Source organism: Rhinolophus sinicus, linkage group LG16, assembly GCF_036562045.2.
Source record: "Rhinolophus sinicus isolate RSC01 linkage group LG16, ASM3656204v1, whole genome shotgun sequence".
Classification (NCBI taxonomy): Eukaryota; Metazoa; Chordata; class Mammalia; order Chiroptera; family Rhinolophidae; genus Rhinolophus; species Rhinolophus sinicus.
This window is the reverse complement of record NC_133765.1, coordinates 10,964,668-11,253,025: the sequence shown is the minus strand read 5'-3', so window position 1 is coordinate 11,253,025 and position 288,358 is coordinate 10,964,668. Positions and strand designations below refer to the sequence as shown.

General features: G+C 41.3%; 1 protein-coding gene and 3 long non-coding RNA genes across 9 annotated transcripts; 3 read left to right on the top strand and 1 right to left on the bottom strand.

The window, feature by feature from the left end:
* Window positions 1-83,564: 83,564 nt before the first annotated feature.
* On the bottom strand, window positions 83,565-206,522 carry ETS1 (ETS proto-oncogene 1, transcription factor). 5 transcript variants are annotated; one of them, XM_019714816.2, is made up of 10 exons: window positions 206,435-206,514; window positions 193,242-193,324; window positions 180,222-180,366; window positions 115,884-116,003; window positions 114,129-114,329; window positions 111,248-111,325; window positions 110,028-110,276; window positions 105,426-105,686; window positions 88,273-88,391; window positions 83,565-87,341 (listed from the first exon to the last, which is right to left on the bottom strand). In XM_019714816.2, exons 2-10 carry the CDS (start codon window positions 193,308-193,310, stop codon window positions 87,126-87,128), a joined length of 1,458 nt encoding a protein of 485 aa, XP_019570375.2. In that variant the 5' UTR covers window positions 193,311-193,324; window positions 206,435-206,514; the 3' UTR covers window positions 83,565-87,125. The 5 variants fall into 5 exon arrangements, with proteins under 5 accessions (XP_019570375.2, XP_074177973.1, XP_074177972.1 ...); XM_074321872.1 differs by lacking the exon at window positions 105,426-105,686 and having other exon boundaries at window positions 206,435-206,522; XM_074321871.1 differs by lacking the exons at window positions 180,222-180,366; window positions 193,242-193,324; window positions 206,435-206,514 and adding exons at window positions 124,123-124,224; window positions 148,165-148,604.
* On the top strand, window positions 102,257-114,103 carry LOC141569276 (uncharacterized). 2 transcript variants are annotated; one of them, XR_012492779.1, is made up of 3 exons: window positions 102,257-102,700; window positions 111,815-112,013; window positions 113,152-114,103. It is a non-coding gene; the product is annotated as an uncharacterized LOC141569276 (long non-coding RNA). The 2 variants fall into 2 exon arrangements; XR_012492778.1 differs by having other exon boundaries at window positions 113,149-114,103.
* LOC141569277 (uncharacterized) lies at window positions 145,878-163,430 on the top strand. Its single transcript, XR_012492780.1, has 3 exons — window positions 145,878-146,014; window positions 157,243-157,405; window positions 162,675-163,430. It is a non-coding gene; the product is annotated as an uncharacterized LOC141569277 (long non-coding RNA).
* A 25,892-nt stretch (window positions 206,523-232,414) lies between the features above and the next one.
* LOC141569217 (uncharacterized) lies at window positions 232,415-251,225 on the top strand. Its single transcript, XR_012492699.1, has 3 exons — window positions 232,415-232,637; window positions 248,754-248,898; window positions 251,024-251,225. It is a non-coding gene; the product is annotated as an uncharacterized LOC141569217 (long non-coding RNA).
* The last annotated feature ends 37,133 nt before the right edge of the window (window positions 251,226-288,358 follow it).

The following is a 288,358-nucleotide window of genomic DNA, read 5'->3' as shown; positions in this document are numbered from 1 at the left end:
TCTCATTGCCACTTGGTCACCCAGTCCCATATTCAGGAATGTCCAATATATTGGCAATATTCCATAATTCTTAACTCCAATCAGGACAAATGAATGTATGGGTATTGTTAAAGTAATTAAAAGAGGCCATTAGACTGAGGGGGTTGTAATGGCTTGGGTGCCTACATATGCTAACCAAAATCTAAGCCAGAGCCAATTCCTGTAAATGCACTTATATCTGAGAGACCAAAATTTAAGAACAACCAATCACAAAGGGCCAACTAGGCTTTCTCAAATAAAGCAACTGCTTGGGCTATATATAGTCAATCAAATCACTTTCTTCCTTTGCATCTGCATCTGTTCTATAAAGCCTTTCCCCTAGCTCTTGTCAGTGGAGCACTCCTTTTGGTTTGGTGCTGCCTGGTTTGGGTTGGTGCTGCCTGATTTGATTCCATGGTTGCTGAAATAAGTCTTGAAATTTTTAATTATCACAGTTTACCTTTTAACAGTAAAATAGTAGTTACAGGAAACATCAGGAAAATGCAAATCAAAGCCACAATGAAATACCACTTCACACCCACTAGAACAGCTCGAATCAAAACTACAGATAATACAAGTGCCGGTGAAGATGTAGATAAGTTAGGACTTTTATACAAAGCTGATGAGAGTGTAAGTAATACAACTGCTTTGAAAAAGTCTGATAGTCCTCAGAAGTTTAAACATTGTTACTAAACGATGCAGCAATTCCTAGGTACATACCCAAGAGAAATGAAAACATATGTCTGCACAAAGACTTGTACAAGGCTATTCATAATGACCAAAACATAGAAACAACTCAAATGTCTATAAACTGATGAATGGATACATATACCGTGGTATATCCACAGACTAGAATATTATACAGACATAAAAAGAATGAAGCACTGATACATGTTGCAACATGGATAAGCCTTGAAGACATTAAGCTAAGTGAAAGAAGCCAGACACAGAAGACTGCATATAGTTCCATTTGCATGAATTTCCCAGAATAAGCAAATTTATAGAGACAGAAAGTAGATTAGTGCCCAGCCTGAGAGGAACGGGTTATTGGGGGAAAATGAGAAGTGACTGCTAATTGTACAGAGTTACTTTGGGGGATGATAAAAGTGCTTTAAAATTGATTCATATAATGGTTGCACAATTCTGTGGATATGTTAAAGACCATTGAATCACACACTTTAAAAACAAACTAAGGGAATTATTAATTTAGAAAATAAAAGAATAGCTAATGAGAATAGAATAGAATATTTAAGTTAAGCTCAGCCAATTAAGAAAGAAAGGATCATGGAGTTGCCAAAAATTAACACGATATTGATCCCTTCCTGTGTGTTCCAAAGGAACCAAAGGACCGAGGTCTTCCTCACTTTGCCTCTCGTTTTTTTGTCAGCCTTGATCTTGCAACAGCAGGTCTCAACCATATCTCCTCCAAACAAATGTTTCTTCAACAACAGATGCAAGGAGACAAAACACTTTCTCACTTCGAATAAAAAACAGGGTGATATTCAGTCACCAACCAATCAGCACAGATCCCAGGCAATCAGAACTGAAGCCCAACCAATCGAAATGTCCACATTATTAAGTGTCTGACAGCTAAAGTACCAGTCCCAGGAAATAAGATAGAATTCTCATAGACAGTGAGCATTTTTTTAGAGTAGATGTTATTTGTCTCTTGGAAAAGTAGTCATCTTTTATGTCATTTTAAATTATTAAGAATATTTGGAAAATAAAGATATATTTTGTCTTGTTTATTGTTAATCACCCATAGTTCTAGCCATCCAAAAATATTCACTATAAATTTTATTGTATTTTCCTCCAGCCTTTTTTCCCAGTATATAATGCATTTTTAACAACATTACCAATTTGATATATACTTTTCCACCTGTATTTTTTCTGATTACATCAAAAATATTTCTCATCTAAATACATACTCTTCAAAAACATAATTTTTATGGCTAGAACAAAAAACAGCATTGAGATGCGCTATGAATTATTGAACCGCTGACCTAGTTTATTATTTTAGGTAAGTGATAACTTTTTATTATTTTTATAGTAATATAATAGAAATAATAACATAATAGTAGTAGTAACAGAAGTAGAAATAAAATTTAGGTTTATTTTATTAAGGAAGAATACTAGAAGTAGAATTGCAGTTATTCTTAAGAGTGAATTTGGACACTTTACAATAAATAGAAGGCTATCAGGTTAATTAAATACATCCTGAGACTCTGCTACCTAACTCATGAGCCTCACAGAATAAATATAAAATTCTCATTGAACCACGGACACTTGGAGCTGGAAGGTGTATTCAAGATCACTAGTTGGCTTGGTGTGTGTGTGTGTGTGTGTGTGTGTGTGTGTGTGTGTGTGTTTCTTTTACATACAAGTATAAATAGATAGATGTATATATACATAGACAGACACAAAGACAGATAGACAAAAAGACAGAGGGAGAAACACAGCGATAGAGAAACACTGAAACCTAGAAGGCTTGAGTGACTCACTCAGTCAAGAGCAATTTAATGGCAGACTTGGATCAAAACACAAAATACCAGTCTTTCTAGTCTCGTGTTGTTTTCACTATGTCAAAATACCGTGTTAAACAGTTCACTTCAAATCACACATAAGAAGTTAAATTTACTGAAGTATTACAAGAACCAAATGAACTTTCACAGGAGACCTAAAAGAGGAAATTAAACATGCAAATAGTTTAAGAAAACCTGTATTTGGTTCAGAAGCTTGAAACCAGTTTCTTCAAAAATTGTTTAAAGGAAAAGAAATAACCACTTTTGCCCAAAGAAAGAAATGCCATGTTCTGGGAATTTGCTAAATATTTTATATTAGTCTCTAGGTTACCTTCAAGAAACCTTGACTCCAGTTGTGTAGACCAAGGTGACAAGAACCATTTAAGTAATCAACTGTAATTACATGAAATTCTCTCCTCAGCACCTGGTACCCAATAAATGCAACACAAAACAGGATATGATTAGCTGACTCAGTATGATGTCTTTCTATTGTTCTAAACCAAGAATCTCCAAGACAGCCAAGGCTGCAAATTCCAGGGTCAAGTTTAAGGCCACTTGTATAGAGTTGGCTCCTTCCTATACCAGACAGCTCACCAGGATAGTCTGCTTCAGATAGGGTGATCATATGTCTTGGATTTTCCATGACAGTCTTATTTATGCATATTGCTCCAGAATATTTATTATAGTGCCCCCTTTCACACATATAGCCTAGCCATATGGAGTATATTTACTCAGTTAACATTCAACATTCAGTAAGCCACTCTCGTACATGACCCTGTATTCGGGGATTAATAGAGGTTGTTAGGCAGACCTGTTTTCATTCTCCCCAAGTCATTCTATTTTAAAACAACTCAAAACCTGTCTGAATCCTCAGCCTAACTCCATTGCAAACAATGGATTACTTCTGGAAATTACTTATGTGAATAAAGATAGCTTCTTTATTCACATAACTGTGAAATGGGTATAATTGCATCAATCCTGCCACACCAGGTAATAAATAATGGTCTATGAAGTCCTGAGACTTAGTAATTAGAAACTGAGCAAAATGCTCAAGTACTAATTAGCAATATAACTTAGATTGCTGTTGATGAGTGTCCAAATGACTACAAAATGAATAAGTTACCTCTAGTTTTTACCTTGTTGCTCATCTTGTCTTAATTGTTTATATCTTGTGTCTTCTCTTTAGAAAGTGCCAATCCTGAATCAATTGGGCTAGATGCTTTTTTCCCCATGCATTGCTGAACATCTGCTGACCCTAACAGTAAAGGTATATTAGCGTAGGCAGATAAAGTCATTCTGTATCATTGCAAATATTATTCTGTCAGTGTGAAATGCCATAACAAAATCCTAGATTTTGATACTCGTGTGTGTGTGTGTGTGTGTGTGTGTGTGTGTGTGTGTGTTAGGAGAAATAGGTGTGGCTTAGGTGAAAAATAGATTTTGTATTCTTGGGCAACGTCAAGCTTCATGCTAATGAGATGTTTTCCAACTAAGACCAGATCTAGAATCAATTAACCTTTGTCAAGTGCCTCCTGTATTTCAGAATTTGGACTGGATAGATGATTATGCCATTAAACCCTCATTAAAATCTTGTGTGGTAGATATTCTGATTCTTATTTTGCAGGTGAGTTAACTAAAACTTAGAAAGTAAATAGTTTAGTCAAGTTACAGAAATACTAAAGGAAAGAAGTGAAATTTAAACTCAGATCTTCTAACTTCAAGACTTGTTTTCAGTCCACTATAACACATACCCAACAACGTGGTTGCTGAGAACAGCGATGGAAGTGAGGAGGTAGCCACCAGATGGACAACGTACATTTTCCATGTTGAAATAGTTAAATCTTTTGCTACAAGAATGGCATATAAATTATAAAAAGCTTTTTCTCCACATACTACTCTATTGCAGATCCTTAGAAGTTCTGATTCTATTTTTAATTCTTTATGTTCTTCTGGTTACTGAATTCCTGTGCAATTAGAAAAAGAAAAGCAAGGGGGGAAAAAAGCGGAAAATATTTTTTGGAAATTCTTTCATGCTCTGTTCCCAGCCTGTGTGTGTTTCTCAGTGTGTGTGTGTGTGTGTGTGTGTGTGTGTGTGTGTGTGTATTTTAAAGGTTGCATTGACTCAGCAACAGGATAGCCAGCTACGTGACATTTCATCTCTGGTTTCTATTACCCATGATTAATGCCAGGGATCGTGTTTATACTCGAAGTCTACACACCAGTTAGAGGCTCAGGGAATTTGGTTCCGGCTCTGATAAAAAATAAAAAGTGCGGGGGTGGGGTGTGTAGACAGGAGGGGGCCAAGTAGCTCTGCAGGGGACTGCCACGTTTTACTGGCAATAGGGGTGAAAGGTGATGGGCAGAGGAAGGAGGGACTCACCAGTCCTGGATTCTGAGTGAATAGTATATCCTTCCGTCTTCTTGATGACTGCCAAGCTCCATTCAGGAACACTCTTAGGAGAAGATGAAAATCAGAGCTGAAAGCTGTGTCCTTGTGAGATCAGAGGGGCCACAACCATCATTCAGTTAATGAACGAACCCCCGTGCCAGCTGTGAGTTTATTATAAGCAAAACTCAGAGTGGGGGATGGGTGTTGGGGGATAAATGAATTGTTGAGAGACTGCTTTGGAAGGGCCCCAAACTTCATGTTTGTTCACTGGGTACTGGTCCTTTCAATGGTTTATAGAATAATTCTATCTCAAAGTTGGTATAGACTTTGGAGGTCATCTAGCTCAGCCCACATTTCATGTTTGAATGTCTTCTATCACACCTCACCAAAGATCATGCCTGGATAGTTCCAGGAATAAAGACCAGTCCATTTTCAGGCAGCAATGACTGTTTTAAAAAGCATTATTCATTTATTCAAGAAATATTTATTAAGTGCCCAGGCCTATTTTAAACATGGAGAAAAGCAGTAAACAAACCAAAAAAAGTCCCTACCCTCAAGGACTTTACTTTCCTTACATTAAGCCAAATGTTAGTTAAACTTCGTCCCCAACTGAACTACTTCTAACCCTCTGAATCCTCTTTTAGGGGGAAATAACGTGCTTAATTATTCTCCACTATAAATATTTGAATACAGGATAGTGTCCCGGTTTGGTTTTGTGTGTCCATTTCCTTCAACTATCCCTAGTTGCATACAGTGTTTCCCCGAAATTAAGATCTAGCCGGACCATCAGCTCTAATGCGTCTTTTGGAGCAAAAATTAATATAAGATCGGGTCTTATACTATATAAGACCTGGTATTTTATATTATGTTATATTATATTATATTTATTATAAGACCCAGTAATATATCATACTATATTATATTATATTAAGACTAGGTCTTATATTACATTAAAATAAGACCTGTGCTTATATTAATTTTTGCTCCGAAAGATGCATTAGAGCTGATGGTCCAGCTAGGTCTTATTTTTGGGGAAACACGGTGGTTCCAAGACCCTTTGCTACATTGGTTCCTAATTTCTGAATTTGTTCTGGTTTGCCAAGTTCTTTTAAAGTGCAATGCTAAGAAATGAACAAAATAATCCAAAGGTGTTCTAACCAACATGGAATACAACGTGGAATTCTTTTCCTTGTTCTAGTTCTCACAGGTCCATTTTTACGATCTGAGTTTACATTGCCATTTTTGCTACTGCGTTTAATTAATATAAGGCCCGGTATGATGATATGATGATATATGATATGATATGATATGATATGATATGATATGATATGATATGATACCGGGTCTTATATTATAGTAAAATAAGACTGGGTCTTATATTAATTTTTGCTCCAAAAGACACATAAGAACTGATTTTCCGGCTAGGTCTTATTTTCGAGGAAACACAGTATCACATCTCACTGCTGACTCATATGAAACTCTCAGCTAATGGTTTAAAACCCTGCTATTATGTTAAGTTATTTATCTGAATTGGAAATAGGTTCTGTTTTTCACCACTAACCAGCAGCAACCAAACCACACAAGATGTGCCTGAAAAACAAGTGTGAGGTCCCTCAAAGAGGTCTACACTAAATATTTAGTCAGCCTCTGGATCACAAGGGTACCTTGATACCACAATTCTCCATTGAATGAGAAGTTGCAGATCTCAGTTATAAATGTCAAGTATAAACCTCAGCTGAAATATTTGGAAAAGATGAGGCAAGAGTAGCTCCAACTTGGCAGCGTATTTATGATAATGAAAGCTAATACACCGCGAGCATGGCATACATTATTTCATTTAACCTGCATAACAACCCTTTGATGTGGGGGCTAACTTTACCAACACTCCAATTTATGGATGAGAAAAACAAAACATTGAAATTAATAATTTCCCAAAGCTCAGACAGATTTTAAGGGTGCAACAGGACTTAAACAGAATTCACTGGACTCCAAAGCCCATCCATCTGATCACTACAATCACCTGCCATCTTCTCACCTCTAGTGCTAGCTGCCTAAGGACGCTTCTTGAGAAGAAAGGTGACATACCTGCCCCAACATGCTGTTCTTCTTAAATTCTCTTGGAAAAGTTAATCATCAAGGGGGAACAAAACCTAGCAGATCTGTTAATTTGGGAGGGAGTAGGTGGTCTTAAGACTATCTCCACTAGACCAATGTGAAATTGAGCTTGACAAGAAATGTCACTTTCCTTGTTTCTACTTCTTTTCCTATAATTTACAAGAGTTCACTGCATTTTACTAATGGCCTGTGGGGACGGAGCCAGGAGTGCTGTTTCCATGCTCTCGGCCTCACGTGGAAAGATGCTGGCTCAGGTAGTCAATGGCCATCAACTGTGATTGGATGGCCATCAGCTGTGGCTAGTTGGCCATCAGCTGTAACCAGTGAGCCATTGGCCACTAATATAACCGCTGTGGCTACGCTAGCAGCAAATGGGGGCTAGCAAGAAGATGGTGGCTGAGCTAGCAAGAGCAGATTGCAGTTAGCAAGTGAGGTTGGTTGGCAGAGAGAAGTGGACAGCAGGTTGTGGATAGTGTGGCTCCTGCTTCCTGTGTCTCCAATCCAACAGCCAGCGAGAATATAGTGGTATGACTCCCCTATCTATGGCTCCGTGGGTGTTCCTTTTTGGCCTCACCATATCTTCACCATATCCGTTCTTATGTGGGGAGCGGGAGCTGAGACCCCGCATGCCACCCTGCATGACATGGCCTCAACCCAGACGTTGAGCTAACAGAAAAGTTTTGGATCTTGGTCTGCTCAGCACTGAGCCACACAACCTCACTGTGCCCTGCCCAGGCAACAGCAAGGCTCTAACTCTCTCGCCAACTTCAGCAATTCAGGCAACCAGGCATCAGGGAGCAACTTTTCTCAGACTGGAAAGAACAATCCATTAAATTGGTGATGGAGAGGGGAACTTCAGATTCTAGTACAGTGGGGACACAATTAAGTCATGTACAAAATTCCTTTCAGACATTCCTTTCTGCTTATATAGGGAAAAATTCACTTTCTTTATTTCTTCACCTATGTAATGGTATTCATTATTTCCTTATTTTTTTCTGTGTTGCTTCTCTCCCTACCCGCTCTTCCTGTACTAACAGACGATGTAACAATTACAAGTACTAATTTTCTATTTGATTATCAAGATGCTTGATGGCCAAAATAATTGGGTTGCAATCTATGTTATAACAAAGATAGATAAACAACAGTACATTTTAAAATCACGTACAGAGAAAGTGTAGATGCAATTTTTTAACCTCTTTTCTCCTTTTCATCCAATCTAAATGGGGATTCAAGGACCTGTTTCACAAAAGAGCCCCAGTTTGCCTGATAAATTTGCTAGTCACAAAGCTAGGTAACAAAAATGCATATGTCTATGAATTCTGTTGAGACCCAAAAGGATGGATACCACAGATACTGACTTATTCTTTCAACAATTTTTCTTTTTCATGGAAGGTACTGGATAAGGTGTCCTAATCCTACAGACTCAATGTGGCATAATCAAAGTCAGAAAAAAAAAAACCATAATATAATAGGTTAAGTACAATCCCCACAGAGATCTGTAATCACTGACCCAAAAATTTACTCAGAGAAAACCAACATAACTTTCCACATGAAAATTCTTCCAATTTATGTGGTAAAAATTCTGTGGATATTTAGCATGGCAAGTCTCTAAGTCATGTTTTGGAATACTAATCCCAGAATAGTATGTCCCTGTGAGGGAAAGGTCCTCATGGGGAATGAGAAAGCCACAGGAAATGCATTGCACACTCCAAAGTCTGCTAGTTCCTGAAAGGACTGGTTCATCCCAATGGTACAGATGATCTAAGAGTTTTCCACCATATGGAAGTCAGCTAAGTGACTTTAACAGTTCTAGTACAACGCAAGATATTTCACAGAGATGTGGTCCATAGTTATAGCAGTAAGGAGTGGAAAGGCAAGTGATTCACACAAGATTTTTCAGCCTGAACCTGTATGACATTAGACTCTTGAGCCATGGGGCTCCAGTTCACTGCACCATGGGGATGGAAAGATACAGGGGTTTATGCCATTTGCTCCACTAGACAAATTTGCTCAACTGTTCCCAGTCTGTACTATTGGCCTCTATTAGCCTTAGAAACACTTTAACTGTCAACCTTACAGATCCTTTGGTCCGTTCTAAAGGTGGATTTATGATCTCCAACACTTTGGCTGGCTTAGCCCATGAGTGTGCTCAGAATCACAAATAATAATGATGATAATAAAAATAAAATCAACTCAATGTGTATATGAACTCCATCCTTGCAAGCCTGCAAAGCAGTACCCCTGATCTCAGGCTTAGCTTCACCATGCATCAAATGGGGTTCTTCTTTATTTAGATAGCTATTTCTTAATCCATGAGTCCAAGGGCTCCTTGTGCTGTCACTTTTCCTGTGGCTCAGTGTTTTTCAAAGACTTTCAGTGAATTTAATCTTTTTAGGAAGCCAAACATATTGGGACTAGGCCAGAAGGCCCAGAAAACCAAACTTCCTGGCCAATTTTACAAGAAGTAAGTTATTTCCTAGGAATATGGTATGCACTGTTGAAAGCCAAAGGCATGTTAGAGGCCAGAAAGCATTAAACTGACAAAGATTTTCTATCCTTAAAGTTGACATATTCTAGTATAGCTGCCAGGAGTAAGTGTTTGAAGTAGGGTTGTTTCTTTAAACATTGGATTTTACCACATGCGTTAAACACTTTACACAAATTAACTCATTTCTCTTTCACAACAATGATATTAAATTAGTCCCATTTTACTGATGAGGAAACATATTTAGGATAAGTAATTTACTAAAGTCACAAAACTGGGTGATAACAGAAGCTGGAATTGAGCTTAGGCATTTAACCAATATGCCAATATTGCCTTTAAGATGTCTTAAGATGGCTGGAACACTCCATCCAATATCTTCTAAACCAGGATGGTCAGTGACTTGCCAAAGGAGAGAGCGGTGCGAGACTTCTACCCTGGTGAAGAAGAGTATTTGATCATATATTGTTTAGAATTGCCAGAGCATGGTGATAATAAAGTAGCATATTGACTTATAACAAGTTTCATTATTATTTTAAATTCTTTAAAGAAAATGCATCCTTTTATTGCCTGCACCTCGGGCAGGTGTTCTCATTCTCCCCTAACCTCCTTGTGTTGGTTAAAAATAGTGAGGGATATCTCGGCTGAGGAGTGAGGGGTCCCAGTCCTACAACAGGCAAGTAGGTGTGGGGAAGCCCGTTCTGCATCTCCACACCTCCTACCAGTCCTGATGCTGTTTCTTCTATATGTACTTAGTTATAGGACTTCTGTTCAGCTAGACTTCAGGTGATTCTCAATGATGATTGTTCTATAGCTTACTTATAATTTTTATGTTGTCATTAGACTAGGCTAGCACAGTGTTTATCTACTCCACCATCTTGTCTGGAATTCCAGACTTAATTTTCTTAAGAAAATACCCCTTCATTATTCTCAGAGTTACTCCAGTATGCAGATGCAGGTGGCCATCATATCTGAGTTATTTATCAACCTGGTTAATACCATTTGCCTCATGTTGGTGATTCCCTGGGGCCCTGCCCACCCAATTTGTGAGCCCACCCAAGCCAATTCCATTGTGTTTTCTATCTAAATGGCCTGTCTTGCCTCATGCTGCAGACTTTTCTAAAATCTCTCAAAGGTTCACAAATCCCAAACAAGCAACATCTGATATGTCTGCCCTGCATACCTCTTGCTAAGCAGTCCCAAGCCCAGCACTACTGACAGCCAGCCTCAGTTCACAGCTTTGCTTCTCCCCAGCACCTCCAAGCACAGTGCAAGTGGTGACCAACTGTAGATCACTTTGTAGCTCATACCAAGTGGCCTCAGGCAGGGCACAGGCAGCAGCTAAACTTGGCCTGCAGCAGAGCCCCTCTCAAGAGGCCCCAGAAATAACACACCTGGTAGTCAGCTTTAGACCACATGAGAACACCACTCAACTACCTCCACAAAAAGCCACACCCAAAGGGCAAACTGGGAAAGCACCAGAGCCCTGCTAAAGTGAATCAGGTCCCATAGGGTCAGCACCTGCACAACAGCTCCTCCACCGTAGTCATGGCCAGTCCTCACATCCAATCAGCCAGAAGGTCAAAATGCCAAAGATTAAAAACAAAGAGAGAACCTTAAAAACAGCAAGAGAAAAGCAATTAGTTGCCTACAAGGGAGCTCCCATAAGACTATCAGATGATTTTTCAACAGAAACTTTGCAGGGATTGGCACAAAATATTCAAAGTGATAAAAAGCAAGGACCTACAACCAAGATTAAACTACCCAATAAAGCTATCATTTAGAATCAAAGGACAGATAAAGAGCTTTCCAAACAACCAAAGTGTTATTTGACAGATGATTGGGTAAAGAAGATATGATACATATATATAATGCATATATACAATGGAATATTACTTGGACATAACAAAAAATGAAATGCTGCCATTCACAATAACATGAATGAATCTTGAGATTATCATGCTAAGCAAAATAATTCAGATAGAAAAGGTCAGGAATCATATGACTTCACTCATATGTAAGATATAAAACTGAAAGCAACAAATGAACAAGACAAACAAATAAAGAAACAAAAACTCATAGACACAGACAATAGTTTAGTGGTTATCAGAGGGTAAAAGGGAAGGGGAGATCATAGATAAGGGGAGAGGGGGTTAAATATATGGTGATGGAAGGGGAACTGACTCTGAGTGGTGAATGCACAATGCAATATATATATATATATATATATGTATATATATGATGTATCATAGAAATGTACACTTCAAACCTATATAATTGTACTAACCAATGTCATTCCAATAAATTTAACAAAACTTTAAAAATAAAAAAGAATTTCCCAGACAAGAAAAGCTAATGGAGTTCACCACCACCAAACCAGTATTACAAGAAATATTACAGGACGAAGGAGGAGGAGGAGAAGAGATTAAAAAAACAATATTAATCATAAAATTGCAATAACTACATACCTGTGAACAATTACTTTAAATGTAAATTAATTGAATGGTCCAATCAAAAAACACAGGAGGGCTGGAATTGTAATAGCTATATACGATGTCAGAGGGGTAGTAGATTGGGGGAGGGGGTTATCACTTTGTGAGAGGTGTAAATGTCTAACTATTACATTGTTTGTACACCTGAAACTAATTAAAAGAGAGAGAGAGAGAAGAAAAACTAAATTAATTAGTTAATTAATTAATTAATTTAATTTGGGAAACTTTACATTTAAAAAAAATAGGAGGGCTGAATGGATAAGAAAACAAGACCTTTACATATGCTGCCTACAAGAGACTGTCTTCAGATCGAAAGACACACACAAGTAAAGAATTGGAAAAGGTTATTCCATGAAAATGGAAGCAAAAACAGAAAGCTGGGCTAGTCTAGCAATACTTATACCAGACAAAATAGACTTTAAAATAAAGGCTATAACAGGAGACAAAGAAGGACCCAATAATTCCACTTCTGGGTGTTTATCTGAATAAACCTAAAATATCACTTTGAAAGGACATGTGCATCCATATGTTCATTGTAGCATTATTTACAATAGCCAAGACCTGGAGGCTACCTGGGTGTCCATCAATGGCTGAATGAATATAGAAGAGGAGGTGGTACATATAAACAATGGACTATTCCTCAGACATAAAAAATAGAATGAAATGTTGCCATCTGCAACAACCTGGATGGACCTAGAGCGTATTGTGCTGAGTGGAGTAAGTCAGACCAAGACAAATGTCATATGATTTCACTTATATGTGGAATCTAGAGAACAGGATAAACGAACAATCAAATCTGAAACAAGCTCAGAAATACAGAGAGGATTTTGATGGTTGCCAGATGAGGGGGTGTTGGGGAGATGAGTGATGGGGAAAAGGATTAAGAAGTGCAAATCGTTAGTTACAAAATAGTCATGGAGATGTAGAGTATAATCGCATGGGGAATATGGTCAGTAGTATTGTAATAACTATGTATGGTGCAAGATGGACACTAGATTGATTTATCAGGTTGATAATTTATATGTGATATAAATGTCTAATTATCTGTTGTACACCTGAAACTAATATAACATTGTATGACAACGGTATTATAAAATTAAAAAATTAAAAATAATATCAATTAAGACAAAAACGTTTATCTTGAAATACTTAGCATTAAATATGTCTAGTAAAAGAAAGATATTATTCTTTTATAAAAATATAAGAATAACTCAAGAAGACCTAACTATATGATCATAATATTTTCTTTTCTGCCTTCTTTATCATTTTTCTGATTTCTTCAATATTTCTTCAACATTTATACTTTTTATGATTAGCCAATGTTTAAAGTGTCATAATAAAATCTCTTCTCGGTATAGGAAAGAAAAGAGAGAGAGATACAGAGAGACAGAGAGATAGGAAGAGAGAGAGAGAGAGAGAGAGAGAGAGAGAGAGAGAGAGAGAGAGAGAGAGAGAGAGAGAGAGAGAGAAAGAAAGAAAGAAAGAAAGAAAGAAAGAAAGAAAGAAAGAAAGAAAGAAAGAAAGAAAGAAAGAAAGAAAGAAAGAAAGAAAAGAAGAAAGAAAAGAAAGAAAAGTCTGTATTATATTTGGATTGTGTTATCATGGAAATCTTGGCCTGGACCTGCCCATATTTCCAGGACCAGCCTTTATTTGCAGGCTTTTCCTTCTAAAACTTTGATGGAACCACCTTTGTAAGGAATAGACTGATTATACTTCAGGAACCATCGGTTATGATTGTCAGGGCAGGAGTTGGGTTTTAAAGGACTATTTAACCTCAGTCTTCAGTACAGGGCTATATAGCTGACATTTTGCAAATCAGGGGAAATCTATGAGAAACATCAGCCCAAACAATATTGATTTTTTTAATCACTGAGTTTGAATTTCCATTTTTAAAGCTGAGTTTGTTTTACAATGGGAAAACCAAGCAAATACTGTCTTAACCAGTGGATGCAGGTTAACCTCACCAGTGATAAGACATATTGATAACATATACTCCCTAAATGATGTGATGACAAGGAAACTTGACCTTCATGGTCTTCTTCCCAAAAGCCCATAATCCCAGTCTAATCATGAGAAAAACAGCAGAAAGGCCCAAATTACTTGGTCAGTCCTACTGAAAACTATCATGATCATGAAAAACAAGGAAGAAAAACTATCAAAAACCACATCCAACAAAGGATACATGATAACTAAATGCAATGTGGTACCTTGGACCAGAAATTGGCTGTTATTGTAAAAACTGGCAAAGTCAGGAGTTTAGTTAATAGCAATACATCAATGTTGGTTTCTTAGTTTTGATAAACGTACTATGATCATAATGTAAGATGTTTAGCATTAATGGGAAACTAGATGAGGGGTATATGGAAACTCTCTGTGTTATCTTTGCAACTTTTCTTTAAATCTAAAGTCATTACGAAATAAAACATGTGTTTCACTTTTTTTTTTTAAGTGAACCCTTGACAAGAATAAGGAACACAGAAGAAGAAAGCTGGAAGTCTTCGTGTGTGAGGGCACCCGTACATCCCTAATGTTAGCTCTGGCAATCACAGTGTGGCTTGTTATATTATTAATAGCACCAATTTTCACTCTCAAAAGTGTATTGATTGGGTGATAAGATCTATGGTCACCTATACTTGACTTCCATGCCTTTGGAGATACTAGCACACTAAAACAAACAAGCAAATATACACGCGCGTGCACACACACATACACACACACACAGCTCCAATGAACAAAAAGATGCTCAACTATTCTAAACAATTAACTAAATGCAAGTGGGTACCAAAATGAGATTATCACGTTTTACCTCACAGATTAACTAAACTTTATATTTACCGATGTTTTATTACATGGGTGTTTTATATTTTATTTAGTCCTCTATAGCTAGATATTTAGATTGCATCTGATTCTCAGGTATTATAAACTACATGGTCAAGAACAATTTTATAGCTAAATCCATGATTTTTCAGTTAATTTCTAGAAGGAGCACAAGCAGTTAGCACATTGATCTGTAGATATTCTTTTCACTAGTACATAAATTCACTGTGTCCAGAGAGCAGGGACAAACAAGAAAAATAAATTCAGTGGAGGAGAAGCCACAGAAGAAAAACACCAGAAGCTGCATCAATTGTCCAAAGAGTTACAGCTCAAATTTATATTTGTATATCCTTTCATTTGATCCAGCCAGTAGGCCTGAAACAAATTATTCTTTTATAGATGAGAAGATGGAGTCTCAAAGTAAATAAACAACTTGCCAAACGTCTTCTGACCCCCAACCCAATATCTCTGCATTCACTTCCCCATCCCCTGAAGAACTGACATGTAAGCAACGTATGTGACACTGATCTATCTGGGCCCTTTGTTTAGAACACTCCTTATTGGTCATTTTCTGATTATCTCCATCCTTTCACTCTCTCCTCCCTATTTCCCCCACCCAAATTGTGACTCAGGAACACCTTCTCTGCTTCTTAAGCAAGTATCTTCAAGAAATACCCTCTCCTTCTGCACTTTGACATGCTACTTGGTAATTATTGGTCATTCATTCAATCTACAAAAATGGACTAAGCCAATACTGTTGGAATAAAGACTTCGATGTGGTGGGGATGCAAAGGCAAAACACAATCAATCCCCTATCTACAATAATTCCTGTCTACTAAGGTAGACTGATTTATCCATTCCACAAATATGAGTTGAGCATGGTATTTGCATTCTTTTATGCTGTGCACTGACAGTTACTGAATTAGAAACTAGTGAGATATGAGGAACACGCAGGCTGGGGAAAGAAGCAGATGTATAATTCACATTACACAATCAGCTACCACCCTGTAATAACAGTCAGGAGAAAAGGACAAGGAAGAGACTGAAGGACTTTCAAACTACTCCGGGATGAAAGTTAGCAGGAAGAAGCAACAATTGTTATAGATCTGGAAGGATAGATTGGGTTCCTACATAGGGGCTGAGGGAGGAGGCCACTCCATAAGGAAAGTGACTATAGTTGGGGAATATAGGGACTTTTCAGGGCACCTAAAACTGTCCAGATAGTAGAAACACATGCAGGTGAATAGAGGGAATAAGAAGATGATAGAACCAAGAAAAGGATCACTTAGAACATCACGTTGAAGCTTTTGAATTTTATTAAATACGTGTGATTTTTTAAGATCTTCCTGTATAAGGGAGTAAAAGGATCAGACATGTATTTCTTATACGTCCCATTAGGCTATAAGCTGCTATAATAAAGAGAACATACTTTATATCTTTTATACTTTCTTAGGAATCTAGAACAGAGCTTGGTCTTAAGAAAAAAGAGTACATTCAGCAAACATAGATACCAGCAATATAAAGATAAGTATGACATGGTTTCAATCTTTACAACTAGTGGAAGAGTTAGAAACAGATGAGTTCAATCTCATTTGAAAAATGATAGTCATTCATGGGATGCTTGGAAGCACAAAGAGGTACTAAACATTTATACTCAATAAATAGTTGTGGCCTAACAGTGTGGGAGTATTGGCATGAGATGTTTGAATGCCAAGTGCGATTTTGAAGAGACCACCTAGAATCAATACATTTATGAGTGGCCCTGGCGCTGTCACTGATTATCTCCACAGATTTGATCAAGTAAACCTTCTCATGATTTGTTCATTTTGTTTACAATATGAGGAGTTAAATGGCAATAATTTCTAAGTTTAAATTTTAATAAACTCTAATTTTATGTTGGCTGATTTAGTGATTTCTCTGGTTCAAGACCCCTTCTCTCATTGCCCTTCCCACCCTGGGCCCGAGAGCTGTGTAATGTGGTCTTCTATAATCCCTCCAGCCTGCAGAACAGGATGTGAAAACCTGGAGCCACTCTTTTAGAAGATGGGGCAGGGCCAGGGCAGGGACCTTGGTAGCTCTGGGCATGCAGTCAGATTGCTCTTAGGCTTCTCAGTTGCAGGAGCCTGTCCACGCCCTCCGTGTCCAGAGACCAGCCCCCCACCCCCACCTCCCAGTGCCCTCCCTTTGAGCCCCAGGACTCTTCTCAGCCCCCTCAGACAGCTGAGCCACTTCTCCCACTCACACTGGCTTCTGAGAGAAGGAGACTTCTGTGTTATGTCTAGTGTTATCTGGTCCCTTTTAAAAATGAGACTAGAATAGCCACCACTCCTTCCTCCAAGGGAAACCCTCATGGCACTATTTGAATTGCGTGATGAATTAAGCCCTGCTGAACTACTTTCGTAAATCAACTGGATAATGCTTGGAACTTTAGGAGGGGAATATAATCAGAGATGGCTCTAAAAGTCACTTAAAAAAAAAAAAAAAAAAAAAAAAAACAGAAGCAGAAATAGAGAAGGACCAGCATTCAGCCTCCAAAAAGAGATTTGAGTTAGCAAGAAAACTTGAAGAAACAGAAATTTCTCTTTCTCAGATCCTGGTTATTGTTGGCAAGAACCAGAGGTTCTGCTGCAAGGACCTCCCATGATGTTCAACAGGAAAATTTTTAAAAAAGATGAGACTATGCGGGTGTTTTCATTTTAATTAGGGTTATTTATAGAGCAGGGAATGCTATGTTTACATGTTGTACATTTTCTTTCTCAGTGGTTATCGTCAGCTTTTTTGGTCTCCTCATTACAGAAACAGAGAGGCAACCTATCTCTTCTGGTTAGTGCCAATCTGAGAGTTGGTTGGAACATGGAGGGAAGACTCCAGAAACCTCTGCTGAGTCAGGTAGAGATTGAGCTGACTCTTCAGAAGCAAGAGTTCTGAGGTCCTGCCACTTCTGTCCCAGACAAGATGAAAACTGCTGACATACCCTGGATATCCCTGGGAATAAATTCTCTGGTGTTAACTAGGATTGTGAACCAGGAATCTCGGGAGACAGGGAGAAGAAATTGCAAATAAGCCTCCCATGTAGAAGTAAATGAGTGTGAGAGCTGAACAAATGGGAGTCAAGTCACTACATCCGCCCTTCTTCCCTCTTTCCAAGCACCCAGGATTTGGAAAGAGGGAAGAAGGGCCCTTGAGTGTTTTGCTGTTGGCTACAAAGAACACTAGATAAGGAGTCAGGGATCTAAATGCCAGTCTCAATTCTACCATAAATAAGGTCTTGGGCAAATCACTTCTCTTTGCTGGTACTCAGTTTCTCTATCTGTAAAACAAAGAGGCTTGGACTCAATGGTCTTGGAGTCTATTGCTTTTACATTTCATGTCAGGGAGGTCTGTGAAAAGAGGTAAGAGCTGCCTCACTCACTATTTCTTCAAAGCACCCTTGGCCAAGGCATTGGATTTCCCATCATGCCTTTGCCCAGCAGCCTATGAAATGGCACCTACTTCTGAAGAAAAGGATAGGAAAGCAAAGGTAGCTGGTCAAATCTGCCCAACTCCATGTGGCAGCATATATAGAGATATATTAACAGACATATTAACATGTAAAAGTATATTATCTATAGTAACATGTAAAAACATATGCCTTGAATCTGCACCCCTGGAATGCCTTAGCCTGTTGTTTGACATGAAAAATTTTTTATTCCTCTGCAGAGAGAACTTTGTGGGCCTCTGAAGGTAAGAAAAGACGCATACAGTAGTCTCCTGTTATTCGTGGTTTCCCTTTCTGTGGTTTCAGTTGTGGTCAACTGTGGTCTGAACATATTCAATGGAAAATTCCAGAAATAAACAATTCATAAATTTTAAATTGCCTGTCATTCTGAGTAGCGTGATGAAATCGTGTGTCGTCCCTCTCTGTCCCACCCTGGATGTGAATCACATTTTTGTCCAGTGTATCCATGCCCATTAATCACTCAGTAGCCACCTCGGTTATCAGATATACTGTCAAGGTATTGCAGTGCTTATGGTCCAATAACCCTGATTTTACTTAATAATGGCCCCAAAGCACAAAAGTAGTGATGCTTCCTTTAATTGAAAAGGTGAGAGTTCTAGATTCAATAAGGAGAGAGAAAAATTGTACGCTGAGGTTGCTAAGATCTACAGTAAGAACAAATCTTCTATCCATGAAGTTGTGAAGAAAGAAAATGAAATTTGTGCTAGTTTTGCTCAAACAAAAGTTATGGCCACAGCACTTAATTAAAATGGAAAGGCATTAAATTTGTGGCTGGAAGACAGGAACAGAAAATGTGTTCTGATTGATGTCAATGTGTTGCACAGAAAACATTGAGTCTTCTATATGAAAACTTCAGTAAAGGATCCCCTGAAACAAATAACACCAAGCATTTACTGCAAGTAAGGGATGGTTACACAGATTCAGGAATAGGTTTGGACTAAAAAAATATAAAAATCACTGGAAAGAGAGAGAGACCACATTCACGTAACTTTTATTATAGTATATTTTTCTTTTTGTTTTATTTTATTATTAGTTATTGTTAATCTCTTACTGTGCCCAACTTACAAACTTTACCATTATTAGTTATTGTTGTTAATTTCTTACTATGCCCAATTACAAATTTTACCATAGATATATGTGTATATGAAAATACATAGTATACATAGGGTTTGGTACAATCCACAGTTTCAGGCATCCACTGTGGGCCTTGGAAAGTATCCCCGATGGATAAAGGGGGCTACATATTTATCCAATAAACAATCACCCAAATTTAAGCACATAATGACAAGATTATGGGAGGTGAAAAAAAAAAAGAAAGAAAGAAAGAAAGGAATGGGAAGTTGGTGCAATCCACCAAGCACAAAGCCCCTAATGGTTCCCATTTCGTCACTGATTTCCTCAGCCTTCCCCCAGCCCTATCCTGACTGTTTTGCCCGTTAAATGGCCTCTGAAAAGGTCTGCCGTTGCCTTGGGCAATGGTGGGAAAGAGAAAGAAGAAAGGTAATAGAAAGATCATAGGTGGTAGCTCTTGAGAATTCATGACTAGCTAAACAAGATATGATGGGGGGGGGAGGGAGAGAGAGAGAGAGAGAGAGACGAAAACACAGGAAAAATTCCCCAATGTGGACAGAACAAAAAAAGGGAATCTTGTGCTGTACAGACAACTTCAAAACAGGCTGAGCTCTGCAAACAGTTCTTCCCTCCTTCACCACGACAGAGGGACCTACCCCTGCCCCTCTTCCTTCCCTCTCCCATGGCTCTCCCATAACCTCTCACCCATATCTCCCTATTCTGTTTCTAGCAACCATTCTAGTAAGTGAAGTGTGTCCTTCCCATACAGAGACTCACTGTATACACAGATGTAAACAGTTCTCACTGTCATGCTGACTGCAGACAGACCTCATTCTGTCTGCCTCCTTCAATCTCTTCTAAAGATAAAGACGAAAAGAATGGTGGGAAACTATTTTTTTCCAGGGACACAGCAACCAAAGACCAAATCTTCTGATTCGGAGCAAGGCTGAGAAAGAGGTAGAAGAAAGATTAGCAATGCTATAAATTAGTTTATATGAGCTGTGGCATACACCCTTGCTTGTGGTAAGGAGAGCCCCCAGTGATTCACTGTATTATTCCTAGGAATTTGGTTCATGTCAGACAGTTTGCTTCAAGACCTTCTTAATTCTTGTGGTTCCCATATGCTGAGAAAGCCATTCTTTAAAAGGGAACTGTTAACCATTCCTCAAGTTGTGTAATCATCAATTTACAAAACCAAAGCCCACCGCTGCTCTGCCAGATTTCATCTGACTCTCAAAAATTAAGGGACCAGTACTGGTCATTTGCATGGCATTTTAGATCTCAAAAAAGAAATGTGAAAAGAAGCACTCATTTTTGAAACAGTGGCTGAAATTACTTTGTAGAGATTTTTCAGTGCTGTTAGCCCACAGAAGGCTTGCAAATCTCTTTGACAGTAGACACAGGCCAGTAATGATATATGTGATAGAAATTGCCCAGAGGAGTTCAGCATCAAAGCTCTGGAATTTGACCCAAATTCCAGCCCAATGTTTGTTTTTTTCTAGTTCTCCACTAGCCAACTTTGAAATAACTGGCCTGATGCTACAATAGTTCCTTTATTTGGTTCACAAGTTGGGAGAGAAGGTAGCCTTATCACAAGAAGCAGAGTCTCACTGTATACATTTGGATGTGCCTGTCCCCAAACCAAGGCACTTCTGCACAAAACTCTAAACCCTAAAACCATCCATGGCTTCCTTTCCAGAAACATTCTCAACTGGAGACCTTAGAAGACGTAAACGAAGGAATAAAAGTCATCTTTAACTTTTCTCTGGATGGATCAATACTAGAATAGCTCTCAAATATGTCTGTCTACAGCTCTGTCTCTAAGATCTCGACTTATATTCTCCTACATTTTTGAGTTTCAGGAAGTTAGGGCTTCCTGAATAGTCAGCATCTTCCTACTCCTAGGAAAGACTTCTATCCATTGATTTTACATTCTTCCCTTTTTTTTTTTTTTTTTAGATTTTATTGGGGAAGGGGAACAGGACTTTTATTGGGGAACATTGTGCACTTCCAGGCCTTTTTTCCAAGTCAAGTTGCTGTCCTTTCAATCCCAGTCATGGGGGGTGCCGTTCAGCTTCAAGTTGCCATCTTTTCAGTCTTAGTTGTGGAGGGCGCAGCTCAGCTCCAGGTCCAGTTGCCATTGCTAGTTGCAGAGGTCACAACCCACCATCCCTTGCGGGAGTTGAACCGGCAACCTTGTGGTTGAGAGCCCACTGGCCCATGTGGGAATCGAACTGGCAGCCTTCGGAGTTAGAAGGACGGAGCTCCAACCGCCTGAGCCACCGGGCCGGCCCCCATGCTTCCCTTTCTATCCTAGTCCATGGCTTCCGATATTTCTGAACCAGCAGCTGTACACATCTATAATAGCATAATCAAGACTTTTTTTTCATTTGTCAGTTTCTAGTTTTCTTTTTCCCCAGTTTTTTGAGATACAGTTGACATATAGAATTGTATTCATTTAAGGTGTACAACATAATGATTTGTTATGTGTATATACTGCAAAATGATCACCACAATAAGTGTAGTTACTATGCATCGCCTCACGTAGTTATTAATACAATTTTTTTTTTCCTGAAGGATGGCAGATTCTGCCAATTTAGCATCATCCCCTAATTTTTTCTTCCATTGCTCCAGTTAAGAAAAGCTGAAAAAATATTGTCAAATCACTGTTGCTAATCCTACATTAGCAAAAGGATCTGCTCTACGATTTAATCTCATTCCAGGCTATCTCTGAAACACTTCTTTCTGATTCTTCCATTTCCCTTAGAAAGGAGGCATTTATTTCTTCTGAGTTTTGTTGGGATACAGATGTTTTTCAGCCATTAGTTTTCTCACCACAGTGTTGGCAGCAGAAGTTCTTGGTTTGTCCCCTTATCTACACAGTAGCTTTTGCTTTCTTAATAATCCGAAGAGTAGAAAGTTTTGGCAACAATTTGAAGAAAAGTCTCTGGCCAATGTTACTATTGTCTTCCGTTCTCTAGTTTTTTTCTGTCTTCTGAAATATCTTGATCTCCAAGGAGAACGGAGCCAAGCACTCACCCTATGATTCAGCCCCCACAGCTCATGTTTGGGGAAATTATGGCTATGCTGAGACATTGCACATTCATTCTTTTCTTAATATTAATACCTAACTATTGCTTAGAACTGGCCCAGGTCCAACCATTGCAAGATAAAAAAAAAAAAAAAAAATTACTGGAAGAATATGTGAGTCTAAATCAAAAGAGAATGATGATAATATTATTTATCAGTATGTTAAGCCATAGCCCATCCCCACTAAGTACCATTCTGTCAAACTGCTGATAACAATGATTTCTAAGGCCCAGCTAAGGGACCACTAATTTCAAGGCATATTAGATATACACATTCAAGGACATGTTTAAAAATGGGCAGACCCTTGAGATTGTGTTAGATTGTTGTCCGTGGAATATTATAATCACCCAGGTAAATTTTCTTAATTTTTTAAAAATTTAGTCACTTGTCTACCATCCCTTGATCCATATGGCCAAATTAAAACAAAAAGAATAAAGGCTGTACTATGACCTACAAGACCTGATAAAATCTGATACCCATTACATTTTCTAGCCTTCTCTCCTGTCCCTCACCGTCTTTATCGTTTTCTGATCATGCTGGCCTGAAATACATAATGTTGTTCCCTACCACACTCCCTAGCAATCTTTCACAAGCTATTCCCTCAACCTGGAATGCTGTTCACCTTCTCTAAAATTTAACTAACTTCTACACAGCCTTCAGATCAGAAAGATGCCATACCATCCAAAGAGAAGTCTTCTCTGTTATCGCCAGACTAACTCACTCATGGAGAACATAAATTGCTTTTGTGCCCTGTATCCATTCAGCTTCCTAATAATCAATCTATTCCTTTCTGGGGAACTATGCTCCCCTCGCTCATAAAGCAAATGGCTCATTCTAGGTACAGGCCTAACCCAAAGTGATTGGTATGGAGATGGATTTATTACCCAATCAGACTTTTTCTGAGAGTGCTGAAATAAAGATTCTCACTCTTTTCCATTGGGCTTAAAGTTGAGATGCAAGATCTAGAGCTGCGGCATCTATAAGAACCCTCTGAAAACAGCGTCCATGCAGCAGAAGCAGAGCTGTGAAATGGAGAAAGAGAAACAAGACTCAGACGGCTTTGGAACTCCTATTGCCACATATGACTAAAGTCTTCAGATTTTTAATTATGTGAGCAAATAAAATTCCTTTTTCTTTTCTTTTTCTTCCTTAAGACAATTTAATTTGGATTTTCTCATTTTCGAGAGAAAAAGTCCCTGCAAGCCCTGTGATTTCTTGCATTTTGACCGTCATGATGTGGGTAAGCATTTGTTCAATTTCTGGTTTTCACACTAGACTGGAAATTTTATGACAGTTGGAAACATATGAGTCTTATTTATTGTTGTTTTCCAGTTTCTAGTACAATATGAGCTGTAGTAAAATATCAATATCTTTGAATGAACGAAGGAAATTAATAATGCATGAATGGGAGATTCTGAGATCCTACGACCTGTCAGGCCTTTTGTTCCAAGGCCCTAATCTAAAACATGAGCTGACTTCCCTGTGCCTAATATTGGACTTCACGTTCTATTATGGAAAGACCTCTTTTAGAGGACATTTCCACTTTCCTTTCCCTCCTTTTATCCCAGAAGAGCCCCTTAGCTCTGTAGCTTGGCCGATGCTGCACTCACACTCTCTCTGCCACTCACACTCTCTCTGCCTCATGTTCGAGGGCGGTGGGAGGGCAAAGTGTTCATTCCGTGCACACTGTCTGCTAAGCCCGTATGACTTTCACACTTAAGTCACGGTCTCCAACTGCTTCATTGGTGATGAAGAAGATATGTTAATCACCAGCCTACTGACTCCACAAGCTATCTCTCAGTATCTAACCTGAAGCAAGAAAAGAATAGATGCTATTTATTTTCTCTGTGAACCCCAACATCCAGTTAATTGCAGTGGAAACCATCCAGAAAAGAAAAGGATTGGAATCTGGAAAACTAATACCTGTAGATTAAGGCTCCCCAAAGGGCCTTGATCTCAAATTTTGGCCACAGATTTTAGCAACCATGGATGGGTATTGGGGGGTTTTGACCTTATTATGCCTTAGACAGGTCTTTATAATTGTGTGGTTGACTTTTAACTAGTGCAGCTTGTGAAGGCAGATTTAGGTCTTAGGCTTTAGAAGTAAAACACATGTGGTCTTGACTCTTCAAAGTCACTATCATTTGTAGCAGTTTTGTCGGTAGGTGAGTAGCTTTTCTTAACATCCACAGGCCTTAGCAAAATGCCAAACAAATGGGGGAGGGGGACTTAGCAAACATGTGCAAGCTATGCTAATTCTGGCAATGATTTGATCAAAGGAAAAAGAGGCCTGCCAATACACCCCTTTAGGCACTGTAGGGGAGCTGGGGTGGTTTAGAGGAAGGAACACTGCAGAATAAAGTTGGCTACTACAGCTGTGTTTCTCAGTCCAGAAAGGAGGTCTAGATTTTAAAATTCAAAAGTAGCTACTTTCCCATTGTACTACAGAGCATTATGATGTAAGACGCTAGCTTTAAATTTTTAAACCAGTTCTAGATCAACTACCCATAATTTGGTTCATCTTTTATGTTACTTTGAAGATGGAAATGCGAAAGGAATGAATTTGAATTCATGTAGCTCATCTACAGAGTTGAAGAATTACCCCAAAGGAAATTGTAAAATTTGCTAAATCACCTAAGTTTAGAAGGAGGCCTTAGACATTGGAGCCCCACGTTACAGCTTCTCCCAAAGAATAGTAGATTGCATCAGTAAATAAAGAAAAAGGAAGGAGAGCCTTTATTATTCAAAGAAAATACCATTATCTTGGGATATGGAGACAAAACATCAATGAAATGATTGTAATCCTGAAGGCTACAAGAGAAATTTAAATACCTTTGTCTAAAATGCTTGATCTCTAGGAATCAAGCCTACTGAGGCAATTCAAGGGGAACTGGAATAATTTGCAGAATCAAAACATGTTGGAGTCATATAAACAGAATAGGGGCAATAAAATATTAAGAAAAATTGTCCAAAACTTGGAACAAATCGAAGGGTAGGGTGGAATTTCCTTTCAACATCATACAAAAGCATTGTTTAACAGGCCCATCCAATGATATTTTAATTTTCTTGGAAAGGTTGTTTGACTTTTCTATTACAATTTGATTAGAGCCCAGATATTTTGAAGTTCCAGGTTAACTAGAATATTTGTTTGATAAAAAAGATAATCACAAAGGTTACAGTTTTATTGCCCTGCAGGACATTAATCAATTTGGTATCTATCTTAGGAATCTAATTCTAACTTTTTTTTAAATTATTTTTTAATGCCTATAAAACACCCAGTTCCACAAACACGTCTTCTGTGAGCCAGCTTTACCATCTTATGTGTTCCCTCCATAATGAAGAATTATGAATACCAAAGGAGAAGTAGTCCATTGATATTTGAATGAGAGCCATGTTTTTAACTTTTGAAAAGTATTCTTAAACAGTTTTGGAGGTCACATTGAGAGTCCCACAGAGCCAGTTAAACTGTATTGTCTAAAAGTCCAAGTATGTCTTTTCTTGGTTCCTAGAGTGATTAAGTGGCACCACAACTTAACCTGTCCTGACTCTTTCTCCTGATTTTGTGTTTTTGTTTTCATTTGTGTACTTAGCCAAATTTGATTCTGGGTCTGATTTGTGCATGGCTGATGAATTTTTCCCCATAGATGGCAGCAATGATGGAGAATCTAGTTTTCTCATCTGGTCATCAGATGATGGGGATCTATTGTAAGGTGAGAAACAGCAGAGACTTTGGTTAATTAATTCTTTAAATTAAATTTATTGGGTTGACAATGGTTAGTAAAATTACATAGGAAAAGGGGGAGAAGGGATGGTAGAAGAGAGTAAAGGGGGTCAAATATATGGTGATGGAAGGAGAACTGACTCTGGGTGGTGAGCACACAATGTGATATACAGATAATGTATTACAGAATTTGGTTAATTTATTTTTGTTAGTTTTTCTGTCTACTTATGAGCGCAAATAAATAATACACCCTCTGAGAAGGAGACCAAATCTTTAAGATCTAGTCTGGCGAGTTTTTGTGTTTGTTTTTGTCCATGGCTAAAGTTGTAAAACTGAAGCTAGGGGCTCTCTGTGTATCTGCAAGTGAGGTAAGTCTTTACCTCTCAGTGTGTGAATGTGTAATATTTTTCTATTTCTGGAGTGTATTATGAAATTAGATTATAATGTATTTTAATGGAGCTAGGTTTTAATTAGTTTAGAGAGAATAATAACTGCTTACATAAATCTAATATTTTCCAAGAATTCAGAATATTTCCCTAGAAAATAAACTAAACATCTTATACTTCAAATATATTTTTAAGATAATAAAAAGTCCTTTTAGTAGAAACTAACAGAAGTATTTTTATATAAAAATATGAATTTGTGTAATTAAGGCAAATCTATACTAGTTTGATCATATTTGTTTAAAATAGTCATATTTTCAAAACCTGATTTTATTAGTATTAAGTATAATATAAACATATATTTTATTTTTATTAGATTTGTTTCTTCATGAAGAAATTAGTTATTCTGAACTCCCTAAATTCCTCATATTGGCCTATGATCAAATTAGTTAATATGACTCCTACATAATCATTATGGTTGTGAAAATTGTCACACTATGTGTTCAACTAAATTAAAAAATAATTTCCATAAAATTTTACCATATTTTATAACGTTTCAGCTGAAAAACCACTTCCAAATTCCTTAGTTAACATTAAGCAGGAGTGACATTAAATTAATTGACTAATCTTTGTACACCTGAATAATTTCTAAGTAAGATAGAATACCAAATATTGATCGTAATGTATATAATAATCTTTATACCTTTGTGTCTTATTTTTATGTTATGGAGTGACTATACCTTTGAGTCATGTTAAGGAATATATTCATTCCTGCCACTTTAGAAAGGTAAAATGGATGTGTGTGACTCCAGGCTGTTGTACCATATACTCATAAATCATACCCTTACAAGTCTGTTAAAATACTTGCCAGTGGACAAATAAGTATCAGTCACCCATCTCCCAGTTTTTTCCTATAAAAGCAGAAGTTAGTTAATTGAGTTGCAAGTTATAGTTAACAGGGGTGATTAATACTATATTAGCAAAGACAGTGGCAGGAAAATACAACGGCATTTGCATAGTGAATGTGTTTTTGTTTATCAAGAAAAACACAGGAGACTCAGGGAAGACCTTAAGCTGTAGGTCAATTCCAAAGTCCATCTATTACCATGTTTCCCCAAAAATAAGACTGGGTCTTATATTAAATTTTTTTATTTCATAAACATGATTTTTTTTATATTTTTTAATAACATTTTTTTATTAGTTTCAGGTGCACAAAGCAATGTAATAGCTAGACTCCAAAAGACGCATTAGGGCTTATGTTCAGGGGATGTCATCCTGAAAAATCATGGTAGGGCTTATTTTCCAGTTAGGTCTTATTTTCGGGGAAACATGGTTGCAGAATTCCTTCTGGCTCCACAGTCATCAGCCTTTTGTTCTGTTTAAGCCTTCAACTGATTGGATGCAGCTCACCTATATTATGGAGATCAATCTGCTTGAATCAAAGTCCACCGATTTAAATGTTAACCTCATCCAAAAACTCTCTCACAGAAACATCCAGAATAGTGTAACCAATTATCTGGACACGTTGGCCCAGCCAACACATAAAATTCATCATCACACTATTTTTTCTCAGGCACCTATGACCCTATCTTAATCAAGCCACCAAATCGACTTTGAGAACTCTTCTGAATTGATTTTCCTAAAATCATATCCCAATTATTTTAAGTATAATTTTTTTATACCCAAATTTACTTTTGGATTTTCCCAGAAAGCCCTGGACAATCACAAAGATTTGTTCTTTCATGTTATATAAAGACAAATACTAGAAGTGATTAGGTATACTTGGTATGCTCTGTACTTTTTAATCAGCTCAGTGATATTTTCAGAGCTGCATGGGAAGAGTTGTTAAATCAAAGCATAATTTTGTGTAGGTAAAATGTCATTAATATAAATGTTTCAGAGATTGGACACTTTATGAATTGAATGTACCTGGAGATTTATTAATGCCTTCACTCTCTATAATATGTTCTTACTCTCAGGAGAAACATTGGTCAAACCTTTATGAAATAGTTATGTATTGTCCCTCAATAGAGAATTTTGTTCTCCTCCATGTGGATATTATTGATGACTGTAATAAGTTAACTACACAAGTCATGATTCATTTCATTTCATCCACAAATATTTTCTGCTTTCTTCTGATGCTTACTTGGAAGCTCGCAGCCTTGGTTGTGTTCAGCAAAGGACAATCTCAGTCTCATGCAGAGGACTCCACCAAGTGCTTTTAACTACTGATATCTCAAGGAGGATAGATTCATAAGTATGAACTTCAATGTTTCGACAATTGTCAGACCATACCATGTAACTGAGGAGGGGTTTCCAGGAGTCTTTTTAGTTAAAAAGCCGAGGAATTCAAGAACTCAGACTGCTAACTAAACTCCAGCAGCACAAGAATTAATTTCATGGACAGAATAAACTGATGAGGGATATTGAGTTATCATTATTTATTTTGCAGATTATTTATCTCTTAATGTTCAACATTCTGCTGGAAATAATGAGGAAGATCCTTTCTTTCCCTTCATAATCTACCTCAAACTGTCAATTTACTAAACTGCTTTTGCAAATTAAAATTAAACATGTGTTTAAATGGTATCTGATTGTCAATGACCACCCAGAATTCAGAAGCAATTTGAAGCTTTGCAGCCATACCGTCTCTGTTGCAACTACTCAATTCTGATGAATATATCCAAATAAATATAGTGATAAGTATATATAAATACTAACACAACCATAGATGATTTGCAAATGAATGAACATGGTTGTGTTCCAATAAAATTTTGTTTACAATAATAGCTGATGGGACTAGTTTGACCAGTGGGCTGTAGTTTGTCAACACCTGATCTAAAGCATCCTGAAATTTCTCTGTTAGCTGCCCTTGATTCTTCCATTTCTAACTTAATTTTTTTATTTATTTATTGGGGTGACAATTGTTAGTTAAATTACATAGATTTCAGGTGTACAGTTCTGTATTACATCATCTATAAATCCCATTGTGTGTTCACCACCCAGAGTCAGTTCTCCTTCCATCACCATATATTTGATCCCCTTTACCCTCATCTCCCACCCCCCACCCCCTTACCCTCTGGTAACCACTAAACTATTGTCTGTGTCTATGAGTTTTTGTTTCTCATTTGTCTTGTTCTTTTGTTGTTTTGGGTTTATATACCACATATCAGTGAAATCATATGGTTCTCTGCTTTTTCTGTCTGACTTATTTCGCTTAGCATTATACTCTCAAGATCCATCCATGTTGTCACAAATGTTCCTATATCATCTTTTCTTACTGCCGAATAGTATTCCATTGTGTATATATACCACAACTTCTTTATCCATTCATCTATTGAAGGACATTTTGGTTGTTTCCATGTCTTGGCCACCGTAAACAAAGCTGCAATGAACATTGGAGCACATGTGTCATTATGTATAAATGTTTTCAGACTTTTTGGGTAGATACCCAGGAGAGGGATTGCTGGGTCATATGGTAATTCTATTCGTAATTTTTTCATGAACCTCCACACTGTCTTCCATAGCAGCTGCACCAGTCTGCATTCCCACTAACAGTGTATGAGGGTTCCTTTTTCTCCACAGCCTCTCCAACACTTGTTACTATTTGTCTTGTTGATGATAGCCATTCTGACTGGGGTGAGGTGATATCTCATTGTGGTTTTGATTTGCATTTCTCTGATGATTAGTGATGTTGAGCATTTTTTCATATGTCTATTTGCCACTTGTATGTCCTCTTTGGAGAAATGTCTCTTCAGTTCCTCTACCCATTTTTCAATTGGATTGTTTGTTTTTTTGTTGTTGAGTTGCATGAGTTCCTTGTATATTTTGGATATTAGCCCATTATCGGAGGCACTGTTTGAAAAATCTCCTCCCATTCAGTTGGTTGCCTCTTTATTTTGTCGATGGTTTCTTTTGCTGTGCAGAAGCTTTTCAGTTTCATATAGTCCCATTTGTTTATTTTAGCTTTTACTTCCATTGCCTTTGGAGTCAAATTCATAAAATGCTCTTTGAACCCAAGGTCCATAAGTTTAGTACCTATGTTTTCTTCTATGCAGTTTATTGTTTCAGGTCTTATGCTTAAGTCTTTGATCCATTTTGAATTAATTTTGGTACATGGTGACAGACAGCAGTCCAGTTTCATTCTTTTGCACGTGGCTATCCAATTCTCCCAGCACCATTTATTGAAGAGGCTGTCTTTTCTCATTGATGTTTTTTCCTTCTTTGTCAAAAATTATCTGTCCATATTTATGTGGTTTTATTTCTGGGTTCTCAATTCTATTCCATTGGTCTATGTGTCTGTTTTTCTGCCAATACCACGCTGTTTTGATTATTGTAGCCTTGTAGTACAAGCTAAAGTCAGGGAGTGTGATATCTCCAGTATTATTCTTTTTTGTTAAGATTGTTTTGCCTATTTGGGGTCTTTTGTGGTTCCAAACAAATCTGATGATGTTTTGTTCTATATCTTTAAAAAATGCCATTGGGATTTTGATGGGGATTGCATTAAATCTGTATATTGCTTTGGGTAATATGGCCATTTTAACTATGTTGATTCTTCCAATCCATGAGCACGGAATGTCTTTCCATTTCTCTGTGTCTTCTTCAATTTCTTTTAAAAATGTCTTATAGTTTTCAGCATATAGGTCTTTTACATCCTTTGTTAAGTTTACGCCTAGGTATTTTATTCTTTTTGCTGCAATTGCAAAAGGAATTGTTTTTTGTATTTCTATTTCTGAGATTTCATTGTTAGTATATAGGAATGCAATGGACTTTTGTACGTTGATTTTGTAGCCAGCAACTTTACTGTATTCGTTGATTGTTTCTAATAGCTTTTTGGTGGAGTCTTTAGGGTTTTCTATATATAGCATCATGTCATCTGCAAAGAGTGATAATTTAACTTCTTCATTCCCAATTTGGATGCCTTTTATTTCTTTCTCTTGCCTGATTGCTCTGGCAAGGACTTCCAACACTATGTTGAAAAGCAGAGGTGATAGGGGACAGCCCTGTCGTGTTCCTGAACATAGAGCAAAGGGCTTCAGTTTTTCACCATTAATTATGAGATTAGCTGAGGGTTTGTCATATATGGCCTTTATTATGTTAAGGTATTTTCCTTCTATACCTATTTTATTAAGTGTTTTAATCATAAATGGATGTTGTATCTTGTCAAATGCTTTTTCTGCATCAATTGATATAATCATATGATTTTTGTCCTTTATTTTGTTTATGTGATGTATCACATTGATGGATTTGCAGATGTTGAACCATCCTTGTGCCCCTGGGATGAACCCCACTTGGTCGTGATGAATAATCTTTTTAATGCATTGTTGTATTCGATTTGCTAGAATTTTATTTAGGATTTTTGCATCTGTATTCATCAGAGATATTGGTCTGTAGTTTTCTTTATTTGTGTTGTCCTTACCAGGTTTTGGTATCAGGGTAATGTTGGCCTCATCAAATGAGTAAGGGAGTACTGTCTCTTCTTCAATTTTTTGGAAGACTTTGAGCAGGATTGGTATTAGATCCTCTTTGAAGGTTTGGTAGAATTCACTAGTGAAGCCATCTGGTCCAGGACTTTTGCTTTTGGGAAGGTTTTGGATGACTGATTCAATTTCGTTACAAGTGATTGGTCTGTTTAGATTTTCCAGTTCTTCATAGATAGCCCAGGAAAGCTATATGTTTCTAAGAAATTGTCCATTTCTTCTAGGTTATAGAATTTAGTGGCATATAGTCCTTCATAGTATTCTTGGATGATCCTTTGTATTTCTGTGGTGTCCGTGATAACGTCCCCTTTTTCATTTCTGATTTTGTTAATTAGTGTCTTTTCTCTTTTTATCTTAGTGAGTTTAGCTAAGGGTTTTTCAATTATGTTAATCTTTTCAAAGAACCAGCTCTTTGTCACATTAATTTTTTCTATTGTCTTTTTGTTCTCTATTTCATTTAGTTCTGCTCTGATTTTTGTTATTTCCTTTCTTCTGCTGACCTTGGGTTTCATTTGTTCTTCTTTTTCTAGTTCTTTAAGGTGTAACATGAGGTTATTTATTTGGGATTTTTCTTGTTTCTTGAGATAGGCCTGTAATGATATAAATTTCCCTCCTAAAACTGCTTTTGCTGCATCCCAAAAATTTTGGTAGGATGTATTTTCATTGTCATTTGTTTCTATGTATCTTTTGATCTCTCCTCTAATTTCTTCTTTGACCCAGTCGTTCTTTAAAAGTATGTTGTTTAATCTCCATGTATTTGTGTTTTTTCCTGCTTTCTTTTTGCAGTTGATATCCAATTTCAAAGCCTTGTGATCAGAGAATATGCTTGGTATGATTTCAATCTTCTTAAATTTGCTGAGGCTGATTTTATGTCCCAATATATGGTCTATCCTTGAGAATGTTCCATGTACACTAGAAAAAATGTATAGTCTGATGTTTTAGGATGAAGTGCTCTATATATGTCAATTATGTCCATTTCATCTAATGTGTCATTTAGGGCTGCTATTTCATTATTTATTTTCTGTTTGGATGATCTATCCATAGCTGTCAATGATGTATTTAAGTCCCCTAGTATAATTGTGTTTTGGTCAATTTCTCCCTTTAGTTCTGTTAGTAGTTGCTTGGTATATTTTGGTGCTCCCTGATTGGGGGCATAAATATTGATGACTGTTATGTCTTCTTGTTGTATAGTCCCCTTTACCATTATGAAATGTCCATCTTTGTCTCTTGTTATCTTTTTCACCCTGAAGTCTGTTTCATCTGATATCATTATGGCTACACCTGATTTTCTCTGTTACCATTTGCTTGGAGTGTCATTTTCTACCCTTTCACTTTGAGTCCATGCTTGTCCTTGTAGCTGACATGTGTCTCTTGGAAACAGCATAAGGTTGGGTTTAGTTTTTTTATCCAGTCTGCTACTCTGTGCTTTTTTATTGGTGAGTTCAGTCCATTTACATTTAGGGTTATTATTGATATGTGAGAATTTCCTGTCATTGTATCTTTAGTTTTCTGGTAAGGCTGTGTCTCCATTGTTTCTTTGCCTTTTTGTTGTTGTCTATTACTTCTGTGTGGTGGTATTCTATGATTTTTCCGTCTGTTTCTTCTTTTATTACAGTATATATTTCAGTTCTGGATTTTTTTTTGAATGGTTACCATTAAGTTTATGAAAAAGAAAGTTTGATATTTAGAGTATTCCATTTTCTTCAGCATGCTTACTTTCTCCATTCCCATATTCCGGTTCAGGCCTTTACTCTCCCCCTTTTTATTCTTTGGTTGTCACAAATTGTCCCTGTTGATGATGGTAGAATAGCCTCCTTTAGTATTTCTTGTTGTGCAGGTTGTGTATTAGAAAATTCCCTCAGCTTCTGTATGTCTGGAAAGGTCTTTATTTCTCCTTCACATCTAAAGGCTATCTTTGCTGGATATATTATTCTGGGCTCATGATTTCTCTCTTTCAATTGTTTGAATATTTGTTTCCACTCCCTCCTGGCTTGTAGAGTTTCTGCTGAAAAATCTGATGATAATCTAATGGGCTTTCCTTTGTAGGTTACCGTCTTCTTTTCCCTGGCTGCCTTGAGGATGCTTTCTTTGTCGTTGATTTTAGACAGCTTCAATACAATGTGCCTTGGAGAAGGCCTGTTGGGATTGAGGTAATTAGGTGTTCTATTTGCTTCTTGGATTCAAGGGTCCAGTTCTGTCCACAAGTTTGGGAAGTTCTCATCGACAATTTGTTTGAATATATTCTGTTCCCTTCTCTCTTTCTTCTCCTTCTGGTATGCCCATTATTCTTATATTGCTCTTTCTGATGGAGTCAGAAAGTTCTTGTAGAGTTCTTTCATTTCTTTGAAGTCTCAAGTCTCTTTCTTCTTCCATCTGTGTCATTTCTAGGTTTCTGTCTTCAATGTCACTGATTCTTTCCTACATCTGGTCAACTCTACTACCTAAGCTGGCTGTTTCATTCTTAATTTCTTCTATTGCTTTCTTAATATCCAGAAATTCTATTTGGGTCTTTTTAAAATTTCAATCTCTTTCATAAAATGCTCACGTTCTTTGATAGTGTTTCTGAGTTCATTAAACTGCCTTTTTGTGTTTTCTTGCATCTCGTTGAGTTTTTTCAGAACTGCAATCTTGAATTCTCTGTCATTTAAGTCACACATTTCCATATCTTTAAGTTCCTTTTCTGGAGACTTTTCACTTTCTTTATGAGCTTTCTTGTTGCCTTGGTTATTCATGGCAATTACTGATTTATTATTTATCTTCCTAGACATCTACAGGAGTGGCTTCTGCAACAGGTTGATAGAAAGAGGTCTTTTGTTTTCCTGCACGTGTTTGTAGAATGTTTTATTTTCTCTCCGACTGCAGCCTTTTTTTTCTCTCTCACACAGTAGTGTTGTATTTTCTCTGCACTATTCCAGCTTCTCACACAATGGGGGGATTCCCTGGAAGGTGGGCTTCTCCTCTGTTAACAGTTCACCTGGGACATAGGGCACCGCGTCCCTGTGGGGATGTGGAGAGCTTCTGAAGTTCCAAAGCTCTTCCTGCACCAGAGTCAGAGCCCATTTGTTTCAGCAGTTCTGTTTACTCCTGCAGGGATCCACCCAGATAGGTGGGGACAGGGGTGGGGTGGGTTGTGAGAGGTGGCCCAGAGCAATGTCGGTGACCACCACCACAGCCGGTCCTGCTTCCACAACTCCCTCCCTTTTGCTGGAACTAGTTGGGCTGCGAATCTGTGTCTGCAGTCCACAGTTCTCAGAATAGCAAATATTCTGTTCTTTTGATCTGACACTGCTACTGTTCCACTTCTAGCACTGGGCAGGTGGGGGCGGGGCAAGCTCTGGGAGTGTAGGGAGGGGGTGGCTAGTCTCAGTACCTAAGGCTTCTATTCTCTGCAGCAGGGAGGGCTTAAACCACTGTTTTCAGCCTTCTTCCCTCAGTCTTTTCTCCAAGGTTTCTGCCATGAGCATTGGGTTCAGCTGTGTTATATGTTGTCCCCTCAGCCCTTTGGGCCATAAACGGAGCCCTAGCAGTCCGAGTTCTTTCCTCTCCCATAGCTGCAGTAGTTCCGGCATGCAGCAAGCTCGGAGCACTGAGCTAGGTCTGCGTCCTGCACCCACGTGGCTCCGTCTTGCACTTCTCCCTTCCCTCTTCCCCCGCTCACTTGATTCACCCACCTTTAGGTGAATTCAGTAGTGGGCCTCTTTGTCTTGCCTGTCTGCTATTCAGGGAGTCCTTTGTGGAGTTACAGTTGTTCTATTAGTTGTAAATTCCAGGGGAGATTTACAGAGGCTCACCTCACACCTCCATTTTGATCTATCACTTCCATTTCTAACCTAATTTATAGCTCTAAAGTATGTCAGGCACAAGCTTGTTTTCTTTCTTTTTCTTTTCTTTTTTCTTTTTTTTTCTTTCTGTATTTATTGTAACATTGTGATAACTCAAATTCAAAGATTTCTGGGCATAATAGAAAAGACATATCCATCAAAGTTCTGAGGGACTAGATGGCTATGTCTTGTTTTTTGTTTGTTTGTTTGTTTGTTTTTTAGTTTCAGAAAAAACTGAGGGTTGCTAGATGGGAGGCGGGTGGGGATGAGGGAGAAGGTGAGGGGATTAGAACGCACAAATTAGTAACCACAAGTTTGCCACGGGGATACGAAAGACAGTTTGGGGAATATACTCTATAATATAGTAAAGATTTTGTAGGGTATCCAATGGACATTTGTCATAGTAGAGAGTCCACTTCATGGAAGGTGTAGAGATGCATGACCACTGCACAGTACACCTGAAGCTGAAGCTGAATAAGAATGAATGTCAACTATAATTTAATCTATACGTAGTCACAGGATGCGTAGTACAGGCAAACGCTTTCTTCAGTGAATCTTTCTTAGGGTCTTTGGATTGGCGAGACTTTTCTTTCACCTCTGTCTAAGTGGATTTCTTTCTCTCCAGTGTGATAGAGGCTAATAGGTGTCAGCCATCTTCCACCCAAGTTGGAATTAAGAGAGAAACACAGGAGTTAGACAAGTGAGGATCAAAACGACAGTTTTATTACAGATCAAATCTACTTTAGAGAATGTAGCTGAGGTTTGCAGTCAAGTGGACATGCTAATACTTCATTCTGACTTAGGCAGACTTACTTACTTAATCACAAGCACATCTGGACACAGGCCTCTCTGTGTGGGCCTATCCCTATAAAAGTTAGAATGCAAGTAGCAAGAGTATATACATTCTTCAGAAACGTCTCAGGAAAGGAGTAAGCAGGGGGCTCATTAACACATGCCTAGGCTTATCTCCCAAATTCTCAATCAGAAAAATAATTAGTCTCTCCATGGGGAGGTTTGAGTTAGTAGATTCAGGGACCAAGAGTATTTCTGTACTAGAGGTTTATCCACAATAAAATATTAACCAAGGGGGAAAAAACAGGGTTTCTTTTAATACCTCAATAACCTTTGATCCTTTTATTCTCTTGACCAAACTAGTCAATGACCACTCATTCCTTAAAATACCAATTCTGACATCTCAGTCTGAGATTAAAGATGCTTAACTATCTGTTTCTAAACTGCCATTGTCATCTTATTATTAGTTACCACCATAGGATTCTGGCCTGATGAGTCTACTGATTGTCTCTAAAAGATGATGTTCATACTCCTGCCACCTTTCTTTCCTATGCCATTGCTTCCACCTGGAATGCACTCCCTAATTTTCTTGTTTGAGTCATAGCTATCTTTTAGGGTCTGCTCCAGCATCTGTGAAAACTACCCTGATCACTTGAGTTCGCAATGACCTCTTTGCCCTTGAATTCCTGAAGCCCTTAGTGGCTATACCACTCATTAGGCATTTCCAGTTTGTGTTGCCAGTAAATTTTGTACAGTTCTATCTCCAAATTTAGATTTTCAGTTCCTTGAAGTCCAGCAGAATTTAGTAGGATTTTTGGTTTTCTCAAGCCAAGTAGCACAGTGATTTCATATAATGTAGGTGTTTGGATGTTTGCTCATTGATTATAATGACTTGTTAAAATGATCTGCTAAATGCTTACAAATGCTTAGAATTCATCACTAATCCAAACTACGCCCATCAGTAAAAATTAATGGGGACTTGCTCTATTTATAATAAGTCTCCAGGAAATGTCATGTGCTTTGTGTTGCTATTGACCCAGAACCATGAAAAGAGTGTTTAGCTGGGTTGTTCCCAGTACTGTGGAAATGAGGGTTTGCTGTGCTTCCTGACCACATCCTTCTCGTGAACGGCTCAGATATTAAGGTTATTTGCTTCCAGAGATAGAAATTGAGTAGTATTTATAGTATCCTTTCCCCTTCAAGAAAATCTGAAGAATTATCTTCTGTAATAATACCAAAGTAATTTGGAAGTGTCAGAACACGTGTATGGATATCGTAAGTCCTTTCAAATAATACTGTTCCATAAAACATTAATGTTAATTAGTCAAGGCAATTTTTTTTATATCAGTAGTTAAATACAAATGTGATTCAATGCTGGTAAAAGAGCATTAGCAATGTGAAGTGAATTTTGGGTTATCACAGTATTAGGAGGGGATGCTCCTGCCGGTTAGTGTGCAATGGCCAGGGGTCCTAGATATCCTGCAGTGTATAGAACATTGCCACGCAACTAAAAATTACCACATATTCCACATGGTTTTTAAATGTCCCTCCAGACAGTCATGTGGGTGAAAATCTATTTATAATTATCTGAGCCTAATACTTAATTCCATTTACACATAAACAGTTAGGACCTAATTTTTGTATAGTGTTAAAACACGGTTTTGTGCAGTTTGAATTATCTATAAATACAACTCTATGTAAATTGGGGGAATGCACATTTTGTCTTGTATGGAAATTCAACAAACTTCGTTAAACATTCTGAAAAGTCATATTGCCAGTGGCAGTACCACTTATGGCATTTGAATACACTTTGCAACACACTCATCAGACATAGAACCATTATCTCAAATATTTCCTCCACAAAGCATTTTCTAAAATCCTCTTTTCTTCAGATATATTCAAACCACCACTCCAACTGGATCTCTTCAACACTAAAAACATCCTCAACTTACTAACTTGGGCTACAATTTTTGTTTACATGTTTATGTCTCAGCTTTTATTTATTCTTATATCTTTAAAATCTTACAGAATACCCAATATACAGGAGACACTTTATAAATGTTTAGTGAATATATTCATTTCATTCTTGCATTTGTTTTATAAGAAATATTTCTTTAGCATTGACAATGGGCAAAACAGTGCTAGATGATAGAAATATTTTGGGGGGCAAATAAGATATGGTCTCTGACCTCATGGAGCTTAAACTCCAATCAGAGAGAGAAAAAATTATTAATTATGCAATTTTTAACCTTGGTAGAATTGTACAAATGTTACCGTTGATAAGTACAAGGTGCTATGAGAGTGGATAAATGGGAGAACCAGGTTTAGGCTAGAAGAGAAATAGGAAATGATATTGAAGTGTATCAGCCATCTATCTATCACTACATAACAAATCAACCCCAAACTTAGTGGCTTAAAACAGCCACCATTTATTATTGCTCACAAGTCTAGGGATCAATTGAAAAGTTCTGTTGATCTGGCCCAGAATCGGATCTCAGCTAGGCTTCCTCGTGAGTTTGTGGTCCGTTACAGATTGGCTGGGATTGGCTGGTCTGGGATGGCCTCAGTTGGAATCCTCCAGGAGGTCGGACCAGGTTTGTTCACAGGGTGATGGTGGGGTTCTAAGACAGCAAGCAGAAGCCTGCAGTGTGGGCTGAGGCTCAGGCTCAGAACTGGCACCACTTCCCTCCTACTGGCCAAGGTATGTCACAAGGCCAGTGCAGATGCAAGGGGTAGGAAAAGAGAATCTCCCCCTCTATGGGGAGAGCTGCAGAGTCACATGGCAAAACATGCAGATCCAGAAGGAGTAGAAAATTGTACTATTTTTATAATCAGCTGCTCTAAGTTAAGATTGAAAGAGTAAGTACAAGTCAACCAGGCAAATAGGGAAGAGAATTGTGGTCAGCATATAAAAACCCTGAAGCAGGAAAAAGTATGGAACATTCCAGAAAGTCAAGAAAGCCAGAATGGCAGTGTGCTGAGAGTGAGAGGGGAGCTGTGTAAAAGGAGGCCGGTAAGGGGAGGGGCTGGATGTTGCAAAGCCATGCAGTGTAGCCATGTTGAATTAGGGCCTTTCTCCAGGAAAATGTTTTACGCAGGAGAGGGACATGATCAGAATTTACATATATATATATGTAAATATATATGTGTGTGTGTGTGTGTGTGTGTGTGTGTGTGTGTGTGTGTGTGGAGAGAGAGAGAGAGAAAGCCAGAGATATAGATATACATAGATATAGGTTTGTGGATATATAGATATAGGTATAGATATACAGATATATAGATATACATATAGATATAGCTATAAGTATAGATATAAATACATACACATACACATGCATATACATATACACATAGATGTCTTATGCCAGGACCACATCGCAGACAAGTTAAATTAGTATCTCTGGGACTAGGCACCGATGGTAGTGAAATTTTCTCAGGTGCTACCAATGTGCAGCCAAGGGTGAAACTCTCTGTATTAGAGAGAGGCATGATTTAGGAAGTTATTATTACCTATTGTCCAGCTGAGAGATGACAGTAGCTTAAATTAATATGCTTATTTAATGAATGCATGAATGAGTGAATGAATGAAATTAAACCTCAGACGAGAGGTTTAATATCTACAGTAAAACTGCCTTGTTTCAAATCACCACTTCAGCATGTCCTAGCTGGGTGACCTGAGGCACTTTACCTACCATCCTTGAGCCTCGGCGTCTTCATTGCCATAATGAGGATAGAAATAATTCCTACCTTCGCAGTGCATTATGAGGGCTAATGAAGTAGTCCTCGCAGAGCACTGAATAGCATGCCAGGCAAATGATAGGCACTCAATGAACATTAGCTACTGTTGCTGTTAAAAGGATGATGTCTGCAACAGCACATTGTCTCCTGCAGTAACGGCTTGATTCCCTTTTGTCTCCCAAAGGAAACTCGGTTCTAATCACATTTATGCTCTGTAGCCATGACTTTGCTCATGTGGTTGCGATTAAGCCCGAGCCGGAGTGGGGATCAGATAGTGCTTGTTTCTGCTTGGCGTGTCGCAGGCCGCACCTCCTCCGATCTGTCTAATGCTATGTCATCTGGCTTCGACTCATCTGGAGGAGGACAGGGCGAAGCCAGACAGCCGTGAATCTTGCTGTCTGCTCGCAAATGTGCACCGTCTAGGGAGGACTGAGAGGAGCTCCTGTCAGGGGAAATGTATAGCTCAGTAGCAGGGGCGGATGCCCTTTGGCTGCACCAGAGCCCAGGGTCAGCTAAAATCCTTCCGGAGACCAGGGCCCAGTCGGGGCCTGGCTTTACCACAACCTCCTGTGCAAGACAATGAGCAAAGGGCAAAGGAGGGCATTATAGCCTGAACCAGAGCCGTTTCTGTTTGTGTGTGTGGAGCTCAGTTCACAAACTAGAGGTGGTCTTGCATCGTTATACATAAAGACCTGTTTTGACTAAATTACATATTTCATGGCAGCCTAGAAAGAAGACGGAACACTAAGATATCAGAATGGTAATGGTGATTGTCGCTGAGTGGTAAGATTAATGATGTTTTAATTTTCTTCACGCTTTACCGCATGTTCTCATTTTTTGCCAATAAGTCTATATTTTAATAATCAGGAAAAAAAAGTGGAAATTTAAAAATCAAATGGTAAGTATGTTGGGAGTCTCTCCAACAGATTCTTAGTGAACTAATGAATCGCTTGTGATAATTCTGTAGCGCAGTTCTGGAGAAAAAAGGTTTCACTGAGAACCAATCTCACTTTAGTCCACTTAGGTGTATTACATAAATACGCGATCCTAACAGAGCAGACCCAGAGTTTCCCCTGCCTTTCGCCCTATAATACCTCCTTTCCTTCAGCTCTTGCCACTCAATATTTTCATCACCCACTCCTTAGGGCTCAACAAATGGTGTAAGGGGTGGGTTGAGTCTAAATCAGGTACTTCTTAGCAGTGTAACTTTGACTGGGTTACTCAACTCAAGCTCATCATCTGTGAAATAAGGATAAAAGTAGTATCTGTAGCAAACCTTTTGTGAAAATTAAGTGAAATACAACATGTATTATCATACTTAACATAATGCCTGACATACATTTAAAGAATTGAGGTTATCGTTAGTCCAGTCTCTCTAGCTACAATACACTTGATGTTGACCATAATCTCTGGGCTCTGGTCCTTTGCCTGATAAGAAATATAAGCAGGATATAAAAAGGAAGTCAAATAATGAAAACAGGCCACTGTTTTTGAGGACTATGAGCAAAGAGGGCATTGCCCAAAGTATCTCTCCACCTGATAAGATGCCTTTGCCTGAAATTGATGGTAGTGAAGAGCAGACATTTGAAGACAGACCTTGGTGGGCAACCTCTGTCCCCACTTGTAAATGCCAGACTTGGGCAAGCTGCTTTCTGAGTGTTTCATCTCTCACGGGGGTAATAATACCCATACATTGAGGCCTCCCTCACTCCTTTCAAGCGCTGATCACATAGCAACTTACTGGAAGGCCTTCTCTGATCACCTTGTATAAAACAGAGGCTCCTCTCCATCCCCCACACATGCACACACTGGATCCCCCAACCTCCGGCTCTGTTCACCTTCTCTCCAGTATTCTTATCTCCACCTGAAATTTCACACGTATTTATTTGTCAGTCTCCTTTCAAAATGTAAGTGCCACTAGAGCAGGGTGTTGCTATTCTCATACTGGCACATAGTAGGTACTCTGTAGGTACTTGTTAAATGAATACATAAGTAAATGACTGGATTAATTAACTAGTATTTCATGGAAAAGCAGAGTCCTTGGAAAAGAAGGTTAGATGAACACCACACTTGATGTGGTAAGAAGGCCTAAGACTAGCCTCAAGCTCAGCAATTAATTACTCACTGACATGACACTGGGCTAGTAAATTCTCTCTGAACCTCGATTTCCCAGTCTCTGAAATAGAGACAATACTATACTTATCTCAAACAGCTAGGTGGAGGGTAAATCTCAATTGTGGAAATAAGTCTGCTTTGAACACTGTAAATCACCGTATAGAAGCGAGATGTTAGTATCATTTTTTAAGTAGCTCAGCAGTTTGTTTCCTGAGTGACACCCTAAAAAGAAAAATCTTCCAGTCAGAATGGGACAAAGCAGAATGCTTCATTTGAGATCACTGTCTGATTTTAAACCTGTTGCCCCTACCAGAATCACCCAACACTACCTCACGGGCGTGGCCTAACCTCACAGCTGCCCAGCACTGCTGGGAGCACAGCTCTGGAGCTCTCCAGCCTGCCCTTGCAAGCAACATGCCTTTGGCATATCCACCCCTGGAACCAGCCCAGGCTTAGTAATGGGATACTGAGCTTGTCGCTGGGCGAAGGAGAGTTTGCGTCAGGAGTTGTCGCTTTCTGGTGGTTGCCTGGTGACCCTGATGGAAAATGAGCTGTGGGGACCATACCACAGAAACCACTCCCTCAGCTGGCGGGCTCATCGGAAAGCCCAAGTGCCATGGGAGGGGGAGGACGCTGCCTCCACCAGAGTTGTCACTGAGGCGCGTTTGTGTAGGTGGTGGCAGAGATAGGCACAGAAGTGCAGAGCAGAGGGAGGGCTTGGGTCACGGTGTGGCTCTCCTCTCAGCATGAGTTGTTGCTCGTAAAGGAAGGGTGGGCCCAGCACAGTCATTAAGGCTGGTTCCCATCCTGGTTTTAGGGAAAAGCAAGCACACACAACACACACAAAATCCCATCAGTGGTGAACACCCCACAGCTCCAAAAACACGAGGATGCGTTCTGAAGTTTTTATGAAGTGCTCACTCAGACTCTGTGCATTGACAATTACAGGAACCATAGAGGGAAGACTGGGGACACTTGGGTGAAATGACCTGCCCAAGAGAAACTGCCCACCCAGGGCAGGAGGTAGCTTTCTCGCTGTGTGGCCCATAGGAAAGAACTCTAAAAGAAGAGTGAACACTAGTTGATGGTGAAAATATATGGTGAGCTCCATCGATGGGAAAAGAAATTACATAGTCCATTTAGAAGAGATTGAGCCACAGATCCAAGGTTGCTGAAATGCCAACTTATCATAAGTGTGCAGAGGCCCTACTATGTGTGAGGCAATCTATTATGCTCTCTCTCATCCGTGTCTCATATAATGCCAAGGTTATTATGATCATATTTGTAGGTATTGAAAGTCTTGTTTTAGAGATGAAGAAATTGAGGCTCAGAGAGATTGAACAGTTTGTCTGAGGTGACACAGTTAGAGAGTCACCTAAGTAGAGAGTCAGGATTCAATACTTGCTCTGTCTGATTTTAAATCTAACATTCCTTCTCCTAACATCCCACCACCAATTCTTGCCTGTTTCTATTCTCCTTCACCCAACCTCTGACAAGTAATACTCCCCTCTCCAATGCTGGCTTATTATGACCTCAATGAATCAAGAACTAATTTCATTGATTTATTCATTGATTTAGACAACAACTATTTATTGAGTAGCTACCAAATTTCAAGCATCAAGCTAAGCCCTGGGCATGCCACAGAGAATTTACAGATATGCCCCCAATTCTCAAGGAGCATCGAGATATTTATTTGTTCCTTGAAAAGGAAGTGTACAGACTTGCAAGACACAGCAAATGTCCACCTTTGCACAGTGTCCTGCATTACTGCTCCTGCTATATTTAGTAAGAAACACAATCTTCCCTTTATTCCATTCTCCTTTATTTAAATAACTGCCTAGGAAGAATGTCAGTAATCTTTCCAATCATGCTGGTAATTAATGTCTGTTCAATGAAAGATTATGAAGTTATGAAAAATAACAAGTAATATTGTTTTCATGTGCATATATATATATACACACACACACACACACACACACACATATATTCAGGGTGTAAAAAGATTTTGCTGAAAGTATTTCAATGAATTTGTTACCAGCAGTTACATAATGGTCTGAGTGCAATGAAAGATGGCTGAGGCCACAGCTGAGATCAATCCCATTCATGAGCAAGTGAGTCTGCGAGACCCTGCCAGAAGTTCAACCTTCTTCCCTGTCTGAGAATTTGGAGCAGTCCTCAGGTTTCTGGGTGCTTCAGTTCATTTGTACTTGGCTGAAGACAATTTCCTGTTTCTAAGAAAAGACCGCTGGGATGTCTTAGGAGGTCCTTTGAACAGCAAGTCCCGCTGACCTAGGCCTGGCCAGGCCCAGGGTAACACCAGGGAGCAGGGAAGCTACCAGGGGAGCATTGGTTCTCATTAACCCACTCCAGTCTGAAGGTGTTCTGGGACTCACAGAATGAGGTTATTACAAATATCTGCCAGACTGGCTGAAAAATGAAGAGAACTTTATGACGGGGCCATTATGCCTGAGCTATTCAAAGAACATCTGGATTCACTGAGCCTAAACCAAAAGATATGACCTGACAGTGACCACAGAAAAGGACCTGTGTGTATAACACCTTCAAGCACTGGCATGGACCTGCCCTCCCCATCTGCTGCTCCAGCCTCTCCAGCCCTGTCTCCTTCTTTGCCACTCAGGAGGCCTGCAGATCACTTTTCCAATGCTATCACATGCTGTTACCATGGAGGCAGCTGTTATGGCAAAACAGAACTGTCCGATCCTCACCCCACAGCTCCCAACCTGCGGCAGAATGTGGAGGGAATCCATTCTGTAACCACAGGCCTCAGTGGAGTGCTCTGGGTACCAACACAAACAGAACTGCTGGGACACGATGTGGTGGGAATGGAGGCCCTGTGACTGAGACTGGAAAACCCACGGGAGGGTGGAGCAGAGGCCGGCCATACAGATTGTGATGTGAATAACAGCTGCCTGGCCTCTCCCACCACCAACCCTAAGCCCGCCCAAAATGGACTCTTCTTCCCACTTCATCCGGCTCACTCCAGCCATTGGTTAGCCACAACTAACAGCATTACTTGCAGCAGCTTACAAAGGCATTTGATGGGAGAAAGAATATCCTGAAGGTTTATGAACATAGACTCTGGAAGCAGAGCCCCCTCATTCAAATCCTGTCGCCACCACTCACTAGCAGTATGGCCTCACAAAAACCACTCAGATACCCTAAAGCCTCAGTTTCCCAGTTAAGATAATAACATATTACTCCTCATTGTGTTGGTTTGATAATCAATTGTGATAATGTAGGTAGTTTCCTCTTTATAGCTCCCCCGATTTCCATTCTTGCCTCATTCTAATTCATATCAACCAACAGCCAGAGTTCTTATTAAAATATGAATCAGATCACATTGCTTCCCTTCTGAAACCTTCCATTGGCTTCCACTAGGAATGAGATTCTTGCCATGGCCCAAAGACCACACCTGCTGGCAGCCCCATAAAGCTCATCTTGTGTCCCAGTCCCAATCATGGATCTGCTCCAATCACCCCGGCCTCTTTCTGGTCCTCAAGTTTGCTTCTGCCTTAGGACCTTCACAGTTGCTCTCCTCTCTACCAAGAATATCCACACCCCTGCCCCTTACAAGTGTGGCTTCTTTTCACCTATTCCGACCTCAGCACAGAGATCACCTCTTCAGAGGTCAATCATCTACATAACACTGCTGTGTTCCCACCCCCAAAGACTCTCTGTCTCGTTTTCTGGATTATTTACCTCATAATATCATTAATGTCTGAAATTATCTTCATTAATTTCATGTAATTGTTTATTGTCTGTCTTCCCCAGCAGAAAGTAAGCCCAGGAGAGCAAGGATCTTATTTTCAACTGCCTTGCCAGTTCCTAGAACAGTGCCTGCCACATAGTAGTCACTGAATAAATATTTGTTTAATGAAAATAATTAAAAATATTTAATGCAGTATCTGTTAAATAAATATGAACTGCTAACATTATTAACTGATAACATACGAGCATATATCATTAACTAATAACATACTACCTTTTTTGGGTAGTAATAACAGTCACCTCTCATGTGGGAACAGTCCATCACAGATTTATGGGATGTTTTGACCGTCATAGCTCACTTGAGTCTTACAGTTAGCCTACAAGAAAGTAAGCATTACTTTTGCATGTAGCTGGGTTTAAGGAGACTTGACAACTTGCTAGACACAAAACCAGGCCTTCAAACTCCAAGACAGAGGCTCTTTCAATCACCCATATGACTAGCCTTCAGATAACATCAAGTCTCAAACCAGGAAACAATTATGCCCATCCTCTTCAGGAGGCCTGTCATGCAGAGTGTCATGCAGGGTCTCAGCTCCTGCTCCCCACATAAGAACGCAGGATATGGTGAGGCTAAATAGGAACACCCACAGAGCCATAGATAGGGGAGTCATACCACTATAGTCTCGCTGGTGGCTGGGTTGGAGACACAGGAAGCAGGATCCACATGATCTGTAACCTGCCCTCTGCTACTCTGCCAACCAATCAACCCCTCTTGCTAGTTGCAATCCGCCCTGCTAACTGCAATCCGTGCTTGCTAGCTCAGCCACCATCTTCTTGCTAGCCCCCATTTGCTGCTGGTGTAGCCACATCAGTTATATTAGTGGCCAATGGCTCACTGGTTACAGCTGACAGCCAACTAGCTACAGCTGATGGCCATCCAATCACAGTTGATAGCCATTTACTACCTGAGCCAGCACTTTTCCACATGAGGCCGAGAACCTGGAAACTGCACTCCTGGCTCTGTCCCCACAAGACCCATGGAGAGTGAGATGAGATGGGGATGCCAGGCTCTGGGTCAGGCAGCAGTGGGAGGACCCTCTGCTCACCTTCAAAGCTCGGTTCCTTTCACTTCTGAGAAGGGTCCTTTCTGACTGGTGTCATCCTGGTTGACACATTGTCGTGTGGGGTGAACTGCGGGGCCTCTAGTCCCACTCCCCACATAAGAATGCAGGATATGGCTAGGCCAAAAAGGAACACCCACGGAGCCATAGGTAGGGGAGTCATACCACTATAGTCTCACTAGAGGCTGGAGCCACACGACCTGCAACCTGCTGTGCGCTTCTCTGCCTGCCAACCGACTGACTCTCCAACCAGCCCAGCCACAGCAGTTTTATCAGTGGCTAATTGGCTCACTGGTTACAGCTGACGGCCAACTAGCCACAGCTGACAGCCATCTACTACCCATGCCAGTACCTTTCCACGTGAGGCTGAGAGCCTGGAAACTGCTCTCTGGGACTCTGTCCCCATACTCATCTTCCAGCACTCATTGTCCAAAGCAGATTCCTTCCACCTCAGCAGCTTCCTTCCAGCCACAGATCCCTCCTCCCCCTTGGTCCTTATCTGTTTAAGGCAGTTGGAAGACATGCAAATGACATGAGAGGGAGAGCATACTGTGGGCTCTAGGGGCCCGGAGAATGCAGTTTGTCTAAAGGTCACAGCTGTAGGAAGAGGGTTTAAAACCCATTCACCCACTCTCTTTTTTCTTTTCCCTCTAAAGCGTCAACAGGGGTTTCCCCATCCTTTGGCACTGAGGCCAAAGGAACGGAGGAGGCCCTGGGACTACAGCCTCGGTGAAGACTGAAGTATTCCCTTCGCCAAAGCATGAGATTTCTTCATAAGATTAGCCAAAATAATAAGCATAAAGGCAGGTCCCTGCACAGGGGTAGCCACTTGTGGGTGCCACACTGGGCTCTCGGATATTGTGGAAGGATCCAGTTCCCTCTGGCTGAGCTGGTTGACCCTAGGACATTCTCCCTGGTTGGCCAAGACCTGGGCACATTTATTACCATTTTCTGTTATGCTCAGCCTTTTCATTCTTTCCATCACATCCGAATGGGAGGAAAAATTTGGATGGCTAGAATCACCTGTCTTCTTCTCACTTTGCCAGTAATATTAATGTCCCATTACATATTTTCAGTAGGTACCAATAATCAAGTTCATCCCCTCCTATCCCCACCCATTGAAATGGAACTAACATGACGACCAAAACTACAGATTATGCCAGTAGTTATTCCTAGGAAAATAGAAGAAGAAATGAACGTGTCCTAAGCATCTAACTCCTAGAGACCTGCCCTATTAGTACTCCAAACATCACTGGTGGTTGCTAGTTAGGGTAGCAAGAATATGTTATTAAGTGACACTCTAAGGAGGTTCTGCAGTAAATGCTGAATTACATCTCAGAACTCTCAGCTTCCAGAGAAGCAGCAAACCCAGTTAGGGTGAGTATAGACTCTGCAGCCTGGGTGCAAATAAGCTCAGCCACTTATGTTTGAGCAGGTTGTTTAACCTTTCTCCCATGCCTCAGTTTTCTCATATGCAAAATGGAGGAGTTAAGAGTACTTTCCTCTTAGCATTGTTGTGGCAATTAAATAATTTAGGCAGAGTAATTGGCATAGTGCCTGGCACATAGTAAGAACTCGATAAATATTACTATTATTACTATTGTTACTATTACTATTCAGTCTAAGTTGTGTACACTGCTGGATTCAAACATGTTTGTGCATTTCTGTCAAACTCATAGCTGAGGCCATCCAATTTTTTTTTATAATAATATTTAATGAGCTAATTCTTTTTTTTTTTCTTTTCTTTTTTTTTAATTGGGGAACAGTGTGTTTCTCCAGGGCCCATCAGCTCCAAGTCATTGTCCTTCAATCTAGTTGTGGAGGGCGCAGCTCAGCTCCAAGTGCAGTCGCCGTTTTCATCTTTAGTTGCAGAGGGCGCAACCCACCATCCCATGTGGGAATTGAACCGGCAACCTTGTTGTTGAGAGTTCGCACGCTAACAAACTGAGCCATCCGGCTGCCCCCAAATTTTTTTATTAGTATTTTTATTAGCCTTGTGTGGTCTCTGGTAGAGAATTCACTTTAAGAAAAGTTGGAGCTAGGTACAGGTATGGTGAACTATCCCAGCAGCAAAGTTTTAGCCAAACAAAGCTATAAGGAGAATCCCAGGTGTTCCTATAAATAGAATCAAGGCCTGTCTAATGGGACTGTGCACCTTTTCTTATAGTGGAAGTGTGGAGTTATCCGTTCAGTTCAGTTCAGTTCAGACACCCAACCTCTGTCTCCATCGCTGTCAGTTTCTGATATTAGTCATTTACCTCTTAGTATGAATTCCACCAGATTACGTATTAGCTCCCCCTCATAATAGAAGCATTGAGAAATTTATTCTCAGGCTTAGACGGAAATCTGTAAGAAATGTTGTGGAAAGCAGGAGGTTATTCCTTGGAATCCTAAAAAATAAATTGTAAAGGTCCTTGTGCAATGTGAACTTTTAGTCCTAGATTGTCAGAAATGGCCTCAATTTCAAATAATCTCATCTGTTATTCTCATAAACCATCAACATTTTTCTGGAAATGACATTTCCCAGGCTTTCCCTCACATTTGGATGTGGTACAGAAACCCTTTTTTATACCCTGTGAGTCTCAAATTCGTCTGTTAAAGTGGGCTGATTCATTAATGGAAAGAACCCTAGATTGAGAATCAGTTCTACTATCACTATAGGACTTTGATGGGCTGAGAGGTAGAAGAGACCACAGATTATACCCCAAACCAAGCACTGTTTCACAAAGGCCCATTCTGTATCACTGCAAGGCCTTCAGAAGAAGCATCAATGTCTCAAGTTCCAGTAAAAACCTTTCACCAAAAACGATGGAGTTTATAATAGAGAATTATTAACACCATACCTTGAGAATCTCAAAGTAAAATCTAGTATTCCTAATACAGCATCACTTGAATTTTAAAGACTGATGAAACAAGACCTGAAGGATAAATGATCTGTACAAACTTTCAGTGTCTATTAGAAAACACAGTGTAGAATCAGATATCAGATGGTCCTACAGGTTTTTTAACCTGTGGAACCTTGTGCCCTCACCTGGCTCTCACCAAATGTCAATGTAAAATAGCTTAATTCAGTAGAAAGCAGCTTATATTAAAAAGGCAATACACAGTGTCTTAGTACTAGCTTTAGCACTAAGTCTTACAGAGATTTAACAGCCCTACAGAGACTCCAGAAGATGACATTTCCTATTAGTTAATTGTTCTGGTCTCACTGCTTCCTTGGCCTTGCTCGGTTCCAATTTGGCCACTACTCCCAAGTCTTTTGGACATGCTCTCCCTGCCTCTGTTGACTTTCCTGTGAAGTCTGTGGGCGGCAAGTGCAGAGAAGCAACCTTGGCACAGACCTGACCTCTGCAAAGATTTTCTCATGGAGAAACAGCATTGTTCTTACTGGGATGGGGCAGGCGAGTGCAGCAGTACCATCAAGGCTCAGCCACTTACAGGTTTTGACTCTCTGACTCCTACCTAACGAGAGTTGCAAGGAAGGGTCTGAACCATCACCTGGACACTGGACACACACACACACACACACACACACACACACACACACACACACACCAAACTCTCACCCTCTCCCTCCCCACTCTGTACAGAGGAGAAACATGACACAGAGTTATCCCCAGCCAGGCTTTCTTTACCAGCCCTCACCAGCCTCCACTGGATTTGGCTCTTTCCAGTGAAAAATGAGCCCTAAAGCCCTGGAGCCTCCTCGGTGATTTACCGAGAACTCTACTTCCACATGGGCTTTCCGGCTGCAGCCAACCCCAAGAGTCAGAGGGAGGAAGAGAGAAAATCATAAATGGATAGTAAGATGAGAAACAGATGTTTGGAGCCTTCCCTGGCAGGGAATTCTCTAACTCGACCCCCTCTCTTCCTGAGATTAGAAGGGCTTAGTCCCTGAGATCAGTCTCTTGCTCTACCTGTATTTCACCTCCCACCAGCCTCACCACACCCCTGTCCCTGACCAACTCCAACTCTATCTCGCAAGGTTCATTGTGGCAGCCTGTCCCATGGATATCTACATTGTTGGATCATTTATTTTTTATTTTAACCAAAATAAATGAATGCTAGGTGACCTGACCACAGACATATATTGGCTGTAACTCTTTGCAATTGAGGAGCTCACAAGCTAGTGAGGGAGGCAGAGAAACAAATAGGCTGTTCCAAGACGGTAGAGTCTGTCTTAGGACACTGTGGAAGCATACAGGAGGGGCTCTGAGCCCTACCTTGGGGACTCAGGTGAGTGCTAGAATGTCAGAGGATACATGAGGTGAGTTATTCAATTGAAGGTGGACAGAAGTCACTTTGGAGGTATTAACATAGCAGACCTCAAGAGACTCATCTATTTATTCAGTGTAACACGATGTCTAAGAACAACACGCCGGAAGCTAGGTTGCCTGAGGTGGGAACAAAATCAGCAGCTTATTATCACATTAGACAAGTTAATGAATCATCTGTGCCTCGGTTTCCTTACTTGTAAAGTAGGGATCATTATAAGGAGTATGTAAGATAACATTTATAAAGCAGTTAGAGCAGTACCTGACAAATGCTAAGCACTATATACTTTTTTTTTTTAATGAAAAATTCAAGAACTATTTTGAATCTACTATTTGTCAGGCAATACGCAAGGCCTTCTGGGTACTGAAATGAAAATCATAGTCCCTTTTTTACAGGAGATCATAAACAAGTTTTGCTGGACTATCAATGAACTATGATGCAATATTTTAGGTGGTAAGATAGAAGCGTTGATCACAGGTGTCTCATCTTTTCCATCCTTCCAGATGATCAAACCTGAAATCTAGGAGCCAGCATAGACCCTTCCACACACCTTATCCTAACATTTAAATTCTATGTCCTTAATTGCTATATACTTCCTTATGATCTATTGAACCCCTTCCCGTTGCTCCTTTCCCATTGTCGTTATTTATTCTGGTGCCTCATCACCTGTCACATGGACTAGTGTAGTACATAAACCAGTCTCCAAATCTCCAAACATCTCCTTACCTCCACTAATCAGTTTCTCTCTCTCTCTCTCTCTCTCTCTCTCTCTCTCTCTCTCTCTCTCTCGCTCTCTCTTTGACAGTTTTATTGAGGTGCGCTTGACATGCAAAACCAAACCAAACAAAAAAACTCCACACATTTAACGTACATAATTTGATGAGTTTGGACATATGCATACACTCATGATACCATCACCACAATCAAGGTAATAAACATATCCTGTGTCCCTTTGCTCTTTGCTTTCTTCCTTTCTTTTCTTTCTTTTTTTGTAACAAGAACACTTAACATGAGATCTTCCCTATTAGCAAAATGTTAAGTGCACAGCACCGTGCTATCAACTGTAGGAACTATGTTGTACAGCAGATCTCTAGAACTTATTCATGTTGTATAACTAAGTTTATACTAATTCAATAATAAATTCTCATTTCCCCCTCCCTCACTCCTTGGCAACCTCCATTCTGTTTTTGGCTTCTTTAAGTTTGACTATTTTAGATACTTTGTATTAATATAAGTAGAATCATGTAGTATGTGTCCTTCTGTGACAGACTTATTTCACTTAGTATGTCTTCCAGATCCATCCATGTTGTTGCAAATGGTAGGATTTCCTTCTTTTTAAAGACTGAATAACATTCCATTGCATGTATATATCATATTTTCTTTATCTATTTGTCTATTGATGGACATTTGGGTTGTTTCCATATCTTGGCTATTGTGAATAATGTTACAATGAACATGGGAGGGCAGATATCTCTTTGAGGTCCTGATTTCAATTATTTGGGATACATACCTAGGAGGGATTACTGGCTTATATGTAGTTCTATTTTTAAGTTTCTGAGGAAACTCCGTACTGGTTTCCATAGTGGTTGCACCATTATATATTCCCACCAATAGCGTACAAGGGTTCCAATTTCTCCACATCCTTGCCAACACTTGTTACCTTTTTTTTCATAATAGCCATCCTAACAGGTGTGAGGTAATATCTCATTGTGATTTTGGTTTCTATTTCCCCGACAATTAGTGATGTTGAGCACCATTTCACACACCTGTTGGTCACTTGTATGTCTTCCTTGCATAAATGTCTATTTAAGTCTTTTGTCTATTTTTAAATTGTGTTATTTGGGGTTTTTACTATTGAGTTGTAGGAGTTCCTTACATATTTTTTTTAAATTAACCCCTTATAAGATATATGGTTTGCAAAAATTTTCTCTCATTACACGGGCTGTCTTTTCACTCTGTTGACTGCTTCTTTTGCTATGCATAAGCTTTTTAGTTAATGTAGTTCCAATTGTCTATTTTTGCTTTTGTTGCCTGTGCTTTTGGTGTCATGTCCATGAAACCACTGGCAAGATTAATGTCGTGTCCATGAAATCGTTGCCAAGATTAATGTCATGATGCTCTCCCCTATGTGTTCTTCTAGGTGTTTTACAGTTTCAGGTCTTACTTTTAAATCTTTAATCCATTTGGAGTTGATTTTCGTGCAGGGTGTAAGATAGGGGTCCAGTTTCATCCTTTTGCGTGTGGATATCCAGTTTTCCCATCACCATTTGTTAAAGATACTATCCTTTTCTTATCACATATTCTTGGCACCCTAGTTGTAGATCAGTTGAGCATGTAAGTTATATGCGTGAACTTTTTTTGGGCTCTCTATTTTGTTCCATCGGTCTTCATTGCCCATCTTAATGCCAACACGATACTGTTTTAATTACCATGTCTGTTTCTTACTGCTGCTAGAATCATGTTTTTAGCACCCAAATTTTCTCATAGCATTCTTCAATCCAAAATTTCTTTACAGATTCCCCCATTTGGCTACAGAGAAATACTAAATCCCTTAATATGACAGAGCCCTTTATGATCTGATTCTTAATTTCATATACAGTCATATCTCTGGATACACTCAGACATTCATCCATGAAACAGTCTTCCATGAAACCACTATGTTCTTTCTGTGGACATGTTGACCTCCATGTAAGGAATAGTTTCTCTGTCCTATCAACCTAACACACTCCTACTAGTTTACTAAAGTGTTGATGCATCACCTCCTCTTTAACAACCTTTGATTCCTACTCTGGGTCCCATTTTATTAAAGTTTCTTGCAGCCTACACCTATCTACATGACAATGGGAGAGGGCTTGAGGGATGAGAACATAGCAGCCCTTTTTCCTACCTGAGCTCTGAAATAAATGAAAAAAAAAAAAAACCCACCAAAAAAGCAGATGGGCTACGATACCAAAATATTACCCTTATCACTGATAAAGCTGATACCTATGGGCAACTGGACAAAGGAGCTTCTTAATAATAACCCCCAGAATTTGGATAACTGATCTTACAAGACACAGGCTCAGATGCACGATGTCAGACTGCTGGAGAGCCTACTAGTGTAAGATTCACGGCATGGGCTAACAGGAAAGAATATGAATCCCTTATAAACCAGACTAATTTCTTCTTTCAAAATTCACCAATCAAATATATCACTCCTTGGAGTGAAGCAAGTAATGGGCAGAGAAAGGCCAGTAATGTTACATTAATGGAATTCCTTCCAAGAGTAGAGAAGAAAATTGTCTATCTCTTCCCCTGCACACTGACATACACATTATAACTCTTAACCATGTTATATGATATTTTCCTTTTACGTTTCTCCATAAGATTAGAAGATACTTGTAGGCAAGAAAACATGCCTTTTCATCCTATACTTTCATCCTAATAAGTACAAGTCAAATACTTATACTTGGCACAAAGTAGGTGTTCAACCTATTTGTTAAACGCTGTTGAAGAGTGAAGAGCAAAAGTGTGGCAGGTTCACTTAAGAAAGAACAGCTTTTTCAGCAGAAGTGGAGAAGAAGGGAAACTTGGGGGGAAGACTTTATAGAAGAGGAGATATTTGAGCTGGACTTTGGCAAATGAGCAGTCTCTTACTGTACAGAAAAGCCAAAGGCAACAGCAGTTGCATAATCCCAGAGGAATGAGTTTGTATAGCAAGACCTGAATGAAAAAAGTCTTGCGTGAATGCACCATAGAATGTGGGACCTGAGGCAGGAAGTGCTTAATGTACTTCTCCAACCTGGAATACTTAATAGAAATACCTAGACATCTAACAGCCCAAAGAATGGCTCTCTCCTTGAATTTAATTATTTTTTCTTTGAGTTTAATTTTGATCATTAGAGCAGTATGGACAATAGCTTAAGCTTATAGGAAAGCCTCCTCTAAACCTGTCTGCTTATTCTGCCTAATCCAAAAACAACTTGTACTAGGAGCACTAAAAGCCTGCGGGCTCACATATGGGAAAACCCAGAGAGCTGATGTCACTCCAGCAGCGTGAAACAATGGGGAGTTGGAGGCCACAAACCTTGGCAGCCAGGGAATCACATACTACATGTCTAGATGATGAAAATGAGAGTCTGTAAAGGCTGCTGGTTGCAGGTGGTGTGATTTTTCTATTTAAGTGAAAGCCAGGAAGATGGGATCATGTTTCCTTTATTTCCATTTTCAGGACCTTTTGCATGAAATAATTATATGAAAATTTCCAGCACAAAATCAAGCTTTATTTACTCAGGGAATGTATATTTGAACCTCAAATTCATCAGCAATGTGTGAAATATGTCCCAAATTCTGATTTCAGATAACACTTGAACCTCTTTCTATGATGTTTCAATAACTCCTGTAATAGCCACGTACAGAGTTTTCCTGCCAGGCCTTCTAGTCTAGGAACAATACACCCCACCCGTAAGGGCTCATAACTATTCATATTTCTGCTGTATGACACTGACCCCTAGATATACCTAACTAGTCCAGATATAAGCGCTTGACCTCTGCAGAACATTTGGAATTTGGGTTGAAAGAGTTAGTCCATCCTTGTATATGACTTAAATTGTAAAATCTAATCTTGGCAGCTGAGGATCTGCCATTTGTTGCCTTCATGTGAACTAAATAACAGAGGTAGATGGTGAGCAGATAGGAAAGAAAGATGCCTACATGTATGGCTAACAAACTTGACGAGATATTGACCATAACAAAAGTGAGAAATGGAGTAGTCCAGGTTGATATCTCAATTTCTGGTAATAAACATTATAAGAATTATGGTACTAACAACAGAGTAGAAGAGCAGTTATGAAGGGGATATAGACATTGAATACAGATATTACAAAAGTGCTAAATGATATGAGAGTTGGTAAGCTCCCAGCAAGGGTGCAATCAATCCCTGAGGGATGAACCCAGATCCTTGAGGCCACCCAAAAAAGGATATTCTAGGAAAGGAGTTTAAGAATGAGTTATAGACATAGCAGAGATGTTCTACTTTAGGAAAAAAAAACATAACATTAGATTCTATCTCTCCAATATTTTAATTATATGAATTAGAACGCTTTTGACATAATGGTACAGACTAGAGAGTTGTTGTTTTGATTTAGAAATGGTTGCTCGTGTATACCACTGGTGGGAATGTAGACCATTTTGGAAGAAAACTTGGTAATACACATTAAAATTGTTACATACATAAACTTTGACCCAGTAGAGTAGAAACAGTGAGTTGTCTGCCCAGGGGCTCCTCTCTGGGCACTGCCTTCCTTACCCGCTGGAGAAGCTCCCAGCAAGATGATATCTTTCTGCATGGTCAGGACTAAGCGTTTGACCCATGCTGAACTAATCAGAGCCCTTTCCTTGTGACATATATTGTGAAAGAGAGAGAGAGAGACTTGTTCTTTTGGTACGTGGCTGGACCCATGCCACTTAAACTCTGGAACTTTCACAAGGCCATGTTTCTTATCATATGGAACAGGAAAAACCATGGAAGCTTGCCTGCAGACAGGAGGAGAATGATGCAGAAGTACACAAAGGAGAAACAAGAGATGGAATGGAAGTCCTGATGATTTTTCAGTCGCTGATTCTGGAAACTTCACAGTTCCAGCTACCTTCCTCACAGTCACAGAGGCCCATCACTTACCCTTGAATCCATAAAATATATATTTTCCCTGGGAGAGCTCAAGATGTCTCTTATTACTTGCAACTAAATGAGTCTCAACAGTAATTCCATGTATGGTGATGGATGTTAACCAGACTTTTTGTGGTGATTGTTTCACTATATATACAAATATCAAATCATCATGTTGTACACCTGAAACTTGACAAGTGGATTGTAAAGCTTATATGGAAATGCAAAGGATCACAGCAATTTTTACTAAAAACAACAACAAAACCCAGTAATTCCACTTCTAATAGTTTGGCCTTAGAAAATAGTTGCCAGACATGCAAAGCTGTGTGTGTGTGTGTGTGTGTGTGTGTGTGTGTGTGTGTGTAAAGATAAATATCACAGCATTGCATATAACTGTAATAAAATGGTCAGCAATTCCAATAACTATCACTGTCACTTTGGTAAAATAAAACTTAATAGTATAGTAGACTAATATTATTAATTAATACTTAAACACTTAATGATCTTTTTTTACCAGGATTTGGATTTTGTTTTTTACATACAACATCTGCTTTAGTATTCATAGCAGCCCTAGAAGATGGGTACTATTATTTTAAGATAAGCATGTAAAGTATTTAGCACATTGTTTTGCATATAGCAGGAGTTCTCAAAAAATGCTATGATTATTCTGATTTTTACAGATGAGGGAATAAGAGCTGTCTAAGTTTTATAGTCAAAAATTCCCAGATGTTATTCAACTTAATGTCATGTGATAAAAATGGAATAATAGATAGGAAAGTGAGACAGGTAGGGCAATTAACAGTCATCGTTCCCTAACTATTGACATTGACAGCAAACACCAGACAGAAAAACCTATATCAAGTGTTAGGTGCTAGTACTTTTGTTCATGACATGTAAAAACTAACAAAAAATAAATAGTTACCAAAAATGTTACATTCAAATTATGTAATTAACTATGTATACATGGTCAATAGACAGACAAACATACGAATACACAAGCATAAATTAGGAGCCAACAATGGAAAACAAAAATTTTTTAAGTTCCACTTATAGTGTTGCCAAAACATATAAAATACTTAATAATAGATCTTTTTAAAAATGCCCAAGGTCAACCGACTCTGAGTGGTGTACACACACACAATGTGATACATATAGATGATGAATTACAGAATTGTACACCTGAAATCTGTGTAACTCTACTAACAATTGTCACCCCAATAAACTTTAATTAAAAAAAATGCCCAGGAACACTATAATAAAAATATTCCTGAGAGAAATTAAAGAAGAGCAAAATAAATAGTAAAGTATACCATGCACATTAATAGGAAGGATAAATATTGTTAAGATAGCAATTCTTCCCAAACTGATTCAGTGGAATATCAATCAAAATTTCATCAGGCCCTTTTGTCAAAATTGACAAGTGGATTGTAAAGCTTATATGTAAATGCAAAGGATCACAGCAATTTTTACTAAAAATAACAACACAAAGTTGGAGAACTTAGCCACCTAATTTCAAAGTTTACTATAAAACTATAATAACCAAGATAGTTTGCTATTGGTGAATAAAATAAACATATAGGTCAGTGGAATAGAATGGAAAGTTCAGAAATAAACTCACATATATTCAACTGTTTTTTGATAAGTATACTGAAATTGTATACATAAGTCTTTTCAACAAATGGCAATGCAGTAATTGGATACCTGTATGGAAAAATTTGTTAACCTATATTCGACTGTACACAAGCATTAATTCAAATGAATCATAGTCTTAAATGGAAAACCTAACACTATAAAACTTCTGTAAGTCAACAGAGTGGAAAATCTTTGTGTTAAGCAACACTTTCTTTGATAGAACACTAAATGCCTGAACCATAAAAGAGAAAATTAATAAATTGAATCTCATCAAAATAATTTTTATCTGTTCTTCAAAAGATACTACTAAAAAAATGAAAAGGTAAGTCAAAGACTGCAAGGAAATATTCAGAGCACATATGTTTGACCAAAACAAAAACAAAAACTTGTATGCAAATGTATCAAAGACTCTTATAGACAACGCAAATGGCAAAAGATTTGGACACTTTACAGAGGCTATATGAATTTCCCACCAACATATGAATAAATGTTGAACATCATTAGTCATTAGGAAAATGCAACTTAAAACCACAATGTTATCTTATTATGCCCATTAAAACATTTAAATGTAAAATGTCTAACCATATCAATTGTTGACAAAGATGAGAAGCAAATAGAATTCCCAAATATTACTGGTGAGAATGTAATAAGGTATAATTACCATAAAAATGGTATAAAATTATTTTTAAAAGTGGGCATACCTCCCAAAAGTATAATCTCAATCTAATTATAAGTAAAACATCAGACAAATCTCAGTTGAGAATATTCTACAAAATACATGATCAGTACTCCTCAAAACAGTAAAGATTATCAAAGACAAGGAAAGTCTGAAAAATCATCACAGCCAAAAGGAGCTAAGGAGACATAACAGTATCCTGGGTAGGATCCTGGAACAGAAAAAGGGCATTGGGTGAAAACTAAGTAAAATATGGACTTCAGTTAATAATAATGTGCAAATACTGGTTCATTAATTGTGGAAAGTATCCCATTTTAATGTAAAGTGTTAATAACAGAGAAAACTGGGTGTAGGACATATGGAAATACTCTGTACTATCTTTGAAACTTTTCTGTAAACTTAAATATATTCCAAAATAAAAAGTTGATTTAAAGGCAATAAACAAAAAACAAATCAGCATTGCCAGCATAATCTTGAAGGAAAAGAACTAAGTTGGAGGACTGATGCTGCTCAATTTCAAGACTTACTTATAAAGCTATAATAATCAAGACAGTGTGACATTGGCTATAGAGTAGACAGATTATTGGAACAGACTAAAGAGCCCAGAAATATATCCCCATAAATATAATCAACTGCTTTTTGACAAAGAAGCAAAGGCAGTACCACAGAGCAAAGACAGTCTCTTCAACAAATGGTGCTGGAACAATAGAACATCTATAAGCAAAAATATAAATCTAGACACAGATTTTATACCCATCACAAAAATTAACTCAAAATGAGTTAATTTTAAGACCTAAATGTAAAACATAATGTTATAAATCTCCTAGAAGATAACATAGGAGAAAACCTTGATGATCTTGAGTATGATATGCCTTTTTAGATACAACAAAAAGACATGATCCAAGAAAAATAATTGATATGCTGGACTTCATTAAAATTTAAAACTGAGGTAATAGAAATTAAAACTATATTTCAGTTATACCTTAATTAAAATATAAATTTTAAATGAAGAGAAAATATCTGCTTTGCAATAGACAATATCAAGAGAATGAGATGACAAGCCATGGACTGGGAGAAAATATTTACAAAAGAAACATCTGATAAAGAACTGTTATCAGAAATATACAAAGAACTCTTAAAACTCAACAAAAAGGAAACAAACAAACTGATTTTAAAATGGGCCAAAGACCTTCACAGACACCTCAGCAAAGAAGATATACAGATGGCAAATAAGTATATAGAAAGATGCTCATCATATGTTATCAAACACAAATTAAAATTAAATTTGCATCAAATGCAAATTAAACAACAATGAACTGAGATCCAAGATAGCAGAGTAGATAAATGCTATGTTTGCCTCATCCCATGAACACATCAAAATTACAAATTATAGAACAATCAATCAGGAGAGCCACCTAATGTCCAGCTGGACAGAAATTTTATAACTAAGGATAAAAAGGAGAAGCCACATAGAGACTGGTAGGAGGGGTGGAGACTTGAAACCAGCTGGTCCCACACCCATGTGTGGCGGTTGAAAGTTGGGAGAAATATCTCAGCCACAGAGATTTCCCATGAAGGAGAGAGGGACCCCAGCCCCAAACACCAGTCTCCCCAACCCAGAGAACTGATGCTGGGAAGAGGAGCCCCCACAATTCTGGCTGTGAAAAAGAGTGGGGATTCCAACCATCTGGGTGGGACGGAAGGCTGCTGGAAACCTAAACATCCTTATAAAGGACCCATGCAGGCACTCACCCTGGGCTCTGGTGGAGGGTCGGTGACTCTGGGGGCATTGGAAACATATGGGGAGAGACTGAGTTGTGTAACTTTGGGGTGAGGACTGGAGGGACAGTCCCCATTTTCCCTGTGTGGGGTCCTTCTCACGTGCAGCCAGCAGATGGGCACTATTTCTTGTATTGAGCCTGCCCTCACAGGCCAAATCTGAATGTGATTGGCCTGATGAGCTCCACTCGCCCCACCCTGCTGACTCATTGAGACCGTACCTCACCCAAGATGCATACTGCAGGAGGCTTTATCAGTGGCTGAACCTTATGGGAGCTGGCAGGTGGCAGCAGTCCTCAGGGTGTCCTGGCTTTTTTGCAGAGCTACCCCAGGCCCATTGCTGGTGGCAGCCATCCTCAGTTCCCAGTGTGTCTTCCCCCACAAGACTCTAGGTACAGCACAAGCAGCAACCAACAACAGATAGCTTTGTAGCTCCTACCAGGTAGTCCCCAGCCAGTCACAGGTAGTGGGCCTGCACCAGAGCCCTTCCTAAGAGGCCCCAGAATCAACATACTTGGAAGCTGACTTCTCAGACTGTAGCAGAGCAATACCCAATTAGCCCCACAAATGGCACATACAAATGGTGGTCTCAACAGGCACCAGAGCCCGCTGGGGCAAATCCCACTCCATGGGGTAAGCTCCCAGCACAGGAGCACGTAAGCTGTGTACATGGTCAAACCCCACAGCCAGTCAACCTGAGGATCAATCCCACCCACCGACGTGCCAACAGCAACCAAGGCTCAACTATAATAGGAGGGTATACACAACCCACACAAGGGACACGTCTGGAGCACCTGGTGCAGGTGACCCGGGAGACTCTGCCACTGTGGCCAACAGGACCCATACTACATAAGGCCACCCAGCAAGACTGGGAGACATAGCAGGCCCACCTAATATGTAGAAACAGAGAGGCAGCCAAAATGAGGAAACAAAGAAATACAATGTATGTCCCAAATGAAAAAACAGGAGAAAACTCCAGAAACAGAACTAAACAAAATGGAGGCAAGCAGCCTACTAGATCTAGAGTTCAAAACAATGGTTTTAAGGATACTCAAGAAACTTATTGAGAATTTCAACAAAGAGATAACAAGTATAATAAAGGACATAGAAACCATAAAAAGAACCAGTCAGAAGTGAAGAGTACAACAACTGAAAGGAAAAATGCTCTAGAAGGAGCCACCAGTATACTATATGAAGCAGAGGATCAAATCAGCTATTTGGAAGAATGGGTATCAGAAAACACCCAATCAGAACGGCAAAAAGAAAAAAAGAAATTTTAAAAATGAGCATAGTTTAAGAAACCTCTAGGACAACATCAAACATAACATTTGCATCATAGGAGTACCAGAAGAGGAGAGAAAGCAAGGGATTGAGAATCCATATGAAGAAGTAATGATGGAAAACTTTCCTAACCTGGCAAAGGAAATACACATACAAGCCGAGGTTGTGCAGAGAGTCCCAGACAAGATAAACCCAAATGGCCCACACCAAGACACGTTATAATTAAAATGGCAAAGGTTAAAGACAAAGAGAAAATCCTAAAAGCAGCAAGAAAAAAGTGGTTAATTACCTAGAAGGGAGCTCCTATAAGACTATCAGTGGGTGCAGCTGGTTAGCTCAGTTGGTTAGAGAGCAGTGCTCTTAACAACAACGTTGCAAGTTTGATCCCCACGTGGGTCACTGTGAGCTGAGCCTTCCACAACTAAATTGAAACAACTACTTGTCTTGGAGCTGATGGGTCCTGGAAAAACACACTTAAATTAATAAAAGTTAAAAAAAAAGAAAAAGACTGTCAGCAGATTTCTCAACAGAAACTTTGTAGGCCAGAGGGATTGGCACAAAATATTCAAAGAGTGATGAAAAACAGGGACTTACAACCAACACTATTCTACCCACCAAAGCTAACATTTAAAATCTAAGGAAAGGTAAAGAGCTTCCCAGACAAGAAAAAGCTAAAAGAGTTCACCACCATCAAACCAGTATTGCAAGGAATGTTAGAGGGACTTCTTTAAGATGGGAGGGGGGGGGACATAAAAAATATGAATAATAAAATGGCAATAACTACATATCTATCAACAATTGCTTTCAATGTAAGTGGATTAAATGCTCCAATCAAAAACATAAGGTGGTTGAATAGATTAAGAAAATAAAACCCTTATGAATGCTGCCTACAAGAGACTCACTTCAGATTGAAAGACACACACAGATGGAAAGTAAAAGGAGGGAAAGTTATTTCATGAAAATGTAAACAATCAAAAAAAGCTGATGTAGCAATACTTATACCAGACAAAATAGACTCTAAAACAACGGCTATAACAAGAGACAAAAAAAGACCCAGTAATCCCACTTCCTGGTATTTATCCAAAGTAACCCAAAACGTTACTTCAAGAGGACATGTACATCCATTTGTGCAATGCAGCATTGTTTACAATGGCCAAGATGTGCAGGCAGCCTGGGTATCTGTCAATGGAAAAATGCATAAAAGAGGAGGTGGTACATATATACAGTGGCATATTGCTCGAACAGGGAAGGGAATGGGTTCCTGCCATTTGTGGCGGCATAGATGGACTTCAAGGGTATCGTGTGAGGGTATTGTGGAGTGTAAGACAGAGAAAGACAGATGCAATGTGATTTCGCCTATATGTGGAATCTAAATAACAAAATAAACAAACAAAACAGAAACAGACTCATAGATACAGAGAACATTTTGGTGGTTGCCATATGGGAAGGGGTTCAGGATGATGGGTGAAGAAGGGTAAGAGATTAAGAAGTACAAACAGATTGTTGTAAAATAATCATGGGGCTGAAAAGTAAGCCTGGGGAATATAGTCAATAATATGGTAATAAATCTGTATGGTGCCAGGAGGGTACTATACTTATCAGGGAGATCACTTCTTAAATTATACAAATGTCTCATACACTGTACACCTGAAATGATTATTTCAAAAAATTGAATGTCAACTGTAACTGAAAAATTAAAAGGGAGGGGAAGGTGAAGGGCAACAAGTGGTCCAAATTTCCAGGTATAAAACAAATAAGTCTTGGGGATGTAATGTACAGCATCGGGAATATAGCTAATAATATTGTGATAGCATGCATGATATGGTGTCAGATGGTTCCTGGACTTATCAAGATGATCACTTCTTTAGGTATATAAATGTTGAATAACTATTGTTTATACCTGAAGCCAATATACTATCATATCTAAGTATATTTTTAATAATAATCTTTAAAAATTGAAAACAAAACAAAAAAAGCAACAATGAGATACCACTACACACTATTAGAATTGCTGAATTCCAGAACATTCACTACACCCCATGCTGATGGGAATGGGGAGCAATAGGAATTCTCATTCACTGCCAGTAGGAATGCAAAATGGTACAGCCACTGTGGAATACAGTTTGGCAGTTTCTACAAAACTAAATATATTCTTTCCATATAATCATTTTCCTTGATATTTACCCAAAGGAGTTGAAAACTATATACATGCAAAAATCTGCACAGATGTTTATAGCAGATGTTTTTTCATAATTGCCAAAACCTGGAAGCAACCACCAGTAGGTGAATGGATAAATAAACTGGTATATCCAGACAACGGAATATTATTCAGTGCTAAAATAAATGAGTTATCAAGCCATAAAAAGATAGGGAGGAAACTCAAATGTATGTTTTTAAGTGAAAGAAGTCAATCTGAGAAGGCTATATACTATACGATTCCAAATAGTTGATGTTCTAGAAGTGGCAAAACTATGGAGACAATAAAAAGATCAGTGGTTATCAGGGATTGGGGTGGAGGGAGTTGAATACAGAAAGCCCAGAAGACTTTTAGGGCAGCATAAATACTCTGTATGATATCGTAAAGATGAATATGTGTCAATATATGTTTTCCAAACCCATAGAATATACAACACCACGAGTAAACCCTAAGATAAACTTTGAACTTTGGGTGATTATGATTTGTCAATGTAGATTCATCCTTGATTAAAAAAATGTACTTTTCTGCTGAGTGATATTGATAATGGGAGAGCGTATGCATAAGTGGGGATGGGGGATATATAGGAAATCACTGTACCTTCTCGATTTTGTTGTAAGCCTAAAACTGTTTTTATACAATTAAGTCTTTTTTTAGAAAAGAGTTGTTTTAAAACAAAAAGTTAAACATGCATCTACTACTTTACACTCCTAGGTTTTTACTCAAAGAAATAAACACATATGTCCAAACAAAGACTTTTATATGAATGTTCATAACAGCTTTATTTGTAATAGCCAAAATTTGTGAGCAACCCAAATATATATATCAACAAATGACTGGATAAGCAAACTGTAGTTTATCTATACAATAAAATACTACTAAGTAATAAAAAGAAACAAATTGTTGATAAACATGACAACATGAGTGAATCTCAAAATTATTATGCTGAGTGAAAGAAGCCAGATTAAAATAAAATACATAGTTCCACTTACACAAAATTCTAGAAAATGCAAAGTAATCTACAGTGTCAGAAAACAGATCAATGGTCACCTGAGAACAGGAAATGAGGTTGGAGGGTTGTGTGGGAGGAAGGGATTACATAAGGTTTCGAGGCGACTTTGGAGTAACGGATGTATTCTTTAGCTTTGATAGGATGATGGTTTCATGTTACACAATTACAAACCCTATAAAATTGTACATTTTAATTTTACAATTTATTACATGCCAACTATACCTCAGGGAATCTATTTAAATTTTATTAAAAAGAGAGAAAGGGGAGAACAGTATTTAGATGCAAAGAAATGAGATGAAAATATATGTATAATGTCACCTATATAAGGGACAATTATTTATATCTATAGTTTTCATGTGTTCAATTAATAGGTCTTTAGTATTAGGAGATAAAGTGAAATTCAGAATTAAGTGGGATTAGCTAGAAATCATTTCTAGAAAAAACACAATACTGTGCTCTCCATTATAAACCAAGGGTCTGCTAAGATTCAATGCCTATGAACAATTTATTCAAAGAAACTCTTTTTTTCCTTGTGTGGTTATGGATTTCTCTGAGCCATTCACACTCTAATTCAATGACCTTAAAATTTAGAAAAAACAGAGGTGTATTTTGGTGCTACTGGAAATACAGAAGTTAATTAGCCTATGACTGACTCAAGCTCATGGTCTTGGGCTCCTTGACACTGGACATCAACCAATTGAGCTAATCAGCCACTGATAATGTTAAAAAGAAAGTTTATTGAGAGATAATTATATTATATTATATTATATTATATTATATTATATTATATTATCTAAGACCCAGTCTTACATTATATTAAAATAAGACCGGGTCTTATATTAATTTTTGCTCCAAAAGACGCATTAGAGCTGATGGTCCAGCTACGTCTTATTTTCAGGGAAACACAGTAGAAATCTTTCTGATACCGATTTCTAATTTAATTTCTTGTGGTTATAGATTTTCTAAGATTTGACTCTTTTTAAATTTATTACTTTTGTTTATAACACAACATATGGCCTCTCTTGGTAAATGTTTTATTTATACTTGAAAAGAAAGGCATTTTGCTGTTGTTGGGTATCTACTCTATAATTGTCAATTAAATCAATTTGATTGTCAGTGTTGTTCAAATTTTCTAAATGCTTGCTGACTTTTTGTCTATATTTTTATCAGCTATTGAAGTATTTGATTATAATTGTGGATTTGTTTGTTTCTTCCCTCAGTTCATTGATTTTTCTCTCAGGTATAGTGAAGCTCAGTCATTAGGTGTATGAATATTTAGGACTCTTTTGGCATCTAGGTGAATTGACCACTTTATCGTTATTATATCCCTTTTATCCCTGGTAATACTCTTTCTATGATCTAAAATCTACTTTTTATGATATTAATTTAGCCCCTCTGGTTTTATTTTGTCTAGTGTTAACATTGTATGTAATTTTTCATCTTTTAAGTTTAACCCACTTGTATCTTTATATCTGAAATGCATTCTTGATTTCTGGTCAAGACAGCAGACTAGATCAATACCGCCTCTCACAACCTCATCAAAATTACAACTAAATTACAGAACAACCATCATTGAGAATCACCTGAAATCTAGCTGAACCCAGCTCTACAACTAAAGACATACAGGAAAAGCCACCTTGAGACTGGTAGGTGGGGCAGAGATACAGAATGGGCTGGTCCCACACCCACATGTGACCATTAAAAATCAGGAGGGATAACTTGTCTGTAGAGGTTTCCCCCCACCCCCAGAGGAGTCAGGGTTCCCAGCACTACACCAGGCTCTCCAGCCCTGGGTTCCAGTGCCGGTGAGAGAAGTCTCCATAACTTCTGGCAGTGAAAATCAGCAGAAATGGCGACTGAGTGAGAAGGAGGGCTGCTTGAGTCCAAAGCATTCCTCTTCAAGGGCCCACACATGGAATTACTCACTGATGGACTCTCTCTGAGCTCCAGTGCTGGGGCAATGGCTTAAAAGGCACCAGGGACACACAGAGAGGAATCAAGTTGTCTAGCCTCAGGGCAAGTGCTGGAGGGGCAGCTTTCTCCCAGACGGAGGAGCTGGTGGAAGCCATTGTTCCTTTATTGAGCTCTCCCCGTGCCCAGAGTGCAGACGCAGGTGGCCACCATATCTGAGTCTCCACCAGACTGGCTAACACCATTCACTCACCTTGCACTAGTGATTCTCTGACACCCTGCCATACCCAACTTTCAAGCCCACCCAAGCCACTTCCAGTGGCTTTCCCGTACAAATGACCTGTCTTGGCTCATGCTTTGGACTTTCCTAAAATTTCTCAAAGGTTCACAAAACCCAGAACAAGCAACATCTGGATTCAGTATGTCCCGTTCTGCTTGCTGAGCAACCCCTTGGCCAGCACTAGCCACAGCCAGCCTCGGCTCTCAGCTTGGCCTCTAAAGGCACCTCTGGTCCAGCACAGGTGGTGGCCATCTGCAGATTGCTTTGTGGCTCTTGCCAGGTGGCACCAGGCAGGGCACTAGCTGTAGCTGAACTTGGCCTGTGGTGGAGCCCCTCCCAGGAGGCTGGGGTCTGACACGCCCGGTGCCCAGCTTTGCACTGAGCTTGATCATCACCCAGCCACCTTCAAGGATGACACACCCAAAGGGCAGACTGAGCAGGCACCAGAGGCCTACTAAAGTGAATCCTGCTAAATAGGGTAGACCCTGCACAACAGCTTCTCCACTGTAGTCACAGCCAGTCCTCACAACAAATCAGCTTGAGGGTCAGTCACGCTCATTGACATGAAAATAACAACCAAGCCTCAACTACAACAGGAAGGAACACACAACCCACACAAGGGACATACCTGGAGCACCTGGCTCAGGTGATCAGGGAGACTGTACCACTAGGCCCCACAGGACACCTACTACATAAGGCTACCCTACTAAGACCAGGAGGCATAGTATCCCTACCTAATACATAGAAACAAGTACAGGATAGCAGCCAAAATGGGGAGATGAACAAACATGTCCCAAATAAAAGAACAGAACAAGGCTCCAGGAAAAGAACTAAACAGTATGGAGGCAAGTTATCTACCAGACACACCATTCAAAACAATAGTTATAAGGATGCCCAATGATCACAGGGAGAACTTCAACAAAGAGATAGATAGGAAACATAAAAATGGAGACAGAAAACATAAAAAGAACCTTTCATAAATAAAGAGTACAATAACTGAAATGAAGAATATATTAGAGGGAATCAATAGCAGATTACATGGAGCAGAGGACTGAATCAGCAATTTGGAAGACCAAGTAACAGAAAACACCCAATCAGAACAGCAAAGGAAAAAAGAATCCAGGAAATGAGGATAGTTTAAGGGGCCTCTGGGACAACATCAAGCATACCAACATTCACATCATAGGAGTACCAGAAGGAAAAAAAGGAGAGCAAGGATTTGAAAACCTATTTGAAGACATACTGACAGAAGACTTTCCTAACCTGGTGAAGGAAATAGACATACAAGCCCAGGAAGCACAGAGTCGTAAACAAGATGAACCCAAGCAGGCCCACACCAAGACACGTCATTATTAAAATACCAAAGGTTTAAGACAAAGACAGAATCTTAAAAGCAACAAGAGGAAAGCAGTTAGCTACCTACAAAGGAGCTCCCATAAAGCTGTCAGCTGATTTCTCAACAGAAACTTTGCAGGCCAGAAGAGATTGGCACAAAATATTCAAAGTGATGAAAAGCAATTTCCTAAAACCAAGATTACACTACCCAGCAAAGCTTACTAGTCAAGAAAAAGCTAAAGGAGTTTATCACCACCAAACCAGAATTACAAGGAATGTTCAAGGGACTTCTTTAAGATAAAAAAGACGAGGGAGGAGGAGGAGGAGGAGGAGGAGGAGGAGGAGGAGGAGGAGGAGGAGGAGGAGGAGAAGAAGAAGAAGAAGAAGAAGAAGAAGAAGAAGAAGAAGAAGAAGAAGAAGAAGAAGAAGAAGAAGAAGAAGAAGAAACAGGCAATAACTACATATCTATCAACAATTACTTTGAACGTAAATGGATTAAATGCTCCAATCAAAAGATAGGGTGGCTGAATGGATAAGAAAACCTGACCCTTACATATGCTGCCTACCGGAGACTCACACAGACTGAAAGTAAAGAGATGGAAAAAGATATTTCACGAAAATGGAAACCAAAAAAAAAAAAAAAAAAAAAGCTGGGGTAGCAATACTTATACCAGACAAAACAGACTCTAAAACAAAGGCTATAACAAGAGATAAAGAAGGACCCAGTAACCCAATTCTGGGTATTTATCCAAAAAAATCCAAAACCCTACTTTGAGGGGAAAAGTGTATCTATGTTTTCATTGCGCCATTGTTTACAATGGCCAAAATGTGGTGGCAGCCTGGGTGTCCATCGATGATTGAATGAATAAAGAGGAGGTGGTATATACATACAATGGAATATTGCTCGGCCACGGAAGGGAATGGTTCTTGCCATCTGCAGTGGCATGGTTGGACCTGGAGAGTATAATACTGAGTGGACTATGTCAGACTAAGAATGACAGATGCAATGTGATTTCGCTTATATGTGGAATCTAAAGAACAAAATAAACAAACAAAACAGAAACAAACTCATAGATACAGAGAACATTCTGATGGTTGCCAGATGGAAGGAGGGTTGTGGGAGTGGGTGAAAAGGGGAAGGGATTAAGAAGTACAAATTTGTTGTAACGAAGTAGTCATGGGGCTGTAGGGTATACCATAAGAAATATAGTCAATAGTATTGTAATAACTATGTATAGTGTCAGATGAGTACTAGATTTATCAGGATAATAGATGGGAGGGAGTCTGGGGGGCAGGGTGAAAAAATTACAAATTGGTAGTTACAAAGTAGTCATGTGTATGTAAAGTAAAGCATAAGGAATATAATTAATAATATGGTAATAACTATGTATAGTGCCAGATGGGTAATAGACTAATCAGGGGGATCACTTCTTAAATTATATAAATTTCTAACCACTATACTGTACATCTGAAATTAATATAAAATAATATTGAATGTCAAAAACTCAAAAAAGCAAAATAAATAAGAAATGCATTTATGTGGGTAACATGTAGCTGGGCCTTTCTTTTTTTAACTCTGATACCTCTGACTTTTAATTTGGAGTCTTTAAACTGTTTCTATTTAATGTGATTATGTATATGGTAGGTTTTAAATCTACCAGCTGTTTGTTTTTTCCTATGTGTTCCAACTTATTTTGTCTCCTCTTTATGTTCTTTTTTGGATTAACTATATATTTTTATTATTCTGTTTTATCTCTTTTGTTGTATTATTTTAATGGTTAATTTGGGGTTCATAGAATATGTCTTTAACTTATCACAGTCAGCCTTCAAGTGATATTATACCACTTTACATATATTAAAAGAACTTTGCAATGTAATTCCATTCCGTCTCCTGAACCTTGTAGTGTTATTGTCATACATTGTATTTCTACATACAAGTCCCATATTACATTGCTCTTATGTTTGCTTTCAATCATCAATGTTCTTTCCAAAAGATTTAAATAATAAGAAGAAAATGTATTTTATATTTTCCCACATAATTACCATTTCCAAGGCTCTTAATAGTATTGCGCACATCTATATTTCCATCTGGTTTTATTTTCCATCTGATTGAAGGGCATCCTTTATGATGTCTTTTTAAATTGCTTTTGCATTATTTTATTTTGTTTTTGATATTGCAAAATAATCACCATAATAAGTCTAGTTAACATCCATCATCACACATACTTATAATTTTTTTCTTTTGATGACAACTTTTAAGACTTTATGATTTCTTATAGTTCAGTTCTGCTGATGATAAACTCAATACTTTATGTCTGAAAAACTCTTTGTTTTGCTTTTGTTTTTAAAAGATATTTATTTTCACTAAGTATAGACTTCTAAGTTGACTGATATTATTCTTTCTGTACTTTAAAGATGTTGTATACTGTCTTCTTGCTTGAAATCTGCTGTCCTCTGTATATGTCTTTTCTTCTTTAGTTATTTTCAAGTTTTCTTTATCATTGGTTTTAAGCCATTTGAATATGATGTGCTTTGGTGTAATTTTTTTCAAGTTTCATGTGCTTAGAGTTTGTTGGTCTTCTACATCTTAGGTCTGTGAGTCTAGAGTTGTAGTCAAAAATTTAAAAATTTCAGTCATTAAAAATTCTTCAAATAATTCTTTTTGCTCCTTTGAGGACTCTAGTTACATGTTTATTCAAACAATTATAATTGTTTCACAGCTCATTAACACACTGCTAGTTTTCTTTTAAGTCTTTCTTTTCTATGTATTTTATTTTGGGTAGTATCTATTGCTATGACTTCGCTTACTAATTCTTTTTCTTCTGCAGTGTTAAATCTGCTATCAATCTCATCTAGGGTACCTTTCATCTCATATATTATAGTTTTCATCTCTAGAAGTTTAACTCAGATCTTTTTTTAATATGTTCTATAGCTCTACTTAGCATGTTCAGTCTTTCCTATAGCTAATTGAATGTGTGAAATTGTTACTCTCTTTTAATATCCTTGTGTACTAATTATATTGTCTGTGTCATTTCTGGGAAATTTCCAACTAACTGATTTTTTTCCTCATTATGGGTCATATTTTCCTGCTTGTCTGTATGCCTGGCAGTTTTTTGTTGGATACCAGACACTAGATTTGCTGGATATTTTTGTATTCCTAAAAATATTCTTGAGCTTGGAAAAAGTTTGACTCTTGAGTCTTGCTTTTAATCTTTATTAGGCTGGAGTAGAACAGCATTTAGTCTGGGCTAATTTTGTTCCATGACTGATGCAAAACCTTTGTAAGTACTCTACCCAAAGCCCCATGAATTATGAAGTTCAAGAACTGGCAAAACTAACCTATTGAATAGTGATTGACTGCAGAGAGTAAATATGGGAACTTTCTGAAGTGTTGCTTACACAGATTTATCAAATTGAACAATTAAGACTTGTCAATATCACTGTTATAAATTTTACCTGAATAAAAAAGCATGTCTAGTATCAAATATACATGTATATGTATACATTCTGAAAGAATTTATGCCAAAATTTTAATAGTGAAGAATATAAACTGATTTTTAAAATTGTCTTTTATTTTTCCACTGTTACCAAAGTTTTTAATAAATACACAACCTATTTTTAAAATATATAAAACTAATATTTAAAAGAGAATGAAGTATTTGGGGGGATTCTGTCCTGTAGAATGGGTGAAGGAAAGGAAACTAATATTTATTGCGCATTTGCTATATCTCAGGTCCTTTAAAAAGCATTTTATTACGTTATTCCATTTGATCAATATAAATCTATGCAGTAGGTATTATCCCATTTGAAAAAAAGGAATTGGTGGTTCAGACAGGTTGTTATGTGTCCCTTAACTTGATCTTAGGTCTGCCTGCTTCTCAAATCCATGTTTTGATTCTAAAAAGAGAATTAAGCCCCTGAAATGGCCTATTGAAATTCAGAGAGTAAAGAACACTTGTCAGGATGGAAAAGTCCCAGAAATACTTCACTGTCTTCAGGCTTAGGAATTGTCACACTGGTCTCTGAGCGTTCACTCCTAAACAGGCAAAGTGCATTATTCCTGGAGGCAGAGTATAGTTCATCTGAAACTCAAGGAAGCCTGACCCGAGACAAGAAGACAAGAGGACAAGAGGGTGGCTCAGAGAAAATCCAAGAGATCTAGGACCCAGCATGGCAGGTGGGGGAGAGGGAAGAAATGTGTTCTTTACTTTCAACCTATGGGCAGCCTATAAGGACAAAGGCTGCTTTGTCCCCAGATGGAGTAATTCCTCAGAAGCCAAGGGTCAAAGTTGTCAGGTTACAGGACTGGGTATATTCTCTGTATCAGCTGCCTCCTGCCCAGGCAAGGCTGACTCACAGGTTGGTCACCTGTCTGGAATGGACTATGTGAGAGCACACCAGTGAGGTCACCCTGAGATCAATGGGCCAGAGCAGTTTCATTGTCAACTGTATTCAGGTCACACGAATTCACTCCACCTTTCGTTGGAGATTGTTTCTTCGTGAAGTGAGTCTCTTTCAATGTCTATGACATACTTTGAATGCTGGGCCTTAAAACCTCATTTGCTTTCCCTTGAATCTCCCAGCTTAGAACTGTGAATGAACCATTCATTGATCATTGTCTTAAAGCTTGAAATGGAGTCTTTGACTCCCCCAAACTTTCCCCAGGTTCATTTGCAAGGGTTGAGGGATCTGGGGTTGATATTTACCTGAAGATGTTTGGAATGGGGGACTCTGATGAATAAGGAGCTTGCATATGTGTAAGCTGGTCAATGTTTTCTCAAAGCTAGCATACGACTTTATGAGATACTCTAAATCTGAATTTGAGGAACAATTATGAATAAGAGTTGGTAGAGAAGAAGAGTATGGCTCTCACACTTGAGTGGCTCAACCATCCTTCATTTTGTATCCTTGTGTGCAAAATGGGAGCTGGGGAGAAGAATCAGAAGAAGTGAGCTTCACTTCCCACCCCACCCCACATACACTGCCTCTTTTATAACACAGCTGGGCTGTGCCAAATCCTCTGCCAAAGCCCAGACCCCAGGCTCAGGGGGTGCTTCCTAGTTTCCATAGCTCATTCACTTCTGAGACCTTTGGCTGAGTTTCATCCTGGGGGGGTTGGCTGTGGGGGGGCTAATTACTGCCAATTGTGGCACTGTTGTGTTATACCTTCTGATAGAAAAATATGGTCTGCTGGGAACTGGGCTAAAACCAACATACAACCATTTATTGCGTACTTGTTAGGAAGCCACCAGGAAGCCTACCCAGAATGGTTTTTAAATACATACACTCTCAAATCTTCTCTCCCCTTAGGTCCAAGAACAGCCAATCAGTGATGTGTTGAAACACATGGGCTCACCTTCTCAGACACAAGGAAAAACTCTCTGAAGGTCCGTAGTAGGATTTCATAGGGGCTGAGCTCCATCTTAAACCCTCTCACGTTCCCTGGTTTCACAACAGAAGCAAGGTGAGAATACAAAAGACAAAACATGTCTTGAGCAATTATTATATGGTAAGTCCTGTTCTATGTACTTAACATGAATTATTTTATTGATCTACAAAATAGACCTGGGAGGTAACTGTCATCATTGTGATTTTGTGGAAATTGAAACTCAGGGAAATTACATGTATTGCCAAAGCCATATAGTTTATTAAGTGTGTAGTCAAAGTTTAAACTCTGATTTTAACTGATTGCAAATGTTGAGCTTTCTCCACTATAAGCAGAAATCTTGTTGGCTCACTGAAATATGCCTTTAGAGCAGTTGTCTCAAAAGTTTTCTGACCCTCTACTCCCACCAATAAATACCTTTAATTACCACCTCCAATATATACATATTCATTTGTAAAATTAGATGCACTAGCTAATACCTATTAGTAATGATTGATAATATATAATACCCCAGGACACCAATCATCATTAATGACAATGGACGTAGAATTATATTGAACATAATGTTGATAATTTGGAAAATGATTTGGCCAAATATAATTAAATCATTGTTGTTTTAACCTCACTATATTGCTGGCAAATGATTTGTTCCAGGAGAAGTAATCTGGATTTTCTTCCTGTCTTCATGTGCCGGAATTATTCCTATTGTCTATGATCCAGTTGTATTGCAGGGAACATTTTAAGCCACTTGTCCATTTTGTGAGGATTATTTGGTTAAAATTAGAAAATCTGGTTTGAAAATCTACTCATGGTATATATGTAATCCTTAAAACACGATACTACCCTAAAAGTGAAATAAAAGCACCAGTGTAGATACCCCTTGGACACTGCATAATTCTCACTTTCCCTTACAGTGCTTTGAATATATGCAAATACCCCAAGGAAGCCTGATGGAAGGCATATGCAGTATTAGTAACAGTGTGTTTCCTATGTTTAGACAAAAAATAAACATGAATAGAAGTTCCAAAGCTTTCCTCCCATCTCCCATGTCGTCTGTGCAATCCCTGGAGTGTGCCCTGTCCCAGAGGAGACTCCTGTCCTAGAGGAAGGCTGATCCCATAGTTCTGAGTTGGACCTGCTCAGAGGCAGAAAGCTGAGGGTTTGGGTGAGAAAAGCAGCCAGTGAAGACTTGTGGGGTCAGCAGGTGGGGCTGGAACGAGAAGGTGCCCAAACTGGAAGACGTAAGTGGGTGCTGAGAGCACTGGTGGGAAAGAAGCTTGAGGGCTTGAAGGCCGGATAGCAATAGGTTCTGGTCTCCCCAGCAGACCCCCATCCAACGGTCTGGATTTCTGGATTTCATCCTTTCTGAACCTAGGTCTTTCAGAAGCTTTCTTCCTAAATGTTTGAATACCAGAGTAAATGAAAACACTCTGCAGCACAAGGATCCCTTAAAGTTTGTTTTCCAAGATGGAAAATAAAGGCATTTAGCCCTTCCATGGATAAAAATAACTTGCCGTTGATTTTGAAATCCCTTTCATTTGTCTCCCAGAGACCGGCCCCATACAATGGCACTTTGTGTGGGAGCTTTCTGCTTGGGCCAGCCCAGCCCCGCTTCCTTCTGCCTGCCAACAGGAGGAGACAAGGGGAGGGCTTAAGCTCAGCAGTGGGAGAGGCCTTTGGGCAGCCCAGCGTTGCTGTTGGACATCATTCAGAAGTCCCCACTCAGTGGAGGGAGCCCAAAGAGGAAAATAAACAGAGCAGGGAATCATGGAAAATGCTGAGTCCTCGAGCTGGTGGGACAGCATTTGCCTGTTGGTGCTTGGAGCCAGCGCTCTGCCCACCGACAGCTGCAATAGCAGGCAGGGCCCACAGCAGGCAGGGAGGCCTTGGCACCCAGAGTCCTGCCCCAGGGCGGGGAGGGCAAGAAACAGACACTCCTCTCTCTGCAGACAAGCCCTCCAGAGTCCTTACCCTGAATGTTGAACTCTTTTCCTTGTCCAAGGAAACTTGGGGGAAAAAATGGTTCACAAAGAAGGGAGAAAAAGACTTTCTTGAGCTGTTGTTTCAGACTTACTAATAGCTCTCACTTGCATAACACTTGCTATGGGTCAGGCACGAACATGTATTAATTGGTGATCACTGTCTCAATCCTGTGAGGTTAGTACTATTATCCCTATTTCATGGACAAAGAAATCGAGACACAGAGAGGTTAAATGACTTGCCCAAGATCACACAGCTCAAAAGTGGCAGGGCCAGGATTTAAAACCATGCAGTGTAGCATCAGAGTCCATACTCTTAAATGTGTATGTTCCTCTCTAAGAAAATAAAATATGAGAGACAGACAAAGAGAGGAGAATGAAGGGAATGAATGAGAAAAAGAGAGGAAGAATCACCAAGAACTGGAATAAAGAAAGATTAAAAAACACAACAACAGCAGGAGGCTGTCAGTCTAGGAAAAGGAGTGTGAGACCAAGACACAGAGATGACATGAAATGCTGAGTTGGGAATGGAAGCTGTGACAATTCTGGTTAGTCACCGCTGTTTCCTACGCCCCAAATAGGATTCTGGGACTAATGCGCAGAGATCACTCAACAAGTGGGGCTCTGGCAGCTCTCAGGGAGGCTGAGGAGCAGGCAGCCAGAGCAAGAAAAATGAACACCTTCTCTTTCAATTACAGCCTGGGGTGGAGGCAGGTGCCCAGGGCTCCATGGAGAGATTAACACCCTAATGAGAAGAGACAGCCTATGTCAGTCATCCAGGGAGGGCTGTCACATCCATTTGTAAGCTAAATAGCTCTTGTCCCCAGAGGAAGGAAGGGTGGGAGGAAAAGCAAGGCGGGAAAGAGAGAGAGAGGAAAGGAGGGAAGGAGAGAAGGAAGAAATGTACTATTTCTTACCTGTGTTTGGAGGGACAAGCCCTCCACCCTCATCAGATACATCGGATTGCCTTGGTATCAGTAGACCTAAGACCTCATTTTGCCTCTCACCAGTTACCAATGTGATCGTAGACAAGTCACCTAAACCTTCTAACCTTAAATCCTTTATCTCTACAGTAAGGGGATTAGACTTTATCTCTAAGATCTTTCCAGATCTAAAATCCATACTCTAGTGATATTGTGTCTACGGACAAGGACCGTCATAGTTACCTCTGCATACCACCCGAAGTCCTGGTCCCAGCACAGTGGCCCAACCCACCCACACTAACCATTCACCCAGTGCTGGTGAATCCATCTCCTAAACACCTTTCTGATCTGTTCCTGCTGATTCTCTGGGAGGCATCTCTTGTAAACAAATGAAACCGTTTTCCAACTGGTATCCCTTCTTCCATCCTTGTCCCCTCTGATCCATTCTCTGATCTACATTCAGAATGATTTTTTTAAGCACAGATCAGAGCATGTGACTTACCCTGTGGGAATATCCTGAGGGCTCCATCTTACTCTTCACACAGCCCACAAGGCCCTGAGTCATCTCCTCTCCATTCTCTCCCTCCTCACCTCTCACCACTACTCCATTTCACCCTATGCTCCACAAAACTACTTCTAGTTTTTCTATCAGTCCATAAACTTTCTCATCTGTAGTCCTTGACTTAAACCTCTTCCCCTTTCCACCTAGCTATAAGCCACTTATCGTTAGGGTGTAAATTCTTCCATGTTAGGTGTTCCTTCTAGGTGTCGAATCATACTGTCATTACACAGAATAGTAATTCTTCCTTTACTTGTCTATCACCCTTGATTTACTAAAAACAGAGTGAAAGAAAAAGTTGTGTTTATCTTTTCCCTTATGGTTGACCTCATACTAAGCCCAATGCCAATCACATAGCTAGTATTCAACAAAGGTTTGTTACCTGAACAAATTTGTTTGGTAGTGTCATCTTATAGGGTACCTTCCAGCTACAATATCCTATAATTCCATAAATTGCAATCTCAGAGACCCTGCATTTTCAGTTTCTGAGAACTAAGAAATCTGACACCTCCCACCACCCTGGGATTCACCTTTCCTTGTCTCTCTTTCCCAACCTGAAGATCAGCATTTAGCAGATTGTTGGAATCCATCAGAACTAATAGAAAGAATTGTCAAGATCGATTCTGAATCAACCAGGGTCAACTTTAAATTAGAATGTTTTGCCTGGAAATTGGATGAATTTCATATACCATGTTTCCCTGAAAATAAGACCTAGCCGATAATCAGCTCTAATGCATCTTTTGGAGCAAAAAGTAATATAAGACCGGGTCTTAGTTTACTATAAGACTCAGATAATATAATATAATATAATATAATATAATATAATATAATATAATATAATATAATATAATATAATATAATATAATATTATATTATATTATATTATATTATATTATATTATATTATAATATTATAATAAATATAATATAATATAATGTAATACCAGGTCTTATATTATTTTTTGCTCCAAAAGATGCATTAGAGCTGATTGTCCCTCTAGGTCTTATTTTCGAGGAAAAGGGATGGAGTTGGGAGGACATGGGGAAAGTCAGATCCACATTCTAATACCTGTTCTGCCACTAATGAGGTGATTGGGGAAGTCCTTTGGCCTCTCTGAACCTCAACCTCATGTATGCCCAATTGAAGAGGTTTGACTAGATAATCTTTAAGGTCCCTTTTGACTCTAAACATGTAAAATTTAGAATTCTGGTGTTTGCTTTTCCAGTCATCATCTTCTAGGCCATTAATAGGTTTTCCAAGGAGACCATGTAAGTAAGGTATCATGGAAGTGCAAAGAACTGCTATGAATAATCATGCAAGGACAATGAATGGACACTAGGACAATCCCAGGTACACCAGGAGGTGTGGTCACCCTTGCTTTAATTCAGTCTTTGTTAGCTGGGCTTCAGTTTTCAGTTGTTGCTTGTGGTTGCAGAGAAGGCTATTTGGAATTTGTAGTGAGGACTCTGTTCTGGGATTTCAAGGAGGCTTTACATATGGGTGACCAGAGCAGCTAACATGCCTCACAATCACATAGGTTGTCCACATACACCCCAGCCACCCTACCCACTCCTGAACAAGAAGCCTGAGCCCAGAGTTAATGCACCTCCCAGCCACACCCTAATGATTGCACCCTCCACCCCAGTGGTCTAAGGTCAGTTAGTGAAGAAAATACTTAAGTCTCCCTGGGCTCAAGTGTACAACTCTATGCTATCATCATGAAAACTTGACCATACAGAAAACAGATACCTGAATGAAATATCCATTATCCTCCAAACATTGGTCATTGTCTGCACCATCACTCTTACCTTTCTTCTAATATGTATAAATATCCCAGATTAAAGGTGTATTGGCTGCACTAGTAAACTCGCCTACTCTCTGGAAACCAGAACAAATGGGAAAAAAGCAGTACACCTGAGAGGTACATTAGCAGTGAGAACTCCCCAATTCAGTTACTCTCACGGTTTTGAACTTGCCTTCCCCTGAGATCTGTAAGAGCAACGAAGGGTTTGTATGAACACGACACAATTCCCAAAGTCTTTTGCAGGTCCTCAGTCCCATCTCTCCTTCTAACCTTTGGAATATTATTGACTGAAAAATGCAATCCCACATCAAAGCTAATCGTCATCATCAATTTGCCAGCCTTCTGAAGACTGTCGCTATTTCTTCAACTCATTAACTATTTCCAGGCACATTTGGGGGACAGTCTTTGAAGGAGTATAAAACGTCAACAGCTGAAACGCCAGGATTTGCCAGTAGAAAGATTGAAAATAGTCTGCTACTGCCCAGGGCCAGAAGACCAAACTGACAGTGTGGAATGGTTTGGGAGAAGGTAGTGACTATCTCTTGACCCACAAGTGGCTGCTGAAAACTTCCTTGCTCCTCCACATGGTTTCACATGGGTTGACCAGGGCTGACCTGACAGACAGCTCTGTGCAAATGCTGTGGCTGAGAGAGCACTAGAGCCTGAATGGCAGGGATGAGAGATCAGAGACAGGGCAATAAACTCAGAAGAGCTTAGAAGATCACATAGCAGGTCCCGAGACCTGGCCATTGTTGATTTCCTGGTGTTGCTATGGGCGGAGACCACGACTGTCATTACTTTGGGCGTCAGCACATTGAGATACACCAGGCAATCAAATGAAACTGGCTTTCCCGGGATAGAAATATTTTCCAGGAAAATGGAAAAAGGGAAAGGAACTGGGACATTGAGTAAAACGGGAATTGGCACTGGCCAAGGGACAGAGGCCAGAGCCACCTTACCCCCTAATTTGGGTGTTTTTTTCCCTCAACTTCAGGCCTTTAAAATTTACCAGTTAAAAAAAAAAAAAAAAAAAATTTACCAGTTGATCAACACCTGCTTTTATCAGACTCCTTAAATCTTTGTCTCATTGCAAGAGGTACCTGGAAAGTGTTTCTTTCTTCAGTTATTTGTTGTTCTTCGGTACAGATTCTCGTAGCATGGGGAGATCCCAAAGAACAGTGAACAACAAGTAGCATGTGAGCCAATATACCTGTAAAGTGGCAAGGGCCAGGACCCTGGACCAGCTACCCAGAGGGTCAAGTATTCCTGTATCTGAACTAGAAGGCCTTTGTACAACTGCACTGCAAACCACCTCCTAGAGCAGCCGGTGGGGAAAAGCAGAGGTTGGAAAGGGCTGTGGAAGTGAGAAACCTTCCTTACTGAAAGAAAACTATCCCATATTTGGTTTATGAAGTGTACCTCTCAGTAACCAGGGCTGTGGCTCCCATGGATGGTGAGCCATTGGTCAGCATCACCAAAGGAGACCTTTCAGAGTTCATGGGTGGCAGCATAGCATAATGGAAAGAACAGCTTGGAAGTCAGATGGTTCTATTGAACCTGATGACCTCTTGTTCTCTTCCACTGTAGGTTCTAGAATAAGATGAGCTTCACGTCAAGTAAACATGGAATGTGGAGACATTATCTTCACAGGAGTCATAAACTCAAATTCTACATACTAGAGACGAAAGAGGAGACTGAAGTTCATCTCGAGGGGGCAGCTTCCACTCAGTGTCCATGAGTGTTTGCTATATAGGAATGTCAGAATCAAAGACCACCCACCCAGGGCCCTACTGCAGTTCACTTCCGTTGCACAGGTGCATCCCAACATTGGAAGGCCATACTAAACATCTCGATGGCATAGAATCAGCCCACAGTCAGCCAGTGTGTAACCTCTAGCTTCCATGGCCAGCTTTTTTTACCCAAAGCACAAATCACAACCCACTTTTTTGGTTCAAATAGTTATATTTCATTATACAGGAAAGCTCTGTTGCTCAATTTTGTGCGTGTGTGTGTGTGTGATGGGTGCTAGAACTTGGTCCAAAGCCATTGCAGGGGCAAGCCAGACTAGCATGGCTCGCCCTTATCCCACAACCTCCTGAAAGCCTGTCAAATCTATATTTTGACCACCAGCTTCTTTTGAACGACTCCTCTTTCCCGTGTCTCCTATCTTAACCCTACCAGCTTTCCCCAAAACCCTGCAATTGTTTTAGAGGATACTGCCTCCTCTCCCCCAGATCCCATCACCACAGCTTTAATACAGTGGTCTCATCAGCACCATTAAAGAGATCCCCAAAGCCCAGTTATCTGGAGAGTTCCCCAGCTAAACTCTAGCTCCTTGTTTGAGAAACAAGAGATCTAAGCTGGTTTCATTCAAGCAGATCTTATATCTTTTAACCTGGTCAGCATTAAATCAGATGGTTTGGGGGATAACAGAAACTCAGCAGTGAAGGAAAGCTCCTTGTCCAAATCCTTGACTGAGACAGAAAACTATTCCCTGTGTACTATTTATTCAGGGAGAATAGCTCAGATGTGGCCTCAGGTTGGCTCAGGAGTTGTGGCTTTGCCCAGGTTTGCAGCTGAAGACTAAAAAATACAAGTACTTCAAGCCATCTTCCCCAAGTCTCTGAGTGAGTGGTGGTGGCTTGACCGGGATATAGGACCCAGAGCCCTCCTTGTGGTCAGCTGGGCTCCCTGACCACTAGACCACACAGTCGGTGCTTAACGTGCACTCAGCAAACCTCATGCTCTATGCCTGAAGAAACAGCTTTTCCAAAAACAGAGCTCTCTTTGTGAACAATTCAGCAAAAATTCTCTTTCCAGCTGTGAGATGGGATTCATGTTGCAAATGCTGGTGTTAATTAAAAACATCCACCTTCTACAGTTTCAACAAGAGAAAAGCACCACGTGGGATGGGTTCCTAAGTACTCCTCACCAAAGCACTTATAAATATGATTTTATTTATGACATGGGTTGCTGGGGGTTCTCACAAATATTATCATTCTTAATTTTCAGTCCCAGTGAAAGAAGTGGAGCCAAGGAGATGGATGTGATGGGTATAAATCGGCATAGAGAAAGACTGTATCAGAAGAAACAAGAATACTGTTCCTGTTCAGAGCATTTGAAAGATGTTCAACTGTCTCTGTTAATATCAGGAAATTTACCTACTTGAAATGAGATGTTTACCTGCTGAGTCACTAAATTTATTTTTCACGTGGCTCTTAGTCCTTCAGACATGAAGAAACTGAGGTGTGATAAGGCCAGGGACATTCCACAAAGGATGACACTATACACTCAATAATTGGAATGTGAAATCATACTTCCTCATATTCCTATTGCAGTTCTGAATTTATTGGGAAATCTTTATCTGAAACGGTCCAGAGCTAGTGAGATCAGCAAGACGGAGGTACATTCCTTCCTGTGCTTGTCTCTAGTTGGTTCATTTGTCCCGCTTTCACACACGAACCAGACAGGAAAGAATGGAGCCAAACCCACATCATTATGAATGAATTTCTTTGTTTTTAATCTCACACAGTTTAAAATACAATATGAAATCAGGCTACAGTATATAAAAAACTCTCCAGCAAAATGATGTGCCAGCATCAGCTACTAAAATAAACAAACAAAAACTCCCCCATAAGAAATTTTATTTTGCATTTAAAAAAAACACATAGACACACCTACATCGCTACATCTCTAAGCTACCTCAGTTCTGATTTTTAAAAAGCACCTGCTTTTCCTTTTTTTTCATCTTGCTTTTAAATTTTCAGCTTTTTAAAAAATATAAATTATATGAAAATACAAGTTGGAAAATAGTCAAACACAATATAATCTTTTTTACTACTATATTTCTCAGCTTAAAAAAAGTATTCTTAAAAAAAGTTCAATAACTGAGGCAGTATTCCTGATAGAGATAATTTCATTTTAATATATATATTTTATATATGTATATGTATACATATATTTATGGTTCCTTGAAAGTTCTTTGGAATGTAGATAAGAGTTCAACACATTTATATAGACCCCAACAGAGAAAGCAGCATGCACAGCATGACTAGAAGAGAGAAGGTGTAATTTCCACCATGAAGATTAGGCAGGTTAATGCTCTAAAACCCAGAGTGTTCATCTCCAAAGTGAGGAAAAGCACATCTGATCATGGAATGCTACCGCCAATCCCCATCACCACAAAACCAGGGCTCTGTGTAGGGAAGTCCCCAACCCCTGGATGGAGAAGGGAACAAAAGTAACTGAACCCTACAGCCAAAACTGATATGGGTTAAGGCATCTCCAGGAAACTAAGGGTTTCCCCCAGCTAAACCAGATTTGCCCATCCTTCCTCTGAAGCTAACATGTGTTTTTAAAAAGTATAAATGCAACAATTCTGCTGCATTTCCAGTGTATAAACCACCCACCATTCTTCCTGGGATGGTCTCTGGCCTTTGGACAGAAGGATAAAAAGCATCTGGCCAGATCAACAAAGCTGTCTTATCTAATAAACTATCTATAAATACTGAAAACGGTGGACCCAGAGAGAAAAGCATCTGAGCGAGCAAGCGGGTTGAGGAGCATGACGACACACTTTCTTATATCTTATCTGCTACGAAATTATTGCAGGAGTTAGACACACTCACACAAGAGGAGTTTTTGGCATAAATGTAATAGGAAAGCTGGATGAGTTGAGAAAGTGATTTTATGCCTGGTTGCAAACAGCAAGCCATGACTGATGCCCAGCCTTGGTTCTACTCTCACCCACTACTGAAATGTGGAAAAAGACTTAACCTCGATAACCCAAGCATTATCTCAGCTGCAGTTTTGCATGTCTGTGCACGCACACACACACACACACACACACACACACACACACACACACACCTCTGCCAGTGCCCAACAAAGATCACATAATCAAAGAAAAAACAATGTAGTCCAACAGTTCCGCCTAACACTCCCTGAGCAGTTCCTAAAATATTTCGAGAGCTTCATTAAGGCACCTGCATTTGGAAGAAGGTCAAAATACACAACTGGGCTAATTCTGCCTTGCTTTCCAAGTGGACTCTCTGATTTATTAGTATGAGGAAACTCATGAATCACAGAGCTAAGTTCCTGATAATTACGGTCTACAAGAGGACCTGGGAATTGACAATCCATTTTCTTGAAGACACACTAGAAGGTTGTTAGTACTTTCAGTTTCTCAGCTAGATCCTAAGAAAGGCTAGCCCTGAGAAGCCCATCTTAAATGTTTCTTCACCTCTCTCACTGAAGTCTATAAAGCCATCCCACTGTTGTTGTCTTTTGTTAATGGGGGAATCCATATAGTAGGGGAATCCTGATTGGAACTTTTCCTCACTAGTTAGATGTTGATTCCCCTACTCCAAACCCCATCGTTAGATTACCCTCCATAACTTCCTCATTGATTAAATTTGCAGTTAAATTATAGGGGAACCAAAACTATATTCAGATCTCATGGATGGACCACCCTAGTTTCTTCATTCAAGCTCCTCGTCTTATGTGTTTCCTTTGCCATCAAGTCATTCCTCTCTTCTGCAGTTACGAGCCTTCATTCACCTGTGCCACGATAACAGACCCATGCACAAGGCCCTAACAGCGGCTACTCTATTCACTTTGCATACACAGTCTCACCTGACATCTGACTCAGCTAGCAGTTCTTCAAAGGAAAGCCTTGCATTTCTCCTCCCAAAGTCAGCCAAGCCCCATTTTATTTGTATGCTCCCTTAATTTCCATTGTTCCTAAAACACAGTGAGTCTAAATGGCTTTATCAGACACTTTTTAACTCATGTCATGTCTGCAGTTACTCTTGCACTCACCAAGCAGAAACCTGTACATTTCTCTCTACTGAATAACAGGGAGGGGGGAAGCAAAAAATGTGGGATGCTGGGAAAATAAGACACAAAGGAGAAAGTGTAGAGTGTTAGTTTGGAATCACATGCATTCAGGACTTATTTCTTAAGACCTGAGGGGTAATGCCCATGCACACAGCTTTTATTCCAAGTCATATGTTACAGGTATAGAACCAATAAAGAACCAAGTCAATTTTCCTGCTTTGATCTCCTTTCCATGACTTCAACAGTGCTCCTACATTTGCTGTGGTACAAAACCAGGGCTGAAAAATACATTCAGTTCAATGACTTAATACTTCTTAGCTCAACATGAAGTCTAAACCCCAAGAATCCACAAATAAGTAGAGGGGTGTGATGATAAATTTTTAAAATTATAGATGAAATTTACACACACAGTTCCCTTGTACCCAAATCAGCATTATTTTTTCCTTCATATATAAGCCACAGGAATTTGGGGTCCCCAATCTCAGTGACAGCACTTTGCATTTCCAGTGGGGTCTATATAAACAGTTTTCTTTCACTATGACAGAATCCTTAGCCGGCAAATAAAAACAAACTTGCATGATACTGCAATACTGAGACCACCTTAGAGCTTAAGACGATTTTTAAGAAAAAAAAAAAATACTGGCACAAAATTTAATAAAATAAATTTTAACACAGAAACAGTTTTGGCCCCTCCCCACTGAAGTCCATCTTTGTTTTAAAAGTAGAGTAAAAGGTCAAGAGTCCTTGGGTTTTAGTGCACCCCTTCCCCCCCAAACAAAATGTTCTACCCCATTTCCCTCTTTTTTGGCTGACCAGACCTAAAACAAGCAAATGAATTGCCTTTCATCAGTCACATGACTCCTAATGTCTCAGTTTCTTTCGCTAATAGGTCCATAACTCGAGACACAATTTTTCCATGGATGATTTTAAAAAACGATTGGACACTTGAACCAGATTCTTCAAGCTTCTAAGACCCTTCTCTCTGTCCTGAACATTTGCTCAAGAATTTCTTGTCCCACCCACCCCACCATTCCTGGCTCTCTGTTTCCAACCATATACAATTGATTATAGCTGCAGCTCACTTAGCTCCCACCCCTGAATGTAAAAAATGAGTTCTGAAAAATTAAAAATAGAATAACAATTAAAAATTAAGAGTCCAACCGACGTGGTTGTTCTTTGAAATGTCTCAGGGGAGTTTCCCCAGCCCCTTTGGTGTCCATCACTCATCAGCATCGGGCTTGACATCCAGCATGGCATGGAGTTCCTCAGGCGTGTATCCCAGAAGGCTCTGCAGGTCACACACGAAGCGGTACACGTAGCGTTTACCCGCTGTCTTGTGGATGATGTTTTTGTCATAATAGTAGCGAAGGCCGCGGCTCAGTTTCTCATAATTCATCTTAGGTTTGTTTTTCCTTTTTCCCCATCTCCTGGCCACCTGAAATTTAAAAGAAAAAAGAAAGAAAGAAAGAAAAGGAAAAAGAAGGAGGGGTAAAAATCTATAAAATGATCCAAGTATACATGTTCACATGCCTATACCTACCTACCCATGGTGACCCATGATGTTTAAGGAAGACAGAGACTCATGGACATAGAAGATACTTTTCTGACCTATCTCTTCTGAATTCGAGTTTTCAAGGGTTGGAAAAAACGGCAGCGAAGTTGATTCTCTAAGTTGATTAAAACACAGTGAACCTGAACTTCTGCATAGTGGACTTAAAGTATCTGATATTGAAAAAAAGAAAAGCAACATTCTGGACTCTCTTTTGTCCTTATATTATTAAGAGAATGTCCCTGCTTCGAAAGCATGACATCTCATGTGAGGAAGTGGAGGACTCAGATGCAATCATACCTGTCTTCCACCAACAGGAAGCAATTTTAGTTCTGGGACACCATACTTTCTCACATCTGCCAGAACAGAACAGCAAAGGTGTCTCTCTTATCTTTTTTTTTTTTTTTTAAATCCTCACAATTGGGCACAGAGCAACCACTCAATAAGGATTTGTTGGATAAGAGAATGAATTAATGAATAACTTGTACCAATCTTCCAAGGTCTCTTGAATTGTCTGACCCCTTTCAGATTCACAGAGCCAAGGGAAGTGCTAAGTAAGAGAAAGCAACTCATATTTATGAAGAGCTCCTATGTGCCTGACATCTTTTGATCCTGGCAAACAAATGAGCATCATAGACATTTTCTCTCATTTTCAAATGATGGAACTAAAGCTCAGATAGGCTATGTAACTTGCTAGAGGTCACACAAGAAGCAAGTGGCAGAGCTGAGATTTGAATCCTAGAAAATATTAGCACACTCACACAACCCCTTTCTAGAGTTCTCTCTAACCAAGTACTCTCAATCACGCCTATCTTACCTCATCTGGGTCAGAAAGCTTGAATTCCCAGCCATCTCCTGTCCAGCTGATAAAAGACTGACAGGATTTATCAGTGAGTAATTCCAGAAGAAACTGCCACAGCTGGATCGGTCCACTGCCTGGAAACACAAAGGATTGTGAATCATTACACCCGATGCTCAGCATTCTGGGCAACTAATCCCAGGATACAGTACTCTCTCTTGCCCCCTCTCTCAGTCCATCTAGCCAGAGGACAAGGAAAGCAACACAGAGAATAAATGTTGGAAGAGACGCTATGAAGTCGAGCAGATTGAGAGGGTGAAGAAGTTCCTACCAAAATAAAAAAGGAAAAGCACTTAAGACAATATATCAAATTGCCTAATGTTGATTGGCTTAAGGGTCGGTCCATTTTTATTACTAAGCAAACTCCAGAAAGAATATACTGACTCTATCCTCTGAAATGTTCTAATGTAGCATAATCTTTTGTGCCCTCAAACACTAACTCACTTTGCCTTAAGAAGTAACAAAGGTATTAACTGAAGAATGTCTTTGCTAGTTCCAATCAGAAGTCAAACCTCATAAGCACTCCTCTACCTAGGGAGACTTTGGCCCCTGGTTTGCAAGGGAGAAGATCACTATCCTAGGCTTATGTAATTAGCTGGGTCATTAATACTCCTCTCCTGTCCTCCCATGACACGTATAGGCAAGCACCCAAACTAAGAAAGGAATGCATCATGACTTTGTGAGCAACTGACTGGCCACCCAGGAAATCTTCAGGGGTCAGGTAAGGACTGTCTCGAATTCTTCACAGATTCAGTACACACACACACACACACACACACACACACACACACACACACACACTATTACTTTCTTGTCTTAGCCATCAACACTGCCAAGATCTTAGTTCTGGAAGGCCTGGCATACTCTGATGGTCAATTTATCTTATGCTAACAGATTCATGCAACATAGGTTTTCCTTTCTATTCAGAAATGACAATTCTGCCAGTGACTCCTATCTGCCTTATGGGAGTAGCCGGAGAGACAAATATGGGTTCAACAGTCCATGCCGCTTGTTCCATGTCTGCACTGTGCCTTACAACACCATCTCAGAAGCAATCTGGACAAAGTAGGACTGGGAAAGATCCAGTCCATGTAGATGAAGGGAGCCTTGGATACTCTTAACTCATACAGGAACATTTGACTTTTTAAGGCTCTAATCCTTAACCTGAGTTTCAAATTTGTCTGATTCAAAGTAAACTGAGATTCAACAGGAAACGAGCTTTAGGTTGGTTCCCTCTCAATCTAAAAACGAAATATCCATTATAATCTATCAGGGTAATCTCTTGTTCTATCTTATACTTCTACCAGGCATGTTAACATAGATCATGTTGCATACTCCTAAAATCCACTGCCCACTCCTCTCTATAGATGAAGCACAGTGGTCTCACTGTTTCAATCCTGTTGGTGTGAAAAAAGGTGCTCAGGAGAGTCATGTGACTTTGCTCCAAGACACAGTTAGAAAATGGTGGTTCTGCGTCTACTGTCCAGGTCTTCAGCCTCCAAGCACGGGGCAACCTCGACAGACACCTATGAGGAAACAGTGACGGGTGTGCATTGTCATCTGACAGCCAAGGAAGTGTTCCTTCAGTAACTGCTTCCTAGTGGTGGTTTCCAGCGCTCTTCCTCTGCACAACCCAAGCTAAAAATGGAAAATGAAATATTGCTACCTCACCTCATCCTTCTAAGAATGCACCCTGAGCTCTTTAAAACCATCTTGCAAGAAATACCCTACACTTATTCTAGAATAAAATGATTCAGTGAATGCCTACAAAACAAATTAACATGCGCGAAAACAGACCTGAGTGCAACACTGGTTAAGCCTTATCCTCCTCGGTTCTCCCCGCCCTTGTTAAAAAAACCACTGGGTGTTTAGACACATTTGCAGGTTTCTTAGAAGTTGAGTTAAAGTCACAAGCTACAACTCCCTGCCTGGGCTCACAGGACTAAACCGGACATCATATGGGGATTCCATTGAGAAGCCACCCTGATGGGCAGAAGGAATAAGAAAACAAATCTCTATTAAGAAATGCGATGGAATTTCTGGTGGCAAAAGGAAAGAAGTAAAAAGAAAAGAAAGGCACCTGCAAGTCCCTTGTGACATAATAGATTTCCAGATGAAGGGCAAAATGACTATATACCCAACAGGACCCCTGAGGAGTGACACACAGAGAAAAATCAACTACCCCCAAATTATGTAAATGAACTCTGGAGTTTGTAGTTCTCTTTTGAGTCAGGTTCACAGACTGCGGACATTAGACAGAAAGGAGTTGCTTAAACACCTCTGGCAGAGCAAAATGTTCACGAGTGCTATGATCTCCTGCACACCTACTATGCACTAGACACTGCGTTGATGCATATACACTTCTCGTTTATTCCTCACAGTAACTCCACGGAGTAGATGTTCTTTGTTCTTACCATTGTACAGCAGGGAAAACTGGTAAGTGTACCACTGTGTGGCTGGTGTCCACTGGCCTCGGTCAAGGCCATTCCTATTAGAAGTGGAATGGAACCCAGGCAGGCTGACCCCCAAATTTTTTACTACTTTGCCCCTCGACAAGACCAACCCAGAGGCTGGCATCTAAACTGCCTGCCTGGTCACACTAATCCAAGGGAGAAAGAGACCTGTCTTTTAAAAACCATCTCCTCTTCCTCAACTCTCACAGCAGCCACAGGACACTGGACGGACAGTGGTTCTCCCAACCCTCTCACAGCTAATGACCTCGGTGTTCACCTCCACAAGTGACATTTCCAGTCCAATTAGTCAAGTCTCCTCTTGGTAGCTGTTAGGCTATGTCACTTCATTATTTCATTATTTCTCCCTCCCACTATTTACCGTAAAACCTCTCTCATGCTATTTATTTTAAAATTCCTTTGGGGAATAGGAGGCTAGTGATACCAAGCTGAGGAAAGGGAAGGAAACATTGGGCTTCTATCCGGCAAGTCCCAGAGAGAAGGACCCAGGAGCACACACACCACCGTCTCTTGCCCTTGAGACTGGGCAGCCATAATGTAGAGAAGGGGACTTCAGTTCATGTCACTGGAACCAGCTCACAGAGGAAGGGATTTCAGACAGAGTGATTGTTGTTTTTCCTGCCAGCGCCATTTCCCAAATTGAAATGTCCAAGTCACAGGCTCCATCTGCCCTGCGCCAGCCTTTCTCTGTATATTTGACCCCTGAGGTCTGTGTATGTGGTCGAAGAGCAGGGTGAATTCTGTCTGCAGGGGCTATTTATTTTTTCTTTCTCATTGTGAGTTTACCTCTGTTCATAAAGAACATCACAGTGTGAAAATTGGCAACTGGGAGCCCAGGCTCTAAAATACGATGCTCTCTAACTCTTTTCTTTTAAAGGGAGGAGGGAGCATAAATAGGAAAAGCAGATACCTAAAGAAAGCTCAGGAACTGGATGGGAAGGAACGTCTCTGGTTAGCTTCACAATAGGAAAGTCAAAACAGTGGTGATGTCAGCTCAAGTCTCCTTCCCCCAATTCTTGAAGAAAAATCCTGTGAGCCCACCCAGAGCTAACATGCACACGGTGCTCTGTTCTCATCCTGGGTTTTCTGAAAGTCGCTGTTTACCCTTGAGAAAGCCCACGTTGTCATACCAAATGAAAGGAATCTATGATTCCTCCAGAAGAGTCCTCTCTAGTTCCTTTGTGCTGACTCCTAAACTGCAAATAGGAAGGACACAGGATTCTTCTCACCGCAAGAATTCTGGTTTCAGGATGGGCTCCTTGCCTGGCTGGACTAGTGAAGAGTCTAACACAGGAACCTGTTTCCACAACAATGTGTCACCCTCACGTCAGGTCTGGGAGGGGCATTTGGGGCCATCTGGAAGCCCATAGCTTGCAGGTAGCTCTGGGGTTGGAACGCACACTAATTACTCCCAGCAACAAGGCCATGGGAACATCTTATGCCCTAGACTTACAGAACACTGGACGAGGCTAGCATTCCCAGCTACAGGCTCTCCCAGAGGATTTGCTTCTGTATTGCTTAGTGTAGGTCTGCCCCAATCCCCAGGGCTATAGGACTTCATCTCTTGCCCTTGCTCACATCCTAAAATTGTAAATACATCCTAAAGTTGTAAAGCCTTTTCCTCCATTCTCCCTGCACCTCCTCTCACGCCTCGGTCCAACCCCATCCACCCACCCAATTGGACTGTGGTCCCAGTGACCTTTGTCCCAGGGAGCAGAGAATGGTACTAAGAATAGTGCCAGTCATGGGAAAGGGGAGCTCACATACTAAATGTGACTCACAATGGTGTCCCTGTCTGGGGGCCCCAAGGCAGTCAACGGCGGCCTTCACCATGCTGCCCTGGGGTGTCACACATCAGGAATCTGGTGGCATCACTGGGAAACTATGCTTCTCAAGTCGAAGCTCTGAGCCACAGCAACAGAGGGGTCCCTGTTAGAATGAAGTCTCTCTCCCAAGAAGTGGTGGGGGAGGGTACCACACACATTCACACCCACCCAACTCTCTGGGCCTCCACACCCTGCCGTCTGCTCCCTCCACCTCCGTCACTGGCAGTGTAGCAAGGGGGATTTCCTCTGACTGCTTTGTTCTTCTCAGCTTCTGGGTAAGAGGAAAATTCTTAGTACAACACAGACAATCCTGATTTGAAGAACTAGATACAACTTCAGAAGAAGAAATATCAGGTGGGTACATGGAGGGCCAGCAGAACAAATGTCATGAGTATGTTTCCCTCCAGATGGGACACTCAAGGCACTTCAAATCCAAGGCTACAATCTCTCTCTCTTTTTTAAGGAAAAGCTTCAAGTAAATTCCTACTCATTTTGGTTTTGTTTCAAGTCCCTTCTCCTTGTCTAGTAACTGGGAGGTCTGCCAATCTATCTCAATGAGGGTTAGTTATTAAAACTCCCCTGCTTTTTTGCTTCCTTATTCTGAGTATAACAAGTGAGCAACTTAAATATGTATATAGCAATGGGCTAGGACAAAATTTTGTAGTGAGGTGCTCTCTTGATAATAATCCTTTCCATTTGGCAATTTGTCAGTACCTTTCCTCTCCTTTTCAAGGCACAGGGGTTGCCTGCCTATGTCAATGAATTCAGGGTGGGGCTTCAGTTTTTCCTTTTCATTTCAACTGCAAGTTTTCCTCAGTCCTCTGTGCCCTAGTGCGAGGCTCACACAGAAGGGCTGACTTCCCTACAGATGGAGGTCAGCTCAGGGCAGCGACTCTCACTGTGGTTTACTTACAAGACCAACCTGACGGTTTGCTCAATGTCCACCCCCCGTCACTAGAAGCTATGCTCCAAGGGCAGGAACTATGTTCTTTCACTGCTAGAATCCAAGGCTTAGAATAGTGCTCACCAACAAACACCAACCATCAAAAAGCTATTTGCAGTTGAAGGACTGTAGTTGTCAGCTCCCTGCGAGCATGGACTGTATCTTTCTGATCCCTCTTTTCTCAGGGCCAGGTATGGTAGCTGCTCCCTGACAGGTGCTCATAAACATTTACTGAATTGTATTACAAAAACAATCCTCCTCTGAAGAAAGGCGTAAGGATGTAAAAACCGACCCAAACTGCTTCTATCTCTAACTATATTTGGGACCAAACAGTATGGGTGACTCCCAGGCTATGTTTCATCAACGTGTTCCCCAAAATAAAAACGACCACACCTCTTGTCCTTTGGGGATTAATGTGCTACTTTGAGAAGCTAATCTCTTTGGCTTGACTCTAAAAGTCAAATCAAATACCTCAGTGTGGGCAGGACACCACATTTATTTTAACCTATGAAACTCTCATGGTTGGTCACCCTTGCAACAGGGCTGACTTTGCCCTAATAGCACACATCTGCCAGGTGTTCCTAAAACAGACGAACAAGCCTGACTGGCCCCTCCCTTCCACCCAGGTGTCTCTACCCACAGCCAAACGATGATGGCAAAAACAGAACACTCAAATCCAGAAATGACCCATCTGTTCATAAGTGTATCTTTCTTTCATACTACAGTAGGAGCCCCCACCTCTGGGGTGGAGTGGGTGACCCCAGAATCTAAGCATCACCCCCTTTCTGTCTACCCCCTTCTAAATTATCATTCACAAAAAATTCCAAAATCTCTCTATTTCCATTAAGTCTTTATGAAATGAAGTTTAATGACAAACGGAAAACATCCTGACAGTTTCTTGCCTGTGGACCAAACTCAACCTGAAGTTGCACAAGTGTTCTGCCTAAGAATGAAAAATTCAAGAGACCATACTGATGGATTGTTTGACAACCAAAGCACTAGGAAGATTTTTAAAAGAAAAGGAAGGGTAGGGGCTGCTTGATATTTTGGCTTAGTTTTGTGCACCTATAGGCGCCTTTTCCTATCTCTTCTGAATTATGCCCTACCTTTGCCCCCACCCCGACCCAATCTCATCTTACCTCCAACATGATCCATGTATGGTACAGTCTATAACAAGCCACCAAGGCCTTGGTTTAATAAAATCCCTGTTAAGTCAATATGTTTTATACCTATGCTCCTTTATCTTCAATGGCTAGTAACTCAAGGGAAGCAATTGGGGATATAAGTTCTAATAATTCAACTCAGAATCACAAAAAACATTCTAACAGGTGCCTGAAAAACACTTGAACATAATGATAGACGATACCTTCATGACCTTGCATTTATTTAAATGTTGAAATAGCCAGTATCTAACAATGGAAACAAGTTAGAAAACATCTCTCCAATCAATTAAAACCAGCCTTTGATGTCAACTCCATGTTGCTGATAGGTGAGACCAAAAGAAAGGAGAAAGCATTAAAAATAATAATAAAGCATGTCAAGCAATGGAGGACTGATGACGGCAGACAGTATCCTAAAAAATTAAAATAGATACATGCCTGTGGGAAAGGCCAACACGGGGAGTCAAGGGTCCAGGGCTTTGATCCCAATTCCTCCCTGATTCACTGTGCCATCTTAGGCAACTCATTTAACCTCTCTGGGCTTTAGTTTTCCCATCCCTAAAATGTAAATAGTAATCCCTGCTCCTTCTCACTTTATAATAAATTGGGAACAACATAAAATACAACAATGAAACAACAGAAAAAATACTTTTTAAAGCAGACTTTTCAAAGAAAGATAAGAAAAAAAGATGGAATTGAAAAGAAAATAGCAAAAGCATTAGATAAAATTCAATGATTCTTTCAAGAATTAAATTGGCCTTTTATATGGCAACTTTGAAGTAGGGGAAAGTTGGAGGCAAAAATAAAAAAAAAAGATGAAAGTATATAAATGTAAAATGCTTTCAGTATCGTAGAGGAGAATACCAGTGAAGATTTTTTAAAGTTAGGGATAACTCTGTGAAGAAGTGCTTGCTCTCATTCAAAGTAGGTAGGCACAAAAAGATAGAGCAGATGCAAGCTGCTTTGCAAGTGAAAGTATCACAAACATTTATGGTTTGGGGAAATCTTCGCCACAGACAGACATAGATCCTCTTTCCCCTGGTGCACTTTTTTCCCTAATCGTTTCTGCTCCTCACCAAGCACGCTCTACCTAATTATTATGGAGGACTGACCTAGAGAGTTCAGCAGCGTTGCCCACAAAAGTCAGTAGTTTGGCCCGACGTAGACCCCATCAGCATTAACTGAAGGTGAAACAGAAAGTCTTGTCTAGCCATCAGTGTCTAAGACAGGCTGGGCAGGAAGCCCAGTTGGCTCGCCATAGGCCGGCTGGGCTGCCCACCTGGGACAGACGTAAGCGAGGCTCATTGGGAGTCAGCCTTGGGCCTGAGAATATGACAGTTATACACTGTAGTGTATGGAGAAAAGACCCTTGTTTTTGCCCGGGCTCCTCACACCTGCATGTGTTCAAGTACACATGTGTGGGGGTGGCTGTAGGAGAAAGGAGATTGCTCCTCTCTTAAAGGGACAGCCTATATTCAAATGCTGCTGCCTCTTTCCTCTAAACTCAACAACTCTGTCTAACCATGTTCAACCTACCACTCAGACACAGACTTGGAAAGCAAGCCGGTGAAGCTCAAGTCAGGAAGTGGGTTTCCTTAGAGTTTTTCCTCCTGATGTCTTCTAGGTAACAGATTCTTTTAAGAACTCACTAGAAATGGGTTTGGTTTGGATTTGAGGGTATAGGGTAAGAATTTTGTTAGATACCAAGGAAATGCTTTTTTCTAACCAATGTAAATGCCTAAAGAAAATGTCTTCCTAAGTATCTAGATAACAAGAAGAAAGATGTTTTCACTAACGAGGATTAAAAAATAAGACTTGAGAAATCCAAAGTCAGTGCCTTTTCCTCAGTAGATTCTTAATGCAATCTCTGGAATTTATTTTATCTGAGGGGTAAAGTGTCCCCTGCATCTCAAAGATGATAGAATGACTGCTTAAGCATCTCACAATTCCTGGGGAGGTGAACTAAACCCTAGTGATCATTTGAGAACTGAATTTTTAAAGCATGTATCCAGCAAATAATTTCTGACCACCCCTCAAATGTCAGGCATCGTAGCCAGATTGGGTTGAATAGCAAAATAGAATATTAACAATAGCATGGCCGTCGCAGAAGAAACACTATTTTGTTCCACCTTACTGTGAGGAGCTGAAAATGTCCTAATTTACACTTTTAAAGAAGACAGGACTGAGAACCTACCAATGAGGGGCCTTCACAAGAAACCATACCCACCTCGGCTCTGAAGGTCAAACACCTCCACACAGCTATGCCCTATGAGCACCTTTCCAACAAAGCAAGTCCCATCCACGTTTCAGAGTTTAAACTTTCACATTCACTCACCTTAGGAGAACTTTCACTCTCATTATCTCTCAGGGAGAGGTGAGTCACACATAAGACAATGCAGTTGGATAGTCATCGTCAACAATAAGCTGATCTCTAAAGCCTATCATGGGCCACCAAGAGCACTGGGATTGACCGTGGTCTTGAGTCCTGCTGTACAACTAGCCAGACAGAAAAGCTGTGCTAGCCTATCCGAAAACCCACGTTTATTAGTCAGGCCTGATGTGGGGGTCACACAATCTACGGCAGCCATCACAGCGTGCTGCTCAGGTTTCTTGCTGTAGGTAACATAACTGAGTGGATCCACCATGTCCCCACCAAGACCCCGCTTCCTAAAGGCTGCTCCAGCCAGGGACTGAGCCTGGTGGGGACACGAGGCCCTTCCTGTGAGACGGGAGCTTCTCGACTGGCCAACTGTGGAGGATTCCCCATTAGCCTGGCCAAAACTTTCTTGGAATTGGGCTGCAGTTGGAGGCTCTTCCCACCACCCAAATCTGCTCCTTCCCTCTCTCCTTCTACAGGTAAGACCTGCAGCATGGTCTGAAGGATCCCCTGCCTTCTCTTGCTCTCTCCCACTTTGTTCTTTGCAAATGTCCCCACCCTCTATAATAAATTTATTGCAAGTCTAATCACGTCTTGACATCTGCTTCTCAGCAGACCCAAACAAATACACTACTAATATTGAATATTTTCTTGTTAATTGTCTCACATTGTGAAAATCTTGGCAAGACATCTTCTTTTTATGCTGTGTGACTTTGGGGAGACCCCTTTCCTCCTCTGAACTTCAATTCCCTCATTGGTACAATGAGAGTAACAGAACCTTCCTCATGTGACTGTTGGTGACAAATTTAAAACAAAATAATGTTTGAGAAAGAGTCTAGCACACAGCAGGAATTTAACACACACGTGGGTTGAGCTGAAGGGCTGAAGTGACCTATCTGATATTAAATATCTGCTGTGCCCCAAGACACTACTGCCAGCAATTACTGGAATTCTGTAAGTAAAATATATTGTGCCCTGACTTTCCGGAATGTAGAATTATATTGGAAAGACAAAAAGTTTGGAGAATAATATGTCACAGTGGTAACAACTAGCACCTAAAGAACACTTCCTATGTACCAGCACTATTGTGGGTGCTGTCCATTAATTTCATTCTTACAACAATCCTATGAGATAGGAACTATTATTATTGCTATTTTGCAGATGAGAAAACTGAAGCACAAAGATGTTAGCTGGTCCAAAATCACACAGCTGGTTAGTGGCAAAGCCAGGACACGTTCAGGCTGACTGGCTCTCGAGTCCAGGCTCTTATCTCCTATACGATATAGGCCCTGAAATGTGACCTGGGGCTAAACAGCACGGGTGACCGCCCTCTCATGTTTTGACCTGGACTGAAATCTGAAGGCATACCCAAGTGACAAACCAGAGCGGATAAGCCTCCAACCTGCAGGCGTCACATGAAAGCCACTTTAGGAAGAACGGCAGGTGTATAGCTTATCTTGAATCGACTCTCTATACTGAGGAACCATTGCTCGTTCTCCAGAGCAGCCAAGACCATCCAGGGGAAACAGAGAGGTGCCCAGGGGCAAAAGCAGCAGGAACATCCGGGACATCTGGCACGACCTTTCCCAAGGGGAGCCATGGGGAGTCTCCAAGGCCTGATGTTAAAGGGAGCAAAGCAAGGACCCGTGTGAATGCCTCAGCAGCGTCCTGGCTGAATTTTGCTCAGTGGAAATATTTTACTTCAAAGACAAAAAGGTGGAGCTTCAAACTGGAGACAGAGTGGAATTCTAGAACAATCACTCCAATTCCATCATTTGTAGTTAGGTCTTGTTTTAAAAAAAAAAAAAAAAAAAAAAAGTGTGAGCCTCAGAGACTCCTTTAAAACAGGCAGGGGGGCTGTACTCAGAAAAGATGGGGAAACTTGTGAGATTCCTGACACCCAAAGTCCAGGCTCCCACCGAGCCTCAGAGAGTTGTACATAGCACCAGCATTTGAGATATACTCTGTGGAATATAAAAGGGTCTCTCCCGCCCCAAAGCCAGCTTGCAAGGTATTCCTGTAGCTGAAACAAGACACTCAGTGGTGGCCTTCAAAGGCCACAGATGGAAACAGGGAACCTCCACTTTCCACATTTTTAAAAGACATTTAGGGGGAAAAAAATAATAGTGAGGCCAAATACTCCTGCCACATGATCTTTTTCTACAGGTGGCACATGATTATGAAAAACTGTCACAAGGTGAATCAGGTAGGAGGCAGTAGTGAAACTGCTCTGCAGGCAACAGAAAGGGGCTTCTCCTCCCATCCAGCTCAGGTGTTCCCAGTTTACTTCCCCCGTGCTCCAAAGTGGTTTCCAGTCAGTCTCACCACTGAGCAGCATGTCAACCCATTACTCCAGTGAGATTCCCAAATCCATTCCATGCCCCACCATAGCGCCTACACAGCACGGAGGATCAGAATCCCTCCAGGTCCTGAGATGCTGGCTGGCAGCAAGGCTCCACTTGGGCTGAGGGGGTCTTTCTAGCTTCCTGCAACCTGCTACGAATAATAAGCACACAGGGGCCTCGGAGCCAGAAAGAGGAAGACGTTTTCTGCTGTTGCCTTTCTCACTTTGAAGCTCTCTTCCTCTTGTCCATGCAGGCGCTGACCAAGGATGTGCTACACTGAGACTGTGACGGCCTCCTGCAAGCCCTCCAACCAGCTCCAGCTTTGCCTGGCCCACCTCCGGGCCCCTATAAAGGCAGCTACTGCACACACCGGGCACCAGAGTCCTATGCTCACATCAGCAAGTTTGTTCTTCTCAACTTAGGTCAATTCAAACTGCCTCATACCGACAGCATTTATATGGAGACTATATTCCAGAACTTGGCTCAAGAAATAAACCCCCAAATTAAAAAGTTCTACACTGTTCCTAATAACATAGCCACTTGGGTTTAAATGTTTTTAAAATCTGTACAAAGTCACGCTGCAGTACTAATTTGCTTTGGTGACCCCTCTCCTCTTCCTTATCAGCAACGCAGGCTCATGGCCAAAGCTTCCTCAGTTGTCGTTTGTGCCCCAGTACATTGAGATTATTTTGCAATCCAGTTTTCCCTCACAAAACTATGATTTCAGGTAATGCTGCCAAATCTCAGGTTTTATTCTGAATTGAAAGGCTTTGAAGCACTTGCTTTTACAGTAAAGTTGTTTATTTTCGAGAACATGTTTCAGCAGTAGCTTTGGGTTACTGACCCCTAAAACTCAACTGCAAGCCAGAACTCCCAGGTTCTGCCCTTGGAGGGACTTTCTTATTGTTTGACTTTAGACTGGTTCTAGTGCGATCTATGAAATGGGAAAAAGATGATTTATTTCAGGCCCGAAGCAATTTGAGAGGACGTGTAAGAGAATGTGTGGGGCTTCTTTTTCTACAAGACTGATACCATTTTTCTGTGATGTCTCACCCCAAAATATTTGGAAGCTGAATTTAGGATTGTCCCCAATTTAGCCGTTAGGAAACTGAGAGACTACCGCAGTCACAAGTCAGCACAGCACTACAAAACAATTACATTATAGTTAATGAATGGCTTTGGGTTTTTTCAGGCTCCAGGATAAAAAAGAGCCCCAAACCCCTTCATTCACAGTTGCAGCTCGAAGGGTCAGGATACACCTGGATATTGACAAGAGCATTCCCACCAGGATGGCTCAATAACAATCACAGAAGTGATAGGAATGGATTCCTTATCGGTGGCAATGGGTGGCAATGTCCGGCAATCCGGGATGAAGTTGGATATAGAGGTGATTTACAGACCAATAACTCTGGACTGAAAGGCTAGCCCTGTCCTCACCCCCATTCCCCTCACTCATTCATATACATACAATGTTAATGAGTGGCCAGCACAAGAAAAGGCTCTAGGGACGCAAATGAGATAACCAATTAGTAGTGTCATCCCTTAATATAGGGAAAGATTTTGTATGCAAGTGAGACATCTTGCACTTAACATTCAATTCAGGAGTTACCTTCTGTGCAGACTGCAATTAGGTGGTCTTGAATAAGTCACTTTTTGTGACTCAATTTCATCATCTATAAAATGGGGCTGGAGGGACAGAGAGAAAAAGAGACTACTAACTGACAATCTAGTATATTATTCTATACCTACTGAAATTGAAAATAAAATCAGAGATGCCTATGTTTTTCAAGGATTTGGAAACATTTTGCTTAGGTCTATCAAACATACAGAAAACAGGGCTACTCATCGCAGATTGTTTTGTTAATTAGGTGGGGTTCATAATGTATCTTTGAACAAGAGAAAATGGAGCTTTCTGATTGTATCAGTTTGATAACCGTAAGCAGTTCACAGTAAGGTAAGAAGGTACATTTTGGCGGAAGCCAACATTACATTTGATGTATTCTTAACTCAGCTCACAGGCCGGCTTTCAAGCCATGTTATCTGCCCCCACATCTTGACCTAATTTAACAAGTTACCATGGGAGCCCAGTCAAAGGTTGATGCAATTTTCTTATCTTTGGAGGAAGAATGTTAACTGTGCAAGAGAATGTGAAAATTCAGTTTCTAACTGATTTCCACACTTACAGTGCAGTAACTAACACATCACATGAAGAAGTAAAATGTACTCCTTTGAAGGTAATATGAATAAAGACCTAGATATCTAGTGTTATGGCAGGAAAATGGGTTCTGCTCCTAGCTCAGAGAATCTAGGTATATACCCTTTCGTTCAGGCCAAGTAATAGTGACATACGGGTCCACGTGCTCCTGCCGTATGGCCACACACACTCTGGAGCAATCGAATTTTAAGAAACAAACAAAAAGGAGGGCAGAACTTGAGACCGAAAGAAGGTGTGACTTTTATGAGCAATAAAAAAATTTTGCCAGCACTTATACAATAATTTCCACTTTCCAAAGTACTTTTCCAATCTTGGCTTATCTTAACATGTCTGCATAAAGACAGCAACCTATTTGTAGGGACTCCAGTAACCGCCTGCTCTTCAGGCAGTGGAGGGGGCTGAATGGGTATGTCCCCATTCCCTAGGATGTATCTGGAATGAGAAGGGGCCACAATGAGTGTGCAAGAAAGAGCAAGGAACCACCACCTAGAATCAGTATGCAGGGTGAGCAAATGTTCACCAGGCATTAGGCAGAAAAAAAAAGCCATCAAATTTTGGGCTACCACCCCCCACCCCCACCCCCCACATGCCTAACAAATCCTGACCTTCCTTCAGACCACAGCCATAAGAAAATCCAAGTGAAGTCTAGAAACAATTACAATATATTGAACTTGACAAGACAGTGAACCCTAAAAAGCTACTAGCACTTATCTGCTCTCAGCATGTACTTGGAAACATTTGTTGAAATAATCGATTGGTTACAATCGAGCTTCTCCCCACTATGTCTAGCACCATGTCTAGCACTCATTTGTTTAATTAATTGATTTAGTTCTTTTACATTTTCACAGATCTCCTACCACCAAGCAAAGCATGCACACTTCTACTTCACTAAAAGTAGAAAAGGGTACAAGGTGAATTTGCCTAAAATCACACAGTGTGTTAGAGTTGGGAGGGTGCAGTGAGGACTTCTGTTTTCTGGGCTATTGTTCTCACCACCATTTGCGATTGTATGAAAGTTAAATCTACAATTATAAGGAAGAAACTAAATGGTAAGATCCTTAAAATTGTTTTTTAATTCAAATGAGTACTTTAGTCTTTGAGACCTGTAATTAATAGTCACTCTTCTTTTCTTCTACTCATTGAATGTTTTATTCTGAGAGAGAGAAAGGGAGGGAGGGAGGGAGGGAGGGAGGGAGGGAGGGAGGGAGGGAGGGAGGAAGGAAGGAAGGAAGGAAGGAAGGAAGGAAGGAAGGAAGGAAGGAAGGAAGGAAGGAAGGAAGGACTATTAAAAATAGTGTATCCAAGTAAGGGAGCAAACATAACTTACACCTCCAGGACACATATGTATTTGTGCTAAAAGAACTTCTGATGCTTTTATCTGGTTGTCTCTGGGTTTGCATTGCCAGAGAAGCCCCACAGATGGCTTTTCATTTTGGCTATCTTGATGGCCATTCATGTCTTTAATTTGTACTTCACATTCATTCCTCGTCCTTAGAATTTCCAATTCATCCCTTTCCTTCCTCTCATTGAAACGGGGACACTTGGAAAGATCCCCCAACTCTCAGATGATTCTCATCAAGGTACTAAAATCATCTTAGATAAAACCCTCAAGTCACTCTTGTAAACTATTAGCTGTGCAGGCTTCGCCTATGTAGAAAATCCAATAACTAACATATGCAACACTTTCAGAGGAGTTTCTATTTGAGGTGGAAATCAGGCTTTTACCATTTCTAGAAACTTCTACATCTATTGCAGTGTCGCCATGGATTTATTACCAGAATCTCACCCCATGAAAGTTGACCTAAATCATAAGGCTTTCTTTAGCCATAACCCAAACTTTAGGATTTAAAGTCAGTTTATTTAATCTCATTATCCACAACTACCCTAACTAGCAAAATTTACAAAATCACATACGTAGATAAAAGAGAATGATGAAAATTGTCACGGGAAAAGAACTATGGTTGTGGATGTGAATGGTGGTTGTAGTGGTGATTATGCCGGAGAGAACAAAGAAATACCTTTAATAAGGAGAAACTAAGTTGAGGATTTGGTACTGGAAGTTAGGGTGTAAGCTGCACAAGACTTGGCCTTTACACTTGGGCAAATGAGAGCATGGTTTTCCCAGCACCCCGAGACCAGAAGCAAGCATGCCCAGTTAGATACCTGCCACCTCCAGGGCCCACAGAGTCATCTTACAGCCACCTCAGCCTTTCCTTCCTCTTCCTAATTAAACTGCGTTTCTCCCCTCCATCAACCAGTGTATCCAACTGGTTCTTAAACTGGAAGCTAGTTCTTAAAATACCTACAAGTATACTTATAACTACAGGAGCCAGCACTCTTGTACATCTTAAGAGACTTAATTTACTTTTCCTCATTCCAAATGTCACTAATGGAAATGGGCAAACTTTCTAATAGTCCATTCTGCAGAGATGGCCAAGGGGTCCCTTCACAAGTAGCAAGTTCCCACATACTACTGAGGCTCTAGCAAAGACCATGGGGGATAGTGTAGAAAGAACAGATTAGGGGACTTTTAAGTTCCTCTTTTCTGACCCATGACTCTATATACAGACCATGTCACTACCTCAAAACACAGAGATGATTCCTGAGCACCTATGCATGCTCTGAACTGCACTAGGAGACGCGTGGTCTACAAGATACATATTCCTGATCTTTGAACAAGGAGTGATTTTTCTAAGTATTTGAGTTGTTCTCAAAGGTCAGCTTGTTTTCCTAGTAAACACCTGAGACTTCCCTGACACAAGAACACAGATGTAGCACACGCTTCAGAGCCGACAGATACCTCCCTAGAAACACAGATTTTTCTATTTACCATCATCCACACAAAGGGTCCCCACAGGGCAACCTGTCCAGGGTGGAGCAAGTTACAAGAGAATCAAGGCTTAGACCAAGACTTAGAATCAAAGCTTTAAAATAAGCTCCACTCACAACACAATTTCTACTTTTCGGAAAACACTACAACCTTACAGAAAGGATCTGATAATTCATGCAATAATGCTCCTTGGGTATTTCCCAGATATACTCTTCAAACATTTCCAGCGTTAAGCAGCATATGCACTACAGCTCATTTGGACAATGAATTGTGTTATTCTATTACCAGATTCTCAGTCAAAGCCTAAGCTCTCAGCATACATTGTCCTTTCTCCACAGCTTCATTCACTACTACTGTAACTTTTACTCCTAGAAGAAGATCAATAATAAAGTTCATTGAGGGAAAGGGCTTCCTACATAGGCAAGGATCTGACAGAGTTTAGAGTGACCAAGGACACTTTCCCCATTTGAACAGCCAGCCTAATGCCCACTCCACTACAGAATAGGCCAGAGTGTAGGCCATTTAGCATTTAGTGATGCCCTCGAGAGATCCTATTGCTGGTTTTGTGTTTAGAAAGACCTCCCAAGAGCAGACCAGAAAAAGTCCCTTGATGCTTGGCCACTAGGCAGAGCTTCCAGAAACACCAAGTTAATATAGTTCCTTTCCCCCAGATATGGAAAAATGTCCAAAATATAAGCTTCTCCTACCACTCTTGGAAATGATCCCTTGGGATAGAATGAACGGTTTGCATCCAACAACCAATGGCTATTCACAAACAGAGTGGCTTGAGAGACTAACCAGACCTCTTACAGTCTTCTTCTCCCCACTCCCCGCAAAAAGAAAGAGGCAGACTCCAGTCTCTGGGAATTTGCGCAGTGCTTTCCACTGAGCCCACCCACAGCAATGCGCACACAGAGGCTACAGAGGTAGGGGCAGGCGCCTACCTGTGTAGCCAGCCAGGGCAGCAGCAGGAATGACAGGCTTGTCCTTGTTGAGGTCAGCACGGTCACGCACATAGTCCTTGAAGGTGCCCTTGGGCTTGTGGTTGGGCAGGGCAGCTGGATAATCCTCGGAGTCGAAGCTGTCATAGGAGGGAACGCGCTGCAGGCTGTTGAAAGATGACTGGCTGCTCCAGGACTGGGTGAGGCGATCACAACTATCGTAGCTCTCTATGCTCTCAAAAGAGTCCTGGCCCCCGAGTTTACCTGGAGGTAAAGGAGGAGGTAGGAAGAGGGCAGGGGGGAGGGATTGGGAAAAGACAACTGTAAAAAACCTCTTAGTGAGGACAGATTGCTCATCAGATCCTCAGGAGAGATGGAAGAAGGGAGAGGCCAGTGGGAACGCAAGCTCATGGGTTTACTCTGGGGAAGAGGGGCTGTACTGGCCACAATCTGAGAACCCCTTGCACTGTGCTGTCCGTTCTATGGCTGCGAGGACAGGGATTCAGAGGCAAATGCTGCTCAGACCTGTCAGAGGGAGACAACAGTGTTTGGGAAACTCAAGAATCCTAGAGCCAGAAATCTAAAAGCTAAGAATCACACGTGGTTTTGTGGGATTTCTGGCTGATGCATTAGACCCAATGAGTAGATGAAGAAATCAGAGCAGTGTCAGGCTCAATTCCCTATTCCAACTGAATCCAATGAGATGATTTCAAAAGGCCCAATTTGGCAAAATATTTTAGTCATAAGAAAAAAAAATTCCATTAGACTAAGAGCAGATTGACCTTCCTTGACCTTAGAACTGAAGTGTTATTTTTTAGCATTTTTTTTCCAAATACTATTTTAAAATGATATACATGTACTGCCTTTATGTCTTGTCAAATAGAGAAAGAAGTTATGAGATGCTGTTTCCAGGAGATTAAAAAACAAAAACAAAAAGCAATTATCACTCTTCTAAGCAGAAATCCATACTGTTTATTCTGTCCGAGTACAATTTTGTACTTGAAATTTATACTTCAATGGGGTAGTGTGAGCAACATAAAGGAGTTGATGAAAGAGTTAAGGTCCACAGCAACGTCAGAAATCCTTTACTCTGAGTTGCTTAAGGCATTCTTAACTGACCACAAGATCATGCAAGTTCATTAATTTCCCAAACCAGGTTATAAACAGCTGCTATCATTGCATAATAGCTCCAAGAGAAATTTCCATTGGCAAAAATGCCATTAAAAAGGAGGCTAACAAACAAAATTCTGGAGGAAAATGCATCTAAGCTGAAAAGGCTCACAAGAATATTTTCTGTTCTACTTTCAGATACTTTTTAGGCAACCAAAATTAAATCCTGGGTGACTAAACGGCTACTTCAATTCAGCACAAGTCATGGGGCAAAGGATGTGACAAATCCCTATGTAGAAATACCTATAATTCAACTCTCAACTGTTCAGGGTGGCTAATCTATTATAAAGTCTAAATCCCAGAGTACGGTTGGCCAATACAACCCAATATTAGTATCTTTTTGGTGCTTTCTTCTCTTTCTTAATAGTGGAGATTGGTTAAAACAACGAAATTCAAATATTTAATATTGGTGTCCCAACCAAAATTAAATATATGGGAATTAGGAAGACATGTTGCTCCCAGGGGAAAAAAAAGTTCTTAAATCCAGATAAAAGGTATTCAGTTAAATATGTAATTTTTGTATAATCTACTGTTGGGGATTTCCTGAACCTCTTATCCCCTCCAATACTGCTTACAACAGAAAGACAGTTATTTCTCTGCTTCTTCTCAGTCCTTCCTCCAATCATCCATTTACGGAAAGGTAATGTCCAGAAGGTAAATTGGAGAGCTTCATGGAGTTATCAGCCCTGCCTACCTAGTCCACTGTCACATTCACAACTTTTTATTATTATTGAAAATGAAGGAATTGTTCCTTCCAGGAATTCACATTAAAAGACTCCAGAAAACAGCCCACAACCAAAATCAATAGCCTGTTTCTGACGGAACAAGAAATTCTGTGGTATCTTGTAAAAAGGTGTCCACTCACACCAGCTACCCACCTTAATGGTAATTCAATCTCTCTGTGAGACAAATACACCAAAAGCCTAAGAAAGAGAATTTATGTTTTCATGAAGAACACCCCACCAAGTCACCAATACTTAGGCAGTACTTATACTGAAGTCTCTCTGAAATGATTCTGTATCAGCCATTTTTCTATCTGGAGGGCATGGAAACTGAACTTCCACAAGCAGACAATTGCGTTTCCAAGGTCGCCCAATGAGCAAAGGCCCTAACCTGGGCATAACCACTCTCTGGCCATCTCTCAAACATGAGCTGAATGCAATTCTGTTGAGAGCTGCGGTTTATAGCAGTCGGCTGCTTTCAGTTTAGCTCTATTTCACAATCCTGGAGCTGGGAACCTTCGTTTACGGGCATTTTCTCCAAAAATGGGTTGAATCCAAGTAGATTAGCACTCAGTTGTGCTACTGGGCTCATGCAGGGAAGCATGTGTTCTCTAAGACATCCACTGGTCAGCTTTCCTGAGAAATGTTTCAGCAAGGTCCTTCCAAAGCTGTCTGACGCCACCAAGCAGACCTCAGAGCACTCAAAACAACAGATGGGGTAGCCCCGTTCAGCCACCCCCAGAACACACTAGCACAAAGACATTCTCAGAGTCCAATTAGGTGAGACAGAGAAGCGTTTTGTATGCTGTAATGCAGTATATGAACACTGTTATTATTAATATTAATCAGCTAACAGTAACCCTTTCATTCTAGACCAATCAGACCATGTCAGAGTCAATCAGCCCTTGATGTATGTCCTCTTTGCAGCACTTGTAACGTGGAAAGAGCAGCCGTGAACAAAACAGTCTGCCCCTCAAGTCTGTGTGGTCTGAAGCTTGGCATGAGGGAGGGAGTGTGAGGCCACAGAGAAATACCTCCTGTCCTTTTGTACAGGTCACTATCTGGTCCACAGTTATTACTTTGGGGTTGGAGGGTGGTAGGGACCAAAACCAAGAACCAAGAGAAGGAAAAGGAGAAGGGACAATTACACAAATGCAAAGTCAGATGCAATTTAAAGACATGTGACAGCAGATCTACCCCGAGTTGCAACATGGCTGAGTCCCAAAACCACAGGCTCAGCCTCATCGCATAGATATACAGAAAGCCCCACGAGAAAGCAAGTTGTTCTAATGCTCTGACCTGCCTAAGAAAAAAGATATACGAGATACACACTTATGTATGTATTTAAATAGACACGCACCCAAAAATAAATAAAAAAGAGTCAGAAAGGGGAAGGCAAACCGATCCCACCCATCCCCTTCAGTCTGAAACACAAACACCCTGGGGCCAGAAGCAGGAAGATTACAGGTTCTGATTTTGCTAGGGACTTTCCCTATGCAGGGCCCACTGGTTGTCCTAAGGCCTGCTGGGAGGAAGTCTGAACCTGAACACTCGAAGAAGATGACAAGGTATAAAGCCCATGATGCCGACGGGTGATTCTTCAAAGTAGAGATGCCTTTGGGCCCCGCTCTGTGAGCCTCAGAGTAAGTAACAGGGTGATCACCAAGCAGATGTTACTAGGAGGCTAGCCAAGCCTGACTTCTGTGAACAAGGCCCTCGGCGCTCTTAAATGGACTTTCTTCTGCTCTTCTCCCTGTTCATAATTCTTTCCCATTTATCCATCAGAATAGTCATCTTTTTCAACTTTTAGAAATCAGCCAGCTCTTCATGGATGACTAAATCCCTCCTTACAATGGACTGCACTTCTCTCAGACACAAAACTATCTGCACACTTTACTAGGCAGGCTGCCCCTCTGGATGTTTATGTCCTGATCTTAAAAATCTCAATTTTTAACTTTTTTGACTTTTGTTTTTGACTTTTGTTTGATTTTTAAAGTCTACCAGCTCTATTTTGAAATATTTACTTCACTGTCAGTGAATATTTTATCATTGTCATAATAGTCATGTCAACAAGAGTACCTTCTTTTGGAAGTCTCTAGCCACCTCTTTCCTAAGTCTTCTAGCTAAATACACTCTTTCGCCACACTGCTGATGACTGGTTCCAAATAAACTGTTGGTTAACCATCTTGCATCTTCCCAAACCAAAAATGTCACAAGAAGCTTGAGAGCCCAGGCTAAGCATAAGATGTCATTCAGATACCAAGGCAGGATCTGCAGTCTAACCCAGGAATGCTCCCCATGAGGAACATCAGGGCACATGCGAAACTAAAAGCTTTCCAGAAGGGTCACCTGAACCATTTATATTTGATTGTGTCTCCCTTAAGCAAAATCCTCTCAAAAAAAATAAAGCAATCATACCTTTAAAAACAACTACATTCAATTAGAGGAGTTATTTGGTAAAACGTTTTACCCAAATGAGAAATGTGATTGGTCATCCTGCCAGATTTCAATGGACCCATGGTCTTTGTCATCCTGATGGACTAAATTTCCCTGATGGAAAGTTCTTAATAGCTAGACATTCTAAGATGGAAAGGCTGAATGAAACTCAGGAATATATAGGGCCAATAGTGAGAGGAAAAAATGGGACCTGAAAAACTCACAAAGTTAGGTAATTCTTGGAAACCCAAGCTTCCAGAGAAGAAATCTGACCTACCACGACTGGTCCTCCCCATGCACATGTTGTCTGGTGTTACAACTTCTTGTTTGATGGCAAAGTAGTCAGTCTGCAAGGTGTCTGTCTGCAGAGGGTCCCGGAGAAGGACTGAGGGGTAGTCGTTCTCATACTTGAGGGAGAGGAGCTCCTCTGAGCTGATGGGATGGAGTGTCTGGTAGGACTCTGTGATGAAGCTAGGCTCTGAGAATTCCGAGGGAGGAACACACTGAGCATGCTCGATACCATAGCCTAGAAACAGAGTGTGTACAATTGAAGAAGGGAGAGATTTGTACCTAAAACAAGTAGTTCTTCACCATTTACGACGGCCCCACAACATGAAACAAGCTGACTACCTTAGAGAGTCAAAGGAAAATATTTTAAGTGAGAAGAGCCTGGGTTTTTAACCTTGCTCCACTAACTTAATAGCTATGGCCCTTGGCAAGATACCTCCCTTTTCTGACTTAATTTCCTCATCTCTAAAATAGGTATGATGGTAATCTTCCTCAGAGCACTGTGATGAAAATCAAATGCAAATATATATGTAAAATACCGACCAACATTTCTGGCACACAATAAGCTCTTGTTACATAGTAGGTATTATCATTGTTGTTGTTAGAATAAAAATCATAACAAAGTGAAAACATAAAACAAAAACAAGGCTGCTTTAGAGACCCTTTGGAAGCAAGACCATCATATAAGAAGAGCCCTACACTAACTCTCTTCCTCTGGCCACCTGTCCAGTATGGTTAGATGTCATATATTCGAAGGGAGAAGGCTTGATTTTCTGTAACAGAATCTGAAGCTGCATGGCACTTCTTGAGGAAGCATTTCAGAAGAAATGCTGCCATATCCACTAGTAAAAGAGAGAGGACAAGGGCCACAACCAAATCCCTAACCCAAAACCTCTATGGCCTCCCACAGTGCATAGGCTCAAACAAGATCGAAGTTTAGGGATCAAGTTGTAGTCTCTCTGAGTGGTTTTCCTGCTGAAGACATCAGAGAGAGATCCTCATGTGTAGGAGCCTGCATGTTAATAAAACATGGAAATAGGTTGAAGCCTTGTGCTTTGTGGGGAAAATAAAATAAGTAACAGAGAGTCTACATTGAAGAAAATACTTGTTTTTGTAGAACTACCATGAACTCAACTGCGACAGGGACGCTTTCCTAAGTTCCCATTATAATGAGCAAGATGAGGGAAGAACAGTGAAGGGTGAACTTACTAATGAAGTAATCCGAGGTATAACGGGATTCTGGGTAGGTAGGGTTGACTCCATTAACTTGATATGGTTTCACATCCTCTGCAACAGACAGGGTAGGGAACGAAACAGAGAGGTCAACACGCAAGTAACGCTTGGCCTGAAAGGATCTTGGATGCAAGGACCACAATGATCTCAGCCCCTCTTCTAAGAAATCTTCATGTTCGTTGATGAGTTGGGCTGTGAGGCCACCCTGACTGGGGCCTTGTCTAGAGATGAGATCACAAAAGCATTGCTAAGTTCACTATTTCAGTAGCTGCAAAATAGGATTTAACATCTTGGAAAGAGCACCAGTGAGTAATCTTTTTGGGTTAGGGAAGCATTCTGCCCCGCTTCTGAGGCCTGCATGGACCACATTAGCATCAAAGGCTAGCAGACATCTTGGGCAGTTACCAAAATCAGTCCCCAATGCTCAAACTGATCAACTCTAAAGCTTTTCAGAAATATATTACAACCTTTAGGCAGGTAGATTTTTATAGCCTCCATTTTTCCTAACAGGTGTGTTTTTCGTTATGTGGTCTTTTTCCACAGCCCTCAGATTTCGAGTTCAGGCCCAGATAAGAAGCAGGATACTAGTAAGGTAACAATTCGGCGAAACACGACAGGGATCATGTAAAGATAAGGAAGAGCAACATAACCAAACTGCTGCCCAGGTGCCAACTTCCCCAGGAATGAGAAAGGAATGCAGATGGAGGTAACCAAGCACAGAAAGGCTCCCTGCTGAACTAAGGTGAGCCTGTGGGTCCTCCAATTGCCCTGGAATCAAGTTGTCTGGCCTCTGACCATTGTATGGAGTAGTCTGATACTATTTCACTGTTAGAATCAGACAAAGAGAGAATGTTGGTTTGGGTTTTTCCTCAGGTATCTGATAGCTTGTTGGGAGCAGAGGCTGCTGGGAAAACAAGTTTATGCCTGCACAGAAAAACAGTTCCCAGCTGAGATAAAATGATTAAACTTTGCTTCAGCAGCTTATCAGATTGAAACATCCCCTGTACCTTTGCCCTTCCACCCCACCCCAAACAGCTATGTTCTTTTCTCACTGTGTTGCTGTAGTTTAATTACAGAACAAAAGCTACAGCCTCAATACAAACATCTCGCTCAGCTCTTCAAGGATCTAAAGAGACATGATTCTTATTGTCTCTCTCAGTAGAAAATGGGTGGCATGATATGACTTTGTTCCCAAATGTACTCGATTATTTCCTAATGCTTCTAAATTCTCTTAAATCATTACTTTGCAGGAAGGTAAGCCCAACCAACCTTGGGGACCAGAAGCTCCCCCGTGAGTCCATATTTATCATACAAAGAACACAGGCCAGGAAATTAAATTGAAAAGGCCTGGGTTTAAGGAAATGAGCGATGTTGAGGAAACCACCTAAGCTGTCTTCACTTTACATATGGGGACACTAGTAGAACATGCCCTGCCTATCTCGCAGGCTCTTGTGAGAATCCAAAGAGAAAATGAATTTTAAAGCACTTTGAAAACAAGGAGATGCTATATAGATATTAATTATAAGTATGATCAGAGGCGAGCTTAGACGCTCCAGCATCCCCAGTCACTCCACGGTGATAAATAGAGGGCAACAGTGTATTAGTAGACGATATTTGGGCTACATGGTCTGGTAGGATCCACCGTTGTGTTTATCAGCCAACCGTCACATCAGACCTGTTACGAACCTGCCATATCTTTTCCCTCTGTACACCGACCGCTCATGCCAACACACATGAGTGGGTGTCTGTGCAGTTACACAGTGAACAGTGTAGTGGGCGCTTAGGAGAATCCTGCAAGCTGCCCCATGCTCCCTGGCCAGAGCAGCCACAGCAAAAGTCACCTAGTTCTTGACTGTGTTTATTTATTTATTTTTCAGCAGAAGCCGAAGAGAAGGAAGAAAGATAATACTTCTGTGCCCAGAGGAATCTAATTTGGGCCCCCCTTGAGCACTACAGAGTGGAAAATATCCTTAAACAAAGAAAGGTATTATATGGAATAAAAATGCTAATCCTGAGCCTTGCTCCCTGCCCCCAGCGTCTGCGCCAAGGGTTGGAGCTGGTGACCACAGAGAAAGGGTGGGCCTGGGTCAGAGAGGGCAACAGGCTTCTAGGCTTACAGTCAGCTGGAGGGCACTGCTGACTGCTGGTAACTGCAATTTATTTTAAGAAGAAATTCAGAAAAATAAGTGCAAAAACACCCAAGTTTGCCGCCTGCTGCTGTTTCTATACTCAGCCAGGACTGTGGTACATGAGTCACTTGGTCCAAAAAGGTTGGAAGAGGCTGGTAGGGGAGGCCATGTCATTACAAGGTTGCAACACAGCGTCCTGACATAACCCCAGTTTCTGCTCCACATGAAAAAGGTACACCACCACACTACTGCAATTCCAATCCGGGCAGTAGGCTGAGAAGCCTGTCTTATTAATAAGCTCTGAGAAACTAAGCTTCCTGGTAGAAATGGCCAGGTACCATGCTGCCGTGGATCAAGGGAGTGTGCCTTAAGATTGCCAGGAAAAAAAAAAATTTCTTGGCGCCGGCTATAGGCACTGCTCGTTGTGACAGTGTGTGACTCTAACGGAGGGTTGGGATTAGAAATCTGTGCACCAAGAAGCTTCAGGAGTAGAATTTTGCTAAATTTTAAAATCTGAACCTTCAACACATAGGAGAAAAAGAAACTAACATTTAGTGAGCATCTGCTGTATGCCAGGCACTGTACTGACACGTCCCGTTAGACTATCTATGCTATGATGGGACACCCCCAGATGATGGCATTGACGTCCCACCATCAGGTACATTCCCCTACCTACTCTGGCAGCTGCCCCACACAGCTTCCACCTCACTCTATCCCCACACATTTACCTTTCTGCAGGATCTCAAGATGTTCCCACAAGATGTCCCCAACGAAGTCTGGGGCCAGCTCGAGAAAGCAGTCTTTCCCCAGTGCACAGAGAGCTGCTCCGTTCATACAGAACTTCTGGAAGTCCACACCCTTCAGGCTGAACTCATTCACAGCCCACATCACCCAGTCCCGAACATGGGTTTCTGTCCACTGCCGGGGGTCTGAGGGAAGAGATCAAATGAAGATCCAGCAGGTCAGGCTCTGAATTCTTACCCGAGCCTCAGAGAGGACACTAAAGGATTTGAACTTAGTTGAGGATGTTCTCTGACTTATAGAATTGGGAAGCACTAGCCTGTATGTAAATGCATGTCGTAGGGCATCTTCCTCCTCCCCACGTTCAACATCCCCACCTTCTCTCTCTTGCCAGCTAGGAGACCACTGTCATCAGCCAAGAGTAACACATGAGTATTCTCCACCCGCCACTCAAACAAAGATTTCATGAACCTCGTCTCTCACTGCCTTGTTTCCATTAAGCCTAGGATAAGAAACAAATGACTTCTTTAACAGCAATAATAACAAAGTCAAGTGTGTGCTGGAGATTGCACTCACCTCTTGCTTAATTCTTATAATCTACTTGAGACCATTACTCTTAATTATTTTATCATAGCTAATTATGGTTGGTAATAATCATAGCAATTAGTAATAGTAAGTCAGTCAAATACTATGTAGTGAAAACAACATTATTAGGTGCCTGTATTATACCAGATACCCTGCCAACTACATACGTGTCACAGGCCCTGCACTGACTAGCACCATAGAACAGACATTACATACTTCATGCGTGGCTGAGGTTTAACATGGCTACACCAGCCACGACAGTTAAAAAGCTCCAATGACGGCAGGTTGTGGTGCCCACATCACACCTGCTCTCAGAGTTACCCCCTTCAATCTAGCAGGTGACTTTATGAGATGTTGGTCAGAATTCCTTTTATCCTGCCTTGTGATCCTAAAAGGATGTTGGGTATTGCTGTCAGCGGACGTTTGCGGTAGAGAAGTATACTTGGGAAAAGGTGTGTAGATACATTCATGGGCTCTATCTGAGGCTTGGTTCTGACAGGGCTAGAAGCCTCTCGTGGCTGGTCCAAAGACAGCATTACTCTTACTCAATAGCACAGTGTTCTTCCTGCTCTCAGCTATTCAGGAAATATCGCTTGGTGAAAGCTTAAGTGTTCTCCATTTCTCCTGTCTGACAACTCTGGTCCCCTCACATTCCTGAATAAACCCTCTGAGAGGAGAACACCCAAGAATAAACACATTTCACCAAAGTACATGGAAAAAAGAGCAATCAGTAAATTCCAAGAAGTGGAGCTCACTGAGTTCATCCCATCGTAGCCCCAAACGATTCTAAGACCGTGTTTCTTCCAAATTGTCTACAGTTTGGGATCACCTGAGGAGCTTCAAAGATCCTGTTACCAGCAATTGTCACTTAACTTGTCTGGGACATGGCCTAGGCTAAGAAATTTTTTGAAGATCCCAAATCTAATGTGCAAACAAGTTTGGGAACCACTGCCCTAAGACCAATGTGGCAGTGACGGACCTGGGAGATGGAGAAGCATTGGCACGTGGCTATGATCGCTCTCAAAGACATCTGCAATGACCTGTAGCTGCTGACTGAAGTGTGGTTAGGACTAACGTCTATCTCACACTATAGATGAGAAAACCAACCTTACCGAAATGTCTGATCCTACCTTCTCTTTCCCAGGGACAAAACATACCTTTTGGAATTCCCAGTCTTTGCTGCTCTTTCGAGAAACCACTGAAAGTAGCTTTCAATGCTTGAGACATCATTTCTTTGCTACTTGGAGTTAACAGTGGGACATCTGCACATTCCATATCTGTGAGGATAAAACAAATGGATAACAAAAAATAAATAGGTGATGGATCATTCTGCGATACATACAAATATCACATCATTATGTTGCACACCCAAAATTAATGTTACATGTCAATTATATCTCAATTAAAAAAATGAATAGGTAATCAACCACCCATAAAATATAATAGGACATGAATGATTTGAAGAAGTCAAGCTGAGAAATAACTGTACTAACAACCTCACCAGGGCAGGTAAATTTGGGGGGCTTTCCACAGTGTGTTAGGCCCTTTAAAAAAAAACCTGACACTTGCCTAGGCTGTCCTACATCCCTGACAAACAAAGTATGTTCATGCTTTCTGTATATTTCTGTAATTTATTCATAGTTTCTATTTATCCTTCACATTCACTGAGAGTATTAATGTTACTACATACTTCCAATTACTAAAAAAAATGCATTCATTCAACAAATAATTATTTAGCACTTGCTTTGTGCAAGGAATTAAAGACAGAAGTGAACAAGACAGAAACGACCCCTGCCCTCCTGGAGCTGGATATCAGATTCTAGCAGAAGATACAGTCATTAAAAAACAATTTACACAATTAAGCGTTCAAAAATGTCAAGGAGGGCTTCTCAGGAAAAGAGGAAGATGAAACGTTACCATATAACAGGAATTGCTGCTAGTCTGGAGAAATCAGAGAAGGCCTCCCTTAGAAGAGAGGTGTTTAACTTGAGATTTAAAGGATACATAGAGGTTAAAAAAGAAAAATACTCTAGACCACTGGTTCTCAAAGTGTGGCCCTCGGGTCTGCTGCATCAGCATGACCTGGAAATTGGTGGAAATGCAAGTTCTGAGCCCCTCTCCACACCTCCTGAGTCAGAACCTCTGGGGTGGCGGGAGGTGGAGGAAAAGCCCAGAAATCTGTGTTTGTAACACAGAATCCAGGTACCCTGAGGATCACTAAAGTTAGAGGACCATGATCCTAGATAAAGGGAAAAGCATAAATGAAGGTCATGTGATGGGGGAGGAGGAGAAACGGCCTGTTTTAGTATCAAAAAGATCAACGCAATGGAAGCAGAGTGACAGGAGGACAGCTGCTTGAGATAAGGTTGAAAAGGCACACAAGGAATATATTAAGAAATTTATAATTTTCACCTAAGTAGAATAGAGAGTCATTGAGAATTTTATGCAGAGGAATGAGAGAACTACATTTTGTTTTAAGAAGATCACCTTATGGTAATTCTATTTTCAATTTTTTTTTTTAAACTGCCATACTGTTTTCCTCAAAGTGGCTGCATGAGTCCATATTCCCACCAACAGTGCACACGCGTTCCACATCCTTGTCAATACTCGTTACATTCTGGTTTTGGTTTTTTTGGGGTTTTTTTTGGATAGTAGTCATCCTAATGGATATGAACTGGTGTCATATTATACTTTTGATTTGCATTTCCCTAATTATTAATGATGTTGAACATCTTTCCATGAGCATATTAGCCATTTGTGTATCTTCTTTGGAGAAATATCTATTCAAGATTTGCTCATTTCTTAATAGAGTTGTTCATTTGCTTTTTGTTGGTGTTGAGTTTTAGGAGTTCTCTATATGCCCCAAAGAGTTGAAAGTAGGGTCTTGAAGCGATATTTGCATGCCTATGTTCACAGCAGCACTATTCATAATATATAAAATGTGGAGGCAACCCAAGTGTCCGTCAACAGATGAATGGATAAACAAAATGTAGTATATACATACAATGCAGTATTACTCAACCTTAAAAAGAAAGGAAATTCTGACATATTCTATAACATGGATGAGCCTTCACATTTTGCTAAGTGAAATAAGCAAGTCACAAAAAGACAAATTATATGAAGTACTTAGAATAGTCAAATTCATAGACATAGAAAGTAGAATGGTAGTTGTCAGGGCCTGGAGGAAGGAAGGGAATGGGTGGTTGGTGTTTAATGGGGAGAGTTTCAATTTTACAAGATGAAAAGGGTTCTGGAGATGGATAGTGGTGATGGTTGTGGAACATTATGAATGTATTTAATACCATATAACTGTACACTTAAAAATGGTTAAGATGGTAAATTTTGTTGTTTATTTTACAACAGTAAAAAAGGGGGGGGGCGGGTAATAAAAAAAGATCACCTTAGCTGCTCTGTTTAGGAGGTAACTATGAATGGATGTGGGTAGGCCTGTTAAAAAAGTATTGCATTAGTTGTAGTGAAAAATGATGGTGGCTTTGACTAGGAAGGTGGCAATACAGATAGTATAAGTAAACAAATTTGAAGTGCATATAGGAAGTAATATATATAAAACTTGCTTTACGTAGGGAGTAAAAAAGGATGAGGTATCAAAATCTTCAGATTCATAAATGTGTCATCCTTTGCTGTACATATATGTATCTTTATCTCTGCCATGTCCAATTCTGCTTATAGTTGCAGACCATGTTCAAAGCAAAGATACATAAATATGGCTCAAGTTCAAAATCTTCTGAATTCACCTCAGGCATAATTTCCCACAAAAAACTAATAAGCAAAGAAATAACCTGAGAATTCCTTCTAGCCATCCTATGACCTTCAGGCAGTGATATACTTTACCACAGTCATTTCCAGAAGCCCTCTTCCTCACCTTGTATCTTCAGTGTATCATATGAAACTGACTTATAAAATGGCTGAGTTCCAGGCGTGGTTCTGGCAGAAGTTCCTCAACTAGCCACCTCTAAACCCTGACTAGCCAAAAATTCCATGGACATACGTAATGTGTTATTGGCTGAATAAAATGGAAACACATGAGGGAAAAGATGACAATCGGTGACCACTGAATAAAGGAGCAAATATATTGCTTCTGAAAGTCAAAATGAATGGAAATTACATTACAAGAAAGAAGGGCAGGCAGCACTTTCCCTCCGGTTTGCTGTGAGCGATGTTGTCAGAAACTGCTTAGAATCCAGCCTCGGCTCTGGAAGTGCAGAAGGGCCCACTGCAGCTGCTCTCCCAGGCCCTGCCAATGAGCAGGGATCTGAAGTTCTAGGGAGTGGAGACTTTGGGTTGCCCTGGGACATGCCCAAAAAAATCTAGTGGAAAAATCAACATGCCTCCAGGAAGGTTGACAAAATGATGGAAAATCCCAGATTGTTAGGAGGGAATGATGGAGGGAGGGGATAAAGTGTTGATTATGTAACATTCAGCCCTTCAAACAATAGAGTAATCATCAAATGAGTCACTAAGACAGACATCAATGCCCTCCCCACTTAGTCCCCACTCTACACACCCAAGGACAACTAAGTGGCCGGTCCAGAAAGTCTCCCCTTACAGTGGAAGTCAGCTTTACGTTAGAAAAAGAGACTGACTATTTAACTCACGAGTACTGCTTCTGAAAGAAGGGACAACTGCAGCCCCCCTAGCTCCTAGCGCAGGGCGAAACACACAAGGCAATCAACAAATGTCTAGTGAATTAAATGTTTTCCAAATTTGAATCAATTTTCTTCCCTTCCCTCCCATCCAACACAAATTCATGAACTTAAACTGTGTGGGTTTTGTTTTGTGTGTTTGCTCCCTCTATTAGATTTACGACTCGATGAAAAGGACTTTACTGACGGCGGAAATTGGCCAGGACAACACATGGGGAATATACAAGCCAGGCCAAATGGACAAGCAGTGATTCTGCTGCAAATTGGAACTGAAGGATGAGATTGGCTTAGGAGGCCCCAGGCATCTTCTAAGCAGGACAGCTTGGGCAGTCTGATTTCAGGGTGACAGGGAGGCCAAGGATGACAGCAGAAAGCCTGAGAAAGAGGTTTCCTGGAGTCTGCTTCCTATAACTCCACATAATCTGGCTGGACAGGATCGCTGGGCTGACAGCTCTCCACAAAGGTTTCTGCTTCCTCTCAGGGAGCTGGCATTTCCAGGTTCTCACTTGTTCTCTCCAAGGAAAACAGCTGGAATTACTTTTGCCTGTCCACCTCAATGCCATCTTCAAAAATCTGGTCCAAAGCCATCAGCTACAGATGCCCAGTACCCATTGGCTCTGCCGCTGACTGAGGACTCAACGTGCTGGATCTCTTGAAAAAGTGCTCACAGCCCAGATGGTAGAAGCTACTACCCCCATACACTTTGGGACATCTGCATTTGGACTTGAGCTCAGGAAAAGGCATAGCATTGCCCTAGGACCCAAAGGATTCATAAAGGAAAGCCAGAGCTTTATCTACTATTTTTATACAGTGTGGAATTTTGGTTTAGAAAAAAAAAATCCAAACTCTTCTGTAAGTGGGTGAATAATTAGGCAGATTGTCTTTTTCACTAGCAGTGACACTGCATTTAAGCGACGATAAACAATCACATTCAAAAGTGTATATTAATATAAAATATCAAACTCTTATCATATAAAATACGAATGCAAAAATTCCCTTTATGTTTGATTATGACAGTTCTGTTAATTACACTGATCACCAACAATAATGAAATCATTCCACAGATGGAGAAAGAAGCTGAGATGGGTTAGCCCAAGCATCCATCTCTGTTATTCTTAACCATACTTTATCTCATTGTCTATTACAATACTTTCGCATTAGGTACCAAATATTTCTAATTTTAGGAACAGCATCTACAATTCAATCAATGCCTCCATAGACATCAACTAATTGTATTTTATGGACAAGTACTAAAGTTGCCTTTATGTTAATCATTGTAATTGCAATATTTTAAATTTAAGTGACACATTTGTCTCAAAATGCTGAAAACCTGATTTGGATATATACTACACCAATACAGTGAAACTCTAAACACAGTGCACCAGAAACTGAAAACCTAAATGTATTAGATTTCTTACCCACTTATTATTCCTCAGGATCCTAAGTCTAAGTTTGTATTTACAAGAATCACCCTAAGTTTCTGAGGAGTTGTACAGAAGCTAGTGAATAAGTAACAGTCCCAAACTCTGCCTCACCAAGACTGCAGTGTCGAGGCGGAAATGAGCAGGTAGCTTTCCTTAAATCAGTAGGCGTATGATGAGCCCATGGCATTTTGAATGCAGGGAAACATCTGCTCATTTTTCACTGTGGCCTAACGCCGAACAACAACGTATACACTCCATGGATGTTTTAAGTCAAATGTAGAACAAAGGTTTCAATTCACTTTTATGTAACGCAAAGTTGAGGGCTGTTCAATGTCCAAGAAACCGTCAGGGACGTTTCATGTGACTTTTCATACCCTTCTTTTGAGTTTTTTGAAACTGAATGACTCACATCAATAGTGTTCCACAGAATCTAAGCCTGCAGTGGTGTTTGTTCCGGGAGAAGATCAAAACACATGGCTTTACTGACCTGAGATGTTTCTCTTCTCACCATTCTCAAATAAATGACAGAAAAGATGGGAGCATCTGGGATGCGAGATGAGGCAATGAGGGATACAGCCAAGGACTAGAGATCTAAGGTACATGCAACTACTGAACTGGCCAAACCCTACCGGATTACTGTATACAGTCGGTATTGTCCCAATCAGTGGTAGCATGAAAGAAAGAAGGATAAATAATATGCCTTTCATCTAAAAACCGCTGTACAGTCCACCAAGATCCTTCCAGCATACTATGCCACAATATCCTCATAACATGAAACTTCTGAGGGGCCTGGGAAGGTATTACAAGATCCTCATTTTATAGATAAGGAAACTGAGACTCCAAGAAATCAAGAGTTTGGCCTAGGGTCACAGGGCTGGGAAGGCCCAGCCAGGGCTGGAACGCAATCTTTCAACTCAAGTCCAAGGTCTTGCTACTCTACTCTACTGCTGTAAATAGGAATCGATCAGAGATCCAAGAAAACTAAAATGTTCACAGCTGAAAGAGAGAAAATCGGACTTCTGTGTCTTATTTGAAAATCAGATACATGTGAAGAAAATAATTAACAACTTAAAACCACTCCTGGATCGAAGAAATCCAGAATTTTATATGGCTAGTCGCATATAGACATAATAAAAAGCCATTTACAGAATCAACTGTAGTCTTTTCCTTTCTTGGGAATAAGAGTAGTGAGGCTTCCTTCCTTTCATACAAAGTGACACAGGTTAAATGACAATCTGGCTTCCTTCCCTGTCTGTTCACCCCTGAGTCACCTTGATGGGCAAACTGTGCACATAATATAAGGTTAATTAGTTACATAAAGTCTTACTGAAATATGTTTCTTAAAGTGAAAGGAAACCAAGAAAGAAGAAACCTTCCGTTTCATGCGGAGAGGAGAAAAGAACTGTCGCAAATGGGAAGGTAGGATTCTGAAGACAAGGGAAAAAGACTTGGTGGGACATGCGCTGGGCTTAACTTGGTTTGTTGGTCAAAATCCATGGTTTCTCATCTCAGTTTTGCCACTAATATGATTACACTGGGTAACTCACTTAATCAATGCATTGCTAAAAAATGGTCTGTTAATAAGTAATGCCTATATCTCTAACAGGGTTTTTAATGTTTTATTATGGCAATTGTCAAACATATACCAAAGTAGAGAGAATAATATAATAAATCCCTATTCAAAATCTATCAACATTTCCAGCTTTTAATTCACCTTCTCCCTAAACACTCAAGAACTGTAAAGCTAATCCCAGACAACATGTCACTTCATCCACAAATAATTTATTGTCATGGAGATATTTCTGAGAAAAAGGAGGATCATAACATATATGAAACCTTACGGGAGACAGATGAATTCATAGAAAAAGAAAATAAGGCTTCAGATTCCTTTCCACAGCGCTTAAATCTATGTCTACATTTCATTAGTTGGCCCACCTGAACCACAAAACTTCTTTTAAAACAACATGATCACGACGAAAATGGTCAAGTTGGATCAGAGAGAGATGATTTCAAGTCAGGGTGGCAACCCGTCCCTTTGACCCCACGTCCTACAAGCAGAAGATTGCAGTGACATTTCTTCCTAACTGCTCATGTCCTCAGGAACTTACTTACAACTGTAACAAGGAGTGAAAGAAAAGGCTGGGATTCTGGCAAGAACCCAAAGGGCGGTTGCCAAACTGCCTAGAACAAGTCCCAGTGTAGGACAGAAGGCGCCTTCACTCCTTCAGATCAATAGAAAAAATAGAAAAAGGGCTGTGGCCAGTGACTGGTAACTTTGACTCAGGAGATGACTGTCCCTGCAAAGTTGGTATCAGTCTCTAAGAGGACTTACCCAATAAAGATACCAATATCTCAGGAGAATGTGAAAGGGAATCTCAAAAATTGTCTCTATTGTCCTGCCCTATCTCTCACTCAGGGAAGGGTGGACTGGAACTAGGAACGAAGGGACAGGTAAGGGTCCTCTTTCTCCTATACTCCTGATTCCAAATCCTGTTACAGGCCCTAGAAACTTGGCAGGCAGGACTTCCAGCTGAGGGAGCTAGTATAATCCAAAAGCTTCTGGCTGAGGTTAATGCAACGAAGGGAAATAAGTGTCCCTCCTCAGGCCCTCAGCTCCATTTTCATAAAGCTAATTATGTGACAGAACAATGAGGGACAAGCAGGACTCTTGGCTCCAGCAAAAACTAAGCAAGAAATGGCTCAGTGCCCTCGTTGGGCCAACCAAACAGTCCATCATTGCCCCCAAATAATGGCACGCCATGAGCCCTAAAACAGACTCCTTTCAGTTAGGGAAACATGCAACTGGGCTTCTGCCTTCTCTTAATATCTAGCCCCCTCAAACTCACCAGCCAATAGAAAACCACCCCAAAGATGGGAGAAAGGAGCTGCACAGAAGAAAATCCCCAATTAACCCTCCAGTGACCTGAATGACCAAAAATACAAGGCAGTCTCCAATCACAGAATATCAGTTCTGCCACCGATGCACACTGCGTCTGGGGAACACACACTGCTTGGGTACAATGTGCCAACTCGAAGGTAGATACCTCTTCACAGAGGGAAGCTGCCCTGGGATGAAAGCAATGGTCCTCTGGGAAGCAAAGTATGCTGCAAACTGCCCTGGGAAGCCAGCCTCAGGCCCTGCAGCCAGGCCTGGGAAAGAGGCTGCACGTGGGGCTGAGCGCACTGAACATCTGTAGGAAGTGACTTCAGTCCCCTCCATTCTTCCCTTCATCCACCCCCTGCCCCATCCCCCAAAAGGAGTTTTAACACATTATTCCCACTGAAGTCCTGAGGGTTTGGTGACTCACCAGGCTCACACATGGTTCCAATGAGCCCTTGACCATTACATGGTAGGGGAGCAGGAAAAACAAATGAAAGCGGTTGTAATTCGGCAGCGCCGGGGTTCAGACCTGCCAGACAAAAGGGATTGCAGGCATGTTCCCAAATTCGTTCAGGCACCTGACATGCAAAAGCTATTTTTAATCACTGGATTTATTTCTTTCCTACCCCCTTCACCATCCTCCACCTCAGCAAATGTTTCGAAGTCGGAGCAAAGCCCAAATCAATTCCAGGTGTTCAGGGAAACCCAGAAAGGCTCTTCCGTTCCAGGATCTCAGCCAGAGAGCAGAACTGCCCCACGGGTTCTGCAGCTAAACTTTCTTGCTCTTTCCTTAGAACAGTTCAAATCTCCCACCGTAAACATTGGGCAAATGGCCTGAAAGAGGAAGTATTTGAATGAATGTGCCCTGCTAAAATGACTCCAGACTATGTGTTTTCTCTGGCAGCCCTGGACCAGGAAAGGTGCATGAGACAGGTCTCAGAGGTCACTGAGACAGAGCAGCCTTTCCTTACCTAGGATTCTCTATCTGCCTTGCAGTGAGAATTAATTTAAATATGTGTGAAAGTGCCAAAGCCTAATACATAGTAGGTGTTCAATAAATTGTTGGTGACTGAAACTGAACTGAAAAGTGTCTCATAAAATATAACGACTAAAAAAATATGATTTTATCTCCCAATGCTTAGAGAGGCAGCAAAAAGAAGGAATCTGGCAATTTCCCCAAGTACAATGAAGTAACTGAGAAAATGGGGGGGGGGGGGCACAATAATCAGATTCTGAGATATAAATAGAAATTGATGTCCCCTGAATCTGGCTCTTGATTTTAACAGAATAGACTAATTTTTTTACCTATTCTGCAACTGCATCCTCCAACTGGCTAAGCGGGAAATCTCTTTTTTTTTTCTTTTTTTTTTTTTTTTGGTAGCAATAATCATCTAAAATAGTGTTCTGCCATGAAAACACCTCACAGCTACTGATCCAATGGACCTAAGATGCCTTTTGGTTTTCAAAACTTCCTAAGAGTGCCATCTTAGAATCAACATGGCACAAAACGAAATTGTAATTGTGTGCTCAAAACTCTTTTGTCTGTGTTTGGAAACTGCCAAAACCCAAGCTGCATTTTACCCTCCTCAGTTATGTGCCCTTAAATGAATAAACTCTCACAATTTAAAAGAATGTTTTAACAATTGAGATCAGGACTCCTGCATAAAAAGCCCACCTCCATAGAGCACTTTAAAGAATAGTTTAAAGTTCTTAAATGAGCATTCAAAGTTATTTACAGAGTGCTTCACATGTTTCATATCATTGCTACGGAGATGATTACAGCTGACTCCCACCACACCAGGCATGTTACAAGTCCTGAGTGTCCCAGAACAGCGTGACGAAAACACAGAGCCACAGCCCCCAGATTACTCAGGAGAAAAGCATGGATTGGACCCTTTCCACCAAGGCTTGGCAGAGAGCCACAGTGCATCCGATTGGTCCTTCCCAGATTTTACAGCTCAGAGAGAGGGCAAGCTCCTGCCCTGCCTTCAACTAAAACACTCTCAGCAGGGTCAAATGTTTTTGGTACCAATGTGGCACAGGATAACCCCACTCAAGAAGAATATGGAAAATATCTGACATCCTACGTCTTGCTATTATCCCAGCTCCCACTACTGCCAGCTTACATGACAGGCTTTGATGCCTCACTCTGCAAGACCCTGGGGCTGCGGGTTACTGGGTTAACCAATTTATTTTAGTTTCACTGGATTCCCACCCATAATTTTCAGTACTGCTGTCGAACAGAATTTCACATTTTACAAAATGTTTACTCCCGTATTCTAACACGATCCTGAAAACAACCAAGTTTTTAGTATTATCTCCATCACAGAGGTGAAGCTATTGAGGCTCAAAAAGATTATTTCAGTGGTTTAACCTGGATGGTCAACCCAGAGCCTTGGACACTAAAACCAGGTGTTTCCTACACACGCCTATCAGCAAAGATAAAAGCAGGAGAGCAGACATGATGGACTCAGAACATTTCCCTTTATTTTCTCCATCGTTTTCATTAGAGAGGAAGTTCTTCCTGGTGAAGGGATGCACCTCAATCCCAGGGACTCTCTGCTGACAGCAGCTGTGACACCAGAACTTAGGATTCCACCTCAAGTCGTACTCAGGACCGGCCAAGTCAGGGCCCCCTGGGCACGTGGTCTAGGGGAAGACAGGCACGGAGGGGGCTCGAGGGTTACCAGGAAGGCTAAGCTGGTCAAGCGGGAGGATGAGTGGTTTTCTCCATGGGCAAAGGGAAAATCTGGGCAAACAAATGGAGTGGAGCCCGTTTATTTAGGCTGGACGAGGTAACATTTTTCTGCACTTTTGAACTGTTTTCTCAAGGCCTGCCTCTCCCTCCCACGCAGGAAACAAACACAGAGACGGGCCTCTTCCAGTGCAGGCTCCAATCACTGAAGGCTCCCGGGACAAGCAGAAGGAAGAGGGGCTGAGAGCAAGGAGAGGAGTTGAGGTGAGTGGGGCAGGGTCCACTGGGGAGCAGACTCAGGGGAGGGGGAGAGAAGAAGGTGGGAAGAGCTGGCACTGAGGATGGCAGAGCAGGAAACAGTGGGGAAAGACAGGGAAAAGCAGAGGAAGCGAAGACTGAAGAATTTTAAACCAGAATAAAGGGACAGACGGTAGAGTGAACGTGGGCTGGGAAGAGCCAGGAACCTACTCCCAATTAATGGTGTTCAGAAAGCAGCATTCTTCCATAAATTTTAAAAGGAAATTCTCTCTCGACTTTCTTATTTATTTATACATTATATAAATACATTTTTAAACCAAAAAAGGACCGTTTTTTTCCAATGGGAAAAAGCCTTGTTTGAGATGAAAGCCAGTCTTCAAAAACCCCTCAGAGGAAGCTGAAACCCCACATGCCTTGGTGCTACAGAAAGAAAAACAAAGTGGACATTCTTCCTGTGTTCTAAGGCTTTTTTATGCAGATGTGTTTTTCTTTTAATAAATAAATCTGGGCTGAGAAGGAAAAAGCATACTCATACACATTTGCACAGTGCAACTGTCTGTTTTCAACCTAGGGAAACCACAATGAAAAATAAGAATATGGAAGTCCATTTTCCCAGTATAGGGACAAATCTTCTCAACATGCCAACCGCAGGTACAGAAGCAATACACTCTATATACATAACGCACCCTAACTTTCCAAATCTACAAAGGACTATCTGCTAATGAGTAATGACTATCAGAGAAGGTCCTTGCATATAGCTCCTCACTTACCATATTCAGTTCCTCTCCACTTTTGGAGCTTCTGAATTTCACTTGTGGACGGACTGCAGTAATTATTTTTAAATGATGACACACACTGAGTTAAAATCTGCCTTCTTGTGAGTTCTATCTATGGACCGCAGTTCTATCGGTTGAAGGCAAGCAGTACAATAATCTTCCCTCCTCTACCAGCGTTTCAACTTTTTTCTCATCCCTTTGTCGTCATTTCTGTCCTGGTTTTAAAATTCCTTGGCTGCTTCAAGCATTCACGATGGCATGGTTTTGGCCGTCCCCCCATCCAGAATTCCATGTTCCTAAAAAGAGCCTCCTGAGCACTCACAGAGGAGCACCACACTTCTCAGGAGTGAAACTGGAAACACTGGAATTACCGTGCCACTCCACGCACTTCAGCAGACCAACACTGACTTTTCTAACAGCCACTCTACAAACGCCACTCACAGTGCACTCCAGCCCTTCTCCACAGGAACTGACATTGAACCAGTTGTGTACCCGCTGACTGAATCTTATTAACCTCAAGCAGAGCTTTACGTTTATCCACATTAAGCTTTACCTTGTTCTGACCCATGTTTCCATGAGTAGAGATCGTTTTTGTCTCATGAATCTGTCCTCATCCTATTATTATTAGCTTTGCACCATCTGCAATTTACTAAGTATGCTTGCAGCACCCTTCTCTAATCTGAGCCCCCAACAAAAATGTTGAAAAGGCAATGACCAAGTATGGAGCCTATAACATGACACCAGGAGCCACGCATCATTCTGACATTGACACATTAATCAAGACCTTTGGGGTATACCAGTTGCTCGACCAGTTACAAATCCTCCTGACTTAACTATCATTGGACCCACATATCCTCGGCTTGACCACAAATATATCAGGGAAAGGCTCCAACAAAAGCTTCACTGGAATCAGCTGTGCAGCCCGTTCTCCCCTCAAGTTTTTCACTAAGCTCCAGAAAAATGCGAAGGTGGCTGAGGAAAATGGTGGAGCTGGGATTCGGATCTCTGCACAATGAGAGAAAGAGGAAAAGGGGGGTGGGAAGAGAATGAGAGAAAGAACTACTAGCCCTCAAGAGCTACAACTACTTTGCTTCCAGAAACAATGGGCATTTAGAGAACAATGGCCACAGACAAAGTCTTGGTCTATTTATATCTGCCACTGTGGGTCCCAGACAGGAGGACTTGGAAGTCTGCCCAGTATGCACAGCCCCAAGGAGCTGGGAAGAAGATGAAGTCACCAACAATGTTGCCTGCTTACGAACAGGCTACTTTTTGGCTCACATAGTTTCTTCTTAGCATAAAGAATCTCTTCAGGCAAGTGAAGAAGTTTGCTTGTCTACTGCTAAAATACAGCCAGCGCTGAGATGGGGTAGGTCAGAACTGCTGGTCAGCCCAGCCCAACACAATTAAGGCCTCTGTCTACAGAGGTCAAAGGAAGGTGGAGATGTCAGGGGAAAACTAACCAGTAGATGGAGGTCAACTCTATGTTCCCTGAAACAACAGTCCTATCGGATCTGTTGATTACACGTGGTTAGGGGCCACTATAAAAGACTGTTTCCATGGGAAACTTCCCTCCTCACTTCTTGGGAGCATAAAGAGGCCAAGACTGAAATTCACAGACCTGTGTGCCTCGTGTCTCAGTGAAGATCTCTGCCTCCCCTTCACCTCAGCCCCTCCGGACTGTTCCTCCATTTTCTAGAGGAACATTTTGCTCAGACATAACTTTGGAGTGACAATCAATTTTAATCCTTCCCAACTGTGGTACCTATAGTCTTAATCTTCCCAGAGGCCTACTAAAGAAGGTGAGCATGGTCACATAAGCCTGTGACAGACAGCAAACTGAAAATGAACAGAGCCTGAGCCAGGGATGAAAGTGTGGGGACACAGGACTGAGCCCTGCAGCCAGTCACCCTGCTGCGCGTGTTCACTGTGAGTTTCCACCGACAGCCCTCAGCATTGACGGGGCAACCCCGAGTCAGCAACTGCACACTCGGGATACAGTCCAACCTTACCGCCTGAAGGGCAAAGCTGGAATCCCCTAGAGGTAAGAAATTCAGGGCTTCATACAGACATCCCCTGAAGAGTCACTTCAGCTTCCCACACCTGTCTGCAAGTTGCTGACACCAACTTCCCTCCTTGCTCCTGGAAAACCAAAACTAGATAGAAAGAAACCTAAATACCATCATTTTCCTCCTTTTCATGTAGATAGCTTAGGATGTTTCATTGAAAATATCCCAGGTAATGTCACCACACGCAGAAGGAACTAGAAGCAAGCACTTGAATGTTTTATCATTTAAACGCTGAAGCACAGAGCAGGCGTGTGCTGGACATGGCTGGGCCGATGCAACCAACGAACGGTTAAAAGTGATGCCCTGTGTTGCTTCCCCACCCCCACATGCTCTTCACTGACTTCAAAAGGGCAGGAGCCAAGATGTTCAGAGTTCGCACCATCTATAGGGTGGTCTAATAAACTTGAATTACCAGCATAACAGATAATATGGACAAGGCCATGACAAGCAAACACTCCTATGCATTTTTTGTTCTAAGCAGATGGCAGAGACTGAAACCTTTTTGACCACCTGAAATACACCAAACTACAAAAATCTAAGTGGGTGCCAGGGCCACCTCACCTTGTCCAGTACTTCACTGAAACACCACTTCTTTGATTTCTCCCCCACCCCCTATTCACAACAGAGTAAGTTCTCCCTTCTCTAAGAGCCCTGCTGAATCGTCTGTCCCAGTGTAATTCAAGAGAGCCACGTGGGAGCCACATGGCAGGAGTAGGGAGAAGGCAAAGACACACACTGCCACCCTGAAGCTAGGCTGACATCAGAGAAGATGCAGAACTTCCCACCCAGTGTGTGTTTGGCACGAGCATGAGTCAGCCCTTCTCTGCCCCTATCACAGTCTTCAAAAATTTGCCCACCAGCTCAATGCACAAACACCCGATGGCACTGCCCTAACGTGGAATACGTGGAGTTTACAGTAGCAGGCCCTCTCTCCACGCTCAACAACTCAGGAAATAAAGGTGCCACTCAGTTCACTAACTCCAAGCAAACTTATGTCCCTACTGAGGAGTCAGAAATCCTGTTACAGCTTTAAGGGATCTAGGTAATAATTTCAGAGTCCCAGATCAAGTTTCCTGAGCTGCTAAGGAGATACTTGGGATCTAGCACGATGGTGGCAAAGGGATTATGGGCACTCTCCCTAAACCAGTGGGTTCACCACTAAAACCTATCATCTGAGGCTACTCCCAGGTTTGTCTAGACCAACCTAACCTGTAATTTTGGCCCCTATAGCTCTTCAGCTTTGGCCATTTTTATGGCATTGGTCAGAAACTATCACCTCGTGCACTCTACTTGTGTGTTCATCCTTTCCTGGTCTCCGCTCCTCTATTCTGCTATCCTTACAACGGTTGTATAAAGCATGAAGTCTTATCCAGGGCCAGAGCAAGACAGAGGAATTGACAGAATTTGCTCTAAACTTCAACAACTCCTCAGAGGGATGTTCTCCTTCCTGGCTACTAAGATGAATGAAACGTGGGCTCCCCACAGCGCTGAGGAGGAGCCAAGCTCTGTTACCGGTCAGGGGTCCCACACTATTGCAGGAGCACAGAATTCAAAGGGACTCAGGCATCATCTGATTCAAACCCTTTTACCAATGGAGAAAATGAAACTCAGGGAGGTGACATCAACTTGCCTTGGGTCACATGGTTATTAACTCTAGACCTCTTGCCTCCCCTTCCTCGACACCACTGCTGTTTGCTTATTCATATCTACGCTGCTATCAAGTTCTGGATCCTCACTCCAGATAAACACTACACCTCCCCAAGTTCCTAAGAGCCCCAGAGGAACAACCCATCCAGAAATCTAACAAACATGACCTGGGATTTGTCAGCCCCAGGATGCTACCTGTTCCCATTCCAGGTTATCAGTCTTCGATAACAATGTTCTGGCCCTACTGTTGAAGAGTTTCCTTCAAGCAGAGATCCCACTGGAACACCAGGGGCTGCAAAGCAAGCCGTCTTCAATTCCCAACTTCAATGGCATGACACCACTGTGTACAACAGCTCTAAAATTTGAGGGCGCTCTCCTACCCAACCAGAAATAGAGAAGGCAGCAGTAAATTTCAGTGATCTACTGACCTTTGTCTACTAGGAAGCACTAAAAGGAGAACAGATCACCATGATGTGATTCAAAGGTTCTCTAAGTATCGCAATTCCAGTCCTGCTGGTATTGCAGATAGGGCAACAGAGACACACTGATGGGGTTGAGGGGATACAACAAACCCCACTGACAAAGTCAGAACAGAAAATCAGTGGCATTGGCCTGGAAGTTGACCCTGACACATCTATTAATGAAGCCATATGACCAAGTCAAAAAGGCCATGTCCTGAAGCAACATAAGCAGCTCTAGTCTAAATGCAAATGTATTATAGAGGGCAGGGAGCTCAGGGTTCCAGGAAAGACAGGCCTCGCTGTGATCTTTTTGAGCTTCTGAAGATTTTTTCTCTCCTTTCAGAATGGGCCTCTCCTAATGGCCCCAAATGCCTAGATTTGGATGTTCTCACAATCCCACTGTGGCCCCAGAGTCTCGCCAGCGCTGGCTCAGAGCCAACAGCAACAGGTGCCTCTCCCAGTGGCAAACCCAAGAGGCTGAGAAGTCGCCAGGCAGACCCAACCTCCAGATCAATGGGCGTACTAGGCAAATGAGTGGAGAGCAGAGAAAAAGTGATCAATGCAAAAGGGGGAGGGATCAGAAGCCACTCTCCATCTGCCTGCCTGAATCAGGTGGGAAAGGGAGAGACTGGGATATGCAGCCCTCATCCGCCCTAATAAATGGCTCTGCCTCATCAGGAAGCCATTAGGAAACTGCAGCCACCACAGCTCCAAGCTCCAGACTGAACAGTCTGCATGCAGCTGGGGAAAGCGCTCATTATCTCTGCCCAGACGAACACTAGCTCACTACACAGTGGCGCCTACCCAAGTGAGCCACCAGAATAAAGCCAAGCTGGGCCAGTGAGAGAGAGGGATGGAAAAGGTCCTTAGAGACTGGGGAGATTCAGGGCGCTCCCTCAGGCATGTGCTTGGGGCATCAGGTAGAATGCTGGGGGCGCTCCTCAGGAAACTGGGTCCTCACATCCCCGGCTGGATAGCCTCACCCATCAGCATTCCTTCAGTCAAAAAGAGCTGCTACTGACTGCTAATGGGTGTGCATTTCTTCTGGGGGTGATAAAAATGTACTGGAAATTGGATATCGGTGATGGCTGCACAACTCTGAGAATGTACTAAGAACCACTGAGTTGTATACTTCAAAATGGTGAATTTTATGTTATATGAATTGTATCTCAAAAAAAAAAACACAATAAATTTAAAAAAGAAAAAGCAAGTGAGCCCCCTGCTATGGGCCGAGGGGATACCTTGGTGACTGGGAGACACAGACCCCCCACTTGGGAGTTTCCCTCCAGTGGGGGAAACAAAGCACATCGACAATAGCCACACACTTGCACCTCTGGTTGAGCGCTGTGCTGATAAGACAGAAGGCTTTGAGATGGAGTCAGTGGTGTGGCTGGGCTCCAGAGGGAAGGGAATAGGGAAGAGCCTGCTAAGGTCCTCAGTGTAGAGGGTGAGGAAGAGGAGGGACCAGGTGTCAAGGAGAACCCCAATGGCAGATGGATGGCACTAGCAGAGGGAAGAGTGGGAGAGGATGGCACCTCTGCCCGCCACACAGAAGCCCTGTGAGATGGCAGACAGGTTCCATTCACTGGAGACTGTGGGAGAGGCTGGTCCATTTCCAAAGTCAGACACCTGGTGTCTAAAACTTCTCAGACCACGGATGTAGAGACTGAGGGGCTGCCACAGACTCCAGGAGATGAGCGAATACCTCAAGTTCCCCTCACTCAAAGATGTTCTTAGCAGAGGCTGCCCAAGCACTCGTGTACAGTGACATTTGCATTTTTATATTTCTATGTTTAAGGCTTTCAGGGGAAAGAAGTCTCCATCAAACCTGGCTCTTTCTGGAGGTTCTTCTCCCAATCCCCGAGGGTTGGGGGGTTGGGGGGAGGGGGACAAAAGAAGGGCAGATAGAACAGGGCTCCTGGCAAAACAAACACCTGGGGTAGGCTCATTTGACATGAACTGAGAAAGGTGCAGTCACAACACTGTGATCAAAAGGAATCTTTTGGAAAATTCTTTTCCAAGAGGGGTTATGAGTTTTGTCCCCTGGAATGCCCCAGAGCAGTCCTGATTGGCTCCCCAGCCCTGACTCAGATTGAGTGCAGCTCCACCCTCAGATGAGTAAATAAACTGACCCAAGGAATGGAGGGCGGGAGAGAGGAGGAAAGAGAGGGGGCAGGCGGAGACGGGAACCAGGAGAAGACAAATGCTGACTCCGGTTCGGGGAACAGACAGATGAAATTTCGAGTCCATTCCAGAGACGGGTGGTGTGGAAGAATTCAAGAAATACTTCTCTGAGCTTTACACACCACTCCGGTTGGGATACAGCCCTGCCTTGGCAGCCAGCTCATTGCTGCTTTATAATATACTGAATTAGTCACCGGATTAGCAAGCACATTTACACACACTGGCGCACAGCTGTTTAAAGACACAGGATCCCCTTTTCTAGGTGCCAGATTCTGGCTGTAAATCAACCATTGCAATTGGTAACTGGCATTCTCCAGAGGTGCACAGTTCCTACAGAGGTCTTCAGTTGCAGAGCGCTTCAGGGAAAGTCTGCTAGAACTGGGAAGGTCTAACAGGCCTTGGCTGGCGGACAAAAGGGACAAGGGTGTGGAGAAGAAAGAAAAGACAGTGGGCTTTTTCAGTCCCAAGGCTTATTATCTTCGGGAGGTTGCCAGATGGATTCATTGACCTAGCCCTTCACAGCACGTTGACAAGGAAAGCAGCCTGGCTCAAGAAGTGACAACTGGGAGAATGCAAGTCCCACTCCTGGCTTGTTGTATTAACAGGTAGTAGAGTTTTCCTCCTAAACCTCAGATGCCCAGAAAGGAGAGGATTCCAGGGCAAAGAGGAGAATAGTCAGCAATTAAATAACTGTGTATCCTGATGAGGACAATTCCAATAAAAAACCTTGTTGATATGGCAGGGGCCATGGTTTAGAGCGGGAAATGGGACCTAAGCCCTAACTCAGGTTTGGTAAGTATGCGTGAGAGGAAGAAATTATTGTACTGGCCACAGGGCCTGCTCTGGCCCAGTTGGTTATGGGGGTGTCAAGTGGAAAATTTTCTGTAACCAGGTTAACAGTAACCACAGTTTTAACAACCACTGAAATAATAACAGCCCTGTCAGCAATGAACATTTCTACAAAATACAGTGCCCACAAGATAATGATAAAAGACCATTTATCGAGACCCTGTGGCAGTGAAAAACTATTTGACAGGAATTATCTCAAGTCCTTACAATAGCCCTGCAAGCTCTTCATTATCTCCATTGTAAGGATTAGGAAAAGAAGGCTTAGAGAAGTTAAATACTTTACCTAAAGAACAAATAAGGCTGTCTCACCTCGAGACCTTACTTTTTTCAGGACACCAGGGTGCCTGCAGTGAGGGACATCTCACAACCAACACGGTGAATGAGAGGATGTGTGGTTCAGGGGCAAAGATTACTTTCTATGGAGCAACTGAGAAGTAAACTCCTTCCTTTTGACTTAAAGGTCTCATCTTATCTATATTTTAAGATTATGGTAAACACACACACACACACACACACACACACACAGAGAGACACTTGTGATCCACCAGACAAATATTAAGAACCAAGTTCCAATTACAAAAAAAGGTGAATTGCATTTAGGCGCCATTACCACAGAAATATTGAGAAGATTTGCAAAGAGATTTGTGACTGGGGTCTATAGAAGGAACCTAGTGTGTATCTCGCACGAGCTTTGAGAAATCCAAATATTAATTCCTTGGAATTGGTTTGCCCATAAAAATACTGAAAGTATTTTCTTCTTATAAAGCAAGGCGGTTGGGGTTCCACTGCAGACGGGGCTCATCTCTGGTCCTCACTGGCCGTCTGCAGCATGCCTGAGAGCAGCACAGCTGATCAAACCCTGTGAATCCAGCGGCAAGTCACCAGGGCCCAACCTCATTTCAAAAGTGAAGTTGCTGTTTTGTTCATCCAGCACCCAACGTCCTTTGAAGACACTGCAGCCAGCCTGTAATTTCAAATTTCTCCCATGAGCCCATCCATCACAGAACAGTATGGATTAGGGAATGGCAAGGCCAGAAAACTCCTAAAGAGAGGCCTTCAGTAGTCCAGTAATAAAGAAATACTTTTTTTTTTTTTTAATCTCCAATCAAATCAGGGGTTAACTCCAGGTCTGCCATGTAGACATTGATTCATTCCGTGTGTGTGTTTATTTTTCTACAAACATTCCTGTTGCATCAAGTGGCCTCAAGGCCTAGACTTGTGCCCCTGAATATCCCCTCCCTGGAGAATTCTCAAGCACGGGTGGAGCTCTTACTTCATTCCTCAATTTCCCAATCTGGAAAATGGGGGCCAAAGCCCCAACACTGTATGCAAGTTTAGTAAGTTTAGTTAGCCACTTTTCACTTGTCTATTTTGAATTTAAAAACGCAGTGGAAATTATGTGAACTATTATTTTTGGCTTTGTCTCTGTGACATATCCCAATGGTAGATATTTATAGATATACTGATGTTTTCTTCCTTACCCTGATAATAATGAGGAGCCTAAAAGAGCACACCACACAGAATGTTCCAAGAATCAAAACCACTGATAAGAATGTTAGTAAGGTTTTTTTTTCCAGATTCTAAGTTTGAAGGACTTTGTAATTAGAAAGATCTAAATTCAAATTTGTGACTTGAAAACTCTACGGCCTTCAGGAAATTATCTGAGCCTTTCTGAGATGGAATTTCTCATCTTCGGAAAGAGGATTAAAACACCAGCCTAATAGAGTTGTTTGAAGGATGTGAGTGTTTGTGTAAAGCACTTTGCAAAACACATAGCAGGTACTCTATAAATTTGAGTTTCACTTCTTTCACTCCACCCAACTGAACACAGATATATACAGAGACCAAAAACAAGCACCCAGCAGTTTTGAAGAACGTTTGGTTTCCATTAGGAGGCAAGAAAGGTGTAAGATTGAACTCTTGATCTTATGCGAAATCAAGGATGCATTTCCTGTACATACGCACATGACTCACCCTTAGAGAGTTCGTATGTATTCAGAATCACCACTCTGTCTCGTATCTCCCACTAATCCAATAAGACTCGTGGCATCACCAGTGACTCCAGGGCACTTTCTAAACGTGAATGCATTAACTCTCCCACTCTCTCCCAATGAAAGGGCAGCTCGCTCACTAGAAGCACCCCTCTTCCAGAAGAACACAAAGATGATGCAGAGATGTGGTTATAATCTGTCAGCTCAAAGTAAAAACAGACTCACGTTTCCTGATTCTCTCCCAGGCAATAAAAAGGGAAAGGAAGGCCACCGACAGGTAAACCTGCCCAGTTGTCAGCACAGAAAATGCTCATATCAGGAAAAGGTAGAACCAAGGACTCCGGGGGACTGACCAAAACTATTCACAAGTGGAGGACACGAAGCCAAAGGCCTGAAGCCCACTCTGAGGAGGAGACACACTTGCAGCCACACTAAGATTTGCTTTACAAGCCTAAATTTTTCTAGCAAGCATTAAAGTTAGGATCCAGCTTCAAAAATGTCAAACTTAAAACTATTATCTCAATTTTTGCTGCAATCAGGCGTGCCACCCTCTATTTCTCATTCCCACTTCCTCTTCCCCCAATAATCCAGAGGCCCCCAAGGGCACTGCTGGCTTCTTAGGCTTACACTCACTCCCAAGGAAACAGCAACATGCCAAGGGTATACTTGAGTGTAACAACCTGTTTGGCCTTGGAGCGATTGTTCTGGCTTCCAGAATGACCAAAACAGGGCAGGGAACTCATATTTATTGCTAAGGAACAACACATTGTATTATGGGGATAATCTAACTTCGCTGAACTCCAAGTGCATATACTTGATGCCACAGCAAACACCCTGACCCCAAAGAGAAACTAACAAAGGAAAAGAACTCACTCACCTAAGATACCATTAATTCTTTTATGCCTCTTTGGCACAATTCTTTCCCGTAACATGCAGTATGAGATTCAAAAGTTTTGGTTTTTTGGTTTTTTTCCTGAAGTGCTCCTCCAGCTACCTGAGGTTCCTGCCAGTCATTCAAGTGAACTTCATTTGCTTAAAAGTGTAAACTGAGGCACGTGCCATCTATTTCAACATAGGAAGACAGATGTTGGACAGGAATCCTTTTCAAAACTCTTCAGATTTAAAAAAGAAAAATGTATTTCTCACAAGTTCAAGGTCAACCTACCCCAAAGGGAAACTGCATATTTGTCTAGTAGCCTGTGAAGCAACTCATGTTGTTTGTTTGTTTGTTTGTTTTTTACTTCTTGAGAAGTAACTAGCTTGCCATCTCACTTAAAGTTTGGCCCGTGGCTTGGCCTCATGGAGCGCTGTGCAACCCATTCAAAGCTCACTTTTTGTGTGTGGGACCAACTATATATAAAACACATGGAGGAAATCTATCTCTAGCAAAAGACAAGAGGGTGCCTTGTTGACACTTCTGAGCTCAAGCTAATGTTTATTGTTATTAATTACTATTTTTATTAAAGTTAATGCACCATATACTCACCAAATTGAAGAAATATTTAAAATGTGGGTGGCTGAAAGAAAATGTCAGGGAGTTTGGAGAAATCCAGCTACGTGTTCTAATTCTGCCACTTACCACATAATCTAGGGAAAAAAAGCATCGCTGTTCTGCAGTTTCCCCATTTATAAAATGTTGACAACTCAAAAGATTACCATGACACTCAAATGTGGCACAGTCACATTTGGTAAAATGCGACCAGATCATAGCCAAGTATTAAGTGAATGGTAAAAGGTTAGCTCCAACAGACCTAAGTATCTGCCCAAATTCAACAAGCATCCAAACGTTTCTGAGAATTCTGAAGGCAGCAGGCAGGGAACTTTAGAACGGGCTACAGCTGGGCTTGAATCTCAACTCCTCTACTCACCAGCTGTGTGACCTTGGGAATGTTGTTTAAGCTCTCAGTTTCTTCATCTGTGAAACTGGAATTATACTTAGCTATTAGGGATTAGGGTCAAGTGATGAGGTTCTTGGCACATTAATAAGTTAACACATTAATAAGTTAGCACCCATTAACTAATAGAAAAGAAACAAAACAAAAAGGTAAAGATGAGTAGAGGTGAGATGTGCCTACATGAGTACCAGTAAATAAACTCTACCCTATTATCAACGGCAGTTTTCCCTGTTTTGTTTTGTTTTTCCCAAAACTGGCATGCTGATCGTAGGCCCCTGCTTCTACAAGAAAAGGGTAACTGTGATGGACCTTTCTCAAAACGTAGAATTAACATCAAGAAAATGATTTTCAGGTTAACAGTTGTGTACAGGCGATGACACTCTCCCGCTGCTGCAGCAACAGCCTTTGAAAGCCCAACACACACACTTATAGCTTCCCGGATGGCTGGGGAAACCAAGGCAGAGGTATCTTGTCTGCCCCTGACTCCGCGGGCAGCCTGCACCTGCTGAAGGGGCATTCACTGGCTGCTGAGCGGACACCATTCCATGAACAGCCAGAGGCAAACGGACCTGGGCCCTTCCCTCTGTACAAACAGGAGGCAGGGGCCTTGACTCACTGGGTATGTCATGTCAGGAAGAGGCACTGAGGTGGCTTTCAGCAGAATGCATTCCTGCTGCAGGAGGGGACTGTTTATGTACAGAGCAGTACACTGAGAAGGGGCAGCTTAGATGAAATAAGCCCAGTGCTCAGACCACACGCTCAGCCCTGAGGATGCAGCTGGGGCTGTCTGCTTCACCTCCCAGACCCCTAACCTCCACCTCCTTCCTCCAGATCAGACCCCGCACTGGAGCTGCTTTCCGCTACAACTGTAGCAAAGGCTTATGGAAAAAGGAAGCTGTTTCACAGAAGGAGACCAGAGGAAGGTATGACTCCGGGTCCAGTGTCACCCCAGACAATGTGTACGGTTTCTGCAAGGCCAGTAACAATTTCTAACATCTTTCTCCAAGAAAGGTAACCTTCACAAATGTATCTCGAATTCCTTCAATGATTGAATTGTAATGAACAGAATGTAGGGATTAGGAGAAAAACATCACCATTTTCCCTATCTCTTGAATGACATTCTGTGCTCTCTAGAAGACCTAATTATTTTTCATGTTACCTAGAGTCATAAAATGTCAGTGTTAAGAAAAAACCTCATAGGCATCTTCTCCAGTTAATCTATTTCACCAATGAAGAGCATGAGGCCCAGAAATGACTTTCCCAAGGTCACACAAACATTTTCAAAGCCAGGGTTAGAATCCAGGCCTCCAGCCTGTGACGGGCTCCCCAGAGTGGTCACTCTATTCTGTACACAATGATTATTCCTACTACAGTGACAGGTCTCCCCTTATCACTCATGAATTCTCATTACATTCCATGCATTTAATTGGTATTTCAATGATAGAAGGTAACCTATGCGTAATGTATAGAATTAACTTATGTCTTAGGCAAGGAATTATCAAATAGATAGAAAAAATGTATAAATACTACAGGTATAAAAGTCATCACATGGAAACTCTCCCACTGAAAATCTCCTGGGATGCATTTTCTGGAGGGTATTTTAAAATCAAACTTGATAACACACTGTGATTTTAACATTAATAATAAGTAGTGAATTACCCTAGCAAAAAACTGTAATTGCACAGAAACGTCATTAATTGAGAGTAGAAGTTCCTAAATACTCCAATAACCATGTATCTACATGCACCAGGTTCAGGAATTCCCTTGCCTGACCTAGACTCTTTATTTTCCACTTGTACCTTGAAAATATGCACCTGATTGATTCTGTCATCATCTTTGAGGTTTAACGCCTGGTCTGATTAACTGATACAGAGGTTTTAACAACTAACAGTATGTACGAGTGGGAGGTAAAGAAATGCTACAAAAAAAAAAAAATCACCTCTCATAAGCCTCAATAACATTGCTTTTTTTTAAAAAAAATAATAACACTGCCCTGTCTTTAAAATCTCCCTTCTTCCAAAGGCAAAATTCACTCTGAGATTCCAAACGCTCTCACGTAGGTCCTGGCCTTATACTTCCTTCTCTCTTTCCTTCCTACAATCAAGGTATTTTTCTTCATTTTTGTGAACCTTTCTTTCACTCCAAACTTTCAGCATTCTCCCCGCTCTTCTCTCTACATCTAAAATAATCCTGTCCCTTTATGCTTCCTTCACCTGCTTCTGAAATACCCAAGTTCCCCCTGAAGCTGAACCCCCTATGAAATTATTCTAAACTAGAACTGTTGGGAAAAAGGACCCACAGGCACAGAAAATATAAATAATCATCGATGCACACATATCTCCATAAATTCAAACAATGGTCCTCCTGCGCTTTTAGCCAAGGAAGCATCTGGAGTACAGAGAATATTCTCTGTGAGTTCTGCTGACCAGCCATCCATCCATGAAGGATTAAAACTACTAGAAATGATTAGACAGAGGGAGCAACAGACCCAAGATGACCCACCGGACCACCTGAGACTGGAACTCCTACCCAATTGCAATGCTTGGTCTATAGGAGGATTTTTCCAAAAGTTGATGAACTATCACTTAAATTCTTTCATTCCTTTCTTCATTGTTTCCTTTTGTTCTTTCACTAGTTCGTTTATACTTTCTTACTCTTTTCCTTGTATCACTCTTTTCTTTCTTTCTTTTCTTTTTTAGCCAAAAGGGATGTTGCAATTGAATCCACCATTCCCTTCCTCCCCTCCTAAATAACTGAGGGCTTGTTTTTTGCTTTTTAATTTTACCCACTTTAATGATACAAAAAACTATTTGTGTGTGTGTGTGTGTGTGTGTGTGTGTGTGTGTGTGTACCGTTTGATCCCAACAGTAAAACTTCTCATCTTGGATAAAGATTAAAACAAAACAAAAACTTTAATTGTCTACACTTGTGTAATGATGACATTTTCCCCCTACTCAAAAGTTCATATTCTCTCTCTCTCTCTCTCTCTCTCTCTCTCTCTCTCTCTCACACACACACACACACACACACACACACACACGGAAAATTTAGTTTCTCTGCAGAATCTTGCAAAGCAAAAATCATCAGCTTAGCATAGCTACCCAAAGATACCGAGGGGTTTCAGATGTTTGTAGTGAACTTGTTTGAGGTTGACTTTTAGTTGTTTCTCAGGCACTGAGAAATATTATATTATGAGTCAAAAACACATTTAAAAATATAACCCATGGTTAGAATAAACCACATTGCACTTGAATGGCTTCAAACTCTTAATCTGGTCCTCTTAGCTTACTTTGGATGGTCTAAACCCTAAGATTAGCAATTGAGAGTAGATATTATAAAGAACATTATCGTTCAAATTCAGTGTCTAAGTACTTGACCCTTGTTTGCTGGGAGAGTCCCGTGTGTCTATTGTTCTGACATAATTAGTAATGGCACCCATTATACTCTCAAAAGTGTTGCAGTTTAGATGGGAAATTATATATTCTCCCAATCTAAACACCATCAAGATCTGAAATCCAATAGCCTCAAACTTTCCAACGCTACTTTGGGTCTTAAAGCACCATCTGGGTCAATATTTTACAATTTTCAGACACAGAACTAAATGCTACAGAAAAGGACAACTGAAAAAAGTTGACGGCATAGTAAGAAGACACATTTCAAGGGTCCAGTGACAGGCTTGGACCCAAGCAGCAGAAACTGGAAAGCACCTGGGAAATATAATGAAGTTGGCCAAATAATCAATAAATATTTATGACCTGAACAGCAATATTTTGAATGTGTCTGTAAGCATGGCTCCCTGCCAATGAAATTGGATCTACTGCAACCTACACTACAGACCAATTCTTTCCGTATCTGCATGGAGACTATAAACTACACAATTAAAAGAAAAAAGCAACACAGATAGGCACAGGGCTTCAGAAAAGGAGCCAAGTAGGAACAGCCTATTTATGCAATTTGAAAAACATCTACTAATAGTATGAAAAAAGATATCTTTATCCCAACTGAAAAAGAACAAAAAGTAGCTATAGGCACATGACAAGTAAAGATGATAGATTTGAAAATTGTCTTGGCATTCCTGACCCTGCGTTAAGAAGAGCTTAATAGCTGTAAGCAGAGGGGAGACCCAGAATGCTGTGAACACAGAGACAAATCCCATCAGATTCTGGCTAAGCACAGAAACAGAGCCAACATTTCACTCTGGAGGAGCCAGCTAAAAAAACATGGCCACTATGTTGTTAATATACAAATTCCTCTCTGTGTGACTGTATGGGCCCGAGGATGTTAATTATTTGGATAAAATGAGAGAGGAGGCAATCCCTAACCCTCGGACAAGTAGCCAGGGCGTCTGTTTGCTTCTCTATTAGCCATGGGCCATGGAAGGCGGACAGGTCTGCAGGTGGAATCCTGGGGCTTACCTTCCCTCTTGTGACAGAATAACTACAAACAATGTGCCCTGACCCATGAAATGGACTGGAAAAGACTAAGTTTTAGTCAGGAAAAAGAAAGTTGCTGTGTAGCTAGCAAATGGAGGTACCTCTGGCCTGTCTGCAAACAGGAAAATTAAACTACAACTATATTAAGAAAAAGAACTCATTGCTGATCTGTGTCTCTCGAAACCCAGGTTGTGAGTTGATATGCAGAGCAGTGTCCATGACAAAAGAGGTAAAACAAGCAGAATCAGGAGGCTCTGGGAAGGATGTAGCCTTGGAAGTGAACACAATCATATCCCCACCCGTGAGAGAGCGAAGTACATCTGGAAGACTCTAGCAAAACAAGAACCCTGGTTCTTTGCTTGGTGATCTGAGGCAAGCATTGCTTGAAACTTCCAGCATCTTTGTAAAGCAGCACACCTGACTGCCAGGTCTGGAGGCAGTGCACGGACAGGCCCTTTCCTTTCCCCAGGCTCAGGAGTCGTAAGTGCAGGATGGCTGGCTGGGAGCCCCTGCACCTCTTCAACCCCCAAAGCACCAATCATCACTGCCTTCTTGTATGTCCCTCTTCTAATTTCCAGAGTTTCTATGAATAACACAGTGCTTTTATTTTAAGCATAAAATGCCTGCAACAGCTCATCAGTTTGTCATTTTCTAACAGTGTGGCCTTGAGCAAATTATGCATCTCTTGAAATACCATTTTCTCATCTGAAAAATAGATAAAATAAGAACTCCCGCCACCCTAGAGTTAGTGTGGAGTGTAACAGCACTATTTTATGTGAAAGTGCCAAGTACATAATACAGACTCCATATGCATTTCCAGAGGACCCCTATAAATGGTGAATGTAAGAATCTACCTTCAATGCACTCATGGAATGCCACCACAGCCATGGATCATTCCTTCCAAAAACCAGAGAGGTGTCTTGTTGTGCTGTCAATATAGCCTTTGTAGAGTTAGCTGTGCTCTTATAAATAGGGAGCCTGGCTTTCCTGAAAAATCCTGATCTACACTAACCAGCTCTGAGTTTGCAAAGATTCTGATGCAGCCCAGAGCAAGCTGGGCTCTGGAAGGTTGACCACGGCTGGTTTGGCTGATTTGTCTCGTAGAGAGAGGTGATCTCCTACAGGGTGGTCTGGTCTCTTTAAGAAACAAAAAAAAATTACACCGACCCAAAAAAAAAAAAAAAAAAGAAAAGAAAAGAAATAAAGAAAAAGAAACAGTAATACGAACCAACCAAAAATGCCAGGAATGCAAGCTCTGCCAACCAAATAAATAAATAAAATGTGAGATACTTTATAACTGGACATGATGCATTTCTCAACTCTGCATAATTGAAACACTCTACTTTTCCATCAACCTTGTAAATATCCCCCTAGTCTTCTTGGTGGCCTTTTGGCTCTGAAGTAGCATTGACAACCTCCATCACTGCAAAACAACTAACCAACTCCCATGCCTTTAGCTCTGACAGTGGGGACCTTGGGATACTCTAATACTCCGAAAGTTACCCACCTCAGTGTTTGCTCCCTGGAGCACAGAATGGAGTTTCATCAGCATGAGATATCAGCTAAGCAGGTAAAAAAGTTCTCTTTACTTTTCTTATAAGTAAAGAGGTGCAAATATAGTGGTGGCCCCAATTAAACATTTCAAGGGCCCCTGAAAATTCTACACTGATCAGGGTCATATTTTGTTGACTTGTTTTCTAGTTAACTGTTGAATTTATTATGGGTCAGACCCTGTTTTAAGATGTTTCACACATTAGTAGATTTAATTCTCATATCAACCTGTGAGGTAGAACAATTATTACACTCGTGTTATAGATGCAGGAGCTGTAGCACAGAGAGATTAAGCAATTTGTGCAAAGTCACACAGCTAGTAAGTGGCAGGGCTGGGATTCAAACCCAGACAGGCTGGCTCCAGAGTCCCAGCTCTGAACCACTGGGCAATTTTGTCACTAATGGAGCATGTGGTCTGTGGGGGTCTGGAAGCGCAGTGAACAAGTGATCCTAACAGCCTGGGCGGCTCTGCTCTTCCTTTTGGTCCACATTGATACAGATATAAAGACTGACAAAAGGGCCTGGGAGGAGGAAAAAGCTTCTTCCTCTCTCTAAGGACAGTACAGGTACCCAAGGATGGACATCCTCTGCTGGGGTAAGAGGGGGACCAACCCTTTTATTCTTGTAAAAGAGCAAACATTCAGAATTAGAACTCCTGCTCTTTGGGCATTACACTCACCTCACCAAGAAGGTGGAGTGGGAAGGAGAGGAAAAATTAAGCGGCTTGGGAATGTATTTGCTTTGGCACCCAGTCTCCACCCCTTCACAGTAAGCTCCACACCAGGAGGGAACTCCATGGACATTCAATAGCTTTGTTTGTTTTAGCCCATTTAAGATCTGAAAACCCTGCCATGGCATACTGTAATCAACATAGCATATCCCACTTCACGCTTACAAGAAAAATTCAATCCCAATGTGATTTCAAAGTACGTATATTTTAATTTGGTACTTAAAGCTGTCAAAAATCCTGTGAGGTCTCAATCTACAATAAAGGTTCCTGATCAGGTCCTATCCAGAAAGATGGGCAAACAATCCAGGACTCCTGTTTCTACACCCGGCCTTCCCACTGCCTCTCTTTGGTTCTCACATAATGGGGAGGGGGAAGGAGGGGAATCTGGTTTAATTATTTAAACCAGATAAGATCCCAAACTAGCTGTCTCCACACATAAGAAACTAAACAACCCAAAGAATCATTCTGACAAATATTTAAGTTACAGCTGTGGACACAAAGCCACGCTGCAAGAAGTTAAACTTTAAACACATGTCCTGTATGGTCTGATGGGCAAAGCAAATCCCCACTTAACCAGTGTCTTCTCCTCCCACAACAAAAGCAGGCAGCCTGGCCAATGTTTTTTCCATTCTTGCACCTGCAAGTTTAAGTCGCAACTGAAGTTTCTTCATTGCTGAGTTTTTCAAAGGTAACTTGCATATTTCTCAAAGCAACATACACTGAGAAGCTAGAAACAGGGATTCATTTTACTTCAGCCGATGGCTCACTAGATATTCTTGGGTAAGTGACTTACCTTTTCTGTGCCTCTATTTCTCTTTCCTGTCTGAGGTATGAGTATAATATTCACATATATGCTACTAAACACCAGAAAAAATTAACTAAAACTTAGTTATTATATTCTATATATACTTTCAAGTTTCTCCTTTTATTTTCCCTAAGATAGTGCCAGAAATCACATCTCATTACAATGAATAGCAGAAGACTGCCCAATTTCTTTGACCAGTTGAAATTTGTATTGAAGGCTGCTTACAAAATATAATCAATGGTTTGTAAATCTTTTTTGAAAAAGAGAGGCATATAAAGGCACTTATTATATAATAGATGTGACTGGAGCATTAGGCCTTACTCTACCCATTTTACAGATGGAAGAACTAAGGGAAGTTACATGGCCAGGGTTCATTTTTATCAATAATCAAAAAAGCAGCACAATATACTTAAAATCTCTAACATTTGACATTAAATAACCCTCCCTCCCCCCAAAAAAATTGCTTCAGCTGTTTACTACGATCTAAAACCTGTGTTGCCAGGGACTCTTCTTCATTCCCAGCACACAAGATCCATGTAGGTGTGTGGACTGACATATCCACACGATATTTCCCAGATGACCCAATCTGTCTCTTCTCCATGAACACACATATAAACAAGCCATTCTGAAGGGAAAGACCTATTAGTTGAGTTTGTATCTCTGCTGGGAACCATCCTCTCACTTCTTATATATATGGTTTGAATCAGTTGTGACTAACAGAATTTACTCTGGCTTTCTTGAACCCCCAAATGCAACTGTCACAGCGACATCATGTCTGAATTGTAGCTCTAAGTGCCTGAAATGTCTCTATGGTTCTAGGTGATCTCAGTGTTGCTCTCACCATCCATCGTCACCCTTGAGACAACAAACAACTTAGCCTTCTTTGTACACTTCCCAGTGATCAATACTGAGGTCGAATGTTAGGGGGTCTAAGAGGAGAGGATATGACCACGTCTTCAGTAACATTTCTTCTGAAAGACCTCCAAATGACAAAACATCGGCTTGGCTTCTGTTGAAAGTTTAAGCAGATTCAGAAAGACTTAAAATAAGCAACTATTTATGGCAGAGGCCATAAATAAATAAATAAAAAAGGCCAAAAATAAAAAAAAGAAGTGTTAGCCACGAGGAGCAGCAGCTAAACTTATTGATAATCACATACAACACAGCAGCGCATTAAAGCAATTATTTTCCAGAAAGCATCACCTTTTCTCTGTATCTCTCTATATACCTTGACCTCCAAAAATCACTATTTTTTAAGGATAGCTGGCAGTTCACTATCCTAAAAGAAAGCAAATGTTCTTCTTAAACTGCATTTATCCCAGGAACTCTGAAAGACCAGACTCCACTGAACTGCTTAGCACCAAAAGCTGTGCCTAAGACAAAATGAAATTTCTTTCCTACCCCTTTCTTCTTCAAATCCTTCAAATCCAAAAGGAGGGTAACACCTCCAACCAAAGACCCAAAGTCATATTTAGTGTTGGGATGTTGTCCCTCTTCTAACACATCTTTGGACAAATTCATGGCAGATTAGAAAGATGGATAAACTGAGTGATCTTTCTGGACAGAATCAGGGTATTTCCTGAAGTTAAGATGATCGTTTCTGTTGCCCTCCCATCTCCTTGTCCTCAACCCAGAAAAGAGGAGTGAGAAAGCAAAGGGACATGTGACAGGGGAGCTCAGGAAAGCAAGACATTTGAAAATGTGCTTGAAGACAAGCCACTTAGACACCGTTTTGGCTCTTACTGCCCAAGGCTCCAATTCTGGGGGATGCAGGGTCAGGGGAATGATGTCCTCTGCGGCAATGTCTATCCCCCCCAATGTTAAGGAATGAGGCCGGAAGGTTCTTGCTCATTTGGTAAAATAAAGAAGCAGGAATTAGGGTGCTGGACATTCTATAAGCTTTTTCTCACTCCTCACAAAAACACAGCTGTGAAAATAAATACCACCCCCTAAACAAGGGTCTCAGGCCACCAACAGTCCTCTTCTCTGCCTCTCTCCAGCTGCCACCAGCATTGCCCCATCAGGCAGAGCACTGCATGGAAGAAATAGTGGGGGGTGGGGGGAAGAGAAGCGGTGGAGACCCCAGCAGAGAGCTAGGGTGGGCTCCTCTACAGTCACCACTCACCCGGGGAGGGGAAAAGCTCCAGATCGACTTTTTCCGTCTTGATAATGGTGAGAGTCGGTTTGAGATCGACGGCCGCCTTCATGGTGCCAGCAGTGGTGGACCGATAGGATGATAGTAAGTTTGCTGTTATTCTTGTTTTTCCTTTTAATGGGAATTCGTAACAAGGAAAAGGGGAAGGGGGCAATCCGACTTTCTTCCCTAAAATCTCAAATTCCCGCTGACTTTGCCCCGCACCCAGAAGGTGCGCCTGGTACTCTCCGGGGAAGTTGGCACTTTGCGGGAAAGTGCGCGCGCTCGGGGTCCCAGGCTCGCTGCGCCGCGCCGCGCCGCTCCCACCTAGCCCGCGCCCGCTCCCTCTCCGCCGCCAGCTGCCTCCGCTCGTCCCCGCTCCCAGGAGCCGCTCGCCTGCCCTCCCTCTCGAGCGCGCTCTTCCCTCCTCTTTAGGGCGTTTCTCGCGGCCCAGAGCCCAGAGCTGGGTCTGCGGCCCACCCCCCCCACCCCCAGCCCCCCCCAGCAAATCCCCCAGGATCTCCGCAGGGGGGGAGCGTAGGCGGGGCGTCGAGGGCGGGGTGGCCTGGGGGCGGGACCGGGACCCGTGGCCAATCGCTAGCGGCCGCCCAAAGCGACAGGAAGGTGGGTGGAGCTGCGGGCCTCCAGCTCCCGCTCCTCCCCGCCCGGGAGCGCCGAGGAGCAGCGACAGAGCTGGACGCGTAGCCGGAGGGCAGGGGCCCCCCTAGCAAGGGCGCGCGGGGCTTGCGGAGGGCAGGCTGCGTGAACAGCCTCCCCAAACACTTCAGGAAAGTCCCCCTGATTCTCCACGCATTCTTGAGGGGTTGGTCACCCGCTCAGGCCCCCTCCCGGTAACAACATAGTTTTCCTAGTGCGTGTACATCATTCATTCAGGAACACTGACACACAGGACATGAGGCATGCGGATGAAGGGGCGTGCGTGCGAGCAGGCGCAGGGGACTGGAGAGCCCATGTCCTCAAAGGGCTTTAGGAATATTGGAGTCCAGCGGGTTAATGAGTCAGGAATCGGGACTGTGTTTCTGGAGAACCTTCGGTTTTTCAGAGCCGACCCCTGCAATCGTTCAGAAAAGACGGAGCTGTCCTTTATAAGCACCAGACCCAAGGCAAGTTACAGGAGACCCCAAAACAAAGGCCCGAATTCCGCTGTATCATTGAGAGTTGAGAACAGGGCCCCCAAATTAGAACCCAGTCCTGGGCTTCCATAAGCTTTCATTTTACCTACAGCAGTGCTCTTGTGGAAGGGGAAGCTATTATTCTGTCCCTCTAATTATGTCACCATTAGCCAAAGTTTTGTCCTGCCTTTCACAGACTCTCCTGTGCTAGATAAAACTGACAACCCTATTACCACCACCACCAGAAAAGTGATGTAAAGTCTTTGTGGTTTTTAATTTCTGGAGTACACCATCCCCAGCCATGACAGAACCACAGTGCACAGCCCATGTTCCAGTTGGAACTTCAGAACACTTCAGACAGCACAATATGATCCTGAATAATTAATGATTTGCCACGGGTACATTGATTATCATAAGTGGAGATAGTTGGTCCTAATTAATAAATCAACCAGTAGATAATAGAGGTTCATACATCGGTACCTATATAGAGCTAGAGCCATACATTGAGATCTATCTTTGAGTAAAATTTTTCTGCACAGCCTCAGAGAAAGCTATTTTTAATATTTTTTCCTGGTTTCTAAGCATATGTTGAACTCCCACCACCTGCCCGTAACTGTAACCTCTGCCTCTGATAAGTTTTAACACACCTGCTTACCTTCGTCTAATCCCAGCTTTGTCTCCTTGAAGCATTTGTAACTTGCACATTACCCACAACAAATGAGGGAAGGATCCAGGAATAGAAAATAAATCTTGAGCTTCTGGTTCAAAATTCGGATTGATTATGCCCCTCCTTCAGTAACCAGAGGAAAATATTTGTACGGGATAATTCTAATTTTTGAAGGATTGTTGTAATCCAGCTGTGGTTCTAAAAGGTATGAGAAAACAATGCTAGCCCCCAGATGACAAGAACAGGCATTTCTGATTATGGGAAAAGCTGCGGGGAAACAGCTGATGAATGAATTGTACGTTCACACACCCAAATGAGCAGGAAAGAAATGGATCTCCAGCCATTTCTGCCTTACCCACTATGAATACATCAGCAGAACTGAGCAAATCAAGTGTTGCTCTGAGGAATTTTGTTTTATTGATGTTGTTTTAAGAAAAAAAAATTTTAACTCAAGTATGAGTACTTTTCTGTTTTCAAAAGCAATTTCCTGAGAACAAGTCCTTTCTCTCTTCCCTCAGTTTTCTTCTCCCCGCTAGCCCAAACACTGCTGCCAACACATGCCCCACCCACCCACCCAACCACCCAAATTAGATACTAAAAGAGCCCTCCCTGATTGAACCGTAAACACTTTGGGGGATTCATTCCTTCAAATCTTCAACAGTGACAACTCAACTTGTCAATCATCCTTTTCTAACAACAGTGGAAAAGCACAGAAGCTTGAAATGTTTGAAGGTCCCAGGCAAGGAATGGGGTTGGGTAAAACGGCAGGGTTGGGGAGATTGCCAAGGCCCACCCTAGACGTCCAAGAAGGTTACTTCTTTGTGAGCTAATCATGAGTATTGATATTATCAGAAGTTAGGCATCTAACCTCAGATCCTGTTGAAACTTTGCTTGGGACAAGGAGCACTAATCTGGCAAATTAAAATCTTGTAAGAATCCCACTTGATTAATCGATTTTGATAAATGAAAATTTTATTCTTTTTAGGACACAAGTAGATTTTTCTACATGTTCTTAAGACTTTTGATGCCATGTCTGTCTTACCACATCCTAAGAAAACAATGCCTAGCCCAGTGCCTAAAACATTGCAGATGCTCAATAAATATGTGTTGAATGATGAACTATCTACTTCCTGGACACTGTGGGCTTCTACTTTGCCACCAACTCTTTCTAACTCAAAGTTTAAGTGCATTTGATATGTTATGGCTGGTAAAGATGAACTGAAAAATGTCAGTGACTCTGCCTGTAGGTCTGTTCTCCATCCCGCGTGGCAGAACAGAGCTTCTATTACCCAGCACTCATGTTTTCACTTGTGCCTAAGTTTCCCCACCAGCAAAACAAGATCAGCTGAGCCTTGCCTTCCATCCATTTGGGCAAGTTGTTTCTAGATTATAGCTGATTCTTAAGGCATTCAAGAAAAAATCCACCAGGGACATAGTTCTTTGCTTTTGCTTGCAATGTAGCAGTCTGTTCCTCTTGTACTTGAGAGAGAACAGAACTATTTTTAAATATCCCCTAGATTTAGGGAATTACATCCACCAAGTGCAGAAACTCCTTAAATCAGGAACATCATGTCAACAAGGGTCAGAAAAAAGCTGCGGAAGTTGGGGGACGGGTGGGTAGTTAGACATGACTGTATCAAGAAAATACTCACATTTTTACAAGAATTTCCTCAAACACATGGAGTATGTAAGAAAAAAACTTTCTCAGTTATACTCCTCCCTCAACTCCACCCCATTTTCAATAAAAAAATAAATATACAAGTACACCTAATTTCAAACAATCATGGAAAACAGACACTCCCTCTCCAGAAGTGTGCTAGAATAAGTTGTCTATTTCCTGAATCTTGAACTTCAACAAACCAAAGAATTTCTGAGTATGAAGCTAAAATATACTTTATTAGAGGTAAGTGCAAAAACATTCAGACCACTAACGGCTGATCCACAACAAGTTTATGACTCACAGATGTTGATTTACTGGTTTAAATGTAAGATTTTAAAAGAAAAAAAAAATCCTCAATTAACAACCTGTCTAAGTTTGTGGTTGTTTTTCTCTGAGAAAAAGCAACAGTCCCTGTCACATACAGAAACAGGCGTCTAAAGCTTAACTCTAACGCAAGTGGTTTCTATTTGATAAGTTGAGTCATTAAAAAGCACAGTGGGGAAGAAAGATGCCTGGGGCTCCAATGTCCACCATTATCAAGCAGCAATAAAATGGAAAATTGGAGATCGAAGGGAAAATGAAAATAACTCTCTTAATTAAACTCTGGTGTCAAAAGGCCTTAGGGTCAGTTCAAGAACCCAAATGGGGGACTCAGAACTGTGCTGTTGCTGACTGCAGGCTGGATCTGTGACCTCACCAAAGCCACTTAACCTTTTTGTGTCACAGCCTCATCTCTGTTTCAGGGCATAAAATCACCCCTGGCTCCCCTACCATGTAATACAGACTCATTAGCTATTGTTTAGATGGTACAATAAACAATGAGCGATAAGAGGAGCTGCAGTTAGGAGGGAAGCAGGGAGGAGGGATAGGCAGGGAGGGGGAAGGATTTGGGGCCTGTTTGCCTGGGAAAGCGCTCCATAATAAAACCAAGATGAGAATAAATAGTGTAGGTTCTGGAATAAGACTCAAGTTCAAATTCTAGCCCTACCAACTAACTGGCTGAATTACTACGTGTAAGTCACATAACCCCGAACCTCAGTTCCTCCATGTATGAAGTAGGGATAGTCATGGCACCCACCATTTAGGGTTGTTTGGAAGATTAATGAGAAAATGCATGCAAAGCAGCAAGCACAGTATCTGAGTCAGAAAAAGTGCTCCATTAATATTAAATAATTGTTACCGCTATTAAGATCCAGTAGAAGGTAGATTATTTGAGAAATCACATTAAGTCTATTCTCTATGGCCATCCTTTTTACACAGTAGCCTGGACCCTCTATTTACCTGAACTGGCTCTGTAGGGAGATAGGGAGAATGATCATGTTTAATTTAAAAATCTCCCCAAGCTCCCTTCTCAGTTCCTGATTTGGGAACTCACCTAGCTTTGGTCTCAGTTAGGAAATCCCAGCACTACCTGATTAGAAGAGGAAAACGCAGATTTGTATTTGTTTTAAGAGTCACGGTAAAACTATGGTTCAAATTCAGAAGGAAGGTCACATTTGTGGTTGCTCTTTGGAGACAAAACCTGAGGTCTTGGCTTTTTCACATGTGAAAACTAGTTGGGAGTCTCGTAGAGAGAGTCAAGTCCAGCCCTCTTATTTACCAGAGGGGGAAAAAATGAGCTTGAGAGAGTTATTCTGCCCAAGGCCACACAGCCTGAAAAGGGCAGTGTCAGGACTAGAACGGGATCCCCTAATTAATGTTCTCTCCACGGCAGCTCCTTATGTTTACAGATAACCCATTTGCAGGAGCAGTCACTGTCATTCCACTTGGTCGGTTACCAGACACTCCTGAGACACGAAGCAGGATACGATGTACATACAAGAACAGATAGATAATAAAACTTTTTTTTAGAACTATATCTTTAGTTAGAAATAAATTTCGAGAAATATGACCATTTTCTCTGCACTGAATGTGTTGTCTTTGAGCAAGCACATTGCAGGATAACCACACTGTCATTCCCTGGGGGAGACAGCTTGGCACGGGCTGTGAGGAGAAAAAGGGTCTGGGTTGGCTCTATTGCCATCTGCAGTTTCTTTAGACTGTAATTATGAACCATTCAGCTGCATCTGCAGCCCCAACAATGTAGGATGGATTGGCCCCATCCACAGACCAAGCGACATTTTAAAATCCATCAGTTTAGACATCACGTATTCCTCTTGCAGCAAAGCAGACCCCAGTCACACAAAAAGAGGTGAGGAGCTGCCAGGCAAGTCCTCCATACCCAGCATCAGTTTGCTTCCCCAAAGCAGCCTGAGCATATTTCCCAGGAATGTTGCTTCCTCCTGGGCCTGGATAATGCAGAATGCAGGCTGTCTCGTGAGCCTTTGGGGATCATGTAATTTGGATTCCAATTTAAGTTGTCTTAAATTGGCCTCTTGAGGAGGTAAAGGGATGATGGCGTTAGCATAGATGGCAGGAGAACCAATGTTCTTTAATAACATGGCAGAAGAGGAAAACCAGGCTCCTAGCAAGGAGCTCTGTACCCCTGAGAACAGGATCCCGGCCCCTGCCCAGGATGCAGGTGGTTTCATCTGCTGGAAGACTAGGGCTCTCCTCTGATCTTACCCTGCTCTGCTCTTGGGTTACAAAGACAACACCAGACTTCAAAACAGATGTTCTCTGCAGTTGTGGTCTGAATCTTAAATTAAGATAATTTTATTGTGGAATCTTCCCCCTTCTCCTCTCCCTTTCATTTTGAAATGCCAAGTCAATTGCCCCAAAGGACTAGCATTTACCACCCTAGAGATGAAGGAGCAGTTGGGGGTGGAGAATTTTTCCATCCTGTTCTTGATACTGGAAGCCAGGCAGAGGAAGCAGATAGGACTAGAAAAGGAAGAAATATTCTTGAAAGGAAAAGGGACGATGGTAAAGGAGGAAACAGTAGAAAGACCCTCCTCTGAGAACAGTGGAAGGTTAAGTGGGGAGTGGAGGGAAGGTCAGGACATGATGAGGTGGAGTTAGAGTGATCCTATGTCCTTATCATTCTGGGACTTAAGTCCCCAAGATTCCAAAATGAAATTAAGGCCTGGCGATGTATGCAGTACTTCACAGAACCAATTTAATTGTCCTGCATGACCAATAGTTATGGAATGACAATAAAACAAATCAGTAGGAAGTCCTCAAGCTGGAACAGTTGCAAAGGATACAGAGTGGAAGAGAGGTGACGGTCGCAGGAGGTCACAGAAGATGCAGGGGAAGGTCAAGCCAAAAAATCCACACTGAACACAGAGGCTATTCCTTAGTCTGTCCCCCACATGGACATCTGCCCTATACAAAGAATTCCCCCCCCCAATCCTCACAAGGTGCCCCTTTTGTGCTCCACAGCCTGAGCACACCCCAAGAGCCTATTTGAACGCGCATGTCTGCCTGCCACACTGCCTAAAGGCAGCGATGAGTTTCAGTCCTCATTATAAGCTCGGTGGCCCAGCTCAAGAGAGTAGAAGCTCAATGTTGATTATTTAATTAATGAACAGATAACTTCTTAACATCCCAAACATGGACCTTTAACTCAGATACATATCTTTTTTTTTTTTTTGGTCTAATGTGAGACTCAAAGTTTAAGACTAAAGAGCTAACAAAGTGTTTCTTTTCCAACTGAGAAGGTCTCTACAAACTTTTATTCTGCTCCTCTCATTTCCTACCTCCAACCCCTTAAAGGTAAATGTTACCTAAGGTCACCATATTCATTTTATTTTTCATCTGAGTATATGTGGCGGATATAGTCGTTTGTGAAAAATGGCACTTGGCTCACCACAAAACAAACCAGTTGTTTTGTTCTTCGTCTGAACTTTTATGCAGCATACTGTTCGTATTTTCAAACTGCTGCTCAGAAATAGTCTTTAGGAATTTTTGAACTTTAAGTTGAATTTTTTATTTCACTTGATTATCATAAAGGCAAGATGTACTTGTTATATTTGTTATTTGTAAGATAAAAGAATACATAAAATAAACCCAATTTTCTCCATCTTTGTGAGGAAGAATAGATTGTGAGATACTTTACAGGGAGCCCAGAGCCTGTTACACATCCCCTCCACCTTCTCAAATTTACTGTACCTAGTCAGGTTCCCAGAAGCACTGCATTTTTGGAATCCTTTGGACATACTGTAGGCATCACCTGCAGTGAAGAAGGGGAAGGGCTGAGGGTGGGGATGGGAATGGGGAGAGTGGGGAGAGTCAGCTAAGCTACTACCACCTCACAGCTGATGCAGAAACCCCTAAAGAAAGCCTGACCCTTCTTGCTGGCTGGACTGTGGCAGCCTACCCCTCTCTGCAATTGGTTATATCTGCTAATGGATAATGGAGATGTAGCAACAGAAAAAGCAGGCTGACCTTAAACCATAGAAACCAAGGCAATACTGGGTTTGGTTAGGATCCAACATTGCAGCTGAGCTGCGATGGGAATCATGAAGACACACTATTTAAATCACTTCCTGCAGGCGTAGGTCCATATACCAGGCCGAAGAAAACTTGGTATGTGTCACACTGAGAATGTCTTACAAGCCAGTAAATATAACATTCTTTGAGTACATCATTACAGTCATTTACAAGCATCTTATGCAGGTATCTATTTCTATCTTACCTTTAGCATCCTTCACTGCACAATGTTATTGGGTCCTAATTAATTAATACAAATCCTACCTTTGCCAACGCTGAATCTAGTAATAGAAGAAGTGAAATGCAGAGCACTTTTAAAATTCCCTTGCTGTTTCAAACCTCTTTTTTTCTGTGTACTGTCCTGAAAAATGTGCCCAGAATCTAAGTTTCCTAAATATGCAGGAAGATAAATCCATAAAAACAACTCTAGGGAGTCTAGTATAATTATTCATATTTAGAATTTACTGAGCACCAAATATGTCACCGATAAAAAGTTGACAATTGAAAAACAACCTCAAGGAGGGATATGTCAGCTTCTCTGGGATTACAGCTCACATTTAATTCTCTGCTCTTAAGGGCAAGGAGGAGATGAAGCCTTCTTTAATTTACAGGAAGCCAGCTGTGCTCTCTCTGCATCTTGCATCACCCCTTGTGAAGGAGTCAGAATGTAGTGGATGGTCCTGGTGATGACGCATGAGGTGGAACAGGCCCCAGCTCACATCTCATTTATCTGGATTGGCTCCTATACAATAAAAACCTTTCTTTCTTCAAGTTGGTGAAGAGGAGAGAAGCAAATCCAACATGTGTGACATGCAAGAAGGCGCCATTTAATCAGTCAGGCCTGTGAAGCACTTTCAAGTGTTCAGGGCTTGAAATCATAGGTAATGATAGGTAATGTGGAGAATGAAGAAAGTAGAAAATATAGAAGTTACTTCTTCATGAAAATGTATTTCATCAGATTGATCAAAAACATGTGTTTTCCCCAGACTGGAAACTATCTTGAAAGACTTCATCACAAAAAGACTTTGGGTGGGAAGTGCCACAAGGGACCCTTTGGGAAGGGGGCTGGGGTGCAGCTGGGTAGTGAGCTGGCCACAGACTGTGGGAGGAAAGCACACAGGGCAGGCAGCTCTCTTGTGACAGGGTCCCAGGAGAGCTCCCTTTCCAGATATTAAAAATTCTAAGTAATGTTGAGAATTTTTAAAAATCAAAAAGATTATGGATTTTTCTTTCAGGGAATTCCACAGCATTGAGACAGACCAGATGGCTGGCAACTACCATTCCAGATCCAGGAAAGGCCCAGCATCTCCACACACTCTTCATTTTCAGTGAGCTATCATGTTCTCTGGTGGAGATTTTTTTTCAATTGAGTTGAATTGAATTGACTGAAGTGTGGAGGTAAGGAGACACTTGCAAATAAAAGTCCGCCATGTTTCGTAGTAGCCCATACAAAGACCTGCAGTTTCTTGCCAAATGGACTATCAGGCTTTGGTTTCCCAACTGTAGAGAGGGCACTTCAACTCTAAAATAACTAAGGTGAGCGATGTTGGAGACTGGGCAAGAACACAAGCTTTGGCAGCTGGTAGACAAGAGTTTGAATTTTAGTCTGGCCATTCTCCAACTGTCAGTCCTTTGGCCTGAGAAAGCCTCAATTTCTTCACCTATAGAATGGAACTGAGCACAGTGCCCGGTTCACAGAGTTAAACCGAATGTGGAGTGAACGTGTGCCGAGTGACTAGCACTGTGTTGGATGCAAACGGCACACTTAACAACACTTCACTGCTAGTTTAAATTTGAAAAATCCTAATTGTGACTTTGGATTTAGTGAGCGTAAAATGTTCATGGAAGTTCATCTAAACTGTGGTATGTAGTGTTCTCTGAAGATATGGTGACCACTCTTGGTGTGTGCCATTAAAATCATGACATAATAATAAAGATAATTTTAGGTCTGAGTATGCAAATAGCACAAATCTTGACACCAACCCCCTTGGATGCAAGGAGATTGATTCCTATTAACACAGAATTGAAGTACAGTTATGGACGTTCTAACCATATGTTCACAGCTACATTACACATTAGAAGCAAAGACGGGCATATGCACCCTCTAGGATTCCTCCCAATATCAGATTCTCCTCACTCTGGGTTGCAGGTTTGATATCCATTCATTGATTTTTGTATCAGCTGAGCAAAAGAAGACCTTACACAAATGGCTTTGCCATTTGGCTGTCAAGCTGGTCAGTAATTTAGCAGAAGCTTACACACTGTGCAGTGCATACCTTATCCCATGCTGCTGAGGCATTCCCCAAACTAATCCCCCTTTTAGGCAGTACACCACTTGCATTCACTTCACGGAAGTCTTTTCTTATGTTACCCCACCTTACATTTTCCTTGGCTAACTCTTGCTCTGATGCCAAAAGTTTTCTAACAACCTAAGTTGTACGGTAAACCTGAACCTCTAACCATCATGTCTAGTTGTGCCATACACATGCATTTAGTTACAGAATGCTGAACCCATGTAGCACTCCATCTGAGCTTGGTCTTGCTACCCAGAATTCAGATGAAGTATTTTACCTGTTGATGTCAACTACCTGTGCTGACCAGTTGCCCAAAAGAATCCTAGGGAGCAGTATCTCCCATTGCCCCTTTGGCCACCAGTCTGCACCATCATTGCTCCTATGCTGCTCTTTAGCCACACAGATTTCACTATTGAGAGATCGTCAGCTACATAATTTGTATTCTGGCACTACTAGTGCCTGGCACCTAGCCATCAGGGCTGGCAACATGGAACACACATAGTCTCTGCACTAATTGCTTGCTCCATTTTGGCAAAATTAACACCATATCATTGGGAAAAGTGGATTTATTTGGTTTTCTGGGGGTGCTTAGTTAAGTCACCCCACGTCAGCTCCAAGATGATTAAAGTGTAGCTTTGCCCTTTCTAACAAGTGTAGCAAATAAATGATGGGGAAATACTCCAAAATGCACATGGCTGGGTCTTCTCGCTCTCTTTTTTTTCCTAGTGACTTTGGGGAGGTTTGGGCGCTGATCCTGCACACACAATACTGTTCTTGTTCTTCTTTTCTCTACAGAGCAGCCTTGAATAGCTCTGTCTAAAATTATAAGCAGGGGCAGCCCTAGGCTCCAAGAGATCAGAGCCCTCATGCTGGGCCTGAACAAAGACCCTGCTTTTCCCCAACAATTAGCCCTGCAAAAAGGGACATCTATCTCCCTTTATTTAAACCACCACGTGTCTTCAAGTCAGCCCATTGTGAAAGTTAATTAAATAACACGCCTCTCTCCCCATGCAGGTCTCCTGATTAGCTTTTCTCTGTCCAAAACCTCTGCAAAACGCCTAGAGATAGACAAGCCAATGTTCCACTTCTCATAAGCTTCCCCATCATCAACCCATAGCCTTTGAAAAGTCATCTTGTCAATATTGTTTCATTTGTTCATGCTCCATATTCACCCCTAGCTCAGACTTCAGTTACCTCCAGCTTCACGGAATAAATGAAATTTATATTATTTTCAAAATAAATGATTTGGGAAAGTTTCTGTCACCATGTAAAAATCCACATCACAGTCCGAAAGTGCTTCCACTCCCGCCAGAGTGGAGCATTGATGAAGGACTTACTACCGAAGTCTCAGAGCCTGGGAAAGACACAGCCACAATGACCACAGGCAGGTCTCCACCCCCGTAGACATCCTCAGACTTGTGTGTAAAGCTCGGACTTCTTGGAAAGGTATCAATCATATAGGAAAGCAGAAATAAGAGCAGAAGTTTTTAAACATGATGTAGAAATAACAAATTCCTTCAAAGACTCCTTATTGCTAACCAGATAGAGTCCAAGCCTAGCCCCAAAGGTCAAAATTGGTCCCTGCCCACCTATCAACCATGTTTCACTTCCTTCCCACAGAGGGACCATGCTCTCCAACAATCCTGAACTTGTTTGAGTCCCTTGAACACCCCTTACTTAGTGCTTCACCCTCGTGGGCACTTTAACAGACCTTCCCCTTTCTGGAAATTCCTGGTCCACCTGTGCTACTCATCCATCAAGACACAGCAGCAACCATCAGCACCTCTGCCCATGGTTTCCAGGCCCTTCCTGGATATGATCCTACATGTCATCCTCTGCATTCTCACAACAAACTGCTTCAAGGCAGCACATACAGGCTCTGACTGAGCACCTTCTACCTATCTCAGCCCTTCAAGGGCAGGAAACATATTCAACTCGAGCTTTAATTTCCAGTTTAAAACGCTGTGACTTAGCCACAGTAACATAGTAACTGCTTAATAAATGTTGAAAGCATAGATAACTGAATAAATAAATACATTAATAAAATGATGAATAATTGGATGAGTAAATAAAACAACCACTTGATTTTCAATGTGATCTGAGGTGGTAAAATCAGGCCTACTGCCAGCTTCACTACAGATGGCTTGTGTGCTCAGAAAAGCGCATTCGTATTTTATGACACGGTTCTTTCCACTTGAAATTGTCTAATTTCATACACATGCACGCACATGCACACACTTTTCTATATCTATATACTTTTTGTTTTAATAATAAAATGGAAGGAGACCAGGCTAGCCATTTTCTAAATCTTTAATAGTTTTAGAGCTTAACTTTTCAAACCAACAACAGTCTTTGAGACTTCTAGCTAATTTAATCATTACACCAGACAAACATGTCCTTCCAAGTGTTTTTAAGAGGACTCACCAATCTTCTTGGACATCCTATACAGATGATTAGATGACTAAATTATAAAGAAATCCCATACAATTTAAATTTCCCATGAAATACTCATGGGCCTCTAAATTAGCAGGGGAAAAAAAAAGAAAGAAAAATTAAAGCACTTGGCAAAACAGAATTTGAACTCTGCCAAATCCCCAACATTTAAAAACAGCCAAAGTCATTGAATGATTCCCATCCCTAAATCATGAAGCCTTGCAGCAAAAATCCTATCTGATGATTCTTGTACAAATTCACTTCTATCCATGATGACATTTGGGGTCAGTTCTTTCCTTGTTATTTTACCATCACAAGCTCAGCTTTTTCTAAAATTTGGGACGGGGGGGGGGGGAGGGCTTTGATGTAAAGAGAGAAACTGAGGCATAAAAACACAAAGATTCCATGATCATGCAACAGCTATAACAGTAATAAATAATTATATCAACAAAAGCATTCATAACTTTCAACCTGTGACCAAGGGGGAGAAAACACCGATTCATTTGGCAGTCACTTTGTGCTGGCAAGACTCCTACTTGCTGGAGTAGAATACCCAATTCACAATGATCATAAAGGACTGAAAGCTGTAAAATTAAAATCTGGCTGGCAAGAAGCTCTTAATTATTTGCCTTTACCACAGTGCACCTCCATTCTAACATCTTGCCTTAAGGCAGACTCATTCAAGTCCTCTAAGATATGTAGAAAACAGGATAATAAATGAAGACAAATAGATCTGCAATTTTAGATAGATCTGTCTCCTCAAGATACCGCTTGGTATGAATACAAAGCAACCATTGAGCACTGAGCGTGTAAAAATCACACCTGTTAATTCATCAAGGACAGATCAAATAAACTACATGGCAGGAATAAACTGTTCACAACAGAGATAAATAGAAAACATGGTAGAAAGAAAAGAATGATTAGAAATGATTATAAGTGTGAGTGCCATATTAATCAAATAGAAATATCAGGTGCATATAATCAATGAACTTTAATCAAAGAGGAGGAACATAAGAAACTAGTACTGTAAATGTGAGTACTGTCATGGAGATATTGGGTACATTAGGTAAACACAACATTATTAAGGTCTTAGAAAATAGCATACTTTGTTGTAGGATAGAAATAGCTGCTTTCTAAATCCAATTAAGGTTTTGAGTAATATTACAAGGCATAATATAGACAAATCAAGACACACAAGAAACCTCTCTTTAGGAAGAGGAAGAGCTCAGAATTGACTAGATGGAGCAGCCCCGTTGATACTAGTCCATGTCAATACATTCCAGTAAGCAGGTTATTTAAGCAATGACTTCAGCATAAGCTGGCCATGTAAGTCTGCAAATGGGTCCCCATAGAAAAACCATTAGGAGACATCCATTTCATGCTCTCTTCATAGAGTATGGGTCATTTTAAATCCTTTACGTACCAAACCTCAGAACTAAATGTAAGCACAGCTCCTTTCCTCTGAGTGAAATAACAGCATTGTGTGACTTTGTCTGGCCTGGAAGGTCACAAAGCACTTTCATCAACATGATCTTCCAGCACCTCTGAGAAATGTCTAGGGGAAGGGCACACATCACAGCCCACAGCAGCCTACAGTGATTGTCCAGAGTAGAGACTCTCCAGTGTTTTGCACACCTCTGATCCAAGTCAGCTGTACAAAATACTGAAGCTACACATTTGCTCAGCTCTTTCAAATTCATATGTCCCAAATCACTCTGACCTGTCACTCAGAGACCTTTAAATGTGGTTTCCTCCTGCTAGGTCTTTTGTCATCATTTGTTGGACTTCTCATGAGACTTTTTATCACTTATGTAGCATAAACCTTCAGAGTCATTATTTTCCCACCAAGAAACTCTGTTTAGGAGCAGAAGTAGGGAAGGCATGCTGGTGAAAAAGAGACTATTAATGCGTTAACTCTTACTCATCTCCACTCCAAACAGGAATCACTGAAGCTGTCATTGGGAGTACATACAGTAGGATCCCAAGTGATGCATCTGCCTGAGCTCAAGGATGACCCAGACAAGGACTGAAATCAGGACTGGGGATTAAGGGAAAGGGAAGGAAGGGCTCAGTTCTCTTCCCATGGGAACTAAGGGGCGAGGGAAACTGACATGAAGTAAACTCTTGCACTCAGAACAGTCAATGTCTGCTACACATCTCCCTCACAGCTGCAGCAGGGAAATGTTGGCAAGCATTACAAATAAGAGCAGCTGGTCACAAAACACGTATTTCTAATTTTTTTAAATCTATATATGTATATTAGGACTTTATAACAACATGTTCCTGTAGACACTTCAAGGCAAGTAGGACACGCCATTGCACATACACAAACAATACATTCTGGGAAATGTCTCATTGTTCTAAAGACACAGAACCCAAATTCTTCACCAAAGGCCAAGTAAGTACCTGACAAAAGGGAGAAAGAGAAAAGAGATGGGGAAGAAGATTTGCATGGTTGATTTGGGGTATAATATATATTAACACCTCCAATATAAGAGGTATTTCTGCTTCCCTTGGATTCACAGTGGCTGTTCCTTCAAGATGGCTTAATTGAATATACTAATTCTATTCAAAGTTTTATATATGACAAGCTCTATAGATTCAGGATGTTTGCCAGATAACCGTTAGTGACTTTCTTTGAAACCTATCAAAGATAAGACAAAAAAAAAGAACTAAAAATTAAACATCAATATTAATGTCTTGGGCAAAGAAACTTGCATTAAATGAGATTTATACAATTAATTCATAAAATTATGATGAAATTTTCCTAGAAATGTCTGATGATTTTTTTTTCTTGGAGCAAATATACTGAAGTATATTAAAAACTAAATAATGTTTCTTTTGTTTTAATTGTAATACAGGAGGTAAAGGGAAGGGGTTATGTGCCTACTTAGAGATGAGAAAATTGATAACCATTTAGCTTAACTAGATTTTCAGATTTTGCATTCTTCACAAATTACAATTTCTGTTGCCTTCTGGTTAATATTATTTCACATAATTTGCTCAGGGCCCAGCACAGGAGTCAAGCTGACCTGACTTCAAATTCAGGGTCTGTCACTTACCAATGGTGTAACTTCTGGCAAGTTACTTCAACTACATAAAGCTCAGATTACTTGTCTACAAAATGGAGTTAGTAATAACTGACAGGATTTTTTGGTAAGATTTAAATAAGATAATGTATGTAAACTATTTGGCACTATCTGGCCTAAAATAAATAGTAAATGACAGTTTGGGGAGGCTTTCTCAGGTTAAAAAAACAAAAAAACAAAAAAAACCAAACCTAGAATTCAGGTATCCTTAACTAAATTCACTATACACTAAAAAAGACTCGTTTATCATAGTCAGCAATGCTGAAGAACCACTTAATACAAATGATTCTTTTTGCCATACATTAAGAAGTCAGTTCATAAATATAGGTCAGTTTATATATATTAATATATACATATATATAATATATATATAAAATCTCTGTCTACAAGAGTGCCAAGACAATGAGGAAGAAAATAATCTTTTTAACAAATAGTGCTGGGACAACAAGATAGATAGATAGATAGATAGATAGATAGATAGATAGATAGATAGATAGATAGATAGATGTATATGCAAAAGAAAGAAATTGAACCCCTTCACACTATGCACAAAAATTAACTCATAGTCGATCACAGACCTAAATATAAGAGCAAAACTATAAAACTCTTATACAAAAACAAAATTTACAAGAGTAAATCTTCACTTCATAACCTTGGGTTAGGCAATGATTTCTTAGATATAACACCAAGAACGCGCGCGCGCGCGCACACACACACAAACAAACACACACAGATAAATTGGGCTAATCAAAACTAAAAACTTCTGTGCTACAAACTATAACATCAAGAAACTAAAAAGACAACCCATATTAGGGGAGAAAATGTTTGCAAATCATGTATCTGATAAGAAACTTATATCCAAACTAAAAAAAAAAGATCTCTTACAACTCAATAGTAAAAAGACAACCCGATTTAAAAACAAAGATTTGAACAGACATTTCTCCAAAGAAGATATACAAATGGCTAATAAGCATATGAAAAAATGATCTATATCATTAATCATTAAGGAAATGTTAATCAAAACCACAATAAGAGACTATTCCACATTCACTATGAGAGCTATCAAAAAGACAGACAATGACAAGTATTGGTGAGGATATGTAGAAATTGGACCCCTCATTCATGGCTGGTGGGAATGTAAAATGGTACAACCAATTCAGAAACCAGTTTGTCAGTTCCACAAATAATTAAACATGGAGTTACCATATGACCCAACAATTCCACTTCCAGGTATATACCTATGAGAAAACCTATGTCCACACCAAAAGTTATACATAAATGTTCAGCATTATTTATAATAGACAAAGAAAAACAACCCAAATGTCCATTAAATGATGGATAAGTGAAATGTGGCATATCCATATAACGGAATATTATTTGGTGATAAAAAGGAATGAAGTACTGATATATGCTACAACATGGATGAACCTTAAAAATAGTGAAAGAAGTCAGTCACAAAAGGCTATATGTGACTCCATCTATAAGAGAAGTGCAAAATGGACAAATTTATAAAAATGAAAATTAGACCAGTGGTTACTAGGGCATGGGGGTGGAAGGATGAAAGAGAATGGGACTAACTGCTAATAGGTATGGGATTTCTTTTAGAAGGGATGAAACTGTTCTAGAATTAAATTGTGGTGATGTTTGTGCAATGCTGTCAATATATTAAAAAACCTTAAATTGTACACTTTAAATGAGTGAATTGTAAAGCATGTGAATTATATCTCAATAAATGTTATCTAAGTAAAGTTGCTTTAAAAAAAAACAACCCTCTGCCTTTCAGAGGTGAAAAGAAGACAAATAAAAGAGAAAGAATTTCTTATCATCCAGTAAAGTCTGCCCTGTGGAGTCTATGAACATCATCTCAAGACCATTTGCTTAACCAAAGTTCAGTGGAAAAACGTCTAACATTTCAATGACCTCCTTTTCTAAACTTCCTAAGTGGCTTAGAGAGAGGCTACCCAGGAAACTCCAAATGGAACCTAAAAATATTATCTCCTGGCTTTATAAACATTAGGAACGCTAATGAAGTGAGGAGCGGCAGACCTAGCGAATGGAACATTTCACTCAGGTTGAGAGGCACGAGCAAAGTCTCCACTCATCTCTGAAAGGAAGGCAGAAAGGCCCAGGAGGGGCCAGATTGAGGCCAAGGAGGTGAAAATCAACACAGGGTACAGAAGGAAAGAATAACACTGAACAAGGATACATAAAGCAGAACAAGAGTGACCACATTCTAAACATCAGTAAAGCCACCCCTGTTCAAATCAAACTCTGTGTCCTCGTTCTACTGACCAAGTTTGGACAAATGAGTGCCTCTCATGGCGAACTCCCTCCACCTTCACTTTCACACAGTTTGGAAAGAGGCCACGGGAGAAACCATGCTGTGTGGGTCTCTCCTTCTCATTCTCACTCTCTTGGGGCTCACCTGACTGCCAGTGTATTTATGTCTGTCTCAGCGCCCTTCAAGGTTATTTGATGGTCCTTGAGGACAAATGTGACACCTACTTTGTAGCCCCAATACCATGAAGAATAAGGACTCAATAAATATGTGTTCATTGATGAGGGACAGAATAAAGGTGCTCAAGTGTAACCAAGACCTAAATCTGGTCAAAAACATTGAATTACCTCTGATCCAATTGAGGACCAAGACACCAACCACCCCTCCACCAGCTATGACATATTTGGACAACCAGGATACAGATATTTATCATATCCTCTGCTCTGTGGCAAGTATTGACTACATACTAGGGATATAGAAATAAATAATAAAGTCTTCTGGCTTCAGAGGAAGAGGAAACAGAACACAAAGAGCCTTCTGGACCAATTTTTGAATTTCGTTCTGAAGGATGTGGGGTTTTGTTGTTGTTGTTGTTTTTAATTTTAGTAACTTCTTAACTGGTTTTAAAATCCTGACTAGTTATCACAATTATCCTGACAGATGAATTTAATAACGCTGGTTTGTTTATCCAACTGACCTTACTTAACTGCGTGCCTATGATGATTCAAGCACTCTGCTAGATACTAGGAACAGTGACAAGGAAAAGGGCCTGCCCTCAAGACACACATGGACTAACAGGGGAAGACAAAAGTCAGTGATTGCAGCCCAGTGTAATGAGCTCTACAACACAGGGACTCCCTGGTATTGGGGAAACACAATTAGGGCCTGAACTAAGGTATTGACAATAGTAATAGAAAAGACGGGATGAAGTCAAGAGATATTTAGAAGATAAAGTTGACAGGACCTGTGACCAACTGAATATGAGGCTATAGTGGTCATTTGCTGCTTTTATCTCTCCCGAGTTTTCCCTTCTAGTACAGGAACCCTCCCACTTCCCTTCTATTAGCAGAGAGAGAGTGGGGTGGGGAGACGAAGAGGAAGGAGGAGGAGGAGGAGGAGGAGGAGAAAAGAGAGACTTGACGAGATTATTTGATTTCTTAGAGTTCCCCAGGCTGGCTCTTCTACTGAAATTTTCAGTTCTGTAAGTCAATAAATTCCCTTTTAAACTTAAGCTAGTTGAGCCAGGTTTCTGCCACTTGCAAACAAAAAGTGCCTTAACCAACAAAGGGTTAAGGCAGAAGGGAAGGAGTCGATAATAACATCCAGTTTTCTAGCCTGGTGATTGGTAAATGATGATGTCATTCACCAAGATAGAGGCTAAAGATTAGGTTACAGAGTCTGGAGAGAAAGTGATGAGATCAGGTGTAACTCTGAGATATCTGTGTGATAGCCAGGTGAACTATTCACAGAAAAATATACATGGAAGAGACGTGAACATGCTAACCAGTAAGTGATGAGACTAAACTACCTTCTCCCGCAACTATTCTTTAATTTAAAATTTTTATTTAAAGAAATATATTATTTTTTATAATGATTACAAAAAAAATAATCAAAACATGGCATAGATGCACATGGCAAAGTACTAGTATACAGCCAGAAAGAGGAAGAAGATTATGTGTTTTAAAGCAACCAAAATGGCATAGATTTTCTCTTGCCTTCCCAGCAGACCTTTCACTTCTATTAGAGGGAAGGAGAATGACTAATTTCCACCTGCCCATTCTGCCATAAACATGGGAATTTGGGAAGTGAAAAGAAAAAGTGATCAATAGCAATGGGAGACGTACAGAATTACATTTCAAACTCTACCTTTAGCCCTCAAATCTTATTGGTCGAGTTGTCCTATCAGTATGCCTAGCCCGAGTACCCTCTGTCTCACTCAATGAAGCAGAAGTAAAAGATTATTTCTGAAGTCAATAGCTTTCTTTGCATATCTGACCGGCTCTTTCCCATTTGAGCATTTCCTAAAATATTCCCTTGAAGTTCCCTTAAAAGGTTTTGAAATTTTTGTCTTAGAAGCAGAAGGATAATTTCAAAAATTAGTTAAACCACTTCTGAAATATCCTGGAAGGTATTTGAGGGGAGAGGTAATTCACAAACTCCTTTAATAATCGATTTCAGAGTTAAATTTCACCATAACTAATCTAAAATCCCTCTTTTCCCATTATTCCATCTTTTTCTTAGTCTTCAATGGATCTAAAGAGCAACTGGTAACTCCCTGGTGATATTTTAAGAAAAGTTAAGTCTACACTAGTATTTAATCATAATTGATTTTATGGTTAGTTCCAAGTCACTGCTTACCTGAAGCTCAATTTCAATGAAAAGCAATGAAAAAAATTGAAAAGGAAAAGCAAGGGGAGATGAGTAGATACTTGGTACAGAACTTGATGTACGGCACCAGTGAGGTCAAATACGTCCTAATTCTGGAAACTGCTCTCACTATTCTAAGAAAGCTGTTTTCCTTGTATATTTTACAATCTAAAGTTTTTTTAAAAAGCGCTTTGATATACAAATAGGTAGAGAGCAAATTCCTTCAATTCCATTAAGAACTTGTGAGATCAGGAAGGAATTTTGAAAGAGCTGATGGAAAAGTGATTAATTGTTTACTAAAACAATATATGGAATTTCCCTCCTCCATAACCCAGTAAGTAGAGCTGAGGGACACAGGCAGCCTGGGGGAAACTGGGAATAAATGTTCTGACACTAGAGCCTCTTCCCCTCACCCTCACTCCTTCCTTCTCCAGGTTCTGCTCAGACACATTTCAAATCCATTCTTTTCCAAGACTTTCCCTCGCCCGTTTCCAGAGCAGCAGCTCTGCATCACATTGAGTTTAAAATAAAGAAATGCTTTTCCCAAAGAATTCACACACAAATAATCTCATTACCCCAGTGCTTAGGTTTGTAGAGCAGACGTCTTCTGCCAGGGGAAAAAAAAAATAGCACTCTACGCTCACTCATATGGAACAGCTGCAAGGAGAGAAATGGTATTTAATTCATTGTGAAATATTCAACAATGGCTGCACTGCACTTTTAAAAGCCTTTTGATAGTAAAACCCACAGAGAACAGCCCATTCTGTGTGCTGAAAAGCAGCTTCCCCACAATTAGTCTCCCTATTCAGAGGTCTGAGAAGTCTGTGTAAACTTCAGCACGTGCTGTGTACACTATGGATAGCTTCAAGGGTATAACCTTTCAGAAACTTCTAAGGGTTTACTCTTGCTCAGCGACTCTGCTCACAGCTAGTTGGTGGAGGAGGAGTGGGGGGCTGAGGGAGTGCAGTACTTAGGTGACAGACTCTAAGTGAATGCCTAGCAAAGGAGACACCGGTCTCTGAAGCAGTCTGGCAGAATTCTGTGTTCCTTCATGCACTTACATACCAATGTTGGACCAAAAGAAACTGGAGAGAAGGTCCAAAAGGAATAAAGCCGCAGCAGCTTATTTTCCCTATCCCATCTCTCTAAGATTTCCATGGCTCTCTGGTTGGTGGGACAGCTAGGAAAACTTCTATTCCTTTATCCCAGAGGTGGACATTAGTCACCAGGGATGAGGCAACAATGATGACTTTTTTAAAGTTGTCATTGTTGCCTCATCCCTGGTGACTGTTTGGGGCAGCAGGTAAAGTTTGTATAATGGTTAGGAGCATGGGCCTTGGAGTAAGACCCGAGTTTAACTGAACCTCTCCCACTTCTGATAATTATAGTTAGACTTCTATGGGGAGGTAACTTTACCTCTCTGAGCCTCATTAATCTCATCTGTAAAATGGGAATGATATCACTCTCATAGGAATGTTGTGAGAGTAAAAGAGACCATCTGTGTGTGATCCTTAACATATGGAAAGTATTCAGTGAAGGATAACTCCTCTACCTCAAGCTGTTCTAAAAGGACAGGCCTTCCTTTGGACTTTCTACGATAAGATTATTTAAAACTGAAGAAGAGTGGGATCTGAACTGTTTCAACTTTATATTCTGGTTTTTATTGATCAGTAGAGAAACAACATAGAAATAGAGATAAGTATAGTTATCTAACTGGAAACACAGAGGGATCAGAACCGTGTGGGAAAAAAAACAAAGCACTAAAGCCAAGCAAACTTTGCATTATGATAGCTTGGTTGTGTTGTTCAGGAACTTTCAACTCAGGTTTTTCAAAGCAGAAAGCACTGATGAATTGCCTAACTATTTCAGGTGTGGCTGAAGCGAACACAACTTTTTAATTTCTGGTCTCCACAAACAGCCCACAGTCATTTCAGACAGTCTCATTATAAAACCCAACGTTCAACCTATGAGCCTACAACGGGATGCAAACCCTTAGCTCTTCTCAGTTAAGAAAGTCCATCTGTATTGACCAAAGAAGCAGATACTAAGAGGTCCCAGGACAGTTCAAAGTAGCTGATGCTGACACCGGGTGGGGTAATCTCCCTCATTAGAGTTGAGACTTCTGGAAATGGTCTCCTCTTGTCTAAGTTAGTTTGTGGCAGCAGATGTCACAGACAATGGTTTCAAGGAAAGCCAAAGATCAGAAATTAGGGCCAAGACTCTGAAGGACAGCCCAGAGTTAGAGGCTTCGGCTGGCAGAGTGCAGCATCGGACGAAGGGTTATGAGCCATTATTGTTCCCGTATCCATTGTTGGAGGGGGCATTAGCTTTGGATTTCTGCCTCCTTCAGAGGCACTGCTTCTACCACTCATTTCTCCCCACTGCATGATATAGAGATGCTGAGGAAAATCTTTCCTTCCCTGGGAAGTCTGTGAGAAGCAGAGCACAGAGTGAGTCTCCCGTGACCATCTGAAGTGAAGTGCCCCATCCCCACCCCCACCTCACAGCAGAGAGGCCACAGTTTCATCACCTTCATGAATATTTGGTGAGATCATTCTATGGAGCATGAAATAAGAGGAGATACAGAAAAAGAAAAAGGAGAGTTGTGGCTGGACTTCAGGCAAGGCTTCAATGCCAGTGTTTCCGAGACAATGGGATGGAAACAGCTTCCAGATTTAAGTAATACTCTCTTGGGAATGACCAAAGTGGTGAGAAGGGCTGATAGGAAGGAAGCTTATATCAGTGAATTCAATCCAGTTCAACAAAATACGCTTGGCATCCTCTCTAAGTACAATATGTTAAGTACTGCAGGGGGTACAAAGGTACCTTGTCCCTTAGGGCAGTAGCTCTAAACCTCTTGGGGGTCTCAGAGCACTTTCCAAATCAGGGGGAAACTATAGACCCTTAGAAAAATTCTTGCACACAATTTCAGAGGAATCACACATTTCTGAAATTCATCTGGGTCAAGCACCCCTGCTCTGAAAATGTGCAGGTCTAAGAATTGGCAGACAGTTGTCAGTGTTGATATTTAAAAAAAAAAAAAAAAATGTATGAAGCAGGTTAGAATTAAAGTGACCTCTGCAAAGGCAACTAGAGCCCTGGTTCTATGGATATTTAAATCATGGGTACTTCTATTTCACAAGCACCCCTTCAACAAGTCTGAGTAGGTATGGAAAAGACTGTTAAAATAACTTCAGCAAAGCTAACTTGGTAGGTTTTGTTTTTTTATTTTATAATGCCACCTGAAAGAGTAAACAGAGGTTCCAAAGGTCTGTGTTCTTAAAAAGCAAGAAAATTCAAGGGTCAAACATTTCTTTGAAGATTGTGAGTGAATCTAACTGGGATGTTCAGGAATGGAGTGGGGAAAACATAGTCCTGTTTTAAAAAAAATACTGATGGTGAGGGAGGGGTGGTTAATTGACTAGATCATGGCATGGGGGCAGGGTCTGAAATGAAAGCTGATGGGCCACTCACACTGGCAGCCTCAGAGAGAGCCCAAAGTTGCCCTATACATCAGTGAAAAGGTCATTTCTCTGGGAGTGCAATTAGGTCTCATGTTTGACCTATGACCTGTGGCCCATGAGATATTTATGCTCTCCAAACAGCCATCCAGGGAGCAAATGAGTGAAGAATGAAGGTGAAGACATTTAATACAGAAAGAAAAAAAGGAAGGAAGGAAGGAAGGAAGGAAGGAAGGAAGGAAGGAAGGAAGGAAGGAAGGAAGGAAAAGATGGAAAGGGTGGAAGGAAGGAAAAGAGGGAGGGAGGAAGGGAGGGAGGGAGAGCTGGAAGGAGGAAACCTGATCAATTTAAAGTAATATGTGAAGTCATGGGTTGAGAACCATGCTTTGGTGCATTTCCACGTTCAATGTCACAATTCCTTCCTCGTCATAATTCTGTGAGGTAGGCATTATTATATTACAAATGAGGAAACTGAGGCTCAGAAGGGTCAGTGATTTGGCCATGATTACAGGGGTGGTCGGTGGCAGTGCTAAAACCTTGGCCCAAATCAGTCCTACTGACTCTCTTGCTCATTTCCACACAGTAAAAATCCACAGGTGTGCTCTGGGTAGAGCGCAGTGCCCTAACCTGTCTATCTCCCCCACTATCTAGAACTCCCTCCGACCTCTTGTAAAACCGAATCTAAGTCCAGAATCTCTTCTGTTCATTCCAACTCTTTCTAAAGCCCAGCTGAGGGCAGACATGGAAGCACGGACTCAGGAATGGCATTCAGGCCGGGGCGAGACAGTCTCACCTCTCTCGCTGCCACGGCCAGGATCTGGATTTGAAGCCCTGGTCCTAGGCCGCCCGAGCTCAGGGCACGCGCGGCTGGCAGCGCTGGGGTTAACCCGCCAGCCCTGCGCGCGAAGATTTCTGCTTTATTTCAGCAGGGGAAGTGTGTGCCTGCCTGATTAGCCTGATGGTTTCCTCTTTTCCCATAACCTCCAGACCCCCGTGGCCCAAGTGTTTACTCTCTGAAATAAAAAATCTGCTGGTGTTTTTCTTTTTGTGTGCTCGTGTATTTTGAGAGGCTTGCAGGGGAGAAGGGCGGGGTAGGGGTTAGGGACGCAGAGGCGGGGGAGGGAGCCAGACGCCTCCCCCCAACCCCTCCCCCGCGAGCCCCTTCCAGCTGCGGCCCCGCTGAGACCCCTGGCTGCAGCACAAGAAGGAAACTTAGTAATGAGGCAGTTGGGTCCCCGGCTACAGCAGCTATAAACACAGCGAACATCTGGAAAGAGAGTAAGAGTCTCTCCGCGGCCAGACACGGAGCAAAACAGGCTGTCTCTGCGCATCCACCCCCACCCTGCCCGCCCTCACACAGCCCTCCCCCCGGCCAGACTCTGTCCAGCTCCCGCATCACTCCCCAACCCCAGATTTCCATTCACCGAGCCGAGCCAAGCGGGGGCTGACGCCAGGCCAGGGTCCATGTCCCCAGCCCCCGCTCTAGGACTTCCAGAAGAGGGGTCAAACTGCTTGAATCAAATAGGAACTCGGTGCCCCAGGGACCTTTTCCCAACTCGGCCCAAATATTTGTGGTTTGAAAAAGTTAAGAGAACTTTTTTCTCCCCAGCCGCCTGGGATTTCCAGTGCATTGCTGATACTTCCTAGGATTTTCGAGAAGCAACAAATCAGAGGACAGCCAACGGAATGCTTGCATTCAAATTGTAGCTCACTCAACTAACCATGGTCCCCAGTGTCTTCCTCTAGGTTACCTTCCTTCCTGAGGACCTACAGAGGTGACTGACGTTGGTAAAGGCCTTGCAATCCTTAAGGTGCTGGGCTGCTGGTCACTAGAGAGACACAGGGCTCTGGTTCCTAACAGGCTGGCTTCTCTTTCTGGTCCTCACCAGGCTCCCTTCTCCTTTCCCTGGTAAAATGAGGCACAGTGAATGGTAAAGTTGACAGGTGTAAGAAAATTAAACTTGGATAGTATGAGTGGGCAAGACTCCTTAGATAAGGGTGGGAATTCTAGTTTCTTTGGCTCACTTAAATTCACACTCAAATCTGCTGAAAGGAAGAAGGAGGGTAGCATGTATGAATCCCCTGGATAGCTGTGACGTTTTAAGTGTATCACCCCTTTTAATGGACACAAGAACTCTTGGAAATAAGTGTTTGAGTATCCCACCTGTTGCAGGTGAGGGAACAAGAGCCCAGGTGACTTCTTGCTCTTTCCACACCACGCTAAACCCTTTGATTGGATTCAGTACCTTTCAGCTTGTACTCGAAAACTTGTAGCAAAAAAATCTTGTAACCTGAGTATGAAATAGCAAAGGCTAGAAAACTACTAAGGGAGCGGGGGATGGGAATAGAAAGGCTGGGGCCATGTAACACTGGTAAATAGAAGCAAGTCCAGTCCATAGCAGAGAACTATCCTTTGCTTATGGAGAACAGGGTCAGGCATTCATAGAAATCTCATTATCAGAAGAACACAATGATAGAGCAAGCATGTAGGATGGTGCTTTGCATGTGGATTCTCTTCCTAATATACTACTTGGGCAAGGCAGATCTGCTTCTCTCTCCTCGGTCTGCTTCTCTCTCCTCTCTCCTTGAAACCCTTGGTCCTCTGAGACTTGCAATGCTGGTGGGGAGAGGGTGTCCCTGCATCAACCTTCCCTCAGCGCTGTCCCCTGGAAGTTGCTTGTGAAGGCAGTTAGGCCCCAACTGTCGCCTTCCGTGAAATGATTACAGTTACAGCTCTCTCCTTACCAAACACCACAACTATCACGTCAGATTCTGAGAAGGTCGAAATTTTCCCTGAGAAGAATAGTCCACGACAACATCCCAGACACACACACACACAAACAGGATCAGCACTGTTTTGAAGAACAAAGAACCTGAAACAAGTCCTCTAGAAAAGGAAAACACACCCTGAATGGGAAAAGAGCATGTATGTGCTGTAGAGAGAGTTTAAAATATCATTTTTTAAAACCATCGGGTCATCTGAGATGGTCAGTTGAAAGAACAAAACTGCTATGAGAATAAACATTTGACAGCAAGGTGAATCTCCATTTGACAAGTCTCTCTGGCATTCCCTCAATGTTCTCAACACTTAAAAGCCAAATTGGAGGCATCTGTTTTTCCTGCTGAAACTTCCCACCTGGTTGTCGATAGCCCTTTCCAAACATTGGCCCAGGTTTGATCTCTCCCAGCCGCCTGACGGCCTGAGAAAGCCCCAGGAGAGACCTTGAACTCGGACTCTCAATATATCTCCCACTTGAACTTCCAAAGTTTATTTGGGAAAGACATTCTTTAGTTCTACCATTTTGCTAGGACATTTATTTTAGAAATTTTAAATAGTGAAATCCGAAGTCACATACTTACAATTGCCAACTTTTATCTCATAAATAAGTGTAATATTTCACTCGGGAACCATTTCTTCTATCATGTAAATTTACCCCTTCATACACACTTGAATAAAAGTTGCTCAGAAACAAAGAATGAGTCTTCCCCTTTCTCCATATATCTGTTCTGTTTCCAGTATGTGGCAGTGGCCACCAAAAGTGATCAACAAATCACTGGGTCACTTTCTGACTCAATGATACCCAGACACTTTTGGACTCTCGGGCACTTCAGGACAATGAGTTATAATAGTAAAAACATTCATATCACACTTGCTAAGTGACAGCCGTGTTTTAAACTTTACATATATTAACGGTTCCCGAAGTATGGTCCCTGAGCCAGCAGCAGCACCTGAGAACTGGCAAGAAATGCAAATTCCTGAGACTTACCCTAGAATCACTGAATCAGAAACTCTGGGGATAGAAGCCCTGTGTTTTAACAAGCCCTCCAGGTGATTCTGACACACTTTGAGAACTGCTGGTTTAGATGAAGAAACTGACGTACAGAGATTGTGTTGCCTAAGGTCACATAGTTCAGGAGAGCTCAAGTACAAGTACAAACTGCCAGTTATAAAAATAGTCACGGGATGTAAAGTAAAGCCTAGGGAATATATTCAATAATATTGTAATAACTATGTATGGTGCCCAATAGGCATCCGACTTACCGGGGCAATCACTTCATAAGGTATATAAATGTTTGATCACTATGTTATACACCCGAAAAGAGTATAATGCTATATGGCAACTGTGGTTAAAAAATAAATTTCAAAAAACAAGCAATCTGGTTCTCAAGTCTGAATTCTTTACCATTATATAATATATTCTTCCTCTCTCATGAAGAATGAGAACTGGAGGGTAGGATGTAAATGCGGGAAGATGAGGTTTTTTTACTATGTTCAATGACCAAACACATACCAAGTTGCATTATACAAGAATAAAAAAAGTATTGTCTTATTTCCAAATCAAAGGCCATGATAATGAGACTATAGGTTCATCCCCTGAGGGTAAGTTGGGTTTACTGTGGTCTGTAGCTGCAGACAACTTTCCAGCTCTAAGCAACTGTTTTGCAAAAGTGAACTTCAGTCACAACATCACATCCATAATTTTGGCTGATTCAAAACAAATCCATACCTGAAATGAAGAACAATTTGATAGTGTATCACTCTGGAAGAGTGCCAAGTAAATAAGCATCATATTTTCTGATACACACTATTGTCATTCATGATCATCATACTTAGAGGAGGATAAAATCAAGCACGGACAGCTATCAGTTGATGGGATGGGCTGTGGTCTTGTGGCCGGGGTGCTTATTTGTGTCTCTGATGTCAGTTCTCTAGTTCCCAGTGGAAAACAGGCATTGAATGACTCCAGCTGGGTCTGGGCACCATTCTGAGCCCACTGCCTCTATCTAGAAATGGCTTGCCATCTACTCCATCCTTTCAACAGGGTTGTGGATAGGAACGAGTCAAAATATTTAATGGCAGTGAAACGTTAGTGAGTTCTTAGAGACAAGTAGCAAGCGATTAACAAAAAAAACAAAAAAAAGGATCTTGCTGTGATGATTGATTGAGAGAAAAGACTGAGGTTGGAGGACAGAACAGAGGAAGAGAACAGAAAAGAGGCATGGTCCCTGGGCTCCACTCCAGTCAGACTATAAACACTAGCAGACATTTCAGCCATGTCTTGTGTAAGGGGCTCCATTGATTCAAAAGGCTCCCCGACAGAGGGAAGACTAGAAGCTAAGACAGAAAGGGCCCATTCATTCATGCAGAACACCAGCTCTCCATCCCCATTGGCTCTTGCTAATGGCTCCAGGCTGATAGGGAGAAGGCGGGAGGGGGGAATGAGAGGAGGTAGAAATGAAAGAAAATGATGACTACAAGATTGTCATGAAGAAATGTACAGCTGCACAGGCAATTGCATGCAAATGTGGCTTCCCTTTTTAGCTGTGTAGTTAATGTCCTCAGATTCATCTATTTTTCTCTTTCATGTCATCTTCCATTTCCCTCCCCTTTTTGCTTTGTCTTTTGTCTGGCGTCCCCTTCTTTTCCCCTTCCCATTCATTTTTCATTTTCTCTTCCCAGTATTCTCCACCTCTCTACTAATACCCACCTTTATTTTCCATCCATTTCCACACGTCTTTCCTTTCTGTCTCAGCACCCTTTTTACTATCTATTCTGTCTAACTGATTCTCAACTTAACATGGTTACTGAGTTGTCTCTCCCACTCCCCTGGTAAGCTCTCCCCCATTCATAGTTGCTCTCAGCTTTATTCTCTCCCTTGCCCTCCACCTCCTCCCCCACTCCTCTCTTCCTTCTCAGCCTCTGCCCTTTTGTGAACAGGAGCAACATTCAGAGGAAGGGGCCTAATCCTTTCTCCATGGCCCCTTCTGATGGCCCCTCCTGCTGGGTATCTCACTCATGACAGAGGGTAGTCCTTGGAAAAGAAGTTCATTCATCCTTTCTGAGAGCACAAAACGTGAGATGGAGTGGGGGGTGGGGAGCAGCCCTGAGACGAACGAACGGGAAGGAAACTGAAGTTATAAATAGGATAAAAGAAGATGAAAAAAATGTAGAGTATTTTTTCCCTTTTTTCTTACTCAACACAACTCCAAGGAAATGTGCTGCAGCTGGAGAAATCCTTGGTTGGTCCATGTCTTCATCTCCCTTCCCTATAACCAACCCCACGATCTCCTTCCAAAGGACACCCATCACTGAGGAAGGCTGGACCAAAGCCCAGAAATAATTGTTGCAACTCCTTCATCTGGACAGAGCAAAAGGCAAAGGAGGAGCTGGAAAAGCTCAGGGTTCTTGCCAGATATTTCCATCAGAGGAAGCCTAGGACAGAAGGAACTACAGACATCACATTTGCCACTGAGGCACCACTCCCCGCATGGAGGCTTCCTAGCATTTCTGAGCTATGGTTGATGGTAACCGAAGTCATTTGAAGACTGGTTATTATGTGCCCTCATCTTCCCACCCTATCCAAGAGCCACTAGTCTGGGTGACTCCCGCTTCCTTCTTTTTGCGACAATACTGTGGGAAGACTATATTATACTGCTACCAGTCCTTACATTTTAAAGCAGCTTCATCCTGAGAGGTTCTACACAGCCTCTGTCTCGTTGTCCCTGAAATAAAAACTCCTTTACCTTTGAGAAGCTTGACAAGGGGGAGAATGAAAACTTATCTTCACTTGGGAACTCGTGTACTTAGCTAAGAAAGAGAAGGGCCATGTCTTTTGGCTATGAAGAAGAGACATTCTGATCTTGAGACTATGGGCAAGTGTGGAAATGATCTCAGCTATTCAGATGTAACCTTCAGCAAGCAGAAGCACCATCCTGAGCAGATAACTTTAATCTTTCTTGCATTGGGAAACATGAAACTTAAGCTTACTGTATTAACAGGATTCAAGAATTCTACTAATGTGGACACAACCATTTTGATCTTTATTTTATACAAATAAAATCTATTTTGTTTAGAATTTCAAAGGATCACTTTTTTCATTTCTTAAAATTTTAAGTCCTTAAGTCTAACCTGTGAATAGATGTGAAATCCTCCCTGTCTCCTCTTGAAATGGGTAGATAGCTGAGACGTTTGTATTTACACTTGCAGGAACTGAGATACCCAGCAGAAAGCATTAATGTTATCATGTCTGAATTCCAGGGTGGCGCCAAAGAATACCTCAAAGATCAATAGGTATGAATCAAGAGAACGTGGGACACAAGAATTGGTTCCACTCTGCCCTGGAGAAGAACCAGGCAACTGGAAAGCAACTCCCACGCCTTGCTCCCAACCCCCACCTAGTGCTACAGTGTCTTTCTCTGAGCCTCTCTGGGTATTCCTGGTGAAAGATAAGGCATGGACAACAAAACAAACATTTATTTTATATTTCCATTATTATAAAAGTAGTTTACCATATATTTTTGTGGGGTTAAGAGACACTGAACCGGGAAAAAAAAATTAATTTAAGTTAGTTTCCAGTGGCTTTCCCCCTGTGTAATTCCTCAGAAGTACATATTTTCAATATATAAGAGAGTAATGAAGTTTCTTATGCTAAGACTTCATCCTGGGAGAAAACACAGATCTTAACTGGCTTTTTCAGTATTTGTATATATTATCATAACCCATAACCTGCTTTCATGAAAATAATTGAATTAATATCTGAATCAATTATTTCAGAATCCCCAAATTCAAGTTTTACATTTTCTATTAAAAATAAACCACAAAAGGTAGCAAGTAAACAAAGACTAATTGAATTTGTGAGAAACGCAGTGAGTCCTGCAAAACAGAATTTGGGTAAGGCCTTTGAACTCAGGTCCTAAGGAGAACAGATCCTTTTAGTTCTATGGAGCAGTGTAACTCCTGTTCACCAGAGGGCACCACTGTGACCAGCAAGTTGGGAGTGAAGGGAATGCTGAGAGGAGGAGAGGAGCTTCTGTGAAGAAGAGCTGGGGAGAAAGAAAAAAGGGGAGGAGGAAGAAGCCAGATACAGGTGGACATGGCAAGAGAGGTAGAGTATAATGGAAAGAGAACATGAATGAAAGAAGTTATGTTCTGTAAGAAGACCATTTATACAGTTCATACTTTGGGACTGCAAAACTTCTGGGCCCTTTGTCAACAGCCAGGCTGCAACAGATTAAATTGCAGGAAATGCACAGGAGACACAACTATTTACACAATGAAGACCTAAAGGAATCTCTCCTCTCTTGGGCCCATTCCGAGAGTTTAGGTTTCCTGTCGCTAGGGAATAAAATAACTCAAAATTATTGAGAAGGCCTGGGGCTTTCCATTAGAGAATAATAGCATCCATACCCACGTAAGATATGACAGCTGTTATTTCAGAGAACGCAGCCTTCATTAAATTTCCATTGTCCTTCAACTCTGCCCTCATTCTCAGCCTTGCTTTATGTTCCTACCTGAGCCACAATGTTCAAGACCAGTAGGAACTTCCTGAGTGGCCATCTCTTCCCAGAAGGGATAGCAAGTTCTTTGCAGATGGTAATTGGACTGGAAACCACAGGCCATTCGAGGATCTTCATAAGAGTTGATAGGTCCTTGCCTCTGTAACCAGGGGAAAAAAAGGAAACACATTGAGGAAAATCTCTATAGTTTAGCCCTAATGGAACAGTGACTTCATATCATCCAACCACATGTCAGCAGGAATCATCCATAGATGAGAGAACCAACTATTGATCACATGTTCCCCATCAAAAAAAAAGACACAGGGAATAGGAAGTGTTTCTGACTTAGACTATGCACATATTTATTTCCATTCATTTCTTCAAACATTTGAGGACTACCTTCTCTAATTTTCAAATAACCCATGGTTAACAGCAAGGCAGAATCTTTGTCATCTTAAATGTATAGAATCCTGGCTTTTGGTTTTTTTTTTTTGTTTGTTTTCTTACTCTGTAAAAATACCATGAAAGTATATTCTTATAAGACTTATTCCAATATCATAGAACCAATCAATAGGTGGTAAATGCTAAAAACAAAACAAAAATATACTACATAATAATAATTGCTCATTTTTTCAGTTAATCAATGTACATAGGTTTTAATGATACTGTTTGCTAGACAGGAATTTTCCATTTTTCTCAACATTTGGAAACTTGTGCCACTCTTTTATCGGCTATGAAATCCATAAAATACACTACCCACCTAGTACAGTTTAAGAAAGACAAATGTGCTATATGAGAGGCCATATTTTGTGGTGTTGAAGACCGCGTTCTTTGAAACCACTTTTACGTGGATTCAAATTCTGGCTCCACCACTTACTACTTGGGGGCCTGGACCTGTTCCTTTATCTAAACCTCTAAATTTTAAGACGGGAACAATAATACCTACCTCATAAGGTAGGAGGATTAAACGAAATGTGTGTAAGAAAAGAATACATAAAGCAAAATAAAACATGAAATTCATGTAATAAAATTATGTATTATACAAAATGCATGTAAAAACTAGTGTCTGAGAAGACTAGTATAAGGTAGGTATTCTTTTAATCCAAGAGACCCTTAACATTTCTGGGACTGGGCAAGAGGGTTAAAAATTAAGACATAAATGTAGAAGCAGCAGATTCATGCAAAGTAGACTACCTGAGATTCAGAGACTAATCTACACTGGCCCATCCTTTTTGAGTCTTTCTCTCTTCTCTACGTCAATAAAAACCAAACTCTCCTAGAATTTGATGTAATTAAATCTATTGATGTTAAGGTGCTAATTAAAGAGTGTAACTCCTCAGGTGGTAGTCTCATCCCTAAAGAGTAGCTTGCTAACCTTCAGTTAGACCCTCTAATTAGAGAACCCCTTGTGTCCTGTCTCCCCATGAGTACAACACAAGAACTCAGCCCTATTACGTTAGATTCAATCATTCACTATCTATACTCTCTTCCCCATTTTGCAATTGTCTGTTCACTTCAGCTCAGTAAAAATAACAGAACAGAGTACATTGGCACAGAGAAATATGACAACCAAACCCAAAATATAGGAGGTCTTGTGCACATTAAGTTGTGCACATGTTTTCCATAATATTCATAAAGTCATTCAAACTAGGACTGAATGAAGTGTACTTTGAGTCTCTTCATCTGCAAACTGAGCTAAAGATGCTGAGAAGGTAATAACACCCTTGAGACTGAATGGAATTGCCTCGAGTTGTATATCAGAGGCTAATGTGCTTGGCCTTCTGCTAGCAGGAGGCTCTGGTGAGAACCACAGAATATAAATGAAGCAATGACAGTTCTGCTAGCTCTTTGTGTTTGGGACCAAGAAATTTAGAGAAACCATCAAGAACACTCTACTGAGCTTCAGCCAGAACACATTTCCTTAATTCTGTCTTAAAACTATTTTGCTGATATTGTATTTTAATATTATAAGTTTCTACAGCAACGACATTGAGATTTTCTTTGGAATCCCCAGAAAATAAGTAGGTTTTCTTTTTTTTTTTCTTTTTTTTATTAAATTTATTGGGGTGACAATTGTTAGTAAAATTACATAGATTTCAGGTGTACAATTCTGTATTACATCATCTATAAATCCCATTGTGTGTTCATCACCCAGAGTCAGTTCTCCTTCCATCACCATATATTCGATCCCCCTTACCCTCATCTCCCACCCCCCACCCCCTGCCCCTCTTACCCTCTGGCAACCACTAAACTATTGTCTGTGTCTATGAGTTTCTGTTTCTCATTTGTTTGTCTTGTTCTTTTGTTGTTTTTGGTTTATATACCACATATCAGTGAAATCACATGGTTCTCCGCTTTTTCTGTCTGACTTGTTTCGCTTAGCATTGCTCTCTCAAGATCCATCCATGTTGTCACACATGTTCCTATATCATCTTTTCTTACTGCCGAATAGTATTCCATTGTGTATATATACCAGGTTTTCAACAATACGTTGCAGCAAATCCATTTGAAACCCATTTTCTAGACTAGCTGTGTGCTCGATATCTATCTATGTCTGTCTTTTTGTATTTCTCTGGAGTCTTTCTCAAAACTCAATGTCAAGAATCAGAGTGTGGTAGCAATAGTGTCTGGAGGGAGGAAATTTTGATTCTAAGTGGTGTAAATGAAAACTCGAAGCTTCCCAGTCCTGTCTCCTTTTGGAACAGTGTGTGCATGGCTTGCCTAAACCAAAAGATCCTTGTAAGATGGCAATAGCCAGGTCAAGTAGGATCCAGGTAGATAAGTGGTGAGTAATTGGTCACAGGCTTTGCTAGGGTGGTGGGAACCTGGGGAGAACTTGAATTCAGGTTTAAAAGTTTAGGCTTTTCCTGCTTAGGAAAGGCCAATGGAGGCAAAGTGTAGTGTGCAGAGAGTTACTGAAGGAAACGAGCTAGATGCAGTGTGCAGGGCAGAGATGCAAGACAGAAGGAATTAGTGGGTCAGGGACAAAGTGAGGTTGCAGACCTGGGTGATGACAACGTGGCTATGTGGGGAGTCAACTCGTAGACTTTGACTAACAACCACATGCATCACCAGCCTGAGTTTACATGGTTAGCTTTTTTCATAGAGTCTCTCCTGCCCCCAAACCCAGCTCTTTGTTGACAGGGACAGTTCATTTATTAATTTATAAATGGAATTCTATTTTTAAGACGTATTTCCTCTTTAACTGTCCTCAGTGGAACCAGAGGACTCTATACTGAAAAACAAGGAGATAATGCACCAAGCCTCTCATAACCCACAAACACCTTTGCTGGTGGATGCTCCTGGAAGCATCATGACTCTTGTCATCTAGACACCTGCTTGTTTATTAGACATTTCACAAACTGACCTAATACCTATTTCATAGAGTATGAAAATGGCATTTATCTCAAGATAACCACACAGCCAGTTCTGATTCATTGTGAAACTGTCTCAGTTGAGGAGAAAGAAGCAGGTTATTAACAGGTCAGAAATCTGGGCAGCACAGCCCCCACCTCATTGCTTTAAAATGGCATCACCCAAAACAAGTTCCAGTCTCTTCGTGGACACCTTCTTTTCCGGGCTACAACTAGAGGTGACTTAATGAGATGCAAGCAACACTCCCAGTCCCTGTCACAGTTTTAAGGAAATTACCTGACAGATCCTCATTCATTCATCCCACAGATGATTATTGAAAGAAACTAAGGTGCATCCCATACCAGCTCTATGCCAGTTGCTGTGCATTTAACCCTCATCACAATCATGCAAGATTAGTATTTTATCTCCATTTTACAGAAGAACAAACTGAGGCTTTAAGAGGGCAAGTAAATTTCCAAAGGCCACACAGCTAATAAAATCATTAAGATAGAATTCTAACCCAGGTGTGATTGATTTCAGACCCTTTTCTCCTACCTGTGCAACATGAAGCTTGTGTGGCTCTGGTAAAGATTGCTAAAAAGGGTGACTGCTATCCCATGGTAGGTAGCAGATGAATTATGGTACTGTGCTTTCATGGAACAAATCAGTATCATGCCAAGTATCATAATATTAGATGCTAAAAATACAATAGGAACACTAGATGAACTTTACCGTTAAGAGCATACAGACAAGTAAACAGGAAGTTACAGAGAAGGGATGTGACAGGGTTAAGTACTGATGTGTAAGGGGGTGGGGGAGTGGCAGCAGGTAAGACTTCTTGGAGGAAGCAGATTAAGGAATTAACTGAAAACAGTAATATCTAGCCTAGAACATTTGGTGAAGGGCCTGGAGAGCAAAAGAAGAAGATGATGATGACACACCTGACGCTGAAAAGGAACAGATACTATTATGTACGGAAGAATAAGAAAGATTCAGATAAGTGATATAGAGAGATAAAGACTGTTGTTTGGTGGTGACAAGCATGAAGGAAAACTGTGGTCTGGGGCAATGAGGATGCTTGCTCATAGGACGGTAATTAGTAAGGATTAAAGCTGGAGGGACAGAGAAAGACCAGTGTTGAGGGCCATGAATACCAGACAGGAATTAGGCTTCGAGAGTAAGGCATTGGAGGTTGTACATATTAGAATTAGTGAATGGTGAATCAATATGTTGTAGATAGCTTTGTTGGACGGATTGGGCAGAGCAGAAGGTGACAAGGCTGACACAGGCAGTACTAGTGCCCTGCAGAGCCACATGGGACCAAAAGGAACCATCAGCATGACGAATCTGAACTCTGGTTAACTTATTTATTTTTTCATAATAATTTTTGCATTAATTTTGATTTTTACAAGTATTGCATTCAGATATTGTTTGAATGAGTCATGTTAGGATCATGGGTGTAGAGGCGAAGAGGAAGCAAGAAATATAAGCTATGTTCCCAAGACGGAATCAATATGATTTTATGAATGCTAGAAGACAAAGAAAAGGGGATTGAATCCAAGATAATGCTCAGATTACTTGCTTTTATAATAGTGAAAATGGTGAGTTTAGTTACATAAGTAAGAAGTTTAACTTTTTGGGTTACATTTAGATGGAGTAATGGCAGAGCACCTTGGTGAGGGGTCCGTAAAGTGGCTGCATGCATTAGAAGACAGGCAAGGGTCAAGTTAGACCTAGGTAGCATAAAGGATCCAGTTAGAATACACAGTGAAGGAAAATGACAGTTAAAATGAAAAGAGAAAGGATCACAAACAGGTCTACAATGTTGCCTACAACTGGGAGGAGCAATGGGGGACAGGAGGACAGCAAAGGAGGACCAGGTAGAGACATAGGAAGAAAACCAAGGACTTGTACAGTGTCATGGAAGCCAAGGGCAGCTTCAGAGCCAGAGGCAGTTGGCACATGGCTGTGAGGAAAAGGATAGGAGCCAGGCAGCCTTGGAGCGGTTGGGTCCCCTGGGCATCTCAGGAAAGCACGCGCTTTCGCCCGGCTCTGTCACACCCAGTGCTGAGTCTCCTAGGCTATCACAGGACACAGGCCCACAGCCTAGACACTTCCTGTCTCTGATCCTGGCAATGAATGAAATGAAGCCCTGAAAGTCTGGAAACCAGGACAGTGGACACAGGCTTCGCCCTACACTGGTCTAAAGGTGAGCCAGCGCTCATGGCCACCATCACAGCTGACTACCTCCACATAAAATCTCGTGTATTCCTTACCTCGCCCAGTGCCACTTCTCAGTGCTTCAGAGTCAGGAACCTCGAGCTTCCCTTCTCCACACACGTTGCTCTCTCTTTGTGACAACTCGTCACCTTTCCCCACCCCAACCCTGCCAAACCTCACAGCCATGGCAATTCTCACAGTCTTCCTTCTCTTTGTTCCCCCGAAATCCCCCCAAATTGGAAAAGAGAGAATAGGGTAATACTTTTACACTAACTTGCAAACAGAGTCTACCTGTCCATGAGTATGTATGATCTATTCTTCAAGTTTGTTTCTCTCTTTAGCCAAATAGCCTAAATGTCCAGGGGTTGGCTTCTCAACTCCATCCTTACTATTCTTCTGTATGTGTTACTCATGCACAAACTCTGTGGGAACAATTTGTCTTCTCTTTGATCGACTTCAGAATCCTAGGGTTTAGCCTTGGTGCAAGGCCATAAATATACAAGACACAATAAATATTTCTAGAAGCTGCTTCTTATAAAATACACGTACACCCAATGGCAAAGCTGCGTTAACACTGGATGGATGGCACAGGGATTTACTATCTACAGGGATAAACTGTATTACTCTAGGAATGTCACAGATATTCATATGCTCTGTAAGACAGACGATTGGACATCAGGAAGCCTGGATTCAAGTCCTGCTCTGCCCCTAAGTTGCTGTGTAACCTCCAGCCTGTCTCTTAACCTCTTTAAGTTTTTGCTTCCTGAGGACGTTGGCTCCAATGATCTCCAAGTTCCTTTCCAACTTCAAGTCTCCTTTTTGCTGACCCACCCACATTCTTTCTCCTGACCTTGTGACTGACAACCTTCATTTGCTAAAGAACCACCTCAGTGCGGAGAAGCCTATGGAGCTAAAAGTTGTCATAGTCATAATGTGGGTTCATGGCATATCTGTCCCCTTAAAATGTATGAAGGCCTTGGTTTCGTTTGTCTTCATTCTTCCCTAAAACCATGTTCAAACTATTTTGATCCCACATTCCCCATTCTTCAGTAGACAAAGTGAAGCTTAAGAAGTAACTGGCTACTGAAGTGTTGTAGGGGCTCTTGCATAGTAGGTGCTCAATAAACAGTTATACACTAAGTGGGAAATTTCCCAGCTTAAAACCTCTTACTCCATAACACGCAGTTGCCCCTCCACACTGGGCTGGATAACTCTGCAGACTTCTAATCAAGTCTGAGCTTCCTCATTCTCAGAAGATGCTAGACAATCTAGCGTCTCCTTTCAAGGATTGTTCAACGTATCACGGAGATGCTCTGTGGGCATTGCTGAGGAGACCTTTAGGGGAGAGCATGTCTGGTTCTCAGATGGACAGTGGGTGCATCTGCTTCAGGAGGGAACACTTGTCCTGCTCCCTCGAGAGGCACAAGGGAAGGAGCCAAAACAGAAATGCTTCTTAGCTCGGTGCTCAGCCTACATTAGGATGAAGGCTGAGTACTCCCAGCAAAGGAGGGGGCGGTATGGGTGGGGCAGCCACCAGGAGAGGCAGGAACAGACAAAATAGGAAACTCTCAAAGGGCAATTTAATTTTAGACTCAAGGCCAGGAAATGCTTTTTAAAACAATAAGAGTGATGGGCTTGGGCCTTGGTGAAAGGGCAGACTTGACATACCGCAGGTTTCTGAGAGAGGAAAAGAAAATCTGAAGCACAGAGAGAGGGCTATAGAGATGGGAATATCAAATTCTGCTCTTAAATGGAAAGCTGTGCTTGGCTTCTATAGGGACCATAGCTGAGTCGACCCCAATAGGCCTCCCGGCCCTGGGGCAGCATACCCAGTTAGTGGTAGTGTGACCAACACTGCAGCTCCTCTTGTCAGCCTGAAACCACCATCCCCTCCTCTTGTGGCAGGCGCTAGTGAAGGCTGGCTAATGCTCAGGGCTGGGCAATGCAAAGGGCCTCTGAACCTCAGACCCTCCTGGGAGCTTGGACTTGACACTCTCTTGCCAAGAGATCTTGGGTGAGGTAGTGGAATTTGTCAGCGTCTATTCCCTTAGCACGGAGCCTTCAGACTCCCAGTGTTTCCCCCAGGGGTGACAGCATCAGACAGAGATCCCATAGTGCAGGAGATGGAAGGAGAGCCTGACTCTGAGCCTCATTATGGGACGAGGGTGGGAAAGCTACAAGATTGGACAGCAATTCCAAAATGGAGTTAGTTTTCTTTCCCTAAATCAGGGATGACAAAATCACCATAAATAAGGCATGTAGATGTGTGAATGAAGGTCTGTTCTAAGTTATTGCGTATCACCACATATCTAAAAAATGTTAAGATGAATTCAATAGTAAGTAGTGTCCTATCGCAGGAGTCCAAATCTGGACCACATTTCACCTTTTGCCCGCTTTGTAAACTCGGGCAATTTACTTAACCTCTAAGACCTTAATTTCCTGATATAGGGAGATGGTCTCCAGGTTGTAGTCTGGCTCTGCAATTCTCTAGATTGTGCCAAGTGCACCCAGTATCCTAGAAAACCCCTGCTTTCTAAGATGCTAGAAAAATATATGTTATCCCTCTTTTTTCCTTCCAATTTTCTATCATTAAGAGTTATGGCTATAAATAGTCTCCCTAAACATTATGTTCCAGCAGTCTCTCCAAGGGTAAAACCATCACCATTCGAAGCAATGCAAAAAAAAAATTTCTTTTTCAGTTTCCGTTTACAATCCAAATATCTTTTTGTGCATTCCCATTTCTCTTATCCTCAATTCCTTGTTCATTGCTCTTCAGGATTCCCAGAGAGAAAGAAAGGGTGTCGATGCTACTCTTCAGTGACAAGCACAAGCCCTTCCCAAGTTGTGTGGGGACAGCACAGACTCCTCTGTGACCATTCAAAGGCTGGAATCCTGAGACATGTGAAGTGTCCGAACAGCCCTGGGTAAGAAGCGAATTGCTTCCCAAGGAGGCCCAATTAAACTGCAATTACTCAAGATAAGAGAACCAGGTCTGTTTACACAGTGGGGTTGTAAACCAACAGCCCTTTACAAGAGAACTTTGATCTAGTGGCAAGGGAGCTGTTTCTAGTGCAGGGGAGTGATGAAGCAAGGAGATTTCTCAATAAGAATGTCTCCGTCATCATTCCCCCAGTAGCCCCATATTGTTCTGGTAGCACCTTGTATGGACAATAAGTGGAATCGTCTCCACTCCTCCCTCCTTGTGTCCACCTAAGACAATCACAAAGTCCTGAGAAAAGACGGTGAACGTAAGGGAAAGGGAAGTAACTGAAGTCACCTTTGTAGCAGGCAGTGGACAAGCATTTTCTCATTTAGCCATCACAATGACCTCAGGTCTGCCTGTTTTACAGACAAAGACACTGAGGTTCAGAGAGGTGACGTAATTTGCCCAAGGCCATATGGCTAAGGAATAACACACCAGTTTAAGCCAGGTCTTTCTGACTCCAAAGCCCCAGTGCTTTCCATGATAATTGGCCAGGCTGAATTCCACAGCTGCCTCGCCCAGGACGTAAAGCACTTAAAGCTCTGTCGACTGCCTGGCACAAAAGAAGCAAGAACAAGGTAGGTCCTTCTTTTACCTCACCCGGATGCCATAAGGTGGAAAGAGAATTATGTGTCCATCAATCCATCCATCCATCAATCAATCAACGATGGAAGGAAGAAAGAAAATGACCAAAAGATCACGTCAGATCAGGACATGATTGGAAGACCCACAGTCAGTCTCGAAAGCCTCAGTAAGAGGGATCTGTGTCTGAGGGCAGGGGTTTGGAGCTCCCTTTTGCACCACGCTTAGCTGAACCCCGTGGCCAGGATAGTCTCCTCTGCCCACTGGAGGTTCAGAAGACCAGCCAGTCCCTCAAGTTCCACTGGAACAGCACATGAAGGACAAAGGCCAATGCCTAAAACCTGCCAGTGGCTGTCAGCCTCCCTTTTGCCCCCTCCAGGCTGGCATCCAGAATGTACTCAGGCATTTTTTCCATCCCCTATTCATTCAGTGATCATATGTCTGAAATAGCCCTGGGTTCATGTCATGTTACTCTGTGCAATCAAAGCAATTAAGTGTCTAATAAATATGATCTCATTTATATAACTTGAAAATCATTCAGATAATAAATTCGCAAGTCAAAAAACGTCTTTTGTTGGGCAGTGTCTGAAACTCTTGTTTTCATTCAAAAAACAGAGTCACTGTATTTATAAGAGAAGAATATTTGATCTAGAAAGAATGACTAGTTTTCAATACAATTACCCCACTTCAGCCCACAGGGGATGTTTCCTAAGACCAGAGTCTCATGCTAAGAAATTCTGGCATTTTGGAATATTCATTTTCAGTCTTGGGGATTACTGCCTTCCCTCTATCTGACACTCTGGGGAGTCACTGTCCCCACATCTTGCTGTAACCCCAAGGGCTGGAGTTCTGAGGTAGTGAGTAGGCAGTGCGGTTCCTTCCCTCTGACCAGTTCAAGGTACTTCCTAAAGTTTGCTTAGCCTGGGGGTCACTAATCCCTGAGGACCTCCTCCCCACGTCCTCTTTGCTGTGAGGTAGCCAAGGACAGGGACATGTTTGGTCAAAACCAGGGGCGGACCATCCCTCCCATTCCTGTCCTCCCCCAACTTTGCTGGCTCAGTGGCATGAAGGAGAGGATGACGCATGAGAGGACAAGGGACCAGCAGTGTGAGGGACTTCCAGGGCTCTCTGTCTACAGGCTTGCTGAGGTAGCATAACAGGAAAAAGCACTTCCTCCTCTTGGATGAAAGGGTCCCGGACATGCGACCCATATAAGTACCTGGACATGTCACCCCCTCCCACACAATGGCCAGACAACTTCCAAATGTGTTATTTCTCTACCTCCCCGGCTGTGACATCACCTCAGTCATTGTAATCTCCTGAAGGGCTACCCTTACAAGAGGGAAAACATGTGTCCTGTTTTGACAAGCTGACCCTGAGACAGATCATGTGAATTCTATGTGAAATGGCTGTTACCTGACAGTGGCATCAATGTAACAACTGTCCCTGAGCCTATTTTAAGCATTCTTCTGGTGCAGAAAATGAACAAAGAATGCTAATGCTACCTCATGTATAAGTAGAGAATCTGAGAGTTAGTAATCTTCAAGGACTAGGAAATATTCCTATCCTGATTTAGAAGACTGTTTCTTGGACAAGTCACGTAGTATGCTCAGCAGTGCTTCCCATAACATGAATATATTCTCAAGTTTTTTTTTTCTTTTTTAAGATTTCACTTTCTAACGCAATAATTACAAGTACCCAAGACTCCTTTTGACCAATCTGTACACAGCGTACCATTCTGCCTTCAAACCTGGTCTGTGGCTATTCTAAGGCCAGGGCTTCTCAATCTTGGCATTTGGGACTGGATAATTCTTTGTTGTGGGGGACTGTGCTGTGTATTATGGGATGTTTAGCTACATCCCTGGCCCCTCCCCTCTAGAAGCCACTAGTATATCCATCCCCTAAGTTTTGATAACCAAAAATATCATTAAATATCCATCCATAAGCCTGGGGGCAAAATTAATGCAGCTGAAAACCCACTACCCTTATGGTTTTCCTTTCACCCTTAAACTTGTCATACCTGGAGCATAGTTTCTTTTTTTGGTAGCCCAATCTAACTAGATCAGAGACCAGGGCAGGAGGCAGGAGAACTTATATTATTACCATTGGTTGTGCTCTAGACAGAGAGGCTCCCGCAGGACTGAGCATACTCAGCACCGGGGGCTTTGACTTCCTTGTCTGGGAAAGTTCCTGAAGCTGCCCTCACTCTTCCACCAAATCTCAGACTGGGATTGAACATGTGCAATTTACTAGTTTCTCTAATGCCAAGGTCCCCAGGTTATAGCCTGTAGACAATTGCCAAACCTTTGACTATTTATTATAGCCCAGTCTAAAGTTGAAGGTTATCTGTAGGAGCTGGTTTATTGAACTTGAGTTTGTACTAATAAATGTTATTCACTTATTTATTTTTATTAGAGAGAGCATATGTGAAGAAGTTAAAGGACTTGTCTGCTTGCTCTGAGTTCTAAAAGGTTGCCTAACTAATTCCAGTGATGGAGAAACTCAGGCCTAGAAAGAAGTTATGAGTGAAAGTGCTAAAACAACAACTTAGTTCTCTTACACAACCTTCTGGTTTTACCCAAGCAACTTTGAAATTTGTAGTGAAAAGGATCCCACATGTTGGTAATGCTTTTCAGATATGGCGATTGGGGATGGGAGTAAATGGGTTCTTTGTTTTGAAACCAGTGGAATCTTTCAAACTGCATTAAAAATATGCAGTGTATTCAGTTGAGGTGGGGGGTGGAGGGGTCTTTAGTTAAAAATATGCACTTTGAGTATTTGGTTTTTGAATCTCATATAATTTCCAGATACCTGTCTAGGATAATTTAATATTATGCTTGCAACTTGTATACTTACAATAATTTTTTTTTATTTCAGTATCTAAAATAAACACAAATGTGTGTGGCATTGCTTTTTTTGACAGCTTATTAATACTGTTTAATTTGATTACAAGGCTGGTAAAGAGAATGAACATAGGATGGCTTTTTAATCTACTTTTCCAAGTCAATGACACCTTTTGCCCTGAAATCACCATATCCTTATTTATTTTAACAAATCTCTACAATATCATCTTGAAGAAAAAGTTAGTGTTCAATGAACAAATGAAGCAGAAATAGACTCATAAATATAGGGAACAAACTGATGGTTGCCAGAGGGAAGGAGGATTGGGGTCCTGGGTGAAAAAGATAAAGGGATTAAGAAATACAAATTAGTAGCTTCAAAACAGTCATGGGTGTAAAGACCAGCATAGAGAATATTGTCAACAATGGGTACTCGACTAATCAGGGGGAATCACTGCATAAATTATATGAAGTCTAACCACTATGCTGTACTCCTGAAATTAGTATAACTGAGTTATATTAATAAATGAAATTAACTGTAATGGAATGAATGAATAAATAAATAAATAAGAAAATTCAGTGTAATTTGGGCTCTCCTTGGACAACAACCTCTATGTGGGAAGCAGGAGGAGCCACTCCCTGGCAATTTCTCCAGCCCCTTTTGTGACTTTATTTGAAGCCAAAAATATGTTAAATTATGCCAAGAACAGGTCTAAGGTAGATCAACATGTGAAAAATCTTTGCCAAATGAACTGAGCAGCAAAAAAAAATCACCCAGTTTTATCCATTAATCATGTTCGAGACATATTCTCTGAAACACAAACACTAAAAAATCTTTCTCAGCCCATCCATCAGTCTTGGATTTTTACTTTATAGGCTGATAAAAGGACAGATAATTTCACAAATTAACTCCTCCAAAAGCGATTCAAAGCCGATTCCAACTTCGGAGCTGGACCCCTGGCTCCTCTGTCTAGCAGAGGTCAGGATGCAGGAAGCAAGGGGAGGAGAGAGAAGGCAGGGTGGGCAAGGGGAGGGCTAGAAAGGGACCCCACTTACCACGACTGGAGGCCGCGCCGCCGAATAAGGAGCCGGACTGCTCACTGCAGAATTCACAAAGTAGCTCATCTTGCTTTCAGCACCTGTACGGGAGAAAGGGTTCACTGAGCCACTGGATGCACCGACGGGTGACTAGAAACCACAGGAGGGTTTGAATCTTAGAACCATAGAATCTACCTCTATGTGTTACAGGGAAGAAAAGCAAAACTCAGAAAGATAAAGTGACTGACCCTGGCTCCCAGAGAGCGGGGCAGACCCCAGACAGAGCCAGTCTCCTGTGGGCAGTGTAGCGTATAAAGTGGATAGCCTATGTGTGCTGCAGGCAATAAACAGTGGGACTGTACCAAAAAACAAACAACAACAACCACCAAAAAAACACCCTTTTGTAGGGTTTCCGGACAGGGCCTAAGTAGTGTGTGCCTTTTTTAGTAACATCCTTATGCATCTATCACCCTCCCTCCACCCAACCAGGTCTGGCGCATAACTGGACTCAGTACACAGTTGCGGCGTAAATTAATTGATAAAGGCATAAGCAAAGAAAGGATTGGAGAGAAGGATGGAAAAGCTCTACAGAAGAGACACATAAACCAGGACCCCAAGACACAGAGAAACAGAGAGAAGCCCTGGAAAACGGATTGAACATTATTCATCTTGAAAACAAGAAGAAGGGCTGTTAAATAACTCTTGTTGAGAGCTATTATCTACATCGAAAGTCTGGATGACAAGAACCCTTGAGGAATGTAGTGAATGAAGAAGGGATTTTTTCCAGCTAGCTGTGGGTCATCAGGAAAATCATTTATATATCAAGCACTTCTGTTGATCTAAATGCTTTCGAAAGTGCATCAGTTCACACTCTTTCATAAATTCAATATTACACACTTTTTTAAAATGTCTTTCCTACATAATTTAGAAGATTAAATTCCTAGGCATATCATTCAGAGGCCAAATTCCTATTGTTAGGAAGTGATGTTTCAGCTTCAATTTGACTGTTTCCAGTTTGTATTTGTCTGTCCCTTTCCTTTATTCTTGTTAACATTTAAACCCGGGCACATTTCAAGAAAAATAAAGAGCGCTATGTGTCTTGTACTCGATTTGCAATTTGGGTTCACCATGTCGATACACCATGACAGCCGATGAACATATCTTCTTACACATAAAAATGTATTCAAATGATAGAGTTAAACAATCTCAGCAACATAAAATGATACTAAGGGCTCCAATCACAGAGCCAGTAGTATCATGTGGTGGAGAGACATAAGCTAAAAACCTTGATGGACATAACTTAGCCCAGAACTGTGCTTATTGTTTTCAACTAAAACTTTACCCTTTTATGATGTCTCTCTTCCCCAAAATAGAATTTTCTCCCAAAAGCCGCCAAAGTAACCTTAACTAAAAAATTATAAGTAAAGATAGCTAGGCTATGTTAATCAAGATTTTGTGCTCTAGTTTTTCAGGGAACTGATCTCCACTGCAGCAAAACGGCCCCCAGGGAGAACTCCCCAGTGGTAAAGCTGAGGAGTAGAAAATGGTGCAGTTCTTCTAGTCCAAGGACATCGTTAACATCTGTACCAGTGGTCACCCATTCAGTGTTTGTTCCTAACAATAGTGAGCAGCTACCATGTATCAGATGCTGCGCTGGGCACTGAGCATGAAATAAAAATGAGATGCACACAGCCCAGGTCAACGTGGACTTGTCCTCGCCAATTCTCGTGAGGATAGTCTCCGTGAGCTCCACGTCCCCTTCTACCAAAGCATTCCTTATTTTTAATCTTAAAATCGAGTTTTAAAGTCCTAATGAATCATCATCGAGCCATACACCCCCACTTCAATGTTTCTCATCTACTCATGAATGAGATTTAAAAGTTAACAACATGGATCGTGTCCTAGTGAGGAAGGCTTAACCTTGATCAGGGAAAAGTTAGTCATCCCTCCAGGGCCCTGCAGGGTCATCCGTACCTTTGGAAAATGTGCAGGGATGGAGGAGGGCGGCTTCTTACGAGCCACTCAGCCCCCTGGTTTCCTCCTCCAAAGCCCCATGGATCCCTTGAATCATCACGGCTCCATTTATTCAAGGAGCACAGTGATGGCTTCCTTTGTTAGGAACTTGTTTATTCATTCAGTAAATAAATACTGTGTGTCTGCTTCGTGCCAGGCACTGTTCTGAGCCCTGGAGATGCACCAGTAAACAAAGAGCCCTGACCTCGTGGACCTTGCATTCGATCAGACTCAGGATAAAACTGAGAAGGACAGTCTCTAGCTTCAGGTCCTGGAGAAGACAGACTCACATATAAATATAATATAATATGATGGGTAGTTTACCAACAACATGGGGGAAATAGCAGTCAGTTCTGTGGGTGTGGGGAAGAGGATTCACGGAAGACTGTACAGTGTAAGGTGTGACCAGATGGCCCTAGGAACCATTCCTAGACTCCCACGGGCAGCCAAAGACCTTTACCATTCTGAATTCCTGTTTTAGTTATATATGTGCAAGAGTCAGGACTTTTGGAATTGGCAACCTTGTCCTGCAGCCCAGCTCAAAGGCTCCAAGATTTTTGGCCTGAGAGCTGGACTTCCTCTACACGGCCACACTCCATGCAGCTTGGATAAAGGGTCCATGTAAATATGTTTTCTCTTTCCAATTGACAGTGAGAGAGGAAACCTGTGGCCCCACATATGGCACATTCTGTGCCGGGCTGTTTTCTTGAAGCTGTGTGCTACATGAAGGACACTTCCCTTGGGGAAAAGCCCTTCACCCAGGGAGGAAGCTGAAAAGAGGGAGTTGCCAGGGCTCTCATCTCAGGAAATAACTCTGGGACAGAAATGGATTACTGCTTTATTATTTTTTGGAGAAAGAAAAAAAGAACCCACCCTTTTCCCACTTGTAGACTGTGACACAGAACAGCTGCTGTAGACGCAAACCCTTTCAGAAAAAGCAAAAGGAGTGTTTGGGTGATTTTTTTTTTTTTCTTTTGGACTCCTTAGCCAAAGAGAATTCCCTCCCACATGACAGCTATTTGAACATCAGCTGGACCAACTTTTTTTTGTCTTGGCACTGTAAACGTTTATTACCTAAACACAAAACAACTGTGTGATTTAAGATTTACTCCCCAGCCCAAAAGCATCCATAGGTTTGTCTCAATGTAGAAATGATTTGAACACTTGGTAACAAGAGTCAGGAAGAGCTGAGGTTCGTGTTTCTTGCATGGGACCAACAAAGCCCAAGCAGCAGAATAAAGGTATCTGAAGTGACTGCCTGCCATGGCCTCCAGGATCTGGGCGCCTGCCTCAGCCCACCCCTCACCACACACCAGTTACAAAACTTCGCTCCTGTAACATGAAACTCTCTGTGCCTTTAAGCACCCAGTGCTATTTCTCACTTCCCTGCCCTTCTCACAGGACCTCTTCAAATAGAAATGACAATCTACCCTGCTGCTCTTCAGGGCTAAACCCTTCTCCACAAGCCTTTAGGCTCATCTCAGAAGTTTTTGCTGCCAGGAATTCTTCGTGAAGCACCCCTCACTCCTGCCAGGGCCACCTGCTCCGTCTCTGTGTTCCCCACATGTATTTCAATCATTGTGGCTAACATACTGTTTTATAAACATCTGTTTCTATTTGCCTCTCCCATTCAACTGAGCTATGTGAAGGTGGGCACCATGTCTTTTTCATCTTTGTATCTCCAGAATTTAAGACAGACTGTGGAGCACAATAAAATTCTTTTTTTTTTTTTAATGAATGAATGAATGAATGAATTGGCCTCAAAAGATGAAACATGTAAGAGGTGGATCAGATGTAAATAACATTTGATTTTCAAATTGGAGAATCTGACTAGATGGTAGGTCTGGATGAAGATCCACTTGAAATAAAAGGTTTGCTTTATGAGCTGTTTCTAAGTGAAAACTGCTTCCCTTTATTCCCTGCCTATTTAATGCTACTTATCAAAGGCTTTGCCGCAACCCCCGTATAAATAGCAGTGCCCTACTCCCCACCCCTGACACTTAGCTGCTGTTTTATTGTCTCCCCCACTCCTACTCCATTAGAATTTAAGCCCCTCCAGGGCAAGGAGTTAGTCTATTTCTTCACCCTGTATCTTTAGAGCCCACCAGTGTTGGTAGGTTGGTGACACACAAATAATTGTTGAACGTAGGAGGGTACGTTATAAAACCTTGTACATGCCCATTCACTCACTTCACTCCCCTTTTTCACAGAGGAGCACAGAAACTTGCAAAGCTCTTAACTGGACCAACCGAGGCCTGACCGCAGGTTTTCAGCCACCTTCTCCTGTACTTCTCTACCCTAACCATCCTGGATTTGGGGGATAAAAACGGGCAATCTGTGCAGAGGACAAAAAAGGTTAACAGTTTACTTTATGTGGTTGTCTCACGTTCAATAAAGCACTTCGAACTAATTTTCTGTGGGACTCTAGAGAGAACTCTATTCTTCATAAAGCATGCAACTGACAGCTTCTAGAACTTTCCCTCCTCTGAGGGCCAGGATCTGCAGGCTGACACTTCTTCACCTAGGTCTTTCCAGGGGCAGTTTGCGTGACGCCCAGAATGAAGAGAGGATGGGAGCTGGGAGGCTCAGGCCAAGGCAGAAGAGCAGGAAATCCCAAGAGAGGAGGCCTTGATGGAGGCCGCCTCCAGCTCACATCAGCTCTGCCCTGCTTGGTTACCTTTCCGAATGATAACTGTGACACCAGTTAAGGGTTCTTCATTTTGGATTATGTGCAATTCAAGGAAAGACTATGCCTTTAGGTAAATAACTCAGTAAACTATATTTTTTTCTTTTGAAAATAATTGTTTTTGCCAAAATAATATCTATTCATTGAAAAATTACAATAAAAATGCAGAAAATTCTAAAATGAATGCTAAAATCACTATCATCTAGAGATAATTCTACTGATATTTTGTTCAGCATTCTTCTAGGTATTTTTTAATTCATCTATACAGATATAGATATAACATATACACATATGACCATAATTTTACCTTCAGTTTTATTCTGTACTTGCTGCTTTGCAATCTGATTTTCTTCATTGATGCTTAACACAATGCTGTGGACATTTTTCTATATCAATCAATATAGCTCTACCTCCCAGAGTATGGCTGTCGAGTATTGTGCATATGTAGTGTTCCTTTCTTAATGAGCCTCTTATTGTGAAATTAATTTGTCCCCAATTCCTTGTCATTAAGAAAGTTCCTAAAATACGTTCTAGTCTCATTAAATGCCTAAAAGTGGTACTGTTGGGACAAAGAATGTGTATATTCCATATCTGAATACATATTGACACACTGTCTTCCATAACAGAGAAGCCAAAGTTACACTGCCACCAAAAGGCAGTTGTGTTTTAAATTGGATGTTAGCTTCATAGGTCAGGAATTATGGCTACAATGTATCCTGGGTATGAGGATCCTACATGGGGAATACAAAGTGAGATACAGCTGACAAAAAATGTAGATGATGTAGGTTTTTTTCCTCTTTGAAATCTATGCAAAATTTAAATAGATTTGCAATTAATATTTCTCCTAATATCAACAAGTTAGGATTCCCATCAATTTATACAAAAAGGATATCCTTTTGGCCTGGAATACAGGTGAAAAAGAAGTTCGCTTTCAAAACGACTATTTAAAGGAAACCTTCTCCAAAAGCCAGCACCTTTGCCAAGCTAAAGACAGTGTTGCCACCCGTGTTATCAAAGCAACACCTTTCATGTGTGATGGATAGTTTTAACTTCATGTTTCCAAATAAATGCCTTATAAATCTGTTTTTAAAAACTCAAGACTAGAATGGAAAAACCAGTTCAAAATGATCCTACCCTGTTTCTAACAAGACACTGAGTTGCCTTTCAGAGACAGCAGACTAAAATCGCAAGTTAAGCAGCCAAAGCAGCTGCACAGAAGAACTTTGACCTTCAGCTACACCCAGAACCAAAGTATTGTGCCCCAGTCGTTGGAACCAGGACATGACCAGAACTTGAAAACCGGAACCCTTTCAGAAGCAAAGGAGGACCCAATGCAGAAACTCCTTACCATAAATGGTCAAGTTCCAAAGCTCTCCAACTAAAACTTGCCCCCACAATGCTTCTGCATACTAATTCCCTGTAACCCTTTGAAACACACTACCCTCGCCATTATAAGCCATTGAGGAGTTTGGGTTTTCAAGCTATAGCTTGCCATTCTCCTTGCAGAGTGCCCTGCAATAAAGCGACTCTAATTCCTCCACTGCAATTCTCGGTGTTCACTGTTTGGCTCAGCTGTGCTCCAGGTGGAGGAACTCTCTTCCTGTTTGGTTACAAGACTGAGTATCAGCTCTTTCAGAAAGCTTTCCCTGAACCTCCTAGGCAGTTAGTTAGATGGACATCCTTGATCCTCCTCCTTGGTATTTATTCTCACCGTGTACCTACTAAAGTTCATTGTACTTCCTGTATTTGTGTCTGTTTCTGCTCCTGAAAGTTGCTTGAGAGTAGGGACTACCTTTTCAGACGGCACACAGTAGACATGCAACACTATGTGAAATAAAAGTTAGGATGTGCAAGAGTTATGTCTCACTGCCTGAGTATATCCAAGAGAGTGAAGATATCTATGGTGCCCCCACCCCCCGCCAAAAGAAATGTTATCTGTGATGATGTGTGTCCATATGCTACCTGAAGTTAGGCTTCTTTAATGTTAACTGCACGCAGGATATTTTTTCTCTAAACTGATGGATTTAGCCGATTGAAGAGTCTGTCTATTGTTTGCCTTCATTTTCTTCCTAATTCTCATCCATGTTTTTCAAATCATTTTAGTAGATCTCTCCCCTGATCTGGAAGTGTAACAAAAGCTACCAAGTCCAATTCTCCAAAAACTCACATTTAAGCATTTAGATCAAAATAGCATCAAATTTAGATAGCTGAACATTCCTCAATCCCCCAAGGAAACTTTGTGGCTACAATAACCAGAAAAGAAAAATGGTTAGAGGACTTGAAGATGTTGTCTCTGTCTCACTCCTAAACCTGGAAGAAGCTCAATTTCTCGACTGAGTATCCCCCTATTACAGTAGTAAACATTCTTTTTTATTTTAATTAGCCAGCACTGACCAATAAAGGTGATCTTCTCATTTACGTGCTATTGGCTTCTGTATCTTAAACTAAATTCACTCTGTCACTAAGTTCACAAAGCAGCAACTCACAATACAGGGAACCTCAGTCTTGTTTCTCCCCAACACCACTGGTAATTCATCCCCCACCCTTACATGAATCGAGACCTGAAAATGACTCATATCCATCTCCTGTTTCTCTAAACAACTCCCATCTCCTAATTAAGCATAATACTTTCAAGTTCTGTATGAATTGACACAGCTCAACTGATCTTTCTTAGAATACTAAAAATGGACTTGTGTGATTATAATATTAGAAGGGTATATTGTTTAATATCTCCTGGAAAAGAAAGAGGACATAAAATGGTTTTAGTCTGTTGTACCATTATAGTTAGGAAATAAAGATTGTCTCATAGACTGCTTTATGTTTCCTCCTCATGGAAACAAACCCCTCACCATCACACTGCTGGAATGGTGCTGTTTCTCATAAGCATCAAGGCAATACCTTCCAACCTGCCTGCTCGTATATGCCCAGGAAGGTAACAAGCACAATGTCAATCTTAGTCTCTGAAAGTTTTCAGAAATGAACACTCCTTGTTCTAGTGTGGGAAAGCGCTCTACTTCTAAAGGGAATATTCAGTAAACTATTTACAGTAAAAGTGGCTTTGTCTTCAAATGCCATTCCCCAAATCCTATATTTAACCCTGAAATTCAACAAATGATCACCGTTGGGCCTTCAGATGTAGTCCAGTGCCACGCAACAGTAGGTGCTCCACAAATAACTGAATAAATAAAGTAGGATGATTTTTAGTAAGAAACTAGAAACAAAAAAGAGTAAGCTGGAAGAAAAATGTGAAGTGCTCGTACTTTATAACGGCGGGTGTAGCAGAGGTCATGGCATATGAGATTCTTGGCCAAATCAAACCCAAAGAAGGGCTGCAGCACTAAAGATGCGACTCTAACCCAATGACTCTGGCCCGAGGAATCCCTAAAGAGCCTAAAATTTTAAATTACTTTTCAACTCACAGCGTGTGGAGCATGTCAGATATAATCTAGAATTTAGATATGGCTCAGGCGGTTAAGAAACTCTCAAGAAAACTGAGAGTCACCATAAACATAGATATGGAGAGAACAATGAAAGGGTACGAGAGAGTTTGAATAACGCCCTCTTAAAATTGAACTAAAGGACACCAGCTGCTTCAGATCTCTCAAATCCAGCAGACAACTTCTTGGACTATGTCTGATTGTGATTTCCATGGTGGAGTTTCATTTGTTTCATTGCCCAAATTGTAAGGTTCAAATTTCTCAGTAGTATAATGTTAGTTTGCTGGCATTCTTATACAAAGAGGGATTTTGCAAATTCCATGAACTGTGGCGTTGGAAACAATTCATTAAATCTGCCCATTTTTCAATTGAATAAATTGAACCCAGAGAGGTGAAGTATTTAGCAGAGTGATAAAGAGCTCTGGAGTTAAACAGATTATGGGTTACCTAGAGCTCCTTACTGCATGTATGGGTCGTGGGCACATTTCTTAACCTCACAAAATCTTAGTTTCCTTGACTGTAAAATGGAGATTGTAATACCAACCCTTTCAGGATTATTGAGAAGGGTTATGTAAAATAAAAGTGCTTAGCAGAGTGCATTACAGATGATAAAATGGTCGATAAATAATGGTTATTATTATTGCTATTTTATCACAGTGCCTGAGATTAGTAAGCATTCATGAATTAATAGTAATAGTGGTTGTATTATTATTATTATGCCCCAAGGTAGCAGAGGTTATTTATTCAGGTAATTGAGCTAGAACCCAGGTGGTCTAAATCCCTTCTCTCTTTTTCTAAAGCACTGGTATTTAAATCATCATAAAAAGCATTCCCTTTCATAACCATAGAGAGAGGAGCATTAGTCAAGAATTTCACAGGAGAAAAGAGGCGCAATTTCTGTTGAATGGTAGTGTTTGTATCATTGTTATGCATAAAACCAAGAAGTAAGCATTCTTTTTACAGTGGGGAACAAACCACTGAAAGATTGCATAGCACAAATGGGGAAATATTGCAGCTTCCTGAGTTAAACCAACATCTTTTTGATATAAATGCCAATCTTTTGTGGAGTAACACTTTAGTAACTAGATAGAAATATAAGGAAGTAGCAAGCTGCTAGGAAAAATATCGCAAAAGTTTTTGTTTGTTTGTTTGTTTTGCTTTTTCTTTACAGCAGTGCTTCCCCAGCTGATATGCATAAGACTTACCTGGGAAGCCTGTTAACAATGCAGAAGAGCCCGATTCAGCAGGTCTGAGGTCCTCCCAGACAGTCTACATTTCTAACAAGATCCCACATGATGTTTACTGATGCTGCGGGTCAAAGAACTCACTTTGAGGAGCAAGGCAGTAGCTGGACAAACTTGGTTCAACTCATGTGTAATTATAACAAGGCAAGTGTTTAGGTGGCAGAGTCCACTGAGGAACAGACAAGAAGACAACTGTGCCATAGGCTGAGCAAAAGTTTGATTTTTATCTGAGCTGCAATCCAAACCCAGCCACAGAGAATGTGCAGCTCAGGATCTGTCCGTGCCTCTCAAGCCAAATGTCAGATGATGGCCACATCTGACAAAACTTCTTGCCTTTCCTAAGAAGCTGTGGTTTTAGTTATTTCGCCTCTAATGTCATGAAACCAGCCTCACTGTCATCCCCCATCAACAGAAATCCTTTTGGATTAAGGATCACCTGAGGCACCAAAAGGTGACTGAGAGCAATTTGCATTATATTTGTCATAATTTTAAAGTATTTAAATCTTTTGGAAATTCTTTGTATTATGTTTTGCAACTTTTTGTGCATCTGAATTATTTCAAAATGAAAAGTTAAAAAAAAATTTTTGAATATGAAAAGACTAAAATCCTGGGGTTTTCTACTTTTCCACATCTCTTGAAAATTTATAGATTTTATTTCCCCCAGTGAGAATATTTTCTTGACATCAGCACTAAAAGTTTGCTGCTTGACTTTCATCCTAATAAATAGTATCTAAACTAATCCTTTTTAAGTGCTTAACACAGCACCAGCACTTGGTCAACTGAAATATCAAATCTACCCTCTTCTTTGAGAATCAAAATTGATCACAAACAGCTTTCCGTCACTGCTCTGGACACCACTTTTTTCCATCAGAACCCTCAAAGCACTCATAGACTGTATCACTTTGCATAACAATTACATTATCTTTTATTTTTAACCTGTTTTCAGGTAAAACTTTGCCTCCTAAAATAAATTATGTTAATTTAAAAAATGGAGTTTGTGTATTGCTGCTTCTGTACCCATCACAGCACCCAACACAAGGCTGGGCACAGAATAGAAATTAAATTCATATTTGTCACAAGAGATTGAGGAAGAGACTAGACCTTGTAGCCTTTCTTCAGTATGTTTCTAACAGTGAAGAATACAGATTCCCCTTTGGAAAATAAACTTGATCCACTGTACTCTCACAGATAAAAGCAAACCCTAGGTCTACGTGGAAAAATTCAGCCTAAACTTGTGCAAGTGTCCCAAAGCTACTCAAGTTCCTGGGAGACATCACCCCAGACGCAAGCCCTGGACTCACATTCCTTCAGTTCTAATCAGGTCTCCCCCAAAAGTTGGTCCTCATCTGTTAAATGGGGATGACAAGATGCCCACCTCAAAGACTTCATTGTAGGTTAAATGACTGGTCCGTCCGTGCAAAACACCGAGCACAGGCCCTGCAATGGACCAAGTGCCCAGTGAACAGGAGAGATTGTTATCCTGCCTCACTCAGGTGAAGTGGAGGAAACCAGGTATTATATGCGGATAATCATCCAGATTTAAAAAATGAGCTCCCTAAAGTTACATTTTCAGTAGAGCAGGGACAGAGGAAATGGAAAGGCAAAAAAAAAATGAGTCGTCTTCATATCTAAGTGTCTCCAAGATTAAAGACTCACAAAATTTGCCTCCAATGGCATTAAATTGCTGCATAGTGTACCACATTTATTTTGCTCAAATACTAAATACTTTTTAATTTATATAAAAGGGAGAGAGAGAAAGAGAGAAAGAGAGAGAGAGAGGAAAGGATGGAGGGAAGGGAGGTCGGATGCCCAGGTTCTGGGATGTAATCCCTTCCCTTTGCTGTTTGATGCAGAAATGAGAATTTTGAATGGTAACGAGGAAAGGAGCGTTGCTGTGGCAATCAGATCTGTTCACCAGTAAATAAAACCATGAGGTACAGCAGAACTTGAATGATCAGTAAGAAATTCGGCTGCACCTACACTGAGGCTCCATGTACAGTCGGGAGAGAAACATCCGAGTTAATTATATTTACTTCTGTTCTCTCCTCTGTATGACATAGGTGGGGCACAAGTCATAACTTACAATTTAGAGATGAAGAAAAAAGGCATAGTCACGTTAAATAACTTGTTCTCAGTTACAAAGCCAACCTCTAATAGGACCCAAGTGCACATCCACTTTCCTGACTCCAAAGCCAGGGCTGGTGCCAGTTCTTATCTTACTCACCTTTGAATGCCATTATACTCAGAGGCAAGCAATTGGCCCAGGTTCATGCCCTCCACCAATTCTCCAAGGTCATAGATACCAGATATTGAGGGATTACCTCCTGCTCCCCACCCTCCCCCAGGGCTCTACTCTAGGACCTCCTGGCACCTCTACCAACAAGCACCTCGGTGCGAGGGGCCTGTAGGACAAAGATGCCCCCTCTGTAATCAGACTCTCACTTCCTACATCCTTGGCTGCAGAACCAGGACGGAAGAGTCTGCGTGGCTGCCTCCCCTGTTTGTTTTTTCACTACTGAGTTGGCAAGGATGGAAGTTGTTGATTTACAATTAGAAGCAGCATGCTTCTTCAAATATTAATATTAATAACTACAATGCTGAACACATGAAAAGGTCTTTTCATCTTCAAAGCACTTTGCAGACATTAACTCATTAGCTCTCCCTTCCCTCCATTCGGAAAGAACAGGTAAGAATCTCCCTAGCACTAGTGGTCACCCAGCAACCCTCCAGGCATATGTAGCAAAAGGTTTTTCTCTTTAGATAAAAAGGAGGTGATGCAATCCAGAACCACAACTGATGAAAGAGACAAAGTGTCAGTCATTTTACAAATCAAATGGAGCTGCCAGAGTTATCATTTTAGAATCTGTATTTTCTGTTACTTAACAAATATCTATCTTTTCAGTTGCACAGTAGTGGTATGAAGTAGGAAGAAAAATGGCCTTGAGATTAAAAAAAAATTCAAAACTTACGCAAAAGATAATAAGAAAAACCTATCAATTACATGCCTTGATCTCAGTAACCCAGCATCTTTTCCAATAGTTCACCCACATAAAATGCTACTTTAAAAGGGGGTAGCAGAGACGTTTTAACAGTAGATGAGAAGCCACAGACAAAGTGGAATTGCCAAATAAAATCACGGAATATGGGGAATGGCCATCTACACACACCCCTTGCTCTTCAATGGCAGAGTCCCTCAAGTCCAGCTCTGCCGTGGAGGGGACAAATGTCCCCCTGACTCAGAGACCCCCTTCTCAGCTGCAGTCCGAAGGACAGGGAGAACCTTAGAGAAAGGTGAGTCACAAGTCAGGAAAAAACACCAAAAAGGCTAATTTGGCTTGTTATATTCAAACCTGTAGCAATTTCTCCTCCATAAAAGCAACTCATTAAGCTGCTAAGAAAGAAAAGAAAAAGGAGGTAAAACAATAGGCTCGCTAGGAGTGAAAGACCAAAAAAAAAAAATCAAAAGAAATGACTACATTTAACTTTAGTTCTTTGGAAGTGTTCCAATACGCGAAAAAAATTCAGAGTTTCTGACAACTAATCTGTGAGTATCAAAAACGTGCATGATTTTGCTTTTATAAAGCAGGGAAAAGAGTGAAACACCCTTGATTCACACTATTCAAACAAGATTAGGAAGTATTTTTGAAAATCATTATACAGAATTGAATGGAAAATACAGAAAAACGTGAAAAGAGAAAGAGAAAATCCGCCTGTATCCTGAAAGTCCTCATCAATTTACCATTTCGTTACACAGAATTTAAAGGAGAAAAAAAAAAGGAAAAAAGGAAAATGAACTGCAAAGTTTTAGGCAGAAACTCACACTTCACTTACTACTTTGCTGGAGAGACTGGGTGAAGAAACAGTCCTGAGTGAGCTTCCCTCAACGACTGTGGTCTCCTTCCAACTACCTGCGGGAATCCTAGGCTCGATGGCTAAAGGATGCAAAAACCATAATGTTTCTAATAGAGCTGCCTCCTTAAATTGGGGGAGGTGTGGTCAAGCCCGGGAAAGCTGGGAAAAAGGCAGGGTTGCGCTAGCCCCGGACAGCACAGAGGCAACCACTAGAGCAAGTTTTTCGGTCTAGGTGGTAAAGCAAATAATGTTACTGGCTGAGATAGCACCAAATCACACCTTATTTTCCATCCTTCAAATTATCCTTCCATTAAATATAACTCAGCCTTGGGGAGTAATTGGGAGGCAGACGAACAAAAGGGAACTGGCTCAATGAGATAACACCGGCTTTCAGCCTTTGCAGATGCGTTAGGTTTACTCTCTACTGAATATGTGAATATTCACGTTTCACATGTCTTGATTCTCAATGGCGCTCCATTTAACCTAGGCAACAGGTTAGGCGAGGGAGGGACTGGGGAATAATCCCTTCAGGAAGGGCTGTCAGAAGAAAGGGTGTCTACTACCACCCAGTCACATGCTCAGGCTTCTTGTTTATCTCTAGTAACCTGATGTGAAATGTGATATTTTTTAAGGAAAAGAAAATGATTCTATGGAAGAGAGTTGATGGAGTAGGGAGCTGTGATTTCTGAAAAGTGTAGCCCAAATCCGCTCGTCATGTAAACCTGCTTTTAGGTGATCTCTAAAATAGATTAGCTTTAGGGCCCTGAGTCACAGTCCATGGTGCAGGAATGAAATGGTGGAAATAGTCATATATTCCCAATTCAGAGAAAAACTGAACAATGTGAAAATCTTGCGTCTGTCCTAGGTGAAAGTATAGCATCTTTTATTCACATAGTCAGAACTGTGGTAAGAATGTTGCAGTGGACTATCATTTCAATGAATAGGGCTGTTTCCTTACAGAAATGTTTGTCACTATGGCTGCTTAACTTAACACTTTTATCCTGAAAGATTCCTTTTTCTTTGAGTAATAGAAGGGATTTACAATTTGTCATGGTTGGCTCCTTTCCCTTTCTAATGAAGACATAATGCTTAATGTTCAAAGTCTATGAAAATCTAATAAATGTCATTCAGAGCAACATCATCATTATCCTTCATTGTATAAAGCTGGCAGAGCAGTTAAAATGGTATTGTAATTAAAACAAGATTTTACTGCTCATCCTTTGCCTTTGCAGATTAACATGGCTTAATTTAAAAGAAAGGAAGAGATAGTGCTATTGGTTCAGTTTAGATTAATAAATATCTATGCGAAGCACTGTGCTAGGCACTAGGAATGTAACAAGTTCACACTATGGTGGGAACATAAGTCAACCATCCCAATAAAGTGCACTTGATATGAGGTATGACAATTAAGTTAACAAACTCATCCTAGAAAAAGTGCTACATACCTCATTGCTGAATATCACTATGGTCATCTTTGAAGTACTCCCCTTGGGGAACTATGCACAGATGCCAGCACCTAGTCCACCCTTCAAAGCCATTTCGGAACTCTGTTTCTGGAATGGCCATCAGAGCTGTCGTTGTATTGCCCTTGATGTCCTGAATGTCATCAAAATGTCTTCCTTTCAATATTTCCTTTATCTTCGGGTAAAGAAAGAAGTCATTGGGGGCCAGATCCGGTGAGTAGGGAGGGTGTTCCAACACAGTTAGTTGTTTACTGGCTAAAAACTCCCTCACAGACAGTGCCATGTGAGCTGGTGCATTGTCGTGATGCAAGAGCCATGAATTGTTGGTGAAAAGTTCAGGTCATCTGACTTTTCCACACAGCCTTTTCAGCACTTCCAAACAGTAAACTTAGTTAACTGTTTGTCTAGTTGGTACAAATTCATAATGAATAACCCCTCTGATATATAAAAAAAAAAAAGGTAAGCAACATCGGTGCAACAAGTTCGTGAAATTAATTGTTAAGCCTCGGATGAGAGAAGTTTATGAATCGAGCTACAGAATACTTGGCCCATCCCCTATACCTCACTTGGTTCCATTTAAAGAGTCCAGGTCGGGGGGTGGCCGGTTAGCCTAATTGGTTAGAGCGTGGTGCTGGTAGCACCAAGGTTGCCGTTTCAATCCCCACGTGGGCCACTGTGAGCTCCGCCCTCCTTAAAAAGAATAAAACAAAACAAAACAAAAAAATACTGGTATTTCCCAAAGAAAATACTCTTAAAGAGCCCAGGTCAATTAAACTAATCACAACTAATTATAACTGTATTATTCACTATGTTTGCAAGGGAGTTGAACAAAATAGAGAGAAAACTTGGGATTCTTGCCCTATGAGGGTGTACAGTGTGATTATTGAGGAGCTCTGGCATCTGGAGTTGTCTACACAAAGTTCATATACACAGCAACCATTTAGGACCTTAACTCTGTCCTCTACCACTACCTATCATAGTATGAAAAAGCCTAAGCTAGAAATCTGAATGGTACACAATAAACCACCCCTGGCATAAGTTGCTTGGCGAATGCCCAAAAAAGCAGCAAGTTTTGTTTTAAACAATATCTTCAAAAATATAGCATTAGATGGGTATCTACATGTAAAAGAATGAAGTCAGAACTTAACTTTACACCACATACAAAAATCAACTCAAAATTGATCAACGACCTAAAATGTTAGAGGTAAAAATCATAAAATTCATAAAAGAAAACATAGGAGGAAACTTCATGACATTAGATTTGGCAATGATTTATTGGATATAACACCAAAATCATGGGCAACAAAAGAAAAAGTAGATAAGTTGGGTTTCATCAAAATTAAAAACTTTTGGGCAGCCGGATGGCTCAGTTGGTTAGAACGTGAGCTCCTAACAACAAGGTTGCCGGTTCAATTCCCACATGGGATGGTGGGCTGCACCCTGTGCAACTAAGATTGAAAACAGCAACTGGACTTGGAGCTGAGCTGCACCCTTCACAACTAGATTGAAGGACAACGACTTGACTTGGAGCTGATGGGCCCTGGAGAAACACACTGTTCCCCAATATTCCCAATAAAAAATTAAAATTAAAAACTTTTGTACATCAAAGGACCCAAGAAAGTGAAAAGGCAACCCAAAGAATGGGAGAAAATATTTGCAAATCATATGTCTGATAAGAGGTTAATATTCAGAATATATAAAGAACTCTGACAACTCAACAACAACAAGAGCAACAACAAAAAACTCGAATAATCCGATTTAAAACATGGAAAAAGAACATGAGTAGACATTTCTCCAAAGATATACAAATGGCCAACAAGCACATAAAAAGATAGTCAACATCTCTAATCATTAGGGGAATACAAATCAAAAATACAATGAGATACTACTTCACATCTATTAGGATGGATGCTAAACAAAAAACAGAAAATAACAAGTGTTGGTGAGGATGTAGAGAAGTTGGAACCCTTCCACATTACTGGAAAAATGTAAAATGATGCAGCCACTATGGAAAACAATATGGCAGGTCTTCATAAAATTAATCATAGAATTAAGATATGATCAAACAATTCCACTTCTAGGTATATAGCCAAAAGAATCGAAAGCAGAGACTGGAACAGATATTTATATGCCAATGTTTATAGCAGCATTTTTTGCAGTGGCCAAAAGGTAGAAACAACTCAAATGTTCACTGACAGATGAACGGATAAACAAAATGTTTATGTTCCAAACAATGGAATATTATTCCACTTTAAAAAGAAATGAAATTCTGATACATGCTACAACATGAATGAACCTTGAGAATAGCATACTGAATGAAATAATCCAGATACAAAAGGACAAATGTTGTATGATTCCATTTATGTGAGTACCTAAAATAGTCAAATTTTAGAGCAGAGCATACAGAGTAGAGATCACCAGGGTCTGGGGTGATGGGGGAATGTGGAATTAGTGTCGAATGGGAACAGTGTTTCCGTTTGGGATGATGAAAAAGTTATGGAGGTGGATACCACTAAATTGTACAGTTAAAAACGGTGTAAATGGTAAATTTTAAGTTATGTATATTTTACACAACAACAAAAAATGTCCTGAAGAAAAAACTGTATAGCATTAGGGTTAAGTAGACCGTCCACAGAAGGAATGCTTTCTTATTGACATGGATGGTCCAGGGCAAAGAGAAAGGATCTTCCAAAAAAAAGAGGGTATGAACTCATAGGAAGGATCGCAGGAAACTCCCTCCACTACACACACTCCCTTGGTCTCTCAAGGTGGGGATAAAAGTAGCAGCCCAACTTCACAAGTTTCTTGAAATTACTGTACAATTGAATGATTGTGTAAACAGTAAACTGAAAAGGCAATACTAACAGTTCTTTTCCATGCTCTGCAATATTGAATTCTATAGGAAAGGGCCTCAGTTGAAATGACTACATATTATAAGATTCTTGAGAAAAAAATTAAAATCCAGTGACCTAGGAGGCATGTACAAGGTGGGGCAATTAAGTTCACGAACTCATCCTAGAACTAGTTCTACATACCTTATTGCTGAATATCACTACAGTCACCTTTGAAGTACTCTCCTTTGGGAAGCTATGCACTGATGCCAGCACCTAGTCCACCTTTCAAAGCAATTTTGGAACTCTTTTTCTGGAACGACCATCAGAGTTGTCGTATTTTCCTCGATGTCCTGAATGGCATCACAGTGTCTTCCTTTCAATATTTCCTTTATCTTTGGGTAAAGAAAGAAGTCACTGGGGGCCAGATCAGGTGAGTAGTGAGGGTGTCCCAATACAGTTCTTTGTTTACTGTCAAAAACTCCCTCACAGACAGTGCTGTGTGAGCTGGTGCATTGTCGTGATGCAAGAGCCATGAGTTGTTGGTGAAAAGTTCAGGTCATCTAACTGTTTCACGCAGCCTTTTCAGCACTTCCAAATAGTGAACTTGGTTAACTGTTTGTCCAGCTGGCACAAATTCATAATGAATAATCCCTCTGATGTCAGAAAAGGTTAGCAACATTGTTGCAACAAGTTTATGAACTTAATTGTCAGGCCTCCTATACCTTTGGGCCCCCATGTAAAAGAGATATGTTGAAAGAGTTGTTTGTTCCTCTGAAGGAGTCTCTCCATAGCCCAGTGAGGAATGGTAGTTTCAGTACAGTTTAGACACATTTGGAATAGGGGCTGAGTTAATTTCTAGAATAATTGCCACCAAGCTATTTGCTATTCTTACTGTGAGTAAATCATTTTCCTTTTCTCAGCATAACAAGCTACATTGCTAGTATCTCCTAAGAGGAAAAATGGGGAAGATGAATTCCCAGAATCTTAGCTCAAGAGTCCCTGTGCCTACCCCTTCCATCATCAACCTTCTCTCATTTCCACTCCAACCCCCAAAATTCAGGAATTGCCTTCACAGAGACCTACGAGGTGTGATCAAACAATACAGTGAATGTTCAAATAAAAAAAAACATTTATTACAATAAAAAACACTTTGCCATTAATCCCCCTCAAAATAATCCCCTTCGCTTCGAACACACTTATCCCATCATTCTTGCCACTTTCTGAAGCAGTTCTGGAAGTCCTCTTTCGTGAGTGTCTTTAATTGCGCTGTCATGGCTGCATCGATGTCCTGAATGAATTCAAAACGTTTACCTTTCATGGTTATTTTGACTTTGGGGAAGAGCCAGAAATCGCACGGTGCCAGATCGGGTAAATAATGTGGATGAGGAAACACCGTAATGTTTTTATTTGACAGAAATTGCCTTACCAGAAGCAAAGTGGGACATGGAGCTTTTCTGTTGTGATCAAACAATACGGTGACTGCTGCTGCCGCGTGCCATCCAATGGAAAGGCAGGGATCTTCAATATGGGAAGCAGTGTGTCAAACCTTAGTAACAGTGTGTGACAAGTTTCAACTTGTTCTGTGCAGTCAGTTGGGTGTGAGCTATGGTTAAGAGAAGGTGTGTCTTAAAGTGTGCTGTAAATCACCCTCCATTATGACAATGCTTCGTGTCACACATTGCTTCTGGTAGATGACAACTTCTGTCAAATAAAAACATTATTATGTGTCCTCATTCACCTTATTCACTGGATCTGGCACCATGAGACTTCGGGCTCTTCTCCAAATTCAAAATGACCATGAAAAGGTAAACGTTTTGAATCTGTTGAAGACATCCAGGTGGCCACGACAGCACAACTAAAGACACTCACATAAGGGGACTTCCAAAACTGCTTCAGAAAGTGGCAAGAATGATGGGATAAATGTGTTCAAAGCGAGGAGGAGTATTTTGAGAGGGATTAATGGCAATGTGTCTTTTACTGTAATAAATTTTTTTAAAAATTTAAACATTCACCATATTGTTTGATCACACCTCGTATAATGAGTCTTTAAACCACTGTCATACACAGCAAGAGTTAAGTTTGTACTGAACAATGATGTTAAATTTAAAGAGAAACAAAACAAAATATTAGCTAGGTATTACATTTCTCATATTCTCTCTTGTTTCTGATGCTTCAGAAGACTCCATACATGCAGGAAAACAGTATCTAAACAAATTATCAAAACTGAATGGGGGTAAAATCCAGATACTGTTACAAGTGCAGTCGTCACCAAATGTCGAAGGGGCCCCAGAAGATAAGATGAAAGGAAAGCGAGGAGGAAAGAACCTTTGTCTATTCATGCTCCAGCTCTGGAACTTCTTATCCTGTGCTTTGTAATGAATCTATCTCCTTTCCATGATCAAAAGCCAAGCCTTTGTCTTGAGCCACAGATGAATCAGCAGTGGCACACGTATGTGTGTGTGCACATCTGGCACCCAGGCGCTGGTCCTTCTGTGTGCCAGAGAGCCTATGGAGATGCTGGAGTTCTTGGCATAGTCCTCCCAGGAGCCCACGGTGTGTTGGTCCATTATCATTTGCACCAACTTTCTGTTGTTTCCTCCCTCTCTGCAGTATAAAATGCACTGGAGGTAGGGTCCCAGATGGACATCCTGCAAAGTAGCTTAGACAGGCTTTGTAGAGATACTTCTCCACCCTGGTTCTCTTGGACCTGCTGAACATCCTTTAGATTCCATAAATTCAAAGCATTCCAACAGCGCAGACGACTGTGGGATTACAGCTCACTGAAAACCTATCTCTAACCACCACCTTCTTTGACTCCATTTTGTCCCCTGTATTTTTGTCCCTATACCCACCTCGTTTCCTCCTTCCTCAAAATACTCTTATATTGTTTCTGTCAATCTAATTCCTATTAAATCTCAATTTTTAATTACAACATTAATATTTGGTTGTAGCATATTCAAACAATACAGAAGAGTCTGAATTAAAAAGAGAAATTGCCACCCCTGCCCCCCTTTCACCCAATCTCACACCAAAAAGTTAATAGTTTACAGTTTGATATGCAGCCCTTCGATTTTTTCCGATGCCTTTATCGTTGGGTTGTGTTATATGTATTGGTCTCTGGGTCTTACTGTCCAGTGTTCGGCTGTACACTTACTGGTGCTGTCCTTCCATATCAGCCCCCATCACAACAACCTCATTCTTTTCAGCAACCAAGCCATGATCCTCCATCCTATCTCATAAATTCCAGCTCAACTCATTTTTCTTCTGTATCTCCCCAAACACCCCAGTCTTCTTTTCCTGCACTTTTCCATGTAGCCGTCTTCTTGTTCATATATATTCACAATGTGCAGTTTAAGTTTCATTTCTCCTTCCCATGTCTTTCCTGCCTTATCTACCCTCTGTGCTTTTCATGTGACCAATAGTCACAGAAAGTCCTCCCCAGCATACTCCCTTGAACATAATGCACATTAATATGGTCTGGATGAGTAGAAAGTTAGGGCTTGACTGGTAAAAATATAGTACATACAGTATGACACCATTTCTTGGAAATCTAAAAGCATAAATCATCCAATTAGTCAGTGGTCATTTCTGGTGGTAGGGGAGATTTTTTTTGTCTTATTCTTGTTATGTTTGTGTTTTGTGACTTTCATACAGTGTTATATTCCATCTGTAATAAGAAAAAAGGCAAATTTTATTTTTAAATATGTCATTTTTATTGGCCTGCCTGAGATTACAGTAGAGCACAGACTCTGAGGTTAAACTGCCCAGTTTGAATCCCAGCCCTGCTTCTTTCTGTGTTACCATGGATATTTTATTTAAGATTTCGGATCTTTAGTTTGTGAAATGAGGCAATAATACTAAACACCTCAGGGATAACTGTGAGGATTAAAGAGTAGTGAGTGGTGAGTATTTAATTCATTGTGTTTGGACTCAATAATATTAATCCTTGTCATCAATGGCAGGGCCAGGGCTGGGTCCAAGGCTTCTACTTCGCAACCCAGTGTCATCTCACCACACTGCATGAATCCTCAGAAGAGGAGAACCCAGAGGCTGATCCGCCCCCCTGACTGGAGGGTTGGTTTGCTGATCAGGAGAGAAGAGACTGACGCAGCACCCAATAATGGAATTAGGACATGCTTGATGAGAGAAGGGGCCCTGCTGAGTTTGGAGAAGAACGCCTGCCACTGTGTTTCAGTGATTCACACCAAGTAACGTGGACCAGGTTAATTTTTCCTTTTGAAACAGTTCACTGCTCATAGATTGAGTCCAGCCGTAGAGCCAGGGCCTCCTCCCCAAGGCTATGACAGGACCAACGCTTTGACATCCCCCACGCACGTTCTCTCATCCCGATTCAGAAGACAACTCACTTTCATTGGAGGGACACTGAGACCACTAATGTATTTCCTGGTCTATTCTGGACAAAGGGGTCCTACACTCCCCCTTCTTCATGGGAGGCTGTCGGGACTTCTGGGAGACAGTCTGAACTCTGCTTTCTCCAAGGAGCTCAAGAAGTCGCCACCTCAGCTCCAACTGTATTCTCTCTCTCTGCCTCCAATATCTCTCTACCTGTGCCCTAGGCCTGGACTAACCTGGAAACACCTGCTCAGACAAGATATGCTTCTCAGGGCAGGATGAACATGACTCACAACTCTAGAAGCCATGAGTTTGTGAGCAGTGCAGAATCTTCAGGGAGTCTGCAATCTCATCACCTTTCAGGGAAGTAACCAGAATCAGAGAGAGAGATTAATCTCTTATTTAAGGGAAAGCTGATAAATACATTTGCCACATCGCTTCAAACTAAATGGTTACCTACCTATCTATAGGTAAGATCCATATTGAGCACCTAAGAGAGACCAAATATCTGTTTGGAGCTGGGGTAACCGGTACTAAAGAAGTGAAATTCAAATTAATTGAACTGTTGACTGAACAATGCTTCCACAGTCACACCAAATGTCTGGGGTCTCAGTGGATAGCTCAGTCTGCAGTAGACCAAGGAGAGGAAAGAGTGATCCAGTGGACCATGAAAGATCTTCGTGGGTTTTGCTGTTTCAAAATGTGCTTAGGTCCAGAAGTCCACTAACATAGTCAGCTGCAGTCGTGGATACAGTGAGAGGTTTATAGAAAGCCACATTTATCAGTCGTTAATGTACTCATTATTTTGGCCCGGTGCTGATCAGTGATTAGAAGTAGATTTGGGTTTGTTTGGGGTTTTTTTTTAGCCTTTTTAGAACACCGTTTCAACAAATGCCAGGTTGGCTGCTAACATCTTTATCCTGGATACTTCCCTTTCTTCCTCAACATAGCCAAAAACTATCTCTGAACTCAGGGACCAGGAAGACAATCTAAGAAGATCCAGATGTCTCAGACATTTATGTGTATCTGGTTTCTACCTGAAGCCTAACTCCACAGGGAGGCTTTCTCTGACCACCCTCATCTCCCTTCTCTCACTAGATTATGTCTTCTCATTATATGTTTTACTACTGTACTACTTTCTCTTTTCTATGAAGAATTATATTGCAATTTTTGTGCCATGTCTGTCTCTTTTGTTTATTGTAAATTACGAGAGGAAAAAAAAAAAGGATTAGCCTTGTTTACCATCATTTCTACAACTTTAATTGTGCCTGGAACCTAAAGTAAAGGCTAAATAAATAACTGACAGATGGTTGAAAAACTGAATGGATGGATGGATGGTTGGATGGATAGGTGTGGATGGATGGGTAGATGATGGACAGATAGATAGTTGGATGAATGAAGAGATGAAAAGATGGATATTAAAATGTTGGCTACATACTAATTTACCTGTAATTCCTTAACTTTGGTTCTTTGATCCTTAATCCTTCTCCCATTGATGGTGCTATTGTTACATATGATACCAAATTCTGGCATCCAATTCTGTCCCTAGAGCACACATCACACAACTGTTTTAGCATGAATTTTTCCCAATTGACACAAAAATAAACCTGTCAAGAGAATAATTTATTTTTTAAATTATTAGCACAAAGTGAAGAACTGACAATTAACCAAAAAATTCAGGCAGTATAAACAGACAGAATGAGTCATCACTTCACACCAGATTTCTTTTTGCCTGTTATCTGGGTAATTCAGTCTAAATCTGTGTGTTTTTCCATTACCGTTTGAGTAGTTGCCTCAATACATCCCTCATCTTATTTTTTCTTAAGGTAAAATAAAAAGTAAAATAGAAGCAATTGACTTGTGATTTCTGGCCTTATACTAGACTTTTGGGTTTTATTTCTCTCCTAGTTTGTTTTCCTGGAGTTTCAGATCTGAAAGACCCCTGAAATATGTTATTCTTTCCTCTCAATGCTATTGGCCACAAAAAAACCCTTCCTAGTGGATGGGTGTGTAGAAATGACATCCCAGTAGTGATTTGGAGCGGGATGAGCATGGAGTGTGAAAGAAACACTTTGGTTGTGCAACCCAATATCTTAACTCCCTAATAAGCATATAAATCAGTTACTAACAGAACCATTTTTTTTTAAAGCCTGCTAAAGAAATCACATAAGCTTGAACTCAACCTTTGCACCAACCAGACAGCATCTGGAATAACCAAAGATGCTGACCTTGCTCCAAGGGAGAGGCTTGTGACCAAAGAAAACCTGGCTCATTATCTAATGAAATTGAACTCCTAATTAGGGCTGTCTCTTGCAATTTGCATCATAGCTCATCCCTGGCCAAAGCACACATGATACAATCCAGCACGTTTTATCTTATTTTGGTGGCATTTCAAAAATGAGTTTTTGGAAATTCTGGGTGTTTGGATAATAGATATTTCTAAAGAGGGCCAAAAGAAACAAAAAGAGTCATAGTGAAAACAGCAGCAGTGCTGTTCCTTGCTAGGCGTAGGGCAAAATCTTCTGATGGGTCAGAGGAACAGGAGTGCTGGTACGTGTCCAGATTCTTGAGAAGGTCAGCTCTCAAGGTGGTCAAAATTCAAGGAAGCTTAGAGTGAAAAATTTATACTGAAATTATGCTCTCCCTCTAAAATCACTATCCACAATTGCAATTCAAGGATTTTAATCTTGAATCCCAGATTAACTCTGCCATTTATCTCTTTTCCAAATAATCATTACTCTTTTTAATTGAAAAGTAATACATTTATTGTTTAAATTTTGGGAAATATGGAAGGAGTAAAAACAGAAGATTAAATTCATCTATAATCCGCCATCCAGAGACAGCCAGAGATAACATTTCAATGGATAGTTTCTTTCCAGTCTTTTATGTAGATAGGTATTTTTTATTTTATTTAAAATAAAATAGGTTATACCACAAATGACATACCTATTTTGTCTTATAAATCTTAATCTCCTTTTAATCCATTAAATGGTTGCCTTCTATATTATTTTTTAAAGCTATTAGCATAAGACTAAACCGTCCTTTTATGCTGACTCTCCTAGTAATGAAAAGAACTATGAGATCTGGATTCAATTCCTAGTTCTACTTACTAGTTGTATGTTTTGGGGCAAGTTCTCTGGGCATTGGTTTTCTCATCTATGAGGTCAAGATTACATAGTTGATTTCTAGAAAGTCCAAGAGGAAGACTTCTGATACATAAATCATACAATGCACAGTTTCTTCACTGTTCCATTTTGCCTACTATGTATCCTCCATATGAGAGGGATTTCCCCTTTCCCTTCATCTTTTGATTTGTTTTCCTTTTATTTTTCCATTTCCTTTCCCCTGAAACAATGAAATATGATGCCTTTGATCTGCTCATCAGAAGATGGGTGGTTGGCTTCTTCCACGCTTCTGCAAACTCGGCACCACTCTCCTGCTGTGAATTTGCAAGGCCTGTTTTGAGCCCCAAGCACAAGGCAGGTAGTTCTGTGTGTTTTTACCACCAGGTTCACCTGAACTCCATATCCCTGGTGTAGAAAATTGACTCCTGGAGCTTCAAGTAAGTCTCTCCCTTCTCAAAGTCTCCAGCCAGAGAGAGACTATGAGAAAATGTAAAAGGCACATTCATTTTCTTTGGACCAGAAACAGAAACGTTAATCTCTTCCTCTTTTAAAGGGGCCAGTAAGGATTTTGTGTCCCACATCAAAGAGAAGCTAGGAAGAGACAATGTTTTTCCGTTGCAGCCTATGAAAATGAATAAGGGACTCAATTTGCCCATAATGTGGAATCCAAAGGGATTCCTGAGGTCTGATACAGTAGTTCATAGAAAGATTTGCTATGTCTCCTGAAACTTCCACATGCAATCCTGCACAACTAAGTTCTAAAGGTATTTTTCATGTTCATTTGCCTGAAAGGAAGGGTGTCCTCCTCTCCCCGCTTTGTGCCCCTTCAGGTCTGATCAAGCTACTCATGTAACTGGCCCAAGACTAACAAAAGTCAAAAGATTAAGTACAGAGTTGAATTTTATCTCTGCATATTTCTGGAGTCTATCAATTTGGGTGTCTCAAGAAGAGCCAACATCTCACCAGTCTGCTGTAGCATAGCCACGGAGAAGATAGGTAGAAGCTTCTGATGTTTGGTTTTTGTCATGAATTCCACTGACCCCAGAAACTTGTAACTCTGGTGTGAAATGGGAGGAAAGTGAGGAATAGCCCTGGCACATTTCATTAGCTCAAGAGGTGATGATATTCCCACATGATCAGCAAGCAGGATTCCAAAGAACGATGGCATCAGACCACTGAGCATCTTCTGAGACATTTCCTTCTTGATTATTTTTCACCCATCCATGTCAGTATTACTGAACACAGAAATCATAGTCATTGAACTAGGCAGCACTCCCTGTTGCCTGTGCTCCTAGCAGGTCTTTTCTCATGGAGATGGTGAAAAACAAAATGAGATAATAGAGAAAATGCTTTGCAAGTAAAATGCTTTGCATATGAAAGGGATTGGAGATTTTGTTTATGATAGCTCACAGGAATCCCACGTTGTCTCATTACAGCAGTCTGTTATAGTATTTCATTGTTAAAACCGAATTTGCCTCATACTAGACAAGTGTCACAGAACTTGGCTCAGTAGATAAACATTACAGGGAAGCATCCTTCAGATCAAAATGATGAAGTGCTTTTGAACATTTAGAGCCATTCAAAAACAAAAATGAGTTTGCGGGTGGGAAGGGGGTCAGTCTTGATAGACTGCAATAGAGCTGCGGGCCCAACCAGCAGGGATGCTGTCGAGAACTTTCTTGCACTGGACCCGATGACAGCTAAGGTTCAGCCAGCTCCAAGAATCTATGAATCCACTATTAAAGTTCTCTGCTGCTATTTTTAAATATGTAAAGGGCTGTAATGCAGAAGAGGAGGTGTTTTATTTCGAAAGCATCAAACTAGACCTGGTTGATAGATGTTATAGGAAGGTAGGCTTTGGCACAACACAGGGACAGTATGCAAACATTCAGAAATGTTTTATAATTAATTGTTTCAAACTTGAGCAGACGTGACTATGGAAGAATAATTTGTCCAAAGCTAATTTGCTCTTCTCAGATTCTTAATTCGGCTCTGGGTTCCCTGTCGCATGTGCCTCCCCCAATCCAAGGCTGCCCACACTTGGTAAATCCGTATTTTAAAAGTGAAACGGAAGCCACGTGTTGGTGACCATTTGCTGAGAGCCCTCTTCTCGTCCTGCTGCCTTATAACTCCTTCCTTTATTGGACTCTCTCTCTGGGGCAAAATTAAGTTAATATGCTTGGGCTACTCTCGGACCTGTAAAAACTAGATTGAATTGAATGAGAACTCTTGACAGGAATTGTCTATTTGTTGTCGAGTGTTGCATGTGGCTACTACCAGCTGGATGCCCTCCTCCACTTTCCTCCTGTAGCAAAATCTTGTTCAATCTTTATCTCTCTCCTCTCTGAATCTTCCCTTCCTGACTTCACCCTCTTCTGGAACCTCCAGCAGCATCTCTGTGGGATCAGTTATTCCTGTTACCCATTCATATTCCCAACTACCTTGTACATAAAGCCAACAAGTATTTACTGCCTTACACATCAGTTATTTGCTTACCTTCAAGGTAAAGACTATGACTCATTTATCTTTGTGTCTCCAGCATTTCACTTGGTGCCTGGCCCTTAGGGGCTTCTCAGTATAGGTTAATTTAATTGAAAATATGCATAAGTTTTCATGTTTTTTAGAACCTAGAAGGTTACCTGTAAATGGATCCTGTGGCAGCCTCCAATGCAGCAAAACATGAGTATCTTAAAATTTAGATATAGTTAAGAATCTCCCCAAAAGCTTTTTTGAGTTGCTATGGAAAGTGATCAGAGCGCAAGGAAGCTTCTACCTCAGGGCCTTTGCACTTCCTTCCTGATACGGTTCTACATAGTGTCCTCCCTCACTTCATACATGTCACATGAAGATGTTCACTTATCAGGATGGTCTTGCCTGACTATCCTGTATAAAATAAAAGCATCCATCACCACCCTCAGTGCTTCCTATCCACCTTCCTCTGCTTTATTTTTCTCCATAACACTTATCATCATCAGATACACTATGTGTCTATTTGTTCATCGTTTTCTTTGCCTCCTCTCTCATCAAGAGGAAAGATACTTTGTAGGTTTTGTTCATTGCTATATCCCCTAGTAGAGGGCCTGGCATATTAAAGAGCTCAATAATCGTTATACTAAACAAGTGAATGATTAATGAGTTAATGAATTATTGGAAATTTAAAAAAATATGATTGCCCAATAAAAATTCAATACCATGCCTGAAAAAAGTCAAAGAAGTCTTTTGAAACAAAGAACAAAATTGTAAAGCGATCTTTTTAAAAAGTAAGTTAAGAGACATAGAAGAATATCCAACATTCACCTCATGAGGTTTCCCAAAAGAAAAGAGAGAAAATACAGGGAAGAAAATATTAGAAGAAAATTTATGAGAGCTGAAGTAAGTCACCAATCATTTTTCTTTCTTTTTTTTTTTTAGAAAGTCACCAATCTTAAAGTTGAAGTTTCACTGAAAGATAAAAGAAGATACAAAAATCTGAATAATCACTGAAAGAAAAGAAGATAATAGAAGATACAAAAGAAAGAAGGTGGGTACAGGGGATCAAATATATGGTGATGGAAGGAGAACTGACTCTGGGTGGTGAACACACAATGTGATTTATAGATGATCTAATACAGAATTGTACACCTGAAATCTATGTAATTTTACTAACAATTCTCACCCCAATAAATTTTAATTAAAAAAAAAAAAAACGAAGAAGGTGGGAAGTTATCCACAAAAGAATGAGACTAAGATTAGCATCAGGCTTCCAATTAGCAGCACTGGATGCTGAGAGATAAAGTCTTAAAATTTTTGAGGAAAACTTATTCTGAATCTAAAATTCATACTTAAGCTATCAATCAAGTATAATAACAAAACAAAAACAGTTTCATTCACAAAAAGAATGCAAAAGTTTTCCTCTCATGAAGGCTTTCTGGAAAAATAAGATGTACTTTTTAGCTAAATGAAAATAGAAACAAAGGAAGAAGAGAAAATAAGACCCAAGAAAAAGTGGACCTTATCCAAGAAATATGTATACAGTAGGTATAAAAAGCCACCGCAGAACAGGAGAATACCTTTAAAAGAAAGTAGATTTACTTATAACATAAAATTATTAAAAAGTTGGATAATAGGTGAAATCATAAACTGCTTTAATTAATAAGAAAATAAGCAATCAGAAACACCAGGAAAATAAAACTATAAAAGAAAGCCATATAATGAAAAATAGAATGTGATCTGATTTTAACCAATTCATGGAGTAGAAGAAGGACAATTCATTTAATCTTAAAACTTGGAATATTTTTCATTGGCACACAGGTTTAGTGACATAGAATTATATCTCAGTCTGTAAAGTCTAATTATACAGTGTGGTTCTGTGGCGAGCCATCTTAATATAAATACGTGATTGTCTTAATACAAATGGGATTTCAATTTTTAGAATCAATCTATAGACAAAGAATGAATGATTTAATTATAGCTACAAAATTAAATGCAAATATTATAACTTTGATGATATTAGGAGGGGAAGGGTATGTAAAAAGGTGGAAAGAAACATAGGAGTGCTAGTTTCTCATTTCACATGGCATGAGATGAGAGATATCTAACGATGATGAATCAAAAAATTAAAATTTGAAGTGTATGTTCAAAGTTATAAAGATAACTAAAACAAAAATCTTTTAAATTACTTAAAAATTGGAAAACTGATAGGGTTGGGTGTAGTGTAAGTGAGCTAAATATTTTATGCTTTGTATTCGGTCAATTGATATGATTTAAGTGATTAAGTATTACAAAGTAACAGTAGAATCATATTATACATAATATGAAATTAACTACCCAAAAACTGAAAATGGAAATAGTTTAAATTGCTGCCTCTTGGGAGTGTGACTGGCTGTGGGATAGGACTGTCGACTTTCACATTTCATTTCATAATAGTCTCTTCTGTTTGACTTTTCATTACCACACAAATACATTATTTTTATACTTTTAAAACATCTCTGTTTTTAAAAGAAGAGACTGTTTGTATCGGAAGGTGCTGGCTTATGTCATTTCCCCTGTGACATTTGGTATGTCAGGATAGATAAATCTGACCTCCCAAAAAATGTAAAAATGAAAATTTGGCTTTATTTTTCTGATATAGGTTACAAGGAAGCTGTGAAGACCTGTGAAAAGACTGTAGAATTTGGAATCAAAAGAAACAGTAATCTTAGACAAATCTTTTAATAAATTTCTTTCAATAACCTTTCTACCCTTCAATAGGGTCCTTGCCCATGACGTTTTATTCCTTTATTCAGATTCCCAAGGAAATGAGAAGTTTAAGTTATAGAAAAGCTATAGAAAATTGTGCCAGTGGGTTGTTCTCCATCTATATGAACCAGGACTAGTGGAGAAGAGCAGGGCAGTTTTTATACATTTTTGGCATGCAAATAAATATGCCAAATGAATTCCTCAGTATGATTTCTGAGTCAACAGTTCCAGTGTTCCCTGTGGCAGAATCAAATTTCTGCATGAAGATCTTCTGAGGAAGCTACCAACTTGCTGAACACTCTGCAGCCAGCCACCCACACAGCTCACAGCGCACCTCAAAAACACTCAGGTGGGGCAGGATGGTGGAGGGGAAACTATCTTCACAGAGACCTGCAGCCAGCCTCCTCCTCCTATCTCAAAGAGCTAGATTTAAGGCATTTGTCAACAGACTCAGGATAACCACCCACTCTTAATTGCATTGGGCTCAAAGAGGACAGTGGAAGGTGCCATGCAAAATTTCTGTCTCCCCCTCACAGACATGGCTTTCCTCTCTTCTAAACAAAGGGCTCTCCAGTTCCTCTCCCCAGAATGATGGTGTTTCTACGGGTGCCCTGAGTTGGGGGTGGGGGTGGGCAGGAAATATACAGAAAATAGAAAACAAAAATGATTTGTGCAAATCCTCATCTGGGAAGCCTGCATTCCTAGTTGCCTGCATTTATAATATTAAGGGGGGAAATTACAAATAAGGCAGTCAATGAGTTAGCATGAATCAGATCTTTGTTCTTTGGCAAACCCTGCCTGGAAAGCTGAGTTCAGGCTTCTCATTGACTTGCAGCACCGATTTTATAGAAATGGCTTTAAAATGTGTCCAATGCCCATTCTCCTCCCACTAGGCCAGAAAGAGTAAGAAAGGGTGACCACACAGCTGTATCCCCTGTGGTCAGGCTTATGAAAGGGGCAAAGTCTATGCAATGACTGTGCACTCCCAAAAAACTGGAAAATAGGTGAGAAAATGGTCCCTCCATGGGAACAGAGAAAGGGAGCCAGCAAGAGTAATAATTCTCTTGGCTCTGTTATATGCCACCCACATCCACGGGCTAGATACTTTCTCTGAATGCCAAACCTGCCCTTCCCAGTCACCCTGCAGCCAAAACGTAGCTTGAGAAGGCAGCCAGAAAGCTCTCCAGCGTGGGCAAGCAATAGAGTTTGACTGGAGACAAGATCGCGGGGTTGGAAGAGAGGGAAGTGAATCATTTTATCCATGTGCAGATTCCTTTCTAAGTTTAAAACACTTGTACTTTTAACTCATTTGTCTTTCAGATAAATCTCTGGGGCAAATTGTATGTTCTCCATGTAATACATAATGAAATCAGAGCTCAGAGTTGATTTGGATCATGGTCGACGTGCTATGGGACAAATGTAATAGGAACAATATGCAATAGGACTACATTCTATTCCTTGGCCTTCTTGTTTTATGGGCCTTCCTAGACCACATTACCAGTAGTTGTCATTATCTGACCAGCAGACAAATGCTAGACAATAGAAATACTAGCCACTTGGCTGAGAAGTACGTTTCAGGGTGAACTTTACTAGAGTGGGTGAGACTTGAGGCCTGTCTTCCCTACACAGAGCTGGAAGACTAAATCTCATATTAACTCCAGATACTAAGATTACTTCTTTTTTACCGACACTCAGTGACATTCAGATCTTCTATCTTTTTGAAGCCCTGCCACCAAAAAAGAAAAAGAAAAAAAAATGGAGGTGTTGGACGACAGGTTTTCCCTCCAAATCTAAAATGTAATTCCAAAGGGTTTATTTTTGTATTATTATGATTATGATTTATTTTAGTTTTTTTTTGTTTTTTGTTTTTTGGTTTTTTTACTTATCCCCTCTGATCATGATGTGTCTGCTATACATCCTAGAACAAATGGCTTCAAATATCTCTCATTCTAATTTTAATTCCTACACGAACAGAATAAACATGGCTGCCTTGAGATGTCATTTTCCTGTGGTGATGGAAATTAAAATTCAACACTTTTCTCACTGGACAGCTTGCTGTTTTGATGCTCCTGCCATTATTAACATGGCAGCTGTCATAGCAGTTAGCCATGGAAAGACCCATTATCTCATCTGATCCTGTCTCTCTGCCAGGTCAGGATATGGGCCCTAAAAATGCTTCCTGGTCTAACAACCATTTCAGGGTTTATTTATCCTAGGTTACAGCAAACATGGCTTTAAAAAACAGGAAATAGAGTCTCATCTTAGTTAACTACGATACCAGTTATAACAATGTAGTAAAGGCTTTCTGGGAGCAAATCTTACACGTCCATACAAGGCTGTGACGGAACTTCATCTACTATCAGTGGGCTGAAGTGTGAAGCTATGACAACCCTAATAGGACCTTGGGAGTATTGTATATTTCTACATGTACATTCTATTGGGCCATCAGAAAGAGAAAATTCTATCAGCTTCTGAAGGTCCTAAATTGGTCCTAATTCATGGAGGTAATTCACTGAGGTAATTCTTACAGGTAAACGAAATGAATTGTCTCATTTGCCTTCAATTGTGGCCAATGCTCAAGAAAATTTTAATTAAACCGCTTGAAAATGAGTCCAAGTTTATCAGGGAGGAGGGAAAAGAGAAAGTACACAAGGATTCTGGGTTCATTTTTATGGGGGGAGCCTAGGTGATAATGTCTCAGCTCAAGTTCAAGAAGCAATTCCCCTACAAATAGCTACATTGTTAGTAATAATAAGAGCTAACACTAACTGCATAGTTACTACTTGTCCAGTTGACATACGAGGTTGGACAATTAAGTTCATGAACTCATCCTAGAGAAAGTGCTACCTACCTCGTTGCTGACTATCACTATGGTCACCTCCGAAGTACTCCCCTTGGGAAGCTATGCACTGACGTCAGTGCCTAGTCCACTGTTCAGAGCAATTTTGGAACTCTTTTTCTGGAATGGCTATCAGAGCTGTCATATTACTCTTGATGTCTTGAATGTCATCAAAATGCCTTCCTTTCAATATTTCCTTTTTCTTCGAGTAAAGAAAGAAGTCACTGAGGGCCAGGTCAGGTGAGTAGGGAGGGTGTTCCAATACAGTTATTTGTTTACTGGCTACAAACTCCCTCAGAGACAGTGCCGTGTGAGCTGGTGTATTGTCGTGATGCAAGAGCCACGAGTTGTTGGTGAAAAGTTCAGGTCATCTAACTTTTTGATGCAGGCTTTTCAGCACTTCCAAATAGTCAACTTGGTTAACTGTTTGTCCAGTTGTACCAATTCATAACGAATAATCACTCTGATATCAAAAAAGGTTAGCAACATTGTTACAAGTTTACGAACTTAGTTGTCCAACCTGATACATTATCTCATTTAACAACACACGTAAGAGAGTTAGTATTATTCCCATTCTGCTGAAAGAAAATAAGGAGGCTACAGGAGATTAAATAATTTGTCTAGGGTAATATACAAGTACGTCTGAATTCAGATCCAAGCTAATCTGACTCTTAAGCCCATATATTGACCACAATGCGACACTGCCTTTCTGCTCTTGGTTTATTTTTGGAGAACACGTGCTTTTAGAGAAGAGATGTGAGAGGCAATATCATTGCTGTTATTTGTCAGATAATTTTAACTCTACCCCCATTTCTGAGACGTAGTTGTCTTCTTTCCCACCCACCTTGGTCCTCAACTTACCCTCACCATGTCTTCCATTGCTCTACCCTCCCATTTTCTCTTTTCAGCCTCTACCCTATAACACCCTCAATTATGGGTGAACTAGGAAGTGGGATCATGGTCAATGATCTTGGATAACTCCACTTTCTTTCCTTCTCTGCCTCCAGCTCAAGAGAAGAAATGATCTCATGTGAGCTAATTTCCATGAATCAGGGTCTAGCAACAACTAATGTTTGTGTACAGTTCATTTAGCACCTTCATTCTCATTGTCTTATTTGATGTGTGGGCAACTGTATAAATTAGGCCAGGCAGGATTATTAACCTGTTTTACAGACCACAAAACTGAAGCTCAGAAATCAGAGACAGGTTGGATTTGAGTCAAAGCTGGTTTCAAACCTCATCTGTTTCCCACAGAACTACAACAACCTCTAATGAGAATCAGAGCCCGCCCATTCATGTCATCAAAGAGACGGCCGGCTTCATCAAAGATATCCAGGACACCCAGCAGCGCTGCTGTCACTCATGTGGGTGAAGTTTGCTTGGTGAGCAGAGGTGCTCTATGCGATCTCATGTTGACGTTGGGTGTAGAATTTTTCTTCTTCTTCCATGTAAACCACATTATGTTTACTTTTTTCTTTTTTGTTTTTTTAGTCATTTCTGCATTGCTTTAAACATTGTCTTGATAGAAAGGAGAAAATATAAGGTCTTGGGTATCAATGTAAAGTTTATCAACAAGTCTAAACAGAAATATGCATCTATAAATACAGAGTATAAAAAGCAGTGAAATATGAGTCAAAAGACCTGGAGTCTAGCCCAGACCTCCCACTGAATTCTAGGACGCCTTGGGAGGGTCTCCTAAGCTCTCCGAGCCTCAGTTTCTGCAAAGTAACAACAACATGGACTAGAGGATCCCTATGGAGCTCAACATTTTAAAGAACTCGGTGTTTTTAGGATTCGTGGCTATGCTGACCCCAATCAGAGAAGGGGAAGCATATTTTGTTCTAAATAATTACCCTGTGGTAAACTGTGGTGTTTTCTTCCCAGGGTGGCCAGGCAAAAGGTGTAGGTAAGAAGATGTCCAACTAACAGAAGGTGTGTGGTAGGGCTGAGTAAGAGCAAGCTGGTCTGCTGGGGAAAAAACAGCAGTGCTGAGAATGTCACCGTCACTGAGGAAAGAGTCCTTTGAGCACAGTTGCTGTTGCTGGTGGCTCTTCATGGGTGGCCTTCAAGCTCTCTTTCTTCTAAGAAACCTGATACAAAATGGGCTCCGCAGGATTAACTCATCCAGACAACATGTAATAAGCCTTTCTGTGTTCCAGATATTTGATAAGAACTGAAAATAAAAGATAAAGTAAAATCTGTTTGTACATCTTGTAGTTTATCAGGGCAACAAGTAACAAGGTGATTTAAATTTTTTAGTGGAGGCTCTATTAGCAAAGAGTTAGATGAGAGAAGAGTTAGGGAAACTGAATCTGATCATCTCTGAAGGTCCTTTCATCTCCAAAATTTGTATGATTGCTCTTTCTGTTTGAACATCACACTATCTAGGGCATTTATTTTGCAGATCAGATTCTCCTCATTTGCTGCCTCAAGGCCTGAAACACTGTATATGAAACTTTACCACTCCCTCCTTTATGGTTTAGCAGGATACATTATTTTCTATTAACTCACAGTGTTCTTCAAGCATTTGATGTGTAGTAAGTTCTACTTGCCCAAAGCCACATAAAAACCTCCTTGGGGGCAGGATCAGGACTCTAGTTTATTTTGGTTTTTTAACAGTGCCTAATCTAATATTAAGCATATGAGATTTGTTCACCAAAATTGCCGTTCTTCCCCAATCGGTACGTGGTAGAACCTCACTTCCCCGCATCCATGAAATTAGGAGAGGCCTCAAGACTTTCTTTCACTGCTGAAATTAGAGCACTTCTGGCAGAAGCTTGAAGAACCAGTGACTAGTTTCAACCATTCTGTTTTTCTCTCTGGCACGTGTCAGGTGACAGCTGCTTATCAGCTGGGGCCCTGAGTGTCTTAGATACCATGGAACAAAAGCCCCCTGCTAACCTGTGATGTTCTTGAGTAAGAAGTATTGCTTCAAGCCACTAAGGTTTGGCCCTTGTCACCACAGCATGACCTAGCCTGACTCGTACAGAAGTGCTCAACGAATATTTGCTGAGCTCTGTCCCAATAGCTCGATCGTAGCAGATAAGTAGGAGGTAAATAAATTAGGTTGGCAATGGCCTGGGTGAAGGCTTCCTTCACTGGAAAATACTTTACTAGCCCTCTCTAATATGCTCTTGTTTCTGTTTCTAAAAAGGCACCACGCAAAGCCATTAACATTCTGTATCTGTCAGCGTTTCTTTCTCTTTGAAGCCATTTTACTTTGGTAGGGAATGTCTCTTTTTTCTTTGCCTACAAATTTTAGCTGTCAGAATAGAAATGCCATGAAAGTGTCCTAGAAAGGGGCAGAGAACTTTGGGGGAAGTTAAAAATAGAGATTGTCTGAATGAGTGTGCAAAGATCGGAAAGAGAAAGCTTTGTGGGGACCTCAGGTAAAAACCACTGGGAAATTGAAATCAATGGTGAGGCCTTTGGGAGCTCAGCCTGTGGTATCAACCAGTCCTGAGCTTGAATTCCAGCATTTCTTTCACCCACCGGGTGACTCTGAGCGAGTTTACTTAACCACTCTAACCAACCTGGTTTTTTCACCTGGAAAAAGAAGGTAAGAATAAAACTCAATTCTTAGAGTGATTGAGGACGTCAAAACATAACGTTCCTCACTAATAAGGAAGCATTTTTATATTACGTGCGTAAAAAAAAGTCTTAAAGATAACTGAGGTCATTTTCTAGTGCACTTAGCACAGTAACTACAACATAGTCAGCCTTTAAAAAAAAACATAGCTCTAAGAAAATAAAAGGGTATGGAAACTTCACAAAAGGGCCATGGAACATAAAAGGGAGTTCTGCCCGGGTTCAGCTTCCAGGAAACGTTAAAACTCTTGCCCAGAGCACACTGATGTGATCATTGGCCCTCACACAAGCAACGAAGATCCTTTTCCCAGATATCAGAACTTACCTAAACCTCAGCCAGTTAAAAGGGCTCTCTGGAAAGTGCCCGATAAGGGCTCAAGAAACCAGGGAGACCGTGATAAGTGAGGGTCAAATAAAGTGAGAACCTCATTTTTCCTGGGCTGAATTCCCGGACTTTCCAGACAGTGGGAGGTGATTGGCCTTTGTTCTGTTCACCTGACTTTGAGAGTTTGGCCAGAAATCTTAGGGCTAGTGAGAACATGGAAGGTCATTTGTCTGTCTTCATCTGGGGCAGCCACGCTTGTCTTCTTGTTTCAGCTGACGACAGCCCCAGAGAAAGAAATAAAAGAAGAAAAGTTTGCTTTGAGTGTCCCACCTCCCTTTTCCATACCTCCTCCCTTTCAGGGTATCTTACATGAGTAGCCCGTGCTTTCTTAAAGCTCCGCCTCCTTGCACATTATTCTCCCTGGTAGAGTGGGGAAAATAAAAGATTTGGAATTACACATCTGATTCTGAATGCTGTCACATCAGCTCTTTAACTTACTGTCCCAAAGCCTCAGTTTCCTGAAAATAAGAATAACCACCTCAAAGTACAGTAATTGTTTTATTATAATAGTATCAGATTTTGGGTTGATTTGAAGAGCAGAGACAAAAAAAAAAAGATTAATTTCTGCTCCTGTAGATGAAGTAAAACTTTTTCAACTAGATAAAATTCCTTAACCTGCTCTTTCCATTTATTCTTTCTTCAATCCCTTCATTCAATAAAACATTTATTCTGTGCCTGCCTATTATTACACTAAACAGCGCTAGATGATGAACACGAGGAGATATTTAAGACAAAGTCTCCAACCCCATCGAGCTTACAGCCTAAGGAAGGAGCCAGATACATAAATAGATTGTGAAGCCAGGCAGTAAATGCAGTGCTTAAAATATAGGCAGCGTATCACAAAGGAATCACACCAGTTCATCCTAGAGAGCTCAGGGAAGCTTCCCTGGGGGAGGGAGGGCCTGGCCTGAGTGGGAATGATGATGGCTCAGAGTGAAAAAGGTAAAGGAAGCAGAAGGGATAGGAACAGAGAAAGAAAGGTTAATTCCGGCAAAGGGAGGTAAGAAAGGAACGTGTGAAAGAGAAAAAATTGTATTCCTGCAACATTAATGGGAAGTGGAGAATCATAAAAAATACAGATTTTCCTTGTACCTAGTAAACCTTCATTTCAGAAAGGAAACGCTGAGTGATCCCCTCCTCCCTGGAACCACCTCTATATCCATCCACCATAGCTTCCCAGGTACATTTTAATTCATGCCGAGAAGGGGAAAAAACTAAAAAACTAAACTTGATCACCAAAATGTTCAAAGCTCCCTCCAAGTCTCTCTCTCCTTCTCACCCGTTTTCTGTCCCTTTTGTGATCACTAAACCCCCAATGGTAGGAAGCATTTGTCTAAAAATAGCTCTTCTAAAAGACCCAATCTTTTCTGAGTTTCATAAAACATCTGCTGAACAGTTTCCTATAACTGTTTTTGGCCATTAAATCAAAGCCTGGAGAAACAATGTTCTGTTTCTGCCTTTAAAAGCAAAGAACAGCCATCAGGCCTTCCTCTCAGACCCCGACGACAATGGGGCCAGAAATAGCCATGGGAGGCTTTGAAACACCTTAAGGCCCAAGTCCCAGCAGAAAGTGACCAGTGTCTTGTTTTTCTTTTCTATCTTTTCTTTTTTTTTTAAGAGGCAGTTCATCTCCCCACAGCAGAAAAGAAACTTAGATAGGCAAAACCTCAGAGGGGAGGTTATGCTGCCCCATGCAAATCACCACCTGCAGGGCAGGCCTCCTTGGTGTGTGCACAGACCCATAGATGGGTGAATTTCTCTCTACTGGTTTGGCAGGGACAGCTGCCTGCAGAGTGGCATGTAGGGCAGCTGGTATCTGGTAGTGCTTTGTTCTGTGTTATGTCTGAGTATTCATAAGGTTCCCATTTGTTTATGTGGCAAAAACGTGGGAGTTTGCTGGTCCAGGGGAAAAATCACAGACACAAGGTCGAAAGACCCAGTAGGTACTATGCAGAGTATGCCTCCAACTAGCCAAGGGTTCTTGACAAGACGTTTTACTTCTCCAACCCTGTCTTCTCACTTCTGAGTTGTAGGCTGCCTTAGTGTGAATAAGCATTGGTGCAAAAACTGTTGGGCCTTGCAACCAAGGCAGACGGCAGGAGGAGGAGGAAGCCAGGGACTGGTGTGATGTAGTTTGGGAAACTGCCCAGGGCAGTCAGGCACCCAGGGCAGTTCAGTGCCCGAGTTAGGCTGAGGGGCCAATCTGGGCAGAGCCAGCATTGCCAGCAGTGCAGGAGCTGACATCTAATCATGAGTACAAGCCCCAGTCAACAGCTAGGGGCGCAGAAAGCTGGATCCAGTCCCCCAGGGGAAGAAAAGGCCTGGGACACCTCTCTCTGGGACAGGCCTTCAGTGCCAAGGAGCAGTTGGCACAACAGGTGAGCGGACATGGAACACTGATATTACAGAGCACAAAGGGTTCGTTCTTCAGTGGCCTGTGCCTACTGGCCTCACATGGCACATACTTTTGGCCTCAAGATTTAACACTGTCTCAAAATGAGTGATGAAACCAAATTCATGGCATTCTAAGTGCCATTGTCAGGATCAGCTCAGAACAGAGATGGAACCTGGGACCCACCTGTAAGCATGGGCGTGGACAGGGGGTGAAGAGAGGGGCCAACAATGCACAGCTGACAGAGGATGAGTTGCGACCCTTTTCCCAAGTTCAGGTCTCTATGTCCTAGGTGCCATCTCTCAGTTGGTATAGAATGGACTTCGCCAGTTTGGGTAGAAACTGGTTTCCATGTTTCATGTCCATTGTAGTTTGTGATTGGATGGAAAGTAATGGTGCCTCGTGCATCTGATCTGCAGGCAGTTAGGTGGATACCGTATTTCCCTGAAAATGAGACCAGGTCTTATATTAATTTTTGCTCCAAAAGATGCATTAGGGCGTATTTTCAAGGGATGTCATATTTTTTCACATACAACAATCTACATTTATTCAAATACAGTCATGTCATCTTCTTTTGGAACATCGTCATAACGTACTAAATGCGTCCGTCTGGTTGACGATCTTAACTGGGGCTTATTTTCAGGGTAGGTCTTATTTTCTGGGAAACACGGTATCATGACTGATTGTAAGAGCAGAACCAGGAGCAGAAGCTGGTGTGTCCTCATCGTTGTTTGTGGTCTTTCCCCAAACATAGCCAAGCAGCCGTCCTGCAGGAGAGAAGCAGGGCTCACCTTTCCTTCTTTGTTTCTTCCTTTCTCTCTCTCTTCCTTCCTTCCTGACTTCCTTCCTTCCTTTCTTCTTTCCTTTCTTCCTTCCTTCCCTTCTCTCTTTCTCCCTCCCTCTGTCTTTCTCTCTCTCTCAAAGCTAGTTAGTATTAAGTTGGTATTGGTAACACTCTGAGAAGAGTTTAATAAAAAAGATATTAATATTTTATACAACACAATGAAGCCAAATGCCAGTTACAGTGAAGAAACAATCCCAAGAAAGCTGTGAACCCTCACGTAATCTGCCTGAACACCCACAATTCAGGAGAGGCCTGCTACATCAGAGCAAGCGAAGCTAAGCCAGCCAACATTTTAGCTTGTTTGTGAAATCATTTCTGCACACTTGTCAATTTTTGAAGCAAAATGTGGGGTCTATTTATAAATCTACATTTATTTTATAGAATAGCAACAGCGTTGAATGAGCTGCTTTAAGGATTGCCTGTTGCAAATCAAGGGTGTGTGTGTGTATGTGTGGGTACGTGTGTGTGTACGTGTGTGTGTGCATTTCTATGTCTGCCGCGTTTGCAAACCATAATGCATAACTTGGGCTGTGCTCACAGCTCCTGAGTCCCCACCCTGCTCAAAGGCTTGTCCCTCCCTCTGTCCCAGCCACTGCGCACAGAAGCCCAGGCCCAGACTTGGCCCTCTGTAGTGTAGCTGACAAGCAAAGCACATCTACTACTAATGAAGCAAAAGCACACTTAACTAAGAAAAGACAATGACTTCATGTCAATTGGGTCCTATGGTTGTGTCCAAAATTGTATAATAACTGGAGAATAAAGCTTCATAGATAATATTTTTTAAATGATTCCATTTCATTTGCCATTTGACTCTTACCCTGTCTGCCCAGGTTGACAAAAGATAAGCCTTCAGCTTCCGTATATCAGGCAACGCGTCACCAACAGGCTTGGGCAATGACCAACAGATTCCTGAATGGGTGCCTGTCACCGTCCCAGCCCCACTCCCCAGCCCCTGGGAGGCCCGTCCTGCAGCGGTGACTGCCAGTCACGTGGGGTACACATGGAGCCATCACTGGACTCCCCGCAGGCAGGCCTGGGCCTATCTGGAAAAGTGTCTGCTGCTGCTCTGGGGCGGGCTGTCTGCTAAGCAGCTGGAACAGCCAACACTTCTGGGTCTGGCTGCAGGCACTGGGCGAAGTGATCCTCTTCCCCTCTCTTTCCTTGTCGGCACGTTCAGGGCACTTTCCATTTGGCTTGGGAGTGCAGCCCCATGTGCTTTTTAAAGAGCCCCGTTTTGCTTCCGCCTCACCCTTTGCCTTCCTGTAGAAAAGACCAGTGTATTCCTTGTGGGATGCAGATGTGAGCGTGACACCTGCTGTGGGTGGGAAGGAAGGGGAGGACCGTTGGGCCGTCTCAGCTGTGCCCACAGTGGCCTCAGATTACTGAGCGAGGCCAGGGCAGCTGGCTCCTGCTCGGTGGTGGGATCTGGACAGAGCTGATCATACAGTTGGAGGTAACTCAAGTGGCTACCTCTGCCATGCAATATTCAAAATCTCCCAAGGATGTGTGTGCTCTGTGTACAAATAGATGGGACTTTGGGCCCTTAGTTCCCTGAGAAGCCATGGATTTGGTAGGGCTGAGGGGGCAGCAGGCAGTCACCGGACCTCACAGTGTTGGACAATCGAAACTCCAGAGTAGGCTTCTTGAGAATAAAGGACCCTGAAGGATAGAGAAGAAGTCTCTTAGTGGCATTGGGTAAAGCAGAAAAGGCAGCCATGGACAGCCCTCCATACATGAACGGCAGTTGCCTGCAAGTGCAATACTGGAGAAAGTACACAGATCCTCACACACGCACACACACAGTCTGAGAGACCTAGGTTCAAGGTTGGCTCCCTCACCTGGCTCTCTGTGTATGGGCCAATTACTCAACCTCTTTGTGCCTCCAATCCCTTTGTCCCTGCCCTAAAACAAGAAAGTTATTATAATAATATTTCACAAGATTGCTATAAGCTTCAGAGATAACATATGAGGTCTGACAAGTTCCCAAACTTGTTGCAATGATGTTGCTAACCTTTTTTGATATCAGAGGGATTATTCATTATGAATTTGTACCAACTGGACAAACAGTTAACCAAATTTACTATTTGGAAGTGCTGAAAAGCCTGCGTGAAAAAGTTAGACGACCTGAACTTTTCACCAACAACTTGTGGCTCTTGCATCACGACAATGCACCAACTCACATGGCACTGTCTGTGAGGGAGTTTTTAGCCAGTAAACAAATAACTGTATTGGAACACCCTCCCTACTCACCTGATCTGGCCCCCAATGACTTCTTTCTTTACCCAAAGATAAAGGAAATATTGAAAGGAAGACATTTTGATGACATTCAGGACATCAAGGGTAATACGACAACAGCTCTGATGGCCGTTCCCAGAAAAAGAGTTCCAAAACTGTTTTGAAGGGTAGACTAGGCGCTGGTGTTGGTGCATAGCTTCCCAAGGGGAGTACTTCAAAGGTGACCATAGTGATATTCAGCAATGAGGCATGTAGCACTTTTTCTTGGATGAGTTCACAAACTTAGTTGTCCAACCTCATATAAAAGTGTTTCATGTGTAGTCAACTCATATTAAGCACACACTCTCTGTAGGCCTACACCAGGTGCTAGGAACACCACAGGGAAGGAAACAAACACACTGTGATGGGGTTACACAGTTGGGGGTACCCAGACAACGAACAAGTGAGTACACAGTAAATGTGTATTTATAGCTTGTGGCAATAAGCTCTGAAGGAAGGTCCCAATGGAGAACAATTGAGAGGAGGTGGAGACCCCCACTGTCTCTGGGATGGTCCCTGTGTTCAGGTCACAACCTGAGTGGAAGAATCTGCCACCTTCACACACAGCAGAGCTCTGTCTCTTACAGAGTACCTGCCATGTGTCACCAGGCTGCTGGAACATGAAAACAAAGGTCCCTGCCCTAGTGGAGCTTACAACCTGTTGAGGGAAGGGAAAGAGGGAACAAAGAGTATAAGAAATAGTGATGTGAGAACTCCGGGGTGAAACAGAAGGGCAACAGGGCTGGGAAGAGGGTGGGACACAGAGGGGCTGCTCTTCCCTATAGAAGGGTAGGGACTTGAGGAAGGAGGGGGGAGAAGAGAATCATGGTCTGTCCACTCCTGCTTCTCCTGAGAGGCAAACACCAACAGGAAAGCAAGGGCAGAGTGAGGGACTGGCAAGAAAGCCATCGTAGAAACACAGTGAGACGTGATGTGGGCCAGACCAGGGCAGGTGGCAATGCAGGGGACACCACACAGCTGGGTACTGGGTGTAGCTTAAACGTAGAGCCAAGAGGATGTGTTGACACACTGGACATGGTTGTGAGAAGAAGAGGAGTCAAGCAGAACCTCAAAGATCTGGGCCTTAGACCTGGGAAGCAGGCAGTGTGGTCGCCAGGGAGGAGGTTGCAGTGAGGCAGACATGGGGAGACCAGGCACCTGAATTCCAACATTTCTGTTTTGTGAGTTTCACATGTGCATCTGGAGTCAGAGGAACTTTGGGCTGGAGTTATAAATGTGGATTTGCGGGCTTCCAGATGTTTTCTAAAGCCAAGACTGGCTGAGTTCACCAAGGAGGAGAGAGAATCAAAAAGAACAAGAGCCAAGGACCCTCCCAAGTGAAGAGGTGGAGGAGAGGAGGACCCAGCAGAAGGGGCTGAGCAGAGACCAGTAACGTGAAGGAGAACCAGAAAAGAGCATCCTGAAGGCCCAGTGAGGAAAGCAGAGCAAGGAAGGGGGAGGGGGCTGGCTGTATCCCAGGCCACTTCAGTGTGAAACCAAAACAAGGACTGAGATTTAACATTCTTATTTCAGAGTGACCTGAGGGGTGTCCCAGGGCCTCGTCCTCCAAAATAGTTTTCTTCTTCTCGGAAGTCCCTCCCCCATTCCAATCTGATATTCCTGCCTCGAGTGCCTCGTAGGGACAGAGCTACAAAGGCTGAGGTGACACCACCGATGCAACGGTCTGTTCCCAACGCCACAACCAGTCTTCACCCTAGATCCACATGTCCATTAATGTCAAGAATAGAAGGGTTTGTGTAGCCTCAGAAAGCGACCCTGAGAGAAGGGGGTTGGTAGCAGGTGTCGTTTGGTAGGAATGGGGTGGTGAGCCGAGACTAAAGACAGCCCTCAACTCTTAAGGATTTCCAAATATTTTCGAAATTTCCGTCAGATCCCTAAGCACCTCTCAACTGAAGATGTGGGGAGGTGAGGATAGCTGGGTACAAAAGGAGGCCCTGCGTTAGCACCGGGACAGCAGTCGCTGTGCTCAGGGGGCGGGAGAGGAGAGTGTGCAGGGCAGCCTGCTCCGCAGACCCTGGAGCCACCTTCCTGTCCCCTGCTCTCATGTTTATGGATAGGAAGGCAGCGGGGCTGGCCCACAGAGAGGAAGGCCAAAGCCCTGGTCTGCCTGCTGCTGATAAGTGATTCTACAAGACAAGCAGACGGAATCCAGACAGAGATCTAAGAACATCCAGATGCTTGGCACAGCGGGCCTGGTTCCTGAGGTATGACAGGCTTTCATGTGCTCTCCAGCTCCTGGGGAGAGAGACCTGGCTAGGCCCTGCGGTCCCCAGCTCAGGCCCAGGCTGCCTGGGCAAGGGAGGGGACCGTGTCTGTAACCCAATCTCCCCAGTCCTAGCTGCTTCTCCTCTACACCCCCCTCCCCCCAAAGCCATGGTCCAGGCTGTATCATCTGCGGAATTGAATGTGAGGTGTTTACCACCTGCTTAATAATTGAAATGAGGAGTATGCATCTGGCATTGTGCCAGGTACTTTGGCTACTTTAATAGATTCAATCCTCACCCACAATCTATGAAGTCATTACTATTTTGTCTCCATTTGACAAATAAGAAAACAAGGCTCAGAGAAATGAAGTAATTTTCCCAAGGTTGCACAGCTGATAAATGGCCACACTGTGGTTCACATCCAGCCCATGTAATTTCCTAGGCTTGCTAACTCGTCTGGCCACTGAGCCTAACTTCCCTGATAATCAAGTCAGAAAGAGTATTCAAACATGGCATGCATGTTCTTACTCCTAAAGTACTTTACATCAGGAAGAAAGGGAGGGATGACTAAACAAAGCTACTAGGTACCACATACCAAAAAACACAGTCCAGATATTTCTGGGTCCTTCATGCTCCGTTCTCCAGAAAAGGGAAAGTAAATTGGCTAGTTCCTCTTTCTGTGAGTTTGACAGAACAAAGTAGCATAGGACACAAGGGGCAAAGATGAAGTGACAGGCATAGAACTGAAGCAAATCAACCTGACCTATATCAAAAGGCAATAATGGAAACAAGATCTTTCCATGAGCCTGGGGAAACCATGAGCTGCCCGTGGGGACTTGCTCTCCTTCTTATCTTGTGACCGCTGGTTATCCTGCAGGACAGATGGGACAGAAACACAAGGAGATGAGGAGAGAACCAGAGAAAAGAAAGGGATGGAGTGATGGTGAATGAGTGGTAGAGACAGACAGACAGAGAGCCAGAAGACGGAAGGACTGTGTACACTGACTTTCAAGGTCTCTTCGGACCATCGCAGTCTGTGAAAACTGGTGATATGGGAGTATGACAGAACCTGGGACTCCAGGGCTTTTGTTGCTGGGGGGGGGGGGAACAAGGGAAAAAAAGGAAAGTTTCTAGGTTTTCAAACCGTTTGATAAATTGAAACCAAAGATAGGCAAAGACCAGCGGAGCGAGAACTTGGAAAACAGAAAATAGGGATGTGAACAGTGCAAATGGATCAGAGATGAGTTAAGAAGGAAGCCACTGAAAGACAAAATAATCAGTGAGATGGAGGTGGGAAGCAAGGTGAATCTGACCACCTAACTTTATTTCTGTTCTTGATCTTCAGGTCCAAAGCAGGGGTCCCACAGGTCCCTACTGAGGACCCTGTTGGTTCCTTCCTGCCCTAAGATCTATAGTAATCCAGGGTTTGTTGACCTCTTTGGGGGTCTGAGTCCCCCTCTCTCTGAGGGCAGGAAGGATGGTGGGCACTTGATAAACACTGGTTGGACGGATGAATGGATGAATGAATGCATGATGGAGCTTTTTTGCCCCACTCATCCTCCGCAGGTTTCCAGGGTTCCAGCCTTGTCCCTCTGGGTTCCTAGCTGCCTTTCCTGGGGCTGTGCTCTTACTGGGTGATTGCTCCTCTCCCCTTCCTGATTTCCAGCACTGCTTTTCCCACAGTTAGTGTGAGAAGCCTCCCACAGAGCCAGGAGACAGAAAAGAAACTGGCCCAGAGATGAGACAGGCAGGATTGGCAGAAGAGTTGTCTTACGTGTTCTTTTGTCTGCCAGCCTCTAATATGTACCAGGGTTGGGGGAGTGGAGAGAGTGTGGGGGGTGGGGGGAAAGGAGCTCTCTCATGGATATTAGAAGAGCGGAGAGTTTAAGCCAGAGAATGACTTTGTACTGCAAGGAGCAAGAGAAAATGCAGTGGCTCAGGGATATTTTCTCTACACTGACCACCAGCTCAACAGGAAGTGAAAGGCAAACCACCTCACCAACGTGTGTGTGGGAGGCAGAATCCTTGAGTCCTGCAACCACTGGCCCGACTCCCAAGTCAAATCCAAAGTATGTCTTCTGTAGTTTTTCAACAAATATATTCTGCTCTGAGCTGGACACTGTGTGTACTTAGTGCTAGGAACAAAGCAGAAAATAGTACAGATCTAGTCCTTGTCCAAATGGCACATATGGGCCACTGGGGAAAGTGTATAAACAAGGAACTAACTGTACAATTGCAATTGTGATAAGCGCTGTGAAGGAACAGCACAGCAAGCTCTAAGAGAATATAATAGGGGGGTCAGACTTGGTCAGGGAAGGTGTCCCCTAGGAAGTGACTTTTCGTGTTCCCTTGGAAAGTGAAGGATGCGTAGAAGTGACCCAGACAAAGAGAGTAGAAAGAGGGGTCACATGCAAAGGCCCTGGTTGGAAGGTGCCTGGCCTATCCAAGAGGACAAGAGGCCAACGTGGCTATGACGCTGTGGATGAAAATGTGCCTGGGTTGCTCCACTGAGAATGAGAAAATAGAAAGGCTAGGGACACTAACACACTTTTACTTGTAGACTCAAGGACCTGGAAAGCAATCAAAAGCAATAGATGTGCATATATGTAAAGTCTAGGCCTGTACTCAACTGACACTTGTGGCTCAGGAGCAAAGTGAGTCAGCCTAAGAGGACCATTGTACCTTGAGAAGGCGGGGAAGTAAAGGGAGTTGAGATTTACAGAGCCAGAGGCCCAAGGGCCCCCACGTAGGGGCTGGGGAGCAGCATTTGTGGCATTAGGGGACGGATGGGCCATGGGCCAGCTGTTTCGTTAACGTGTGTATAAAGAAATACTAAGCTATGTATTATAGACGCTAGAGATTGCAAGGATTCAGAAAATGAATGGGCTAAAATAACTAGTGGAGTCTTGGAGAAGGAAGCAGAGAAGGTTGGACTTGAGGAAAACCAAAGGTTGGGAGAGATGGGGATAGTTAGAGAAGAGTGGGGAGCACTCCCGGGTAGGGAGGAGAAGAGCAGGACTGAAAGAGGTCTGCCCCCCCAGGGAGGGAAGCCTGACAGGAGAGAATGAGGGGTTGGAATGATGGGTCCATCTGGCCAGGTCCTGGGCCAGGAGGGCCTTCTGAACTCTGGTCGGAGGAATTCCATGAGAGGCCAGGTGAGTACTGAAGGATTTTGAAAGAGGAGCATCAGAATAATGCAGGTGGAAAGAGAAGTTTGGTCAGACAGTGATGTGTAGCATAGAAGGGAAGGAGAGAAAAGCTAGGTAGACACCACAGCAACCTAAGCCCTAGCAGGATGGGACCATGGGGACCACAGCAGATGTGACAAGAAAGTGCCCAATCCCAGAGGCATATTTCCAAGGCAGCAGCCAGGATCTCGTGTGGAGGGGGCAATCACACTCCTTAGTGCACTCCCAGATCTGGAGTCCGAATATCTGGGAGGATGGTTCCAAAACCAGAGGAAGGAAGAGGAGGGGAAATGGGGGCCAGATGTGGGAGGGGCACATTTAATTGGGAACATTTTAAATGTAAGCAAAGACAGTTTCAACCTAAAAGTTGAAACTTTCGCCAAACTTTTTGTAAGCAGCAGACAAACTCTTAGGAAAAACCTGGTCCATAAAATAGAGTAAAAAGGAGATGCATTAGTTTAAAACTAGTTGTGCCATGAGCTCTAGTCCCTTGGCACCCTACGGCCACCCCTCAGAGCCTGAGGCCTCCCCAGAATTACGTTGGAAACCCACTGCTATTGGCAGTTGAAGATACTGACCAAACTCGGGTGAGAGATTAGAGTCAGAGATGAAATTTGGGTCCCCAGTACAGAACTGATAACTGAGACATTTACGACACTTCTGAGGAAGACAGAGCCCACTACTGAGCTGCCAGGACACTCCCATTTAGAGACGAGAGAGTAGCAGTGACCTTCCACTAAGCCTCCAGCCTGCCTGTTTTTCCATTTAATAATGTTAATTTCTTCATGGATTGGAAGAATCAACATAGTTAAAATGGCCATATTACCCAAAACAATATACAGATTTAATGCAATCTCCATCAAAATTCCAATGGCAGTTTTTAAAAAGAAGTAGACCAAAAAAAAACAACAAAAAAAAAACCCATCAGATTTGTATGGAACCACTATTCTATTTGAGTAGAATAGTCAAGGCAATCTTAAGAAAAAAGAACAATACTGGAGGTATCACACTCCCTGACTTTAGCTTATACTACAGGGCAACAATAATCAAAACAGCATGGTATTGGCAGAAAAACAGACACACAAACCAATGGAATAGAATTGAAAACCCAGAAATAAACCCACACAAATATGCACAGATAATTTTTGATGAAGGAGCCAAAAACATACAATGGAAAGAAAGCTTTTTCAATAAATGTTGCTAAAAGAATTGGAAAACCACGTGCAAAAGAATGAAACTACACCGCTGACTGTCACCATGTACTGTAATTAACTCAAAATGGATCAAAGACCTAAACATAAGGCCTGAAACAATAAACTGCATAGAAGAAAGCATAGGTACTAAACTTATGAACCTTGGGTTCAAAGAGGATTTTATGAATTTGACCTCAAAAGCAAAGGAAGTAAAAGTTAAAATAAATGAATGGGACAATATCAAACTAAAAACCTTCTGCACAGCAAAAGAAATCATCAATAAAACAGAGGCAACCAACTGAATGGGAGAAGATATTTGCAAACAACGCCTCTGATAAGGGGCTAATATCCAAAATATATAAGGAATTCATAAACTCAACAACAAAAAACACAAACAAAAATGGGCAGACGACCTGAATAGACATTTCTCCAACAAGGACATACAGATGGCCAATAAACATATAAAAAGATGCTCAACATCACTAATCATCAGAGAAATGCAAATAAAAACCACAATGAGATATCATCTCACCCCAGTCAGAATGGCTATCATCAACAAGACAAATAGTAACAAGTGTTGGAGAGGCTGTGGAGAAAAAGGAACCCTCATACACTGTTGGTGGGAATGCAGATTGGTGCAGCCTCTACGGAAGGCAGTGTGGAGGTTCTTCAAAAAATTAAGAATTAGAATTACCATATGACCCAGCAATCCCTCTCCTGGGTATATACCCAAAAAAACATTTATCCGTAAAGACACGTGTGCTCCGATGTTCATTGCAGCTTTATTTACGGTGGCCAAGACATGGAAATAACCAAAGTGTCCTTCAATAGATGATTGGATAAAGAATATGTGGTATATATACACAACAGAATACTACTCTGCCATAAGAAAAGATGAAATATTGCCATTTCGGACAAAATGGATGGATCTTGAGATTATTATGCTATGCAAAATAAGTCACGCAGAAAAAGTCGAGAACCATATGATTTCGCTGATATGTGGGATATAAAACTGAAAGCAACAAAGGAACAAGACAAACAAATAAAGAAACAAAAACTCATAAATGCATACAATAGTTTAGTGGTTGCCAGAGGGTAAGGGGGGAGGGGGATGATAGATAAGGGTAAAGGGGATCAAATATATGGTGATGGAAGGAGAACTGACTCTGGGTGGTGAACACACAATGGGATTTATAGATGATGTAATACAGAATTGTACACCTGAAATCTATGTAACTTTACTAACAGTTGTCACCCCAATAAATTTTAATTTTTAAAAATGTTAATTTCATGTTGGTGTGCAGTGGCCATGTCTTCTCTCCAGGACTCTCCTTCCTCTAGCTCCATCTCTTCCTCTCCTTTTGTGCATCCTCTGTCCAGTTACATTCTCCTTCCCTTTTTCTCCTCTTTCTCTCCTCCCCCACCCCCCAGCTCCACTGGCATCCCTCCAACTCCCTGCTCCTTGATCTTCACTGTCTCATGCTCCCCACTACCTCCACCCCACCCCTTGCCACAGTCTTTTTGGTCGTGATTTATTTTTAGTCCCTCTGTCATCCTGAGGATGTGAACGATATTCCTGAGTCATGGTTTTTCAAGGAAGCGAGGATAGACAGCAACCTCGACATCTCTGAAGATCACTTATCAACCTCTAGCCAGGCCTGCCGGGGAGAGAGCTTTATCTGCCAGTTCCTCTTCTGGATACACCTCCCAGCTCAGCCTCTTAGTCATAGAAACAGCTACTTCTGCTGGTCCCAAGGAAGCAGCTTGATCTAAACTCACTGGATCTACAGCGCATCCTCTACAGAGCCCGTTTTAGGAAACGGGATTGTGCAGGAACTTCTTCTGTCTGTGTGATTGAAAGCAGAGAAGAAGCCTGTTCAGAAAAAAAAAAGGCGAAATCAATTCTAAAGAGCCCTGAATTTAAGGGCAAAGATTTGGGTAGCTTGTCAATTCTACTAAACCGGTATTTATAGAACCCCTCCTCTGTACAGAGTGCCATTCTGGGTTCCAGTGTCACCTGACAACATGAGATGTTATACTAGATTATAAGAAGGGCTTTTATATGTTGAACAATTTCCATGTGCAGTGCAACCTACAACCCTCAGAGACACATTATCCACAGGGAGAAACTGAAACCCAAATGGGTTAATAGAGCCATATGGTCAACAAAGCAGGATTTAAAGTCATTGTAGTGTCCTCCAATCCCAGGTATTTCTGCTTCACCACTCTGACCCCTGGGCTGCTTCTAGCTCCAAGCTTTATCTATCCTTACTACAGAGAAATAACCAAGTCTTGTTAATTTATCCACTTGCCAGGGACTCGGGCTGGCCCATGAAATTACAGGTTTCAGGAGCTCACAGTGATTAGAGATTGGAGATGCTTCACAGGTACCATGTTTGGCTAGGCAATAGGGAACAAGCCCAGGTCAGGGACAACTGGTTAGATATCTAAACACATAACACGCCCTGCTACCAACATCCCCAAATGGGGGGGAAAAGACATTTTATTTGTGTGACACTGTTTCATCCAATTATAATCCAAATTATAAAAAGTAAATTCTATTGAATGTTGTCATGCACTGTTGAATGTGACAGGATTATCAATTTTAATATTACAGTATTAAACCTCGGAGACTCAGCTTCCTACTGGCCATTTCCCTTTTACATTCTTCTCTTTCTCTTCTCTCTCTCTCTCTCTCTCTCTCTCTCTCTCTCTCTCTCTCTCTCTCCCCTTTCCTCAGCAGTACTCTCTTCCTCCAAACCAGAGCACATATACCTTTGGCTGCAACTTGAGTAACACCGCTTGTCTTTTAGATGCTTTGGGATTTCCTGGCAGAAAATATCAAATGATGTATAAATCATTAAGTGATGTGTAAATCACATGGCTGGGGTGAGAGGTGGGAAAGAAATAAGTCCTGAACCAGAGTCAGAATCTAGTTTCTTCCAGACGAACACGAACAGTCCCAGGAGTATTGCTCAAAGAGGTGCAGGTCTGCTGACCCTGATGCAGGTCCTAGGACCCAACTGATCCCTATAGGATATTAGTCACACTGTAAAACCGCTAGGCCAGTTTCTCAGGCTGAGGCGCCCTATAGGCAATTTCCCATAGGGTCTCAGAGCATGAGAACCTATGCATGTCACTGCTCAGCTGTGGGCTCATGTTGCATGGGGTGGGATTTGTCTCTTAAAACATGACTTAGCAAATGTCCCAGGACAAAGTTGTAAATGTCCTCAACTTCTCTCATAGAGGGAGTTTTGGGACCCAACTGGTCATCCTCCTCTTGACCATGAGGTATGTCAGAGTGTGGAGGAGTCTGGAATCCTGGCCACAGGCATGTTTCCAAGACGGCACACACTGGGAGTTGCAGAGATGGCGTTGGGGTAGAAGGTCTGCTCCCCAGGGTGCCGCTGAGAGAAAAGAAGCACAGACTCTGCGATGGCAGCCCTCAAAGATTGCCCAGCATGAATCTCTCCCACAGCATCCCTTTCTTGGATTTGTTGGTCTTGGCTTAAGACTTTCTTGGATTTGTTGGGTCTTGGCTAAACTACTCCCTTCCTTCCCTAACAATCAATTTCATCTTTGGAGTCCTTTCCGTGTTATCACATTTTTCTGCAACCGATAATCAACTGGAATGGGGGAAGAGGCAGGGGTATCTCATTGATGACAGAGGGCAGGAACAAATTTACTCATTATTCATTCCATCCTCAGCATGATAGATCTCTTATTTCCACAGAAAGGAATTCAGATTCGGAAGGGGGAGCGAGAGATCTGAATGGATAGAGATGAGGAAATGAGAGGACGGGGTAGGGAAAGCGACCTAGATGACAGACACAGAGGGAAAAGCTATGCCAGAGCAATGTCTGTGACATGCTTCATCACCTGACTCGTGGGGGTTAACTCCGACCTCGCTCTCATGTTTATGAAGAGTGTTCCTACCTTGACAAGAACAGTCAGACCACTCCTCAGGCACACTCCCTCCCTCCTGCCCTGATCACCAGCCACGTGACTCCCTGTGTCTGTGCCTTTATCTACCCCAACATAACATGAGCAGTGTCAGATGAAGCTAAAATCATTCCTCTTGAGAAGCAAAACTGGTGTTTTTACTGGTATTTTACTCTTGATGATGAAATCGGCGAATGTATCACTTTGGCCGTAAGGCAGTAGGATCAACCAAATAGTATAAAAACCACAACGGATTCCGGAATCTGAGGCCTTATCCTTTATTCCAACCACCATGGAAAACTGCCCACCTGCAGAATGAATGTGCTCTTCAAATCCATGGAGGCTTCTCCCAGCTCACCACTGTCTTGTCTCCACCCAAGAAGCTGGAGTCTGTCTCCAAAGGTGAGGGTGAGGGCAACAAGAGAAATCTAGAAGTTTGGAAGAGGACAAAAGCAAATGGCCGGGCCCCTGAGAGACTTAACTTGCCAAGTTTTAAACTGATTTTCTGAGCTCTAACGAAATCTACACCCTTGGGTGTTGGGGCTGATTTACACTGGCCTGAAGTGACTTCCTGTTTTTGAAGAAAAGAGGTGGGTAGAAGCTCAGACACATTCTGGGTACCAGTCAGCTTTGACAAACAGGCCTCTCCTGACTTCAGCATAACTGGGGCAGATATGGGGAGATAGAATTACTGCCCAAACAAGAAGTTTTTACACCCAGATAGGCCATGTGCTTAGGAGAGGGGAGGATCCAAAGCAGGGCCTAGGCTCTGCGGGCCTGAAGAGGCTGGCACAGGGCTCGGACAGCTCACAGGCGACCAGCTTTAGTCGCCTTTTCCCAGCACGAAACAAACACAGCAAAGCTAAAAGAGGGTGGCTGAGAATCAGAGACACACCAGCTCCTGCTGTGTGTTCCCCATGTAATCGCAGGAAAAGACCTAATGGAGTATGGCGGGTTCTGGCCAGGTGCCATGGGGCTCATGGGCACTATGGGTTCAGCAGGGCGACAACCCACACTGGATGTTCTGGGCAAGACCCAGTTTTCAATTGCTGGTCCGGATGTGTCCATAATAGAGCCCAGTGTTAGCTCATGTGTCCTTTTCAACAATGGGGTGATGTCACCAAAACCGTGGACAGCACTAGACGGGCTAGGGGGATCTGTCTTTGGGTCGGGCACGCCCTGCCCCCCTCCAGGCAGCGAGGCCGCCCTGACCCCTCCATAGAAAACAGCACACATGCTCCATCCCTTTCCTGCTAACCCTCCACACCGTGTTCCTTTTCTGAATAACAGCAACTCTCACCACCTGACATACTGTTCTGTTCTTTGGTATTCCCCCGCCTTACCCCTGAAACGTTGTAAAGCAGTGAATAAATAGTGGTCTGTGTATGACTTTATTATTTATCCCTTCCCAGGCTTAGCTTCTTAAGAACAGGGCTTGTGTCTTACAATCCTGTATCTTTCTCATGCCTTGTATACAGTAGGTACTTAATAAGTGTGCATGACTGATTCTAGTGGATTCTGTTTTTGGAAGAAAAGAGAGGAATAAAGAACAAGAGGCAAGATAGTGGGAGGACGCACAACTGGTTCTGCTCAGTAGTACCAAGAATACACACCCCATCAGACCCTGGACTTGGGGTCCTCATGCAGCAACCCCCCGCCTGGGTCTCTTTCTTCAGCACACAGCATGCTGTGTTGCGGCCACGTTCCCCTCCCCCACCAACTCCCAGTTTCCTCTAACACTCTTTACATAATTTTTTCCTCTCCATACTCAGCATTTGTTACCTGGCCTCCACATAGTCTCTAAGTATTCTTATACCAAAATCTACCATACCCACTCCTGCCCCTGGTGTTCACCCAGCAACCCTGACCAATTGCAGCAGACTTTCCCAGGGGATGCTGTTTTGACCAGGGAAGCACAATAAATTTGGGGTGGAAGAGGAAATAAGAACAGATTGGGTAGAAAAGTCCTCATTTGCTCACTTTTTTGTAATGCCTAACAATGGCAGAGGATTTATCATGACCCTGCTGCCCTTAGCAACCATCCTGAGGCCTGCATCCCCATCTCACACACACGGGATGGAGGCCAGAGAAGTTGAGAGCTCACAGTGAGTTGCAGGAGGAACCAGACCTGGGGCCCAGGTCCTCTCAGCTCCCTTTCACTAAGGGGCAGTACCAAAAGGCCCAGGCTCTGGGATCAGACACCTGCGTAGGAACTATACCATCTGCTAGCAGTGTGACCTTCAAAAGGTAATTCAAACTCACTCAGCCTTAGTCTAGCTTCTGTGAAAATGAGAAAACAACATCTAGCTCATAGGGTGGGGTGATATTTAAGTGAGACAGCAAACAGAAGGTGCCTGGTCGGTCTCTAGATGTTGCAGATATTCGATAATGCAAAAATTAGCATGTAAACCTTTTATGTGTTTATTTTTTTGGCAGAATGCCAGGTACCATAACGTCCCAGCAGAGATTTCAATAGGGGAAGGAAGAGATGAAGAGGAAAACGAAGAAGGAGAAAAAGAAAAAAGAAGAATTAAGAATAGTTAGCAGTCCATTTGGATGGATGGAAAAGTTGTGAGCCACGGTATGGCTTTAAGTGCTATCACAGAGGTACCCATGAGGGAGAGAGACTCTGTCTGTATAGGAAGGTCTCCCACAATAAAAGTTGAAATGGGTCTTTATGGACAAGGAGGGGAAAGTCGAAATTCAACCAGGGAGGGAAAAGGCATTTAGGCGGGAGTCACACATACCGAGGCAGCAAGGTGAGAGCCCTTGTCCAGGTAGCCTGTGTCATGGAGTACACGGGGAGGTGTTGAGAAATGAGACTGAGCAGGCAGGTGGGGCAGCATCGTGAAGGGCTCAGTGTGCCTGACTGAGCAGTGGGACTTTATCTGAGTTCTCAGAAGGTTCCAGCCGGGGGAATGGGGGACACATGACCATATTTGCTTCAGACAGAGGACTCAGGTGGCTGCAGAGGGGGTCACAAAAGGGGGAAGTTGGAGCAGGGACTTAGTCGTCACTCTAGGTGGGAAAATAAAATAGGTAGGTGGTCCCCATGGTAAAGGAGTATAATCTTGAAAGCCAACCATGAACTCCAGAGTCACTAAAGTCTAAAATGTGAGTTGGGTTTCTCAGCATAGTCTATTTTTCTTGTAGTGTGAGAATCATTACAAAGCCTATCTTGGCTTCCCAGCTGCTTTCTAATCCCAGAGATAAAGGTGAGTAATCCAAAGGAAAAGGCCCCCAAAACCAAAGGGAATATTTATTTTAAGTAGATTGACGTCTGTAGGAAGGGGAGAAAAAAAAAAAAACACACACTACCAGGGCCTGAATGGGGAACCATGACATTCACAGAGCCCTGCCATTGTGTAAAGAGAAAAATTCCTCAAGATTGTGTTTGTCCAAGAAATCAGACAGTTTACGGTCCCTGAGTCAAAACAGTCAAGGATTGGAAGCCAGAGTTTCCTGGGCTGAACCCAGTTACTAAAATAAAATGAAAAGGAAAAGAGCAATTAGGTGCCATGAATTGTTGTTAAGTGGGTCAGATGCAACAGAAACAGAAGAAGCACAGGGTGGGGGAGGGTGCCAGCTGCCCTCCCACCCCACGCCCCCCCACCTGGTGCTGCTGGTGGGCCCTCATGAGATCTGCTAGAATCTGGGGACGCCCTGGGACCCAACGGAGACGGTGAGCCTGGCTCAGTCTCAAAGGCCTGATTAGAGCTTGCTCATCCCAGAGATCAAAGGGAACGCCTGCTCTTTGTGCTAATGTAAGAGTCTTCGGTGGCATTCTGCAAAGCATGACCACCACAAGGAGCAGGCCAGTCCTCCTTCATCCTCATCGAAAATGTTGTGAGGCGTCAGAGGGGTAGGTGGGGACCTTAACACCTATGGGGGAAGGAATTAACAAGGAAAGCCACTAGAGTGGGAACAGTGGGGAAGAAAAGCGGAGGAGGAAAGATGAATGATGGGGAGATGAGGAGTGCCTTCAGGGGCCTATTCACCTCCTTCCACCTCCCCCAGCTCCTGCACCCACGGTGAGCTCCGAGCCGCCAGGGTATGCAGGCTGGAAGGAAAGAACCACTGCTGGCAATGGATGAGCACTGAGAGAAGAAATAGGGACAGTGAGGAGGAAAGAGTGCTGCTTGACATTGCAATGCCTCATCTGTGCTCCAAGTCACTGAATGTGACCTGTTTGTAGTAAGTTAGAATCCAGCTGCCTCCTGCCTGGGGAAAAAAAAATACGCCAGGCCACTTCTCACCAGGCTGCGTGTGTTTGGGGTTTCCCAGTGACCCTGGACATTGCTCAGATGTCTCACACATGGTTACATCTCCTTGTCCATCAGAGGGGTGTGCTTTCTGAATTGGGGTTCCTAATGGCATGGCAGGGCCTCTTGAAGATTCTCCAGGATTTAAGTCCTAAATATTGCATTTGATGAGATTCTGAAAGGGCCCCTTGAAGCTGAATCGAATGTAAGGTTCAGCTCAGCATTCAAAGTAATGACAAATTTAAAAGGAGGTGTGACATTTCTTCTTAAAGATGAGGAGCAAATACATATCATATACTGATGAAAAGGGAAAAACCCCAGCCAAAGTCTGTAAACTGTTAATTACGTCTCTGTTTAGTTCAGAAAAGCAGATGGACTTGTGTTTTTTGTTATTGTTGTTATAAATTAAAAGGTTCGATTTCTTTTTTCTTTCTTCCTTTAAAGCCCTTTTTAAGGAAAGCTCCATTTCCAGGATGGATCCTTCTGTGAACAGAATGAGGTGTTTCCTGGAGCCAAGTCTGATTCTTTCAGCTTAACCAGGAGCATTTACTGGTCACCCGCACCGCATGGCAGAAAACAGAACATACTGTTAGACCACACTGATGCCATCAAAGTACTGCTGGTGCATAACTGCCATGCAGCTCAGGCCTGCAACTCACTCTGTGGGGACCTGCTTATGTGGGGAGGTGCGGGGGTGGAGGGGGGGGGGTTGAAACCGACATCAACACCCTGTCTCTGAACGCACTTCACTTCACTGAGCGTGGCCTCAGAGCCCATTTGCTCAGGACCAGGGTCTGCCCAGAAAGGCAGCCCCTCATCCCTTCTTTCTCTTGGTCCCTGACCTTCCTTCTTCTGCTTCCTACTCCTAATTTTTTTCAGCAAGGAAAGGAGGTGTAAACTAGATCACAGTAAGACATTAGGGACCATATTAGCCCTCCCTTATGGAGGCGTTTGTGTTTTGCCAAGCAGAAGACTTCAGGCTGGTGCTACAGAAGGTGGGCGGTGGCCGTGAAGCCAGGAAGCCTGGACCAAAATAGGGACCACAGAGGAAATCTGGACAGGCCTCCTGAATGCACCTCAGCTTCCACCAGACTGGCCCTGATTGTTCTGCTAGAAGTCAGGATGAACTTTGGAGAGTGAGAAGAGGCATGAGTTGGGGGTGGGGAGAGGGAGCAGAGCAAATATGGTCTTATCAGCACCTGCCCTGGGAAATCCTGCAGAGGAGAGGAGAGAAGAGACAACCACTGAAGCTGAGTGACTTCCATTCCTCAGCCTGGCTGCTGCTCAGTGAAAGTTGAGGGTCTGGTCATTGAAAGACCCCTGGATTTAAATCAAAAGAGCTAGCACCTCCAGAAAGCCTCTCTAGCAGCAGGGTAACATTCAAGTCGCCTTCCCCTCTGCACCCTGTAAAGCAGGGACAATCACACGATCTGATGCAGATCAAATGGCCTAAGGACTTGAAGGTGCCTCTCTTTAGAGATGATCAGAAAACGTTTGCCAAGTGACTTCCAGAAGCAGTGGGACTAGGTATTTTGTTTAGAGCAGGGTAACTCCCCTCTAAGCCTGGCTTACACCTGAGAGGGGAGAGAGAAATAGTGAGCGCACGAGTGTCACCATTTATGGGATACAAGGTACTATGGAGCCTTTGACAATTCCCTAAGAGCCCAGGCCATGACCACAGAAGACTGACTGCAGAGGCTGGCATTGGCGGGGTCAGGCGGGAGAGCAGGGAAGTGGACATGGCAGTGCCCTAGGTGGGCACGGCCAGCCTTCCAAGCATCCAAGCATCGGGACACTTGGCCTTTCCTGTTGAAAGCTTCCAGGGAAGCCACCCAGATTGGAACCTGTGATCTGGCAAACAAGCAAAGGAAAATTGGTCCTAATTATTTTCCAGGGCTTCCATTCTCTCTGATGTGTTAGATTCCTGATAGCATTAACCAGAGTCAAGCATTTGGTTTATTATGTAGGTGGACAGTCAGGCTATAAAACACCATTCTTGACAAGGTGAAGGCTGCAGAGTCTGACACTGATATTGTCCCCAGAGTTGTGTGTGTCTGTGTTTTAAGATAGCTATATAGCTTTCTTTTTAAAGTACATGGAGCAAAGAAAAGATATACTATATGTTGCAATAATCTGAACTTCTGAAAAGTCCTCTCATTCCTGCAGGACAGCAATTTTTTTAAAAAAAAGAGCTGTTCTGTCATAAAGACAAAAGTCTTAACAGTTTGAATTTCAGCCTCCGAGTTTGTCTTCTCTTGTCGTCATGTGTAATTTCCAATTGTGCTGAGGTCCTTTGGCCTGGAACTTGGTGAGTACGGCTCAATGGTGCCCCCTGAAGGCCAACGAGGAGAAGTGCAGTAAAAGAGGAAAAGGTGAGGAGGAACTAGGAGCCCTCTAGAGGGGCCAGGGGAGGCAAAAGCAGAGTCAGCAAAAGCAAGTAGCTGTACTGACCCCAGCTAGCTGTTTATGGACGTGCCCACGTAGTTGAAAAGAGATTGAGCTTTGGCATAAAACAGGCTTTGGATTGAATTTCAACACAGATGAGGTACTTAACCTCTCTGATTCAGTTTCCCTTTCTGTATAGCACAGGATGCAAAGTCATACAGTGGTACCTCGGTTTTCGAACATAATCTGTTCCGGAACACCTTTCGAGTTCTGAAATGTTCGAAAACAGCCGACAGCGAGGCCTCAGGATCTTGCACTCAGCGGAAGCTGCGTGACAGGTTCGACTTCCAAGGCATGTTCGAAAAATGAAGCATTTACTTCCGGGTTTACGGCCTTCGTAAACCGAAATGTTCGTCAACGGAGACGTTGGAAAACTGAGGTACCACTGTATTTTTGGATTGCGTATGATGTGGCAGGCACTGGTCTATGTGCTTACACTGTGTTAACCCATTTAATCCTCACAAAAATCCTATGATTTACGTGCCATTATTATGTCCTTTGTACAAATGAGAAAACTGAGGCCCAGAGTCAGTTAGAAACCTCCACGGCTGGTAATTAATGAACCGAACCTGGTTTGGACCTTGGTGATGTGGTCGGGAGTCTGGACTCAGCCACGCATCATACTGCCTCCCATACTTACCGGCCAGGCCACTGGAACACTCGGAAGAAAAATGTGAACTGCCTACATCTGAGCCTGGCACAGAATTAATGCTCAATAAATAGCTACAATTAGGTTCCGATTCTTGGTTGACCACGTCCATGTGCATGACCATAGGCAAAACATTTTGACTTCTCTGTGCCTCAGTTCCCTCATCTGGAGAACGGATCTATGGCAGGCAACGTTTTTCACCAAGGGCCATATGCAATAAAATACACAAACAGCCGGGCCACTCACTCGAGGTGAAGTACGTATTGCCGCACCTGGTTTATTTAAGTAAACTAAATATATTTTTGGAATTTGCTGCGGGCCAATAAAAAATGTATTGCAGGCTGCAGTTGGCCTCGGGCCACAGTTTGGACACCCCTGATCGATGGAAATGTGCCTCCCTTCTCCCCCCACAGCACCTTCTAGTATATATACTTTTATGCTGACTTAAGAATCTCATTGAACTACTAGGCAAACAATCACCTCTCAGGACACTTCCTCAGTGATGAATAGAAGTGGTAGGTGATCCTTAAGGCTATCTCTTGTTCAATCGCATTTAAATCCTTTCTGTTGACCATTCAGAAAGACATAGAACATTATGAACTGCAGACATGAAAGCCAATAGCCTTGGGGTCCCCCTCAGCTCTTTCCTTACTGGGGTTCTTGGGAACTTCTCAAAAAGAAGGCTGGTTAGGAGTCTACAGCGTGATCAGGAATAGGCTGGGAGGCAGAGAGGTGGTCCAGAGGCTCTCGCGCATTGTGACCCACCCTCTGGCTCATTGTCCTTCTGTCACACAGCGTTTATGTTCTCTACCACTCAACCTGATGTGGCAGAAGAAGGAAGCATACACATAGTGTACAACGGGGTCTCCAGTCGGCTGATCTGAGCTCTACTTCCCAGGTGGGCTAGAGACTCCAAAATGATGTAGCATTTTGCCATGAAAGTTACCCTACATGCAAGAAATCGGTAAAAAGAGATAACTAAGAAGACACTTATGGCATTTTAAAACTCTATTAACTCTTTTGTGACTGGCTTATTTCACTTAGCAAAGTGTCCTCCAGGTTCTTCCATAGTTGTCATAGATGGCAGAATGTCCTTCTTTTTAAAGGCTAAATAATATTCCACTGCATATATCACCACATTTTCTTTATCCGTTCATGCACTGACAGAGATTCTTTGCTCATCCTGACTCCTGGGAATAGTACTTCGGTGACCATGGCCGTGCAGAAATCTCGTCAAGATCCTGATTACACTTCTTTTGGATAAAAGCCCAGAAGTGGGATTGCAAGATCATCTGGCAGTTCTATTTTTAATATTTTGAGGCACCCCATACTGTTTTCCATAGTGGCTGTGCCATTTTGCGTTCCTACCAACAGTGCACATGGGTTCCAATTTCTCCGCATCCTCGCCAATCATTGTTGTCTTTTATATTTTTGATAACAGCCATTCTTTCAGATATGAGGTGATAGCTTCATGTGGGGAAATAAAATATCAAAGTAGAGTGTTAAATTAATAAGTAAAGAAACCAGTAAATAGTATGTGGACAACTGACATACCACATAAAAAAATATGTATGAATTTAAAAAAAAAATCAATTAACTCTGACTATGCATTCTTCGTATTGTTATTATTAATATTAACCTGTGACAATAGGAGAAAAATACAGTTCAGGGAAAACTTCCCAATTACATGTGTTACACACACACACACACACACACACACACACACACTATCATTAACAGAAACCCCTTCTCTGCATACTTTATTTTAAAGAAAAGGATAGGTGACTTTAGGGGTGGGAGGGGAGAGGCAAGAGCGGTCTTCTATGGGGAAGGGGTTCTTGAAACATGCCTTCCAGAAGGAGGCCAAATTTGGGGGGCATTTCCTTTGAGAAAGGAGAGGTGCTGAGTTCCTCTTAGTGTAGCAGTTAATGAGCATAAGCCGAATTTTCAAGGAAGTCTGGCTCTTGTCCCTTATTGGAAGATGCCCCTCTCAGCAGCTTCCCTTGACTGCAGCCTTGGGAACTTGTGTTCTGCGCCTGGAGAGACCCCTTCTGCTCAAATGCTGGAGGTGCAATGCAGCCAACTGCTAGATCTCACAGGAGATGGCAGGGAAACAGGCATTGTCCAAAATCCACCCACTCTCCCAGACCTGGGCAGGCCCCTCTCATCTCTGACAAGTCAGAGCACTGCTCTGGCCCTCGTGTGCACACCTGAGACCACCACATCATTCAGCAAGCTCCGTGCTGGGAGCGTCCCTCTGAGACACTCAGAGCCCACAGCAGGAGAGAGCTGGGCACACAGGACTGCAATGTAGGTGGGGGTTTTTTGCCAAAGGACATAGCAGGACAGTGATGACCAGGTCTAAGGGACACACAGTGCCTTTTCATCAGAGGAGCTATTCGAGCTATTAAAGAGGATGGTCCACCAAACAGAACAGAGAAAAGAACAGATGGGTAGAGTACGCAAAGCCAAGAAGGCCTGGGGGAGGGAGGCCAAGGTTGGGACATAGTGCAGGCCAAGGGTGGGGCATGCAGTAGGAAGAGTGGGAACCAAGGCTGGAAAGGCATGGTGAGGGGCTTATGGAAGGGTCCTGTGTGCCAAGCTGAGAGTTTGCAATTTGTCCTATAGGCAACACATGGCCTGTTTGGTTTTTAGAGGATAATGAAGATTTATAAGAAAAACTGAAACTCCTCAAGGATGTATGCCTGGCCTAGAGTTGGAATGACACAGGGACAAAGTGACAGAGCAGTGGCTTCCCAAGTAGCCAGGGACATCTTCCTTTAGCCTCTGTTTGTGTGGTTTTTTTTGTGTGTGTGTGTGTGTGTTTTTGTCTAAATATCATTTATCACCTCTTTTCTGAGGACAATACAATGCATTTACGACAAAGGGGCTGGCTATGGAGGCCCATGTCAATTTCTAATTCAAAGCACATAATCAGCACAAAGAAAAGTCTCTGTCCCCCACCGGACTTCTGAGGCAACGCTAACCCAACTTGGAGAAGGTTTGTAACAAAACAGGGGTAAAGAGATGAAAAAACAAGTACGAGAGAAAGGCATTACTCAATTTACCACCAGAAAACATAAGGTTTTAAGTAAGATAATTCACATCAACCCAGCCACTCTGGGTGACCCTCATGATGGAAGAGATGACAGATGGACCAGTAAAGAAATGACGCGTGTCCCCAAAGGACAGACCTTTAGCATCTCTGTAACTTTTTAAAACGTTCATAAAAACAATGGTCCCTATAAGACTCAAATGGAATAACTGACCAGAAATCAGCAGCCTGAGTCCCAGCCCAAAGGATGCCTGGACACCGGTGGTTCTAGCAAGTCTCCAACCTTCGACAGACACTGGGGGCTGCCTGCCTTTGCTCCCTGGGCTCTAGGCTCCACTTCCTGCCATCTGGACATCCTGGGTCGAAAGAAGTGAAAATTCCATTTGGCAAAAAGGACCAAGTAGAGGGATTGTTCTGCTCATCTAGAAAGCAGCACTATTGTCCTCAGACCCCTGGGGCTGCTGAACTGACCCCCAGCCCCGGGAGTACCCCAAAGCCAGAGCCTCACCTGCATCAGGTCCTCAAGGGCCTGCCCTCTCCCACAAGCTCAGCAGAGGGAAGTAATGGCCTCTGAAGCTCCTGTTACCAATCAGGGGCTCCAAGTCAGGTAATGTGATCCCTCCCAGGTCCCCACCCTGTGGCTTTCTCCTAACCCTGGATGCCTGGGGCAGACAGACTCAAACCTTGCTGACAGTCGTCTTTCTGGAAAGAGGCAAGAAATGGGGCTCCCTGAGATCCTGGAGGAGGGGAGTTCCTCCTCAAAGGCTCTTACCAGGCTGGAAGTGCCCACTTGTTAGGAAGGACCAACCCAATCATGCCAGAGTCTGGGGCTTCACAGCGACCCCCAGGTTTAAAGAAGTCCAGGTTCCTCCTTCTTAAGACCAGGGGCTCTGTCTTGTTTATCCCTACACTTCCCTTGCCTGGCACACTTCAGGCATGCAATAGGTGCTCAATTATTGTGTACTGAATGCACTGAGTTGACAGCAGAGTTACATCTAGTTCATCACCACCATCACTGTCACCAAACAGCAGCAGCAACAGTAGCACCTAAGGCTCTGTGAGCTTCCTGTGTCCCAGACACTGTGATACTGCAGTTCATTTAAATCTCCTAACAACCCCATGAGGTGGACACCATGATCATCCCATTCTCCAGGTGAGAGAAGTGACTAGATGGGAGCAGTAGGTAACAGAGCGGGGCTGTGCCCCGGCATGCTGCCTCTCAAAGGCAGGCCCCTCAGAGCCAGGCCCTGGAAAGGTGCTTCAAGAGTGATCTCCTTCCAGCCAAAGCGGGTGACCAAGCCGGGAGGGAGTCTCCTCCCCACTGGCAAACATGGGATCTAATAGTGTTGGCATTCTCCTCTTCTCCTGTCTCATCTTCCATTCATCTGGCAAATAATTGTTGGGTGCCTATGATGTGCTCTGCTAGGCCAGTGAGATGCATAGTAAACACGACACACATGTGCCTTTGTAGGTTTGTGTCTGTGTGTTTTACCAAGAGGAGTAGGAGTGAGTATGGAGAGGGATCAGAAGAAATTATAATACCCAGGAAACTATTCAAACTAGCCTCCATACCCCTAACATCTACTTGCCCCACAACCACCACCTCCCCACTCCAAAAGCCTGCCTTTCTAGGTGACATTCAGTGAGGCATCTGAGGTACCCACTGTCAACCCCTCCCAGAAGCATCAAGTCATGGGAAACGTGCAGAAAATAGAACGAATAAAACCTAGTCTGAATTCCAGCTTCCCCACTTACTGATTGATGAACTTCCTGAGCCTCAGTTCACATCTGTCAAATAATTTCCCCTTTGGTGTTCTTGGAGAGGCTAGCATCCATTGGGGCAAGACACAGTTTGGACTGGGTCAAGGAATAAATGTCAGGCGAGGGAATGAAGACAGCAAATGAAAACCGCTCTGGAGATATGTGCATGAAAAGAGGAAGAGAAATTTGATGGTAGCTGTGAGTAGGTGTATTGCTGAGAGAGGGGGTGTTTAAGGATGGGAAGGAATTTTATACATTTATAAGCTGAAGGGAGCAAGCAACAGAGAGAGGTTAAGACACAGGAAAGGAAAGTGTGACTCTGAGATGACACTGACAGAGACAGGTGGCCATGGAGTCAGGCAGAGTTGAATGACAGCCCTGTCCTGCCGGAATACATTCCCCTTCCGCTCAGAGCTGAGTGGGAAGGAGGCAGCCGAGATGTGGAGACATATGTGAGAAGCCAGTGGACACATGGAAAGATCAGTCCTGATAGTCTCACTTTTCTTCTGTGAAATGGGAATAAGAATGGCTGTGAGCAGGGACTGAAAATTTCAAGGACGTCGGAAGTGAGTAGGAGAAGGTTTGAACCAGGCAGGGAGGGTCATGGAAGAAGGAGCTACTGAAAACAAGTGAGACTTGATGGGAACCTCTGAGTTCTAGTGGAGTTAGGAGACCATGAATTTTCGTAGGGAGGGGGGGGTGTTTAATGTCATTAAAAAATGGTGGAGGACAATGAAAAGTTGCACTGAGAACTCCTGAGGCTACAGTGCAAGCGTTGGGATGAGGAAATGAGAGGGAGGGGAGCTGGGTGAAGCAGAGAGGAGTAGAAGGTTGAGGGAACGAGAAAGAAAGAAAATTGACAGAGGGGTGGGGAAAGGGGTGCCGTCTTGCAATGACCCCGTGCCATAGGGCTCCACAGCATGTTGAATGTTGCTGACCTTAAATACCTAAGCTTTAGTCCAAGTTATTTTAGAACCAAACTGACCTAGGATCCAGGACAGAATTAGGGCTGGCCTCAGGAAAGCAAAAGGACTGTCATGGCCGCCTCTGTCCCTCGGGTAATGTCCTCTCATTTTCCGCAGGCTCTATCTCCTAGAATCTGTCCCAGATGAACTATCTCCCTGCTGGGAGCAGTGGTGAGGGGCCGGGTTGGGACTAAGCAAACCAGGTGCCCAGGATGCAAAACACAAGAGCCCTCACTCTTGGTGATGTGCTAGTCGGGTCATTGCTCCCCTGCAAAAATGACTGGTCTGAGCTCGCAGGTGCTCCATGGTGTAGAAAGAATGAAAAATAATATGCTGCCTGATCTTAGAACGTGCAGACTAACACTGGCAATATTTTCGAAACAGGCATAAAACACAACAGAACAAACTCTAATAAACAGAATTATCAATGATACAAACATGTCCTGCTTTTGCCTGGACATGAATTATGACTCCAGTACACTCATGTTCTGTTTTCAGTGTCCATAAATGGTGAGCACTGTGAGAATCCAACCACCATCAGCTTGGGCTCTAGAATTTACTCCTAACACCTACAACAAGCATCTATTGAACACCTCCCACTTGCCTGACATGATAATGCATCTAGGGTCCTTAGTTTCTGGAAGTTTTCAGTTTGACAAGTCAACCCTGGGGCAGCCCAGTAGCTCTCCTTTGTAGGACTCAGACTACAGAGAAGCAGCGCCGGCCTCCTGGTCACAGACAGCGCCGCCTGGTGGCCACGTCCTCTGCCTGCAGCGTCCGTGTCTTCCACCCAGCTATGTGTAAAGGCTGTCTTTCAGAAAGACCTTAGAGCCTCGTCTACGCCGCTGCCTCTTCCTTTCCCTTTCTCCCCACCTGTTCTGAGTGTCCCCTTGGCCTTCCTGCCCAGCTGCGATACCATAGGCAGCTTGGGAACTTCATTCTGGAGGTGCCAAAAGCAACAGGAGACACTGATCAGAAATACGTTCACTTCCCCTGCCCTTCCCTCTGGATTCTTTTCCCATCACCTCTGGCCTTAACAAGAGCCTTGCCCAGGACCCCCTAAAAGCAGGGCCACCGCACATTTGGGCCATCTTCCCACACGCTCCATGCATGCCCACAAAAGACCCTCAGGATTCTCCTGTAATAAGTCTATGTTGTCTTAAGAGAAACGGAACCGATAAGAATGGGTCACCCAAGATGAATCTCGGTGCCCACCGCAGTGTCCCTTCCCCAACACTGGCCACTGGCCAGGGAGAATCTTTAAGCTTCTGTTCCTTCTCTCTCCGACAAAACGATGAATCCTGAGGAGGCAAAGATTGGTGCCCACAGTCCACAGGGAAAGCAAGCTCATTCAACCATTGTCAAAAGCCATACAGGAAAATACAAGAGAAATAAAACCCGAATTATTGGATTTGGGGTTTAATTCCCACGTTGATTATGTGTCTCCTATTTGTCATATTTTTCACTTTGTTTGATGACTGTGTTGACACAGCCACAGGCTGGAATAAAACATCTTTAATACCCTGTTTCCCTGAAAATAAGACCTTGACGGACAATCAGTTCTAATGCATCTTTTGGAGCAAAAATTAATATAAGACCGGTATTATATTATATCATACTATATTATTATATTATATTATATTATATTATATTATATTATATTATATTATATTATATTATATTATACCGGGTCTTGTATTATAGTAAAATAAGACCGGGTCTTATATTAATTTTTGCTCCAAAAGACATTAGAGCTGATTGTCCGGCTAGGTCTTATTTTCGGGGAAACATGGTAGTCTTTCTAGTCTCTCAAAATACTCACTCAGCTTAAAGGAAAATCCACAACTCCCTTCTATAATAAAACTATGAGTATCATTGATAATGATTTCCACACAATGGTCATGTTTACTAACACGTCATTCTGTGCGCTCTGCTTCAACCCATCCGTGTCTCCGCCACTCTAAGACAGTAACTGAACCCAGCTTGGCACACAGAGCCCTTCACATGCCACCTCTCCCCCCTCTGCCTCACACAGGCTACACTTGGACCCAGGGAGCTGCTCTCCCCTCCTGACCATATCGGGTTCCCATACGACTTCAGCCAGAGTCCCTTCCCCATCAAGTCCCCCTGGAAAATTTCTATTTACCTTGAAGTTCCTGCTCCACTGTGCTGGGGTGGGTCTCCAGCTCTTGGGATATTTTTTACTGTATAGTAGGGTTATCCATTCACTCTGTCCTTTCCACCACACTGAGATCCTCATGGGCAGTGTTCATCCTTGAATCCCCAGAATGTAGAAATAACACTGCCTCGTTGTGGGAGGCACTCAACAATTCTTGTTTAATGAATAGATGAATGAGTCAAGAGATAAGGAGAGAGGAAAGAGAGAGAGAGACAGGGAGAGGGAGAGGGAGAGAGAGAGAGAGAGAGAGAGAGAGAGAGAGAGAGAGAGAGAGAGAGAGAAACTGGCCTGTTTCCATTTCCAGATGTTCAAAGTGTGTGCTAACAGGGACCTTCCACTGTGGCATATACATCTGTCCCTCAGGTAATTTCCCCTGCTCCAGATACATCAGCTTCTATAAAAATCACATGTTTTGGGTCTCATACCTTCAGGAACCCTGGGGTCCGGGGCTAGTAGAGAAGCTAATTCACCCTGTGATGTCAGTGACTAATAGTTATCGCCTCTTATTTACACCTGAAATTTCAGCAGTCTTTATTGTCTGAACCTCAGTGAGCAAGGGTTATGAAATATCGATTCCTTTGCCAGAGGCATATATTTGTAGGGCAGAAGAGACATTCAGGGCCTTTTTAATTACCTACAGATTTTGTACAGCCTGTGTGATTGCACCAAAATAACTACTTTATCCAAAGCTAAAATAGGACCATGAGGACCCCTGCCCCCAATAGAGGCCCTGGATCTCAACATCTCTGAAATCCTCGTTTGGAATTTACAGAGGAAGTCTGAGGATTGGGGTAAGTGGGGAACAGAGCAGAGAGATAAGGGAAAAGAAGGAAGGAAGCAAGGAAAGAAAGGGAGGGAAAAAGAGCTCCTTCGGGAGCATTCCATGCAATTTGACTCTCCTGCTGCACGTGCTTTATCCATGAGCCAAAAGTCCTCACAGGATATGTCGGTCTTGATGGAAACAGGAAATTTGTGAGGAAGCGTCTAGAGGAGGAAGGAATGTTTTGGAAGATAAATCAATACTCTGTAAACCCAGAGATGATGTTTGGTGGGGCACAAGCTAAGACAAACAGGACACCAAATGATCCTCCAAACAGAGTATAGCAGATCTCCACGACTGGGGACCCCAGAGCCTGTGGTCCTGGCAGCTGCCACCATTGTTGCCACAAAGGGGATTGCTGAGACAATGATCTAGATGTATAAGCACTTCCACCTTGTTGCTTTTTCCTTAAATACCTCATATTTCAAGCAAATGCAATCTGATGGCATTATAATCTGAATGAATATCGATTCCTCACTTCCCTCTATAGGCACAAAGAGTCTCTAATACAGCTCAACCCCACTTCTGTAGGAAATAATTTCTGACTGCCCAAGATTGGGGAAGGGACCCCTCCTATGTGCACCCACAGCTTCCAGGACCATGTTATAAAGTAATTTGCTCTATAGTCACCCGATTACTTATCTGAATCCCTTAATATATAAACTCAAATCAGGCAGAAGCTATGTCCTATTTAGTCTGATATCCTGGTGCAAAGCCTGGCACATGATAGACATGTATTTGCCTTCGATCCACCTGACACAAGACAGATATTCCACTAATATTTGTTGAACTGAATCAAATATTGGCCCTGCTTAATAATAAAAGTGATCCCTGCAATGTTTTTCCTTCCCCACTTCACCAGGTCAATTATGTAATTCTAGGACATTATTGAAATTTCCCTTCCAGTCTATATGGTCTACATCTTTGTTTTAAGCACTGTTATTTAGCACTTACTATACATCTCCAGACAAGCCACTAGTAATCCACTTGGTTTCTGTTTAGATTCATTGGTTGTTGGATTATTTGGCCATCTCCTAACTTACACTGTTGCAGGGAAGAAATCAGATGCTAGTCTGATTGCTTCTTATTTATATATCATGCGTTCTTTTTGTTGGGAAATTCAAGAGATTTTCCCCTTTACTTTGAAGCTCTGTGATTGTACAAGAATATGCCCACCAGCATCCAATATTTATTGAAGACATACTTACTATATGCTGGGCACTGCTCTAAACTACTTTCATGTATTAGCTCATTTAATCCTCCAAGTAACATTTCAAGTAAATATGATTGTTATTTCCATTTTTCAGGTGAGAAAACTGAGGCTCAGAGGTTAACTACATGGCCTAAATTCAAGCAGCTCAGAAGCGATAGAGTCAGGCTTCAAGTCCAAGTGGTCTGGCTCCAGAACCTGTGCTTACTGATCACCACATGTGTACTTTTTAAAAAATTAAACTTGACAGGATCTGTTGCCTCCTTTGATTTTACAGATTTAGGTCTTCTTTCAACTCAGGAATACATTCTTCTATACTAGAGTTTTGTTTGTTTGTTTGTTTGTTTGTTTGTTTGTTTGTTTTAGTATGGACTCTCTCATTTGTGTCCCTTTTCTTTCTAGAGTTTATGCATCACTTCCTTTAGAAGGTCTTCCTTGCTCTACTGAGATGAGTTAAACTGTCCCCTCCTTTGCTCTTTCATAGAACCATGGACTTACCTCAATTTCAGGTCTTAGCATATAAAATTACTTGTTACTTGTCAATGTCCACAATAAACTATAAGCTGCTTAAGGGCAGAGAATGTACCCCCAATATCTTTTTCCATAGCTGACATATGGTAGGTTCTCAGTAAATATCGGCTACTGTTAATGAATGGAAGAGCCTCTGGCTTCCACATACGAGTTCTGACAATTAAGTTCGCGAATTTATTGCAAGGATGTTGCTAACTTTTTTTGATATCAGAGGGATTATTCGTTATGAATTAGTACCAACTGGACAGTTAACCAAGCTTCCTATTTGCAAGTGGTGAAAAGGCTGCGTGAAAAGTGAGACCTGAACTTTTCACCGACTCATGGCTCTTGCATCACGACAATGCACCAGCTCACATGGCACTGTCTGTGAGGGAGTTTTTAGCCAGAAAACAAATAACTGTGTTGGAACAGCCTCCCTACTCACCTGATCTGGCCCCCAATGATTTCTTTCCTTACCCAAAGATAAAGGAAATATTGAAAGGAAGACATTTTGATGACATTCAAGACATCAAGGGAAATATGACAACAGCTCTGATGGCCATTCCAGAAAAAGAGTTCCAAAATTGCTTTAAAGGATGGACTAGACTCTGGCGTCGGTGCATAGCTTTCCAAGGGGAGTACTTTGAAGGTGACCATAGTGATATTCAGCAATGAGCTATGTAGCACTTTTTTTTAGGATCAGTTCACGTACTTAATTGTCATACCGTGTTTTCCCAAATAAGACCTAACCAGAAAATAAGCCCTAGGAAAATCATCCTGAAAATGATTTTTCAGGATGAGATCCCCTGAACATAAGCCCTAGTGCATCTTTTGGAGCAAAACTTAATATAAGCACCGGTCTTATTTTCGGGTAACACGGTATCTTGTACACTATGTGCTGCTGGCCAATACTCTAGAAAGACCTCCAAGTTCTTCCCTTCTGTGGGCTCATAGTATTTCTATCAGGGAGCCAGAAGTCTATGCAATGTTTGGTGGGCACCCATCTGTCTTACAGGGTCACACTCAACACTCTCAGTTGGCCAGCACCCTCTCCTCTACCTTCCCACACAATGAAACTCTGTAGCACTATGTTGTAAGCACATTTTAAACACCTTACTAAAAGGAAAGGAATAGTTTGGGGAGATGTAGAAGATTCCAGAATCCCCAAGAGAGGAGAGATCTATGCAGGCTAAGAGGCAAAAGTCTGGAGTTGGAAGAGTCCTTCAGAGTGCGGCAAAAAGGAATGTTTATCCAATGCTGAGGGTTCCACATCCACCAAGAATCTGCTGCATAGCATTAGGCTGGTTCTCACCATTTCCTTACCATTGCCAAAGACTTTCAACTGAATTAAGATGTATTTCTAGGGTACCACTACTCAAATTTTAAAATAAAACTTTAAATGAGATGTCAGAAAAATGGCATCTGGCCTCAATTTAAATCCTCGATTTAAGATTCTGCCGGCCTCCCATTTAACATTCTTATTAAGACAGGGAAAGATAAAAATTCACAGTACCAAAAATTTAGATTATTGACAGAATCTGAGAGGACTTCCCACTGACTAGAAGCCTGGTAGAACTTGATGACAGAAATAGTCAGTGGTGTGGGGAAAAAGGCAAATCTGCTTGTCACTCTGCTTTGCTTCAGGGCTGCAAGGTCATCACCAGTTGGGGAAACCAGTCAGCTCTCCTTGTAATGCAGGCACTTCCATCCCTGTGTGCCATTTCCCCACCCCTCTCTCATACTCGCCTCAGTATCTGCTTCCCAAACTAATTAGATACTGCAAATCCAAGAATAAAACTGCGCAGAATCTGGGTGCAGGGGACTGGAAGCAATGCATTGCCTCCCCTGAGACATAAGAATCAAAAGGAAAAGTCTAAGGGAATGTGGAGTGACACATTCTCCTAAGCAAGAAGAGTCCCCATTGCCACCAATACTGGATTTACAGGTTTTCATGTAGCTTATATGATCAGCTTGATGGAGAAGAATAAACTGAAGATGTTGTCATGCCAACAGAACAAGCTAAGGTGAAGAGCTACCAAACGCTGGGAATTTAGCTAAGGCCTGAGTGTATATCAATCATACATATACCTGTTGAAATAAAAAAGAGAATTTAACATATGCCCAAGGATATAGAGGGTATACATAGGCAATCTGCACATTTGGAATTTTATACAGGTCTTATGAAAATAAAAATAAAAACATTGAAGAGCGTGAGATAGGGTATATCATCTTAAAAACTCTGAAAAACATCAGACTTCTAAAATGGCAACTTTAATAGAAAGCCAGAAGATATTGCCTCTTTGAAATAGTAACAGAAAGTGTAAGAAAAGACAGGACATAATAAAAAATAAAACTACAAAAAAATGAAAAGTAGATGTGTACACTAATGGAAGATTACAAGCTAATGAAAAAAATAGTAGCAGAATTACATTGAAGGCAGGAAAAAGTAGAATTGAAATTGCAGAAAAGACAATTGGTAATTGGAGAATAAACTTGAAAAGTTATTCCAGAATGCAAAGGAAATCAGTCAAAATGAAAACCGAGAAAAGATACCAGACATGGAGGACAAAGAATGAAGTTCTAGTACAGTTGACCCTTGAACAACATGAGTTTGAACTGCGGGGGTCTACTTATATGTGGATTGTTTTTCAATAAATACAAGTACATAGAGTACTATAAATTTTTTTTCTCTTCCTTATGATTTTCTTAATAACATTTTCTTTACTCTAGCTTACTTTATTGTAAGAATACAGTACATAATATTATACATTATTATATATTTATATATAATATATGTATATTATTATATATATAACATATATTTTGTATATAATATACAAAATATCTGTTAATTACTGTTATGTTATTGGTAAGACTTCTGGTCAACTGTAGGCTATTAGTAGCTAAGTTTTGGGGAAGTCAAAAGTTATACACGAATTTTCAACCATGTGGGGGTTAGCACCCCTAACCCCCTCATTGTTCAAGTGTCAACTGTATAAGCATGAGTATGTCCCTGAGGAATAAATCAAAGCTACTCAAAACAGAGTAATAATCAGAACCATAACTAAAGAACACATTTTGAGGAGGATAGAAATGTCCTGAGACCAAAAGTGTTCACCATGTCTCTGCCTAAATCCGCTACAAATAGCTATATTCTGGAAATTTATTGTAAACATATGGATAACAGGAAAACACCATATAAGTATGCAGGTAGGAAACCATGCTACCTATAGTGGAACAGAAATTAAGGTTGGCAGAGTACTTATGGAGAATATTGAAATAAAAGAATTATATGCTCATTCATGTTGTCTTTTACTTGTGAGGGTAATAATAAAATCTTCAGTTCTTCAAGAGTTCAGAAAATATACCATATACATCTTTTGAACACATGTACCCAATGAGGGAGGAATTTCAGAACCTAGGAATGGGGGTGTCACAGTGTCATCCTATCGGCAGGCAGTATTACATCTAGAATTAAACTTAAATAGTTGCCTTAAACTATGGTTACAAAATTAAATGCAAATGTGCAGAGTCATGGAAGGAGCAAGTATTTTGTAACCATTATGTGGATTAAAAACTCAATAAAAGGTAAAGGTATATGGAAAAGTAAAAATGGCTTAACTGCATTATCTTCTATAGGAAGCGTTTCAAAAAGCAACTTTACTCGACTTTGAATAACTAAAGAAATGTAGATTAAAACATTTTTTGAAAAATGTCAAGGTAACCAATAGCGCATTTAAAAATGCAGTGCATTCCTTTAAACCACTGCTTTTTGAGGCCTTTCTCTGCTCTGCAATTTGAGATTTCCCAAATCAACTGGGCCTTCTTTTTTCTCTTACCTAGACCTCTCCCATCAACAATTAAGCATGTTCAAGTCTCTTCAATACTTAATACACACACACACACACACACACACACACACACACACACATTATTTCCCCCCCCCCAATACTACATCTCCTAACCAGGGAATTGTCAGTCTTTGTTGTGCATTAGAATCACCAGGGAGCTTTGTAAACCATCTCAGTGCTTGGGTCCAACCCCCAAAGATTCTGATTTAATTGGTCTGGAGTGTGGCCTCGGCACTGGGATTTTTTAAAGCGCCTCACATAATTCTAGTGTACAGACAAGGTTGAGAACTACGTTAGCCCTAATTCTCTACTCCCTTCTCAGCAAATTTCTAGAAGTTTTTCATTAAACCTGTCTCCATTCCCTTTTCTCCTAACCTCTCATAAACCACAACAATCAGGTAATCAGGTTTCTGCTCCATCACGTCTCTGAAATAGTTCTTGCCAAAGTCACCAAAGGCCCAAATGCTGCTGAATCCAATGGACAGCTGACCTCTGCGCATCTCTAGATATTTGTTATGATGCTGCATTTCTTGCTGTGCTGTTTTCCTTAAGAAGCTACAACTCCACGCTGCTCAGCTTTCTCTCTGACTTCTCTGCTGCCCCTTTCAAGGACTTCAGACTCTCATCCACCTGACCAGGCACGAATAGTTGATTCTTCTTAATCTCGCTCTCATTCTCCTTGAAGGACAATCTCCTCCATGACCATGACTGCAATTTCCATCTTATCTTTGATGATTTACAAGTGTGTTTCTCTACACTTTTCCTGTGAGCTGCGGGCCCACAAAGCCTCCTCCACATGACCCTTCCATCTCCTCAGCCTCTCCAAGCCCCACACTGTATGTGTGATCCTCTCTCTCAGAGCACCACTCCATCCCTGCGCACTAAGCAAGAAACAAGATGTCTGTCTCACTCTCCACATTCCACCTGTCTTTAAGCTCTATTCACAGTACTTCCTCATTATCTCCTCTTCATCCACTTCCCCTCCCACCTCCAGGACCACCAACCTGAACAAGCAGCCAGAGTCCTCTAGTGGCTGCAAAAGCCTCCCAGCTGGTACCTTCCCACTCATCCTTGTCTCACAGGAGCTCAGCAACCCACAGGTCTATGTTATCAACCCCACCCCACCCCCACCAAAACTCTTTGACGACTTTTCATTTGTCTGAAGGGAGAAAAGGAAAAAATATGTATTTTAAAGAGAAAAGAGAAGGTCCTTCCTTTCTGCTGTGGTCCTTGCCCTTTTATTGACTTCCCTAGTACCACTCTCCCCTCATTTTCTGCATTCCAACCATAGTGCCCTTCCAATTCCTGAAATGTGCTGAGTTCTCCTGACACATGTCCTTTGCCCATTCTTTTTCCTCTGAAGAGAAGGGTCTCCCCGACCCCATCCCCCCTGCCTCACTCCACCTATCTTTGCTGATCCGCTCAAACGTCATTTCTGCATGGAACCCTTCCCTTCGCTTTACACTCCGCACCATTCTAACAGCATCCACATTCTTTCTTTTAACATAGGCATAATGTGTAATAATAAATTCCTCTGTGGATTTATGATTAATGCCTGCCTCCTACACCAGACTTAGCCCCATGAAGGCAGGGACTGGTGTCAGTTTTTACTCACTGGCCCCAGAACCTATCACTGGCATGTTGTACGTGCTCAATAAAGGTTTATTTAATGAAAACCAAATCTGAAAACTATTTCATATAACACAAGTGATAAAAAATTAAATTGTAAGATATTACAAAGTAATATACAAAACACAAACCTAAATAATGTTAAGTTCAATCTTGGCAGCTTTGAAAATTAATATAAATAGTTGAAACACGCTGCCATTTAAAAATGTTTTTTAATGATTACATAGGGGCATGTAAATTTTCATATAATATAGTGTTCAGGAAAAAATAAGGACATAAAACTTTATATAATAAAAATCTTAATTTTTACTTTCTCCTTAAAAAAACTATAAAAGAATCCCCCAAATATTAATAGCAATTATTCTGGGTAGTACAATTATGGATGGTTTTTATTTTTTCTTCATATTTCTAAGAATTTTCTAAGTTATTTCCAAGAAAAAATATATTACTTAGAAAAAAGTTATAGCAGTCAATTATGCTTTCTGTTACAGGTTACATAAAACCAAACTCAAAGTGGCTTAAGCAATAACTGGAATTTATGGCTAACATAAATGAGAATGTTTGGTTATGATTTAATTGGAGCCTGGTGTTTTTTTTCCTGAAAATATCTTGCACTTGGTCTATTTCTGTGTTTAATTTCAGTCCTAGATTGACTTCTCTTATAATGACAAAATGGCTGCAGTGGCTCTAGGCTTCTCATTCTTATACCAAGCGATACAGAAGGAGAGAAAGCATTTGTGTGCCACTCTGATTGGACCAGTTTAAGACACAGGCCTACTTCTGAACAAATCACTGTGGCTGAGGGATGCTGTTAGTTCATTTCTCCATAGGTAGAGCTGGAGGTGCAATCAGATTCCCAAGACCCATATAGATCACCAAACAGAAATTCAGGGTTATTGGAAATAAGCAAGGAAAGGATGGCTGCTTGACAGACATGTCTGCTATAAACATTTAAAAATACTTGTTTACCTAATTTAAAAAACTAAAAGGTACTATGATACAGTGAAAAGGGCATTAGTACAAGACAAGAATGTTCCCTCTCACCACTCTTTTCAACATCATACTAAATGTAATAGTAATGCAATAAGGAAAGAAAAGGGAGGACAGATTGGGAAGGAAGACTCAAAATTATTTGTTCATAAATGACATGATTGTCTATGTCAAAAATCCAAAAGAATTAAGAAAAAGCTCCTGGAACTAATAAGAGACTGCAGTATGCAGGTCAATATATAAAAGCCAATTGCTTTCCTATATACCAAAAGTGAACAGGTAGAATTTTAAATTAGAAACACAATACCATTGGGAGTGCAGTCAAGATGGTGGAGTAGGTAAACATTATGCTTGCCTCCTCCCATGACCACATTACATTACAACTAAATTATAGAATAATCCACCTAGAGAACTATCTGAAGACTAGTTAAATAGAAGTCCTATAACTAAGGATATAAAGAAGAAGTCACGTTGAGACTTGTAGGAAGGGCAAGATGCAAAACAGGCTGGCCCCACACTCATGTGTGGCAGTTGAGAATCGGGAGGGATATCTCAGCTGCAGAGATTCCTTGGAGGAATGAGAGGTCCCAGCTCCACATGGGGCTACCAAGCTAGGAGCACAGGTGATGGGAAGAGGAGCCCCCACAACATCTGGCTGTGGAAATCAGTGGGGATTCCATCCATCCACGTGAGAAAGAAGGCTGTAGGAAACCCAGAAGTCCTCTTAAAGGGCCTGTGCAGACTCCTTCATTCCCAGGCACTCACCCTGTGCTCTGGCAGATAGACGGTGGAACAGAAACCACCAGAGACATATAGGAACAGACTGTGGTGTGGCTTCAAGGTGAGGGCTGGAGGTTCAGATGCCATTATCCCTGTGTTGAGCTCTTGTCCCATGCAGCTGGCAGACAGATGCCATATTTCATGTGTTGAGCTCTCCCCCACACAGCCAAATCTGAATCTGTATTGGCCTGGTGATCTCTGCTCACTCCACCCTGAGGACTCCCTGGGATCCTGCCCAACACAACTCATGCACTACTGGAGGCACTTTCTGCAGCAGGCAGCCAGTCCTGGCTTGCACTGCAGCCTATCTTGGACATTCTCAGGGTTTGCAGCTCAAGGTGGGGACAGCTGGCCTTGGTGTGCTCTGAGCCTTTTGCTAAGTAATACCAAGCTCAACACTGGCACCAGACCTGAATCTGCATTAACCTAGTAAACACCACTCACCCCACCCTGGTGTCTCCCTGAGACTCCTGCCTTACCCAACTTGCATACCACATGAGGTTTTCACAGTAGCTGAACCTTACAAGCAGCAGGCAGGCAGTGGCAGGCCTCAAGGTGCCCTGTCTTCTTGCCGAGCTGCCCCAGGCCCAATACTGATGGCAGCTGCCTTGGTTCACAGTGTGGCCTCTCCCACAGGCCCCCAGGTCCAGCATAAGCAGTGACTAACCACTGATTGCTCTGTCGCTCCTACCACATAGCCCCAGGTTGGTCACAAGCAGCAGCTGACCTTCACCTGCATGGGAGCCACACCCAAGAGACCCCAGACCAACACAAGTCAGCTTCAGAACACAACAGAGCATGACATGATTAATCCCACAAGTGGCACACCAAAAGGGTAGCTTCAGCAGCACCTGAGTCTGCTGAGCTGAACCCCACTCCATGGGGTCAGCCCACACAGAGCAACTCATATGCTGTGGGTATGGCCAATCCTCACAGCCAGTCAGCCTGTGGGTAAATCTCACCCACTGACATGGCAACAGCAAGAAAGTCTCAATTACAACAGGAAGGTACACACAACCTATATAAGGGACACTCCTGGAGCACCCAGTGCAGGTGATCAAGAAGACTATGCCACTGAGACCCATAGGGCACATACTACATAAGGCCACCTGGCCAAGACTGCGAGACTTAGCAGATCTACCTAATACATAGAAACAAACAGAGAGGGGCAGCCAAAATGAGGAAACAAAGAAACATATCCCACATGTAAGAACAAAAGAAAATTCCAGAAAAAGAACTAAACAAAATGGAAACATGCAATTACTAGATACAGAGTTTAAAACACTGGTTGTAAGGAAACTCAAGAAACTTAGTGAGAACTTCAACAAAGAAATAGTAAGCATAAAAAGGACATAAAAACCCCTAAAAATAACAAGTCAGAATTGAAGAAATACAATAACTGAAATGAAGAATATATTAGAAGGAATCAACAGCAGATTAGGTGAAGCAGAGGATCAAATCAGCGATTTGGAAGACAAGGTAGCAGGAAGCACCCAAAGGAAACAGCAAAAAGAAAAATGAATTTTGAGAAAATGAGGATAATTTAATGGACCTCTGGGACAATAGCAAACATAACAACATTCGCATCATAGGGGTATCAGAAATAGAAAAGGGAGAAAGAGCAAAAGATTGAGAGCCTATTTGAAGAAATAATGAAGAAATCCCCTAACCTGATGAAGGAATTATATATACAAATCCAGGAAACAGAGAGAGTCCCAAACAAGACAAACCCAAACAAGCCCACACCAACACACATTATAATTAAAATGAGAAAAGTTAAAGACAAAGAGAGAATCCTAGAAGCAGCTAGAGAAAGGCAGCTAGTTACTTACAAGGGAGTTCCTATAAGACTGTCAACTGATTTCTCAACAGAAACTTTGCAGGAAAGAAGGGATTAGCACAAAATACTCAAAGTGATGAAAAGCAAGTACCTACAGCCAAGATCTCTCTACCGAGTAACTCTATTATTTAAAATGGAAGGAGAGATAGAGTTTCCCAGGCAAGAAAAAGCTAAAGGAGTTCATCAACACCAAACCAGCATTACAAGAAATGTTACAAGGACTTCTTTAAGAAGAAGGGGGAAAACATAAATATGAATAATAAAATGACAATAACTATGCACCTATCAATAATAATTTTAAATATAAATGGATTAAATGTTCCAATCAAAAGACAAAGGGTAGCTGAATTGATAAGAAAACAAAACCCATACATATGTTGTCTACAAGAGACCCACTTCATATTGAAAGACACACACAGACTGAAAGTAAAGGGATGGAAAACGATATTTCATGCAAATGGAAATGAAAAAAAAAGCTGGTGGGGTAGCAATACTTAGTATATCAGATAAAATACACTTTAAAACAAAGACAATAATAAGAGACAAACAGACATTACATCATGATAAAGGGATCGATCCAACAAGAGGATATTACCCTTATAAACATTTATACACCCAACATAGGAACAACTAAGCACAAATACTGACTGACATAAGGGAGAGATTGACAGTAATAGTCATAGTAGAGGACTTTAACATCCCATTGACACAATGGACAGATCTTCCAGTAGAATATCAATAAGGAAACAGAGGCCTTAAATGACACATTAGACCAAATGGATTTAATTGATATTTTTAGAGCCTTCCACTCCAAGGCAGACTATACATTCTTTTCAAGTGCACATGAAACACTTTCCAAGATAGACCACATGTTAAACCACAAAAAAAGTATCAATGTAAGAAGTCTGAAATCATATTAAGTGTCTTTTCTTACCACAATGGAATGAAGCCAGAAATCAATTACAAGAAAAAAACAGGGAAACACACAAATATATGGAGGCTAAATATCATGCTACTAAACAAGGAGGTCAAAGAATAAATCAAATATACCTTGAGACAAATAAAAATGAAAGCACAATGACCCCAAATCTGTGGGATGCAGCAAAAGCAGTCCTAAGAGGGAAATTCATAGCAATATAGGCCTACCTCAAGAAACAAACAAACAAAAAATTTCAAATAAACAATCTAACCTTACACTTAAAGGAACTAGAAAAAAAACAGCAAACGAAATGCAAAGTGAGTAGAAGTAATAAATAATAAAGATCAGAGCAGAAATAAATGAAATAGAATCTTTTAAAAAATACAAAAGATCAATGAAACCAAAAGCTGGTTCTTTGAAAAGGTAAACAGAATCAATACATCTTTAACCACACTAATCAAGAAAAAAAGACAGAGGAACAAAATAAATAAAATCAGGAATGAAAGATGAGAAGTGACAACTGACACCATAGAATTACAAAGAATTATAAGAAAACACTATGAACAATTATATGCCAACAAATTGCACAATGTGGAAGAAATGGATAAATTCCTAGAAACATACAATCTCCCAAGACTGAATCAAGAAGAAACAGAAAATCTGAACAGATCAATTACTACAAAAGAAATCGAATCAGTCATCAAAAAAAAATCCCATCAAGTAAAAGTCCTGGATTGGACAGTTTCACAGATAAATTTCACTAAACATTCAAGGAAGAATTAACACCTATCCTTCTCAAACAATTCCAAAATTCAAGGGGAGAAAGCTCCCAATCTTCTTTTTCAAGGCCACCATTACCCTGATTCCAAAACCAGACAAAGACATTATAAAATCAAAGTATATTTATAGTTCGATATTTCTGATGAACATAGATGCAAAAATCCTCAACAAAATATTAGCAACTGAATTCAGCAATACATTAAAAAGATCATACACCCTGATGAAGTGGGATTTGTTCCTAGGAGGCAAGGTTGGTTCAACAACCACCAATCAATTAATATGATACATCATATAAACAAAATAAGAGATAAAAAATCCTTTACTCATACGACTAGATGAAGAAAAAGCATTTGACAAAATCCAGCATCAATTTATAATAAAAACTCTCAGCCAAGTGGGAATAGAGGAAACATACCTCAACATAATAAAAAGCCATATATGACAAACCCACAGCTAACATGATACTCAACAGTGAAAAGCTAAAAGTGTTTTTCTTAAGGTCAGGAAAAAGTCGAAGATATCCACTTTTATTGCTTTTATTCAACACAGTATTGGCAGTACTAGCCATACCAATCAGACAAGAAAAAAAAATAAAAGGCATCCAGATTGGAAAAGAAGAAGTAAAACTGTCATTATTTGCATATGACATGACACTATATAGAGAGAACCCTAAAGATTCCAGCAAAAAGCTACTAGAACTGATAAATGAATTTAGTAAAGTAACAGGATACAAATTTCATATTCAGAAATCAGTTGCATTTTTATACATCAATAATGAATATTCAGAAAGAGAAATTAAGGAAAAATCCCATTTACAACTGCATCAACAAATAAATAAATAAAATACTTAGAAATAAATTTAATCAAAGAGGTAAAAGACCTATACTTGGAAAATTATAAGACATTAAAAAAAGAAATTGAAGAAGTTACAAATAAATGGATCATATACCTTGCTCACAAATAGGAAGAATTATCATCATTAAAATATCCATACTACACAAAGCAATCTATAGATTCAATGCAATCCCTATCAAAATACCAATGGCATTTTTCACAGAACTAGAACAAGCAATCCTACAATTTATATGGAACCAGAAAGGACCCCAAATAGTCCCAGCAACCTTGAGAAAGAAGAATAAAGTTGGAGTTATCATGCTACCTGGTATCAAAATACAAATCTATAGTAATCAAAACAGCATGGTACTGGCATAAAAACAGACACGTAGATCAGTGGGAAAGAATAGAGAGCTCAGAAATAAACACATGCCTATATGGTCATTTAATCTATTATAAAGGGGGCAAGAATATACAATGGAGCAAAGACAGTTTGTTCAATATATGGTGTTGGGAAAACTGAGCAGATAGATACATGCAAAAAAATGAAACTGGACCATTTGCTTATGCCATATGCAAGAATAAACTTCAAAATGGATTAAAGACTTAAATATACTCATAAGACCCAAAACCATAAAACTCCTAGAAGAAAACATAGGCAGTAAACTCTCTGACATTGCTCTTAGTGATATTTTTTTTCTAATGTATTTCTTACAGCAAAAGAAACAAAAGAAAAAAATGAAGAAACAAAACCACATCAAAACTAAAATGTTTTTGCACAGCAAGGGAAACCATCAACAAAACCAAAAGACAACCTACTGAATGGGAGAAGATATTCACAAATGATGTATCTGATAAGGGGTTAATAACTAAAATTTATAAAGAACTCCTACAGCTCAACACCAAAAAACCCCCAAACAATCCAATTAAAAAATGGCCAGAGGACCTGAATAGACATTTCTCCAAAGAAGACATACAGATGGCCGATAGACATATGAAAAAATGCTCACTATTACTCATCATCAGAAAAATGCAAATTAAAACTTCAATGAGATATCTCCTCACACCTGTCAGACTAACAAGTGTTGGTGAGGATGTGGAGAAAAGGGAACCTTAGTGCACTGTTGATGGGATTTCAAATTGTTGCAGCTACTATGGAACACAGACTGGAGGTTCCTCAAAAATTAAAAATAGAACTACCTTACAACCCAGCAGTTCTAAACACAGGCCTTACACTGTTCACAAAAATTAACTCAAAATGGATCATAGATCTAAATATGAAATGCAAAACTATAAAATTCCTAGAAGACAACATAGGAAAGAACCTAGGTAAACTTGGGTATAGTAATGCCTTTCTAGGTACAATGCCAAAAACACAATCCAATAAAGAAATAATTGATAAGCTGTGCAACATTAAAATTAAAAACTTCTGCTCTGTGAAAGACAGTATCAAGAGAATTTTAGAAGACAAGCCACAAACTGCGGGAAAAATATTTGCAAAAGACACATCTGATAAAGGACTCTTATTTAATATCTACTCTGAAATCTCAACAATAAGAAAACAACCTGATTTAAAAATGAGCCAAGGACCTTAACAGAGAGGTCACCAAAAAAAGATATACAGGTGGCAAGTAAGCATATGAAAAGATGTTTCACATCATATGTCATCAGGAAAATTCAAACTAAAACAATGAGATACCACTACACAACTATTAGAATGGCCAAAACCCAGAACACTGACAACACCAAATGCTGACGAGGATGTGGAACAACAGGAACTCTCATTAATTGCTGGTAGGAATGCAAAGTGGCACAGCCACTTTGGAAGACAGCTAGGTAGTTTCTTATAAAACTAAACATACTCTTCCCATGCGATACAGAAATTATGCTCCTTGGTATTTACCCAAAGGAGTTGAAAACTTATGGTCATATAACCTACTGCACAGATGTTTATAGTAACTTTGTTCATAATTGCCAAGCTTTGAATCAACTAAGATGCCCTTCAGTAGGTGAATGGATAAAGAAACTCTGGTACATCTAGACAATGGAATATTATTAAGTGCTCAAAAGAAATGAGCTATCAAGCCATGAAGAGACATGGACAAAATTTAAATGCACTCTTCTAAGTGAAACAAGCCAATTTGAGAAGGCTATATAATATTATTCCAACTATATGACATTGCCAAAAAGGCAAAACTATGGAGACAATAAAAGATCAGCTGTTGCCAGGAAGCAGGGGTAGGGATGACATGAATAGGTGGGGCACAGAGGATTTCTAAGGCAGTGAAAATACTCTATGTGATGTTATAATGATGGATCTATATCATTATACGTTTCCCAAACCCACTGAATATAGAGTGCCAAGAATGAACTCTTAGGTAAATTACAGACTTTGAGTAATTATGATGTGTCAATAAAGGTTCATCCTTGGTAAAAATAAATAAATACATAAATGAGTGAATGAATGAATGAATAAACTACATATATATGCATATATATGTATGTATATATATACACATACATGTGTATATATATACACATATACGTGTATATGTTATATATATGTGTATATATAACATATACGTGTATATATGTATATATTTCTGATGAATGATGTTAATAATAGGGAGTCTATGCATGTGGGAGCAGGGGGTATATGGGAAATCTCTGTACCTTCCTCTCAACTTTATTGTAAACCTTAAACTGCTCTTAAAAACAATAAGTCTATTAAAAATTGAAAAATAGAAAGGGGGGCGGGGGGTGGGGGGTGGGAGATGAGGGTAAGGGGGATCGAATATATGGTGATGGAAGGAGAACTGACTCTGGGTGATGAACACTCAATGGGATTTATAGATGATGTAATACAGAATTGTACACCTGAAATCTACGTAATTTTACTAACAATTGTCACCCCAATAAATTTAATTAAAAAAAAAAAAAAAAGAAAAAAAGAAAATGGGCATTGGGACCAAATATCAGGAGACCTGAGTGTAAACTTTGTTGCTGCCTTTTGCTATGTGTAAGATATTGGACAGTTCTCCAGGTCATTCTGCATGTCCCCTACTCTGTAAAATACTGTATTTCCCCGACAATAAGACCTAGCCGGACAATCAGCTCTAATGCGTCTTTTGGAGCAAAAATTAATATAAGACCCAGTCTTACTTTACTATAATATAAGACCGGGTCTATAATATATAATATAATATAATATAATATAATATAATATAATATAATATAATATAATATATAATGTAACATAATGTAATATAATATAAAATACCTGGTCTTATATTAATTTTTGCTCCAAAAGACGCATTAGGGCTGATTGTCCGGCTAGGTTTTATTTTCAGGGAAACATGATAGCTACTTAGGAGACCCTTCTCCACTGTCGTAGGAAGGAAGAGAGTAATATGAAGGCAGACAGAAGATGCCTTTTTTGGTGGCAAAAAGTTAAACGTGTTTCTACCACATGGCTTCTATTTTCTCAGTGAAGTAGGACCCAAGATCACCAGTGGGGCAGGAGGTGCAGTGGGAGAAGTGGAGGTACCAGGAAAGCAGAGATTTAAAATAGTTATTGCAAAAGTGGCAGAGGAACATAGTAAGATTATCCTCACAAACTAGTAACTCAATAAATATTTCCTGAATAAAGAATAGCTTTCAATTTTTTATTTTTATTTTTTAAATTTAAATTAAAAAATTTTTGGAAGCTGTATCATAGTTTTATGACTAAAAGAAAATGAGCTGTAAGTGTGAAATGCACTATACAAATATAAAATAGGATTAGGATGGAAGTCAGTGGTTAATAAAAGGATTTACTTAATAGATAATTGCTTTAGATTTTCTAAAATGCTGATGCTTTATTTCAGTAAGACCACTTTGTATCACGATTCCTATACAATTCAGACTAGTGGCTGAGGAGCATGGTAACTTCCCAAACATTTGAGCATCGTCAGCACTAAGCAACTATTAAATTTAACTCAACCTGGAAAGATAAGAAAAACTATTGAAAAAAAAAAGCAAAGTGACATTTCTTGGCGTCAACAGAGGGGACTGTAAGACAATGACATAGCAAGGGAATATACGATCAAGGATAAGTTCTGTAGGTGATCTAGAGAAACAAGTTCTCTGCACAGGATGTGAGCAAGATTATTACTAAAATTCTATTTTCTCCCCAACACCAGGCGAGGCAGTACTATATGAAGTGCCATTAGGCTTTTCTTCAAAGGCTGCAAGAGCTTACCCTCCCCCCACCCCACTTCAATCCCAATAAAAACTTTGCCTGGCATCTCAGCATCAGGGAAATTAACCTCAGTGAAAAAAATAAATTCTTACCTCTCATCCCAACTCTCAATAAGAATGTCATGGCTGTTTCTTGTGAACACTGCAGTCTTGTTTGACAATATAATGAGATCTGGCTAAACAGATGAAAAATGCCTTAACCTGAGTGTTTATCTCAACCCTGCCAAAGTTTTCAACCCCCCAGGCACTCCCATCTCTGCAGAGAGGGTCAAGAACCTTTAGTTACAGCCCATGGCTCTGAGTTGGCGTCTTACTACACCAAGCCATTTTTGCAATAGCAGAAGGCAGGAGTTTCTGTCATTTTGAATTTCCTGCAGTGTACTGGCCTGTGTCACGATCTCAATGGTGTCTGGGGGCAGTTTGTTCTGTCAAATCCCTGGAACAGAATGAGAAGAGAAAGGGGAGAGTAAGTGCAAGAAACTAACAGAAGCACAGGTTGGCAAGTGATGCCCAACAGTGTCCATCTAGGGAGGGGCTGGATGTGTGGGGGCTGGGACTCCTCCAACAAATAAACCTAAGAAGGCACACTTTCACGGTTCTAGAGAACCAAACACACACTCTAGGCAGTCTGTAATTCAGGTGACTAACAGGCCATTGCTTTCAAGTCAAGTCCACAGAGAACACAGTGAAAGGAAATTGGGAAATTACCCAATTAATGCAAACAAGAAAAATTTTGAATGAAAAATGCAATTTAGCATATGAATATTTCGTGTGAGACTATTTACTCTGACCCATTCAATGATGATTTCTAACCCATACACCTTGGGGTTTTGTCTTCTATCCAGATCTTTCTCTCTCTCTAGAACAGACCCCTTAGCACTTGACATGGCTTTCCTCAGTCTGACTAAGCTCCTTGAAAGCAAGGATTTCTCATCTGCCACAGACCTTCACTCCTAGAATATGCTCAATAGATACAGAGTAATTAGATAAACCAATTAATAAATTAATAGAATAAGGTCATTTGAGAAAAAACAAAAAATATGCCATACGGGTGGCACTTTGGGGTCTGGAGGAACCACTGCACAGATTATTGTGCATGCTTACCAACCATACTTCAAATAAAGTGTGTTTTTTTTCACCTCAATACAATTTCTCCAACTGCTTCAGAGAGAAATCAGCTTTACCTCCACTTCCTGTTCCAGTGGTGGGCAACATTGCCATTCAGCTGTTGATTTACCTGTGTTTCCCCCACCTAGTTTGATTTTACGAAGGATCAACTGATTTCCAAGAAGACTCTTGAAGGGACAGAAAGATATTAATATCACTAGATACTCAAAAGGTTGGTAGGAGATATTTAAGCAAGTTATCTTTACCTGGTGTTTATTTTCTTTTGATGGCTCACTTTATTTTATTAGGTTGGTGCAAAAGTAATTGCAGTTTTTGCAATTATTTTTAACATTTTAAACTGCAATTACTTTTGCACCAACCTAATAGAATGTACTACATTGGATTGGACTGGACTGGATTGGATTGGATTGGATTGGGCTGGGCTGGGCTGGGCTGGGCTGGGCTGGGCTGGGCTGGGCTGGGCTGGGCTGGACTGGATTGGATTGGATTGGATTGGACTGGAATAGTTTACTTCCATATGTTGTCTCCTCCACTAGGCTGTAAGCTCCTTAAAGGTAAGGAAGGGCCTTGAGTTTTTACCTATCATAGTGCCTGGAACATAATAGTTATTCAATATTTGTAGAATAAACAAGTAAAAGAGTTATTTGGGAATGAATGCAAAAAGGATCTAGGGTTTACCTATCATTTATATTTGGCCTTGTCTTCCTTGAAATGGATGATGTTGCTCTTTATTATCCTTAATAAGGCTGAGCATTGTTATTTAGAGGGAAACCATAAACCATAAACCGTAAATGCCTTGTGTGTAGTTTTTGTGTAATTTGTTTTGGGGTTTTACTTTCTTTTTTAAGTGTGCATAAGTGAAATGAATATAAAATAGATAAATAAATTTTAATTTTATAAATAAATAAACAATAAATTGTACAAACTGCCTTCCCCAAATGATAGCACGCCCAAAACCCAAAGAAGTTGGATCTTAAAAATAAAAGGAAAACCTACAGTGGAGAATATGATGCAGTAAAGAGAGAAGGGAAACCAAACAGTGGAACCAAATAGGGTGAGAGGCAATACTGGCAAGAACAAAGGAGATGTATGTCACCATTTTCCCTTCAGATTGTTTCCACAGTGTTAGAACTGAAATAAAGCTGTGAGTTCCCCCAGAAAATTGAAATGTCCCTTTTTAAAATGATCACTCCAGTTATCATTGGGGCAGCTTGTGTCTCGAGGGTCGTTAACCTTCTGCCCTCCATCCCTAACCCTGGGACTCCAGGGGTATCTGTCTAAGAGACTAGCTTCCAGAGGGGGTCAGTATTCCCTCTTAAGAGACCCCAGAGCAAATGACTGAACAGATTAGGACGGATTAGACAGATAACAACTCAGACCCTTTTACAAGCACATTTTTCACTCGACACTCAAATTCCCTTCTGTGCCCCACAGTCTCACACAACCCAACGACTGGATAGTATTACTGAAATATCTTTGCGCCAGCCGAGTGCGTGGAACTGTGCAAAGCCAGATGTTCTTGTAACCCTGTTTTACTGAGTTATTTATATCCATATAATATTTGACATTTCCTGTGTTGTTAAAGAGTTGGGGGCCCTTGACGTATTTTTAAGAGAGCAGTGCCGACTTTTCATTTTTTCCTTTGATGCCCAGCACCAGAAATAAGTAAAATAGAGAGGCGCTGTATTAAACAGATGCTTAGATATCTCAAGTCTACCTTATTTTAATGCCTTTCCTCTTAAATGACCTTCATGAACAGAAAAATGCTAGGGTCATCTAAGCTGCACATATGAATTAAGCCTGGTATGCAATAAAAGTATGAGCTGATAGGCTTAACATAAGTATGCCAATAAACAAAGAAGAAAATTAATAAATATTGAAAGTATAATCCACATTTCTAGGACTAAACTTTATAGAATATTGATACATGAACTAAATCATATCTTTGAATTTGATAGATGCGGAAAGGGCTAGTTAAAAAATTTTCAAGCTTAGTCAAGTATTATCTGGCAGATTTCTCTGGCTAAATGAAATAATAGCAACTTGATAGAGTTTAAAGTATTTGGTAGATCCTTAAGCGGTAGGAATATTTAAACTGTATATGAAATTTGATATCATAGAAGGTAATCATTCTGTTTTCCTTGTTTATTATAAGGATCTATTCACAAACTATTATTTTTAAGACTTACAAACTTTAAAACAGTTTTCCCCTTTATAGGACGTGACAGGGATGGAGTCTTGCCTTACAGTCAATTCTTGGTATCTCCATCTGCTCAAAATACAAAGCAAAGGTCACAGAAAAACAGGAAAATTAAGATGTGAATTATTTGGGTTCTCTTTGGTCTTCAAAGTTGCTTTATAAACTTTCTCAAAAATCCCTATGTTAGTGTTTTGTTGTTGTTGTTTTATAAAATCAGCTTCCTTTCTTAAAAGCAGAGGGTGTATGTATATGTCATTATGCAGAGAAACTTTCAAAACACATTCTGTCTTCCACTCTATGTCTTATTCCTATTCACCCCATTGTATACCTCTCCCCACTCCCTGAAGCTGAGGACCTCCTGATAAATCAAACCCTTCCCACCATTTAAGAAAACAAGACGCCATGGTCTGCTGCTGCCCATCTGAGCACATTAAGCCTCCTGCTCCAACAGTGGTCAAATCCCTAACAAATCCTCTAAGCTGTGATAAGTCCCTATTCTTCAAATAATGCACAGATCCTCTTGAAGCAGATAGGTCAGGACAGCCCTCAGGGTGCAGGCTTGCTCATCTGTATTTCCAATTCCCTAGCCCTTTACCACCAATCATCTCTGATTCTGCACTGACTCCTTCCAGTGTCACTCCACTGTAACAATTGGGATGGGGGAGCAGCATGTGGGAGGCCAGTGTGGTCTGGACCATGGTTTTATGTTGGATCTACATCTCCCAGATTCTTCTAGACCCAGCCTCCTCTAGTTAGGCCACTAGTCTCTGGCCCCCAAATCAAGATCTTTTCCCACCAACTAAATCTTTCATATTTTTTCTTCAACTCTTTTCCTTGAAAGATTCTGGATTTTTCATTTTTCCCAACATATGTTATCCATCTTTGTTTCTTTCCTATTTACCTCAGAACCTTGTCCCTACTGCCATGGACAACCTCTGTCTAATTCTAGAAAATCTCCATGAGGAGACATCTTAGTTCCCTGGGACAATAGTCAAAACCTGTTGCCCATCGTGTTTAGGAAGAAGTGAAAAGAATTCTGTTCACAATCTTCTTCCCTCAGTTTTCAAAGCTACACATCCAGTGTATTCCCATGGCTGCATTTCCTTTCCTGAAGTATGAATTTGAGCACCAAATGCAAACCTCTGTTTCATCAGGTTGCCTTTGATGGAACAAAGACTCAAGTCCAAAAGATATTCCTCCAGATAATTTAGCCCTTTCTTCAAAGATATCAATTTATTCACCTGTTTGAAGTCTAGAATTTATGAAGCAAAGGTCCTAAGGTTTGACTTTGGGGTGGGGAGATTTTTATTACATAAAGACTTTTGCAGCCACAAATAATACCATTAACCTAGCAACTTCTCCAAGAAAATTGGACTAACGGATGTGGATAAGTTAAGACAATCCATTAACACCATGTGGAAAACAAGCAAACAAAAATATATATATACTGGGGTTGGTAACAGTAAAATTTGTAAATGTGAGAAACATGTTTAAGTCTAAAGAATGATATCCACCTGGATAATGGTGGGGGGAAATGATGTAAATTCTAGAAGAATTAGAAGTCATCTCTACAGAGCATCACAGATTCTAGCCTATGAGAACTGAATGTAAGCAAGTAAACGTAAGCAGAATCTAATATGGTGCTTGTCATATAACAAGCACTCTGTAAATTACAGCTAGAATCATTATGCTCATTATATAAGGGATAGGTGGAGTCTCGTCTCCAAATAAAGAAATGGAGGTACAGAGAGGAAAATGTTGCCTGTTACCAGGCCAAAACCACCTCTGCTACTACAGTCTCTAACCTCTACTCTTGAAGCAAATACTATTAGAGTGACCAGAGCAACCACCATTCAACTCTCAGTTTCCATTCTCTGAGTATAACATTCAGAAATGCTTAAAAAACAAACATCCAGTCACCAGATGTTCTTAACATCTGGCTAAAGCCATAAAACTATCCTCTACCACCACTACCTCCTTCCTAACTCCAAAGTGTAAGGAGAGAAAAAAAACAACTTATGAAATATCTGATGTAGTGAAATAAGATCTTGACGTATTCATCTTTGTGATTTTTTTTCTTTCTTTGTTGTATCTCTCCTTGTTATTCTAAGGCATCCACATGGCTGTAAGGAAATTTTTGACTTCTATATCGAGGGGGTTAAAGGAACATTTCAATATTCTATTCTTTTAAAAATTCTAACTTAAACTCCTGGGAATCAAAAGGAAAGGACCTAAGTGTAATGAGACAGAATGTGTATGCCAGAGTAAAGATGAGAGAAAGGATTAGAAGGAGAAGAAAATGATCATACCGTCTATCCTAGAGACTTGATTATAGTATCTCGGGTTGGGAGGAGAGGAGCAAAGGTGCTGAGATCAAGACCTTGGAATATGTCAGGGACCAAGAGAGCAGAAATAAACCTGAGGGGATGAAAAGGAGAGAGTGGTGGCCACATAGAGGTGGTCACACATCACCAGCAGCTAACCACATTAGGGGCTCCCTGTATAAACTGAACGCCTGAAGACCATCCCACACTGTTCAAGAGATGCATATCAGCTGATCTCAGCTCCTTCATGTAAGAGTCTTCCATCATCAGTGTTGCACAAGAGGCCAGTGGCACCTCCAGTAGAAAGACAACTGGCCAGGCTCCAGGGCTTTGCCAGGCCTCAGTGTGGGGATGAATTTGTGAACATTCCAGGACACTCATACAGATCTCCTAGAACAGGATGGATTGCCTGACTCCGAACCAAGCAGGAATGATACATTAAGATAAGCTCAGCACTGGTCATGGGGGATATCTAGACCAGGGTTTCTTAACCTCAGCACTATTGAGGTTGGATGATTCTTTGTTGTTGGGGGCTATCCTGTGCGTTGGAGGATATTTAGCAGCATCCCTACTACTAGATACCAATAGCACAGCACCACTGCCTAGTTGTGACACTCAAAATGTCTCCAGATACAATCAACAGCTTCCTGTGGGGGTTAGGGGTGCAAAACTGTTCCCATGTGAGAACTATTGGTCTGGACAGTAAGGAGGCCTTCACTGAGTACACTGCATCTGTACCTACCTTCAGTATTTTAGGGCAAGGCATTAGATCACTTACAGCTACAATCTGACCAGCAAGCCACTTTCACTTTAGTTTAATAGTGTCCAAATATTTGAAGCACTTACTACTTCCATTTATACCCCAACACACACACACACACACACACACACACACACACAACACAACACAAACTTTTAGAGATGTGGTATAAACCAACTCCTGCATAAACTACTTCTTTTCTAAGTGCTGTAAATAAGGATTTAGGGAGCAGTAAGAGGAAGCTAGATAATGAGTGATAAAACTGACAATAAGAACAAGTCTAATACAGATTAGGCAATTATCATTATCCTCAAATGCTTATTAGTAAGCCCCCTCCCACTTCCAGATGTATAATATTGGAAAAAAAATTCTTAATTTTTCTAATGCTTTTCCTTCATTGGCAAAATGGGGATATAATAACACACTTTATAGGATTGCAATTCAAATTAAATTAGCTAAGTTATTAAAGCAATTGGCACAGGGCCTGACACTTGAAAGTCTCTCCATAAAGTTAGCCACTGTCATTTTCATTATAATGGAATAGTGGACTGAAGTGACAAGTGATGTTAATAACATTTTGCACAACATGTTTTGAAGCTCTGATTTATCTGATGCTCTCTCAGCTTTGTGACATAGACACAGTGATCATTACACACCTTTAACACAGGAGTCAGCATGGAAGATTGACCAGTGTTGCTCCTAGACACATATTCAGTGCATGGGAGCTTAAGACTCCAGGCTAGACCCTCGGATTCCTATCTGAGTTTTTCACCAGGCCCACCCTACACCATGCTGAGAGTATAACCTAGATCAGTTAGGATGATTTCAGCTTAGCCAATAAGAAATTATATTTGACTCACAAAATTGGATGTCCAGAGCCTGGGCAGATTCCAAGAACATGCACTCAGGACTCTGGCTACACTTCTCCCACATTTCCTCAAGCTGCCTTCCTCTGAGTATCAGCCTTCTTCTCAGAGTTGCTCCCCTCATGGTCCTAAAATGACCACCAACAGAAACTGAGGCAGAGAGAGAGAAAAAAGATTGGCTATTTATAGCTCCTCTTAAAACTGAGTAAGAATTTTGCCAGAAATCTCTGCAATCTTGAACAGAATAAGGCCCCATGACCACTCCTGAACCAAATTGTTCAAGAAGGATGGAATTGCCCTGATTTGTGTAGTCAAGTCATAGCCCATCTCTGGAGCTGAGGATAGCTCAACTGTCCCTGAGAAACTCAGGCAGCGAGGGAAAGAGTCATGCACAATGCCAAGATTTGCTCAGGGGGGAAGTGGAAAGGGAGGCCAGGTAGGCAGCCATCAAGTCCGTTATAGTGTTTAAGACTTAAAGCTTCCTCTTGAGGATATTGTCCAGCTTCTACTTTCCTTGTGGTGATAAGCAAAAAAAAAAAAAAAAAAAGAAAGAAAGAAAGAAAGAAAGAAAGAAAGAAAGAAAGAAAGAAAGAAAGAAAGGGTTTTAGATAAATCTCATAAAGCCCTCAACAAGGAAGTGAGATTTGAGGAGAGTTCTGAGAGAATTGAGGGAATCCTATAGCCCAGAAGATCTCCTAGAGACATTTATCAACAACAGAAGAAGCATCAGATCTAAATGAAGAGAAGCTAAATGCATGAAATCCTCAAAATGATAAAAATTCCATGTCATCAATTTCCTAAGTCTCAGACATCCCACCAACTGCTTCCTGGTCTTCCCTGTCATTTAATTTGCTCTGAGTAACAAAAGCAGCTCACACACTCAGTTTGTTATTTATTTAACACGTTGTGGAGAAGTTGGCTCATCAACTTTTTATGAACAGTTTCTCCCCTGAAACATCATAAATCCTTAGTGGTTCTTCAAGGGTTGGGTATACTCTTTGTTCCAGGGTTTAGCAGAAGCTGACCCACAAATATTACCTTGTAA

Bases quoted from the DNA above. Each gene is read 5' to 3' on its own strand.
- ETS1 (XM_019714816.2), bottom strand. From the start codon at position 193,310: ATGAGCTACTTTGTGAATTCTGCAGTGAGCAGTCCGGCTCCTTATTCG. The intron at 111,326-114,128 runs GTAAATGTGTGG...TGTCTGTTGCAG, and splicing joins TCTTGAGATCCTGCAGAAAG to AGGATGTGAAACCATATCAA. The intron at 110,277-111,247 runs GTAAGTTCACCC...CTCTGTTTCTAG, and splicing joins TACCTCGGATTACTTCATTA to GCTATGGTATCGAGCATGCT.